At 43.6% G+C, this 205,364-nt stretch overlaps 4 protein-coding genes and 1 long non-coding RNA gene across 12 annotated transcripts; 3 read left to right on the forward strand and 2 right to left on the reverse strand.

Moving 5' to 3' along the window:
* The first annotated feature begins 749 nt into the window (after nucleotides 1-749).
* On the forward strand, nucleotides 750-99,548 carry LOC146204593 (NACHT and WD repeat domain-containing protein 2). Of its 2 annotated transcripts, none has more exons than XM_084589276.1 (15): nucleotides 750-1,077; nucleotides 28,622-28,734; nucleotides 30,189-30,402; nucleotides 33,415-33,783; nucleotides 38,057-38,381; nucleotides 48,309-48,483; nucleotides 48,630-48,841; nucleotides 49,508-49,848; nucleotides 51,171-51,374; nucleotides 70,189-71,649; nucleotides 81,791-81,975; nucleotides 82,869-83,067; nucleotides 91,473-91,657; nucleotides 95,049-95,173; nucleotides 96,278-99,548. In XM_084589276.1, the coding sequence occupies exons 2-15, from the start codon at nucleotides 28,670-28,672 to the stop codon at nucleotides 96,505-96,507; spliced, it is 4,290 nt and encodes a 1,429-aa protein (XP_084445402.1). In that variant the 5' UTR covers nucleotides 750-1,077; nucleotides 28,622-28,669; the 3' UTR covers nucleotides 96,508-99,548. The 2 variants fall into 2 exon arrangements, with proteins under 2 accessions (XP_084445402.1, XP_084445403.1); XM_084589277.1 differs by having other exon boundaries at nucleotides 30,192-30,402.
* Nucleotides 99,549-108,636: 9,088 nt separating this feature from the next.
* LOC146204594 (deubiquitinase OTUD6B-like) lies at nucleotides 108,637-159,129 on the reverse strand. Of its 6 annotated transcripts, none has more exons than XM_084589281.1 (10): nucleotides 158,422-159,083; nucleotides 138,690-138,874; nucleotides 138,490-138,585; nucleotides 135,726-135,863; nucleotides 134,759-134,778; nucleotides 130,044-130,089; nucleotides 127,905-128,013; nucleotides 118,588-118,649; nucleotides 115,612-115,718; nucleotides 108,637-108,787 (listed from the first exon to the last, which is right to left on the reverse strand). In XM_084589281.1, exons 1-10 carry the CDS (start codon nucleotides 158,498-158,500, stop codon nucleotides 108,691-108,693), a joined length of 939 nt encoding a protein of 312 aa, XP_084445407.1. In that variant the 5' UTR covers nucleotides 158,501-159,083; the 3' UTR covers nucleotides 108,637-108,690. The 6 variants fall into 6 exon arrangements, with proteins under 6 accessions (XP_084445407.1, XP_084445405.1, XP_084445406.1 ...); XM_084589279.1 differs by having other exon boundaries at nucleotides 118,567-118,649; XM_084589280.1 differs by lacking the exon at nucleotides 118,588-118,649 and adding an exon at nucleotides 118,835-118,896 and having other exon boundaries at nucleotides 158,422-159,081.
* Nucleotides 159,130-172,839: 13,710 nt separating this feature from the next.
* LOC146204595 (uncharacterized) lies at nucleotides 172,840-183,741 on the reverse strand. 2 transcript variants are annotated; one of them, XM_084589286.1, is made up of 3 exons: nucleotides 183,465-183,741; nucleotides 182,544-182,691; nucleotides 172,840-173,102 (listed from the first exon to the last, which is right to left on the reverse strand). In XM_084589286.1, the coding sequence occupies exons 1-3, from the start codon at nucleotides 183,505-183,507 to the stop codon at nucleotides 173,066-173,068; spliced, it is 228 nt and encodes a 75-aa protein (XP_084445412.1). In that variant the 5' UTR covers nucleotides 183,508-183,741; the 3' UTR covers nucleotides 172,840-173,065. The 2 variants fall into 2 exon arrangements, with proteins under 2 accessions (XP_084445412.1, XP_084445410.1); XM_084589284.1 differs by lacking the exon at nucleotides 172,840-173,102 and adding an exon at nucleotides 181,403-181,568 and having other exon boundaries at nucleotides 183,465-183,672.
* An 804-nt stretch (nucleotides 183,742-184,545) lies between these two features.
* LOC146204596 (uncharacterized) lies at nucleotides 184,546-189,600 on the forward strand. Its single transcript, XM_084589287.1, has 2 exons — nucleotides 184,546-184,936; nucleotides 185,499-189,600. Exons 1-2 carry the CDS (start codon nucleotides 184,816-184,818, stop codon nucleotides 185,705-185,707), a joined length of 330 nt encoding a protein of 109 aa, XP_084445413.1. The 5' UTR covers nucleotides 184,546-184,815; the 3' UTR covers nucleotides 185,708-189,600.
* Nucleotides 189,601-197,040: 7,440 nt separating this feature from the next.
* Nucleotides 197,041-203,366, forward strand: LOC146204597 (uncharacterized). The gene is made up of 3 exons (XR_014703970.1): nucleotides 197,041-197,194; nucleotides 198,585-198,710; nucleotides 203,192-203,366. It is a non-coding gene; the product is annotated as an uncharacterized LOC146204597 (long non-coding RNA).
* The last annotated feature ends 1,998 nt before the right edge of the window (nucleotides 203,367-205,364 follow it).

Genomic DNA, 205,364 nt, shown 5'->3' on the forward strand with positions numbered 1-205,364 from the left:
CAGGCTTGTTGGACAGTGTGCAGGTGGTGCAGGGTCGCAGCGTGCAGGCTGCCTAGACACTGATCTACGTTGTCTTCCTTTTTTTTCACGAATACGTAGCGTCAGTAGGCTGAGATTCCGGACTTCGCCGTATTTTGTTTTATAGTACGTGGCAAGATACAGGAAATCAAACTGTGAAGCTCCAATTGTGAGAGCAAAACAAATTTTTTTAAGGCGCGTATGCAATTTTTGAAGTGCTCTAAACTAGCCGCAGCCCTCCTATCTTGTATATACGTAATAATATAAAACAGCCTCACCGCGTACTTTTTTTTTTTTTTTCCTTCCGTAGCCAAGTAAAATGAAACGAGCCTCGCCGCCTAACTTCTACGCAAGCGGCAAGATAGTTGCGTCTTTTGGATTTAACAGAAGGGAAAGTTCTTGGGTTTCTCATTTTAAAATAACTCCGCGACAATTTTTGATTTTACTGTGGTAACGTAGCACCCTAATGTTCTTTTTTTTATTATTATTTCAGCAGCTTATGTGGCGGCGTCTTCATTTGGACAACGCCAATTAACAGTTGCTTTCTTACCGGCTGCATTTCTGACAATGGCTCTGAATCATATGCATGCAGCTTGAATTTGTGAACTCGGCCCCCCTTATTGGGATCTATATCACAAACGCCTTTTATTTCATTTGCCCATAGACGTGGAAAGTACGTCTTTCGTCATTCGTCCAGGACACATTACGCTTGAAACAAATATATGCTCATTTTAGCAGAAGCCGCATCATATGATTCCTTCCCGTTGCTCTGCCATGCAGCATCCGCGGATGATCAATACTGCGCATGACCGTATCCATCCAGTCGCCCTGGCCAAAATGGCGAGCGTTTGGCGTTCGCAAGACCTTCTCGCCCCGAAACTTTCCTTGTTTCCCTTCATTTCACTGTCGACCTTCGCGTTTCGTTTGACATGCAATCGGTGATCTCGACTCTCCACTTCAGCATAGACCGGGGCTTCTGCAAGCGGTGGCTGGTGGAACTATTTTGGAAGTGTCGACAAACCACAGCGATTTGGTCTTGCCGGGGACCACTGGAAATGTGTGAGTGCTTAGGCCGATATCATTTTTCGCTGCGGAGATATTTGTATTTTGGCATAGGAACTTACAAATATTTTGCGGAACTCGACAGTGTGATGTCACGAAAGACGTAGCATTGAATTTTCGGCGTTTCGAGCTGCACCTTGACGAGTGCGTGACCTCTGGAAAGGGCCACTTAAGGCGCGCATGAAACCGGATGCCTTGGGCATACGGTGGTAAATGTGTGTTATGTGCCCTACTCATACTTCAGATACTATCGCGGTGTCATTTGTATGAAATATTTTACCAATGCGCATTTCTCGCAGAGCGGAAACACAAACACAGGCATATACACACGACACACTGGCGAAGGCCCGCGTCGCGGGCCTTTATTGACCGCATCCTATGAGCAAACATGCAGTTGTTGCTTGTGGCGTACATCATTGCTTCGCTAGTTCAACTAACGTTGGTATCTTATGCTTCTGCTGTAAACCCAGTGGCGCTTGTATTGTTTGTTCGCATCAATGAACAATTTACATTTTCATAAATGCGGTGTACTGCACGCACGTATTCGAGCTGAATTTAACGCTTTAAAAAATACATACGCCGACCCGTGCGGTTGGTTTTAAGTGGATGCATGCCGGCTTCCGCACAATCACGTGGTGTTTAACCGCCAATCAAAGGCATTGTTGACAATAATGAAGGAAACGCCTATCTCCTCCGCGTTATCCCTGTGCGCGCGTGCGGCCAAGCTGTTTACAGGTCTACGTGCGCTCTGGTTTTTTTTTTTTTGTTTGTTTGTTTGTTTGTTTGTTTGTTTGTTTGTTTGTTTTCCCGTAATTAGTTGGAGAGCTTTAATCACTCTATACACTTCGAAATGACAGCACCTTAGAAAAGAATAGCGGCAGTAAATTTGGAGTCGCATCCACAGAAAATTTTCGAATCGCAGCATCTAATCGCTGATGGTGTGCTGTCGGCTGGTACGAAACTCAGAAGCCCGGGAGCACAAACTGAATGCTCGATGGGCAATCGGCTGGTGCTCGCGAGCTTTTACCCTCCCACGTTCCGAATTGCATTTTGCATATACTCGCCTTACAAGAGAGTTTGTATGTATATGAATAAATGGTCGTCGCTAGCATGAAGCGATTAAACGCGCACGTATTACATGCGGTTTTATATCGTACCAGCGACGCCCGTTGCGGCAGCTTTCGGGGATGCTTGTATGCAGCCGTTTTAGTATTGCTTCCTTATGGCATGATAATGGATGTCTCTGATGTTGCGCATATAAACATAGGACATAAGAGGATGAGCTGCAGCTGCTGTAATGCATTATCGCTTTCATGCTCATACCCCTGTCCCGTGTATACGCGCTCTTTAGATTTATTCTGAAGATAACCACACAGTCCGACTGCGCAAGCACTTCATAGAAAAGTTTATTGCATTGACGCGCGAGCATTAATTGGTAGTTTCTGTCGTTTTTCAGTGGCTCGCTTTTACCTAAGGTAATCATATTAGTGGCGAAATCCGTAGGTGTGTCCAAAAAACTGGTTTTTCTTACTCGTGTATATTAGCTCTGCCGCGAACATTTTCCAAATCCGGAACCACTGCTGATTTTGGTTCCAAACAATTAACGCCACGGGTGCCGTATTGAAATAGTCCGTGATACAATATAATGGTTGACTCCAGCGTGATACATATATATATTGCACACGGGTAGTAGCGCTACGGTGAGAAATGCGAACAGCGGAGCATTAATTTTTCCCATCTCCAACAGTACATGCTTGCCATATTAATGTCATTTTGGTAGGATATAACGACAAATACATAAAGATTATTTTTATTTCCTTTCCCTTAGTGGGAAATGAAAATAATCGGTATGTTTTTTGTTTTTGTTTTTCCTAGCTGTTTGAGCCTTAATTCCGCAGAAACCTTGGATGCTCTCAGCTAGTGTTACAGCTAGGATGTGGGCTGCATGTCTTGTGATCAAATAAATACATGTGTTCTTGTCGGCGTTATTGTTTTTTTTCTTATGCGGTTATGGAGTAACCACACTAGATATGAATGTTCTACCTCATCAGGCTCTCACTTCAGCCAGTTTCTTTTTTTAAGCTGTGACTTATTTAACTTGCAGAACTCGAAAACCTTCGTGTGCAGACAGATATGTGATCATAATTAAATTTGCATTCTTTATATCAGCATTATTAAGGTTGACTACCTAACATTCTTAATAGGCATGGCTTTCCTTTTGCTGGACTTCACAGCAGGTTTATTTTTTTTACAGCATTGATCATTATGTTTTGAGAATAGTCAGTGGATCTATATGAATTTAATATAATAGTGTTAAAGGCCCCGTTAACTGCAGAAAATCCAGCATTGTTGGCATTGGCATTGTAGGCAAAAAATTGTGACCATGGCTCTGGCAGGTGGTAGCTGGCAGGTGACATGGCCATGCAAGTACTGTTTGGACGGCAGGCTGTGTGACATCACAAGACCACATGGCATTGCAAGGGCCTCCATCTCGGGCTGTTCCTTTGAGATGGGTATAAAATACAGGACCAATGGACCCAGATCCAAACACACTATTCCTAGCCAGGGCAGGCACATTTTCATGGCTTGGTTAAAGTGGAGCTTTGTATATTACATCGGATGGTCTTTTGCAAACTATGGTAGGTTACGACTGTATGCTAATAAGCATGTGCGAGATAACAGAGGCACAAATTAAAGGATTAGTGATTGATCAGTATACACCTAACCTCCCAGAATTTAAAAAAAAAATTAAAATTTTTATATGAAATGTTTATTTGATTTCAGAATCATCTTTTCATTACGCGCTATATTTTTTTTATGCCTTTCGAGCCACTCTACAGTGTAGGGTGCTAGGCTAGTGCATTACTTATGTTTGGTAAATCTTCAAACAGTTGACATCAGCTCTAATATCACATTTCTTACCGTACTTGGTGATTCCAGCAAGAAAAATTTCACATCTTGTTTGCTTTTCTTCTGAAATCACAATCGAGTTGATGGGGTTGCATCTGCTGACTGCTTCCAGAAAAGACTATAGACTCTTTCCAAGAGCACACGATGCAATGTTTTCTCAGGAAATTTACAAACCTTAAACTTTTTGAGTTGGTGTACAAAAGCGCTACGTCTGACATGTGTGACACTAGGCATAAACGGTTAAATGAGGGGACCCACTAACAGAAGCCACTGATGTCACATCATACCCTTAAAGGCGGAGGGCCCCTCAAATTTTTGTCACCGTTGGTTGTTTCTTTCTCCGGAACTGGTGCAACACTAAACATGACACATTCATAGTTCCCAGGAAATCTATATATTACCACCAGCTTAGTAGTACACTGCTTATTACATGTGGGTAGCTATTTCAAATGCAGCCGGTGGTGAGACTTATGAGACCCAGGTTGCTCTTTGGTAGCAGGGTGGAGAAGAAATAGCCCTTTCAACTCCTGCAAATGTAATTTTCGTACTTTTAGTACTTGCTGAGGGTGTTTTTTCTTTCTTTTTTCTTTTGGGCACAAGCTTCATGTTGTTTGATCTTGTTCCCTCTGCTTTCTCATCATTGCCAGCTGCTTTCTTACTTTGGAACTGGTACTATTCCAAAACAAGACAGTGATAGTTCCCAAGGAATATGCAGCCACTGGTGTCGTGGGTATATGCCATGCGACCTCGCACCTGCAGGTAGCTGTTTCATATGTAGCCACTGGTGTAGCTTGCAAGACCCAGTTTACTTTTCCGGAGCAGGGTGGAGAAGGTATAGGTCCCACACATCTTATTTTAATGTGCAAGCATTATATGTCTCATTAGCACAAAAGCCATTGCTTGAAAATCATGAGCATGTCTCTGACAGGTGGTAGTTGGATGGCGACATGGTCAAGCACCGTTTGGTCGGCCACAGCATGGCTCAAGCGCTTTGCAAAGTAACAATGCGAGGTGTGGAAAGTTTATATACAAACAGTATGCATAGTCATGAGTCACAGTCATAGTCATTATGTAACATAGTATGACACAGTACTTTTCAAAGTAACATAATGCACGTTTTGCAAAGTAACAATGCGAGGTGTGGAAAGTTTATATACAAACAGTATGCATAGTCATGAGTCACGGTCATAGTCATTATGTAACATAGTATGACACAGTACTTTTCAAAGTAACATAATGCAAAGTAATGTTGTGCTTTTGCATTCTCGCACATATTAAGTAGGACTTTTAGAAACAGTTTTTTTTGTGTGTGTGTGCAATCCACATTTATGTTCAAGTTTTGAAGTGTCTTGCCCATCGTTCAAAAGAAAGAACGCACAACAAAAATTTTGGTGTTTACTCCTTTACTTGTGTTTACTGGATTCCAAGGGAAGGAAAGCGTAGCAGGGGGGGACAGAAAGTTAGGTGGGCGGAGAGGTTAAGAAGTTCGCAGGGGTCAAGTGGATGCAGCTAGCACAGAACAGGGTTAAGTGGAGAAATATGGGAGAGGCCTTCGCCCTGCAGTGGGTATAGTCAGGCTGATGATGATGATGACTCCTTTAACTCTTTTGGGACCACACTATGAGAAATCGGTCATATATGACCAATGATTTTCAATGCGCTGCCAAATGCAAATTTTCATGCAATGAAATATGTAGTCTAATTTTAGGCAACTATTATACTGTACTAGTTTCCGCAAAGTTCTTTTTTTTTTTTCAGCAGGTGGCAACGAAGAAATAATTATTTGGAGCGGAGTGATCTTAAATGTCAACAAAAATGGTGTTAAGCTCGTGCCAGGACACCCTACAAATTTTTTACCTTTCACACAATTCCGCCGCTTCTACCATGGAGCTTTTCACGAATAGTGGCAAAGAGTCTGAATAAGACTGTGAGCTCCGAATTTAGCTCGGATGATAAATAGGCAAATATCAGCCTAGAGTTTTAACTAGGGTCTCAATGAAAGTGTACTTTCAGCTTTAACTTGCTTTTGAGCAATTATGCATCCTCACTCTGCGTACCCACTGCTTTATTCCTATTTGCTAGGGTGTCAAGCAAGCTATGCAGCAGTTTCAGCAACAAGGAAAGTTAGGCACGTAAGGTGGCTCCTTCAGAACTTCAACAAGTGAGAAGCTCTTTTAGCAGTATCGAGTTGGGTTTGAGCACCTAGCCTTCAGAGAACAGCTCCTAGAGCAGATTTGCAATTTTGACTGCGAGCCGTAAAGCACAAAAAGTTTGAAAACCCAAAAGCTGGAAGCTGTGCTGTGAGAAGAGTAAGAAACTGAATGTTATTACCTATTTAGCAATGTTGTTATGAGAATGGCATACCTTCAAAGTTGACTTCATCACATAACATATTTGTTACCTGGTGGTTCGGCTTCCTGGTGTTTCGGCTTCACTTCACTTTCGTAGTGCAGTCGGGAGAATGGATGAGACTCCCAATAACTGCCACGGGGTAGCTACTGCTTCCAAACAGTACTAAAATGAAATCTGCAGATAGGCATGCCAAAATTTTTCAACTAATAAATAAGACTAGCATTTTTTTGAATATCCTAAAACATAATTACGGTATTGCCTTAAATTTTTATAGTTAAGCCTTTTTTGTGTTTCTCGAGGCTTTTCAGCAAGTTTTCAGGGTGAATTTTTATTTTTCACGTCATTTATAAAAGGAGATAAAAATTTTGCGCTTGTTTGAAAGACCATCTAAATACCTACATTTCAGTACATTTTACAGCAGAATCATGCAAATATGTCATTCAATAAAATTTTGTTTCCAAAACTTTTCAGATTTGCCTGTTTTACTGCATGATCGTTATAGAATTATTATAGGATTATAATTACACGTGTATGTAACCCATATTTTCAGAAGTATGAAAAGAGACATTATACCACTTTTTCTGTATTCTGAAATGGAGAAAGTGGGCAAGAAAATTGGCAAACAAATATTTGGACAGCAATAGGGGGTAAAAAAAAAATGTGGAAGGTGGCGATGCAGACCAAATTATCTGGAAATGTGCATAACATTGAAGCAGGCAATAGCCGAAGAAAACATATAACTGTAGGGGCATCTCATTCTTGTTTGAGGCTAGGACAGGGGTACTGCGGACTAAGGCATACTGAATCAATTACCAAGAGATAGACTCGTAATGTGGTACAGGTGGCGAGGAGGAAGAAATGACTTGATAACTTCCTGTAAAAAAAACTTAAATTCAAGGCAGCGAATTTCGCCAAAGCATTGGGTTTAAGGATAGTAGAGGAAAATTAGACTTTTGAACAGGCAGAAATAACCAAAAGGAGGTTAGGTGATTCGTGGCCAAAATCAAGAGTAACATTTTTTTTTTTTTTTTTTTTCAAGAAGAAAATTACTATTCGTGGCTAGGTGGCGTACGTCGCCGCCACCCAATTCTAAAGGTTCAGCCTTAACCATCCATCTGGTGGTATATTGTGCTAACATTAAGATGCACTATACTAATGCTGTACTGATTAGTATTGTAGTTTGGGAAAAATTTCATACTGATATATGCTTATATCATACCTTTAAGTTTATTCGTTATTCTTGTGAAAGCATGCTTCAAACAGCTTTTGATATGACCATCACCCTTGCGAATGAAATAAAGCATCACAAAAATGTTTGTGTGCGGCTGTCCTTTTTGTGAACAAATTAAAGCATTGCGAGGATTTTCATGTGCAACTTTAATGAGTATATTGGAAAAACTCAGATTAGTCAAGTATTGTTGCCAAAATTACTCCATTGTTTATTGTTCAGGGGAGACAAGAAAGATTTAAAGACTCCATCACAAGGCCGAGTATGGTGAAACTGATGCACAAGCACTAAACACAGTGCATCTTGCTGAATTAGCAGCATTTTGGTGAAATTGCTCTGACAGTGCCCAATCACCACTGGTTCTCATTCATGGGCTCTCTTGTTGCATTTCATCAGTGATGTGCCAGTTTGTTGTTTTTCATAATAATTAATGGCAAGAAATACTACTTGGAAGTTTTGTGTCAATGATACAATGCTTGCAGTTTTTGCATTTTTTATTATTTTCCACCCTGAAGGTTTTAGGAGTACTGTAAAGGTGAAACTTGTTAAGGATGGCGATATTTGTTTTACTGCAGTCACAGTCAAATCTGAACTTGCTAGCTACAATATATTGAAATTCTTCAACTCTCTTTTATGAGCGACAAAAGCAATATCTACCATAAAATGAGATTGTTCTTGCCACAAAACCGCTGATATTTCTGGTACAAATTCCATTTTCTTCTGCTACAAAAGCTGTTACAAGAGCCCTGGGCCGTATTCCGAATGTGCTTCGTTATCGAAGTGTCGCTATCTCCCCGGCCTCGAGTCATCTGATTGGTGAAAATGCCGGAACATGATGTTTCCACCTCTTCCGGTTCCGTAGTGGCAACGGCCGGTTCCGCCGTTTCTACCAATCAGAGGGCTCGAGCTCACGTGAGATAGCGACACTTCGATAGCGACACTTCGATAGCGACACTTCGATAGCGACGCTAACCCGGAATACAGGCCTTCACCCGGCCCCGCCGGGGTGGCGCAGTGGTTACAGCGCTCGACTTTTGTTCCCTAGGATGCGGGATCGGGTCCCGGCCTTGGCGGCCGCTTTTCGATGGAAGCGAAATGGAAGGCGCTGGTGTGCTGTGCAATGTAAAGTCACTGGAACTCTGAAAGTACCGCAGCTGTTTTCTCTTTGCCGCAGCGCCGCCCATTGGCCAGCTGCGATCACGTGCTCAAGCCCCGCCATAGATGGTCCGCTCGAGCAGACGTATTTTATGACTAAGTTCATATCCGATATTGCTCTGTGTGCATAAAACACGCATAACATGGTCGCTGTGGGTCGCCGAGGATGCCGGGTGTAGCGCCTTCGGATGTAGCAACGAAAATGAGGCAAACGCTGTTTACTGTACCGAGCGGAAAGTTTGATAAAGAACAGTATGCTGATGGTGGTGGTGAAAAACGTTTAATGATTCAAAACGGGTGGAGGTGTGCATGAGCCGGATCTTTGAAGATCAATCCGGCCCTCACAAATACAACATAATCGTATGACTGCATCGCATTTGCACGATAAATTTGGCCCAACGAAGGGTGCCCGGCTTTGCGAGTTAAATATTTTGTGAACTCATCAGCTATTACCGGAGTCACTAAACGTTCATCCTGAGATTTACTAGTTAGTTTGACGTCTCTGGCGAGTCTTCATTTCATGTTTCGCTGCAGGTTTTTGTCCGTGACAGCTAGGTTTTCGAAGACGTTTCGCGCGCTTTTTTTTTTTTCTGGAGGTCATTCATATTGGCCAATGAGTAATTAGTCCCGCCACTATATCTGTGCTTTTCTAATATATGCTGCTCATTTCAATTGTTTTCCCTTAAGTACAAAACAATTACCAAAACTATACGGACCATGAAGGGTGCCGAACCGTGAGGGTTCCGTGTTAAATTAAATAACCATGAGTTTATTAACGTGCGCTAACATTAGGAGCCGACAGTAAGGAAAGGTCAGGAGAGGAGAGACATCACACTACTTTTCGAGTACGATGGCTTGAGCGGTAGGAATGAGCGCTGGGTTTCGCGGATAGCTCGCTGTGCGACTAATGCCTTGCACACATGCTGGCGAGCATGGGTTGCGCACTGGTCTCTTCAGTCACTTTGAGAGCACATCATATCCGCGCGGTTAGTGGAGTCTTCCGTTAGCTTTCCATTTTCATTCGCACAGCTTGTCTGCACGGCAAGGCTAACCCAAATAATCTCCTTGGTTTGGCGCTTTAATCTTTGCTACTTAAAGGCGCCTTTCCTCATTTCCTCCACCCCTTGTAAGCAGTCGCGAAAAGGTTTCATTGGGCGGCCATCTAGCCGCAAATTCAGAGCGTTGACCTCGCGCGCCAGCGTGGTTGGAGCCGTATAACATGCCACTCTGACTAGCGCGCGACAAGACGAAGGGAAGTACGACGGGAATGAGACAGCAAGCGCTAAGAGTATAACTTTCTATGCATATCACATTTCAGGCGAGCTCACACGTGAGCGCGGCATATATGACTGTTATAAACAGTTTGGCTGGTCTCGGAAACATGCGTCTGCGAGCTTTTTAGAATTACTCGTTTCGGCTATATACCGTTTTACCACGGCCGCTCAATTGAGCGGCCGTGGTTTTACTATCAGTTCAGTTCAGTTCAGTCGTTCAGTCGTGTCCGACTCTTCGTGACCCTATTGACCATGTCACGCCACGCTTTCCGGTCTCTCACTATCTTCCTAACATCACATAACTTCATCTGCAGTGCCTCGAGGATGCCATCTAACCATCGCGTTCGCTGCCTACCCCTTCTCCGGCAACCCTCAACCTTTCCCAACATCAAATCTTTCTCCAGCGACTCCTCTCTTCTCATCAGATGACCAAAGTAGCTGAGCTTTAACTTTAGAATTTGACCCTCCAATGAGCAGTCAGGGTTTATGGTCGACAATATTGACTGATTTGATCTTCTGGCAGTCCAAGGAACTCTCAAGAGTCTTCGCCAGCACCACAATTCAAACGCGTCAATTCTTCGGCGGTCAGCCTTTTTCACAGTCCAACTCTCGCATCCATACATCACAACTGGAAAGACCATAGCACGAGTTATACGGATCTTGGTTGACAGACTAATGTCTCTGCTCTTTACTAGGCGGTCAAGGCTAACCATTGCTCTCTTTCCCAGAAGCAGGCGTCTCCTAATTTCATGGCTGCAGTCTCCTTCCGAGGTAATCTTGGAGCCCAAGAAGAGAAAATCTGTCACAGCTTCCACTTCTTGTCCCTTGATGCTCCAGGACTTGATAGGGCAAGACGCCATGATCTTTGTCTTTTTAATGTTCAGTTTAAGCCCAAACTTCTCACTCTCTTCTTGTACGCGCATCAGAAGTCTCTTGAGTTCCGCTTCACTTTCTGCAATTAAAGTGGTATCATCCGCATATCTAAGGTTGTTGATACGTTTTCCAGCGATCTTCACTCCAGCTGAAGACTTGTCCAGACCGGCCTTCCTCATGATGCACTCTGCATATAGGTTAAATAGGGAGGGCGACAGTATGCAGCCTTACCTCACTCCTTTCTCAATCGGAAACCAATCAGTAAGACCATGCCCAGTTCTGACTGTGGCCTCTTGCCCTTCATACATGTTCCTGAGGAGACAGATGAGGTGAATTGGAACTCCCATCTCTTGGAGAGCTTGCCACAATCTGCTGTGATCTACGCAGTCAAACGCTTTCGCATAATCAATAAAGCAGAAGTAGATGGGTTTCTGGAACTCTCTTGCTTTTTCCATGATCCAGCGAAGGTTGGCAACTTGGTCTCTAGTTCCTCTGCCCTTGCGAAACCCAGCTTGCACGTCCGGAAGCTCCCGATCCACATACTGCTGCAGCCTACCTTGGAGGATTTTCAACATCACCTTGCTAGCATGCGAAATAAGCGCGATCGTGCGGTAGTTGGAACAATCCTTGGCACTGCCTTTCTTTGGAATGGGGATGTAAACTGACCTCCTCCAATCCTGTGGCCACTGCAGGGTTGTCCAAATCTTCTGACATATTGTATGCAGAATGTTAGCGTCATGGTTGAGGTTTTGAAGCAACTCAGCTGGAATGCTATCAATTCCGCTAGCTTTGTTCTTAGCAAGGCTGGCTAAGGCCCATTCAACTTCACTCTTCAGGATGCCCGGCTCGAGATCAGTTATCACAACCGTCTTATGTTGGGTTTGCACATTCGGGTCCTTCTTGTACAGTTCTTCTGTGTATTCCTGCCACCTCTTCTTTATCTCTGCGGCTTCAGTGAGGTCCTTGCCTCGTTTGTCCTTTATCACGCCCATCTTAGCACAGAAGCTTCCTTTGATATCTTTGATTGTCTTATACAGAGTTCTTGTGTTCCTTAATTGGCTGTTGTCCTCAACTGCTTGGCACTGTATGTTCAGGAAGGCATTCTTATCTCTCCTTGCTATTTTCTGAAAATCCGCATTGAGAACCTTGTATCTTTCTCTTTCCCCCATAACTTTTGCCATCCTCCTTTCCTCAGCTATTTGCAAAGCCTCTTCAGATAACCAGTTTGCTTTCTTGCATTTCTTTTGCTTTGGAACTACCTAGCCTAGAATATACTGGCTAGTGTGCCGTGCGGAGGGCTCTCTCAATGGGAGGAGGTGTCCGCGCCGGCGATGCCTTCCAACTTTGGCCGCCAGGGGCGCTGCTCATCGTAAAGGTGTAGGGTGCCTCGATACCAGCGCCGCCGTACAGGGTGGTGACACCCTTTGGCATGCCTCGTGCCGCCGCGCTCGCCATCTTGGGGCAAGTCGCTTCGGGCCGTTGCTGCGGAGTGTCGACCGAAGCGGTTGCGCTGTGCGCTGGGCGATTGAACTGTGTTCAGTCGCGAAAACTAGCATGCCAGGCTGTTGTGTTCCATTGTGTGCTGGCTCAGAAAAAAAGAAAAAAAAAAGGAGCCAGATGTTTTCGTTCTTCATGGGATAAGAGACGGAGAAATGTATGGAACGCGAAAGTGAAGCGTGAAGACTGCGAAGTAAGCCACAATACCTGTGCTTCTTTTATGCATTCATAATATTTTTTTTTTGAGCGAATAGGTGCATTTCAATCGTGTAAAAAGGTCTAGCGCAGACACAGACCACTACAAAGATCACAAACACACACTAGCGCTTGCGTATGTGCGCGTGTCGTCTTTCTTGCGGTCTGTATCTGTTTATACGAAATCGTTTTAAAAGATATTTTTGTACTCGTCCAACGCAGTTACGCACTTCTGTTTGGAATGACATTATCTCACGCCGCTTCACCCATCTGCTTGTAATCACGAGCTTTGTGCGGTTTTTGGCTTCCCCATCTAGCATTGTGCGCAACAGATTTTGGTCTGCCTTCTTCAACGTTGAAGCAGGTCGAAGCATCGCATTGCCTGGCATCGGGAGTAGCGCACAGTGTTTTTTTTTTTTTTTTTTTAAGTGTAAATTTTAAATTTTCAGCCTACGTGAGGGCTTATAAACTAAATATATGGACAATTGCGTCTGCTTATGTTGTAGTCACTCGGGGAAATTTAGTGTAACTTTCAGTGAGTGACACTCGACTTTAGTATCATATGCGTAGTGTCACACAATAATATCTGTTGTTGAGGATCTGCCTTTCTGTGTTCATAGCCGCGCCAAGAACATGTGGAGAAGGTCGAGCCTGGTATTTGTCAAAGGAATGCACCATTGTGCCCTTTCGATCGCTCCCCTTTACACTCGATCTTGAAAGCTGGTGGCAACTGCCGAGGCTTCAGATTCAGACAGATTACATTTCCTCTGTCCTTCTCGGGAAATAATACATTGGAGAGCGATGGATGGCATGTCATCTCGCGACAGAGTAGGAAGTGAGACGCAGTTTGTAACAATTATTTTGGCCGCAAAAAAAAAAAAAAAAAACACACCCCGTGAGTTGGCCGCGCTGGAATTTGGCAAGTGGGCTTATCGTTAGTACAACATTTCGCGAAACCGAGATAACAGGTCCCCTGAAGCCGTTCTTTTTTAATTATACACAGGAGCAGTTTTACGCGAGGTTTTTGAGATTCTCAATAATATAAAAAGTTGGGTTCTCACGAAAATTAGGTCGTTGTAAGCATATGATTGGCAGCTCGACAAGTCTCAAAGAAACTGCTCTCGTGAGCTGGAAGGTGTAGCGGCATCATCTTGTGAAAGCGGTCGTGAGGAAGCAAGGTTCTTGCGCAGTACAACAGTTCATCCCGAATGCAGCTTTTCCTTCCCTGTATTATAATTACTCATCGCGAGGCGATATTCACACCCTGTTGTCACCGCAAGTACTCGTCTGAGGTTAAGCCAAATTTAGGTGAAGCTAAATTTGACCGCCTGACACCCGAATTAGTGCTGTCGCTGGTTTGGCATCCATGGAAAAATTTTGCGATCGTACATGTAAATATCGCATTGCTTCCGATAAGTTTTTATTAATTCATTCATTTGCGTGCACACTACAAAATACGCAAAATGACTGTTTCGTCGCCTATCTCATTTCAGCGCCAGTTCGAGGGCAAACACAGTGTATGAACGGTGGCTCCTCAAGTCAACAGCTGTCCTGACATTGTTTGATTGCGTGTAAAAATTTTTGCGCGGAATACCCAAAGCTTATGAACAGACTGTTAGAGCGGTTTGGGACGATGCGCTTGCGCATTTACTTCAGTTGGCTAAGTCAGCCAGAAAAATCGAATCATGGGTACGGCAGCAAAACTGTAGCTGGCGCCAACTTTTATTAAAAGATGTCTCCTAGGCGTGCATCTAAAATCAGCTTCAAAGTCTTAATGAGGATTGTTTTGGAATAAAATGCCGTGTGCATCAGCATGCGACACGTGTCAAAGGTTGATTTACGCATCGTTTTTTGCTGTGTCTTTTCTACGGTTTACGACGGGCCATTGCGATACAAATTATTTTCGATATACGGCACCCTGAAACGTACACACGGTTGTTGATCTATAGCAATAGACGCAATTGAATGTTATGCACCTCATAAACTCATTCATGTCCGGCAGTGCAAAATGCATTGCTTTATAAAACAGCCAGTCGTCAAAATAACCGCATTTGAACATCCGTGACAGCGAAAGAGTAAATGCTTACCATCTGCAATTTGATCATTTCCTCTTAGAACTACGCATGCTAGCAAGCAGTAGTTGCTTTCACTTTTTTTTTTTCGAGCAAAAAAGCGCCCAGGATTGCGAGTATGTGTGTAAAAACGGTACACAGTTGAGCCTGCTAGCGCAAGCGCGTGCTGAACAAGAAATCGGGCCGACGCTCCATAGCCCGCCGTATCTGAGCTTGCCCCAACATGGCGCCGTCGAAGGCGGTGTCTCCACCCTGTACGGCGGCGCGCTACATCGAGGCACCCTATAAAGGTGCCGTCGACGCCGTCGGCCGCCGGCGCGCCCTTGATTTGCCGCAGCTGCGCTGGCCGAGCCATCAGTGGGTTCGAGCGCTTTGGACGCGTCTACGCTGTTCTTTTGTTTTAGTCGTTCTGTTTCTTGCATTCATATGAGATAATTAAATTTGCAACGACTAATGATGCTAAAAATAAAGCATCAGGGCAGGGAAAAGACATGTTTCGTGTCGCTCTGTCCGAGTGGCTACCGCTCAGGACTAGGTTTCTATGTTCGGTGTGCCATCGGACCTTGCGCAGCTTGCGTAGTGGAAGCGGCTGATTAAAAGACAGGACCGCAAGTTGACTTCAACGTGTGTTGTCTGCGAAAAATATTTTGAGGAGAGCTACATCGAGAGAACGTTCAAATTGACAGTAAACGGCATCGTCAACGAGCTCGCTAGAGATAGACCACGAATTAAGCCTGAAACCGTGCCAACGCTATTCGACCATTATCCGAACCATCTTCTGCCTAAGAAGACATCGAAAAGAAAGTTGAGGAACCTCTGTGACCAACCGGCCGCTAAACGACAAAAACGCAGTGCCGTAATGCCAGTGGTGCAGACGACAGCCATGCACGCACCGTCAAGGATGTTTGACAATGCTTCCAAGGAGCTGGCAGCAGAAGAGCCGAGCGAGAACTCATGCCCGCAGCAGCAGACGTGCAGCTTTGAGCCTCGGGATCCGTTTGACTCAATTTACATACCTGCAACTTGGACCAAATTAACCGAAGCACCTGCTGGATCTGTAGCCTACGCGCGTTGTCGAGCCTTAAAAAAAAAAAAAAAAAAAAAAAAAAAAAAAAAAAAAAAAACTTTGTCACTTCGTACATAGAAAAAGTGATAACTTTTCGAAGCCTGAACGCAGTTCTGTGGACACAATAGTGTATATTCTCGGAAAAGAAAAAAACAAGCGCGTACAATACAATAATATCTAAAGCTGAAGATAGAGCTATATAGGTAGAGTGCATTGGAGGGTCTTTGTTCTGAATGTGGCCTGCAACCAGCTGATTCAGGAAGCACATATCATTCATGGGAATATATTTTGCAGAAAAAGTGTCGCTTGACCGTCAACTCTGAAGGGGTTAGCTGCGCTTAATGCAAATACCAGCGGAGGCTTACACAAGATGCGCAGAAAGAAGGAAAAAGCATGCAACTAGCCAAATAAATGCTGCAACATTTCTCGCGCTCTGAGAAGAGCTAAGAGAAAACTGGCATGGAGCGCAGAACAAGTGGCTCTATTGAAAGCGCAAAATGAGGAGCTAATAAGTGAGTCATGTGGTTGAAGCTTTTTTTTTTTTTTAATCCCGCGCGTGACCTATACAATTGTGACCGTACAACAATCGCTCGGCTGCTGAAACCGCGAAGCCGAAACTGGTGAAGAAAGTAAAATTAATTATGAATTACTTAGCGGTGGTAAGCGAGAAACCACATGGAGAATTATACAGGAATATCTAGCGCATCATTAGCAAGTGAAAAAAAAAAAATACCACCAAAAATTGGTATCAGACTACTTTAAAATTATTGCGGTGTCATATGTGCGGCCTTTCTCCAAAACCTTTAGCGGTGCATTTCTATATTTTTACTTGTTTATTGTTGCTGCGCCTTTTTGCTCAAATTTTACTATATTGTAGACTTTGTAAAAAAAAAAAAAAAAATCAGTGATACAATCACCACTTTTGTTTCTTGCCTTTCCTTCTGTTACAAAAGAAAGCACACCGCATAATAATCATTTATGTATGAAGCAACAATTAAGTGACTTCCTAATAAAACAAATGAATAAAGAGTAAGAACAAAAACTGAAGTCAGATTCAGACTGCTTGTGTTTATTGTCGCATATACGACCTTTGAAAACATGCGCGCGTGCAATATATGTTACGAAAAAGCAAGATCGCCCTTCTTTTCTGTAGCATAAATGTGACGCTATAAAACGTCACTAACCTGATATATATCACCTTAGCAATAAGCATGACTGAATTGCAGAAACGTCGACGTAACCTATCCGAAGGCATGAGGCCCGTATACGTATTGACGTTCGTAGCACTTGACTGCTGCATCGCGATATACCATGGACCATAAGAAAAGACCGAAGAGTAAATAAAATTCAAAGTTGGATTAATGAACAGTGTAAAATATTAAGGGTATTTTCTGATACCTGTGTCACACGGACAATAACAGTCGTCGTCGATCCGTTCCGGGTTAGATCGCGATAGAGAATATAGTTCCCATAATTCGGGACAACCACCTGGGCTGACTGAGCGCTCACTCAGAAGGAAGATGCATACGATACCTTAAATCCGCAATCACGATGCGTGGATCGCAATCGAGTGGCTCTAGATCAAATAAAATCGTCATCAGAATATTTCATATATTGATCCGGCCCGGACTCGATCGTTTAATCAAAGATTAACAAACTATTGCAACCAACGTGTCAACTTTAGGTGTTTTTCTCAAATTTCTTCTCTCGCTGGATATCAGGAAGTCAATATGTGTTCTGCTTAAGACCTTATCCGGTTCAGCTGAATAAATAAAACAGATATATAGCAGACATGGACCAGACAGTATTTGTTAAACGCTTCCGCGAGCGCTATTTGAGCGTATGATTTTCTCCGCACAGTACTAGGACGGTATGAATGTCTTCCACCGAGACTGTTTTTAGACACAAAGTGCGCTTAAACCGTCAAGAGACAGGTTTCGCAGTGAAAAGCGCAGCACGCTATCCGGACCTATATGCCGCCTATGCTGCCGAGGCCGCGAACGCGGAGCGATAGCACCTTAGCTATTGGTAGCGCCGCCCCGCGGTGGCGGCGGGAAGGCATCACCGCGGCGGACACGCCAGCGCGCGCCCTCGGCACACTAGCCAGTATATTCTAGGCACTATAGTTTTACCGAGAGCAAGCAGGAGAGGAGGAAAATACTCTCTAACCAGATTCCTTGCGCCGGCCCATTGTTGCCAGGACCGAGTGGGCTGTGCATTCGCACGCTTCATGCATAGCAGAGCGGCTTTGCACCTCGGTATATCGTCGTTTGAGAGACTGAAATACCTTTATTAGCGCCCATTTTAGTGAATGTCATCTGTACAGCAATGCGTGGTCCTAGAATGCACAAACAATTAAAAAAATCGCAAGATGATTGCCGAGAGCGTATGCGGGAAGCATGCATCGACAGTCCGAGTTCGGCTGTGATATGTTTTTGCTTCACCGCTTTCCAGTCTATCCTGAATTATTTCGCCTATGAACGTTTTACGTAAGCCAGATAGACAATTAGTACCAATGACGGACTCACGAATATGATGCCCATTTCACTTCCTACGCCGTAGTAACCACGCGCGCCGGGCAGGCCGTGCCTCCCCCAAGCCCTCCGCGCCAACGATACGGTGGATCTCTTCCGCCAGCGCAAGAAGAGCGTGCTAAAAGCTATTCTTCACTTAAACAGTAAGCTAACAGAAAAAAAACTTTCTTGCGGATTTCTGACCCATACCGTGTTATAATTGCAATACAAATAAATTACGCAACACATTGCCGCTGGTGCAGCGCGCGGGTCATCGTCTGCACACTGGCTCCGCTGCTAAGGCGTCACCGAAATTTACATCTTTCTTTTACTGATACTATGGGATCGGCAGTAAGGCAGTTCTATGAGAGACCATTTACTATAGCGCTGAGCAATTACAAAGCGCCGTTGGATGTGCCTTCGATGTGAAACAATTTAGGCCTAACGACAACTAAGGAGTAACGCTTGACGAGAGTGCCGTAGTCCGCCACGCCAGCGGGCGGCGCCGCTTTCGTAAGCGCTGCTGTATGTGGTGCGAATTCGTCGTCTTCGTTCATGGTGCAGCTGAGAGTGCAAGTTTTTCAACGTTTTGCTCAACAATACGTCGTGCAAACGATGCTGCTACGACGTACAGGACGGGGGTAAACGATGTTGCGCTGCAGGGCGAACACTAAGGCTGCATAAAAACGTCGACGGATGGTACTTTAGACGCTACTTCTTTATGTGCTGGTCTTGAACCATGGTTCAACTTGGAAGTATAGATTGTTGAAGCACGACAGCTCGATCGTATATCGAATTGGGTCGCACTTCACGTTAAACCAATGCGGCGATAACTGTAAAGCGTCTTTCGTAATATCTGCATTCCGCGTTCGGCAGCTGCCCGTACGGTTCATTCGCTGTGTGTTTGTATGTACAGTTACCATTGTGATTATAAAATATAATTGAAAATACATGTATCGTGAAAGATACAACGGATACACCCTCACTGCGGAAGTGATGCGCAGTCCTTCGCAGTCACTCCGGCCGTTAGTGCTGTTTCCAACAGCGGCCGCCATGCCAAACGGATGGTATACGGTTTGCTCGCGCGCTCAAACAAAGCACAAATATCACCAAGGTGTCGGATAGCTTTTACGAGCACGGCGAAACAGCACTTTTACACTACCGCACCGCAGCATCGACACGAACAGCACAGCCCAAGATGGCGTCAGGACGAGCCGGAGCGGACTTTCCCAGTTTGGCTCATACGGGGCGCCACCATCAAACTAAGATGGCTGCACCCAGGCATCGAAAAACCTGCGCTGCAACAAACGAAACGCTATAGAACAAGCTTAAAGGGCAACTCCGGTGGTGTTTTTTTTTTTTTCATCATTTTGTTTTTTTAGTTGAATTACATTCCTCGGCATGTCCTGACTCCAACACAAAAAGCACTTTTTCGAAATTCCAATTAGAAGTATTTTTAAAAAAGAAAAACAGCAAATCGAAACCGAAACTGCTTTCGCGGCCAGAAACGACGTCCCAGGTGACGAAATGGTGACGTCGCATTCGATATTAGAAAAACACTCGTACGTGCGTTGAATGGTGAAAATAAAGTATGGAAATTATGACGCGCTGCATAAAATATCTGAAGTAGTTCAATATAAGGCTCACAATTTCATAATCAGTCGGGAAGTGGACAGTAACGCCGGTATACTGTTTGTGACGTCAGAGACTCACTGTTGCCCGCAGAAATACTCTCAACTTAAGCCATGAAAACGGCATATCGGCGGCTGCGTTTCGATGGAGGCGAAACGAAGTGGCGTCCGTGTTAGCGCACGTTAAAGATCCCCAGGTGGCCGAAATTACTCCGTAGCCCTCCACTACGGCTCCCCTTTCTCTCTTTCCACTTTCACTCCCACCTTCCTCCCTTCCCTTACGGCGCGGTTCAGGTGTCCACGGAGCAAGTGTGACAGATACTGCGCCTTTCCCTTTCTGCGAACCAACCTTTAACCTGTATAGTATTTTAAAGCCGTGTTGCGCGTGACCAGATTATCGTACGGCGCCCAAATTTTGTAGAATGCGTCAGGACGGAGAGGAGAACCTATAGTAAAATTTTTACTAGAATATTAGAATGTCAAAAAACCTCCCGAGTTGCTCCGGAGCCGGTGTATGCGATACGCGTGCCTGGAAGAAGGCGGGCGGACAACACCCATCGCGGTCTCCTCCTCTCCGCCCTGGGCCCCGATAGCGATCGGACACGTCCTCTCTCTACGCGAGTTGGTCCCCGCAGTCGATTCCTCTGCACCTCTGCGAGAGAAGCAGCCTATCGTCTGTACGAGCGAGTAATCGCGGCAGCATTTCGATGACTTTGCGAGTGGCGACGGCGGTCTTAATTCTATCGCGCCGCGAGCGATCGCCGTGCACGGGGACAGACGCGTGGGCCAGCCAGTGCGAGCGCCCCTTCCTGTAAGGTGCTACCCCTTTCTTCTTCCTCTTGCCGTGGCACCCTTCGCGCTGGTGACCGTGCACGGGGTTAAACTTGCATCTTGCTGTGCGCGCACGCCCGAGGAGTGAAGTACACAATCGTGGCTGCGCAGCAGTCGTGCGACGCTTTAAATACTTTCGTAGACCCTCGTCCCATGTAAGATTTCATTCTTTAATATTACCGTTCGTTATTTTCCGCGCAAAATCAATCAACGACGCCTTTGCAGGGGAGACACCACGAGCTATTATAGCGGAGTTTTGCTCGTTTAGCAGACGACACGTTCGTCGGGCTGGACTACTCCTGGCAACAACCCAATGTTGCCCACGCGCCGCCCGCTGATTGCGGTACTTTCAGAGTTCCAGTGACTTTAGTGCGATGTCAGTGCACGCTAAAGAACCCCAGGTGGTCGAAATTTCTGGAGTCCTCCACTACGGCGTCTCTCATAGCATTAGTCTATTTGGGACGTCAAACCCCACAAAACAAACAACCCACCTCCTCGCCACGCTATGATGCTATTGTGACGTACCGCGCTCAGGCAACACTGACCAGCCCCATCCGGTGCAAAAATCCAGCAAAATTTCAGCTCAAAACACTATAAACAAAATAACACCCTAGCGGGCTAGCGGCGCCTACTTGCCTGGATGCGCGCATGCCTCTAGCCTGGCGGAGGGTGTCGGTTGACCACCGCGAGACATCCGATGCGCACACGCTAAAGAGCAGGTGGGCGCTGTCTAGGCCTGAGCTTGCGCAGAAATAAAATAGACGATCGCTAACATATTTAAATAGCGCACCGAGAGAAAACTGCGGTGGCTGCGGGCCGATCAGTTTGCATTGGCGATGCGAGAACGGCGAGAATACTCGACGACGGCGGGCCGATGTTTCAGCGGTAAACCATATCAGCACGATCAGAGATAAAGATTTAAATCCGTGTGTACTGTGATCTATTTCTTTCTTTAATCGAAAGATTTTACTGCTTTGCACGTACTGTAAGTTTGGCAGCTATGACGTCACTCATCCGCCGCCGAAACCCCGAGGTAACCGCACGCTCGCTTCTGCCTAGTCACGTGACAACCGCAGCTAGGGTTAAATAAGTACGGTTAAACTGTAGAGGCTAGAAGGTTTAGTTAAACTAGTTTGCCTAATTTTTTTTTTCTGGCGGGAAAATTTCGCCGTTGCCGTTTTGATTTTATTTCGGTATATGGAACGTTTAGGAATAGCCCAAAACACACACACACACACACACACACACACACACACACACACACACACACGCACACGCACACGCACACACACACACACTTGCTCATTCTCTCTCTCTGCCGGTAATTTGGGCTCGCGCGATGGAATGTGGGGAGGGTAGTTTGCTTGAAATCTTATTGTAACCTACGAGTTATGTGACTACCACAACTGCCGAGTGAAATTTAAGGTGGTCTGATGAGGTAAATGGGTCATCTTGGTTCCTGCCTTTACATCTCAGCTGCTTCAATAATAATGTGAAATTTTGTGTATGTTTATATGAAATGCTCTTGATCTTAATTTGATGCAATGTTTGCACAACAGCCTTTTTTTTTACATTTTTAATGGTATAAACACCAACTTTAAGCTGGGATGGTGGTGAAAAATTCACTGTACCTTTTTAAAAAGAAAGGTTCAGCATGGTAGCATTGCCATTGAAGTTTGCACACTAATTCTAAATTTTAATGGTTTCAATCTGAACCTAACAAATTGGACTTCATTAGCTTAAAAAAAAAAAATTAGTTCTTCATTGTAGTGAACTAAGTCAAATATTTTAGGTTCAGACTATTTGCAAGAGATTTGAGCAAAACCTGAGAAATATCAGTGCTATTAGCCACACTGTTTTTCAGAAAATGTACATCAAAGTTCACAAAATTTCTTCAAAAGTGGTTTTCAGAAAAAGATGATTATAAGTTTGCACTTATACTATAATAGTTCAGAATGCACAAGTGTGCTGGCTTTCTTGGCATCTTCTCTAAAACCTTTGTTTGTATTTATTTCCTTTCTATAACATTCTTTGCTCTCTGAGAAGCTTCAGAACTGAGTCTTTTAAGCAGGCTTCTTGTCAAGCCGTTAGGCCAACTTCATAAATTGCACTTGGTTCAATGCCAAGTGTTCTTGAAGCAGCACCATTCATGCTTTGTTGCCATCATTATATTATGTCGAAGCATCACAGTGGTAGTTTGCATTGTGCAAGTCCCAACAACTCAACAAATATTGATTTAGGACAGCAGCACCAGATTAGCTGATTCAATTACTTATTGCTTTTGTCTCCAGCCGAGGCACTTTCTTAGTAGGCTTTGCAGTAATAAAACCTGAAACAGTGACCTAACTTTTTCAGAAAAGCAGTTGATCTGCTTGTTTTACGGCAGTGTCCTCAGTATTACCTTCACTGAGGGCACAATCGCAACCATACCATTCTGAAAGGCCAGAGTTTCGATGCTACAAAACTTCCTCATTCTTGTCCACTTTGTAGGTGTTCTTGCCATGGTGAAGCATAATACTCAGTACAGTGAAGTTCAAAAGTTAAAACACTTGTAGAAAATGATCGTAGCAAAAACAAACAGCGACTAAGCTTCAGTGCGTTTCGAAAGCTAGTGAGAAAATTTTTAATTAGAACTTGTAGTATATTGCAAAAATTGGATATCTTTTTGTTACCCATATGTATACTGTAAAATTTTACATACACGCACAAAAAGAAAGATGCAAAAAAAAACATGTAAACAAACCTCCACATGTTAAATACTGTGAAAAATGATATTTGGGGCCATAAGGCAAAAGCTTTACTAGCCTCGTTGCACAAAAATCTGTCTGTCGTTTTCCTTGCTCGATGGTACTCACAAAGATGACTTCACAACAGCCAGAATGGCATGATGGCATGCACAATGGATACCTTTGTGGCGGAGCTCCTCCCCCCTTTGTCATGTTTGGAGTGTCATTTGCTCATATGGCATCACTAATGGACCTCCATGTAGCACCACATTTTGCCTCTTTCATGTCAAAATTGGGATGCAACCATTCCTCTGGCAGCGTTCCAAGTGATTTCATATCATTACACTTTCCATTCAGCATGCATCTGCTAGTCAAGTTTGAGGCTAGTCTGCGACAGGAATTCTGACCAACGACATATATACCTTTATTTATATGCCTTCATAATGATGTTGTGGCGATTACGGCTCCCAGATGCTGCGTGAAGCATGTCAGTCTGCGTTCGACATGCAAACACACATACAGAAAGTTAAACCCCGATGTAACGAACCTCAGTATAATGAAGTTCATGATGCAACAAATTTTTTTGTTTCAGCTTCTTAGTTCCATTAAACTTTTCCCTCGATTTAGCGAAGTAGTTTCGCTCTGGAGTTTCGACACAACAAAGTTTTGCGAGCACAGAAAGCGAAATTCAGCAAACTTTATCAACTGCAAACAGAAAAAGAATTTTACTTATTGCAAAAGTGTGTAGCATGTTTGTGAAACAACACAGTTAAGGAAACAAAATTTTCTCCCTCCACGAAGCCGTGTCTGCTTGGACATTCAAATAGCGCATGATGTTTCGACATCCGGAATAAGTGTGATCGGATGTTGAAATAGTGCGTGTGATATTCAGACGTCCGGAATGACGTTCTTAGTGTTGCCCAGAGCATCTATTTTATTTGCTGGCACACAAAGACACGTTGTGATAGTCATTTCATTCTCTTGTAATTGTGACGTGCATACTTATCTGCTTGAGATAAGCCTATCCCGCCCCGCCACACGGTAGCCGGTGGTAGAATGCTCGATTGCTGATTCCGAAGGTGTGTATTCAGTGCAGGCCATGGAGAATGCTTTTTATAGGGAGCAAAACACAAGGCACCCATGTGCTGTATGACGTCGGTGCACGTTAAGAATCCCATGAATCGAAATTTTCGGAGCCCTCCACTATGGCATCCCACGTAGCTGATGTTAGTTTGGGGCATTAAACATCACAAACAAAACTACCGTGAAATTCCAAGCAAGCGCTTCGCCCCCTCTCACATGCCGAAATTACCGGAAAAGTGGAGGGGGGGCACTTTGCCGGAACGCAACCGAAATTTAGTATCACGACCAAATTTCCCGCCAAGAAAAATGTACTCAATGCATATAAATTTAAAATTTTATTTATCTCTGATCGGGACATTTGCCCTGAGAAGTGTGTTGTGTGTAAGTGTGTTGTGTGTCAAGACGTCAGCGAGCTGTTACGTAGTGTGCTCTTGCTGTGCCACCACCGCCAATGCAAACTGATAGGTGCCCGCCGCTGACGTTCTCTCTCGGCGTGCTGTTTAAACATGTTGGCAATTATCTTTCTTCATTTCGTTACCAGCTCCCACTTATACAGCGGTCATTTGCTCTTGGACAGCTGCGAGCTGTTGTCTGGGTGAGGTGCATGCCAAGGGTTGGGAGCGGGGAGATGCGGCATGGGAGAGAGAGGGCAGGTGCTTTCTCGGTAAGGCATGAAAATGTGAAATTAGTCATGAAATTATGGGAGGTGCTTGCACGTGTGGCGGTGCATGCTCGGACTTCTACGGTAAGCCATCACACCGTCTCATCGCGATGCTATTGGCCCTGTGAAGTGCGGACACAGTCGACAACTGTTAAGTCACATCCGATAAATGCGCTTACAGTGCCCACAATCAACGTTTCTAAAAACGTAACCCGCTGTCCACAAACTAACTATATCAGCTGCTCTATTTTGCAGCGACCTGCTGCTTGCATGTCTGGTTCACATCAGCCCACGAGAGCATGTGACAGGTCGCAGTGTTACTTGACGCCATTAATGGACTCCCTAAGCACCACGTGGTTTTGTATTCGGTGCAAGTGCCCGTTTCGTGGTAGTTGCTGTATCAGTCTGCGAAGCTTGTCATAATTTTTGGTGATGGCATTTATACTCCCAGCCATCAATCAAGATTTTGAGATATCCATAATTTGTTCAGAAAGCACCTCGAAGGTTATATATAAATGTACGGCGCCAGTGGGGAGCTGCTCGGCTCCGTAGAAAATGTAGACTGACGCGATATTTTGAGATATGCGATTTTGAGTTAACGAAGCTTTATTTTACTACTGTTACCGCTTGTTCTGCTTGGTATTTCTTATAAAATCATCTATATTAGGCCCACGAAGGCATATAGACAAAATAAAGTGGAACATGAAGATTTCAGGGATGCACAATAGGATTTGAAAGCTAAACATTTCGATAGAGTTGCCTGTCTGGTTGAGTTGATAACTAAGTAAAACTTGAAATTTCTCCAACCAACACTTTTTTATTTTACAAAACCCGACGTTTCGGAGCCGGCTGGGCTCTTTCTTCAAGGGTGCATGACGCAGGGCTGCGTGCAGCTTATAAGTAAAGCTCCTTCTTCAAGGGTGCATGACGCGGGGCTGCGTGCAGCTATAAGTAAAGCTTTACTTATAGCGAAACGTCAGGTTTTGTAAAACAAAAAAGTGTTGGTTGGAGAAATTTCAAGTTTTACTACGATATGATTCGCAGAGAAGTTCGTGATATAATTAAATTTTTTCTCGAAAACTGTAACTTCGTTATATTGAGGCTCAACTTACAATTCCACCAGGAAGAACTTCAATATATGTGGAAAACCTCACTCAAAAATATTTCACTCAAACAACTATAAAGCTTTTGCATTCCTACATGTAAGTGATGAATTTTCGATGGAGACGAAAAGCTAGATGCCCGTGTGCTGTGCGATGTCGGTGCGCATTAAAGAACCCTAAGGGGTTGAAATTTGCGGAGCCCTCCACTACGACGTGCGTCTCTCATAGCTGAGTTGCTTTGGAACCCCATTAACCAAACTATGTAAGCAGTGAACGTTTAAATAGCTTGAGGTGTTCCAGCGCTGTCACTGCTGCACAGTTTTATTCCTCACAGCGCGTGCCATTTTTTAGTAAGAGAATATTTTGGCCGATTTACTTTATCATACCACCCTCCCTAAGAAAAAACCTTTCTCATGGGATATATTTGGGGAAACTAGGTTTAATGTTTTCTTTCATGCTCATCTGTCTTTGCTGACTTGTATTTTGTTGCTGATTCCAAGTTGTAAACAGCCTAACTTTATTGCTTAGAAGAGCGGTTTGTTCATTTTTGGTATTGTTTTGTATAGGCAAGTGATGGAAGCCATACAAACCACAATTTTCTTGGAAGGAATGATTTCAATTACATAATTTTTAGTTTGGAGGAATTCCTTTCACACCATCGACGTAGTGCTTATGCCATGCGACCTTGCACTGGCAGTAGGCTGTTTCAAATGCAGCCACCAAGAGGCCTGTGAGACCCAGGCTCCTCTTCCACTGGGGTAGGGTTGAAGGGAAAGAGCTCCTGCATGCCACATTTTTGCACTTGTAGCGCTTGTGGCAGCAGTAGCTGTCTTCTAAGCACACACACACACACACACCTCCTAATGTCTGGAGATTTCATCCATCTGATACTTTATCCTCCTCCACCCATTTTTTGATCAGTGGTTGCTTTCAATGTGATAGCATTAAAGCCCCCGATCTCCGGAAAATTTGGCATCAGTGGAATTTCCTCCTTTCATCTGGCACTTCTTGCTACACTTGTTTTGCGATTGGCATATTACTTTATTACAGCACTGCTGTAACGTTAAGCATGACACAATAACAGTTCCTTGCAATTCTTTATATTACCGCCAGCACAGTGGTGCAGTGGTTATACCATGTGAAATTGTGCCAGGAAGTCGCTGCTTGAAATGCTGCAACCAGTAGGGCTTGTGAGACCCAGGTTGCTCTTCCAGAGCAGAGCGGAGAAGTAAAATCCACAAGTCTCATTTTATGACCTGTGATTGCTCACGCTGTGTCCTTTTTGTATGTAAAAAAAGCACATAAACTTCCTACTGTATGGAAATTTTGAATTTTTATATAGTACTTCTGCCCTTGGCAGTTGCTTCCTTACTTCGGCACTGATGCAATGCTAAAAATCACCATTGATATTCCCCAGCGATTCTTTATGGTACAACCACCTCTGTAGTAGTGCAGTTATGCCTTGCGACCTCACACCTGCAGGTAGCTGCTTCATTGCAACTCAATCAAGAATGAAAAGGAAAATGTGCCAGTCCTGCCAATAGACCAACTCTTGCTGACTATCATCAAACGCAGCCATTCTATAGCTTGTGAGACCCAGGTTGGTCTTTCTGGCTTGCAGAGGCTGTCTTCTCTTTTTTTTTTAATGCTGTCTGGACATTTCTTCCCTTCATCTAGTACTCCTTGCTCCATCCATTCTATTATTGGCAGTCGCTTTCTAACTCCAGCATTTCTGCAAGGCTAAAGATGGTTTGGTTTGGTTTGTAGGGTTTAACGTCCCAAAGCTACTCAGGCTATGAGAGACGCCGTAGTGGCGGACTCCGGAATTTCGACCACCTGGGGTTCTTTAATGTGCACTGACATCGCACAGCACATGGGCGCCCTTCTTTTCGCCTCCACCGAAAAGCAGCCGGCAAGGCCGCAATTCGATCCCGCACCCTTGGGAACAGTAGTCGAGCTTCGTAACCACTGTGCCACCCTGGCGGGGCTGCAAGGCAAAAAATAACACATTGATAGTCCCTAAGTGATTCTTTAGACTATCATTGGCACAGTGGTGGAGTGGTTATGCCATGTAACCATACACCAACTGGTAACTGTTTAAATGCAACCACTGGTGGAGCTCATGAGAGTGAGGTTGCTGTTCTAGAGCTGGGTGGTTAGTCCACGTATGTGAGTGAAGCTTCACAAGACGTGGTGCAGATAGGAGCTGTTAATGCCATTATGTCATGCCCTTAAAGGCGAAGCTTAAATGTCCTCCGAATACCTCGTACTATTTTCTACTACTTTTGCTTGGTGCATGTCTCAGCACTGCTGTACTGTGACATATGCTGTGACTGTTCATTATGAAGAAACAAATTTTTATTTTTTTCAGAACTGGCAACCTTTAAGTTTTGAAGAAAGTGAAGCCAGAGCAAGAGCTATGGGTAGCAGCTGTTCTTCAGCACAAAAAAAGGACAAGGAACGTTCCAAGAAGAAGAAAAAGGGGTGCGTTGTTGCTTGAAAATGTGTGTTGTTCAATTTGCAGTTTACTTTATAAGTCACGCTTATTCTGTTTTCAACCTAATTATAAAATCCATTTGAGTCCTAAGATGTCACTGCCCAAATCATGGCCATTTCCTCACAATGAACATATGTGCCATTTCCAGAACACGTGAGAATAAGAGGAACAACATGATATCTGGTGACTTCTTTTGCCAACGTGCGTGATAATGCATATATTGCATACACGTTAGTGATTTTTTTTGCTTTTATTTCTTTATTTCTGCTTTTTTGAATTTACGTCTTTCATACTTTTCCTCTTATATGTATACTAGGTGTCCCAGTTAACTTGTGCCAAGGGTTAAAAAGTATTTGAGGTTGCATACAGCTAGCCAGCCTCCTTGCACACCACTGGCAATTTTTTGTTTTGCAATGAAGTTATTTTCCTAAATTAGTAAATATTGACTTTAGACAATGGGTGAGATTTTCAAAGTTGAAGAGCACCTTCAGAAACCACTATTCCATTATTTGCAGTTAAGAAAACCTCACCTGTGCCTTTTTTTTTTTTTCCGAATTCGAAAGAAAGCGCTGGAAAAAAAATCATGTCACTAATGCATTCGTATGCCACGATTGCAGTGCTCTCAATCATGATTTCAGAGAACAAAATCAACTGTGGCTATAGTTCCATGGCCCTGTTGCAGTGGCAAGCCAATATGTCTGCAATTGTTTCTTTGCCTGCATTAGCCATGCATTTGATGCACGTGACGGTGCAATTTGCAGCAAGCGTAGCAAGCTTGCTGCAACCATCGCCAGCATATCAGCCTACCGCGGCAACGGGCCCATTGAGTCACAGCTGCAGATGATTTTGTTTGCTCAAGCCACAATTGAGAGTAGCATAATGTGGTTTGTGAATGCGCTAAGCACACAATTTTCTTTACATTTCGCAGGCCTATTTCGAGCTTGGGAAACAAAGATACATGTGAGGCTTTCTTTATTGCAAATAATGGAATGATAGTTTCTGAAGGTGCGCTCTAGCTTTCCAAATTGCATACTTTATTGTAAAAAGTCAATATTTAGTAAGTTGAGAAAATTATCTTAATTACTATTTATTTGATTACAGAAAAATTGCCTGTGATGCGAAATACAGCTGGTAGGTATATGCAACTGGTTTCTGTGGCCTACCTCAAATACTGCATTTTTTAACCTTTAGCTGGGACACCAGGTATAATTTTATACATCTGTCTGCTTGTGATGTAAATTTTACATACAAACTCTTCACAGTTACTACTCTCCTCAGTCGCTATTTGGCACGTGAATGTGTTCCATCAAGAAACAGACATATACTATATCTCCGTGCATCCCTTTTTTTTTTTATTTGTGGTTTCATTTTTCAGAACTAAGCATGTGCAGACCCACATAACTCGGTTTAATGGCACTTTTTTTGGATTGGCAATTTTCAGCAGTTGTTCTCCTGAAGGCAGGCGACGTAGTTCGGTACGCTCCACGGACAGTCTACCCTATGGCAAGGAGTCTACACCGCCACCATCACGATCTGACCCGTCCGTTACTGGCATTACTGGGAGTGCAGCACCACCTTTAGCACCAGTTGACACTTCGCTATCTGAAGTGCAGCAAAACAGTGGCTCCCTTGCATCACCAGCACCCCAGGTCACAGTGAGTAGACTAGAGCATATTCCTGCTTGTCATATAAATATATATATATATATATGTTGTTCATAGATGTGAACATGTCGCTCATACATGTCTATTTCAAGACACTGAGATGTGTATGCTTCAGCTAGTTGCTGTTGTAACTTTGAGTCCTTTACCTGCTTGTCTAGAAATGCTAACAGAACAGAAGCATAATATTTTTCTCAAGTGGGGAATATACCATGAAGGAAATGGGTAGCACAGAAATAGCAGAAGTAAATCTGAAAAAGTGTACTTTTATTTTTAATCCGAAATTGTCTTATGGTGTGTCATGAGCCCTTGCTAGGTTAAGTAAAGTTTAGGGTCAGGTTAGGTTAGGTTAGGTTGTATCAAGTTGTTTGATCATGCATGCTTCAGTGTTAGAAATCAAAAAGTAAACATGCCTACACCATTTCCACCTATGAAGCATATCTAAATGAAATAGATCTTTCCGAAACAAACTAAGCCATAGTAGATGTAATTTATTATAACAAATTTAGCACACGCCTAAACAACGTCCAGCCTGGTTTGCACTAGCATACCACACATGAAGGCATGCACACACACACACACATGCACCCATGTTTCCATAACACCATAGCTTGGTTACACACCGATTGACACCACATAATCGATCGAAGATGATAAAGGTGGCTGCACTCAAAGCACAACGCAAGAGACGGGCAGTTTTGCACATGAGAATGCAGGAAGTTGATGCAGCCATCAGCATCTAGAGGCTGGAGCAAGAGAGGCTGGCTATTTAACTTGTAGAATATTTGGATGCTCAATGGCATAGTGCTCTGGAGCGTTGGCCAGCTAAATGGATGGTGTGATGGTGATGGTGTGGGTTTGAACCTCTCTCTCAGTTGGGAAGTTTCTTATTCGATTTCTTTTGCGTAACAGCATTGTGTCAGTGCCAAATGTTCAGGCAGGCTCTTTGTGCCATCACATAACCACAAATAGGCAGGTACTAATTAATTAGCTTCACTAATCAACCTCTTAATTAGCACAGTATGGAGGTTAGTGCTAATTGGAAATTTGGAGCCATGGACAAAGGCAGTATACCCTATGAGGTTGCTGCACTTGCACCAGGCTTCCTACCTGTCTTGTACTCAATTTTGGTTGTTGTTGTTTTTCTTAGAAAAAAAAAAAAAGAAACACCAATTTCCTTGCATAGCAGAGCTTTAGAGAATATTTCTTTCTTCGTTTCGAAAACAGAAGTATATTGAAAATGTTCTCTTCCATGGATTTCCACTTGCTTGAGGCAAGCAGGTTGCAACCACTGTGGGTCACACACTGTGGCTGACAAAACGCAGCTTCAAAGCCATACCAAAGATACCTGTCACTACATGCAACGCCATAAATTGCAACAGAAAGAAGAGTGATGATCCTAGCTTGAATGAATGTAAATTGTCAGCTGTCCTGGTACAATGGTTTTTGCAGCTAGTCTGCAGCATTGAAAGCTTAAGTATTGAATTGAATATTAAATCGGAGCTCCACCACTGGAGCAAACGGTGCTGGCTTCAACCTAGAGCAGCAAGTGAGACTACGTGACTCTTACTGCTGCTGAAGCAGGCGCTTGATTAAATTTGTGGACTTTAAAATCTAAAATTTGTATTTTTCTATGTAGTTTTGCTTGTTACCCAGTGCCAGCATTGCACATTTTGATCTTACGTCTGGATGTATGTGGCAGAATCTAGTAAAAGCTTCCGTCTCTACCTAAAAAATATGCTGAGAGAAGCTTGGTTAATCAAGCTGCGAATGGTCAGCAGTGGTCATTCTCATGTGTGCACCAAACATTTCAGTGAGCAAGATTTCATCTATGGAGTTAGCGCTAAACAGTTTGGTGAGTAAAGGCAGGCATGCATATTTACATTCTAACAATCACTCTTGGCTAGCAGGATAGAAAGTATGCTGGCTTCTTCATGGAGAAGTATGTTCCCAAAGTAAGGAAGGTTCATCCAAAGGCTAGGAGAGGTCTCATATTTCTTCTCTTTTCATGCTCGACAACAAAAGTTTTGCTGGAATGATTCTGCTGCCACTTGTCGCGGTTATGCGTGATGAGTCATCTTAGGCAGCTTCAGCAGTACCGAAGTAGTAATTTCAAACCATTGAGAAAGCAAACAAACATGAGCAAGAACATTACAGGTTGTGATCTACAGAGGACATAGGGAATCATTTGCTTGAAGAAAACAAACATCTACTGAAAGCACGAGTGGCAGTGATCACAGTCAGTGCACAAGTATTAGCATGTATAGAACACACATCTGCACATTTGCATTAAAAAATTTATTTCCATTGTGCTCACTATCCAAATTGCCTACTCTACTACATTTAAGGGAGAATGGTGTCGCTACCGCTGACACTGTCCGAAGGCACTTTGCATCTTTCAGGCATCTGACAGCTCCATTCCTCACCCAGAGAAATCTTATCACTATTATTCAGTGACTGCTTACTTCTGTCTGGTTTTGTAGCAGCGTCAGCTGTGTCACTGGCTGGTGCACATCGTCTTCGCAGTGCTTAAAACTTGCCGGGCTATGCTTTGGCAACTCGTTGACTTGGCCGAGTGCTATCTTGCCGATCTCAAATTAAGCTTAAACAAGCTGAAACCAAAGTGTGTACTATTGAATAAATAAAAAATTTGATATTAACATGCAACTAAGCTTAAGCGTAGGAAAATATCACACAGCAGCAATTAAATGCGCATTATCCCACATAGTGTATCATGTGGGTGCTGCCAGGAGGTGGCACTACGACTTGTCTTCGCGCCCAATAATTGGGGTGGGGTGTTTGACCTGAGAAACTGCATTAATAAAATGGTAACATTTAATCTTGATTCAGGGCAGACCCTTTTCTGAAAGTGCTGAAGTCACACCTGTCTGTGACCATTCATTCTATTGCCACAGAGATTGAACACACATATTTTGGGCTCGATTTCATGTCTTCCATGGTCCTGAGAGTTAAGCTGCATGAAATGTGCTGTTTCCTTGTGTGCAGAGCCCAGCACCAGGCAGTGAAACCTTTTCAGACGATGGGTTGCCAAGCCTTCAGGCATTCCCAGAGGATGTTCAGGCTCTACTGTTGGGAAGGCTGGGAGCTGTGCCTGCATCCCTGCTGGCAGCAGGCAGTCGCCTCATCAGCCTCTATGTGTGCTGTGGTCTGGCTGACATGGAGGCTGAGCGTACACACCTGGAGCAGCTCGTCTATCCCAGTCTGCATGCTTATGCTGCCGACAAGGGCTATGATCTCAACATTGTGGACCTCCACTGGGGTATCCAGGTGGAGGCGATGGACCGAGTCACCTTTGCACATCTCTGCCTGCAGACCATTGCCCGGCTACGCACACAAGGACATTTCCTTGCACTGGTATGAAGCTACACATCACAATTTCATTGTTGCACTGTGCTATAGAAAGCATTACCATTGCGAAAGATATAACGTATGTTGACTTATCTTATTTTTGGTTGGCCTAGGTAGGTAGAGCAAGGACTAGAGTGTATAGTGAAACTGTCTCCAAATGTGGTAGTAAATTGTAGGTATGAGACCAGAGAGAGAAAGACTGTTTATTCAAACAACACAACTCTCATCAGCTCTCAGCCGTGGTCTTAGCCTGAGTTGATAGACTTTAAGGTCACTGATGCCATTGGAAAGCCACTCTGTGTGTTAGTATAGTATGTTCCCAAATTTTTACTGGCGTATGCATTACAATACAGCTGTATTGCAGTAGCATGCACCATACTTCCTATTTGACGTGTGCAGACTGGCGTCTTATTTTTGATGTCCTTAAGGTACGTGAGCATCAAAAATGATATTTTTTAATGGTATAATAATGGTATTTAAAAAAAAATCGAAGATGATTAATCAAATTTGTTCGTTTTTTGACATTTTTGAACCTCAGCAGATTTTGAAGCACCATGGAAAAAAATTTTACAGCCTTACAACTGCACTTTTTGCTTGAAATAGAGAATATAACCTCCATATTGCAGGCAAAAAGTTTCAGCGAAAAAATTTAGGAGCATCATGCCAGAATAAAGGGCTGAAAATTGACTTTTGTGCAGTGCGCTGCTCCTGAGTCAATGTTCACGATTTTTTAATGAAACACATGTTGCATCAAAACACTTTCTGATTAGGGTTTTTTTTATTAGTAAAAGTTGCGTAAACTTATTCGCTAAGAAAATAATGCATGAGAAATGTTTAGTGTGTATGCAACCGGTCTCCAATCTTGCAACTTTTTGAAATGGCAAAAAGGACGTTTTCCACTTCTAGTAAGTGAAAGCTCGTTAATTCGAACCTCGATAATTCGAACTACACTACTTGGACCGGCCAAGCTTCATAGAGATCTGTGTATAAAAAAGCCCGTTAATTCGAACGCGAGTCGGTTCCGCTACGGATAATTCGAACTACGCGCCGCGGCGTCTAGGCGGCTTGGCGCACATCACACGGAAAAAAAAAAAATAAAGGAACATCTCCGCGATCAGTAGGCATAACTAGAGGCTGCGCACGTCCAAAACGGGGACAGAAGGTGGAACCAGGTAAAACTATGGAAGAGTAGGTAAAACTTAAATGGCACCATGACTGGCGTGGCGGCCGGCCGGCAGCGTTGGAGTACAGTGAACTAGAATATTCTAGTTCACTGTAGTTGGAGGGAGGGGACGGCGGCCGCGGCAAGGTCAGTGCATGGCCGCGCGGCGACGGCTGCCTGCTCTCTTCTGCCCAACCTCCGTAGCTTGCAACTAAATACTCGTTAATTCCAACCCCGTTAATTTGGAAATAGGGATGAGTACTGTCGGCGCGGTTCCAGCCAACGCCCATAAAAGGCCCTGATCTCGGAAGAGCAGTATGGGTTAAACTTTTTTCTTTTTTTTTTTGCGATAGCCATCTATCCTTCCACCCATCAGTCGTCAACCGAAGCACGCGAATCAGCCCTGATCATGACGCCGACTTTTAGCACCGTTGGCTTTTAGCACCGTTCGTTCCGATGACTGGAGTGGCAGTAGACGGCGCCGCCCGCCCCAGCATGAGGGGGGAACGTACTGAAAGGGAGGCTTGCACAGGACAAGCGCTGGCACTTTGCCAAGCTCGCTTTCCTCCCCCCTGCTGGAGCTAAGTCAAAAGATAAACACGCCGTTATCGCTGCGCAGCATCTTGGCGCACTGTCAAGAAATGTGTTGTGGACCGTGACGGCACGAAACAGAGGGACGCTAACGACTGACGCACTTTTTTTTTTTTTTCAGATTCATAGGCACGAACAGGGCTGGGTGGGTTCATTATGCGAGCGAGTTCGTTACGCGACTAAATACGGTACATTTACCGTAATACAAATGGTTTTGGTCAGTTTTTTCGAGGCCATTCGATAATTCGAACATCGGATAATTCGAACTTTTTTCCCGGTCCCGTGAAGTTCGAATTAACGAGCTTTTACTATACGATTTTTTTCCAAGAAATCTACTGCATATCTTGCAAAACTAAGGTTCATTCCTTTGTGTCGAGACATTTGCCCACCACATATAAAAATTTAATTGAAAACAAAAAATGGTCATGGGACCTCAATTATCGTTCTTATCTGAACACACCCACCCACACACACACACACACACACACACATATATATATATATATATATATATATATATATTTTTTTTAAGGAGCTAAACGTTTTTTTTTTTTTTTAATGTTTACATTGTTGACATTTACAGGAATTTGTGTAATGGTGATTGTTGGAATAAAGAGCATTGAATGCAAAGTGGGAGGAAAAACAACGCGCCGATGATGGATATATATATATATATATATATATATATATATATATATATATATATATATATATATACTGTTAAACTTCTATGTAACGAGCCTCCATGTAGCAAATTCCTCGATGTTATGAAGTTTTTCAATTCCCCAACGCTGCCCCCACTGAAGTGCGTGCATTTCAAAACTCCGTGTAACGAACATGTTGCAGCAGTTTACCTTAATATAACAAACTCGCAGTGCGGACTAACTCTTAGCTTGTGCTAAATTACTGGAAATGTGGCAGAACCCTGCAAGTTTTATGATGATAGAATGCAAACTGATGTGAAAAGAATGTCTACGATAGCAACGAGCGACCACAGTTGATACATGGCGTGCTTCAGCGCCGATGACATATATACATGGCAAACGAAAGTATCTCGCTGCTTTCACTTTTGGAACATGGCACCACTGCAATACTTCATGCTTTAAAGCAGCAAAAAATAACAGAACAAAGAAAAAAGACACAGGGCGAGCTCTATGCATCCCTCACCACCACGTGGTTCCTCGTGAACTCCCACACCACGGCGGTAGAGGGAACACCAGAGATCGCCATTGATGCGAGGGTGCAAGGCAGAGAATCACTTTTCTGGAGCAACAGTGGTGGACGGGCGGGACTATGCACAAAGACGCAGACTTCTCGTTCGGTGGCGGCACGAATGCATGCGCTTTTCCCCAGGCTGATTCCTGCACCTCCTCCCTTTCCCCGCTCCCTTGTAGACCCGTCGTGGAGATGGAGGCTCCTGACGCAGTCGTGCCATGCCCTCAGTGCATTTGTGAAATGTTTCACCAATTCTATAACTGAATAATTCTGATTTACTGTAAATACTTCCAAAGTGGTTTCCCTTACTATGAATTCTGAATCTGGTTTTCGTTATGCATTGTTCGTATGACAAAAGTCTTTTCGCAAAAACTGCATATAACAAAAACCTGAATGTAACGAAAAATCGCAGACATTCTACAGTTTCGTTATAACCAGGTTGAACTGTTTAACTTGTGAGGCTTCGTAAAAATGATGAGTATGTGTGTGATAATAGAGGCACAACTTAAGGGCAAATTGCTTGTAAGCAAACAAGGACTCCACAAACGGGAGCCGGTAATGCTGTCGCGTCGTACCATCAATGAGTGGAGCTTAAGTGTTCCCCAATTTTTCCTGCTGTTCTAAATTTATTTCTGCTTCCCTTTTTTCTTTTTGTCAGTGTGATCATCAATCTAAGTATAAAATTTTTTGCACATACAAAAAAAAAAAAGTTTCAGTAGTGAGCTATGTTTATCCTTTGCTCTTGCTTGCTGCATTTTTTTTTTTTTTGTGGGTTCTACCCTAAGTAAATGTTACAGCAACATAACTGTTTTGTTGATAGAGCTTTTTTTTTTGGTTAGTTTGGTGTGTTAAAACTTTTTTGGGTAGTAATTTTCAGATGCTGCTCAGTGACTACTTGTTTGAGGATATTGCATATGTTTAGAGCTTATCTTTTATGGCAAATCATTAATAGAGGTTGAAAATACTACCGAAATTTGATTCATACAAGCATTGTATTATTGTCACAAGCTGCCTGAATTTCAGTTCACTGTGCTTATTTTTTTTTTCAAAATTGCTCTTTATATTCTGCTGTTTAAAGCATTCAAAGCATGCCAGCATATTTTTTTAAGAAACTTCATACTGCACAGGAATTCTCATTATCACAGCCAGTGCTAACATAGTGACACCATATCATATTTGCGAAGTAGAGTTAACAATGGGGGGGGGGGGGGGGGGGGGGAGTAAAAACAATTACGACTGAATCTCTGGCCCTGTGTTGCCCCAGGAAACTTTAACTTTGCTGCCTACACTGTTGTTTCTGAAATTCTGCAGGTACTTTTGAACGAGAAGTTGGAAAATCAGCTACCACATATTTTGCCTGCAAGCTTACCCAGTGACGTGCTAACGTCTGTTACCGATGCCGTGGAGTCACCAGAGCAAAGGCAACTGCTTCTAGACTGGTACACAGAAGACTTAAACAGTGTCCCAAAGTGCTACAAGCTCCGATCTATACGTGAACGTATACCAGACATTATTTCTGCGAATCCATCGGCAAATGCTGCTGCTCTTGAATTGTGGCGGAAGCAGTCTTCACAGATGGTGGAAGCACTGAGGTCTGCTTTGACTACAGAACAGCGTGCAAAGTATCTTGTATCAGGTGGGTTTTTTCTCACTATAATTTTTTTTAACCACACAGCAGCAACTTGTGCAAATACAAAGTCTTCTGAACTATAGGAGTTGAACTTCTTAGATATTACTCATTCTTTCTCTCTGGTTATTTTTATCTAACTGTTGCTGTGAATAGAAAGACAGAACAGTTAGCTCTTCTCTTTCTCTCATTATTATTTATCAGTTCTTTTTAGATTCGGTTTGCGGGTGGACCTTTAGGCCAGGATCTTGTAGGCAGGTGTCACTGCTTCAGCCATTCAGCCAACCAACACTGGCCAGTGACCATGGTGTTAATCAACTGCACTTGCCACTGGATAGATTGGGGAGTGGGCAGGTTAGGAGTAGCTGGCTAGACAAGGAACCAATAACCTTCCCTATTGGTGTTTTTTGCTTAAGTTGCGTTCTGTCGAGATTGCGGTCGGGAGGCAGGCAACGACGTCTCATCTCTTTATGAAAATTGGTGATTTCAACAAAAGTCTGGAGGATTTGAGCTGAGGCATCTGAATCCATAGGGCCGGCTGCCTGGGTTTTAAACCTTGAGTAAGTCTGTCGGCCCCTAGCTTCATTTCCAAAGTTGCCCTCGTGGGTGAGTGGGTACCCACACTAGGTTAATTTTGTGGTCAGGAGTGCAGCCACGCAGGATGCTTGCAGTGGGAAGGCAGTGTAGTCTGCAGATTGCTCTTTTTCAGTCACCGAGGACTGTACATTTGTGCAGGTCAGTGGTGGCCAGCGCTATTGCCATCTCTTCTGCTGCAGTGGTGGAGGGTAGGTGCACTGTGGTGGCAAAGATAAGGGTAGATTTTTTTGTGCCAGTGAGTAGCACCTTGCTGCTGGAAGGTCGTCCCTAATGTTACATATTTTTCACACTACTGGGTTACAGAAGAGCTTATCTATTGGCTTGTACATTTTATATATCAAATTATCGATATATCATACAAATTTGCAATACCCTTCAAATTTGATATTTCCAGCACCAACCTAATATAAGTGCATCAATATTTTATTAAATTTAAAGACTCAGATGATTTTAGTACGCCTCCAAGCACAATGCGGATGATGCAAGCCTAGGTATAGCTAGCAAAAATATTTGGTCAGCTAGGTTAGCCTCACCGCAAGGCAAGCGTTGTACCGAATACTGACTTCCCCACATGGCAACTGTGTCATATGAAAAATTGCACCACTAGACTGAAAGCTGCCGTCAGTCACGTGCCACGTTCCTTGCGCCATGCAGTTTTAAAACACCTTTATGTTTTTATGTGGCTAGAGTGGCCGGTGGGCACCCAACGCCGCTCCCATACCAATGTGCGTGCGAAAAATAATTACAGGACCGCAATTAGGAGGAAGACCACTTGCAAGGGTGCAGCGCTGCGTTCAATGTGTGCAATGTTTCGCTTACAGTAGTAGTTGGATAAACACGTTCAGCAGTGGTATACTGGTGGTAGAGCAGTGATATGGAAAATAATTTGATATGTCTTGGATTGACTGTAATGGTTGCGGGTCTTTCCATGTGAAATGTATGTGTCCTGCTGGGAAGTCACAGTTTGGCAGTGCCCACTGTTGTGGCTGGTTACAGACTTCAATGAACAAAATCTTCTAAATTTCTAGATTAAAAGCTAAGATGTTGATGTGTATAATGAGCCATCTCAAGGCCTAAATACCAAGAAAAATTCACTTTTTGCAGAGTTTGGAAAATATTGTTTAAAAGCTCAACAAGTTGCAATTGTTTTTAACATTAAGTACAGCAACTTGAAAAAGTGTGAAATAATTGTTTTGGCTGAAACATCATTAAGGCTTTAGGAAAAAAATTTCCTATAATGCCAGAATTTTTACAATTTTAGTGACCCCCCAAAGATATGAAACATTCTTGTATCGTTCCATTTGCAGGGCATGACAGGCATGAAATAACTATGCAAGTGAAATATTCTAAAATAATATTTGTCATTGCATCTTGTTTCACACAGAAATAAAATTTTTTTTCCTAGACCAACTTTTGCTTCTTGCAGAAACTTCAAATAACGATTACATCAGCGAAACCTTTTTCTCATGAAAAATACTTTGATGAAAAACCTTTCATATAATTGCCAACATGCCCAATTTTATTTAAAAGAATCGGCAGTAGTCACTTTGGGGATCTAAGACATTTTGCATGGAATGACTCACATAACAAAGGAACACCTTGGAAGGAATATTTTGAAATCCTTTGGAAGCGTCTGTAGAGGCCCATGGATTTGAAATCTTGTTCTACTTGAATTTCCTTAGAAAGGTTGTTGTTCTGTGTCTAAACTGGAAAAAAAGAATGATAAAAGTGTGCACAGTTAACTTTTAAAAGTCCAGTTCTAACTAAAAATGTCTGTATCACTGACGCCATATTGCTGGCTATTGATTGGCAATTTTACATAGCGGAAGGAGAAAATTAACTAATCTGAAATTCAGGCATTGCCTCACACTGGCACCATCGGATTAGAGTAGTTATTACTCATTGCTTTGTTCACCTACATGCCTGTGCAGTCTGGAAAGCTCCACTTTCTTGTTGTCCGCTAGGGACTTTGAAGGCTAGGGACGTCCTGTTTTTTTTACTGTATTTTTCTGCAAAGGCAATTACTTGGTTAAGTAGGCCCCTTGAACAGGGGTTCTCAAGATGTTTTACTTCAAGGAACTCCAACAGCCTTTAATATGTGCTGAAGACTCCCCCACTTCAGCCATCAGCATAATTCAGTGCATTTGTGCAAAGGTTACAAGAAGTCAAGAAGAAGTACAATGATACAAATTTGCCAGGCACTCAAGACTGCTTATGTGTATGAACGCAAAAGCATTTGCAGTCCTGCGGGTGAAGTGTTTCCGAGTGACACGTTTTTACATGTACTAGTGTTGTTTATCGTGGTACTGCCGCTCCAACTGCCTGCGTATCGCACTGCTGCCGCTCCAAGCGCCGGCCGCGCCACTTCCCATGCTGTACTTTGGCCTGAGCATCGTATTTCGCTCAACACCTCATTCCCGCGTCCCCGCAGCTCTTCGGTCCTAGCATGTACGAAGCTACGCGAGGACACTGAACTCTCTTTGCTCCCTCTCTCTCTCGCTCTGTCTGGACTGTCTACCTTGCTTGTACGCTTTTGCTGGAATAAACAGTTTTGCCTCAGACTCCGACGAGAGAACACTTCACTGGCAATGAGGATGGGATCCACATGATCCCGAGTGCGCAAGTTCAGTAAATACTGACCACCTCAGCAAAGCTCCTGGATCCACTCCAGCCCTGCACAGCCGTCGACATGGCAGCGATTCTGCCTTCGGCCACAATCGGAGAATTCTCGCCCGCCGAGCTTTCCTGGCCAGTTTACTTAGAACGCCTCGAGTTCTACTTTCAAGCCCACGACATCCAGTCCGATGAGAAGAAACGGGCTTTCCTCTGCAGTGTATGCGGTGTCGACGCGTATACCCTGCTTCGCTCGCTCTGCGCACCCAAGGCACTTTCGGAGGTTCCCTTCTCAGAAATTGTTTCCAAGCTCGACAACCACTTCATCGGGAAACCTTCTGTCACTATGGAATGCTTCCACTTCAACAAGCAAGACCAGCATCCTGGCGAATCGGTACCGGATTATCTCGCCGCTCTTCGACTCTTGGCCCGCCACTGTGAGTTCGGGGATTGGCTGGATTGACTTCTTTGTGACCGCCTAGTCTGTGGCCTACGTGAAGAGCCTATTCAAAGACGTTTCCTGGCTGAACCAGATCTTAAGCTCTCTAAGGTCATCCTACTGGCACGTGCTGCAGAGGAAGCGGCCGCCAAGACAGAAGAGGTTCGCCGCTCGAGGGTCCCCTCAGAAACGCATCAATTGCAAAGGAACCCAAAGCGCCCGGACGTCAAGCCAGCCAACCATCCTCTGAGTCAGCAATGTTGGCGTTGCACCGGCGAGCATGACGCTCGTACTTGCTCCTACCATTCCGCCATCTGTCACTACTGCGGAAACAAAGGACACCTTGAGAAAGCCTGCAGGAAAAAGGCAGCAAAGGAAAAAACTTTCAAGCCTGTTCAGCATCGAAAGGAGTTTTCCCGCAAAAACAAGCACTCTCGTGGACGCAACCACCAAATCTTGCAATCAGCTGATCCGGCTCAAGACGTAAATTCTACGACTTCGGTCAGTTTTCATCGCGAAATTCAAGACCACAAGTCTACAGGTAGTGCCAACAACGTCATTTCTCCGGCAGTCTGCGTGGACGTCTTGATAAACAGTAGGCCTCTGACTATGGAAGTTGATTCCGGGGCTGCCTGCAGCATCATCAGCGAGAACACCATGCAGAAACTTTGACTGTCAAGGCAAGACCTAAAGTCATCTTCTCTACAGCTGCGCTCTTATACAATGGAACGCTTAGAGATTGCGGGATCATTGGAAGTCACTGTCTCATACAGAACAAAGAGCGCTCGCCTATACCTTCTCGTTGTCCGAGGAAATGGCACCAGCTTGTTAGGGAGAGACTGGTTTTCGGCGTTGGGCATTTCACTCTGCGGGATAAACCACGCATCTCAAATCGAAGTTCCGCTAACCTTGTTGAACGCTGTCTCTGAATACCCAGAAGTCTTCACTGAAGGACCAGGGAAGAGCAAGGGACCATCCGTTCGCATCGAGCTCAAGGCTGAAATCGGTCCCATCTTCATGAAAGTACGTCAAGTTCCGGTGGCTCTACTGCCCAGAGTGGATGAAGCCATCGACGTTCTCGTACAGGAAGGAGTCTACCAGCCCGTGCGATCCTCCAGATGGGCGACACCGGTAGTCTGCGTCTTTAAGAAGAACAGCAAGATCAGGTTTTGTGGTGATTACAAAAGCACCGTTAACCAAGCAATCAAGATGGAAACGTATCCTCTTGCAACCATCGATCAGCTTTTTTCAAACCTTGCTGGATGCACTGTATTTTCACAACTAGACCTCAATCAAGCCTATCAGCAGCTTGCCGTGAACAGTGAAACAGCCGATCTCCTAACAGTCAATACGCACCGGGGACTGTTCAAAGTTACTCGCCTGCCATTCGGAGTGTCGTCTGCCGTAGCCATATTTCAGCGCTACATGGAAGAGCTCCTCTTGGGACTACCTGAAGTCCACTTGGACGATATTATAGTGGGAGGTCAAGATGCCTACGAGCACAACAATCACCTGCGAGCTGTGCTGAAACGCATAAGGGACGACAACATTCTTCTGAGCCGAGAGAAATGCACCTTCGGCACGCCGGAAGTCACCTTCCTTGGATACTGCATTGACGCCGCTGATATTCATCCGACCGAAGAAAAGGTCGAAGCACTTAAAGAAGCTCCCAGTTCAAAGAACAAGCAGCAACTTCAGTCTTTTCTCGGACTGCTAAACTTCTACAACAGATTCTTGCACGGTGCAGCTCACACCCTCGAGCCTCTATACCGCCTGCTTGCAAAGGATCAGACGTGGAGATGGCGCCAAGAAGAAGCCGACGCTTTCAAGCGCGCCAAGGAGCTCATACAGACATCCGATGTCTTAGTCCATTACGACGTGCACAAGCCGCTCACGTTTGCCTGCGACGCATCTGCCTACGGCATAGGATTTGTCCTTAGTCACGAGGACACTACTGGACACGAATCTCCTATTGCCTTCGGTTCCCGTAATCTCAGCTCGACCGAAAGGAACTATTCTCAGACAGACTGAGAAGCTCTGGCTGTCATTTCCGGCGTCAAGAAGTTCCATCAATACCTTTATGGAAGGCATTTCAAGGCCTACACGGACCACAAGCCTCTGCTGGGTCTGCTGCATCACAGTCGTCCAATACCTAGCGTGCTTTCACCGAGGATGCTTCGATGGAATTTCCTCCTTCCACAGTACGACTATGAGCTGATCTATCGACCAGGGCGTCAAATGGGCAGCGCTGATTCACTCAGCTGTCTTCCGCTGCCCTCGACAAATGCTGAAAGTCCCACTATGGCAGACGTCCTGCTGCTCGAAAACCCACCAAAAGCCTTCGCGGATGCATCCAAGATTGCTCAGCTGACAAAAAAGGATCGTGTGTTGTCACGAGTACTCAAGTGGATTCGTACTGAATGGCCAACAAAAGTAGAGGACCAGTTCCAACCTTACTTCGTGCGCCGCGACGAACTCTCCGCTTATCGTGATTGCATCCTGTGAGGCTCCCGGGTCGTGATTCCACCGCAACTCCGCATGTAAGTGCTTCAGCTACTTCACTCATCACACCCAGGAATCATTCGCATGAAGGGACTTGCGCGAGGTTACGTGTGGTGGCCGAAACTCGACAGCAATGTGGAGAGCACCGTACGTGCATGTGAGACCTGCCAAGAATCGAGGAACGCTCCACCATGCGCTGCAGTTCATCCCTGGGAGCAGACTACGAGACCATGGTCTAGACTGCACGTGGATTTCGCTGGACCAGTCTAGGGCAAGATATTTCTTATTGTCGTGGACTCGTTCTCGAAATGGCTAGAGGTCGTTGTGGTGAACACTACTTCGGCTGCAGTCGTTGTCCGACAACTCAGAGGGCTGTTCGCCACACACGGACTTCCTGATGTCGTCGTGTCCGACAACAGTTCTGCATTCACCTCAGCTGAATACCGACAGTTCCTCGCCAGGAACAATGTTCATCAAGCTTTAGTCTCGCCATACCATCCATCTTCTAACGGACAGGCCGAGCGCTTCATTCAGGAAACAAAGAAAGCCCTTAAACGACTGAAAGGAGGCGACATCGAACATCAGCTGAGTCGTTTCTTGTTCCAGCAGCACTTGCTGCTCTGCACGACTACAGGAAGAAGCCCGGCGGAGCTACTGTTCTCACGTCAGCTAAAGTCTGCCCTAGACTACTTGCACCCTGATAACCAGGAGGGTGACCCGCGACGTGACCAGCTGTCACAGAAGTTCCGCGCTACACCGACCCGCAAGTTTGTGCCCGGTGACTCAGTTTTCGCTAGGAATTTTTCGCCATATGGGTCTCGGTGGCTTCCCGCTATCGTCTGCTCCTGCAAAGGGCCTGTGTCCTATGAAGTCAGACTCCTCTGCGGTACGTTATGGCGCAGGCACGTCGACCACCTTAGGAAGAGGGACTACAGCCTACCCGATCTTCCTCGCCGTGCACCTGAACTCGAAATGCCTGAGCCGCACTCCGAGTCGGAAGAGCAGAACGAACAACCTTCTCGCACTTCCCTGCCCGAACCAGACGCCGACTCACCAGAACCCGAGCACAGCCGCTCCGACTCAGAGAACGCAGATGCCTCCAACGGAATTCCTCCGGCAACCGGCACCGTTCTTCGACGTTCCGCCCGTGAAAGAAGGTTTCCTTCTCACCTGCGAGACTGCTACGTCTAGCAAGGGGGAAGGAGTGTTGTGTATCGTCGCTCCAAGCGTCCCTTCCCATGCTGTACTTTGTCTGGCCTGAGCATCGTATTTCGCTCAACACCTCATCCCTGCGTCCCCGCGGCTCTTCGGTCCTAGCATGTACGAAGCTACGCGAGGACACTGAACTCTCTTTGCTCCCTCTCTCTCTCTGTCTGGACTGTCTACCCTGCTTGTACGCTTTCGCTGGAATAAACAGTTTTGCCTCAGACTCCGACGAGAGAACACTTCAACTAGTTAAAGTTCTTTCTGCTGGTATTGTATTTGCCGTGTGTGTTTGCATATTTGACATTGTCTAGTAGGCTTCACATGGCATCTGGGAGCTGTAATTGACAGAACCTCAGTTCGAAAGCATACAATTGGAGGTACATGTGTCATTGGTTTGGATCTCTGTTGTTAGCTAGCCTCCAACTTGATTAGCAGATGTATGCTAAATGCAACGAAAAATAGCATGGCACCACCTAGCTTTGGGACCAACTGTTGCTTCACAATTTTGGTACGAATGTCGGGAAAACTGCCGCCAAATGGAAATCCACCAGTGCCAAGTTGTCAAACCTCGATATAGCAAAGTCCTGCTTGCAGCTGAAAATTTTGTTAAATCATGAATTTCTTTACTTCGAGGTTCTCATGCCCTAGCTGCCCAAATAAATAACAATTTAGTGAAACACTGCTAGTAGATGGGAACTTGTGAAATATGAATTCAGGAATAAAGAAGAAATTTTAGCAATAGCGCTAACAAAGTTGCTGGATGCTGTTTTGTACATCAGGAGGATAATGGGATAATAGCAAACAGACGTGAACACATCATTTTTTCTCATGTGAGCAAACAGCGAGTGCATCACTCACACCGGCTCAGCTACCTTTGCGCGGGCAATTTTGCCACCGACAGATAAAAAAAAAAAAAACGCTAGCCATTACCGCGTCCCTCTGTTTCACGCCGTCGCACGACGTCGCAGCTAGTGAGTTCTTGGCAGGGTGCCAAGATTCCACGCAGCGAGAACCTCACGGTGTGCATTAGCTCCAGTGGTGGGGTGCCAGCAGCATTGTCAAGAGTGCCGACGGTGGCCTGCTTGGCTGCTCAGCAACTCTGTGCCACCCCTTTATCACGCAGCGATTGGGATGGGCGCCGTCCGCTGCCACAAAATCATTGGAATGTACATGTGCAGCAGCAAACACTTTTTGAAGTGAATGATGCTAAAAGCCCACGTCATGACCTTGGCTGCTTTCTATGACGACTGAAGGGTGGAAGGATGGACAACTGTTGCAAAGAAAAAAGTCTACTTCTTGCCTATTGAACCCTCCACTCAAACTGACGTCGATCTCGGGCAAATGCAAAATGCGCTGTGTCTCGGCTAAAGTTTTAGTTCTTATCCCATTGTGAAGGTGGCTGCTGATACATGCATGCGATGCGCGAGGACTTCGTTAAATCAAAAGTGCGGCATAAAATTACTTCATTAAGTCACGAAAAAAAAATACATGGTTTCCAATAGGGCTGAGATTGGGAAATTTTTAAAAACTGTGTTACATCGCTAATTTCATTACATTGAGGTTCATTATATCAATGTTCGACTGTACAAACAGCATGTATAGGATTGCTTGCAGTGGCGGGTGTCTCTCAGCAACGAATGGGTTTGGTCATGCATCATGGATGCTTGGCTTATTGTATGTAGTACATCATACAGTTGCTTGATGACGTCATCCTAGTTTCCTTGCCACCACTGGGATTCCTATGACTATCTCATGAGCACGAAAATGATGAATGATGCCACTGGCTTTTTTCGTAATGGGACTAGTAATGCTTTCACATTAACGCTAAAACTGTGACTAGTAAAGCTGCTTTATCTTTAATGGCAACCAAACGCTTAGCTCTGTAGCACTTAGTTTATACCAGATTATAGGCCAAGGCGCCTGAGTTTATTATTGAAGTAGGCTAAAGCTGAAAATGCCTGTTCACATACACATACGTTGATGCAATGAACTAGCCTGTCTACTGCCCTTACTGCCCTTTGTCCACTGCCCGTGAATGGACCCTTTGTGCTTTTTTTACCATTTCATTCACTTTTGTGAACTCTTACTTGTGTTTTCTTTCCTGTTTTTTCTTTCAAAATTCCTATCTTTCAGTAATGTTCACACCTCTAACTCCATGACAAGAACACATAAAACTAGTGACAAAACAAACATGAGATCAGGGCCTGTTATGGCCTGTTATGAATGTTTAGTCTCTCTCTTTTTTTTTTATTGAAGGGCTAAAGCTGATGCAGGCCATGGTAAAAGAGGGCAAGTGGGGGCGATTTCATTGCCATGGATTACTTTTCTACATGCATGACACATGAACCTACTGACAGCAGACTAAGCACCAGCTATGTTGTTTTAGGTCTAAATGGTGGTGGGTAACAAAGCAGTGGCTACAGCAAAGACATTGCTAGACCCCTTTGACTTGAGTATAACCAGGTTCAGTTGTAAAGGGGTGGCATGAAAAAAATGTCTTGAACTTCATGAAAATTAACCTGCACTGTGGGAATGCCTAGTGATTTAAGAAGATCTACAACTGTTGCATATCTTTGCAGTTGTGGAAGAAGAACTAGAAGCTGCTGTACTGAATGACAGCCAAAAGCCTCTTTGTTGTCTCTGGATGGAGCGGCGCTTTACTCATAGGGGACCTCAGCGAAGCAATAGTGTTGTCGGAACACTTATTGAACCAGCAGAGGGCAGTGGTCCTGTTGACCTCTCTGACTCAAAAAGGCAAGGTTACTCTTCTTTACGAGGTTTGTGCTGTTAGCCTTCATCATTTTTTCTTCTCTTGTGCCCCCACCCTACCCTCAAACGTCTGCCATGTCACTGTGCTTGCATAGTGTTTTAAGCCATTGTATTACTTGTGTCTTGTGCAGGTACAACCTAGTCAGGGCACAGCTGGAAGACAGACTGCCCGAATCACAGAAGTTGGTGCTGCGCGTTAAATGGTCAAAGGAAGGACCCACTCCTACTGAGAATGCTGAATATTTCGATGAACTAAGCACCACACTGAGCCGGGATTTGAAAGCAATGGTGGACACGGTTGTTGAAGAAGACACAACTGAGGAAACAACTCGGCCATGTCGAGGTATGTTCCAAGGGCCTATGTATGCCTTTTATTTTTGTTGGTTTATGTAACAGTTTTGATGTGCATGATTTTAGATGTTGTTATAATGTTATGTTAATTGTGGTCTCATTTGAAACTTTCAGCTGTTCAGCTTTCAATTGAACCGTTTAGTTCAGTAGACAAGAAATGGCAAATAATTTGTTCTACCAGGTTATTTAAAGTAGCATGAATTAAAAAATCCTTCTGTTTGCTGCCCCGCCGTGGTGGTGTAGGGGTTAGGGTGCTCGACTGCTGTGCCCAAGGATGCAGGAACAAATCCCAGCCACGGCGGCCGCTTGATGGAGGTTAAAAGCAAGGTGCCCGTGTGCTGTGCGATGTCAGTGCACGTTAAAGAACCCCAGGGGATGGTAAAAATTTCCAGAGCCCTCCACTATGACGTCTCTCAGCCTGAGTTGCTTTGGGACATTAACACGGTATACCTAACCATCCTTCTACTTGCTCTAGGCGACCGACAGCGACACTGCATCAGATGAAATGGGTTTTAGCATAGTGCCTGCCTTATCCTTCTCTTTCTTGGTGCATTTTTTTAATATGCAATAGTGTGAACTGTGTGCACTCAATTACTTCAAAAGCAGCTTAGCGTGCAGACATTGTACATCAGTGACCATTTCTCTGTGTGCTGTGCAGGCATTGAGCAGCAGCTGTACGTGGAGCTGGTACAGCAGGCACAGACTTGCTTATCACTTTCGGAAACCTTTATTGGAAGAGCAGAGATGCTGGCCCAGATGGAGAAGTATCTCCGAAGCAAGCTACGCAACCCCATAGTGTTGCATGGCACCAAAGGCAGCGGCAAGAGCAGCCTGCTGGCTAGAGTGGCACAGCTGTGCGAGACCTGGGTGCCTGAGGCACCGGTCATTGTCCGCTTTGTGGGCACATCGCCTGATTCAGACACTCAGGAGCAGCTGCTGCGAAGCATTTGCGAACAGTGCTGTGCGCTTTATGGAATGCATGCAATCCTGGCATCTAAGGTAGGTGCCGCTTTCTGATGGCTTTCTTGGGGCATACATCTGCCTGACGTATGTTCTCACTTTTTGAAAGGAAGATGATACCAGGATGTTGTGTGCGTGCTAGTGTCTGGACATTGGAGTTTCACAGAAAACATTACAAAAAGCACTACATCATACATATGACAAGGCAAAGCTGTAATATCATGTGTAACTGGATACAGTTATGGTGCTTGACGGTACTGTTTCTTAAAGATATTATTTCAGGTGCAGTTATAAAACCGGAAATATATGTGTTAGCTTCATCTAACTTTTTCATGGGGCAGAGATGCTAAATTTCAAAGCCCAACAAAGGGTATACTAGTTTGTTTTCTCTACATATGGGGATGCCACCTAGCCATTTCCAGTATTCGGCATCATGAGGAATATCAAGAGTTTCAGTATTGGGCAGCATGCGGGTTCAGTATTTCTGTCTGCACTGAAGTTGTCATCAAGAGATGGTGGAATGTGTTAGAAAGATAAGCAGATGAAATTTTTTGCACCAAAGATTTCGTAGCACATGGAGTTATTCACTGAGTGTAGACAGCGCAAAAAAGACAAGGACATATGAAGTACACAAACGAGCACTGTTTTGTGTATTTCCAGCCAGCGCTCGTTTGTGTACTTCATACGTCCTCGTCTTTTTTGCGCTGTCTACACTCGATGGATTACCAACTTGCCCAAGCGTATGTCTTAGCCAGGATTATTCACATTGCGGCCAGTTTAAGCTGTCACACAAGGGCCTTGTGCTTGTGCTGGCAGAAACTTATGGCAAAAAATAGCTTGTGATTAATTAATTAATTGCATTGCATTTAGTCTGTTCTTATGATTACGATAGCTGTAGAGATATTTGAAGGCACTAGTATAGACAGGTGAAAGCTTTGTGTACATACATCTTCAGGCTATGGCATTTATTTAATCACTCGCATAGGCTTTCTGTAATTCAGATTTGTTGTTTTGGATAGTAAAAGTGAAATTGCATGGCACAACATTCACGCAGTGGATTGTGGCAAAAGCATAAAAAGGCATGAAATGAAAAATTGGATTGTAAATTTACAGTTCACTTTTTCATTTAATGCTTTTCTGTTTTCGCGCATCCTATTGCCAGCACCATCCTGTGAGGGGCGTTGCTGCTTGCACAGGTTATTTCATTCGATCATCTGATCTTCTGGATCTTCTGTTAACTTTTTTTTACTAAAGGGCCTATATACCTCTATTGGTAGATTTTGTTTTTTATGCCAAATTTTATTTTTGTTGTTGATTTTACATACAATATTTTTCTTACTTCTTTTTTTTTTTTTTTCCAGAGCATTGCTGAGCAACGTGAGGCATTAGGTGTCCTCTTGGACAAGGTTTCACACCAGCGACCTCTCATTATCCTTCTTGATGGATTGGACCAGGTGACCAAGCACAGTGCTTGCAGCTTTGACTGGCTGCCATCCGAATTGCCTCCTCATGTCAAGGTGGTGCTTACGGTTCGGGATGGAAGTAAAGAACTTGAGGACCTCAAGGTGAAACGCTCTGCCATACAGTGCTCAGTCACTGTAAAGCACCAGTATTATTACGTGGCATGATTTTTTTTTTCTTGGTGAAGTGCAATGCAGTACACTGTGCCTAAATTATGCTGTAGAACATTGATCCATGCCCCTATTTAAGCAACAGTCCTTTTGGTAACATCTAGTCTTTTCCTCTGGTATTTTAAAATTGTTACTAAGCATACAGGGTGATTTTTTTTAACCACTTCCAAGCTTGTATTTTCAATACTAGACCCTGCGGTCTGCGCAGGTGAGTAAGTGGACATCATATGTGTTATAGAGCTTGATGATTACACAATTAACTAACTAAAACAAACTATTTAAATTTTTGATTTTTATTTTAAGTGGTTATTTTATATTGCGGAATTAAAGGCCGTCAACATTGAAGCCATCAACATCGAAGGCTAGCCGCATTTTTAAATTTTTCTTGTCAAGGGCACCGTTTGTCAAATGGGGGACATCCGAGCACCAAATGGATGAGCGGTTTCAATTTTATTCACCTAGTTTAGTTAGAGACCGGCTTGGTAGAATTTTTTTTTTTTAAAGCTCAGCCAGGCTTTCTTGGCGGAGGTTAGGTAGCGAGGTCCGGCTTCAGTCAGACTAATTTTTACTGAACAAGTTATTCTTTTTCCTCCGTTTGCGCTATAGTGTACTAGAATACTCTCTAGTGGCGCGAGCGGCGAGGCGCAAGCAAGCCCTTTTCTAACTGACGCCATAGTCACAGGAATTCGCGGAATTTTGAAACGTTAATCTGTTATCTTAGGTTTTTATCTCATTTACTAACTAGAATTGCATATTTATTCCTTCTGGCTGCTCTCCGCGTGACAGTTACAATGACTAGCCTTCTTAAGGATCAAAATGCGTGTCCAAAAACCATGCCTATAGTAACTAAGCAAAGATACAACATTCCTATTGTCGCGTCGTCGGCCAAACTTTGACTTGCAGAGTGATTTTTTGGAGCGAAACGCCATCGCAGAACGACAACCCGTCAGCATGACATGCAGAGCAAATTATCTGTGGGACTATTACTGTGCTTTGAAGGTCAAGACCCGCAAGTGATGTCATGTGTGTACCCACAACCATTTAATATTCACACACTTTCAGAAGTAAAGTGTTTACTCTAAATTTTATGCCGTATATTGAGCTCATAAATTGTTTAGTGAAGTTGATGTGCTTGTAGTTATGACCTATTTACCACTATACAGCAGTGACAACGCACTGCATAGTGTTACACGCAGTCCAGTTACTGTGGACAGACTTAGAAAGCCCCGTTGCCCATTTGCATGGCGTTGCCACTCTGACAGAAATGACAGAAAAGAATTCTTGTCAACTAATTCAGAGTTGGGACGCAGTGCTATAGCTGGGAATCGTGATTTTATTACTTGTATAACACCATGAATATGGTCCTGCAAGAGAAATATTACAATGAGATGGACGTACTGTAAGAAACATTCAAAGTGTTACGCCAATACAACATCTAGCTAAAATACAAAGTGGAAGTGGTTTAATTATGGTTCAACCAAGGTAGATGAGCGATAGCTCCGTATAGCGTTTGTTTTTAGATTCTCGCTGAGACCTTTTAAATGATGAGTTGCTCGTAGTATTATTTTTTTAATTTTTTAGTTACAATTAACTAACGGCACTTAATTTGGACCTGCAGTTAGCGTAGTTCAATCGTAATTGATATACGCTATCCCTCGATATATGACGTGAAACTGCAGCATAAAGTTCAGTATCAAATCACAAGTAACTTTTTTATTGGCAACTAATGAAGACTTATAGTTTGCCCGCAGCAGTGATACTCAACAGAAGCCATCAAACATATATGACGATGTTGGGGCATAAAGTTAGTTATTTATACCTAACTAACGAATTAAAGGTATTTGAATTAAACGTGCACTAATAGAATGATATGACTTGATTACATAAGAGAAAGTTCAGTTTTATTCACAATCACTAATTAACAGTGAATAATTATAGCCTAAAATTTGTCCAGTGCAGTTGTACTTGACACGAGCTATTAAAAACTGCATGACGATGCTGTAGCAAGTTGGATTTTTATTCACAGTTATGTAAATAATGCTAATTTTTATTGCCTGCAATTAGTCCAGTGCAGTTACACAAGTCCGGCAACATTTCCCTATATTTGTCATCCGTCATTGACCCCTTGCAAATACAAGCTGCTTCGGCATCCTGCAGTACAGCTGCAGCATCACTAACAAAGACAACTGTTTTTTTCTGTGCATATCATTCAGCTTTTCCTCCGACAGGCTTGAATACCACAGCTCGCTCATGCGTAAACACAAGCCTTGCTTGTATTTTCAAAGAAGACGTAGCAATAATAGCCGAAATGTTTGTCCTCGATGTAGCACCAGCTCGGCGAATGCGACGGAGCGCCTGAAGCAAGAAAGGCAATTATTCTGTAGCAGCCAGCTATCTCAGCTCTTGATGTTCGTTGTCAGTGCTGTTCACGTCCTGACATGGCTTCTTGCTTTGCGGTGGAATTGTTTCACAAGCAGATCTTTTCCTTTCGTTCCTCCGTTTAAGTGTTTTAACAGAGAGCTGGGCTGAACACCCTGGAAGCAGCGTCGGTATGGAACCGGAAGCTAACGACTTCAACGCCGTCGATTGCATGAACGTAGTCGCACAATATGAGGTGTGCTTCAAAACGGTGCTCACGCACTGCTGATAGTTCTACGAGCCTCTTATCGTCCCTTAGCATGTTTTGCGTAGTTCCGCTCAAACTTTCCTCCCAACTCGTCGTCTCCTGGTGCGGAAAAAACTATGCTTTTGGCGCGCCCGGACCCGGGTAGCCAGTGCGGCAGCCTGAAGCAAAACAGTGGGAATCAGTCCTTTTTGCCACAGCTTTGTTATATTCCCTGTCACTGGTGCTACATAGTTCTGCTCACTGCTATCACTACTTAACAGCAATATACGAACGCTAAAGTGCAATTAATTTCGAAACAGCGCGCACGCGGGAATCACGTGGGAATCTGGCGTTTCCCACTCCAGCATTGACTATTGCATTGACTCTTGCATAATGATCGGAGGTTTATATGAAAGAATAGATGGGATGAAATGCAAGGCAAAGGGGAGGTACTCATACTGGGAGATATGAATACTCACATAGAAGAATTGAATAGATTTGTAAGACTGCCCCGGAAAAATGATGTTGATAATGTGTGAGCAGTACGACCTTATTATTGTAAACAGAGAAGCAAAATGTGATAGCGTAATCACATGGAAATCTGGTGTTTCCCACTCCAGCATTGACTATTGCATTGACTCTTGCATAATGATCGGAGGTTTATATGAAAGAATAGACGGAATGAAAATAGATGAGGAAAGTATAAATAGTATTGGGAACGCCCATAAACGGTTAATGGTAAGGTTTGGGTATAGCAGGAAGGATAACGCTGGACCGTAGAAACATAAGGCACAGTGCAGATTTTGCCATATGTACAACCAACATTTGATGGCCATATCAAAAGCGGTACAGAAGCACATAAAAAAAGGCACAGGTTGGTCATGAACGTATAATGAAGTGGTAGAAGTAATTCGGATGTAAATAGATTGATGCTAAAGAAGAACCAATGGAGAGGTAACAAGAAACCAAAGTGTCGGTGGGACGTAGATGTTAAAGAGGCAATAGCAAGCCGTCATGCAGCTTCCAGGGCCCACCGGAAAGCTGAAAAATAAAATAGATCCTTGCCTGAACTTCAGTAGAAAAGGGACGAATACAAAAAACAAAAGAACCAAGTCTATTTTTTGATACAAGAGAAAATTAATGCTACAACCGACAGGTAGAGGGCAGATATTTGAAAAAAACAATAAGCAGGCACCTAGAAAGTTCTGGAACCATCTGAAGGCACTTGGAGAGATCAGAAGAGATGCGTCACCATAGTAAGGACGAGGACGATAATGTACTGGAAAATGATGAGGCCATGGAATTTATTTGTGAACAGCTAGAAGAGGCTTTTAAAGAGTGTGGCAACGGCAGTGTTATTAACCTTGATGCGGGTCACTACAAAGAGGAAGTCTAGCATCGACATTGACAAATTGGATTGGGAAAGAGCGGAGAAGAAGATGCCATTGCATACAGCAACAGGTTTGGATGAAATGCCAATGAAACCAATTGCAGGGCTAGGTAACGAAACAAAAATGACCTTGTATGCTGCTCTGAGTAATGCACTGAAGAATAAAGATATCCCAGCAAGCTGACAAGAAAGTAGAACGAGCCTTCGATATAAAGGCAAAGGTGAAAAAGATGCATCAAGTCTTATAGGCCGTTAACAGTGACATTGGTATTGCATAGAGTAACAATGCAGGCAATCAGAGATCAATTACAAGGCTGGACTGAGAAGGGGGAGGTACTAGGAGAACTGCAGAACGGCTTCAGGCATGGTCGTAGACTAGACGATAATTTGTTCGCAGTCACGCAATGCATTGACAACGTGGCAATTGAAGAATGACCACTATGGATGGCGTTTTTAGTTATCCAAGGGGCTTACGATAATGTAAACCACGCTCTATGTGGCAAATTCTGGAAAAGGAGGGTATGGGCAAGGAAACAAGTTTATTTAAAGAGATGTCAAGGAAAATAATGTAGCAGTGAAGTCGCCAGCCTTAGGTGCTGCAAGAAGGGTTGCAGTTAAAAGGGGACTTAGGCCGGGATGTCCTTTATCACCACTTCTATTCATGGTCTACGTCAAAGGGATTGAACGAAAATTAGAATCGAATATACTGGATTTTACAATTTCATGGCAGAAGTGGGGTGAATTGGAAACTAGCTGTTTACCAGGATTGATATATGCAGATGATATGTTCTTCTAGCAGATGGCCAGAAAGGCCTTCAAGACTTGGCAGACAGTTTTGGAAGAGAGGCAGATGTTCTGAGATTAAAATTTAGTGCAGAAAAATCAAGAGTCATGGCTTTTAATTATGAGCCTGGCGCAATCACATTATAAAACTTATTACTTAGAGTTAAAGCGTACGAGTACCTTGGTATTTGGATAAACGATGGCACAGACTACTTGCAGGATCACAGAGAGGAAATTGAAAAGAAAGCAAAAAGAAATGCTGCTGTCATCAAAATTGCGGGCTCTGGGGGATAACAAATATGAAGTTATTCGAGGAGTCTGGAAAGGCGCAGTGGTAGCAGGCTTGACGTTTGCAAATGCTGTGCTGTGCGTGGGATCTGCCGCAACTTCGGTGCTTGAAATAAAGCAAGAGACAGTTGGCAGACTTGCTTTGGGGGCACATGGAACCACTACTAATGAGGCAGTTCAAAGTGATATGGGATGCGAATAGTAAGATGCGCTATGAAGAAAGGTTGAGGCAAATAAATGAAAAGAGCTAGACAGCAAAGATTTTCAAGTACCTGTACCGGTGCAGTATTGATACGACATGGAAGAGAAGAACTAGATGGCTTGCAAATAAATACAAATGTCTTGGGAAGAAAATGATAAAAATATGCCTTCAAACAAAAAGTAAAATACTCAGAAAATTCCTATTGGCAAAAGAGAATGCTGAACAAACCAATGATGGAGCTTTATAGGGCATCTAAGACCAAAATTCAAAAGGAAACTTCTTTTGACAATTCCAAAGGTAGTGGTTTACTTTTCAAGGGTAGGGCTGGGTACTTGAGGACAAAATGCTATTGGGAAAAATTTGACAGCACGGATGATATTTGCTGCTGTATGTAAAGCAGGGAAACAGTTGAATATATTATTACAGAATGTAAGGAACTTAAACCACCAGTGCACGATGCCGATGCAGGGATTTGAGAATCACTAGGGTTTCGGGACATCCATGGCAGGCTAAATAATGAAACAGTGGAAGCAAGTAAGAGGTGACTTGAGAATTGGTGGAAAAGGTCAAGGGAGTATAGTGTTGGATTGTGCAGAGGCAATAATCAATTAACCTAAAATTATATTGAGCACTTAACATATTACGAGCTAGGTGACACTTCTCATCACCCTTTTAAAAAGGGGATGCTAATGATTATCTGTATCTGTCTAGACATTAGTTGCATGTATTGTCAAAAGCTGGCAACACTTCACAGTGCTGTAGAAATTTATGGTGCTTTCTTTTTGTTGTTGTTGTTTTTCTTCTTTTTTGTGTGAAATGGAATGAAGTAGAAGGCCGGATCATGCATGTTGAGCGTGGCAGCGAAGAGGTGAATTAATCGTCCTATCGTCAAGCTCTATCAAACATGTGATGTTTACCTTGCTGGCAAGCAAAACATATCTGCACAGGTTTATCCCTCAATGGTTTCAAAATACAAGCATGTAAACAGTTCAAAAAAAATAAAAAATCACCCTGTATAGCTATGCATTGCAAGTTATGATACTACTTGCTGTGTATAAAATTACATTGGTTGGTTGGAGTACATTATAACTAGCCTCCCTAGCAACTTTATAGAGCAAAAACAGTTTTGTTTACTAAAAACATTAACAATTTGAAGCGAAACTACTGCAAGCTTGCTAAGCTTTCGAGCTTAGCTCGAGTGTTTGGCTCTCTACTCATGCATCTTGCATGTGCAGTAAATTTGTGTGAAGTTTTTGTTTTCAGATTGCACAGATTTGCTCACTTTATATGAAGTAACCTTTCTCGGTACACCATTGTTGCTAGCTAGTCCAGCTCATAAAGCAGTGACTCTTATAGACTATGTGGAGGTAGTGCCCTAAGCAGAAAGAAAGTTACATATATTGTTTCAGGAGTGCATGTTATCGAGCTAGTTCGTTCTGCATATTTAAGAAGAAATTAGCGCAAATACATGGACGGGGACAAAAGGAAAGAAAATGCGTACGACGATTGACAAGCGCTACTACAGTCAAACCCGAATATAACGAACTCGGATAGAGCGAATTATGTTTTATATCGAACACTCGAATTTCCGATAGCATTATGCATATAAAATGTATTTTTTATAACGAACTACACATCGGATATAGCGAACTCAGCGCGCGCGATCGGTCGCCAAACGCCCGCCAACGGGCGGGCCTTTGTGCCGGTTCCGAGTTCTCTCCGGGCAGCCCACGCTGCCGGGCCGCAATACTTCTAGCGCATGCCGTTGTCAGATGGGAGGGGGATTGGCGACGGCTCCGTTCCCCAAGGTCTCACACAGCGCATACGTCATCACGCGCCCGCTAGGGTGCTTCTGCGCCGATGCCACGCTTCCGTAAAACGCAGGAGGGGCTCTCTACAGCAGCTTCCACGAGGGACCCTCCTGTGCGCATGCGCGGCCGTCGCCCGGAGTAGCGCGAGTCGCCATTAAAATCCGCGCCATCGGCCAGCCTCTCTTTGCAGCGCTCCTATTCGGCAGCTGCCTACCATGTGATCATAGACGTTCGAGCAGCTCCGGACCTATTGCGCTTCGAGAAAGAAGCAACATCGGCCAGAACTGGTTTCAAGTTTGGGCGAAGGGAAGGCAGCCTCCGAACAACGAACGCGTCAGTGGCGAACTTTCCCGCATCCTCGGAGCTTTCTTTGTTTGCGTTTGCAAGTCGTGCTGCTGCTATCCTCACGATTCCGGACGTGCCTACGTTGCTGCTGGCTTGCATTCCGGCGCTACATCCTGCAAGATGACGACGAAGCAGCGGCGGGCCCTACCGCTTTCCGACAAGCTGGAGATAATTCGCCACGTTGGCCGCGGCGAAAAAAAGTCTGACGTTGCCGCGCATTTCAAGATTCCGCGGAGCACGTTAAGCACCATTTTGAAAAACCAGTCGGCCATCAGAGGCAATGCACAGGAACGACCAAATGGTGACGGCTTTCGCCACCGCAAGCCGGCTTAAGGTGGATTCACACGACGGACCGAATAGCGAAGCGATCGGTCACGTGACCTCTGATCCGGGGTCCGTTCGTCCGCGGCGTGCATTCACACGGTGGGAGAGAACAGCAGACGACAGAGCAGACTTAACTCTTTCTCCCAGAGCACTGCGCGAGAGGTGAGCCTTGTTCTGGCACACTGTTATCGAGGGTAGCCTACTATGGACGATGCGTGGATGGCATGGGTGGACGGTGGGTGAATGCGCGGGGTGCGACAGCCGGCAGCTACTGCTGCTGCGCCGTTTTGCATAGTTTTGCCAAAGTATTGTTGTGGTGACTGTTCTGCTCGAAGGTAGTTCTCTACACTATGCAGGCAGTTCTCAGCAGTGCAAGCGATAGCGCTTACTCTATGAGAGCTGCATGAACATGCTGCTTTCAACCCTTGGAAGACTATCATTCGGACTGCTGCCCCTATGCTCCTGGTACATACGTGCCAAATGCCAAAGCTTATGCAGCGTAACTGTAAGCGCGCGAAAGCGCTTGAGGAAAGCGATTAATACATTCAAGCGACTGCTCTGTGCAGCCACAAAACTCACGCATTCGGTATCGCGCAGTGCAAGAGCCTGCCACTGTAATTTCTGTGAAAACCATGTACAGCGAATGAAGGCAAAAACAGGCTAGTTCGACTCCAAAATAGGAATAACTGCCGTCAGTCGTTTGAAGCCGCCTCTCGCTTTCCTCCAGTGTTTTAGTGCAATGTATGTTACGTTGTTTATGCTTGGGCACCAGGAGCATAGCTGGAAAGCATTCCGCGAGAGAAATAAATAAATAAAAAATGTCTTCTTCGTGAAGGATCCGAATTGTGAAAAGGACACGCGGCCTTATCGCGAATTGCTGCTTGCGGACTGAAGCGAAGCAGCGGAAATCACTGACGTAGGGCCACGTCACAGCGAATCGTGAGTGTGATTCGCGATTTGGTCCGCCGTGTGAATCCACCTTTACGACCAAGTAGAGAAAGCGCTGTACCAATGGTTCTTGGACGTTCGCGCGCGAAATCTACTGGTCTCTGGCCCCATGCTACAACAGAAGGCAAAAGATTTTGCCTTCGTCCTGGACGTCGAGGGGTTTACAGTGGGCAGTGGTTGGCTCCAACGATTTAAAGACCGCTACTCCATCACCGGGAAGGTGGTTGCAGGTGAAAGCCAAGCAGTGGACGCTGAGAGTGCTGAAAAGTGGGTGCAAGACGTGTGGCGTGCTGTCACGGAGAGATACGAACCGTGCAATATTTTTAACACCGACGAGACTGCCTTGTTTTGGCAACTGCTGCCGAGCAGAACCTTGGCGCTAAAGAATGAGAAGTGCCATGGCGGCAAATTGAATAAGGCCCGAGTCACCGTTCTTCTCACGACAAACATGGACGGTTCATCAAAGCTGCGGCCGCTTGTCATAGGCAAGTTCAAGTCTCCTATGTGCCTGCGAGGATGCACTTCACTCCCAGTCACATACAACTCAAATTCTAAGGCCTGGATGACCAGAACGTTGTTCGAAGCGTGGCTGCGTGGCTGGGACGAGGAACTTGCAACGAGCGGGCGAAAGATTTGCCTCCTCCTCGATAACTGTTCTGCGCACCACTGCGGCGTCACGCTCAAGAACATCGAGCTTTGTTTCCTGCCACCGAACGCAACAGCGGTTTTGCAGCCCCTCGATCAGGGGATCATCCGCGCTTTCAAGCTGGGCTACAGGAAACGCGTCGTTGAGCGGCTGTTGGTGAAATTGCGGGTTAACGACGAGCTCAAGATTAATTTGCTGGCCGCAATAGAAATGGTTAACCATGCCTGGCAAGATGTGACGCAATCCACAATCCGCAACTGCTTCCACCATGCTGGACTATGTCGAGAGGATGCAGAAGCTGCTAGTGAAGCGCGCACTGTGCAAGATGACAGCGATGTTGCCACGCTGTGGGAAGAACTCGCTGATTTTCCGGACGCTGTGCCCGAAGAAGTTGCCCTGGAGGATTTTCTCACTGTTGACGACAACGTAGCCGTGACAGCGAGCCCGTTGGACTCGGAAATTGTTGCCGACATGCTGGCATCTGGTGCGAACGAGGAGACCGAGGAGCCACCGCCGGAGGACGCTCGCCCTCGCCCGACGTTGCACGAAGCCCTCGCTGCTACCGATCTGCTGCGCCGATACTGCTCCGGAATACAGGGAAGCGGACTGGAGTTTGTGGAAATGATGTCGCGTGTGGAAAGTGCGATTCTCGCTGATGGAGTTAAATGCAGTGTTCAGGCGAAGATCACTGCCTACTGCAAATAAGTGAGCATTTATCTGCAATAAATTTCTTTTGTAGATTCATGGTGAGTGTCACGGTTTTTCTTTAGTTAGTGCGTTTTCGCTGTGCTGTCTGGACATCGTGTATAACGAATTTGGTACTGAAGTTCATTATAAACGGGTTTGGTTATAGCGAAATACTTTATATAACGAAAAAATTGCGTTGAATTACGCAGTTCGTTATAACCGGGTTTGACTGTATCAACTGTTTATTGGGGTGTGTACACGAAGAATATAAAGGAAAATAGGAGCATGCTCAGATGGTACAGGCACGCACGTCATGCAACTGCAAATTGATTATGGCAAAAAGAATCAAGAAAAACACATTCAGCATCATAAATCTGCAGACGCATCACTCGCACAGTGATCAGATAATTTTTTGACATGGAAGGCCTCTAGCACAAGCCGAGCTTTTAGATTGGTACTCCTGCCTAGAATCTTAGTATTCTCAAATTGTGCCTTACATGAGCTTACGCAGGATGAAACATGCCGCACAAGGTTGGAAGTTCTATCTTTATTCTCAATATTTTTAGCATGTTCCCATAGGTTGTCACTATTGCAGCGGCCAGTTTGGCCTACATAAGAAAACCCACATGAAAGGAGTATGCTGTTGTCACATAGTGGTGACAAGGCCATGCATTGACACCAAAGGAAGACACAGGCTTGATGGTACTGAAATTAACTCTTTATTGGGCTGACTTGCGCCCGCAAAAGAACTAAGCAACTCTGCGGCGGCGATAGCAACAAACTTGCTCGTCGATCGTTGAGAAAAGAATGCCCGTCACACTCGTCAACGCTCAATTTAAAGGCTGCTCAAAACAATCTAGATAACGTCGCAAACAGCTACTAGTACACCCTGGAACATTGTGGAAACATACTCAAGTGATCGGAATCTTCAAGATAGATCTCGGCGCATCTTTTGCGACAAAGAAACGGCATGAACGACGGGCATGAACAAACACGGGATACAGAATTGATATGCGTGCCAGAATCACAGTGATAAGGCCGCATGCCGGCGGCTGTTAAAAAACAACAAATACAGTTTTGAAAGTTTCGCGGCATTACTCCCCCCTTAAAAAAACATCGCCTCGATGTTCCGAAACAAAGCAACTTAAACATAAACAATGTAAAGTTTAAACACCACAGATTCTTTAACGCGCGTAATATGGCTTCAGTCGTACAACATGTGCATTTTCTGGGCCTGCGCATCGCCGTTGTGATGCTGGCGTTCCGTCGGGAATGACTTCATAGTCCAGTGGTCCGACGCGGCGAATGATTTTGTACAGCCCAAAGTATCGACGGAACAACTTTTCACTTAGTCCGCGACGGTGAATTGGTGACCAAATCCACACTTGGTCTCCTGGGTTGTACTCTGCGTGGCGTCGTCGTAAGTTGTATCGTTGGCTGTCGGTGCGCTGTTGGTCTTTAATACGCAGACGTGCGAGTCGTCGGGCTTCATCTGCCCGCTGCAGGTAGACGGCGACGTCAAGGTTGTCCTCATTGGTTACGTGCGGCAGCATTGCGTCGAGCGTCGTCGTGGGCTCCCTGCCGTACACAAGCTTGAACAGGGTCACTCTGGTCGTCTCCTGGACTGCCGTGTTATACGCGAAGATCACGTACGGCAAGATGGCGTCCCAGGTCCTGTGTTCATCATCGACGTACATGGTGATCATGTCCGCGATCGTTTTGTTCAGGTGCTCCGTAAGGCCATTGGTCTGGAGATGGTACGTAGTTGTTCGTCGATGGCTTGTATGACTGTATTCCAGGATGGCTTGCGTCAACTCTACCGTAAACGCCGTTCCCCTGTCCGTGATGAGCACTTCTGGGGCGCCATGTCGCAAAAGAATTTGTTCGACAAAAAATTTGCCGACTTCTGCCGCGGTGCTATTTGGTAGTGCTTTTGCTTCGGCGTAACGGGTAAGGTAGTGAGTGGCTACGATAATCTACTTGTTACCCATAGACGAAGCTTGAAAGGGGCCGAGGAGATCCATCCCAGTTTGTTAAAAGGGCAGGTCTGGGGGCGGAATTGGGTTTAGTAGTCCTGCTGGTCTGACAGGCGGCGTCTTGCGTCGTTGGCACTCACGACATGTCTTCATGTAGTGGGCAACTTCGGCAGGCAGTCACGGCCAGTAGTACTTCTCCTGGATTCGACGCAACGTGCGTGCAAATCCGAGATGGCCTGCTGTTGGCTCATCATGCAGTGCCTGCAGAATTTCCTGCCGGAGGTTTTTAGGCACTACAAAAAGTTCTTCACGAGGAGGCCATTGCTTAACGCAAACGAAGATAAATGTCGCCTGAACACACCAGGAGGGGAAGTGATCTTTCCTTCTAAGTAACAGGCTAGTGCTTTCAGCTCAGGGTCTGATCGCTGTTGTTCTGCGAAACTGCTGGCGCTTACCGGTCCCAAAAAGACGTCGTCGTCATCGTCCTTCTGACGAGCATCGACGGGAGCGCGTGATAAGCAGTCTGCGTCGGAATGCTTCCAGCCCGACTTATAGACTACACTCAGGTCAAATTCTTGAAGTCGTAGGCTCCATCTGGCAAGGCGGCCGGAGGGATCTTTCAAATTAGCCAGCCAGCAGAGCGCGTGATGGTCGCTTACCACCTTGAATGGTCGGCCGTATAGGTATGGACGAAACTTAGAAGTGGCTCATATGATCGCGAGGCACTCCTCGGCCGTCGAGTAATTGACTTTGGCTTTTGTGAGGGACCTGCTAGCGTAGGCGATTACTTTCTCCTGTCCGGCACTCTTCTGGACAAGAATGGCTCCTAGACCCACACTGCTCTCGTCGGTGTGAATTTCGGTCTTGGCGTTTTCATCAAAGTGGCCAAATACAGGAGGGTACTGCAGGCGGCGCTTGAGTTCGTCAAAGGCTTCTTGCGGCGCTTCCCATTTAAAAGGTACGTCAGCCTTTGTAAGCTGCGTCAACGGTTCTGCGATGCGCGAAAAGTTTCTGACAAATCGCCTATAATAAGCGCACAGCTCAAGGAATCGGAGCACAGCTTTCTTGTCGGCAGGCGGTGGGAATTGTGCGATTGCAGCTGTTTTCTCGGGGTCTGGGCGAATACCATCCTTGCTAACGATGTGACCTAGGAAACGCAGTTCTTCGTAGGCGAAGTGAGACTTCTCTGCTTTTAGCGTTAGTCCCAATGACTTGATGGCTTCCACCACTGTCTGCAGTTGTTTGAGGTGGTCTTCAAAGTTTGACGAGAAGACAACAACGTCGTTCAAATATGCCAAACAAATTTGCCACTTCAAGCCTGCCAGGTCTGTGTCCATTACTCGTTGAAATGTGGCTGGTGCGGAGCAGAGGCCAAATGGCGTCACCTTGAACTCAAAAAGACCGTCCGGTGTGATGAATGCGGTCTTCTCGCGATCTCTTTCGTCGACCTCAATTTGCCAATATCCGCTCTTCACGTCCATCGATGAGAAGTACCTTGCATTGCAGAGCCAGTCGAGAGTGTCGTCGATGCGGGGAAGCGGGTGGACATCCTTCTTAGTAATGCTATTCAAGCAGCGGTAATCAGCGCAGAAGCGAAGTGTGCTGTCTTTCTTCTTCACCAAAACGACTGGTGCCGCCCAGGGGCTCTTCGATGGCTGGATTACGTCATCACGCAGCATTTCCTCAACTTGATCGCGTATGGCCTGGTGTTCTCGCAGCGATACATGATAGGGGCTTTGGCGTTAAGGTCGGGCGTGTTCGTCTGTTATAATGCGGTGCTTGGCCAGTGGTGTTTGTCATACCTACGATGATGACGAGAAGCACTCCCCGTAGCTTCGAAGAAGACTGAGAATCTGGTCTTTCCTGCTGTGGGTCAATGCCGGGTTGATGTCAAATGTGGGCTGACGGAATTGGTCCGGTGCATCTTCCAGCGTTTGGTCATGGAGGGTGAATACATCTTTGAGGTCCGCTAATTCGTCGAAAAAAGCAATCGTCGTGCCCTTGTTGAGATGCCGGTATTCTTCGCTGAAGTTTTTTACCAGCACCTGAGCTTGACCTCTCTTCAATTTCGCGATGCCTCTTGCGATGCCGACACCTCATTCTAAGAGCAACTGGATATTTCCTTCGATGATGCCTTCAGCGGTTTCAATGTTTGCGCTACCTACGCAGACTGCGACGCTTGATCGGGCCAGCCCGGTCAATTCTCCATCGAGGACGTTTAGAGCGATGTGTTGCGTCGAAGTCGTTGTAGCAGGAATGGCTTTGTCTGCAGAGAGCTTGATGAGCTTGGATCGCAGGTCAATGATAGCCCTATGTTCATTTAGGAAGTCCATGCCTAAAATCACGTCTCGGGAGCACTGCTGCAAGACCACAAAGCTGGTGGGGTAAGTACGCCGATTTACGGTTGTTCTTGCAGTACATCGTCCTGATGGAGTAATCAGGTTGCCACCTGCGGTGCGAATCAGCGGGCCATCTCAAGCAGTTGTAACTTTCCTGAGATGGGAGGCTAATGGTTCATTGTTGACTGAATAGTCAACTCCGGTGTCTACTAGGGCAGTGACTCTGCGACCGTTGACATCAATTTCAAGGTCACTGGTTCGCGTCCTCGCATTGCACGTGGGCCTTGGTGTTCGATCTCGGCTCCGTTGCTTCTTCAGGTCATGGTCGGGGCATACCATTGTTACTTCGCTGGGCGGCAGTGTCAACTTGTACTCTGGTCGTGTTGTCGTCGATGTCGTCGTGTGGAGCGGCAGTGAAATGGCTGTGTCATCGTTAGTGGTCGTCGTCGGCGGATGATGTTTGTCTTTTCGCCATTGAGCACCCTCACCTCCAAAGGTTGCTCTATTTAGTTTCCCCTGCGCGGGCTTGGAGACCTTCCGCGCACACTTTCATCGTAGTTATGGCCTGGCGACGCAAAGCAGGCCCTGTACGGCGATGGAGACCTGAACCGACGGCTTGGTGGCGCAATCTCACCGCTACGCAGATAGTTGTCGATTTATTTTGGTCGTTCACCTGGGTGTGGTTGTGGAGCGTCGACTGCAAATCTGCGGAGACCGATTCGTCGGTACGGGCAGTGGCACAGAATGTGGCCGGTCTCACCGCAGTGGAAGCATAATGGTCGGTTGTTTGCTGTCCGCCAGGCGTCGCACTTCCTGGGGCTTGGGGGTTGTTGGTAGGCTTGGCGGATGGGGGCCAAGGGGCGGTTTTCAGGAACAGGACGGTAGCGGCGAGAGCTCGGAAAGTCATCATGTCGGGGCGCAGGGCAACGTAATGCAGCAGCATAGTTCATCGCTGTTGCCTGTTGTGCTGGAACAGTCACAGCCGTCGCTTGAGGAACGCCCAGCGCCTGCTGGACTTCTTCACGGACGACGTCCGCGAGCGTCGCCACCTGGGGTTGTTGCGATGATGGGTCAATTGGCGGAGCTCCTCTCGCACGATCTCCCGGATGAGGTCCCGAAGGTTCTCTCCGCTTGCAGATTGGGGTAGTGGCTTGAGTTGTCCGGCTGAAGTGGTCGCTCGTAGTGGCACATCCAGGTGTCCAACATCTTCTCGATGGTAGACGCTTCCGTTTCCAATTCCGCCATGGTATTTGGCGAATATCGGACAAGACTTGCAAAGAACGATTCTTTAACACCTCACATTAGAAATTTGACTCTCTCACTTTCGGTCATGTTAGGGTCGATGCGGCAAAAGAGGTGCTTCATCTCCTCAACGTACGCCAGGACAGGCTCGTTAGGAAGTTGAAGTCTTGATTGAAGGAGGGCCTGGGCTCTTTCCTTTCAGACGACGCTTGAAAAGGCAGTCAAAAACACTTCCTTGAAAATCTCCCAATCCTTCATAGCTGCCTCATGATTTTCGAACCAAACTCGGGCATGTCCTTGAAGAACAAAGTAGACTTACCTGAGTTTCGCGGCGTCGTTCCAGCCGTTGAATTCTGCCACACGGTCAAAAAGGTCCATCCAGTCTTCTGCATCTTCGTCCGGTCGTCCATGGAAGCAGGGAGGCTCACGGGGTTGAACGAAAACAACCGGTGCTGTAGGCTGGGCCATTGTCAGCGTCGATGCCTTCCGAGATCGAATGAGGTCCGGCAGCAGACCGTGTTCAGGTTGGAGCCCTTGAAGCCGGCGACTGGTTCGGTGGCCTGTTGGCTGTTCCTCCAAGGTAACAGGAACAAGGCTGGGGTCTTCGCTTGAAGGATCAAAGGCAGCACCTCCACCAGATGTCACGTAGTGGTGACAAGGCTGTTGACACCAAAAGAAGACACAGGCTTGATGGTACTGAAAAAAACTCTTTATTGGGCTGACTTGTGCCCGCAAAAGAACTAAGCAACTCGGCGGCAGCGATAGCAACAAATGTGCTGGTCGATCGTCGAACAAAGAATGCCCGTCACACTCGTCAACGCTCAGTTTAAAGGCTGCTCAAAATAATCTAGATAATGTCGCAAACTGCTACTAGTACACCCTGGAACACTGTGGAAACATACGCAAGTGATCGAAATCTTCGAGACAGATCTCGGCGCATCTTTCGCGACAAAGAAATTGATAATGCGTCGTATCGCGACAACGGACATGAACAAACACGGGATACAGAATTGATACGCGTGCCAGAATCACAGTGATAAGGCCGCATGCCGGCGGCTGTTAAAAAACAACAAATACAGTTTTGAAGGTTTCGTGGCACTATATACCACTCCTGTAGCACAGTTGACGTTGGAGATGCCATGCCTCTTTTTACAGCCCCCCTCGCAAACACCAGAGAAGCGGCTGCAAAGCTTTGACAGCTTGTTGAGGGCTGAAAACACTAACGGTACATGATGCCTACTAGCCACTTTTTTGAGATTGTGCGACACCTGGTGCACATATGGAACCACCACAGGCTTTGAAGGCATGAGATCAGGTCCTCTCTTTTGGGTGCCTTGTTGTTTTTGCAGGAGGGTTTCCGCAACTGCTGTAATAACCAGTTCAGGGAAGCCTACCACCAATAGACGGGAAACCTGATTGCTGAGGGTATCCTGCATTCTATGAGGGCACGATTCTTTAAGGGCAGAATCCAGACAGTGGGAAGCAATAGCCCTTTTCACAACCTTGGAGTGGATGAATCATATCTCAACAACTCTTTGTTGGCACGGGGGGAGTACATACAGCAAACGTGTCTGTACTCTCCCCGTGCTAACAAAGAGTTGTTGAGATATGACTCATCCACTCTTATGTAGGCCAAACTGGCCGCTGAAATAATGGTCGGCTATGGGAACATGCTAAAAATATTGAGAATAAAGATAGAACTTCCAACCTTGTGCGGCATGTTTCATCCTGCGTTAGCTCGTGTAGGGCACAATTTGAGAATACTAAGATTCTAGGCAGGAGCACCAATGTAAAAGCTCGGTTTGTGCTAGAGGCTTTTCAGGTCAAAAAATTATCTGATCACTGTGCGAGTGATGTGTCTTTGCAGATTTATGATGCTGAATGTGCTTTTCTTGATTCTTTTTGCCATAATCAATTTGCAGTTGCATGACATATGTGCCTGTACCATCTGCGCATGCTCCTATTTTCCTTTATATTCCTCGTGTACACACCCTAATAAACAGTTGGTAGTAGCGCTTGTCGTGCACGTTTTCTTTCCTTTTGTCCCCGTCCATGTATTTGCGCTAATTTCTTCCTAAAAATATATTGTTTCAGTGGCTAAAATTATTTCTTACACTATACTTACAGGCTTATCTATAGCCCCTCAACATCCCTTCCATGCTGTATCGTTACAAAGTGTGTCAGCAGTAAATTTGCGAAAGTTAAAATTTTATCCACCCACCTTTGTACAGAATCGGAGTGGTAATGTCACTTAAGATATTCAGTGTGTTCGCCAACAGAGATCTTGTTGCTTTAAAATTGCTGCATTTTTGCACATAATAACCTGCAGTCATAATTTAAACCCCCCTGCAGTAAAAAAAAAAAAAATCCATCCCCCTTAACAAATGCTCCTGAAGGAAGCACGGCTAAGCATTTTTAAAAGAGTACAGATGGTGATAATTTTGTATCTAGAGAAGCTCAATTTAGCACATTGATTTACCGCTGTCACAGCTGGTTTCCTGTAGCTTTTTCACCTTTGTCAAACATTCTCCCAATGTGCTGCTAATTGCATGTGTGCTGAAGCTTTTGTGCATCTTATCTGCTGAGATAGCCTTCCATGCATTCGGCATCCAGTGGCAGAACAGTGCTGTGTCCAGCCTTCAGGCGCATTCCATTGATATGAGTGTGTAAAATTTGTCGTTTCATTTAACGAACACTTTTTGTTCACCACTTGCTGGCTTGATATATGCTGGTGTCAATAGGAATAGTAGAGATATCATATGCGATACCATGCATTGCTATGAAGGCAACATCCCCCCTTTTCTAGGGAGAAAAAAAAAAAAACCATAACCACATAAAACTCGCATAAAATCCGTTTCCCTTTTCTTTTTTTTTTGTTATGGTGTCGGCTCTATGAAAGGAAATATATGGTACTAGCCAGTTACATTCTGAGGCATTTCTTTTTTTTCAAGCAGCAGATCTGTTTTTTTTTTTATCTGCATGCCGCACTTCTAAACAGACATTCATGCAGTATAGGAAGTTTGGTCCAGAAACCTTTTTCTTACTTGGGTCTTTTGTGCACACTGCAGTTTGCATCGTTGTGTAAACATTGAGATATTGTTGAAGGTGGTGCTGCTGGTGTGTGACATGAATAATCTGCTGCTCCTTTATATCCCATTTCAGACCAAGCTGAAGAACCAAGAACAATGTTTCATTGACTTAGGGCCATGTGGGGTAGATGAATGCAAGAACATTTTTCGCAAATCTCTGGAGAGACGTAGCAGGACTGTTAATGCTAAGCAGATGGAAAGCATCAGTGCATCACTGCAGCAGTCTCCCAGCCCTCTGCTTGCCACACTTCTTGCCAGCACTGTGTTGCATTGGCATGGCACAGATGATCCCACTACATTTCACTCTGAAGCTGAAGTGGCATCCTTTCTTTTCGACCAGCTAAAGAAGGAGGTGGATCCAAAAGTCACATCCTTAGTGTTAGGACTGCTGAGTGCCTCACGCCATGGACTCTCTGATAAAGAAATTACCAACGTGGTGTCCTCATATGAATCGGTGCTCAGCGAAATGCCTCACGTGTATCAGAAAAGGCCTATAAAAAGTTGTCCATTTGCTGTGTGGGCCTTAGTGCGTGCAGGCTTGGACAATTTTATAAGGGTAAGGGTTGTGGAGGGCTACGTGCTCAACACATGGTGCGGCGACTTGTATCGGACGTTGTGCACAGAACATGGCCCAGGGGTGGAGGCTACTCATGTGTGCATCCTGGCACTCTTTGATTATTTTCAGTCTGCCTTGACCGCCGATACCTCATCTGCCATCCTTGCGTCTGAAGTGGATAGTGAGAGCCAATGCGTTCTTCCCAGTGTCCCCAAGCATGCTGTATTTTCAAATCGACGAAAACACAATGAGCTACCTTTCTACTGCCTGCACCTTAACCAACTGGCACGTGAAAAGCTAGCAAATGTCGATGGGCTTCTGACGAGACTTCAGGTAGCGAATGGCCCTGCGGGTGATGGGGCTCCTGTCAAGTACACTGACAGTGGCGATAGCAGTGAAGCTCTCAGCCAGATTGTGCGAATCCAATTTTTGCTGAATCCCGAGTGGCTGCAGGTAAAAGTCTGTTGCTGTGACCCATACTTTCTTCTTGAAGAGCTCGACATGTTTCTGAGCCTGAATCCAGGCGACACAGAGTGTGCCATGCTTCGAGAATTGGTCCAGTTGTCCAGCTATGCATTGCGCTATGACGGAAGGCAGTTCGCAGCACACGTGACAGCACGACTGCGAAATATAATTGTCACCGAAACATCCAGTCTAAAATTTCCACGTCTGAGAAACCTCTACGAAATGGCCCAGCGATTTCCCTCATTGGTGCCCGTCAGTGACTATCTACGTGAACCATCCAAGGAACCAGCACCGGCAGTTTTATCTGAAGAGGATAGGGGCCGAACACTGGGGCAACTGTACACGATCAGAGGCGATGCAAGCCACATGGTGTCCCTCAACCGTAGTGACCTTTTAGTTTGGGATGTGTTTGGTGAGAGCATTGTGCGACGCCTTACTGGTTTGTCTGAACCCCGGGACCTCAAAATGGTGGACCGCTTCCGTGCCTTAGTGCTCTGCAACCGGGAACTTAAGGTATGTGGACACAGTACAGCAATTTCTTGCCGCTATTGCTCCTACCTGCCTAACAGCATTGTAACCTTATTCCAGAAACCAGTTTGTGTGCATAAAAATTCAAGAACACTGGAGTCAACTTGCAATGTTCTGCTTATGCTCACTTTGTGACAAAAGTTGTAGCTTTATATCTTTGATAGCTGGTTGCGTTTTGCTTCACTAGTGTTCATTTCAGTTCAGCATGTATTTGTTAGTTGGTATGGCTTTTAATAAGAAATGAGATTAGCTCTGATAGATGTGGTTTGCTGGAGTTGCAAAGCAGTTGAGGAATGGTACTGTAGAGCTTGAACATTATAACTGTATATTTATAGGTACACTAATAGTGAATCCAAACACAGATGCGGGACATGGGTCAAGTCTTCCAAACGCAGATGGGGAGCAATTGCCGAGTCAAGGTCGCTCTGTGGAGCAGTCAAAACTGCTTCGCCAAAATCACCGGAGCCGGCCGGCAATTTGCGTGACCTATTCCTTCAGTGGCTTTCTCCACTTTTGGCAGCTTGCCGTCGTCCCTGCGCCAGCTCCGCCCTCTGCTCTCTGTATCAAAAGATCAGTACTTGCCGCCACTATGGATGCAAATTCCCGTCACTAACTGCAGCTCTCACTTAGGGATAGTGAATCGGAGAGCAGCCTCAGCTCAGAGAGCAACTGCAAAACTATGCATAAAAACTCTATTCGCTTGTGTTTTGTTAAATTGAGGTCATTTAATTACTGCTCTGCTTTGCTCTACTATGCACCGCAACACTGCTTTATTCGAAAAGGACTCTTACCATGCACGCCTGTATTTGGCTTTGTGAACGTGCACAAAATAAGCACGTATAGACTGTTTATGTCAACATTTCAACAAGCAGCGGGAGCAATGTTGATCTGTTACAGTTTTGAAAACAGATGACATGCATACATGAAGTGCAGCGAGGAAAGCACAAGGGATGACTGGTTTTTCATCTACCAGTTCGCAAGTGCCACCTGCTCACTCTGGCTGGAAAACGAGTATTCCAAACGCAGAATCAGACGCATGCTCTTCGCCAGATTCAGGCGCTCTGTCATGGAACATGCGAACCGCTCTGGTTCTGCTCTGGTTATAGTGAATTGGAATTCACCGTAAATATGACTTCCAATGCAATGGTAGCAGCTGGAATGTGTGTTCCACTTTCTGGCAGCGTAATGAAATGAAACGCGATGGGCAGCCTCAAACAGGCATTTTATTTGATTTTATCTAATTTTATTTGTCTTGGTGCGATACATATAAAGCATATAAATGAAATTCTACAGAAGGAGATTCCAAGGTAAGAACCATCAGTGGGACCTCTTATGAGTGAGTGTATGAATTGGAATCCAAAGATAAGGCAGCAAAAGAAAGAAAATAAGTGCACAGAAAGGACTTAATTGTATTAAAAAAGAATGCAAGGAATGTGGCAAATACGTTAACACATACTTGGGGGATTATACAAATGTAAACACCATTAAAAAAAGTCATCAATACAATTAGTGAGGAATAATGAAAGAGGAAAAAGATGTTATCAATATTACAGAAAAAGCAGTCTAGTATAACTTTTATGCGGGATTCCATATACTAGCTTTTGTTCATGAAGGACCTGCATGATACTGGGTGGAGCTGTCGTATCACTGCTGAGTACAATAAACTGTTGGTAATTCGGCTTCCAAGGGACGAGAAAATGTCCGAATAAGCTGAAAGCTTGAATTATCGAATGAGCCTGAAAACAAAAAACTTCCAAGAACCATTTGCATCACAGTAAAATTATCTGATGAACACCTGTACTATGGATGTCTCCATTTGAGATGAAACTTAAGTAAGAACAATGTTTTTTTTACCGGGTTCGTTAAGTTCTTTGCTGCATGCACACTGTCAGGAAGGCCCTCTTCACAAAAGGCCTTCACAAAACGGTCTCATCGTGTTATGAGGATGCTTCATTGCATAGCTCTTGCGGTCAGGCATTGCAGTGAAGCGTGCAGTGCAGGGGAAACTGGTGAATTCTAAACGTTTTGGTGTGTTTGGAAATTTTCAAATATTTGGAAATTCCCTATTTATCTCATGCTATTGCTACTTGTATGCTATTTGTATTGCTTCTTGTATGGTGCTTGTCTTCTTATAAAAAGCCCAGACAAGTAATATATGAGAAATGGACCCCTTGCAAAAATCGTTAAGTAGGCTTTCCCACGCTGCTTCTTTCCCCAAACGTGGCGTCACTGGCTGCCAGAAAAACGGCGATATAGACCTGAAATCGCATATTGCTTCTACACAGATGCATTTAGTGGTAATAGGGCAGTTATGCGAATATGTTCTGATGCATAAATCATATGAATTATGGCCATAATACAATGTTTCAATACATTGCAGTTCTGCCATTAGTGGGGAATGCAGCATAGAGGTGAAGCCGACTTAACATTTATGAAAGGGGTCTATTACTAACATCTTAACCCTTAATGTTAACAATATTGGGCTATATTACTGTGGGCTTTCATTGAAAATAGGCAGTCAATATTTGATTTGGCATGCCATTTTTTAGTATGTTCCAGTAGCCATCGCTTGTAAAATTTTACTTGCTTACCATTTGCACCTTTTTGTAGCTTCTGCTGAGTGTAGTCATCTGCTTTCTTTTGCCACTTTTTTAAGTGTATTCTATTGAAATTGTTTTTTTTTTTTTCGTTTTATACAGCGTAAAATTATTGTCATCAGTGGATCAGTATATGCCAGCTGGCTTTTACTGAAAAATGCACCTGGGTGTATTTTTGTGCCTTTATTTTTTGACACTAGGAGGGTATATCTGCTTGTATTATTAAAATATAGTGGTTACCTCTATTCCCAACAGCTTATGGAACAATTATTAATTGTCCTTGTCCAGATATTTTATTTATGTTATATTAAAACTGAGTAATAAATGAAATAATTTAGGTGCTTGAAGTTGTATGAATCAAGTTTGTGAATAATTTGATGTTTGATGATATGCCACACGGTTAACTTTGTAAGCATGGCTACAACAAACCATTTATCCTGGAGGCACTAATTTTATGCACCATTCATGTTAGCCCCACCACTATGGCTCACTGGTTGGGACACTCAAGTGCTGAACTCAAGGACGCAGGATCAAATTCTAGTCACTGTGGCCACTTTCCGGTGGAAGTGGAAGCAAGGTGCCCGTGTACTGTGCGATGTCAGTGCACTTAAAGGGACAGAACACTGCAATTTAAGTCTCAAATTTTTTTCTCCGCATTGGAAAGATTGATGTCTAAAATGTTCAATTTCATAGCGGTTTTGGTAGAAACGCTTAGAAAATTTTTACCGAGAATTTTTCACTCAGTGCATGCACCCGTTTTTATGTAGTGCTATGCTGGAAACTACGAGCAGCGACCGCAATGATGACTGGTGGTCGACAAAAAATGCGTACTGAAAGCAAGTATGAGTTTGAGTAGCCAGACAATAATTAGATATTCTTTGCGTAGAGTAGCGTCCTTTTCATTTTCCACACTCAAGGCTGTTATGACAGAATAACATGCACCTCATCGACGAAAGTTTTAGTAGACAATATCATAGCTTTATTCACGGAATTTCAAACATTGTGGCACCATCTAGTGGCAAAAGCTGAAAGTATGCCTCTTGCTGTGCGAAAGGAGGGTTGGTTTTTATTTAGGGATGCAGTGGAGAGAGCGCAAAATATGATGAATTATGAAAAGCACTCCTAGAATAAAAAAAGAACAGTGTGCAGTTACGAAAAAGCGATATTTTGCTGAGATGTTGTCACCTGGGCTGCTACACTGAAAGTAATAGGATTTCTCCACTAGAGAGTGCCTAAGTTGTTTTTATGCGATTTTCAATGGCGAATTAAAATTATCAAGCCTCTTTGCTTTCATATTGTAGTGCTCGATCTGCAAGACCTTCTCATTTCCACCATAATCTCATGACATATTTTGGCCGGTGTTCTGTCCCTTTAAAGAACCCTAGATGGTCAAAATTTCCGGAACCTTTTGATAGCAACCCTATAGCCATGTCACTTTGGAACGTTAGACCCTGTGAACGAAACCATAATTTGTGCTAGTTTCATTTTGTGGTGATTTTAGTTGTAATCACATAATTCATATACTAATTCATATACTAATAAGTGGACCGGAATGGGAGAATTTAACTCCGGCGACCATTATGTCTTTTATTGTGGGCACGAATCCAAGAGAAGGAATGGGGTCGCTCTCATAGTAAACAGAAGAATGGGCAAAGCAGTGCTAGGGTACAACCCCAAAAACGACCGAATGATTTCACTTCGGATCCAAGGTCACCCTTTCAACATAACAGTTATCCAAGCCTATGCACCGACCACTACTGCTGAAGAAGCTGACGTTGAGAAATTTTATGCGGACCTACAGTGCCTTTTAGACCACACCCCATCATCAGACGTCATTTTTCTCATAGGAGATTGGAATGCCAAGGTAGGGAGTGGAGAAATATCCGGAATTACAGGCAAGTTCGGTCTTGGTGAGCCAAATGAAGCTGGGCAGAGGCTAGTAGAGTTTTGTCAAGAAAACAACCTGACCATAGCGAATACTCATTTTCAACAGCACAAGAGGCGCCTGTACACATGGACTTCACCGGACGGTCTGTACAGGAATCAGATCGATTATATTATTTGCCGGCAGAGATGGAGAAGCGCTATACAAGCAGTAAAAACAAGGCCTGGGGCCGATTGTGGCACCGATCATCAGCTTCTTGTTGCCAAGATTAAGCTTCGATTGAGGAAAACGCAGAAAACTAGAAGGCCTTTCAGGTATAATCTGGATCAAGTTCCATTAGAATATGCTGTGGAAGTGAGGAATCGATTTCAAGAATTATATCTAGAAGACAAAGAGCCCGAAGAGATGTGGTCTGATGTTCGTGATATAATACAAGAAGTTGCTACTAAGGTAGTTCCAAAGCAAAAGAAATGCAAGAAAGCAAACTGGTTATCTGAAGAGGCTTTGCAAATAGCTGAGGAAAGGAGGATGGCAAAAGTTATGGGGGAAAGGGAAAGATACAAGGTTCTCAATGCGGATTTTCAGAAAATAGCAAGGAGAGATAAGAATGCCTTCCTGAACATACAGTGCCAATCAGTTGAGGACAACAGCCAATTAAGGAACACAAGAGCTCTGTATAACACAATCAAAGATATCAAAGGAAGCTTCTGTGCTAAGATGGGCGTGATAAAGGACAAACGAGGCAAGGACCTCACTGAAGCCGCAGAGATAAAGAAGAGGTGGCAGGAGTACACAGAAGAACTGTACAAGAAGGACCGGAATGTGCAAACCCAACATAAGACGGTTGTGCTAACTGATCTTGAGCCAGGCATCCTGAAGAGTGAAGTTAAATGGGCCTTAGCCAGCCTTGCTAAGAACAAAGCTAGCGGAATTGATAGCATTCCAGCTGAGTTGCTTCAAAACCTCAACCATGACGCTGTTAACATTCTGCATACATTATGTCAGAAGATTTGGACAACCCTGCAGTGGCCACAGGATTGGAGGAGGTCAGTTTACATCCCCATTCCAAAGAAAGGCAGTGCCAAGGATTGTTCCAACTACCGCATGATCGCGCTTATTTCGCATGCTAGCAAGGTGATGTTGAAAATCCTCCAAAGTAGGCTGCAGCAGTATGTGGATCGGGAGCTTCCGGACGTGCAAGCTGGGTTTCGCAAGGGCAGAGGAACTAGAGACCAAGTTGCCAACCTTCGCTGGATCATGGAAAAAGCAAGAGAGTTCCAGAAACCCATCTACCTCTGCTTTATTGATTATGCGAAAGCGTTTGACTGCGTAGATCACAGCAGATTGTGGCAAGCTCTCCAAGAGATGGGAGTTCCAATTCACCTCATCTGTCTCCTCAGGAACCTGTATGAAGGGCAAGAGGCCACAGTCAGAACTGGGCATGGTCTTACTGATTGGTTTCCGATTGAGAAAGGAGTGAGGCAAGGCTGCATACTGTCGCCCTGCCTATTTAACCTATATGCAGAGTGCATCATGAGGAAGGCCGGTCTGGACGAGTCTTCAGCTGGAGTGAAGATTGCTGGAAAACGTATCAACAACCTTAGATATGCGGATGATACCACTTTAATTGCAGAAAGTGAAGCGGAACTCAAGAGACTGCTGATGCGCGTGCAAGAAGAGAGTGAGAAGTTTGGGCTTAAACTGAACATTAAAAAGACAAAGATCATGGCGTCTTGCCCTATCAAGTCCTGGAGCATCAAGGGACAAGAAGTGGAAGCTGTGACAGATTTTCTCTTCTTGGGCTCCAAGATTACCTCGGAAGGAGACTGCAGCCATGAAATTAGGAGACGCCTGCTTCTGGGAAAGAGAGCAATAGTTAGCCTTGACCGCCTAGTAAAGAGCAGAGACATTAGTCTGCCAACCAAGATCCGTATAACTCGTGCTATGGTCTTTCCAGTTGTAATGTATGGATGCGAGAGTTGGACTGTGAAAAAGGCTGACCGCCGAAGAATTGACGCGTTTGAATTGTGGTGCTGGCGAAGACTCTTGAGAGTTCCTTGGACTGCCAGAAGATCAAATCAGTCAATATTGTCGACCATAAACCCTGACTGCTCATTGGAGGGTCAAATTCTAAAGTTAAAGCTCAGCTACTTTGGTCATCTGATGAGAAGAGAGGAGTCGCTGGAGAAAGATTTGATGTTGGGAAAGGTTGAGGGTTGCCGGAGAAGGGGTAGGCAGCGAACGCGATGGTTAGATGGCATCCTCGAGGCACTGCAGATGAAGTTATGTGATGTTAGGAAGATAGTGAGAGACCGGAAAGCGTGGCGTGACATGGTCAATAGGGTCACGAAGAGTCGGACACGACTGAACGACTGAACTGAACTGAACTGAACTGAATAAGTTCATCTTAGCGCCTGCATGTGTGTGCACAGCATTAAAATAAATCCCAACTTTGGTCTGTTTGCACAATGAACAGTGAAACATGCCATTTTTAGTTTCCGGTCTTGTTTTCTAGCCAAGCCACCTTTTACTCCCCTACCATTTTTTGACAGCACATCACAAATTGCACTTGGCTGATTAGTAACACCTCGTTGCAATATGAAGAGACAGAACAAATATTGTAAATTGGAAAACAAACACGAGTTGTGAATATCCTAGCCAACAAGAAAATGAGGGAATGACTTTTGGCTGGCTATGTAGCATACAGAGCAGGTGACATGTAGTCTTATAGGGGAAGAAGGGTAGTAGGTGGCCTTTATTTAGAGGTAAAATATGATTGTTCTCGATTCACGCACCCTGAATAGATGTCTTAGAAATTGGGTTCAACCCAATATCTATCCAAACATTTCTTTCCTAAACAACATATGAGGGTAGGAAAATGAGGGGCTTGTGATTTATGTATCAAAGAACCTAGAGTATGTAACCTAGCACAAACCTCAAAACATCCCACAAAAACTGCTTTTAACTAGGCGTGGGCGAATATTTGAAATTCCAAATATGAATTGATTATGTTTGTTATTCGATTCAAATTCACTTCTAAAAGACTGATAATTGAAATTTTTCGAATAGCGAAAAAATAAAAAAAAGAATGCAGTGCTGCAGTGCTTGACCACGTGTACTATGCAGTGAAGCATCCTCCAAACGCGACGGGGCCATTTCCTGACACTGCTACTGCATCGCACTGTGAAAAGATTAGCGAAGCCCTTCTCAAAACTGTGCACAAAGCAAAACACATGACAAAACCAAAAAACAAAAAAGAAAACAAAAAAAAAACGTTCTCACTTTTCATGCACGTGGAAACGTTTTCAAATGTTTCACCGCAAATACAGACAAACATTGTGCAGGTGATCATTAGGTAAAATAACACTGTGATGCAAGTGGCTTTCGGCAGTTTTTATGCTCATGTGATAATTCAAGCTGATTCGAACAATTGTTTCTCGTCCCTTGAAGGCCGAATTAATAGTTCATTGTACAATATTCAACATCGATATGACGGCTTCATCGTGTTTCACGCAGCTCCTTCCTGTATAATAGACCAATATATGGAATCCTTTATAAAATTTATACAGGATTTTTCAATTTGTTATACATTTGTGTGCAGTTCTATATTAATTTTGTTTGCAAATACCATGTGTAATCTGAAATAAAAAAGACAAATAGTGTTGGCTATTTATTAATTTTTCTATTTTTTTTTACTAGGTATTCGATATTGAAAGGCTTCTCTTTTTTCTTATTTGAAAATTTTAATATTTCCATCCTGCATATAATTGCATTTCTTAATTAAAGGATGAGTTCAAAAAGCACAAGGATAAAACACAGATATTGTCTTGGTGTTTGGTTGGCATCGTATTGTATTTAGCACTGGCTATCCTAACAAATTTATTAAAGAATGAGTTCAAAAAGCACAAGGATAAAGCACTGATATTGACTGGGTGTTTGGTTGGCATCGTATTGTATTTAGCACTGGCTATCCTAACAACTTTATTAAAGAATGAGTTCAAAAAGCACAAGGATAAAACATTGATATTGACTGGGTGTTTGGTGGGCATCGTATTGTATTTAGCACTGGCTATCCTAACAGCTTTATTAAAGAATGAGTTCAAAAAGCACAAGGATAAAACATTGATATTGACTGGGTGTTTGGTGGGCATCATATTGTATTTAGCACTGGCTGTCCTAACAACGGGCTACTCTAGGGTTCTTGGATGTTTAAAGTGGCCACTGTAATGCTGCATGAGTGTTATCACAGTGTAAAAGAAAGCGAGTCTTGCACACACGTGGAAATGCTATGTAGGAGATTGTTAACGAATGCAACAACAAATTTGATTTGGTAAAGTTTTTTCTGTGTTTTTTGTAACATATTAAGAAGAAACTAATTTTTATGCTCCACACAAAAACGAGCATTTAAGGTAAATTGTCTTTTGTGGCAGAAAACAACACGAAAAAGCCTGAGTTATGTTTATGGAAATTTTTGCTGAAAAACCCCATCTTAACCTAAATTTGAACTAAGATATATCATCTGGTTTTCTCTGTCCACCCTCCCTAAATTCTGGTGATAGGAAAACCCAAAAGTGAAGGACCTTTTATTTAAGGTAATAAATATGCTGTGATACAGTGGTTATGGGTCAGAAGAGCGTGTTGTCGGGCTAGTTGGTTCTGCATAGTATATAAGAGAAATGCGCAACAACTTCAACAGGACACAGGAAGAACTGTTGTGTGTGTTTCTTCCTGTGTCCTGTTGAAGTTGTTGCGCATTTCTCTTATATACTATGGTTATGGGTGGCTTATAATTTATTTAGTTGATGGTAATCATAAGAGGCCTCCTTTCAGGAGTCGGCATTACTCCGTTTAAGGTTCTGATCAGCACTTGTTGCAGTGGCCACTCAACATGTTTGCTAGAACACATTTTCGGGCATCTAAGCTGCGTTTTGCTTGTTACTTTCAGCTTTTAGTGAAAATGTCATTATAAGAAATGGCATACTTACTAGCTTACTATTGGCAAATATTTGTTGCTTCACTGTTTAAATTCAACTCAAGCAGGGATTTCACTGTTTGCACACCTGTGGTAGTTTGACATAACAGTTTAGTTATAAATGGCACTTAATGATTCTGCCTATACAGTGAAGGCTGACTTTTGAATGCCATATGGTTTGCTCTCGCACTAGTAGACTAATCAAAATTTTAGTGCCCAGATAGCCTTTTTTACTACTAATATAGTTTACATTATTATTCAGCAATGTCTATGCTAGAGATTAGTTTTCCTTTATGTCTCTGCTTTTCAATAGTTCTGCATGAGCATGAACCAAATCTGCTAGTGCAAGGGTACATATTGATTTTATTGTTTATTCTTGTGTCTTATGCAAATAATTTGGTAATTTGTTGAGGCTTCTTCATGGTGATATTTTACATGTTAATTATTCTGTACGGAAATATTATAACAGACCTTAGCCTCCCCATATGGCTTGTCTGACATGCATACTATTCAAATTTGGGGTGCTAGGCTGTTACATCATTAATACATGCCACTTCCGACATTGGCTGTCAGCTTCTGATGGGTGCAGCAAAACACATTGTAGACAGTATGACAATGTTATGGTAAACCATCCCGATCTATTAGAGGTGCATTGACAGCTATATTATGCAGGTATATTCGCTGGATGAAGGACGTCTCCTGGTCAAGCTAAAAGGAGTGATGAACCAGAAGATGGCATACTTTGGTTTGCATAGCCAAGACTATGTGGTGGCGCTGTCCCGGAACCGTATGTATGTGAACATGCTCAACCTCACCAGTGGGGACTTGGAGACTACCTTTAAGGTGGGCGAGGACAGGTGAGTTTGATATTTTGCAACTGTACATAAGTGCTGTTCACGTGCCATAAGACCCAACCAACCCCAACCATTAGATTGTTGTCTGTAGTGCAAAAGCCATCATGTCATGACTCGAGCAAGGCTTGGCTTTTGATCAGAGAACATTTTGTAGAGTGCAAGTAAAGCTGTCATTTCAGCCATGCACAGTTTGTTCGTGGGATGAAGTGGGGTAAGGTATGGGTCTGGGCTAGTTGGTAAACCGTACTTGATAGAAGGTGCGCAGAAAGGCACAGATGAGTCTGTTTTATTGTCTTCTCTCATCCATATACTTCTGCACACTTTGTCAAGCATAGCCTGTCAATGAAGTTGTTACTATAATTTGAAAAGCCTGCTTAAAATTACAATTGTTTAACTTTGCAGATGAAGTACGGCCTATAGTAACAGTCTTGAGTGCATGCATTTTGATAAGGCTGCAGAGTGTAAACATCTTGTTCCAGCTTTCATGCAAACTAGGCCTTTATTGCCTTTATTTTAGTCCTCTTAAGAAATGCTTCAATATTATTGGGAGAATAGACCATGGAACCATTTCTTTAATTTAACAGCTTTGTTGACAGAATTTGCTGAAAGTAAATGATTGTGATGTGATAGTGCTGCAAGCTTAATTTGTTGTGTATTGTGCTTGCAAAATAGCTTTTTGTTCTGTTGAGGGTTTGCATGCAGTTTTATCTACTTGAAATAGCACTGCAAAATGAATTCCTGATCTTTTATAGTTAGCTTACAAGCTATGTTAGTTCTTAAGAGAATGCCAGGACTGATGTGAATAGATGTGGCTTGTCTTCTCTACACAGTAGAGTTTGTCATCTACTTTTCTAATTTAAATGTTTTCCTTGCTTTCTTGATTTGCCTATTTGCAGGTTTCTTAATAGTCTTCTGGTCAGTGGCAATGGCAAGATATGCGTATGTGGAGATGAAACGCAAAAGCCATTCCCATTACTTGTTTGGGACCTGGCCAATCGGAAACTGTTGTATGACCTACGTATTCCACACCACGAGTTTATTACCCGTCTGTCAGCAATCAGTGGGGATGGACACTATGTTGTGTGTGTTTGTAGGGTTAGTAGAGTGCCCTTTTCAACCTTCATAAAATTTATTTGTCGTTTTGCTGCATGCTTGTTGTGTATCCTTTGCCAAGAGCATCAAGTTGGCTTCTCTGCTTAACAAAAACTTCTGTTTTTGGCCTGTAGTTCATCCTTGAAGCAGTGATAAGATGCACTGCTGGATGCTACTAGAGCTAGGGTGATTTGTGTGCCTGCTGCCTGCACATATGGCTCAAAGAGCAGCTTGGCAGAGCTGTCCGTAATAAACAACTTGCAGAACTCTATAAGGCAGCTTCTCTGCAAGGCTTGTTTTCCAATGCAAAGGGTTCGTTCTTAGATGCCACTCTCACATTATTCGAAGAAATAATTGAGGACAGTTCTCCTTTTTAAGTAAACTCTGGAATGTCTCCACTTGATTTCAAGATGACTCGGAGAAAAGTGTTCAAAGGGTGCAGTGTTTGAATACCATCTATTTATGTGTGAAATAGAAGATGAATGGTGTGGGGATTGTCCAGCGCCTTGCTCCTTGAGCGTGGCTGCGTTTGGCCCATTTGTCGTGCCCCCCACCCCCCTCTCTGCAATATGCTCGCAACTTGCAATTGTGAATCTGCCGTAAAGAGGCACCTGCTTCTTTTCATTTCAACAACGGCTGTGAGTGTCATCTGGTAACGAGACTTTGCAATTGGAAAACAAGCCTTGCAGAGAAGCTAACTTAGAGTTTCACAAGTTATCCATTCCCACCTCGAGGAGTCTCATAAGCAGTCCCATTCATCTACTTAGCATCAGGTATCTGCGCTTCAAGGACATGCTTCGATGATTGTGTGCTTTAAGGATGGCCCATATTCTATGTTGTAAAATCGTTAGCTTTGCAAGAGTCTTAGTTTGGCACCATTTAAAGAGTTTCTAGCTATAACTGATTAGTTTTCGTGACTCTTTAGTTGAAGTGTTATAAATGGTCACAACTATCGAATACTTTACACATACTATTATCCAGACTTCTTGTGTTTTGAAAATGTTGCATGCATGTAAACATTTAGTTTAGTTTTTGTGTGTTGCTAACATGACGTTAGCGTTCCTTTTTTTCTTTTTTTTTTTTGTGGCATTGCTAAAACTTTAATTATGATGTCCGAAGCCTCAGTCTTCAGCTATAAACAATATTGTGTGAGGCATGCAGTACAACATGAATCAAAATAGCACTACAGTCTGCAAATTGCATTGTGAGCATTATTGTCCCGGAATTGTCATGGTCTATGGCATAATGTTCAATGTCTTAAGGTACTTAGCCAGGGTTCAAAACCCAGCTCTAGCAACTAGGTTTTGGTGGAGGCAGAATGCAAAAGGCACCTGTGTGCTAGTACATTGTTGCACAGAGAAAAACACCAGGTGGTGAAAACTTGTCAAAAGCCCTGACCTATGGCATCCCCCATAGTCTCATTCACTGTAGGACAACAAACCATAACATATATTGTGATGCTAGACTGCATACTGTTATATACTGCAGGTTCCTAAAGCTTTTATTAAGGGTAAGTGTAATACTGAGAAGATTTCTAATTAAATGGTACAGGCTGCCTGTGTGGCTGTTGCCAGAATAATGCTTTTTTTGTACAAGCCATTACAAGAATATTCAGTACTGAAATCTCTCAATCCATTAATTCTCATGGGAATGATAGTAAATGCATAGATTATCACTGAGTCTGCTTCAAAAATGACTTTATCAGTATCAGCAGCCTGACTGCACTTACTACAGGGCAGAGGCCTCTCTTATATATTAACCTGATCTTGTGCCAGCTGCAACCACCTAGTCACCATAAGCTTCCTGTTCTCATCCACCTGCATAACTTTCTGCCTCCCTTTGCTGTGTTTGCCTTCCTTTGGAATCCATTTTGTTTCATTTAGCAACCATCAATTATCTGTCCGTGCCTTTGCAGTGCATGCCCTGCACGTGCCCATTTCTTCTCCTTGATTTCGACTAGAATGTCAGTAAAATTCAAGACGCGTAGCTTGTTTGGCCAGTTGGTGCATAGGTGGAAACCAGCGAAAAGAGAACGCGACGGCACTCCTTCCTTGTTAGCGCGTCCTCTTTTCACTGGTTTTCACCTTCGAATGTCAGTAACTTCTATTTGTTTCCTGGCCTTCTCTGCACACTTCCTGTCTCTTAACATTACTTCTATAGTTTTCCTTTCCATAGTTCACTGTATTTTCCTCAATTTAAGTTGAGCCCTTTTTGTTAGCCTTCACATTTTTGCCCATAGGCGAGTACCGATAACATATGGTGGTTATAAACTTACCTCTTGAGAGATCTTCAATCATGATCTGAGAATATCTGCCAAATGTACTCCATCCCAGTATTACAATTCTAGTTTTTCACACTCTGGGTCTGGAACTTGGGTCGCTATCTGCCCTAAGTATACATATTTCCTTACCAAATACAGCACAGTGCTACCTATTGTAAACTGTTGTTCATTCCTGAGGCTGTTGAACATTACCTTAATTTCCTGCACATTAATATTTAGTCTTACCTTTCTGCTTTGCCTGTCTAGGACATTGATCATCCATTTTAATTCGACCTCCAAGTTACTTAGCAAGGCAGTGTCATTAGCACATTGCAGATTACTGAGGTATTCCCCATTCTTATCACAAACTGTTCCCACTCCAGTTCTCTGAATACTTCCTGTAAGCAAATGGTGAATAAGCACTGGAGAGGTCGTGTCCCTTGCCTTACAACTTTTCTTATTGGTGTTTTATTACTCTATGGAAGACTAAGACTGCAGTGCAGCCACCATACCGGGTGTCCGCCAAGGGTTAAAAAATAAAATATTGAGATAGGCCAGAGAAACCACTTGTACAGCTGCCAGCCATCTGGCGTACCACAGGCAATTTTTTATTTTCCAATTAACTAATTAGTACTTAAAGGGACAGAACACTGGCCAGCATATGTCATGAAATTGTGGTGGGAGTGAAAAGATTGAAAATTGCCTCATATAGTACAGGTTAAGTACTACAGTATCAAAGAAAAGAGGCCTTACAATTTTAATTTGTCATTGAAAAATCACATGGATGGATGGATGGATGGAATATAGGAGCGTCACCTTTGAAATGGGGTTGTAGCAGTTGCTATCATGCTCGTTTTTTTTCCCTATATCCTAATTATTGTTTTAGATCGGTTAACTATACCACCACTCCATATATTGAATGTCACGTAAGAACAACTGAGATGTCATCTAGCAGAGAAACCCTATTACTATCACTGTAGTAACCCACGTGACTATGTGTCTGCAAAATATCTCTGATTTCTGAAGTGCACGCAGTTTTTCTTTCTTCTAGGTGTATCTGTCTCATTTTTTTGTATTTTGAGCTCTCTACAGAGCGAACTTGAACAAAAAACACCCTTCCTTTCACATCGCTAGTGGCATGCTTTCAGAGTTTATCACTAGATGGCACCACAGTGTTTTGAATTCTGTGAATGAAGTGGTGATAGCAGCCACTAAAACTTTAGTCGACGAGGCGCGCCGTAATCTCCTTGAGTGTGGAGTGGAACTGAAAAGGATGCAACTGTACGCAGAAAATGCCTAATTACTGTCTGGCAAGTGAAATATTTATTTGTTTAAGGCAGTCTTTTTTTGTTGCCCACCAGCCGTCATCGCGGTCACTGCTCAGGGTCTCCAGTATCGAGCTACATAAAAGCAGGTGCACGCTCTGATTGAAATATTTTCTGTAAAAATTTTCTACAGCGTTTCAGCCAAACCCGATATGGAGTCGAGTACTTTAGTCAACAATCTCTTCATTGCGCCAAAAAAATATTGATGCCGAAATTCCAGTGTTCTGTCCTTTTCAGATAATTTTTATAATTTGCTGATTATTGCCTTTAGACAATAAATGGGATTTGCAAAGTTGGAGAGCACCTTGGGGAGCACCTTCTGAAACCCCCTTCCATGTAATTCCGATGAAGAAAGCCTCACGTATATCGTTTTTCCAAAAAAGCCCACGAAATACAAAAAATATCGCATGACTAACGAATGCGTGCGCCACGATTATGGTGCTCTCAATCGTTGTCTGAGCTAATGAAATTAGCTGTGGCTGTGACTCTAACAGCCCAGTCCCAGCGGTAGGCTGATATGTTGGTGATGGTTGCAGCCAACGTGGTGAGCTCGCTGCGACTCATGCATCAAGTGCCTGAAGCAGACGAAAAAAAACACAACGCAGACATGTCGTCCTGTCGCTGCAATGGGATCATGGAGCCAAGGCCACTGCTGAATTCGTTCACTGAAACACAGGTTGAGAGCAGCACAATCAGTGCACGTGATAATTTTGTATTTCGTTGGCTGTCTTTGGAGCTTTGAAAAACGATACACGTGAGGATTTTTTTATCGCAAGTAAATGGAATGGGGGTTTTAAAAGATACTCTCCAACTTTGCAAATTTATTCATTGTCTAAAGGCAATAGCTAGTAAAATAAAAAAATTACGCTATTTACTAATTAGTTAATTGCAAAATAAAAAATTCCCTGTGATATGCCAGGTAGCTGGTAGCTGTACACAAGTGGTTTCTCTGGCCTACCTCATGTTTCGTACCCCGCCGGGGTGGCGTAGTGGTTATGGCGCACGACTACTGTTCCTAAGGATGCGGGAATCGAATCCCGGCATTGGCGGCCGCTTTTCGATGTGGGCGAGAAGCAAGGCACCCTTGTGCTGTGCGATGTCGGTGCATGTTAAAGAACCCCAGGTGGTCTAAATTTCTGGAGTCCTCCACTACGGCATCTCTCATAGTCTAAGTCGCTTTGGAACGTTAAACTCCACAAACCAAACCATCAATGTTTCATATTTTAACCCTTAAAACTAAAGTCAGCTTGGACACCCTGTAGATACATACCTTCCAATGCTTACGCATATGGCTCACCTATACTCCTTTTACAGCACCTACATGACTGCTGAAGTTTCGACTCAATCAAATGCTTTCTCGTAATCTGTAAAACTATATAAGGGTTGGTTATATCCTGCACATTTCTGAATCATATGATTTTTAGTATGTCTTGTCAAATAGCCTTTATGGACATCTGCCTGGTACTTTGGTTGATAACTTGTAGGTAATGGACAGTAAGCTCATCAGTCTAATTTTTCAAGTTCTTGATGTCCTCTTTCTTATGGAAAATATCTGTACCTACTTATGTTATGCTCCACAGGTTTAATTTTGGTCATATGACTTCACTCATCCATGTAAAAATTTTACTTGCCGTGCTTCTTTCCTTTGCTGTCTCTCTGAAAATTGCACTGGTGAGCTAAAGGTCATTGCAAGCATGATAAAAGCTTCGGTTGTATACCCTATAAGTGTTTGCCATTACTTGAAGCACTTTATGAATGGAACATATAATGGTTTGGTTTGGTTTGGTTTGATTTATAAGGCTTAACGTCCCAAAGTGACTCGGGCTATGAGGGAAGCCGTAGTGGAGGGCTCCAGAAATTTTTATCACCTGGGTTCTTTAACATGCACTGAGATCGCACAGTACATGGGCACGTTGCTTTTCGCCTCGATTAAAAAGTGGCCTCCGCGGCTAGAATTCAATCTTGTGTCCTGTGGTTCAGTAGTCGAGTGCCGTAACCACTGAACCACTGGGGCGGGGTCAACACATAATGGCTCTTGTCCAATCACCCAAGCAATGCTTGACCATCTCATGGCTGATAATTTTTTCACTGACCGTAGAGTAAGCGTCACGTGAGGATGTTTACCACTTGCATACATATATTTTGTGTTCAAATGGTAGGTATTCTAGTTGTGCTGTCATTTCTTCTTGTTATTGCTCTCGCTGTCAAGATTTTTCATTAGGGAGGCCCACAGAACTTTAACAACAGCACAGTTGTCAGAAAAGAGCTGCACCAACAATATCGCTTACAGTATAAACAATTTGTGTTATTGTTGGGTACCAGTGAGAAGGTAGTCGTGTTATTTTTTTAGCTTAAGAAGGAAGGATAATGTTCTAATCTCCCATTCAGCATACATTCACATGGCCCAACAATTCTTTTGTGCTTCAGTCTCCAAAAAGAAAAAGAAGCTTTGTTCTTAAAAAAAAAAAAAAGAAAAACAGGCCACTGCGTCAATGTGTCAGCAACATCATTGCAGAACTAGACAGCTGTGGATCATCCCTGAATACTGAACATTTGGTTTAGTTGAGTGAGCAGTTTTGTGATTAATCTCAAAGAGAACTTGGACATACCAAATACTTGACCACAATACACTGACCTTGTTTTCAAACATTTCCATCAGGTGTGAGTTTTGTAATAAAAGAGTAATTACTTATTAGCATCCATCCATGCATAGCCATATGGCTACAAAAGAAAAACTATACCTTCCACAGAAAACCTGCATTTGAAAAATTCATCCTGGTCTGGTCCTGCCGCGGTGGTGCAGTGGTTAAGATGCCCGACTACTGTGCCGGAGTACCCGGGTTCGATCTCGACCGCCGGCAGCTGTGTTTCAATAGAGGCGAAACGAAGAGGCATCCACGTGCTGTGCGATGTCAGTGCACTTTAAAGATACCCAGATGATCGAAATTACTCCGGAGCCTTCCACTATGGCACCTCTTTCTCTCTTTCCGCTTTCACTCCTATCTTCCTCTCTTCCCTTACGACGCAGTTCAGGTGTCCACAGATCAGATGTGACAGGTACTGCGCCTTTCCAATCCTGTGAACCAATTATTATTATTATTATTATTATTCGTCCTAGTCTAGGGTTGGAACCCTGGGCCACTGCCTCTCCAGGGCAGTTGCTCTACCAACTGAGCCAACCGGGACCGCTAGCAAATCTAATGGTAGGGTGAGAGTGAATTGATCAACTCGAAGTGGGAACATTGTTAGCCTGATATCGTTAAAGAAATCCCCCCAAGGTTGAGAAGATTTTTAATGAGGTAGTAATCACTCATTAGCATCTACCAGTCATTAGCATTCACTCTCGCCTTACCATTGGATCTGCTAACTGACCTTATTAGCTCAGTCGATAGAGCCACACCCCTGGACCAGGAGGATTTTTTCGTTAACCATGAAGTTTCTGTGGAAACTGCAGCTTTCATGTGTAGACATTTGGCTGTGCTTGCATCGATGCTAAATGGGTAATTATGCCCTTGTTGTAAATTTACTCTATCTTGGGGGATTCCCCTATATATCATACCAGATCCTACGGATGCCATCTGCGCTAACCACTTTTGGCTTCAGTCATCCTGGCTTAGCCTAAGTGCATAAATCATTGCCTATGGAAGCTGGCAGAAAAAGTATGCACACCACACATATTCTATCTTTTTGTTTTGATAAGACTGGGGTTGGGCTAATTCCTTGATATTGAGACCCAGCACTATCCACTACTGCAGGGTTGCCATTGGTCAGTGCAAAAATATGTAGTGCCATGTTGTTGTTGCAACAAATCTGTTTTTGGCCGTTATGAAGCCTGAAAGAGTCCGTAGGAGTTTGAAACTGTTGTTACATTTAAATCACAATGTGTAGAAAATGGCATTTCACTAAATGTCTTAGCTACAGCAGCAAATGATAGTTATATTATTGCTGATGACTATTTTATTTATTATTACGGGAAGTATGGCTCTGTGCTTCTGGCAATATCCTTTCAGTTGAGTAACTGGTGCAATAATGTGCAATGTTTTTCTACATTAAGTTGCTTGAAATTGAGGTTTGTTCACCACTGCACAGAAACTGTGTCATGGATAACGTGCTCCCTTGCTGTTGCAATTTAGCTTTAAACTGCAAATTTAACTATTGTTGAATTATGTATACATATGATAACCAGAAAGTATATGGTAATTTTTGGAAATCACACAGCTGCATGTAACTTTAACTGTATGAATCCAGTCGCACCATGTCAACAGCCAGTTTGAAGTATTGCCAAACAAAGTATGTTGTTACATTCCTTATGCCAGAAAATATCTGAATTTCGTGCATTTCCTTTGCTTATCAAATTTCTTTCAATCAGTATGGTATCTTCTTGGTAACATTGTCATTGGCTTATTTTCGCATAAAGTATGTTTCTAACTGAACTTTTTGCTAACTCTGTTCTATTTACTAGAGAACGTCAATTAGTTGTGTTATTTTGAAATATGGTGCACAATTATTTGATATGATGTTAGATATTACTGCACAAGGTTCATCCACACTAATCGTGCAGCTTTTATTTTTATTCAAAGCTTTTTTCTATGTAATGGACGCCCTGCATGGAGTGCTGATGGGGGAAGCGCTGTAGCATTGTTTATGAGTTCAGTCTCTCCAATAATATATGCAAGCTTACTCTGCCATTTAGTGTCCACCCTGTGCAGTGCCCACTGGACCAGCGGGAATGTTTTCACATTTAAGATTTATGTGCAGAGATCAGATACGTGGTTTGAACGCTTTCTGCCAACATATTTGGCCTGGTATGTTGTCTATTCCAGGAACTAAGTGACAGCGCACCAAATTTCATCATTGTATATGACCTGCAAAGTGGGACACTGTTCAAAAAGTGGAAGCCTGAACGAAACAGTTGCAGCATCGCCATTTCTTCTCAGGGTGGCTGTGTCGTCAATGGTCTTGACAACTGTTTTGTTCTTGTCTGGGATCTTGCCACAGGAGCAAGAAGGTAATGCTGTTTGCTGTTCAGCGGTGTGAACTTACTCAGCATATTTGAGACAGCACAGACTTTGTGACCATAATTGACTGTTGAGAAAATTCATAATTAAGCATGCAAGATGTATAGGACCTATTTTTGTATGTAAAGTTATTTCAGTGTCCTAAAATATTGTCTAAACCACATCATTGAAAATGTCAGCATCAAGAAGTCCACGCTTTTTTTGATGCGGTAGTGGCAATATACTGAATTTTTTTTTTCTTTAACTGCAGGTCGTTATTTTAAGCCCTGTGAGAGATACCTTAGTGTGATCTGTACAGGTTGATTGTACAGCATGGCAGACATCATGTACACAATAGAGCTAAGTAATCAAGCAATTAATTTACTGAAATTAATTAACCAACTTTTTTTTTTATTTTAGGGGTCAGTATTTTATTAACCCTTTGACTGTTGAATTTTTCGAAACGCTGTAGGTTTAGTGCAGTACCCGTATGGCAAAAACGCCATAGGATGGAATGCGGCCGCAGTACCCATGCGGCAAAAACAGTTATAGGGTTAAGAAAATGAAAGCCGTCAGCATAAAAACTGAGTGTAGTTTTTAAATTTCGACAGTGAAGTTTGAATTATTCAGTGTCAAAATTATGCATTTTTAAAACTGCGTCACTGGGCATGGTATTACCGTGGAAATCATGTTCACTGTTTCTGCGGCATAAAATAAGCAAAGCAGTGCCATTCTAAAAATGTGCATGGCGGGAAGCCATCTTTACAAGCTAAAAAATGGATGTTTTTCACTTTAAATATTTCTAACTGTATAGTCAATAAAGGAAATTTGAATTCTGGACTCTGCTTTTATGTTGACGGCCTTCATTTGGTTGGTTTGTGGGGTTTAACATCCCAAAGCAACTCAAGCTACGAGAGATGCCGTAGTGGAGGACTCCGGAAATTTCGACCACCTGGGGTTCTTTAACGTGCACTGACATCGCACAGCACACGGGCGCCTTGGTTTTCGCCTCCACCGAAAAGCTGCCGCCGAGGCCGGGATTCGATCCCACGTCCTTGGGAACAGTAGTCGAGCGCAGTAACGACTGCGCCACCCCGGCGGGGCATACGGCCTTTATTTCTTTAACCCTTTGACTGTAGAATATTCTGAAAAAAAAGTTTACTCCCAGTGTCAAATTTTTTTTTTCTTTACACACTCTGCACTCAGCGCAGTACCCGAATGGCAAAAACGCCGCGGCACGGAATACAGCCACAGTACCTGTACGGCAAAAATAGTCAAAGGGTTATTATAATGTTGGCCCCTAGAATAAAAATTGAGAAAGTTCAATTATTTATTTGCTTAATTACTGAGCTCTATCATATATATAATGTCCGGCTTGCTGTACAATCTACCAGCACAGACTGCACTGACATATCTCTCGCAGGTTAAAGAAATACCTGGTAAATAACACAAGTAAGGGAATCATCAACAATGCAGAAACAATTGACTGACATCAGTGAGTTGCCTTCAAGCAAAACTTAATTGCTCATTGAAGAAAGTCTCTTGCTAGCATTGTTTAAAAAAAAAAGAAGTTCTAGATTCAAATTTAGTTTCCTTTACTTGTAGTGAAACAATAAAAAAAGCCTTAGAAACTTAAATACGTCGCTCATGCTGAAAACTGCCTGTTTCTTCAGCATCCCTGTGTGAGCACTAAGGTCATAATGTGCCAGTTCCAATAGTTGTGACTTAAGTACATATTTTCTCGATACTGCGTGCGTCTGCAGTTGTAACCAGAGGACTACTAAATTTCTGTGGCTCCTGTGAATGTGGTTGTTTTTACATGTAGTTTTCAGCCATGTAACGAACCACTGTGGACTAGTATAGCAGAAATCCAGGCATACATGCTGTTAAAATTTATGGGGAGTCCTTTCGCTAGCAAGAGTTTTGGCACTTTTAAGAAGACAAGGGAAATGGAGACCTCTGTAGCTGAGAGCTCTTGATGTGGTAGTAGAATTGGGGACAGAAGTTGGTTAATGACAGATGGGACAAAAAGAAAACTGATTGTCCCATATAATGTTGAAGTCGAGTCCGATTATAAGTTGAGCTCCCAACTCTCGAAACCTTGTTAGCAAAAAAAGAAAAAAAGTTCAACCCTCGAATATGGGTCGACACTAATCACGCTGTGGCCGTAGCTCGCCAATAAGTTCTTCATAAGACCAAGCCATTTAGAGACGTTTATTCATACATGAAACTCCTCTTATGATTCGCTGTCGCTCGCAAGAAGGACGTAGTTGCGGTCATCTGAGCCACTACTGCTGCTGGCCATCAGAAGTGATGAGATGCCTCATGTGGAAAGTGACCCAGAGATCATGTTGGTTGGCAGTCCATACCAAACTTCGTTTGCCCACTCTGCTGCTTGGCTCAGGGAAGCACACTTTAGCCGCCCAGTTGGTGTTTCCAGGCTTTTTTGCTGGGTTTTCCTTTGGTGGTAGACCCAGTCTCAAACTGCATCTTCGACATCGGGGTATCATCCGGACTTCGATCCACAAAAGGAACGGCGTGTAGTAGTGCATGCAGATATCTTACTTCTTTGCTGCATCCTCCAGTCCCTCATGCACTTTTCCGACACGTCAAACTTCCGCCCTGCTGCAACATTGTTTTCCGATTTTGTGTAGAGGATCGCCGCTAGAATTTATGACTCTGCACATAGGTCGACTTTGACTATAAGTCTGCCTTGAACTTCCTAAAGCCATGTTTAGACAAAAAAAAATCTACTTATAATAGGCAATATATGGAAGACAACTTCAACTTGGGTGTGCGACCATCATGCTGCAGGAGTCTAGCTGTGCACCCACACCATGATCAGCAACTTTGTGGAAGCACATATGAACGAGAAATCTCATTTACTGGGCATACAATATGAACTAGCATGCGGGCATGTTATTGTACCATAGCCAGCATGCCAAGCATATTTATTTTGTCTTTCTAGTTTTGAAAGAATGCTCCAGATATTGCACTACTTTTAGTACCTTAGACAGGTTAAAACTAAAACTTATGGAAAGGGCTTGGCAATTATGTATATATACTTAGTTGCACAATTACAGAAAAAGTTATACAATGGCAATAATTACCCTACCTTCTGATCATGAGAAATTGTGATTTATGTTGTTAATTGCTATGAATAAATTAATATCCAGGCATTGAGGCTGCAACTTATAATCAGGTACTATTGATATAACATGCATTTCTGTTGCTCATGGCAAATTTTTAGTTATCTTCTTGTCTGGGGCAGCTCGGTGTAGTTATTCATTATGCAATTTTCATGGTCTTATTACTTGTCAGTGCAGTAACTATAGTAACATACTATGGACAGTTTTGGTTAGTTTAGAAATTTTACCTTGATGCTTCTTGATTTTTATACAGATTCACTCTTAAAGGTCACAATGCTCCTGTAGATCAAATTCGGCTTGATGAATCAGGCTTCAAGTCTCTCACTTACAACTCAGATGGCATTGATCGAAGTGTCCGTGTCTGGGATGTCATGAAAGGCAAGTCTTGTTTGCTCTACTGATTTTGTTGCTTCTTGCCATTTGTGTAGCTCTAGTATTCAGTTTTTCATATGTTATAAATATACTACAATGACCTTCAAACATAATCCTGCTGCACTTGCGCAGGCTAACTGAAGCATGGTTTCATTTGCATTTAGCATGTTACTGATGAATGACGGAGACATTGTCTGCCCCAGTGGCTTGCAGACATGGAGTCTTGCTGTCTTTGTATGGGCCGACTCAAACCGCAGCCTTAATTACGTAGGCTGTGCCTGCCCAGTAGTTTGAATTCTTGGATAAAGTTTAGGGTGCCACTTCCTCACAGGCAAGCTCAGGGCTTCACTTTGAAAAGGTCATGACAAATTGTCGTGGACAGTGAACTAGCATCAACAAGCTTATACATCCTTCTTGTATCATTTGCCACAGGTGGTACAGCTTGACATAAGTTGTTGCAGCTTCTCACTGGATCGTTTGCAGTAGTGCTAGTGGACGATAATTTTGTATTAGCATTACCATCTACCATAGCATTTTTGTAGATACCTCAGCAGGCGTTGATCTTGGACAGCCCACTTTCTGGTGTTGCAGAAGGCACATATGTGTTGGCGTAAGCATAGACAAGGTGTCTTGCAAGGACAGCTGCTGTGCAGGATATCAGTAAAAAGTAGCTGCAGTGCTAAAAACGAGGAAAAAGCATGTCTCCTATACTGTGAGTGGAACCTCAGTAGTGACATTTAATGTGAGGACTAGGTTCTCAGCACTGAGTTACAGTTTTTAAAGATATGTTATTTCCCGCAAGCGAGTGCAAACAAACTGAAAAAAAAAAAAAAAAGAAGAAAATTTGAAACAGTTTAAATTTGTTGTAACAGCATGTAAACAAAACAAAGAAACTACTTACTTACCTAAGCCAAAACGGTTAACCTCAGTGTAGCAAAGCTGATTTGTCAGTACTGCATCTTCTAGACTAAGTGAAGTAGTATATATATAGCAGTAATTGGTTACCAATTTCATATTTTTGCTTCTTTAGAAGGCAGTAAAACAAGCAAAACTCTCTTGGGTATAATTATCTATTCTGCAAACCTAATGCACAGTGGCCTTGACTTGCAGGGGAGTGCTTAGCAGTGTTCACTCCTGACCTGGCTGTGACATGCTGCGAGCTGACTTTGGATGGAAAAGCAGTGGTAATGGGGCTGGAAGGACATGACCGCGTCTTTTGTCACCTACTGCATGGTGGTGAAGGTGACCAGAGCCCACCTGAGTTTCGTGTTGGCAATGTCAGCACCTATGGCAATGTCAGCAATTGTGGCAAAGTCTTTGATGTCAGTCAACAAGGCTGAGTTGCTTGATTTTGTTGCCAACTCATGAAAATTATGGAGTGGCCGAATTGCTGCTAGCCAACAAGGACAAAGGATACTTGCAGCTCCTTGTTCTGTCTGGCACTACTGGCATGCTTCTCACACTATACAAACCACAAACCGAGCAAAATTTCTCAAGTCTGCTTTTGGACACAGAGGGAAAAGGGAGCAAGGAAGGCTAAAGCTATCAATGCACACGAAGAAATTTTTGTTATGTAGTGCTGTGCTTGGAGATGCATTTGCCTTCTTGACATCTGTACATAAAATTTCAGCCAGTCCCAAAGAAATCTTAATTCAGCACATTTTATCAACACCATTGCTTAATGTGAAGTGGTTAATAGTAGTATTCAATATGAGAAGTTGGCTCAGCAGTTACTAAGCAGGGATGAACTTTTTTTACTGTATCTGTCGAGCAGTATTAGCGTGGTAGGTATGCTTCAGCACATTAAAGAGGTACAGACAGAATCGTGTAATTCTAAAATGATTGTGTACAAGTAGCACGTGTCCTAAGATGATATACTTGTATGTCACACACTTGAAATGTTTTGGTCTGTTGTAATGCATATCTGAGCAGAGATATGGAAGATAGTAGCAAAACTGAAATGTGCTTTTCCATTTGTGGTAAGTCAACAAGCTTAGCAGTGGGGACGTATGCATAGTTCACTCTGAGGAAAAGGCATCCTCTGGGTTGAAGTTGTGCCACAACCATTTACGTCTCTTTCAATGCTTTTTTCTTGGCCTTAGTTTGAATTTTCTTCTTTGCACAGCATTTCTCCACATGGTTGGCATGTAGTATCAGGTACTGATCCCGTCAGCAGTCATAGGCCTAGAATGTAAATTTCAAGGCCACATTTGGGAGATTTGTACTCTTGCGTCATGGCTATCAGAAGCTGTTGTCAGTTCTAGAAAGAAGTGAATTTTTGTGTAAGCACATGCTTTAATAAACAAGCAAAAGTAGCAAGCAATTCATCAAACATATGCACCAGCAGAAAAATTTATTTGATAGTCGCTGTGCATAAACTACTGGGTGTGAAAAATGACTATCTGAAAAATCTAAACTGGTCTAATGCTCTCTATCAATAAGATATTGATAATGCCTATCATAAACCATCTTGTACTTTCCCATAGTTTTTTTTTTTTTTTCAGCTGCTGCCTCACTGAAGTACATAGTTTAAAAAGAGCATGGATCCATTAGCCATCATGTCCGAAATCTGCTTTTTTCACAAGGCCTCTCTGCTCATGCACGCCTCTCCCCTGGTTGAAAACAAACTACCAACCCTAGCTGTGCATGCGCAGTTCTTGGCCTTCGCAATCGGTGCAGCTGTAGCTTATCTCGGAGGCCATGTGTAGTTAATATTCGCGACAGGCGTATGCGATAGATGACGTTAGCTGTCGAGAACACACACCTTCATTTCGCTGATGCCAAGGACGTTTTCAACCAGTAGCAGACGAATTTTCAACCACTCCCAGAGGGCGCTACATTTTGTGAAAAAGGCGGATTAAAAGAATCCTGCCCTTAACATATAATTCAAAGGTCTGTTAGAGAGCAGAGTTGTTAGCATTGCATAAGCAACATGAGATATGGTGGCTGCATTTCTTTTCTTCTATATAGCCTTGTGTTCATGTCACAGAAATAACCCTTTTGATTAGCAGTTGTAAATGTCACAATATAGAAATAATATATGAGCACTACTCCCGCTGGGCTCACGTTTACAGATATTTAATATCAACATTTGCAAGTCTGTACCTCTTTAAACAGTCTGAAAGGCAAACATTGAAAAATAAGAATAAATGGTGCAAAAGTTTGCATGATGCCAAAACAAATGTCAAAACATCACAAAAAAATTGCACAAATCAGTGTAATTTTGCTGCCAGCACAACAGCCCAACAAGGCACTCGTGGAGGCTTGGTTTGTTTCCCCACAAGCAAATATGCACCCTCAGCTTTTGGATTTTGTAGCACCACAATGTGTTATGACGTGCAAAGTTGGATTGACTGGCGTAGGTGAAAAGGCATTCTTCAATATGAAGTGCGATATTTGGAGAGTGTCTTGTGTACAGTGAATGCACTTTTTAACAAGCAGGGCACGTAAGCAGGTTTGCAGCTCAGAAAAATATGCACCGCTTGACTCATTTCAGCATAAAAGCAACTAGAATCTCACTTCTGTTATCCTCTTAGGAGGAGCACATTATTGTGTTCCATGCAGAAGGCTTTAGTCTTTCAAGCCTTTGCTGACTTTGTATGCCAAACATGCTGCAGCTTTGGTCATCTAAAACTGCCTTTGGCATCCACTCTGCATACAAATGTACCATGATGCAAACATTTTGATGCATAGATATCTGTCTCTTGTCTTTGTGAAGACTGCCAATTTTGCCCACAGCTTAACTGGTGGAAAAGCTCATCGAGAGGTGCTTTTACAGGAGCCCTAGTGTGTGTGTCTGCTACTCAAGGTACTCTTCCCAGCAGCAGTCAAGAAGCACACTAATGTTACTGACAAAAGTTAGCCACTAGAACATTGTTTTTATAGTGCACTTCAATGTGGTGGTGGGAGCCTTTTCAGAAAGGCCCTGTTGCAGCTTTTTTTTTGTTGTCATCTGCAACTTCAATAGGCCAAGTGCAAGCCGAAATGCAAGGCCTAGAAAGGAGTGCAATATTTTTTGGTGTGTGTCTGAACAAGTGTGTACAAAAAGCCAACTCATACACAACACCCCAGTATACTGCATTAACATTTAATCTGTGCCCAGCATTTGAGTACAGCTTAGTGGGACTAACGACGATATTGTTTTGATTCTTTACTGCTAGAAGAATTATATCAGGTGGGGCAGCCTTGTTTTGATTTTCAAATGGAAATGAGCAGTTGTTGTAATTTAGTTTAGGTGTTCAGGATTTCTGTTCAATTTATTACTTAACAAAGAATGATCAGTGTGATCATTACGTCTAATCCAAACTGCGATGACCAATGACTTGTAATGTGACCATCTCCTGGCTCCTAGTCAAGTTTTCAAACTTTTTTTTTTTTTTTAGCGTGACTGCCACTGTCACATTTCATGGCTTAAAATGCAACATTGTTGCTCTAGGTGAAGGCAATCATCTTCTTCCCACGTCGTTCCAATGCTCTTTTCAACTGTGAAACCTTTGCATGCACAACCAAGTGAGCCGTGAGGAACACAACCAAGCAGAGCCACATTTGGTTACTACACTAGACACAGTTTCTAATTAGCCAAAACAAAAAAAAAATTGTCTGTGGATGTGTGCTTGCAAGCAGAGTTCTATTATGCACATTTTGATTGCCTTCTCCCACCCCAACTGCTTTTTGTAATACATGATGTGCCAGATATAGGATAGCCTTGGGAGAGACTATTGCAAAGAGTTCAAGGTTTAATGCCAACACTGTATACTGTCCTCGTATTGTGAATGCAGGCAAAGTCTCCGGCACGTAGATGCACAATGTACCATGACTCAAAAGCTTTGTCCTCCTCTACATCTAAGCAAAAAAAAAACACTAATTTCATTTTATGCTTGAGATTCTTTTATGTTGGGCAAGAAGCGCTTCTGTGTTCCATTTTCTCATGACAGAAGGAAGTAGATATTGGCAACTGAATTAAACTGCTGCCTGGATTTGAAATAGAAAATGCTTTTATGCCAAAATATATATATATATATTTTTTTTCACGTAGCTCCTTTTTCCAGTTACTTATAGCTTGGTGTCGTTACTGAACACCCTGACAATCACCTTAACGAAAAAATGGTTGGCGAATTGACTACTATGGAAGAGAGAAGTTTTGCGCTCATAAAAATCAATAATGTAGCTCCTTAATATTTAGAAAGTCAAACAGTATGGAATAGAGTATGAATTGTGTTTATTTCCAAAAACTGTCCAAAGAAAGGAAAGTTTAAAGGTATTTATTTTTTTTTTTCAATGAGCTAAAAAACATATTCATAATTCTCAAATGATGTGGCAGCTTGCTTGCATCCAAGTATGTTATCAGAGCTATTGTCCCCCCTGTTACCCACTGTTTCATTATTTTTGCAGTCAGGCTTAAAGGTTTTTACCCATTAAAATGGTATTTTATTTCATGCTTGGATTTCACACAGAAGATGCGCTTGGTAAAAAAATGTTTAATGCCAAACTTGGTTGCGATCTTCACTTGCTTTTAATTGAGGTATGCTATCATCATCCAGTAATGCTAAGAAAACACAGTACGTATTTCAGTACAAGGAGTGGCCGTGCCACCTGCCAGCAGGATGGCAAAACACAAGGTAATGAAAAATTTAATTGCAGGTGCTTGTTTTCCTTGCCTTCTTCTTATTATTATTATTTTTTTTTTTGGACAAAGACAAATACAGCCACAGAAAGAAGCGAATGGCACATCTGCACATTTGCACCTTTCCAGCCCTACTTGTATTTTATCCATACAAATTAAGCAGGGATACAGTGCCTATGTGCAACATATTAGCACACCATAACTTTTCTTTCATGGGAAAGGTCACACTTTGAACAAGAATTTGTGCTGTGTTTATTATTGTTTTGGCTCACCCTGGGGGGGCAGCCAAGTGTGGCATTAAACAGAAGCAGCTGCTGAATGCCACCTTTGCGCAAAACACAGTTGCAGACTATCTGGCAGGAAAAGCAATTGAGCATACTTCCAAAAGCAATGCCTGTGCTGTTGCTTTAATTTCACTGGTAACTTAATCTCAATTTCACATATCTGCAAGCAAATTATGAGGAATATCTAGTCTCCATTTGCGTTTTGCTTTTGTTTCAATCCTTTGTACCTTTCTTTCATGCATTTGCCCATTTGTTGTTCCTTTGCATTTAGTGTTGTGTAATACAAGGAATGAGGTGAACTCTTTCAGGGCGGAATTTCTTTCGCAGTTTCATAAGTAGATGATAACATCACTTAAATGATAACTTGAATGTCATGCTTAAGCAATATGCATTAAACATGTAACTACAGTATAATTTTTCTGACCCAAATCTCAAGGAATTACAAAGAATATTTGTATTACCTTATGCTTATGTCAAAAAATGAACAAAATCTGCATGCTGAAACATGGGAAATGTATTCATTAAAATCTGTTGACGGCTGAAATGATTTGTGCACAGCCTGCGCCATCACTCACGCTTACCGTACGTGTATCGCACGACTGGTGTTTGTGGCATTAAAGATGTGATGGCAGTACTCCTTATGGGTGCATTTGCGACTCCAGCATTCGTAACATCCACAGGGGCGTAGGAGAGAGCTCAAAACACTCAACATTTTGTGCATTGTAAGCATCGTGCCAAGACCAGGCAATTTTCAAATTGTGGGCAACCTGAAATCAGTATCAGCCATGTTGTATTGCTGAGATTCTGCTTTATGTACAGTTGTGGGCAAAGTACTACAGACCACGCTTCCATGTTCAAACACTCCTGTCACATCTGCTTCTGGGCTGCTTCGTGCGGCTTGTAATGAATTTCCAATGTTTCGAATCTCTTGATGGTAAGACTATTTTTTGTCCTACCCGCTCTAATGGGAAGGACCTCCACTAATGCTAAATCAGCACCAATTCATGGCTCAGAAGCGAACCCTCTGGGCTCTACACTTTTGGCAAAGGCTGTACATAAGTAATTCTATGAAGTTTTCCCCGCTGTGGTGGCTCAGTGGTCAGGGTGCTCGACAGCTGAACCGAAGAAGGAGACAGGTTCAGTCCTAGCTATAATGGCCGTGGAGGCAAAAATGCTTTGGGGGCAAAAATGGAGAAGAATGCTTTGACTGCCAAAGTGTGGCCCATATTCTTCTGTCCATGACTATGCTGTGTATATTAACTGGCTAGTGATCAAAAAGTGAATGCACCATCAACATAACCACATACCATTAGTTATTATTGTACCCCTGCCAACTTAAACATAGTCAGTGGCGTTGCGAAAGGGGTGCGGAGGGTGCGGTCCACACCGGATGCAGCGCTGAGGGGGGTGCAGCCGGGCAGTGAGAGGTAGGAAGGGGCAGGGGGCGAAATGAATTATTGTGTAAAGACGCGAAAAGGCGCGCATCGGTGCCACTGACTGACAAGTGTGATTTTCTCGTGTAACTAATTATTCTGTTGTGAGGAGTGCTTGAAAACACATGCCTTAGTTTATGCCAAAGATTATGCGCCATTTTAACGTTGGACCAGGCCTGTGTACGTGCGTGCACACTGGGAGCACCGATACCGATCGGAAACCCCTGCGTTGGAGCTAGACGACACCCGTCGGTGGCCGCGCCTTCGCATCGCCTCTTTTTGTGTATGGCATGCAGTTTACTCTCTTTTTCCAAGCGCAGACCACTGGCAGTATCTCACCGGCAGTCTTTTGTTTTTTGTTTTGTTCGTTTATCTCCTGTGCCTTTCTCCCTCCTCGGACCAGTCACACATCCCCCTCACACTTTCAAAATGCAAGAGGCACGCAATGCCTGTTGCTCTGTGGAATGGCGAATCTGATCACTACACGCTGACTAGAAAAAATATGAGAAAGAGGGCAACTTTAGCAAGGCCAGTTGCTTTAAAAGGGGAATTGAGAGTAAATGTACCCGATCGATTCTCATGCGCTTGTTACCTTTTTTTCACTGAAAAAGGCAGAGGCATTGTTAAAATGAGAAAGGCAACTGAAAGCGTTAGAAAAAAAAATGCTTGGAGATGCCCACCATCTGCCAGTTCCAAAAGGCCGTTTCGCGCTTAATATTTTCTGTTGGTACGGCATTAATGCACGTTGGTAACTTTGCAGTCTGGATGCGGAAGTCAGCTTGCATCTTTTGGAAGAAATTTAAGGAGAGGAAAAAATTTAGTTAAATGTAGGGAATGCTTAGTAAAATGCTTCCACCTATGCATGTGGACGTGAAAGGTTCTGCTTGTGATCTAACTACAACGCGTGACATTGAGAGTTTTGAGGAACGGGTTCGGTTACAGAGTGAGCTGGAAAAGTGCTTCTCTGCATGTAAACTCCCATTATGCGACCTCACTGACAACCATTGCCCTCTTGATACTACCCAATGCAGCCGAACACCCCAAGACAGTATAGCTGCAGCATGACGAAGACTTCCGGTTGCAATATTTCAGAGGCGCCTACATTTTGGAACGCGCCTGGAATGGCCGCACCACCGATCAAAGGATTGTTGCAGTGGCACCTGGCGGTAAAGTCCGTGTTTGCAAGAGTTGATCTTACGATCGCTTAGGGACCCCGAACGACGCTGTGAGCAGGAGCAGACAGTTTCATTTTCAAGCTGCAACTGAGCACAAACGTGAGGGTGTATTACAGGCTTTGTAGAAAATGATAGCGAGCCCCTGCGGACGACAACAAGTATGCGCGGTGCTAGCGAGTTGTGATATTCAGCCACGAGACGTGGGAAAACAACGCCGGCCGCCTGCATTCAGTCCGCGATGCATCCAATCTGGCTTTTGGAACGAGCGTCGCATCGTCGCCAGTTAGTCGGTAGGTTGGTTGCGACTGCAGCAAGAATGAAAAGAAAATGCACGGGCCTGCTACTGGGCTCTGTAGCTGAGCCACCTCCGCTGCCTTGTGCGGACAGAAGAAAAAATAAGGAAGAAAGATAAAGAAGAGGGAGAAAAACTCGCGTCGCAACAGCCGCCGTCCACCAGCGAAGCGGTAGGGGTGCTACCATGAGCCGCGCTGCCTTTTCTTTCTTCATGTTCCTTCCCCATCCTCTTCTCAACGTGCACAACTAGGAAGGGAACCAGGGAGGAGGGGGGGAGTGCCTCGCCACGCCTCCGCACCGGGTGCGAGTGACCCCAGCGACGTCACTGAACGTAGTTTTGCCCTTGTGAGATTATAAAGCTCATAAATGATTTTCATGCCATAAAGATGTAAGTTGAGTGACTCACATTACAAGAATCGTCAAACCAGTAATTTATTTTCACTGAGCTATGCTAAAAGCTGAGCACTTCGATGTGGGGGATGTCTTTTGTGCAGAATGAAAATTTGAACTGAGCTATCGGACTGTATATTTCCTCTTGCACTGCTCTGCTGCTGAAAGTACCAGTGTGCAAGCTGGTGTGTGGTGATGAGCTGTGTACATGTGATCAACATATTCACCCTTTAATTTTTTTGTCTCGTACTGATCCTTGGGTGAAGCCAAGGACACTGTTTGATTTTACTTTGCCAATAGCATTGCATTTAAAGTTTTCCAATGCAAGGATAGTACTAAATATTGGCTGAAGCTTACACAATCTGGTTCATTAAAAATGGCACACACCTGCAATTCACTTCAGACATCTAGGTGTAAAGGTAAACAGCATGGGTTGTTTATTTGTACCCACTTTCTGGGCTGTCTCGTGAAACCACTGCTGTGTAGAAAATATCGAAATTATCAAATTATTTACAACATTAACACGTGTGTGACAGTTGTGTGCAGTTGTGTCTTTTAAACTCAAGTTGTATGTGATTTATGCATATATGTACAGTACAGCAGGTTATAGCAACATAATGCATTCTACTCTAACCATGTCAGGCATTGTGTATTCGTGCATAAGTCAACAAAACTTCAGCTCCATGCTTTTTGGAGGAGTGCAAACTGCTAGAGATTGCCAAGCTGGGAAGTGGCCAACAAAATGTCGGGGTTGGTGTGTGTTGTATCATCCTAGTCTAGAACCAGCGTTTTGTCTACATCGTGACAACAGCCCCTGAAGCAATGGCAGCTGCCCATAGCCCTACAAGCTTGGGCCCAACTACATGCTCAAGCTATGTCTAGAAGCCTGTTCCTAGAGGCCAACCGATTCACACAGCAGTTAAAAAAGAGGGAATTGAGCAGGCAACCAGAGTAGTGAGGTGGTGCTGCAGTACAGCCAATATACCACCTGGTAGGCATGGTTGCTGCAGGAAGGTGCTTGTGAATGGAACGTGCAAAAAAAAAAAAAAGCTTCTGTTTGTGGTGGGGCTGGCACTGACAAACAGCAGCGGTGTTGGATATGGGAGGGACAAATACTGACAAAAGAAGTTTCCTTGTACCAAAGTATGATGCTGTCTGTATGTGCTGCTTAATTCTTGTGTGCCATTGAACTTGTACATAACAGCATGTCTGACCCATAAGCCTGTTTTACAATTAGCTTATGGAGTCATATAGTTTAAGTGTCTATTGTTTTCTGGTCTCCTGGCAGATTACCTAACCTATGAAGCTCTTCAGTTTATCATGTATATGCATATACATATATATGTATATATGTGTGTGTTCATATATATGCACATGTGTATACATACACCTTGAGAAACCTGTTGCATTTGCACTTTCTTGAGCTTTTCTGGTTGTATACCTTGTGCTGACAAGTATGCTCCCTTTCACTGCTGCTGCAATGTTAAAGGAAGCATATTACTATCATACTGGTCGAGCCAGACTTAGTACCTAAAGTGTTTGTATCGAAGGCAAGCTTCTGTTTTCCTTTTAACTACATGTGTTTCAAATAAACATTAAAAAGAAGTGTTCTTCCAAGATGAAAGGGCATGTTGGCTTCTTCCGTGGGTGGTTTCCTGTGTATTACACATTGTGAATGTCATTACTAAGCTTCAGTAGTCGGGTACAAGTGCACCAGAAAAACAGCATACAAGTAGTGGCTAAACTGGGCAAGCTACATGCTACCGCATGTGGTCACTAGAGAAGAGAGCGAGAATGTGTGTGCAGTTGTGATGCATGCCTTATTGACGGCCTTGGTGAAGCTATGTGGAAGTACTGCTCAGTAACGTGGCACCTTCTGCTTCGTCACAAACACTACCAATTCTGATCTGCATGACTGCCGTGGTGCATGCTCCATTTGGGTCGATGATAAAGCGAGCAGAAAACACATCGAAGTCAGGCGGACATGCTAACATATCCTAGCTCTCTGCTGCACATCTATTGATAAAGCGCACTGGCATACAGATTTGCTTATTTCAGCCACTGCTCATATGTTCTGTGCAGCAGTTTTCATTTTCAAGACTTCCTTGAAGCGTTCTAGGAGCACTCAACTAAGCAATGCGTCGCACTGAATGCTGGCCATGGGGAATAGTGACCTTGGCACATGGTGCTTATAACGATGTGCTGCACGTAGTAAGATTGCTCATGATTTATGTGCCACTACCCAACAGTCAAGCACAGTGCAGGAATGCATAATGTAAAGCTATATAGTGTGTGCAAGTTCACAAGAAATCAATTCAGAGAAACTCTCGATACTGAAAAACCAGAAGAAAGGAGGAGGAAATTAAGCAATAAAATGAGCCTTACATAGATCGAAAATTCTCTAATAGCATATAACATTTGCATCCTACTGATACTCTTGTATGAGTAGTAGGACACAACATTATGTCACCCTCTATTGATTGACAGCACTCATTAACCTCTACCACTTCTCAATTACAACTGCTGCGGATGTTTACATTTTTTGCCTGTAATTAACTTATTAGCCTAATTATTTTTTCAGCAGCAACATTACGTCAGCCTCTATCGATTGACACCACTCTTTAACCTCTATCACTTCTCAATTACTCGCAACTGCTGCGGACACGAATTTGCGGAAGCGATCTATAGACAAATCTGCGAACATAGCTAAGTAACGCTTTCGCGTTAATAAAGCAATGGTTACAACAGAGCAGATGTTACAAGGGTGCAGAGTATTCACCAATGTCAAATTGCCGCCATTTTGTTGTCTGTGGGGCATAGTGAAAGGTCACTATCTCAGTCCTGCATTGCTGAAGCTATCCTCTGGATAGCAAAATGCGCCCATGACATCAAGTGAATACTCCCATAGAATCTTATTTAAAGCACACATAAGGGAGTAATTATTAATTTAGCATCAACTTGAGTGCAGCCATATGGCAACAAAGGAAAGCTGTACAGCGTCAACATAAACTTTGTAGTTGAAAAAAAAAAACAAAAAAAAAAATGTTTCAGCTTGGGACCCAAACATGGGACCACTGCTTCACTGGGGCAGTACGCTACCTATTGAACTAACTGGGACAACTAGCATATTAGGGCAAGCGTGAACCTATCAACAACTGCTATGGGAAAGGTGTTGGTCCAATGTTTAGAGGAATCCTCTTACCATCGTACATACAAAGTACAGAAAGGCTGCACAGGTGCAGAAGGATCCAGAAGAAAAAAACAAAACAGATAGGAAACAAATGTGGCTTCAAGGAAAAAATGTCACAGTTGCATAGACAGGTTGAATTGCCGATGCCATCTGTTACTTTCTTAATAAGATTCAAGAAGTTCTCATGTGCTTTTATCCTTGCCTCTATGCAGTGTCTTGAGGCTTTACATGGTGGAGTTGTATCAATTCATGCCTTTATGAACATAAGCTCTCAACTGAAAACGGTGAAGACCAATTGTTGCATTGCTGGGCACGCAACTGCGACTTTTTGACATCAATAGTATTCCATTCCCGTCTGATGTGTTGTGTTCTTGGATCCCTTTACATCTGTGCAGCACTTGTACAAATTTCTGTGGTTTGAATAGAATGACAGTTTGTGCAAGCCCCGTCCTGCCTCTAAATTATCTTTGATCTGCATCTCATCTTGCTAATTCAGGTGCACAAATAAGATGAAAATTGCAAAGATTTACCACAAAAATATTGTTTCCTACGAAAGGTATCAAAGCATGCTAATCGCAGAGTTTCGTGGTGTGTGACCATTTCAAGGGCAATTTTATTGATGGCATAAACGTTTTTAAAAGCGCTGCTGACTCAGCTACAAGCATGTTGTATAAATTTTACTGTTGAATAGACAAATTTATATATATATATATATATATATATATATATATATATATATATATATATATATATATATATATATATATATATATATATGTGAAATTAAAAACTTCGTAACTATTCTTGGCAAAGCCTTTATTTTATGTGAAATTTTACTATTGTTGCACTTCACCATGCACAGGTAAATGATGTTGGAACTGCAAGGCAGGCTCAGTAGATTTAAAAAAAAAAATGCATTGCAGCTTGGCTCTGAAATTTGGACTAATACTTTATTTTGATAAGTACCACAGCTCCATCTAGTGTTCTGAGCATGGTGCATGAGGTGGAAGTGTGCTACTACTGTATAAACCATCATTGACACCAACACAGTTTTCACAGAAAAATGGAAAAACAAAAAGGTAATGACAATTTTAATCTTTAATTCAGCTTATATTGGCAAAAAATGGTTTCCATTTATGCCTCGAAACTTCCATGGTTTTCATCCTCGTTGCTTTCTTTAGGGATCAGCGAGTTGTAATGCTCTCCCATTTCATACAAGCACCTGTGGTAGCTGCAGAAAAATTATATTAATTACTAGCATGCATGTGAGCAATGTATCTCAAGCAACAACTAAAGCTGGGATTAAAAAAAAAAAATTGAGGCATCCACCAATGAACAACGCTTGCAATTAACTAGCTGCTTTGTCCCACCCACAAACAGCAGCTACAGAACAGAATTCGTCAATAAACTGAATGTGTGTACCTATCGCCATACAGTAGAAATTAAATGCATTAGAAAATTTTGCAATAGGCATACTTAGCACAATTACTGTCAGCTAGCTGCCTATTTAGTGGCAATGTGCAGAAATATTTCATAGCAATGTTTCAATGCTTTTGTGCACAGTTGACTAGTATTTGCCCAGTCTTCTTGTTGCATTAATCTGCATTTATTATCCATGAATCAAAAACAGACATTGCGCTTGAAGGGCACCTGTGTTCAATGCTACGATCCTGCACATCGGTGTGCTATTTCCAATTTCAAATACTTTTGTACAACAGTGAAAGAACTACCCCTTTTAAGACTTGTGCCCAGTAGAACAGTAAAATCTCATTAAATTGGCCTCCAGAGGATCAGGAAAAATTTTAGAATTATCAAATGGCCCTAAAAAACTGCTAAAAATCGTTTGCATCATGATAATTGAATGCGTGAAATATGGCTGCCTATATGTTCGAGATGAAAACTAAGCAACAATAAGATTTCATGATCGTGGCAAGTGCTTTATTTTGTGCACACTGTTGGGAATGCTAAAAAGCTACACCAGAACCATAAGTGCCTCCACAGCCCTTTTTGCAGTGAGACGGAAACAGCCCCATCATGTTTTGAGGATGCTCCTATCGCACAGTTAGTGGTGAGGCATCCTCAAAATGGGACGGTTCAGCAAAACAGCGGTGGGAGCATGTGGATGCAAGAGAGAGAAATATGCGTAGGCATTAGAATGGCGTGATGCCACCCCAAATTAAATCTAATTGACCAGTGATGTGCAAAACAGTGTCCGAAACGGCACAACTGGCTGATGCATGCATCTGATGGCAGAAACAGGATGGCGTAAATTGGAGAAGCGAAACTAAAGCAATGCTGCTAAAGAAGTCAATGGCACACTTCATACCATCATCAAGTTTATCACAGTGTGCATGCCCGGCGTGCACGGGAGGCATTGTTTCACATAATTGAGGTTTAGAGAGACCTGTGTGAACGATCGATGGCTTCATAAGTAGCATCGACGTGACCGAATAAACCAGTGCAAGCCCTTCTACGTCTGAATACACAAGCGTCTGATGCCTTAGACCTATGCGGGCATCAGCTGAGACCGTGCTCCTAGTTTGAATTATTTGAATTAACGGGGATCAAATTACCGAGATTTTACTGTACTATGTCATTCTGCGGCCCACTGTACTAGTAAATAGGATGCTGTCTGCACAAGTCACTTAAGTATTTAATTAACAGTCATGAATTTGTAACATATGATACATTCATCCCGTAGAGTCATCCCCTTGTTAATATGTATGTACTCTTTGGTTCATAATCAATGCAGTCCATAAAGCAAATCATCTGTAATAACGAATTGTAAAAAAAAAAGTATTTCAAAACACGTAATGATTAAGGTCTGCTTTTTTGCATAGTGGTGGCCTGTGATTTTGAAATTAGACATAATATGATGAACTACAAGCTATATGCCTGGTAAAATGTCATGCAACTTGACGTGTCCTGCGTCTCATAGATAAATGACGCAACTTCTATTACAACTGTTTACATATTGCAAACTGTCGCTACATGATATCAGCACTCAGTTGAAGCTGTTCAATTCAGCTTTGTACTTCGCACAAGCTGCGGAGAGCGTTTCCTTCACTGCCATTCATGCAATACAGAAAGTGATAAGGTGCATCACCTCGGCAACTTCGCACTGTAAAGCATGAAAGCACAGAATAAAAAAGAGCCAATACTTAGTCATTGGCACTTTTTTATTTCCATTCCTCTAATGGCTTGCTGAACTCTAAGCACAGAAAACGGAAGATCTGTTTGGGGTAGAGATATTTGTCCTCATTTTCGTCAGCGACAAAAATCATCATCATCATCAGCCTGATTATACCCACTGCAGGGCGAAGGCCTCTCCCATATTTCTCCACTTAACCCGGTTCTGTGCTAGCTGCATCCACTTGACCCCTGCGAACTTCTTAATCTCATCTGCCCACCTAACTTTCTGCCGCCCCTTGCTACGCTTTCCTTCCCTTGGAATCCAGTTTGTTAACCTCAGCGACCATCGGTTCTCCTCTCTTCGCACTACATGTCCTGCCCATGTCCATTTCTTCTTCTTAATTTCCACTAGAATGTCGGTAACTTGAGTTATTTCTCTTACCCACTCTGCACGCTTTCTATCTCTTAATGTTACTCCTACCATTTTTCGTTCCATAGCCCTCTGGGTTGTCCTCAACTTAAGTAGAACTCTCTTGGTTAGCCTCCACGTTTCAGCCCCATAGGTGAGTACATGGGCCCTAAATACATGGGCCCTAATGAGATCTGAGCACTTCCCTCTTGTCCATTGCCCAGACCACGAGTTTTCATCTAACGAGACATAAAAAGAAGTTCGGTCCCCAGAAAAACTGTCCATAATTTGAGTCATCCATTTTAATGGTGGTCAGCTTAACCAGGCACGGCTGTACATACTCAATTCCACATGGAGAGCGGATACGAATATGAGTAGGTTCCCCATAGCGAGCACTTTCTGAAAAACTGTATGTACTACAGTGAGTAAAGCTTTGTGAAGAGAGAGAGGCACACTGTACAAATACTGGCCAATATTCAACAACTCCTTGAACTCATTTTATGCGAACTGTTACCAAGACAGCAGGACCAAAACAGCTGCATAAAAAAATTTACGCTTCCTGAAGGATCAAAATTTGCCTGTTCTAAATGAAATTTTTTCTTGATTTCTGACTTCTCATGCATTTCGGACAGTGGCCACTTGCATTACATTATACCTGTTCAAGAAAATATACCAAAATTCGTTCAACTAAGAATGCCTATTTCTCCCATGAATAACACAAGCTGTTAAAAGTCCAGTTGGCTAAATGACTAGTGTTTTAACGAAAAGTATGGTCACAACCTTGCACAAAGAACAAACCTGAACAAGAGGATGCAGGAGGCAAGCCTCAATTTGCTGAACAAGGGATGCCCTCTTGCCAGGAAAAGGTTTTTCAAGCCAATGTATGCCAACACCCCATCTTGCCCCACCATGTCCTTCCTTCCCTTTACCGTTTGAATGTAGAGACCTATGTAATCCTCGTTGAGAATTACCATAATGGCCCAGACAAAAACAAGTCCTCTGGTTAAAACCTTGTTCAGTGGACCACGGCCTACCCCTTTTCCTTTCCTATGTAAAGCCCCCTTCGAAGACCATCTTCCTCACTCTTTTCTACAGCGAGTTGCAGCATGAGTGACAGTGATAATGATCCAAGACTATGCGACCCATTAGTAAGAATTAATCACTGAACATGCATAGCTAGCAGCACCAATGATGAGAATGCCAGCAGTATCGAAAGCTAGCAAGTCTGTGTTTATTCTTCCTAATAGCAAAAAAGGCTGTGACAGGTAGACACTGTGCCAAATAAGAAGGAAAGGGTAACTGCACTAAAATGACTAGACAGATTTTGCTTACAAATGTAACCTCTCTGTCAAAGCAAAAGCTGTTTGTACAATTATTGCAAATACATATCCTCAAGATGGCCTGCCACACATCCAGCATCAGTTGTGAGAAATACAGTCGAACCCGGATACATCGAACTCGAAGAGGATCGTGAAATAGTTCCATATATCAATAATTCGATATACAGAAATCGGCTTGTGACGGCACTTCGATGAGAAAAAAACGATACCGTATTTGTCGCGTAATCAACCCACTCCCATAATGAACCCACCATCCACTTTTGCACCCGAGAATTTGGAAAAGAAAAAAAAAAAAAGCGTTAAGGCCAGCTCGTTCACATGCAAGCGATTGAGTGATCTCTGGCGAGCAGCAGCGACAGAACGAAAAATTTCCAACTTGTTGGAACTGCGTCCCTCTCGCAACTTGAGCCATAGCAGCACCTCAAAACAAGGTTTCTGTGTCGCCGCGGCAGAAATAGCGAGCGTTTTCGCTTGCATGTCGCACTCCGTTTCGGTCGTCTCATCCACAGCTCATTTCTTGGCAGCGTGCCAAGATGCTGTGCAGCGATAACGTCATAATGTCACGGCGTGTTGATCTTTTGATAGCTCTGCGGTGGCGCGGAGCGAACTTGGCAGAGTGCCCGTGATGGCATGATTGCACAAGCCTGGTTCGATTTACCACGCCGCGCTTGGGGCGGGCGGAGTCTACCGCCACAAAATCATTGGAAAGCGAGATAAAGTAGCTGCAAACGCTGTTTGAAGCGAAGAATGGTTGGTTTGGTTTGTGGGGTTTAACGTCCCAAAGCAACTCAGGCTATGAGAGACGCCGTAGTGGAGGACTCCGGTAATTTCGACCACCTGGGGTTGAAGCGAAGAATGCTAAAAGCCGGTGTCATGATCGCAGCTGACCGCGTGCTTTCCTTAATTCATATATGCAAGGATAAACGACTCCCGAAAAAAAAAAAAATCTGCCGTTCTTAACGTCCGCAGCCGCCATACCTTACGTACGCCGCGCGTACAGCACAACGTTAAGAATAAACGACTCCCGCAAAAAAAAAAAAAAAAAAAAAAAAAAAAAAAAAGAAAAAATAAAAAAAAAAAAAATAATCTGCCGCTTTTTAACGCCCGCAGACGCCATAGCCACAACAGCCGCCACGCGCAGAGGGTCGCAACACACGCTGGAGGAAGCGTCTGACGTTCTGTGAAAACTGGTTGAGCTGGCTTGGCGCATGGGTAGCGCATGCTACTGCGAACGAAGGCCGGGAGAGAGGGAGAGAGATAGCTCGGCATAAGAATGGGCACACCTTTGCATATCGCGTTTTCCCCCTCTCGTTCCCAGCGGTTCTCTGGTTCATTCAGGCACATGGCTTGCAAACGTCACGTGCTGGCGCGCGGGAAGCGATAACCGCAGATGCGCGCACCTTTGGGGAATGGGCGCGGCACTGCCCTAGACCAGCCGTCGCCGAACTGTCCCTTCTCATTCCTTCCGCGCGTGGCTTGAAAATGTCACGCGGCAAACGGCCGAGGGTGATGCGATCGTCTTTGGGGAAGGCACACTTGTGCATGGCGCGGAGTTCCGAACGACCGGTGGAATTGAGTTCGATATATGACAAGGCTTTCGTATACTTTACATGGGATTTTCAAGGGGATATTCCGTGAGTTTGATATAACCAAAATTCGATATATCCGGGTTCAACTGTATACCAAATGCCCAGTGTCGCATATTTATGATATACAGTCGAACCCGGATATATCGAACTCGAAGGGGATCGCGAAACAGTTCGATATATCGATAATTCGATATAAAAAATCGGCTTGTGACGGCCCTTACGATTCGAAAAAACGATACCGTATTTGTGGCGTAATCAACCCACTTGCATAATGAACCCTCCCTCCACTTTTGCACCAGAGAATTTAAAAATAAAAAAAAAAAGCGTTAAGGCCAGCTCGCTCACATGCAAGCGATTGGGCGATCTCAGCGACGAGCGGCAGCGACAGAGCGAAAAAATTCAAACTTGTTGAAACTGCGTCCCTCTCGCCGCTCGAGCCACCGCGGCAGCTCAAAACAAGGTTTCTGTGCCTCCGCAGCAGAAATCGCGAGCGTTTTCGCTTGCATGTCGATTGCGCGCGTCACTCCGTTTCGGTGTCTCTTCCACAGCTCATTGGCAGCGTGCCAAGATGCTGCGCAGCGATAACGTCGGGGCGCGTTTATCTTTTGATAGCTCCTGCGGTGGCGGGGAGCGAACTTGGCAGAGTGCCCGTGAAGGCTTGATTGCACAAGCCTGGTTCGATTTATCACGCCTCATGATCTGACGCGTGCTTTTTTTGATTCATACATGCAAGGATAAACGACTCCCGAAAAAAAAAAAAGAAAAACACCTGCCGCTTTTAACGTCGGAACAGCACAACGATAAGAAAGGTGACTCGCAAAAAAAAAAAAAAAAAAGAGCGAGAGTTGTCGCTTTTTAACGTCCGTCCGCAGGCGCCATAGCCACGTCAGCCGCCGCGCGCAGAGGGTTCGCAACAAACGCTGCAGAAAACATCCGACGCCTGTCTGAAAACGGGCTGAGCTGGCTTGGCGCATGCGTAGCGCGTGCTGAAGGAGCGAGATAGCTCGGCAAAAGGATGGGCACACCCACGCACATGGCTTGCAAACGTCATGTGTTGGCGCGCGGGAAACGATAATTGCAGATGCGCGCCCGCCTTTGGGGAATGGGCGCGGCGCTGCCCAGACCAGCCGTCGCCGAACTGTCCCCTCTCATTCCTTCCGCGCGTGGCTTGAAAACGTCACGCGGCAAACGGCCAAGGGTGATGCGATCGTCTGTGGGGAAGGCACATTTTACAGTGCGTGGTGCAGAGTTCGATATATCGAACGACCGGTGAAATTAAGTTCGATATATGACGCGGCTTTCCTATACTTTTACATGAGATTTTCAAGGGGATATTCCGCGAGTTCGATATAACCAAAATTCGATATATCCGGGTTCGATATAACTGGGTTCGACTGTACTGGTTTCTGAAAGTTAAGACGTACTAACGAATTCCTAAACCTAGTTCTTCAATATTGCACATTAGTTTGCATGTATTTCTTTCCTCGATACCTTCATAACTTGGCCATTAAAGCATGAAATGATGGCCAGAAAGTTTTTCTGCAACTACATATTGCATGTCATGCTGTGTCAGCAGGTGACCTACCTCAACAGCATAGGATTACAATCATACTCGGTTCCAATTTCAATGGAAGGTCCATATGCTTGCACAACTGTGATGGGCACCTTGCAAGCATGTGACAGCGCCTTGAGCTGTGTGAAAAAGAAAAGAAACATTATGCAACACATAACATAAAAAAATTACAATCACAGCTCATGTTCCACCTGTGACAGAGCACAAGTTTCATATGAGGCTTGCTGAGAAGGCAGGTGCCCCCATATTTACATGAGACCCATACTCGGAAAATGTATTTTTGTGAGGAACACCTTATTGCAGTTCACTTGATGGACAAAACTCCAGCATACTTGGTATGGTTATGGGGTGGCAAGCCAGGGGGAAAAAAAAAAGAGCATGACCTATGGTGATGAGACTGTTTTTAAAAATGCCGGCGAGCGCTCCTACACACGCCCGCTTCTTCTTTCTCGTCCGTAATGGTACCCAGGCCACCGAGTGATCATCCAGATCGTAGATAAGGAAGAATGGCAAAGTTTAACAGATGCATGGCATGACGATGTGTGTGACTGGATGAATTAGGACAGAAGAGAAGGAACATAATGGCTTGCCGCCGCAATGATGACTGGATGAAGTCTGGTCCAGAAAGCCTTCAGGCCACAGGTTACCAAGGTCCGATGGCCAAGGCACAAGCATAAAATCGAACGTCATGAGGTGATGTCCACGTGTGTGTGTGTGCTGGTCGTGTCTTACGGCCGAAGCAGGAGGCAGGGCAAGGGAATGACGAGGTTGGCAGGCTGGGGAATAGCTGGGCGACATGCACCAGGAACCCAGTGCCGTCAATCAGAGCAGACGCAGGATGCCGAAGCTCCAAATCAAGGATGTACAGATGAATGTACCATGCCGGCTTCACCAGGGTGGCAAGCAAGTGAAGAAAGAGCATGAGCTATAGTGATGGTTTTTAAAAATTTCGGCGGCCCTAGCGCGAGTGCTCCTGCCCATACCACTGCCCGCTTCTTCTACCTCATCCGTAACAACATCATTCTATAAAACATTCCTTTGTTTAGTGATGCTGCCTGAACAGTAAATGTCATTTTATGAATACAACACCCCTTATGAGCTGAATATTTTAGCCTCTGAAAACTGCAGCGTATAAAAGCTTCTACTACTGCTAAAAAAAAATGCTTGCCATTGCCATTGGTAGTGTAACAGTTTTATTTTCTGCCTACAGAGGAAGGCTGACAAAATGAAGTAATGTCTAATATTTTTTTTTTAGGAGAGTGGGGGATGGAACAAATTTCTAAGGTTTTTTATAGATGTGTCATTTGCAAATACAGCAGCCAGGTATGTTTTTGACATAGCTCTGCTCACAGCATCATGCAATGAGCACGGGTAGTGTCTATGTCACAGTCTTTGAAAAATGTGCACAGTTGTCAAGGTTGCAGCACATAAAAATTGCAATAGAAGATGTGTAAAATTGGTGCATTGGTCTACTCTTACATAACTTTGGTGCCATGTTATATTTGTCACCTAAGTTTGGGCTGTTTGGCATGACATGACATGAAAATAGGTAATCTACCACAAGACCGGGGCAGTGAAGAAGGCAGAGAGCGGTTTGCTAAAACTGGTACCAAACTACATAGCCTATATGACCAGGAAAGCTATTTCATGTCCCTTTCATGTGTGGACAGCACACCTAGCAAAAAATAAAAGTGGCAGAGGTTATTGCTGTTAAATAGATTACAGTGCAAAAGCATGAGAAGCTCTTGTTGTAGCTGTACATGGGGCACCATCCGTGAGCTACCGTGTGAAATTGTGGACGTTTAACCATGGCTCCGAGATCAGCTTCGGTGCAACGGCATGCTTGCTTGCAGAGGCCACGGAATTTTGGCGGGAGCCACTGTATTTTGCTCTTTTTTTTATAACATCGTTTACTGCCTCAGAACAAAAAATAATTTATGAAAAGCTGGTTATAATGAGTGAAAGCACCTAGGAGGTGGCTCAGTGATTAAGACACTTGGATAGTGAACCTAAGGGCCCGGATTTGAACTCGACCGGCGCAAATCCGCTCTTATGACTTTTTTTTTTTTTTTTTGTAATGTGAAAGCACTACAAGAGGTCATGGTCACAAGAGCCATAGGCTTCATCACTCTCTCTGTTGGCTGGCAAACTTGGAAAGACCCATCGGGGAGACTTGTGTGTTGTAGCCGCTATACTGGACTTAGTTTGAACTATCCGCATGAAGCCATTTGGTTGTGACCTCAAAAAACAGCTTTGCCAATCAGATCGAAGATACAAACAAGATCGGACGGAGCTACTTAGTCGGTGGTGGTAAGGGTATGAGTGCTTTCACACTAAAAGGCACAAGAGGCATAAGAAATGCAGGCATAAACTGTGATGCACAATGCAGAAATAAGCAAGCATACTGTGATGTGGTGCCTCAAATTATACGCCAGTCCGTGTGCGAAAACATGTGTATTTCATACAGAAGCTTCCAAGAGTTTTTCTACTCTTTAATAATAAAAAAGATGCATGCCTAACCACGGCTGACTGGCTCTTCTTGTTTTCTTCAATCAGATGTAGAACCTAAACCCTAATGTCTATAACTGAGAAGAAGACCCTGGCTTCACACTTCAGAGGACTTAGCCCTTCTTAGATTCAGTGATAGCATATTGCAACACTGGAGCATATTTGTTTAATAACACTATGCACCATGTTTCTGGGTCTATAAGCCACATCACTGTATGAATTGCACCAATGACCACTATCTTGATGGAAACTTTTAGGTATATGTCACACCTAAAACTGCTTTCACGAACCTGCATGTGTATATTCTCACTAGTGCATAGCACCAATAACATATGCACCATAAGCACACAAAAACACATACATGGTCCAGAAACAGAACATTTGGGATGCTGATTCACAGAATGCTGCTGAACATGCTACACAAAAAGTACTGTTTTAAGAGAGTTTGTTGGGACTAACGCTTGGTATTCCATAAGTCACCTGTCTTGATGTCCCCTGCCATCTTCCGTCGGCAGCTGAAACAACCTGATGCGGTAGGCTTACTGCGAGACGTGAAAAAAGCCCTTCATAGAGCGCACGAAATGCACAGCATAAATTGCATGTCAGCTCACTCAACAATACATCACATAGCTGCATAATGAGTACCAATGAAAATGAAAAGAAGCCGTGAGTTATGCACCAAAAAACACTGTATAACTCACGAGGACACGAAGGTCAATGTTCATACCTCAAGCTGTCCTCCCCAAGCTGTAGTATTTGAAACCTCAGTGCAATATTCTTCGTACTCTTCTGCATGGATAGGGGAAGAGACAGAAAAGATTGTAGGTGCCAGGGCACTCTACAGCTCAAACATCCAACCCCCCCATTTCTGCATGCAATGGTTCTGAAATAAAAGCATTCAAAATTGCCTCTAGCCGCGTAGCAACTACATAATTAGCCACTAAATAGTAACAATGCAACAGGAGTTTAACACGCAGGTTATAGATGACTACAGTGTTCAAATGCATAACACAGACATGCGTCACTTTGTTAAGCAAGTGACAGCAGCCACTAAGATTCGAGAATGACCACTCTAATACTCAGGTGCACTTAGATAACATTTTGACTGCCCAGAAGACGAACACGACAGAATGCTAACAATGTCACTGGCCCCGCAGAAAGCCCCTCATACAACTATAACCATAAAAGCTGGGCGCAATAAACTTTCACCCTTTTGATATAGAAATGTGGTACTGATATAAGAACAGAACATCTCTTCCATTTTACAAGGTCAGTGCACTCTGATCTAAAGACTATATTCCATTCACTTCTAATGCGACTTAGCGATGGGAATGGCCAACAGCAAGGGGAATTTGGAGTAGGTTTTGTAGCACGTGCAAATTCAATTTGGAGCAGCTTTCTCATGTTTTGTAGCAGAACACTGAGAATGTAAAAATGCAAACATATGAGGTATTTCAGCTAACTTGGGCATAAGCTTATAAAGTGCAATCCACTAGACAGAGATTTGAATGGTGCACAATTGTAAGCTGTCATAATCAAATCCACAATTTTTAGTGCGAAAGCACTACTTCATGGGTTAAATCAGAAAAATCAAGAGGTCAGTGAAAAGACTCGACCTTTGACTTTAATGTCGCTTGCCTTTGTATTAAACATAACAGAGACAAACAACACCAAACCACTGTTTTCACATGTTACAGGAGGTTTAGGCATGTTAAACCTCTGCAACCTTATCTAAATATGTCAAATTTGCTAACTGCTTCACAAAGAAATTAAAAACATTTGTATCATTAACTTTGCTGGTCAATTTCAATGCGACAGTATTAGAAGTCTCATTCTCCAGAAAATCTGGAATCAGCAATGTGAAAGAAAAAAAAAGATAATAATAACTAGCATGTCTCTGGCAGGTAGTGGTTGGCAGGCAACATGTCCAGACACACACTGGTTGGAGGGTTGCATGACATGACATCATAAGGCCACGACATGGCAGAGTTGGCAAGTGCTGCCAACTTGAGCTCCTATGTTGTTGTTTTGTTTTTAATTAAAACACACTACTCCTAGGCAAGGCAGGGTTAAAGGTGGAGTGTTCTCTAATTTTATGCTCAAAAGCTGTACAACATAATGAAAAATAACCATTGCCATTGTTTTTTTTTTCGAGAATCTAACGTAAGTGTTTTTTTTCTGTACATTTTCCAGTAACAAACTATTTATTTTCCAATACTGTGAGCCAGTAAGGGTTCCTACAAGTGGACTGACAGAAAACAATCCTGCATGTTGTCACAACAAGAAAGGATTATTGAAAAAGAAAAAAAGACAATAAAAGTACAATACCAACAAAATATTAACATAAGTACAAAGTTAGAATGTATAAAAAAATTTCCATTTCCAGGTTCTCTTTAATTTTTTTTTTTTTTAACAATGACAATGCATCTGATTTTGGAACAACAGCCAGTAAGGTATTCTATTATGCTATGGGCCTGGGAAGAAATGAGCAAGCATATGCATTAAGGGGCAACTGTAGAGTACAGTAATTTTAATCATGCTTTATTCATAAATTCTTTGATTCTCATACAGATAAGTAATGTGTTGTGTCAGAATGTGCCAGTCTGAGCCCTATGCTGCTGAGAGGAGACATGGCTCGACCCAGTGCTCCGACTTAAGACCTTGGCCCAGCCTAGCCCAACCTTTTACACTATAATTGCTACTGAAGCAACAATGCAGAAAGAAATAATTCAGTATGATCAGTTTCAGACTTTTCAATGTTGAGCTCTCATGTTTAAGATGAAAAATTTGTGGAATATAGAGAGGCACATGCACATATGTAGTATTATAAGTTATTATGCAAGTTATCCATTGATCAAGGGTTGAGGCAGGTGCAATGCTCATGCATCATGAATCCAGCAGGACTAAGTTTCTCTCGCTGTTTTAACTGGTACTGGAGTGACCAATACTTCCTTAGCAAGAAAAATAAGTTTTGGGTATGCAGCATGTTTTCTCCTCAAAAACTGTGATAAACTCTGAGTAAGGAATTGAGTCTGTGGCCGAAAGTTCGGTGAAATTTTCTGGCTCACTATGTGGCTTTCACGGCATCGGGAAGGTGCCTGTTTGAGCCGAGAAGCAAGACGCAACTCAAACACTATGAATGCTTTGAATAGGCGTTATGTCCTGCTTCCACCGAGGCTATGTCAAGGCTATAGCCTCGAAGTTGCAAGATGCAAGAGACTCAAAAGTTGAACCTTAATAGCACAAAAGTGGCCCTTCTGTTTCGTCGAATCCCCATTCGTGAATATCCATTCATGGAGAGGACACACGCAGGAAGAGGGCTCACGTCAAAAGAGAACTCTGACACTAGAGCATGGAGGATTCAGGAAAACACCTCCCGCTGTGTATTCAACACACCTAGCAGGCCATAGCCATATGCACACTTTCCCAAAATTTCCGTGCACTTGGAATTGGAGAGCTCAGCCTGGTCCACAAAATAGTGACCCATGAGCCAAGCCAGGTACAGGCTTTCGGGCAAGCCCGAGCCTGTGCACAACTCTACCCTGAATAAAACAAAAAGAAATTTCAGCCTTGTTGATTTCCATGATCTGCTAAAGAAAGTAACTGAAACAATTTCAGTATTTGTATCATCAAATTCTTTGGTGAAAATCTTAATAAGATGAATCTGGCTGCTCTGTGTTATGCTGTCTCAAGTCTTTGGATTAGCCCAATTCGAAAGAGGCTCCGGTAACAACAGCATCCTCTGATGACAGTCTCACATACGTTGAATAAGATGCAAGTTTAGCAGAGTGTGACACAAGTTTTACTTTTCATCATAAGACAGCTTCTTTTCTGCAATTGAGCATACCTGATGAATGTGGGTGCTCCAACTTGCCATTAGCAATTGTCACTACTAAACATTTGGCTATGTTATTTGTTAGTGCAGTAAAGACCAATGTATAGCTATTATCCAGTGCGTGCTTAGTCTTGTTAGCGACTCTTAGGATGACTACATTTTTCTCGTCAATTTTCATTTCATTTCAATCAATTCATCAATCAATATCTTACTTTTATTTATTTATTTTTCTTAAATAGATAACGAGATAGAACTAAAAGCTCACAAGATTGACAGATCCTGTTCCCCTTTTCAACTTGGCAGTGTATCAGACCTACGGCAATATTATCCCCCCCCCCCCCCCCACACACACACACAAAACAAACATTTGTTGAGGGGCAAAAAAAAAAAAAAAAACAGGAGAAACAGTGCTATTTACTACAGCACAAAAGGAGATAACACTACACTATAGAAAAAAAATAATAATAAAATAAACAATACAATTAAAATTATATGCAGAGTCATCAAGTAAACTTGGTCAGAAAAGATTTCTTGGCAAAAATATTTGAATGCTGAAAAAAGGTCAAAATTTAATAGCACTGGCAGAGTGTAAGAGATTGTTCAAAGTAATACGCTCTAGGTGTCGGAACGAACCGCATTTCTTTATTTCTGGTTTGTGGAATATTCCAAATTAGTTCTTCCAAATTACCAATACAATTTTGATCATTCCACAAAGAACATTTGAAGCTCATTAGAGGTCTGTAATGATATAAAGCAAACACTAGTATAGAACTTCACACCAGTTCTTAACCGTAATCAAGGTTAACAAGTTTTCACCTTCCTCAGTTCTTATTTCTTGATGAGGTAAACAACCATCAGCAAAAGGCCATATGGTAAACATTTATCAATATTAGCAGTGCTGTCCTTAATACAGATTAAAAATAAAGCTGGTCCCAAAGCCGATCACTGAGGGATGCCGAAGGCTATGTTTAAGAATGCTCATCTACAAGCATTAATCTCTACACACTGGGCTATATTTGAGAAGTAAGCGCTTATGCAGTGTTTCAGGGCAAGACACTCTATCGAAGGCTTTAGAGAAGGCAAGATAAACTTTGTCAGCCTATCCCTTGTTATATAACGCCCTTGCAAAGTCATTGGCTGTTTGTAAAACTTGTAATATCATGGATAGTTTTAGCCTGAATGCGTGCTTATTCATGCATGATATATCTCCCTTTAAAAGATAGCTTTGAAAAGAAGGATGTGAGCGGCCAGGACCCTATTTTGCAGGCATTTTTCAATTCCACCTACCAATTCGAAACAATTCACTGGCAGGAACTGAAATTTTCTTCCCTCAGTTTGAGCAGAAAACATACTTGGCAATCATTTTGGAACTTTTATCCTCCACATCAGCCCCTTAGTCTATCAGTAGCTCAGTCCACGAGGAAGCTTTAAAAAAAAAGAAAATCTCTAGTACACGAGGCACTAAGAGTATCAACATTAGGTGCTATCATAACATTCAATGATGGCAACATAGGAAGAGGCAAGGTTTTAGAGCATTTAGATGCTGTAACAGTCATTGCCGGCTAAGAGATGTTGGCAGGAATAGAATTTAGTTCAGTGACAAAGCAGAACAGCAAGTCACAATAATGCCAGAAGGGTAAACGACTGGTAAAGACATGCAAATATGATTGAATGTAGACTATAGAGATGGCGCACATTTGAACTGGCCAGAAAATTTTGGCACAGAAAAAAACTGCAATTAAGTTACTTTTTAAACCCATTTGCCCAAAACAAGATTTACTGTTACAATAGTATGATAATTACTTTCAAAATGAAGGGAGAGAGACCTATTTCTTCCCCGTATTTTAAGTAATCAAGTGGAAACATGTAGCACCTTGAATCTAGTCCACAAGAGACAAAACATCGCAAGAAGGTTATGAATGTGCTCGCGAATGTTTGAGCATTCACTGTGTTGTAACAACAAACAATTATTTATGGACATGATCTTCTTTTTCACAAAATCAGACAGGCACAAGCAAATCCTGACTTGCTGAAAACTGCAGTGATATGTTGAAGACAATTTTTTTCAAAAGGCAGCTTACTGCAATGACAGCTAACTTGTACATGTCTAAACATGCTGGTAAGCACATCTTCCACATTCCTCTGCTTTTGCCATAACCACCTCCTCCTCCCCCATCTTAAATGTTCTTCCTGAGACAGCAGTAGCCACCCAAGTTATGCGTTTCTCTATCCTCATCATGACCACCCCCTTTCATGGTAGCCACCCAGGCTCTTGCCATAGCAACCACTCTCATGTGATGCATTTCTTGCAACCTTTTGGTCCATGAGCCCTTTCCCAAGCATTTCACCCCAAAGAGCAGAGCACCAGGCCGGGGGAAGCTTGTACCCATTGAAAACTGGTGCATGCCCGGCGGCACCGGATATCGAAACTAGTACCTCCAAGTGCAAGACGCATTTCTCCACACCAGTCATGACCTTACCCTTACATAGTAGCCACACACTGGGTTCTTCCCATAGCAACCAATCTCAAGTTGCGTATCTCTCCATCCTCACTATGACCTCCTCTTTCCATGGTAGCCACCCACTGGCTTCTACCCATGGCAACCACCCAAGCCACACACTTCTCTACACTCATCATAACCATCCCTTCCCACGGTAGCCACCAACTGGGTTCTTCCCATGGAAACCACCCTCAAGCTACGCATTTATTCCAGCCTCATCATGACCTCCCACTTCAATTGTGGCCACACAACACTGGGTTCTTCCCATGAAAAAAACCTAGTTTCGCATTCTTCCTCCGTTATCACCATAACCTCCCGAGACGCTAGGCCACCCACTGCCTTTCATCCTGTCTCCTCTCTCTCAATATGGAGAAGAGAATATCACACTCCACTTTTCCACCTGCCAATTGTGGCAGGCATGCTGCAGACAATGACCCCACTGAGGGTGGGAAACTGAAAAATGAGATAATAAGAGGTAATTCTCTAAAACAACCATATTTTCACGAATGTAAGCAACAACCCCCCCTTATTTTTGCAAAGTTTTCTGAAAACCACTTGCATAGTTGAGCCAAAGCTGTCAGAGTCCCAAGTTGGCACGGCGTCCGTGGCGTGATCACCGGCTTCATGTGTTGCTGTTTTCAGACAACACACAACAGATGGCAGCACAGAACCGGCTGAAAGTGGCCCCGATAACTATGGCAGCACCTGGCAGGATTCATGGGTATCGTACGCACGCGTTGCTTGGTTTGATGTCAGCTGTTTTAGAGCCGTAACGGAAGTCGGAACAAGTTTGCAGAGTGCTGCTGTAGTCTGAAGTTTAAGTGAACTGCAATCGTGTTTGCCAATGATGTTTACCAAATAAATTTTTATTTTTTACACCCACCTATCAAGACATCACCATTAAAAAAAAAAGGGTTCACTTTTCATTTTTCGAATGTAAGCACCCCCTTCGCTTTAGGCATCACGATCAAATCATGAAAAAAGGAGGTGCTTAGATGCTTACAATCGAGGTCTAAAAATGAGTGTTTTAATTATGGTAAATAACTTTAACCTGTCAAAAGGAGCACAAATAATTGACCAATGTAATATAATCAGATAGCCACTACATTTACTGCGAGAAAAGTGTGCCGAACCTGCCCTAAAATGCACTAGGATTTACCTGGCCCCTTAGGCTAATTTAGAGCCAGTATAATTTCAAAACTGTCACATAATTATGCAGTCCTGGCCTCCCATATCACGTATTAGCATGGTTAGCACTGTCAAACACTCTCTGATAGAAGCAGCTCAAGGAACTCGGTTATGGAAAACCATACTGGATAAACGGGTCACCAGTCACCACAACTGTTCCAGGATGAGCATGGGCACTTGACTTCATAGAATCATGAGATTGCAGCCGTTTCATGGCATAGCATACATCTTTTTTTTTTATTTTCTTTGTTTCTTGTCTTTTTTTTATTATTAGTGAAACACAGCCACACATCATCTGACATGTATGCCCATCTTACTCTGACTGAGTACCACTTTGCTTTCGGCAAGTTGGTTCATCGCTGAAATTTATTCAAGGGGCACAAAAGAAATGCAGACAAAGAAGGCACTGGTAACGTTGTTTTCCCACGCCTTTATGTCTTTTTTTACACCATCATTGGAATCAATGTCGGCTCTCAAAGAGCACCGCCATTCACCATCAGTATTGGTAAAAGAGTTGCCGTGTGCATGGAAATCATTTGAAAAGATTTCCTTGCATTGCAACTTTAATTCAGGCTTGTGTGACAGAAGGCACCCAGCATTAACACACTCAAGATCATGCACGAGCCATGCGGTCACTGCATGCCAACCCATTGAGAATAGCAGTCCATCATTGGAGTGCTTCAGTTTTCATTTCACCTCATTTATTTGCTCTATGGGGCTGACTGGTGTTTCAGAGAGGAGCCGGTGAAAAACAAAGTATACATGTACATAGGGCATTAATGAAGCTCACATATAGCAGAATGAAAACTCGGATTTACTATTTTTAGAATAAAACCTCCAATTAATATAGTTCTACCTACAAACAAAGCAGAAGCTTGGATATTAAAGGTGCTATAAAAATGAGCATGAGGTCTGTGAAATTGAATTATCAGCTGTAACGCACACCCAAACCTTATTCGCAGTAGATATTGACTCAATGGGACATATGATGGTGCTGCCCAAACGTGAAATAAATCTAGAAGGATAGATATTTGGCTCCATTTAGGCATCTTTGAAGCAATGTTTTCTTGCATGTGCACTTCCTGTGTTCAATTGACAATGCTAGCAGTGCTGTAGAGGCAGCAATTTTAACTGCGAGCACACTGAGTACTAAAACTAGTTAGGCGATGAAGGGCTAGAAAGCGAAATAGGGTGGGGCTGAATTCTAGTGGTCATCTTTGTCGGGCATCGGCAGCACAAGCCACAATCATGCTTACGCATATTACACAGCAGCCTCCGTCACTTGACATCCCTGTCTCTTAGTAGCTAGAATAGCAGCGGAGGCTGCTGTTTAATATGCACAAGCCACAATCATGCTTGTGCACATTAAACAGCAGTCTCCACCACTTGACATCCCCGTCTCTTAGTAGCCAGAATAGCACTTAGGTGCAGGTTCATTAAAAACCACCTATTTGTATCAGCATGTAGCAGGTTCAATGCAATGGCGCAGGTTGGCACAATTGGCACAGCATTCCTACCACTGCAGCTTAGTACCACCATGGACAAAAGTCTCCAAGAAGTGCAAGCAGCAACTTATCTCTAAGTGGCCAGTCATTCAAGACCATACTTGTGGCAGTGGAAATGGAGACTGTCTGCTCTGTGTGTTCAAGTGGCCATTGGCTAACATAGTGGCTCTGTGCCTAGACCAATGTGCACATATCCTGGAGACTTTTCTCCTATACAGTACATGAGCAATTCATGTACACTTGAGGATTTGTGGAAGAGCATCCAGTGGAAGACTGAGGAAACAACCCTATTCTGGCTTCTACCTTCAGAAACAGACAAAACGTGTTAACTGCATTGGATGCTTCTTTTAGTATTTGTCACCTATTCCTCACATATGGGTTGGCCATCGCCATGTTTTATTCGAATTCCTCTTCTTTTCGCATTTCAAACTGACAACTTTTCCAAAACCTTTGAGGGTGGGGCGCTCAGTAAGAACTCAAACTCTGTAACTCATTCAAGGTCGACTTCACGAACATGGCAATACTGAAAGCAATGTAATGTTAAATGTCCTTATAACTGCACTCAGCAGTATTTGATGGACTCATGCAAACAAACGAAGTCTGTAAGCCATTTTTACTACTAGCAAATTCCTAAAACTACACACTATGCAGCATAGTGACAAACGTTTGTCACAGGAAATGGTTGCACGCAATGAATAAAACTGAATGTTTCCTATTTGAAGCAGACATACACAAATATATATACAAAAATAAAGGATGATTGGTTACCCGAAGTCATCATGTCACCACTCCTCCTGCTTGTCAGAAATGGAAGGAACTCTTCAGCATGGGACAACATGTAGTCTGCAGTTTCCTGCCGCAGTTCAGTCATGGATTTCTGACAAAAATTGCAAGAATGCGGAAAAAAAAAATTCCAATGAAGATGTCTTATAGCATTCGACAAGAATGGTTTTAGCTAATTATCGCGTGATCTTAGTACTGTAGCACTGAACTCTGATTAGTTATCACCTGATTGTCACAGCATTCTTCGTGAAGTCGGTATTAGATTTGTCACACCTGCTAAGTGCACCCTTAGCAAAGCATCCAAAACCCATACTGCCTTGGTCTGGATAATAGGGTTTATTGTCCCACAGCGACAGTAGCTGTGAGAGACGCCGTAGTGGAGGACTCCAGAAATTTCGACCACCTGGGATTCTTTAATGTGCACTGACATTGCACAGCACACGGGCACCTTGCTTTTCATCTCCAGCGAAATGTGGCTGCTGTGGCCAGGATCGAACCCATGTCCTCATTACCAGCAGTCAAGTACCTTAATCACCCAGCCATCAGACCCATAATCAAATTTCATTTCTTCAAGAAAGTGATCCCTGCAAGCACACAGTGTAGCTGGCTGAAGCAGTGCAAGTGGCTTTAACACTCAGCTGCGAGTCAAAATTTCACTGGACCAGCAGCTCACAGCATGATGTCACTACAGAAACACCATCAATTCAGTGACTTTTTCTTGCTGTAAGGACTGCATGCAAGCTGTAATAATCAAGGCTTGGAGGTGAGTCAGTTCTGTAACAACTAGTTGTGACATCAAACAAAATCGAATGTTACATACAAAAGCAGTGGGCATAAAAATTGCCCTACTTGCTGATAAGCAAAAATCTATTTCCAGGCATATTTTACCAAGGTGATGATGATTTAAAGAGGCCTTATAATATTCTTTTTAAATATGTTTTTCTCTTAGCAGTTTTTGCAACTGTGACACGATTCAGGCTTTCTAAGGTCACTGGCAAAAGTGGTGTGGTGGTGCAGATGATATGACGGAATTAGTGCATTTATTGTTTTCAGTAATCATCACAACTACTTCCACCGCTTCAACAATCCTCACAGGGTCTGTCCCTGATGGAATAAGATCTAGCATGTGCTCAATTCACAATTATTTTTAAGAGAATCTCTGCACAACACAGAGCCACTGTAGCCATAAACACTGGGCAATAATTTTACTGAAGTTGAGACCACTAGACATGACATCATGCATAACAAAAAAACAGTCTATCAGTATTGGTGAGGATGGCAGGGCTAATAAACCGCTGCCATAAAATTACTAACAGCGCTGGTGAGGGTAAAAGAAAGCAAAGGCATAACAGACACGGGAAGGAAACATTGCAACATCAATCGCCATCCAAAGCTTTTGCTATTCATTAGGTCACCACTGCATTACCAGCAGTGTGATACACAGCAGTATGATACATTGGTAATGGAAGAACAAAAAGCCACAGGCCAACTATTTAGCATAAGCAAAGCTCACAAGCTAACCCTCCACTTATCTACAGATCACTTATTAGTGGTATTTTTATATCAATGCCACTATCATGGAATAAAACAAGGCATAATGCTAAAAATAATTTATTTCGCTTTTTCAAAAAATGGGCTTCCAATTTTATAAACCTTTAAACAGAATAAAAACTGTCAGTAAAAATTAGGATAAGGTCAAAAGTTTATAAATAGTTGTGCTTCACAATGAATTACTTCTCGTCTCCAAAGGTGTGCATTACAAGCAGCATTACACCTTACATGTTTGACCAAGAAAACACAACAAAAAGACCAAAGCAAAATATTGTATTTCTGCTGTGCATACCCTATTCAGTGACCTGAGAAATGCTCTTTAGCAAAACGCAAGGTTCGCTTCCTCATACGCAAGAGGCATCTGCCGTTTATTTTTGTGTGCATAGAAACTGCATCTACCCTAGAAGGAACACCGCGTGATGTATCTGAAAACAATTAAGTAAAGGCTCCACACTACAACCACACACCATACGCTATGAAATGAAAAGTGCTTTCAATTATTGGCAGCAAATATTAATTTTTCATAAACACAAGGTGGCAATAAGCCATTGAAAAAAATATATATAAGCTTACCATGACACCAAAAAGGCCAAGCTGATGCTCCATAGCTTTGTACATGCTAAGAAATAAAAATGACAAAATATTTTCTCAAGGCCACACTTGGAAACGAGTAAGCAAAGAAATCAAAGAACAATTTAAAACCAACAAAAAGTTAATATAAATAGAAACAGTACAGGCCTCCCGTAGTGGACTAGTGGTTAGGGCACTTAACTGCTGAACCCATGGACATAGAATCAAATATTTTTGATGTGGACAAAAAGAAAGACACCTGTATGTATACCTTGTTATATCAGTGCGAGCTAAACAACCCCAGGTGGTCCCAATTTTCACAACCCCCGACTATGCCATTTATCTCTCACAACCCGAGCCATTTTGGAACACAACTAGAAACAGCACAGTAACAATTTTCACACTAAAACACTCCAGAGAACAAGCAACACTGCCAACACCTAACAAAAAATACCTTTTATTGGAGCCAATCATTACAGTCAATCAAGGATACATCGAATTATTGCTTATATCAAACTCACACAACACTTCCTTGAAAATCCCATGCAAAAAATAGCAGTGCCATTCGCGTTTATCAGACATTCAACATATCGAATTATGCGCCATGGCATTGCAATGAGCATTTCTATCAATGGCGCTTCTACAATGATTTTTCGTGCATGGAGACCAGTCAACTGCATGGCCCTGGGCATTTGTTGGCAGTGTTAATACTGTAAAACCGCGCGATGAGGTCGACCCCAAGTCTGATTTAAAGTGACCATCAATCTAGTATGCTTGCTAACTTGCTTGCTAGTATACTTGTTAACGCAACACTGCTATCAACTGGTGAGAAGTTGGCATTCGGTGGGTCAATTGCCATGTTATGAAGCCAGTCTAGCTAACCACCAAAGCACAGTTCGCTACAGTTTTGATGCAAGTCCAACGCCAACGGCACTTAATTTGCTGCGCGGCGCAAAACATGAGCAGCGCGAGCTCTTGTCACGGAGACTTAGGATTACAGGGTTTTATCATCGAAAAGCGACATCATGGTTTGGTTTGGTTTGGTTTGTGGGGTTTAACGTCCCAAAGCAACTCAGGCTATGAAAGACGCTGTATTGGAGGACTCCAGAAATTTTTACCACCTGGGGTTCTTTAACGTGCACTGACATGGCCCAGCACACGAATGCTCTGGTTTTCGTCTCTATCGAAAAGCGGCCGCCGAGGCCGGGATTCGATCCCGCATCCTTGGGCATAGTAGTCGAGTGTCGTAACCACTGCACCACCTCCGCGAGGCCGCACGACATCAACTATGAAGAACACCATAGCACAGGCCTCCACAAATTTCAACCACCTACACAGGCGTCCTTGTGGAGTTTGTCCCAAGCAGCATCGGCTTGAGGGCCACTGTAGTGGATGGCTCCAGAAATTTTGACCACCAGAACAGGTACCTTGTGTTTAGCCTCTATCTAAATGAGGCCACAGTGTGAAATCGCTGATGTAGCTGGGATCAAACCCATGCCCTCTGGGTCATCAGTCAAGCACCCTTGGGCCACAATCTAGTGTGGCCTCAGCTGCAGGGCCACAACAAACATGGCAATGCCTATTAGGTACTGATGCATATATTCACTACCCGCTGCGGTGGCTCAGTGAATAGGACTTTCAAACCAAGTCGAGAGACTGAATGCATACGAAACTATTAGTTTAGTTTAGTTTATGAGGTTTAACATCCCAAAGCGACACAGGCTATGAGAGATGCCATAATGGAGGGCTCTGGAAGTTTCGACCACCTGGGGTTCTTTAATGTGCATTGACATTGCAAAGCGCACAGGTGCCTAGCCACCCTCGAAAAGCGGCCGCCGCGGCTGGGATTCAATCCCGCATCCTTGGGCACAGTAGTCGAGTGCCCTAACCACTGCACCATTTTGTATATGTGACTATCACATGACAACCAGTTGCACATGTACTACTGTGGAGCAGCAAAAGCATACTAAGCTCCTTGTCTTCAAATTACTACACATAAAGCCACATAAGAACATTCTCCTAAGTCCCAACCGCCCTTAAAAAGCTGCTTGTTCCTAAGCAAAGATAAAAATATGCTGAATCAGCAGGCAGAAATTTTCGTCTGGTTTCCAATTTTCACAATAAAATTTCCCTAGTCGTTTTGCTGGCATAATGTCAGCCCGCTGTGGCTAGGAGGTGTCATGTTGCACGTTTACAACCTCGTGGTAGAATAGTGACCTACTAATTGTCACACTATTTCCTATGTTTCAAATACTAATTAACTTAAAACTTCCCCTGTCTGTGAAGTGATCACAAAAAACTCCAACTCTAGTATGGTCACCTAAACTTCATCAAATCAAAAAAAAAAAAAAAAACCTCATAACAGAAATGAACCGCAAGCAGTTACTACAGTTCTTGTTTTTTCTTAGTGCCAACAAAGTCTGTACAAGATGCACAGCAATCAGCTGTTAGTAGTGGCAGCACTTCTGCATAACATATGTAACTGTGGCGAGGCCCTCCAGCTCTGCAACAGGATATAAGGCTCGATTACACTCAGAAATAACAGACACTTGCCGTTACAGAATATGTAAGCTAACACAGCAATAGTTGGGGGAATGCAATACTATGATATTTCGAAAGCAATTTCATGCAAACAAAATTTGAGATAGGCCTAGATCCAACATGGTCACGTTTAACTGCACCAAAATCATCACAGCAAGGGATTTTAAAGACTACTTGAAGCATAAAGAAACATCTGCACCTTTCATACACTTACACAACCTTGGACAGACACCCAGAACAAGTGTGCAGCCAAACATGAACTTTGGTTTGGTTTGGTTTATATTTTGGTTTGTGAGATTTAACGTCCCAAAGCGACTCAGGCTATAAGAGACGCCGTAGTGGAGGGCTCCGGAAATTTAGACCGCCTGGGGTTCTTTAATGTGCACTGAAATCACACAGCACATACGCGCCTTGTGAAAATGCAACACAAAGTTCATGAGGTCACACAAACCTGAACTTTGTGTTCTGATCTCACAAGAGTATACCGTTCGTATGGAAACTTAAAATCTCGCCAATTTGAAGTCATCAGGATCGCAAAAAATGTTAAAATCAACTGAGTTTTCTGGTTAACCAAATACAGCAAAAAAATCAGGTCCAGGCAAAAACTTTAACTACAAGAATGCACTGCTCATACTCTCGCTCTCGCACTGTCACCACTGCACTGTTTTGTAGTTTTCCGTGAGATCGCATTACGGTGTGCACGCAACTCAAACCCGTCAATTATAAACATATTATGATGCAAAAAGACATCAAAACAAAATGGTGCTCCACCCTGCCTTCTACATTTGATTGTGGCCCAAATGGCTAGTGGCAAATCAGCACGGCCTTTTTGTTTCAGATATCACAGTGCATGCATGCCCCTGAAAATGTGATTGAAAGTTGCTCGCACGCTGCCCACCACTCATCTGAGGGAGCTGGGTAAACAACATGCAATTTGAATTTCCTATAGCAGAGTTGATTCGCAAAGGAATTGGTTTGGTTTGGTTTATGGAGTTTGATGTCCCAAAGCGACTCAGGCTGTGAGAGACGCTGTAGTGAAGGGCTCTGGAAATTTCGACCACTTGGGGTTCTTTAATGTGCACTGATATCGCATAGAACAAGAGTGCCTTGAATTTCACCTCCATTGAAAAGCAGCCGCCACGGCCGGGATTCGATCCCTCATCCTTGGGCACTGTAGTCGAGTGCCCTATCCCCTACACTACCGCGCTGGTGTATTAACATAAGAATTAACTACTATTTTTGAAGCACAGAACCCCATGCATCCTGCCAGGAATGGTACCACCATGCAGGGCGTACTACTCGCTGCTCTTCCAGTGCTGCTTTGCAACCCATGCATAGTTTCAGCCGACTTGCAGATAATCATTTTTTTTTTTTTTTTGAAGGTCGACTTTATGTGACAGTACTCTGATGTTGTAGTGCAGCACCTACTTTCACCTCCGCAAGTGAGTGCTTTGGCAATCTGCAAGCTGTACTGCAAAGTGCTTTTTTGTGCTGGGAGTTCTGGGGCCACGGTGCTATGGCATATCAAACATCAGCATTGCTCTTCATTTGTTTCCTGTGAAATTCTGATCAAACATTCCCGCATAGCACTCCAATCATGGAATAAAGCTGGCTGGTGCAGGCCCCTACTTTGCATTATCTGGTCCAGTTTATGTTATTAATTACAGGACTGCCGAGACCCTTCAAATGATCCAGAATTTTGAATTAACCGAGTTCGAATGATTAAGCTTTTCATCTGAACCGTTATAAACATTCAATCTTTGTCAAATTTAAATGACACTGTGCACTTAGCATTTTTGACACTATAATTTCAATGTACAAAAACATGTATACTAAATTAAAGTAGCAGTCTACGGGCAATGCAGGTATATAACAGAGAAAACATTTAGAACAAACACACTGCATAAGACATTTATTTTAATCTAGAAAAGCTGTAAAAAAAAGCTCCCAAATTTTTCACCTTTCTCCAGGGCACAGTGGCAGCAATGGCTGGGCTAAGATGCCTGCACTACAACACTAAACTCGCATGAATACCCAAAGCTACAATTTCATTGGCAGAATGTCTTTTTTTATCTTTTCAGAGCAAACAAGAAAAATGGAAACTATGTTTGCAGAGTTTTCAAATATATTTTCTCACAACATAAAAGTTTGTAGTAGCAAAATGTGAGAAGACTTACCAATTTCCATCAGAAGGCACCTGAAAAAAAGGAAGCAAAATTACTGACCTCAACAGCAATAAAACTGCACAGATTCAATTTCAGGTTTGCAGTGACTTAGTAGCAATGATTTATGTCACTTTTGTCTGCCCAGATACTAGCAATAAAACACGAATGTGCTCTAATTCCGAAAGCTAATTAAGAGAAATTAAAATGCACATTAAAATTTTCTAAAAGAGAAACATCAGGCAAAATAAAAACAGCCTGAATATATATGTTTGTAGAATTCACAAAACTTCAAATACATTTATTCCTTACTGTCATGTTGAATGCACATCTGTAATAAATGCACATGATGTGTCAGAAAACAGAGCACTAATTAATTTATACCTCCTGGGGGTACAATGCAGACATTGTACAGCCCACAAGCATATCCGCATCTCACCTCTGCCAAAATGTGACAGCACCGGTCAAGATATTGATCCCATGGCCTGGGCAGTGAGACACTGGGGCAGATTCAAGCAAGAAGTTTACAGTGACTTAATTTCAATGGTGCAAAAGCAGCCTGGCCAAAGAACACTATGACTAATGTTTGTGCGGTCTGCACGAAGTAGGCTCAAAACCAATTTCTCAAAGCGTTTCGCTTCATAGAGGGAAAGAACCAGGCTAGGGGAAACATTATTGCCAAGCAAGAAGCTAGAATCATCAGAATGGAGAAATCACATTATGCCTTCATTTTATTTCAGAAGCTTCTCACTGCTTTTAAATAACACAGTGAAGCTGGTGCAATGACTGCTTCTGCAAACTAAGGAATATTAATACGATTTTTAAACCTTATAACTAAAAAACAGTATAGTGATTAGCCACTTTTCTAAACACAAGTTTAGCAGTTGCTAATATGCCTACTAAATGTAGAAACTTGCTAAAAATACAGCAGTCACTTTAATGAAATCGCTTACTGGGTGACTTTGCACTCTTGGTACCATACCTCATACACAGCTAGGCCACGTTTTGCAAGAATCCCACGTAGTTTCCTCTCCTCGACAGCACGTGGGAGATATTGGTTTTCCACTTCCTGTGCAGAGATCTCCTTTTCACGTTGCACTTCCTTCTGTCGCTTTTTTTCCTTGGTGCAGAACAGCATGAAAACAAAGAAAAGGACATTTAACATGAATACCTACACAACCACACTTCTTAAATTTGCTATAAAACACTTGTTGAACAAGGTAAGTGAAAGCTTTAGTTTCAGTTTGTGGTGATGAACATGAGAGCCAAATATCTTTCCAAAGAAGAGAATCTACAATCCCACTTCAGATACTGCTACTACACTAGAGCCCATTTTAAATCTGTCACCTTCATGGCTTGCAGAGAGTCATTTTGGAGGAAAACAGATCACAAAAAGTAGGGGGCTTCTACTGCCACCACAAGCTGCAGCATTATTAAAGCAAATTAATGTAGAAAAAGGGCTAAGTAAATGAACAGAGTCATGTACCCACTTTAAGCATATCAGAGAAAAATAAAATTTTAAAAATGTTGAACAGATTATTGTGGTAAGGCCAAATATGAGTTACATGCGCCAGCACTTTGGTTTTGGGTTCCACATATTCATCAGAAACAGCACTGAACACAGACATGACACACACGCACACACACACACACACACACACACACATACACACACACATACATGCACGCACACACACACACATGACACAGACTGAGCACAGACACTGAGCCAGACAGGCTACGCTTGCCTTCCCTCGGAATCCAATTTGTTACCATTAGCATCATCGATTACTCTCTTTTCGAGCTATATGTCCTGCCCACGCCACTTCTTGATTTCCACTAGAATGTCATTAACTTGAGATATTCCTCTCACTCTGCACGCTTCCTATCTCTTAACGTTAAACCTGCCATCTTCTATTCAATAGCTCTATGGGCGTTTCCACGTAAGATCAAACAAAGGATGGTCGGTCGACCTTCCTTTTAATTTATTTCAAATTTTGATATATTGTTGCCCGATGACTGGAAAGAAGAGAGCTGCAATTGGTTTTGCTGCAAAAACTTTTTTCAAGGCACAGAAAATTAATAACGACAAAGAGGTGGAGTGCCGCACTTATCTTCTCTGCTGTTTTGGCCTACTTTGGTTATGAATTACACAAAATATGTTAACGTTAGGCAGCTGAAAATTGTCTGATTATATATGCAAGTTTTTATTCGTATTCAGTTAATTTTCGGTTTTCTGGGTAGCGTAGATGCTTATATAAAATTTCTCAAAATCGGCCCAGGAAATTAAATTTTAACTACTTTGCAGGGCTTTAGTTCAAAAAAGGTTTATGGCAGAGCAGCAATAATTCGATACTGTGTTCTAAGCAAAATTATCTGTCACACAGCTGAAGCTTATATTTACATAACGTTTCAATAGAGAGAGATGATCGCACTAATTTCAAGAAAACAGTGAACAATGAAAACCTCTGAGGACAAATAAAGAAAAAACCCATTTTTGATATTTTTTAAACTTTGTCCATCTATTCCCCTCTACCTCAGATCTCAAAATCATTAAAAACATGTTGCATAATTTTGTTGCGCTAGTAATTACGGCCACTTCAATGAGGCCCTTGTACAAGGTGCAGCGCACCACACAGATCTGAAGACTCTACGGCATCTGTAAATCGCCCACGATTTTTAAATTTTGGCTTAATATTGTAACAGGGAGAAATATATTTACAAAAGAGGAATAAGCATATATACAACGAGAGACAGCCAAGGAGCCAGGTAATGAGGGCCCAGCGCTCGATGCACTGCTATTCACGTTCCACAAATGAGTGTGCCACTTCGTCCTCATCGTTCTCCACCCGTAACAATATTGCATCTGGTCACTTTTTGTCTCGACGTTGCAAATTAGCTGTGATAGACAAAGCAGTGAATGATTCGGAATCAGTTTTGTACGCGTAGAGTTCCTGATGTGCTGAAGGTGAAGGTCATATGAGGTGACGCCAATGTGATGTGGAAGTAGAGGGCGCTAGAGGGGCGATACATGTATAAATAGGAGCCCTCCGGTGCCTGCCTAGGTTACAACATTGCGCGAGATGGAGGAGGACGAACATCCTGCTACAGTAGCGCGTTGGAACGTGAAGGCACGTCGAAATGAGGCCCTGAAAAGGCAGCATACCGAAGAGACAAACGAAGAATGGCTTTACGTTTGGAGAAACGCACAATGTGTTTAATCTAAGCTTGGTAATGAGGGTAGCCAAGTGCATAAAGCTTTTGCTTCCCTCCAGGGTTAACTAAAGTTGAACCACCGGCTAATTTTTTATTGATGATGTTTTTTATTTCTTAGAGACTACAGGCTTCTGCTTTGTATAAAAAGGAGCAGCAAGTGTTGCCCAAACTGGCCACTACATCCATAAAGGCATGCAGTGAAACTCAAAACACGACACACAGGATCAGGTTTCTCTAGGATTTATCACCAAGAGAACATGAAATGGAGAAAGAGAAAGAGAGGTATGCTCTTGCAGAGTTTATCCGTGCAGCTAGTGGATAATGATGGCTATGACAGCTGTGTAGCGGCAACAGAAATCAGTTGCTCCTGTGCTTGCACAGTGGTCTTGAGACTTTGAACCAAACATGTGCTTCAAATTTCGGAACTCATCGTGCTCAATGGTCAGTATTTGTAAACGAAAGGCACTTTGCATACTAAGTAGGTGGCCGATACGCTCCTTGCCAAGAATTAAGGCAAAAACAAGTATTACCCTTCGTTTTTCAGCCTTGCTGACCCTGCTTTGCTTCAGTAATGCATGTTCACCATGCAGGTTTACAGCACCGAGTCCTTCAATCACTTCATCAACCTGAAATTATGAAATCAGAGTTCAGTTGTCTGGAGCTGTGACGTACAAACACAAAATGATAAAAATTTACTGTCAAGTAACAGACAAACTGAAGTATACATTACCCCTGGCTGACCATTTGCCTTGCCATCGCTGCTGTTCACAGTGATCTGCATGGTTGCAAGGTCTTGTATTTCTTTCTTCTGCTTCTCTTCCAGTTGAGCTTCAAGCATGGCAACTTCTGCAGCAACATCCCTCTTCTTCTTTTTGTCCCCTTTTGGTACTGAATGCTTTAGGTTCTGAATTTTGGCTGCAATCAAATATTAAAATTACATTAAGCAGGCATGGCCTAAAAGCCACACCAAATTTTAGACAAATAAAGAAAGCCTACGCAACTAAACTCTCGAAATTTATTTCAACATAAAATTTAAACACAAAGTGCTTAAATAGTAAAATTATTCTACTTGTCCTAATCTGCTTTCATCCAAATGCAAAAAACCATGCTAGTAGTGACACATTTTGCGTCTTTTGAGCAAGGCATCTGGGTGACATTTTAGAAAATTTCACTTCTCACACTAACTGTTGACACCTTCAAATAAGTTCTGTTTTATAACAACAAATTAGTTAACCCTCCTCTATGGTTACACTGACCCCACAGTTAATATCTAAAGCATGAAATGAAATCTGAAATACAAGGTAGATCAATTTACTAAAACGCTACTACCAGAGTTCTTCAAATACCGTGAAGAACTATGCCACTACCAACCTCAATAAAATGCTACTCAGCAACTGGCCCAGTTTTGTATGAGTCTTGGATATGGTAGTGCATTGTAATGTACACCAGCTGCCAAACCAAAACTAACCATAATCAGCTTCCCTCTAGGTAATATAAAAGAAATGCCAACTTTCTATTCCTTTGAAAGGCAACAACTGCTTCCTATTATAAAATTTAATTTATCATGCATTAGCAATCACTAATTTAACTCTTTGGCATGATAGCCAGACCTGCTTATGCACTCAAGTAATTACAAATTTAAGTGACAATTCCAAGCACCTAAAAGTTTGACAAATTTTGGTATTTCAAGTCCAGATCACCAAATAAGCTAAATAAAATAGAAGTTCATCAAACAATTAATGATCAAGGCGTTAGTAAAGAACTAAAGCAAGCTGCAAGTTAAAAAGAAAGAACAAGCTGACAGTAGGCAGTCGCCAATAACTGAGACTCCAACATGAGGCTTTCTCCCACAAGTAAATCAACTAATGCCATTCCACTGCTCGCACATCATGACAGTAGACAATGAAAATTTTAGCCACTCTGAAAAAAATAGTACCAGACAATAAAAAGCCAACAAGCTCTTTTTGTTGACCTATCTGAGTAAGCATTGACCTTTCTACCCATAAACCCCGTAAGAGACTAGAGGGCTTGACCTGCAGTCATGACAAAAGAAAATCAACTAATAAACTACAATTAAGAAAGATTCATCTATAGTCACCGTTAAAACCATACTGCAGATTACTACTGGCCTACTGCTAGCTACCATTTGTCATGGTCTGGAAGCAAAAGGTGTATGCTGACCTTGGCATCAGAATTAAGCATGTGCCTCCAAATTAGGAAAACTGCCCTGCTATGCATAGCCACCATAAGTGTCTTGCTTTCCTTGTAATACAAAGTATATATCCAATTTATTTTTGGGAGGACATTGTGCAACTGCATACGCTGCACTGCAAAGTAGGAAATCGAGTGCCTTCCTTCCCCTGTTTACCGTTTTCCCTTTATTTGCAACCTTCTCGCTCCACTCAGAGGATGCTAAAAAAGTGCTGCATGTCAACGTGCTTGGATGGCACGTCTGACAACACAATTTGGGCAGACAAACACAAAGGTTCCCCCTGCAACTCTATGCTACCACATAGTGAATAATGGATGCAAATACAGCAGTCAACTAACATTCACTGCTACGCTATATTCTGACAAAGTAAATATGAAATGTTGATGCTGACCAAGACAGCATAATACTTGACTTCAAGCATCCTTCATTCTAAACACCATCAAGCTGAAATGCTTGAGATTTTAAAAATAAAGTAATGGTAGGCAAGACTATTATATACGGCAAAAAAAATTAGGCCGTGCAACTGTAAACATTCCTTTTTATGTGCCTTCAAAGATGAGCAGAATCGCTAGCAATATATCCCCTTCATGGATCACTGCCTTGTCGTGGCGGAGGGGCTTGCGAAACTCGAAGTCGTAAGCTCTGCTCGGTGGGGCCACCCAAGATAGACGGGTCACGGCAGAGAGTTCTGACAAAATGTGATTCACTGGAGGAGGTAATGGCAACCCACTCCAGTATTTCCTGCTAAGAAAACCCTATGACCAGTCACAATAGCATTAATGATATGGCGCCGGAAGATGAGTCCCCCAGGTTGGAAGGCGTCCCACATGTTACTGGGATGAACAAAGGGCGATTCCTAGTAGCTCCAGGACGAATGAAGAGGCTGGGCTAAAGCCAAAAGGACGCTCAGTTGTGGATGCGTCGGGAAGCGACCGGAAAGTCCGATGTTGCAAGGAGATATCACATAGCAACATGGAATGTAAGATCTATGACACAAGGTAAACTGGATGTCGTCAAGCGAGAAATGGACAGATTGAACATTGATATCTAGGGTATCAGTGAGCTCAAGTGAACCGGAATGGGAGAATTTAATTCTGGCGACCATTATGTCTTTTAATGTGGGCACGAATCCAGGAGAAGGAATGGGGTCGCTCTCATAGTAAACAAAAGAATGGGCAAAGCAGTGCTAGGGTACAACCCCAAAAACGACCAAATGATTTCACTTCGGATCCAAGGTCACCCTTTCAACATAACAGTTATACAAGTCTATGCACCAACCATTACTGCTGAAGAAGCTGACGTTGAGAGATTTTATGCTGACCTGCAATGCCTTTTAGACCACACTCCATCATCAGACGTCCTGTTTCTCATTGGAGACTGGAATGCTAAGGTGGGGAGTGAAGAAATATCCGGAATTACAGGCAAGTTCGATCTTGGTGAGCCAAATGAAGCTGAGCAGAGGTTAGTAGATTTTTGTCAACAAAACAACCTGACCATAGCAAATACTCATTTTCAACAGCACAAGAGGCACCTGTACACATGGACTTCACGGGACGGTCTGTACAGGAATCAGACTGATTATATTCTTTGCCGGCAGAGATGGAGAAGCGCTATACAAGCAGTAAAAACAAGGCCTGAGGCCGATTTTGGCACCGATAATCAGCTTCTTGTTGCCAAATTCAAGCTTCGATTGAGAAAAACGCAGAAAACTAGAAGGCCTTTCAGGTATGATCTGGATCAAATTCCATCAGAATATGCTGTGGAAGTGAGGAATCGATTTCAAGAATTAGATCTAGAAGACAGAGAGCCTGAAGAGATGTGGACTGATTTTCGTGATATAATACAAGAAGTTGTTACTAAGGTAGCTCCAAAGCAAAATAAATGCAAGAAAGCAAACTGGTTATCTGAAGAGGCTTTGCAAATAGCTGAGGAAAGGAGGATGGCAAAAGTTATGGAGGAAAAAGAAAGATACAAGGTTCTCAATATGGATTTTCAGAAAATAGCAAGAAGAGATAAAAATGCCTTCCTGAACAGATCCCCAGGTGGTCGAAATTACTCCGTAGCCCTCCACTACGGCTCCTCTTTCTCTCTTTCCACTTTAACTCCCACCTTCCTCCCTTCCCTTACGGTGCGGTTCAGGTGTCCACAGAAACAAGTGACAGATACTGAGCCCTTCCCTTCCTGTGAACCAATTATTATTATTATTATTATTATTATTATTATTATTATTATTATTATTATTATTATTATTATTATTATTATTATTATTATTATTATAGCATACAGTGCCAAGCAGTTGAGGACAACAGCCAATTAAGGAACACAAGAGCTCTGTATAAGACAATCAAAGATATCAAAGGAAGCTACTGTGCTAAGCTGGGCGTGATAAAGGACAAAAGAGGCAGGGACCACACTGAAGCCTTAGAGATAAAGAAGAGGTGGCAGGAATACACAGAAGAACTGTACAAGAAGGACCCGGATGTGCAAACCCAACATTAGACGGTTGTGATTACTGATCTCGAGCCGGGCATCCTGAAGAGGGAAGTTGAATGGGCCTTAGCCAGCCTTGCTAAGGTCAAAGCTAGCGGAATTGATGGCATTCCAGCTGAGTTGCTTCAAAACCTCAACTATGACAACGCTGTTAACGTTCTGTATACATTATGCCAGAAAATTTGGACAACCCTGCAGTGACCACAGGATTGGAGGAGGTCAGTTTACATCCCCATTCCAAAGAAAGGCAGTGCCAAAGATTGTTCCACTACCGCACGATTGCGCTTATTTCGCATGCTAGCAAGGTGATGTTGAAAATTCTCCAAGGTAGGCTGCAGCAGTATGTGGATCGGGAGTTTCCGAACGTGTAAGCTGGGTTTCGCAAGGGCAGAGGAACTAGAGACCAGATTGCCAACCTTCACTGGACCATGGAAAAAGCAACAGAGTTCCAGAAACCCATCTACTCCTGCTTTATTGATTTTGCGAAAGCATTTGACTGCGTAGATCACAGCAGATTGTGGCAAGCTCTCCAAGAGTTGGGAGTTCCAGTTCACCTCATCTGTCTCCTCAGGAACCTGTATGAAGGGCAAGAGGCCACAGTCACAACTGGGCATGGTCTTACTGATGGGTTTCCGATTGAGAAAGGAATGAGACAAGGCTGCATACTGTCGCCCTGCCTATTTAACCTATATGCTGAGTGCATCATAAGGAAGGCCGGTCTGGACGAGTCTTCAGCTGGAGTGAAGATTGCTGGGAAATGTATCAGCAACCTTAGATATGCGGATGATACTACTTTAATGGCAGACAGTGAAGTGGAACTCAAGAAACTTCTGATGCGCGTACAAGAAGAGAGTGAGAAGTTTGGGCTTATACTGAACATTAAAAAGACAAAGATCATGGCGTCCTGCCCTATCAAGTCCTGGAGCATCAAGGGACAAGAAGTGGAAGCTGTGACAGATTTTCCCTACTTGGGCTCCAAGATTACCCCGGAAGGAGACTGCAGCCATGAAATTAGGAGACGCCTGCTTCTGAGAAAGAGAGCCATGGCTAGCCTTGACCGCCTAGTAAAGAGCAGAGACATTACACTGCCAACCAAGATCCGTATAACTTGTGCTATGGTCTTTCCAGTTGTGATGTATGGATGCGAGAGTTGGACTGTGAAGAAGGCTGACCACCGAAGAAATTGACGCATTTGAATTGTGGTGCTGGCGGAGACTCTTGAGAGTTCCTTGGAGGGCCAGAGGATCAAATCAGTCGATATTGCCGACCATAAACCCTGACTGCTCATTGGAGGGTCAAATTCTAAAGTTAAAGCTCAGCTACTTTGGTCATCTGATGAGAAGAGAGGAGTCGCTGGAGAAAGATTTGTTGTTGGGAAAGGTTGAGGGTCACCGGAGAAGGGGTAGGCAGCGAACGCGATGGTTAGATGGCATCCTCGAGGTGCTGCAGATGAAGTTATGTGATGTTAGGAAAATAGTGAGAGACCGGAAAGGGTGGCGTGATATGGTCCATAGGGTCACGAAGAGTCGGACACGACTGAACGACTGAACTGAACTGAATAATATTTAATACATAACGTCTTTTCATTCCCAATAACTGCGATTTCCTGTGGACAGAGCTCATTAAGTACCTGAAAAATGCTACTTAATAGCACCATACTGAATTACAGCATGATTGAATGTCACTGCTACTTTCATTTTGTATGACTAATGATCTGCTGCCGCATTTTCATTCACAATGGTCTGTATAATTACAACATTACTTTATAAGGTCTAAGCACTAGTGTGGGGCCACCATTTATTTTTTCTTTTCACTCTAATGTTTTGCCCATTGGAAAGCTCATACATTTTGCTTGTACACTCTGGCTCCCCAGATGGTTCTCGGCATACCAACTCATTTCAAACTTGCTAGCACTAACTTCATTCACTACATCAGCATCACCACTCAGGCCAACCACCCGTCCAACACTGCCCACCTCTCGGACTTCGAGGGGACAACTTGCTGTGACTGATGTAGCTAGTCACGCTGTTTCAGACACTGCAGCGTGTGTCACTGGCCTTCGTTGTATTTCCGGATGGTGCCATGCCATTCTGGCGCCTACTCATAGTTTTCGCTCTTTTATCCACCTACTTTATCCGCTGGTTCGTTGAAGTTTGAAAAAGCTTCACCGCATGGGTCTTTTATCGCGCAGTGAAGCATCCTCAAAATGAAAAGGGGCTCTTCCTTTGTAACAAGCCACACCACTGGCCACAGTGGCATTTTCGGTTTTGAAGCAATTCTTCAACATTCCTAAACAATGTGCATAAAATAGAGCACTTGACAAACTCATGAACAATCATAATTGTCGCTTATATTTCATATAAAATTCATTGACAACAACCATATTTTAGGTCTCCATTAAATGAAATTGCTGCGATGTAAACAGTATTCGGCAGTTTATTGGGTCATTCGGTAATCCGAACTTTCGAATAATTCTAACATTTTTCCTGAAAGAAACATGAATGAGGTTCTACTGTACTCGCAATGTAGTTGCTGCCTTTTTATTTGATTTCGTTATTATATTTCTGAAAACTGCATTTTCCTTTTAGTGCAATATTACCATTAGTACAGAGTCTACTTGTCTGGCGCATTTACGCTTTCAAAACGTTCCGTTTTTCGCCATGATGTGGTGCTATTGAACATCCTGCATTCGGGCAAGGGCGATGTTGACCTTGTGCACTCTAGCTTGAGCGGGAAGTCAATGCGTAGACAAAGCAAACAGACGATTTGGAATCGTGCCATGCACTGGAGATGGGTCCAAAATGAAAAGCTGCACAGCCATCCATGCTGCCGTTTTTTTTTTCTCTACTCAAGACGTAACCTATGCTGCCCACCTCTCAAGAGTTTGAGTCTGAAGACTAAACAAGCTACTCGATCACTACCCATCACCAATAAAAAAAAAAGTTAAGTAAAAACATCAAGCTGAAAGAGCCAAAAGTTTCAATATTTGTTGCAGTATAAATCCACACTTGACATTTCAACAGATCAACACATACTGTCTACTGCATCGTCATGATTACGATGCAAATGAAAAAGTGATACCTAATCATGACGATGCAGATGAAAAAGTGATACCTAAGCAGTTTTCATGGGCGATCTGTCACGCACGTTAGTGGTGCAGCGATCGAAACGGCAACGGGCCTCACGGGCGGTATGCGGAATCGTCATGATTACGATGCTCGTACGCGGCAGAAATCGCTTCGAGTAAATCGTTTGCTCTCCTATCTGTCGTGCGGAGCGTCGGCCCTTTGTCACTGATTGCGGATAACACAATGCGCGCCTCTTATCTCAACCTTTCTTCGCTGTTTAGGCTAGTATGGTGATCGAGCCTAAATTTTCTGTATTTTACGCTGTGGTCACGCCGACAGAGCGTCGCTAAACGAGCTAGGCCTATTCAAAATGGCGCCAGGCTGCAAGAAGTCGATGCCGGCAGCCAACCAAAAGTGGTCGTTTGGGTCACATGCCTTCAGAGCCCAATAGCAGTGAGTGCTTCTCGCAATTTTGTCCCTTTGTTTTTCGCTTTGGGTGTTCACACACGGATGCCAATCGTGACATGGGAATAGCCTGAATCACGATCTTTCGGACCAGACTAAAATGACGCCGGTGGAGCGTGTATTTCTCAATTTGCAGCCGATCAAAACTCGGTGCGATTTGACCTCAATTTAAAGGGCCAAGCGTTCACATTCACAACTTTGGAACACTGTAACATGCGAAATAGGTGGTATTTTTCAACCAAATTTTGCACATAGCTGCCGAAACATCTCAGGACTGCGAAAATGAAGAAATCGAAAATCCGATTTTAAGACCGATTTTCGGCCCTGCAAAGAGCCATGTCCCCCCTTAATCAGCATCAGTGGTAGCTTTCTAATATCACAGACACTCCGAACACCTACGCTTCATGCAAAACATTGAGCATCAATGTTCAAAGCCAGTACCTAGTTTGTTAAAAGAACAATCAAACTTGAAATAATGGAATGAAAGCTTAAATACTACTGGTAAACAGCTATGAGAATGTAAATTGTTGAGACAAACACTGGCATAAAAGCACAGAGAAGCGTTAAGTGCGAAAGGTGTAGGATCAGCTCAATTGATCGTTCATATGATCCAGTACTGATACACCTCGCACTGCTAATGAGTGAATGAGCTCTAGTTTCCATTTGAAAGGGGATGGACTGCACACTTAATCTTACAGGCAAGTAACTTAAAAGTCTCTGGGACCCACTACAGAAGCAATACAAGAAAAGCAGCACGCCGGGCAGCACGCAACATAAGGATGCTAACTGCTTGCATAACAAAGATTATTACAGAAATGATCAATGTGGAAATATTGTCAGCATATACCAGAGCTTCAAGCTACTCGGTTCCATACATAAAATGTAGTTTCAAAGTCCGAACAGGCAGCGCAAACACATTGTTTTTCTTTTGTGGTTTAACTGTTTCACAAGTAAGCAACTGAGAATTGTAGCTCTCGTTTGCCATCATTTGTATACATGGCAGTATCCACTTATCAGTGCATCAGGTGAAAATGTATTCCTCCTTGAATTTCAATTTAGTGAGGGACATGACAAATTCAGCTGCTGCAGGAGAGAACCTGAGGTAATGTAGTAGCAGCCAGTATTCAAAGAGGAAATTGATGCAAATAAGCTTGTACTGAAGCAAAAAAATTGTGTGGATGAGCTGTGTAGCCAGTCCCTGCAATTAATCTAATACCTCTATTTCAAAGTATTAACAAATTATTAATTTTTGTGCTTGAGATGTTGTAGCCCAGACCAAACAACAGTAGCCGAGATATGACTGGAATATCACATGATTAGCTTCAAATTCAGAGGAAATTCTGAACATCAGGAAAAGATGCCAACAGATGTGATAATTTTTAAAATATTTTATATCTGTCCCTTTCAAGCGTGCATTACAGATGATGCCTAATGATTTAAAGCTGTCAACAATTTATATTGTATTGTTACCAAGTAAATGCAGTGCTGACAAAGCAACTTTGAAACTGAATGGTCACAAGAAATCTGCTTTAGGTTTCCTAGTATATTAACAACCAGTCCATTTTATCTGGATCAACAGATTAGATACTGAAGAACAATGTTTCTCCTCTGCTTCATAATTCATCAGTTGAGCAGATTAAAGAAATTAGTATCATCAATATAAAAAATACACTTAATATTGGAAGCAATATGAACTATGTCATCATCACAAACACTGAGAAGAAATGGACCTAGAAGGTGCTATCTTGGGAACACAACATTGGATAAGCTTTAATTCAGATAGACTTCCATTGAGCCGCGGGTACCATGCCTTTCCAGTTTACAAAGCAAGGGGGTGGAGGTCAAACACCTTAATAAAGTAAACTAATATACCTAGAGTTAAATCTTTGTATTTAACACCTTCTAAAATAATCTTTTTGCAATAACAGAGCATATACTGTGGACCATCCTTTATGAAATCCTAACTGACAGTTAACAGTGTTAAAGATGTTCTTATTTTTAATCATAACTTTTTCTAAGGCATTTGCAAGGAACGTTGATTACATGACCCAATAGGTGGAGACAGCTGCGCTCGTTTCTGGTAAAGCAATTAAAGTGCCAAACTTTTTGCTGCACCACATCGTCCTTAACCACAGCGCACCCAGCGTGATCATCGGTAACTGCGGTCGACAGTTCACTGCAGATATTACGGAAGAACTCCGGCTTTGTGGCTCCAGATACTGTCATTCTATTCCTTACCATCCACAGAAAAATGGCCTTACAGGGCACCTCACTGTACTTTTCATCAATATGATGGTGATGTATACACCGTCAGATCACAAGAACTGGGGTGCTGTCCTGCTATTTGCGATGTACGCCTACAACACAGCTAAGCATAAAGTGACTAGCTATTCTCTTTTTTTTTTCCTTCCCCTATGTACGCTTATCACCTGGGCACAATTCTTCCTTTCTTTGTGCACAGTGACCCATCCATGTCACAACATATCTGTCTCGTTGAAGAAGCATGCCGTCTTGATCATTTGTGAACCACTGCCTCCTAAGGCCCTATAAAGGTCCGATATGATGCAGCTCATGCTGCAGTCACTTATGAACCGGGAGATTTCATTCAGCTTCGGCATTACGATGCCATGGACTGTATCAAAAGTTCTTGTAATACTCAGAACTCTCTATTGTTCTAAGTTGGCTGAGTGGCGTAACCTATGTTATCGCTAAAGTGACCTTGACGAATCACTGCTCACGGAAGATGCAGCTCGCTCATGCAGCATGACTCGCTTGAGGACAAGCCGTGTCTAACCTGGGGACAAGTGTTACGCCAATTACAGTACACCGCGCAATGCTACACATGCGGTAGAGAAGGATGAGGCGAAAGCGTGAGAACTAGGACTGTGACTAGCCTGACTCGGACCGTTCCTTGTTTCCATGCATTCTCCATCTATTCTATAAATAATAAACCCACCCCTATAACAACTTGGTGGAGATGTTGGGAATTCTAAAGCTTTTGCAAGGAATGGTAAAATGAAAATTGGTTGGTAGTTAAATAATTCTTATCACCCGCCTTAAAACCCGCCTTAAAAGCAATGGTCACCTTAGCAACTTTCATTCTTTTGGAGAAGTGGCAGAAAAAAATGCACCTGACAGCACAATAACCTTGACCACAGATTTGATTGGGCTTATATGAAGGCCCTCACAAGTGAGAGTGAATGCATCTAAGATTTATTACAACTGAAAACACTTCAGAATCTGTTGAATAAAGGCAACAGATTCAGTTTCAGTGTTAGCCATTTTGCTAAGGGCTGCATCACGACCGCTTGTTGGGGTGAAATGTGAGAAAATTTGCTGACGTCGCAAGTAAAAGAACCAGGCATGGGCTGGTCAGATAAGGACCCCTAAATATGTAGCTCTACATTTATCAAAAAACCCATTGTCAATAATCCCCGAAACTGCCAGGGATCACCTTTACTGTTTTCAAGTAAGCGCTTTTGGCATCCCGTTTCATCCTTCTTAATTCACACTAGCATTACTGTGATATACTTTTAGTGCAGCTAGGTCAGCGGCTTCGCAGGTTCATGAATTTTTTAAAAGCTTATTGCTAAGGGCGATCATTTTAACATGGACATAATAACCAAAATTTTAATTTTTTCAAAGGAAAACATTCGTCACAGATAGGCATTAACATGTTTAAGAAAAGTCACGGCACTCCCGCCGTATTCACAAACACGCCTTCACTCAAACTTCTACTCCAAGCGGCCCTCGAGGCCTGTTTTTCGTTTCAGAAAGCAAACTCCACGCGAATCGCTCCTCCAGCGGCGGATAAACCTGGAGTTTTCTCAAGAATCTCGAGTTGGCGACAACGAATCAAAAATCAGCCCCCAGTTAGTTCCACCTACAAAATTAGAAGAGGATAAACTTTAGATAACACATTGGTACGAAAGCACTACACCAACAAGCAGCTGAAGAATGAGGCACAGAAGCAAATATTGCACAGCAAACACTAAGAATCGGATATGCGAGAAATATGCCCACAATGAAGAGACCAAGAATACTAGAATTACTACACACAAGTTTAATGGGTGCCATGATTAGGTTTAAAACCTATATGCAGGTATTGTTTGTTGCAAATCATAGTGCATTGAGACTCCATGAGATTTTGATTTTTTGGGGGGCCAATTTCGACATTAATGAAGGGACACTTTTCAACACTGCAAAGGTCAAGGTAACTATCAGATTTTTAGAAAATGATCAATATTCCACCATGATGGCTTACACATCACAAAAACTGACAGCAAATTATACTCGACAGTCATAACAGAAAAGGCAGCTGTCAAATTATATTCGTGATTACTTTTCGTATAAATAGCAATGTCACCTTAAGCCGTAAGAAAAAGCACATAACCAGATAGGGTTGCATTTCTCATTAAGTCAAGGTCTTGGCCTGTGTTACAGATTTTTAAAAGTCCAGTCATCAAACTTACTTTGAATAGATTCAATATTCAGCTATAATATCGAGAAGCTATTCTTAAATGATATACAATGCCAAAAAGCTATGGCAATGTGCTTTACTGGAGGCTGGAAGACCTGGCACATTTATTATTATGTGCAACACTGTGGTGAGGAAATAAACAACCCCAGTGGTGGCAATGCAGTTTCTGCAAAAAAAAAGTTTCTGTAAAATTGAATCCTTTCTGGAGAATCCTTTCTGTGACCAATGATGAAATTCACACGTGGAGAAGCTGGGTGGTCTGGGCCATACTGAGAAAAACAGTTTTCGCCACTGGAGTTACTGCACGTGACAGCAGCCTGCAAGTGGCAGAATGCAGAGCCAACAAAACCTCAAATTCAGAAAGAGGAGCACAAGGCATACTTTCATGACAACTCGAGACAACTGCCTGCTAGCCTAAATGCACTGACTCGAGGCATGTGCTCTACATGCCTCAAGTTCAGGAGCGCAAAACAGCAAGCACATCAAGTGACGAAGGAATCGGCTCTGGACTGCAGCTTCATCTCAGCAAATGACTTGCATTATGTGCTTTTCTGAATGGTAAAAGGAGACATTTCAATATTTGGAACTGACATCCTAGTGAAAGTGGCCAATTCACCATGTCAAGCAAAAATGAAGCAGCTCAAATCACAAAATCAGAAAAGCTCAATAAAGTGCAATGCGTTTCTAAAGTTGCTACGTACAGTTTTATGCACAAACCAGCAAAAAGCATCTTGATAGCACTTGTGCATGTAGCACAATACATGAGAGCAGTGGACGGCCAGCTAAGATTGCAAATAACTTAACTGTTACTGTAATTCATCTACGGCACCACAACATGCCTCTGACATTCACATTCTTTACTTACGAAAGCGCTGCTCTTGGTAAAAATGACATACTTGCTATCTATAAAACTTATCAATCATGTTTATGTGGTCTTATACTATAAGACTTATACCATACAATGCAATCCTTCCTTGCATCATGACTACAGTCTTGCCACATAACTACAGCTTTATTTTCAATGCTGTCAACAGATACACTGCATAAAAACACCTTATGTTCTCTACATGACCACCTTTTGGCTGCTAAAACAAATAAGCAATCCAGCTGAATGAGTAAAAAAACAGCACATCCATAATGAAGCTTCATCTCAGCAAATGACTTGCATTATGTGCTTTTCTGAATGGTAAAAGGAGACATTTCAATATTTGAACTGACATCCTAGTGAAAGTGGCCAATTCACCATGTCAAGCAAAAATGAAGCAGCTCAAACCACAAAATCAGAAAAGCCCAATAAAGTGCAATGTGTTTCTAAAGTTGCTACATACAGTTTTATGCACAAACCAGCAAAAAGCATCTTGATAGCACTTGTGCATGTAGCACAATACATGAGAGCAGTGGACGGCCAGCTAAGATTGCAAATAACTTAACTGTTACTGTAATTCATCTACGGCACTACAACATGCCTCTGACATTCACATTCTTTACTTACGAAAGCGCTGCTCTTGGTAAAAATGACATAATTGCTATCTATAAAACTTATCAATCATGTTTATGTGGTCTTATACTATAAGACTTATACCATACAATGCAATCCTTCCTTGCATCATGACTACAGTCTTGCCACATAACTACAGCTTTATTTTCAATGCTGTCAACAGATACACTGCATAAAAACACCTTATGTTCTCTACATGACCACCTTTTGGCTGCTAAAACAAATAAGCAATCCAGCTGAATGAGTAAAAAAACAGCACATCCATAATGAATGAGTGAAAAATCAGCAACACTCTTGAGGTGTCTCTGAGGTGACAGAAACATGGCAAATCAAGAATAGAGAATCATAGTTACACATGTACTGAACAAAACAAATATATGTCATAGCATCAAACCTTTGAAAGCTACACAAGTAAAAATAAAACACTATCAATAAGTTATATGCTCTTAAGCTCAAGACACTGCTGCAAGGGAGAGCAAAACAAAGACAGCACACAGGCAAAAAACACAAGACTCTTAAAACAAAAAAAAATCTGTTCAGGCCGCAAGGTGAGAAACCCATGGGAAAAAAATCAATTTCAGTTCTTCAATGTACCATGCACGTTATGGGTCTTGGTGTTTAAAGCTGCCACTTATTTCACCAGTGCTGATCAGAAAATACTTATTACTGTTTTCCCAAGTACAAGAATATGTGGCACTCTGGTGATTATTTTTCATTACTTACTTCAAGTGCCTAAAGGGGCAATTGAAATGAGGCAATGAACACAACGTTATGCATCACTGCGACATACATGCTGGATCCAATAGTAACAAAAATGGGTTGCTGCATGCTAACACACAGCCTCGGACAAAATGAAATCAGCACTCTGGGAACTGTCAATATCCTAAAGGGGCACATGCTTAAGATATTGCACGCCGAGAAGTGCACCAGACGGTAAAGGCATCAAATGTGAATTCCCCACACTCACTGCTACATCAATATATTATCCACTCATAATAAAACACAAATGAAGAGAATTCACTGTAACCAATTTTTACAAGCTATAAGTTGTGTGAGAAAGTGACGCTTTACCAGCTGCATAATGTGTGTTAGAGTCAACCCTTTATGTTGAAACATAAACCACACCAATTATTCCCAACTAAGAATGAAGGAATATAAATATGGGGTTTGTATCATATTAATTGCCAGTGACCAAACTAAAACTAAAGACCCAATTCTTGTATAATTGCATCTTACAGTTGGACAGACACATGGTTACTAGCAATCTCAACACTTCCTAAAGACGCTTGCCTATAAAAAGTTCTAGCAGATAAGGACATATCTGCCTGGCCTGCTTAAGATCCCTCTCTCTCTTTATGCTTTGGTTAGAGGTACTGGGTCCCATGCCATCTTTGATGAGAGTTTGTACAGGTGCAGGCACATGTAAATGGAGCACACACCACTAATCAATTGTATTAATTAGGCAGCAATCAAGACTACTGAAGGGAATAACAGTGCTGAGACGAGGGTCAAAGAAAGACAAGAGAGGATGAAATGTCCCACATCAAAGACAATATCCAGCATTTGACAACTGCACCTCTGAATTCTTGCTTTACAATGCACAAGTAGCATTGCAATAACACAGCGTGCTCGGTTTACTGCTGCCTGCATCTGTACCTATACATCTGTAGATCAGCAAGCACAATATCACCATTTAATCTGTATAAACATTGCAAGCCCAATACACCGACGACAAAGCAACTAAATACTAGAACTGTTTATTCTATTCTAGGAGGTAGTTTCAGCTGTCAGTATGTTTACAATACAGACATAACACAGCTAACACTGCTAATGCCTCTACTGTTAAAGGCCAAGCAATAAGCCTTAGCTCACTCTCAATTTTATTTTTATATGGCACACCTTAAAGAAGGTGCTTTAGCCCTAAACAAATGTAAATGAAATAATTATTCAAGACGTTGTGAAAGTGGCAGTGACTGAAGGTGTAAATGTTGAGATGCAGTCAAAATGATTACATCTCTGGACTCAAAATCAAAACCAATAATACAATAATGGACATCCCTGATTAAACACAATGCCTCAGACTTAATGCAGCCCTTTTATCACCCTCTGGTATCCTGGCAACAGCACAACAAACTGATTTCATGTCAATAAAGCAAAAACTGCTTACTCTGAGATATATTATTCACCTGCGAATTGTAAATTGCACAGCTGAATGTCCCAAAGCAATACAGATACTATGAAGGACACTGTGGTGGAGAGATTAGAATGAAACGAGCTGGGATTCTTTAATGTGTACATTGCACAACACGTGCATTTTTGTACTTCATCTCCATCAAAGTACCCCACCATGGCCATGATTGAACCCATGACCTTTATTCCTATTCACTGGCAGCATGCAAATTTTCAGTGATACTATGTAATACAATGCAACTCGGTTACACACTAAAATTTTGGTAACATTAAAGCCATATCAAGATGGAGCTTATAGTGCAGTGACATGGGCCCCCCACATTAAGAATTCACAACGCTAGCCCCTACAAGATGGAATTAAACCTATGTCAGCCATGCAGATCTCTAACATGAATAGTAGTACCCTGCTATCCTTGAAACAGAGAAGTCCTGAAAAGCAACAGCAGTACAAATGGGTTTCATTGTCATCCCCCCAGCCACTGAGCTCTCAAATGGTAACTTCACCACTCTTACAGAAGGGATCTTTCTCATTTGATACTCTTCAACCGGTCATCCTGAATACATAATTTCATTTTAGTCCTACCACTGGTGTGTAAATTCAGCTCTCCTAGCCATATGGACAATTTTGCTTAATTGCTACATTTTTGGACACACTATACTCCTGAACACCTTTATGTGCCTCCGCACTTGTGCCACAGCCTACCTTGGCACTAGCTATTGCACACAGTCTCTCGAACTTGCCCTCCTTCACCCCTGTGCACCTCAGCAACAAATAACACACTCCACATAACATTGCCCATCTCCTTCCCTTTCCTGCATAGCCTTTACTGCACAGTAAAGTTGTGCGGGAGTATACCAGAGGAGTCATTTAAACTGCAATCAGGATTTTGTTAACGGCTTCTTACAATAAAATGGTGGAACACTTAAAGGGCAACTGAAGGCACAACACTTATACAACACCCTAGCAAAAAAACACCTTAAATGTGATACAGCAATAAAGCCTTAAGTACTGAAAACAAACACAATACAAAGCAAGCCTTCTCAAGAATGTGCAGAAGACTTGAACCTGAGAGGTTGGTGATGTTCAAAAGTTAAGCATTTCACTGCATAGCTCTCAAAAACTTTATGCTACACCTTTCGCTTCGCAAAAGAAGTCACTCTGCTATTGTACCCCGTGTTTCAAGTAAACCCACTGGTAATTTTTTAAATATGGGCTTTTTGAGAAGTAAAGACAGATGCTCCACTGTTGGCAAAGATCTCAAAACATGGAACTAATGTTAACTAATAAGCTGGTGACATAGCACTTCGGTCATTGATTAATGGCGCTGCGGACGGTGCTTACAGTGTGGGTTTTTTTAAAGCACGTGCCTTCTAGCATGAGAAAGCTAAAACTTTTTAAGCCAGAGCACTGAGGGTAATCGCAACTTCAAAGTTCTAAGAACTTTTGTGACATTACTAACGGCCGGCAACCAATCTCCAATTGCAACTAAATGTCTGTCACAGCTAAAAAGTTAATTAAAAAATAAGTCAACTAATTTAGTATGTTAACCAGATTACCAGTTAACATTTCCATTTTCTGATGTCCAAGAAGTTGTCTTCATATTTCAAAAAGCCTATTTCTTTAAGAATTAGTAGCAAGCTTCCTTGAAAATATGGTATAGACAGAATATTAACACATCACATTAAGAAATGGCATATAAAGACTATGCCTTTTTCTAATAGTTTATGTCAATGACCTCTTGCTTGACAGGAAGACTTTGTGAAGGACCAGGTGGCAAATGTGGCACGCGGATGGGCACATTTGAACCAGTTTCCCAATATACAGCTGCACGTGGTCGCTGAGAGCCCTGAGAATACTGTTCTCTGGTTATACGGAGATCTTGCAGAAGTTTCAATTGTGCTGGACCAAGCTGGTGATAGTCTGTTTTGCGAAAAAGTAGCTTTTTAGAGTGGCTATCATGTCGTGTCAGCATTGTGCCAAAGCCAAGGGCTGCAACTCGCTCAAGAAAAAGTGCAGCGACTTGAGTAGGGTAGCGTGGCTTTCCTGGTACATTCGGATCAGTCACTGACACATACTTCATCTGTGCTACCAATGTCGGTGTGAGCAAAGATTTCCCACTTATTAGCAGTCGTCGAATTTTGTAGTGAAACTTGTTCACAAACTCCTCTTTTGAATCTGGTATAACAGAGCTGAATGAAATGTAGGACTCTTGTGGTTCTGGTAGTAATGACAGCTGCAAACAACTGGGCTCATTCTCTCGCACTGGTGGCTGAACAATAGACACAGAAAGTTCACGCGGAATTGCAACAGGCACTGGAAGTTGTTCATGGTTGGATTGCACTTGCACTTCAGGAGCAGCACAAAAAACTTTGGAAACACTGACGTTGGTCACAGTTCCATTGGCACAATGTTGGAAGCTGCCACTCTGAAGACTTGTCCGATTTTCTACTGTACGGAACAACTCATCCTGAAGTGGACAATCTAGAAGCTCCGCTTTAATCCGCAAAGAGTGCATCACAATATCATGTGCTTCCCAAATGTGTGCAACAGGAATCTCATACTCCCTTTTTTCAGGTTGAATTTCTTTGCTAAGACAACCATCCAAAACATAAAGCGCTGCAGCAAGCCGAAAAATCTGACTGATGGCTGTCTTGAACAGTGCCACCTCGCAATTCCAACTCAAAGACAACTGCTTAAACTTGGACATGAGCTGTGGAACTACGCATGCTGCCTCCTCTGCAAACCTGTACTGCACAGATAAGCGATGTGCTTCTGCAATAGACGAAAAGAGTACTTTCAACACGTCCACTTCTGTATCTGGAATCTGTTCATGATGATTGACAAGATCCAGAGACCTTTCATAAGCACAAGCAAAAAGGACATTTGGCCACATGCATTCCTGGAAATCATAGCTGTCAAGAAACCTTGAAGACAGCACAGAATGGAAATTGGATGGCTCCGTGATGCAGCAAAGATTAAGATGTACTTCGCTCATGAAAGGGCCCTCTGATGTAATAGGACACCATAACACTGGCACACCCAAGGCAAGTCTTTCAAACTTTCCTTTTCCGACAGCAGTGAAAACAGATTTCACTTGCTCAAAGGAGGCGTGTGCACCTAGAACAGCTCCAGCCCGGGTCAGCAACCCGTTCAGGCTACTTGATGATGCTTCATCCACTACTACAGGCTTCGCTGTGATGTCCTTGGACGGCTGCTGAGAGTGCAAGTCACAAAGAAGTTTTTGCAAAGTCCAGATAAAGTTATGGCAACTGTGTGCCCTTGGGACCAAGGCACAGGACCACAGCACTGGGCTTTCTTGCCTCGTGGAAGACAGGTGAATTTTTGTTGATGAGATGCTCATGAGATGAGATGTGGTGGTAACAAGGCAGAGAAGTAAAATGTCCTCTGATATGCCATGCTTATGAGCACAGCTAGCAAGAAACTCATGAAGGTGCAGTGAGACAATGTTGTTCGCAGGGAATGGAATAGATTGGAGTCTCTTGAAGCAGACCTCGAACTGCTGCAAGCTGAGGTGGTACTGCCGGCATCTGACCGCGCCTAATGGGAAAGGGAGAAATTGAAAAAAAAGAGAGAGAGGTAATCAGGGTAGGAAGAGAGCTACTAACCACAGCGTCGAACCGAAACTTGCACAGCAACAAAGCACATGCTTACGCAAAACACAAGTGCAGTCTTACATACAAAGCATTAACTCTAGGGGTTCCAAGGAAATCCAATTTTATATTTTCCTCTCTCTCTCAAGTTTTCAAGCTCTCCCTCGCATGAAACCTGTCGTTTTGCATTGCGAGGTGTGAACAAGTCGCGCTGCTTGCGAGACCCGTTTCCAGGTTACTAAAATTGTGTGCCTGCGATTCGGACCCGCATAACGGCAATGACAATGTGTTAACGGAGTGAAAAGACTGCAAGCTGAGATACACGCGGAGGTTAATAAAATAATAATAATAAAAAAAATACCGCGAATCAAAGCTCGGCAGCTTCAGTGCAAATATCTCCGCTGCTCGAAAGTTGCGAGAAAACAAGTCAATGGCAATTTCACTCACCCTGCAGCTCTTTCCGCTCTTTCTTGTGCGCTTGCAGAAGCTCATCCTGTGAGAGTCGTACTTGACCACTATCCGCCATCGTTCCGTGCGGTGAAGCCGGGCGCACTCCGGTGATGCGAACCACTTGACCAAGGCGAGGGCGGTTGCTGTGTCACGATCTAGACACCTCGCAAAGGCAATGCCCGCAGCCCCTCCTTTTGCGTTATCCTGCTCCCTAACTGCATTTGGCTACACGGCAACTTCAACGGCGCATGAACGGTGCGGGTTGGTACCGCCAGCAGCAACTCTGTTGTTACGCCAATCGGCGATTACAGAGTACCTACATCTGCTCAGCGTGGCGACTGCTGCCCCCCGAAACTCTTCGGCCTTTGCGGCACGGCGTAGTTGAGCCGTTGAGCGCCGTTGGCGCCGTCTATGCCATATGCGGATCGACTACAGCGGTTCGACCGTCATCGCAAAGCTTGGCCGCGGCACCCATTAGCTCAGCACCTTTAGCTTGCTACTGTGGGGTATTTTGGTCAGCGAGCCATGGCTTAAGTCATCATGAGCAGCGTTGCAAGCACCGACAGGCGCTGCTAGTTATTACTAATTAGCCAACCGGCTTCGCTGAGATAATCGTCGAGGCCTCTTAACATTCCGCCATTTTTCTGACAAACTGACGTAAAAATGACGTACTAATCACGACGCGAAGCGACCAATCGTTGTGCGCCTAAACGGCCGAAATCTAGCCGAAGCTACCGAAGCTACCGAAGCCAACGGCTTGCCAAGGCGGCTGCCAAGTACTACCAAGGCTAGCTGGATCCCTACAATGAGGAGGGCGCATGATGCAGCCAACTCATGGTAAGCTACGTCACTTCGTGACGTTAATTTCACCTAACTTTTTGATTGTACTCATGGAGGAAAGAAACAACATAGAAGAAGCTGACGTCGCTTTTTTCTCACAGTTTGAGCCGTCAGCGTGGCCCGGCCAAGGTCAATGGCCCGGCGGTGACCACCATTGACCTTTAGACGACCCCCGTAGGCGACCCCAAGCTGGCAGTACTACTGGTACTACTGGTCTCTCGATTCACATGGGACGGTTATGTCAGAATCAGTCTGCCAGGACCCTGGCATTCACGTTACTCCTAGAGCCCAATAATTAAGGCACGTTCATACGCGTCTTGGTTGCAAGAGGGGCTTTATACCTTTATATGTGGGCTGGCAGGAGCCGCCAACTTGGGTCTCTCGTAATTCATATGGGACGCTTGTTAGAATCAGCCTGCCAGGACCTCGGCCTTTCATTACCCCTCTAGGCCACTAAGGCACATTCATACGGCTTGGTTAAAGGGGGGTATGTGTGCGCTGGGGAAGAAGAAGAAGAAGAACGCTCGGTCACCCGCAGCTAGCTCTCGCTCAATATTTGGTTCAGCAGCGTTGAACTCTTGTAACTTTTTGAATCCGGCGCAGCCGCGCCGCGACCGGACGCCATCGTGGTCTCTCCTCCTCTTTTACCCTCCGCATTTTCTTTCTCCGAGAAGCTCACGTAGAGGCGTCCGTGTGCCCCGCCGGGGTGGTGCAGTGGTAAGACGCCTGACCACTGTGCCGGAGTTCCCGGGTTCGATCCCGACGTCCCGACCTCGGCGGCTGCGTTTCGATGGAGGCGAAACGAAGAGGCGTCCGTGTGCTGTGCGATATCAGCGCACGTTAAAGATCCCCAGGTGGTCGAAATTACTCCGTAGCCCTCCACTACGGCTCATCTTTCCACTTTCACTCCCACCTGCCTCCCTTAATTCCCTTACGGCGCGGTTGCGGTGTCCACAGAAAAAAAAAGTGAGACAGTTACCGCGCCTTTCCCTTCCTATAAATAAATCAGTTACCTCGGGCCCTTAACGCTGTAGGGGAGAAAACCTGGGCCAGGCGCCGCTCTGTGCGTCAGCGCCCTCCATGGAGATCCCGTCAAAACCTACGCGCAGTGCGGCCGCGTCGTCTGCTCCCCGCCGCATAGAAAAGCATGCTGTCGTCTGCTCTGCGCTGCTCTCCACCACGTGTTTGCGCGCGCGCGCTCGGTTGTTTCTCTCCTCCTCCGGCCGCATTCTGGCCGCCGTCGCGCTCCAACAACGGGGGCAAAAAAAAAAAAAAAAAAAAAAAAAAAAAAAAAAAAAAAACTGGAATGAAAAAGTGACGGCGCGCTTTTTCGCAAAACTCGTGAAAGTGTTTTTCTCTCTTCTCTCTTTCGTGTTGAAACGATGGTTGTCGGTTTTTTTTAGGTATCTCGTACCGCTCGTATCTCGCACCTCTGTTTGTAACTGGCGGTGCCGCAGCAGCCATCGCAGAACCAAGTCGGCCTCAAGAAACAGATATATGTCATTAATGCCATCACTCGGCGCTTATAGGGAACCAAAGCTGGAGTTTGCTCCGCGACGCCAGCGCTCGGTTTCCAGCGGAGCGGAGAGGAACTACAAAACCTACGCGCATCCGCGCCCGCGCTGCGCGTGGCTGTCTGCGGAGTCTGCGCAGCCCGCTCGCTCGGGAGCGCGTGCTACGTTTAGCCGCGCGTGCACGCGGAGCGGGAGAAGGAGAGTGAGGACGAGGGGGGTTGGTGGCGCGTTCTCGCGCGCAAAGCCGGCGCTTTTTGCCAGTGGGATTTCTTAATTTTGCTTTTTTCTGTGCCCCGGCTGACATAGAGGCTGGCTGGAGGCATGTTTTTTATCGGTGCTTTTGAAAGCAAGAAATTATGATTAATTGATCGCTGGACATTGTTTTCAAAGATCGCTTCTTGGCAGGCTCAGACATACAAAAAAAAAAAAATGAACGCGAATTCGCTGCTTGAAGGCGGGAGGCAAACGACAGGTATCTTGAAGGACTTGAGGCGGCACCTCTTGATGCCTCTGTCCATGTTCACAGAATGAAGGGTCCAGCCTTCGACTGCTCCTTCCTTTCCCTTTGTGACTGGTCACTTGAAAGGGGCCTATTCAGCTCTTTGGGGACAAACGTTTTAGGCAGTGCTGCCGGCGCCGTGGGGCCTGTTTTCGGCGCGTTTAGGATGCGTTCCCTACAAAGGCACAAAGCATGCCGTCTTACCCTTTGGTTCCTGCCGACACCGGCCAGGGGAAGTTCACTGCTGCGGCGCTGCCATCCGAAATCAATGACCTAGCTACCGTTAACGATGAGGGGTTTCTTAACGACCTGGGTCATTCCCCAGAAGCCCAGGCATGCCATTTTTGCGGCAGTTTCCTGTCCACGAGACGAACAGCGAGGAAATGTCTGACGACTTTCCATGCAGACGGGGACATCTCTCCACGGAAATCTTTGTCTTCTTAATTCCACTGTTACGCTGCGCAATTCCTAGTTCTGTTATCTCCTATAGCGAACGCGCAGTTTTGAGCTCCCGAAGCAGGATCGCGTATGAGGATAGGATGATTGACGTAAAGTGATCGCATTAATGACGAATATCTGTTTCTTGAGGCCGACCCGGTTCCACGATGGCTGCTTCAGCACCGCCAGTTAGAGAAGTACGACACACGAACGGTACGAGATATCCACCCCCCCCCCAAAAAAAAAAAAAAGAAAGAAAGGCCCACAACCATCCCGTTACCGTTTCCACACAAGCTTCGCGAAAAAAGTGCGCCGTCATTATTTTCCTTCTAGTTCTTTTCTTTCTTTCTTCTTCCCCCTTCATTGTTAGAGCGCGACGGTGGCCACAATGCGGCCGGAGGAGGAGAGAAACAACCGAGCGCGCGCGCGCAAACACGTGCTAGAAAGCAGCGCGGAGCAGACGACAACATGCTTTTCTATGCGGCGGCTAGCAGACGACGCGGCCGGGCTGCGCGTAGATTTTGACGGGGTCTCCATGGAGGGCGCTGACGCACAGAGCGGCGCAGCGCCCCCTGGCCCAGGTTTTCTCCCCTATAGAGGGAAAACACATACGTTAATCGTTATATCCTCATACGCGATCCTGCTTTGGGAGCTCAAAACTGCGCATTCGCTAGAGGAGATAACTGAACTAGGGATTGCACAGCGTAGCTGTGGAATTAAGAAGACAAAGGTTTACTTGGAGAGATGTCCCCGCCTGCATGAAAAGTTGTCAGGCATTTCCTCGCTCTTCGTCTCACGGAGAGAGGAAACTGCCGAAAGAATGGCATGCCTCGGCTTCTCGTCAGTGATCCAGGTCGTTAAGAAACCTCTCATCGTTAAAGGTAGACAAGTCATTGATTTTGGATGGCAGCGCCACAGCAGCGAACTCCCCCTGACCGCTGTCAGCAGGAACCAAAGGGTAAGGCGGCATGCTTTGTGCCTTTGTAGGGAACGCGTCCTAAACGCGCCGAAAGCAGGCACCACGGCGCCGGCAGCATCGGCTAAAACGTCTGTCCCCAAAGAGTTGAATAGGCCCCTTTCAAGTGAGCAGTCACAAATGGAAAGGAAGCTCCCCAACCAGCGCCCAGAGCACTCGTCGCTGTGTACACGCGTATCAGTTCTCAACGAGAAGGCTGGACCCTTCATTCTCTGAACAACATGGAAGAGACATCAAGAGGTGCCGCCTCAAGTCCTTCAAAATACCTGTCGCTTGCCTCTGCCTTCGAGTACCGAATTCGCGTTCATGTTTTTTTTTTTGTCTGAGCCTGCCAACAAGCGCTCTTTGAAAACAATGTCCGCGGCGATCAATTAATTACAATTTCTACCTTTCGAAAGCACCGATAAAAAGCATGCCTCCAGCCAGCCTCTATGTCAGCCGGGGCACAGAAAAAAAGCAAAAATAAGAAACACCACTGGCAAAGAGCGCCGGCTTTGCGCGCACAGACGCACGACCATCCCCCCTCATCCTCACTCACCTTCTCCCGCTCCGCTTGCACGTGCGGCTGCCTGTAGCACGCACTCCCGAGCGAGCGGGCTGCGCAGACTCCGCAGACAGCCGCGCGCAGCGCGGGCGCGGATGCGAGTAGGTTTTGTAGTTCCTCTCCGCTCCGCTGGAAACCGAGCGCTGGCGTCGCGGAGCAAACTCCAGGGGCCCGATTACCCGATCCTCGATATTCGGGCGAGACTAAAACCCGCCATGAATAGGGTTTTTTCGGCTAAAACTTTGTCCCTAGATTTCCCCAAACGCATTGAACGCCATGTTTTTACAAAGTACCTAAATGCTGACTATTATGTGCCTAGTTGAGTCTGAATTTGTCCCCAGATTCGTGGCGGGCTGGCGGGCTTTTCGGCTCTTTCCTCGTTGTCGCCGACGGCGTCCAGAGCTTTTGGATTGACGAGCTCTGGACGACGCCGTCGTCGGCGCATTCGGGCAGTGTTTGTAAAGTCTCCCAGTTTATTGGCGTGGTTTTGCTGCAGCAGAGGTAGTGCAACGCACCCTTACCATTAAACCATTCAACAGCAAAAGTCGGACGTTCGATTCATGGGTACCGAGCAAATTTGCGATGTCTGCGTCAACGATCTGACATCGGCCGTCGCTTCTCACGTAAGCCATTGTCATTGCTGTTGTTTTTTGACATAGTGCGCTGAGTGCAGCGGTAGGTGGGTGTCGTGTCCATTTTTGTCCGCGAAATCAATGCGAGAGGTGTCATTCAGTAGTGAATTAAGGTAAACAGCAACCTGGTACTTAATTGTTTTTGAGCTTGCAGATATGACAGATCGAAATTAACGTGCAATTTGTCAATTACTTATATCTCTGTGGCATGGATGCCACCTTCTAGCTTCGGAAAGCAATCTGAAGACGGTGCAAAACTCGTGTGTTTTATCAGAACATGTATCGATATATAAGCAGTATATAGCAAAAATGACTTTGGAAGGAATGAAATTGTTTCCAACAAAGCTTTGCGCAAATACATTTTTTTTTTTTCCATCAGGAGCTTGCGACAGCGCAACACGACAACGTAGGCACTATACTGTGTCAGCTTGCTGCTTATCTGATTCTAATTTAAGATGATTAGCATTAGCAGCATTTGAATTGTTTTAGTGGTTATTTTATTACATATACAAAAGGAAAGAAAAGATGTTTGCCAGCCCCGGTATCTGATATCTGGAGCACCTGAACAAGGGCGGTGGAATTAAAGGGATAGCGAGGAAGGGGTAGATGAAATCAAAGAGGTGAACGATAGGGAGAAAGGACAGGGTAGGTAAAAATAAAAAATATATTGTATATAAAATATAAAAATATATCACAATATATATACACTATGACACAATATACAGTAGTTCGCTTGAGGCCCAGAGTAACGAATGCAGCGAGCTGCCAAAATGCGGCCAGGAAGGTAGCTTGCTTAACTTCCTTCAGGTCACTTGCAGCAGCCTTGTTACTGTATACGTGTTAGTAGACTATAAACTTGGGCTGATATCTCATATGCAATGCTGCTTGGTAGAGCACTCACTTCATTTCAGTGTTTACATGTGTCTGTGCCATTTTTTGTTTTTACTTTCAGCAGTCTTGGAGACGCAGCCGCTCGTTTATTTTGGACAACTTTTGCATCCTTGGCTCCCTACATGTACAGTACATGTAGCAAGGTATATATATGTGCATTATATTCAGTATTTTCATTTTATTTTTCAGTGCATGAGTATTGTTTCTGCTATGGATAGGAATTTGTTAAGTGACTGAAAAACATTTATAGCAACAATTTAAACATATGAGTGTCAATCTGTGAGGCCACATTGTTGCCATTGTCGTTGGTATCGTCTGGACATGCCACACCCTATACCCAATGAATATAGTCATTCCACCAAACTGAAATTGAATCTGGGTTGCAATACACACTTATACGCTATAATACCCCAGCACTCAACCCAACACTACGTCTCGTAACTGCCACACTTGTTGGCTGCTTACTGCACCGAGCTACTCCAGCACTTACTGTTAGCATTACACACCCATATATTTTTATTTATTTATTTATTTATTTATTTATTTATTTATTTATTTATTTATTTATTTATTTATTTATTTATTTATTTATTTCAAATACCCTAAGGGCCTTTGCAGGCTTTACATAGGGGGGATTCATCACATAAACACAAATAATTTACATTACAAGCAAAGAAAAAGCTGTAAGCAGAAATAGATGCACAAAAAACCATGAACAATTTATGCAGTGACATCTAGATGCTAGAATCTAAGAAAGAAGACATTTAGAATGGGAGCAGTTAGGGATAAGAGTAGATGGAGAATACCTCAGTAATCTGCGATTTGCTGATGACATTGCCTTGCTAAGTAACTCAGGGGATGAATTGCAAAGAATGATGACCTAGACAGAAAAAGTAAAAAAGTAGGCTTGAAAATCAATATGCAGAAGACTAAGGTAATGTTTAGTAGCCTAGGGAAGGAAAAACAGTTTACATTAGGTAGCGAAGCACTGGAAGTAGTAGACGAATATATCTATCTAGGACAGGTAGTAACAGCAGATCCGGACCATGGAAGGGAAATAACAAGGAGAATAAGACTGGGATGGAGCACATTTGGCAAGTACCCCCAGATTATGACTAGCAGTTTATCGGTATCGCTCAAGAGGAAAGCATACAATAGTTGCATCTTACCTGTACTTACCTATGGGACTGAAACGTGGAAGCTAACAAAGAGGGTTCTACTAAAGTTGACAACGCAGAGGGCTATGGAAAGAAAAATGGTAGGGATAACGTTAAGAGATAGGAAGCGTGCAGAGTGGGTCAGAGAAATAACTCAAGTCACTGACATTCTAATGGAAATCAAGAAGAAGAAATGGGCATGGGCAGGACATGTAGCGCGAGGAAAGGATAAGTGATGGTCACTTAGGGCAACAAACTGGATTCCAAGGGGAGGAAAGCGTAGCAGGGGGCGGCAGAAAATTAGGTGGGTGGATGAGATTAAGAAGTTTACAGGGGTCAAGTGGATGCAGCTCCCACAGGACCTGGTTAATTGGAGGAATATGGGAGAGGTTTTCGCCCTACAGTGGGTATAGTCAGGCTGAGGATGATGATGACGATCTAGATGCTTAAATTAGCATTACCTCATGGTATAGACATCCGCTCACTTGTCCTTGTTGTCATCCATGGCTTGGGCTTACAACCTCCGACTGCTTACTCCTTCACACCCTCGTAGGATAGTCGTGCATGGCGTGTGAGTACCGTAGATATAAACCAGTATCCTTCAATGCTCTAACCTCACCCAGTATTATTGAGCACTAGACTGGCTTCAGCATTTTGCGCTGCCCTAGCTTAAGCATCTGTTGCGAGATTAAATATTAGCAGCCACATTCTCCTGATGTTATTCTTGCTTTAAATGGACATCAGTATACAGAACAACAGAATGATGATGGGAAATCGTATTTCCACAGATACAACACAAATGGAGTTTTAGGCCTCGGGAATGCTTTAGATAAATATTTAACTTGATCTCAAACAGTTCAGGCCTGCCATAGTCAAGCCCCCACTTCGCTAAAAAAAAAGAAAAGAAAACAAACAGCAACAGCACGCTAAAATGCAAATGCATATGGATACATTGACGTCATTTGAGAGGCTACACATTTCACATTCATGCGACGCAATCGTGCGCAGCCACTGTCACTTCCTTGATACTGTCCAGACCTGTACCTGCTCATTGTGCCTTACATTCCCTATTCCTGTGAACTGTTTCAAGGAGACCTTGTCAGCAGCTTGTGTTACCTTCCCACGCTTACAGCCACTTTTGCCCTTGCATGCAACATGCTTGATTCCATGATCTTGAAAAGGCTATAACAAGTTCCTGCATTCACATGGAAGCAAATTTGTAAATATGTTGTAAGGCACAATGCTTTGGTGTTATACTGCTACACTTGTCTGTTTATTTGTTTATCTGTTATGTCTGGGCAAGTTCTGTTATGTCTTTTTTTTTGTCCTACTGTTATATGTGCTTGGTTTTTCCATAACCACTTCTCTTGATGTCATACGACTCGAGATGCTTGGGGCATTAAACCCCATAAACCAGTTACCAACCAACCGTCTCTTGGCACTAGCCTGATTTCTATTATTCCACAGTTTTTCAGTGGCAAGAAAGCATGCTGTCATCAGTCTCTCCTTCCTCCATCCTTTTGATCGCTATGTGTTTATTTCTTTCCCTGTATCATATAAGGGGGACACTCTCCTATGTATAGATAAATCAGCAACCGTGCGGTACCCGCTTATTGCAACATTCTTAACAAAACATATTCACTGCAGCTTAAATGTGGTGCTGTCATTATATCATAAGCAGAACAGTCCTCTCGTCACCCCTGCTCCTGACCTGAAGCTCCGGATTCTACACGGCCTACCCCGACGTGAAGCAACTTTGCTGTGCTGCCTGTGGGTTGGTGTAGCATTCACAAATTCTCATTCGTTTGTGATAGATATGGCTAATAGCCCTGCATGTGCAACCTGTGGGTCTGACGAGACTATAGGCCACATTCTTTGCGAGTGGACCACATACAATGCGGAAAAACAGTTTCTCTGCCCTGCACTAGAGTGTCTATATGGACACCCGCTGACAGAAATCAAGATTATATGCCATTGGCTGCGGCGATCGTCTGCGGTAAAGACCTCCCAGGCACTGCTCTGCTTCATGAAAACCACGGGCCTGATCGGTAGACTGTGATTTTGCTGCGATGCGACGTGATATGGCTGTGAGGTGACAGTACTGACTTCATATTTCTGTAACTTTCTTTTACACATCACTTTTATATCCACTTACCCCCTTCCCCCAGTGCAGAGTAGCAAATCGGTTTCTTCTTCGGTTAACCTCCCTGCCTTTCCTCCTCTTTCAACACCCCTGCCTATAGTTACACTCACAACTTGCCTGTGCAATGAACCTAAACCTGAAGTTGCAAACCAAGATGAGGTGAAAAGCAACATAAAGTACTGTAGTTCATGGTCAGGACTTTTATAGAGACTCCAATTATAGTTTGATTCAACGGCAAGTATCCGAAGGCTGTTTGCTATGCAGCACGCACGGTGTGGATGTTCTTGATTGCATACAGCTTCCAAATTTATTAAACTGTCACCACAGAGAAACGAAAGAATGCGTCATTCCAAGCATTTAGTCGAGTATCGAGCACACTGTGATATGTTCATGTTCTCCTTCTTTCCCCTGGCGGTCCGCGAATGGAATGGTTTAGCCGATGAAGTGGTTAATTGCTCATCACTAGATGGGTTCAGTTCATGGCTGGCAATTGTTCCTTGAGTACCCTATATATGTGTAGCCTGACCTTTGTACAAATATAGTGAAACATGTGTCTTCAGTGTGATTGTATTGTACCATATCCTTCTTTTCCATTTCTTGTTCCACACTGCCATATAGAATTATATAAAAATTAGACAAGTGTGGATTGCCAGTATTCCTGTCATTTGCTGTTTCTATATTATGCCCCAAACCTGCAACAGCCTCCAAAAGGAGGCTAGCAGTATGTATGAAATAAAATAAACCAGTTTAGAAAGCTTGTGCCTTTCCTTGCTTTTTGGACGGAACACAAGTTCTCGGGCCATACAGGATCTGCAACTGCTATGGAGGGTCGCACAGACAAGCTAGGCGCTGCCCGATCAGTTCATGTTTCATTGTCAGTATATTTTATGTATATACTAAGGGATACCCCCCCCCCCTTTTTTTCTCTCTCACTGTGGCCAAGGCCAGACAGGAAAGGAAAGAGGACAGGCCATGGTACTCTTGCCTTGTGGAAGGCGAGGGGACGGGTGAAAGGGATAAATTGAAGAGAAAGTGTAAGGTCACTAGGGGTGAGTTGGCTCCTTTTCCAAGGCTAGGGAACATTGGCCTATCTTGCCTTTTCTGCCTAGCCTTGGCCACACTGCCATAAGTTGTCTCCGAGTGTAATTGAAATCGAAAATGACTTAGTTGGATTTGTTTTTATGCTATGTAAGGCGTAAATTTTTTTTCGTAGCCAAACTGAATCTCCCTTTCATGCCTGGCGTCTGCGTATAAACTCGTCGAATTTGCGCCTAATTTAAGCGAAAAACGCCATCCTTCTGCGCAAATTAAATTTTCAAAATTCGCGGCCATTATCATCATTATCGTTTTTGTAGCGTCTCGCGCCATCTGTTGTGTATGTACACCAAAAAGAGAAAAAGACCAAAACATTCAAGATGGCTGCCTCCATGTTTTGCGCTGAGACGCATAAGTGACCGTCTTCTTTAAAGATTTCTCGTCCTGAATGTTTACCCATAACAAAGTTTCACGGTCCTCGCTAATAAATAACACGTCCCGCATCCAAGGTGCTGCTTTTTCTTGCAGGTAAGGACATAAGACGTCAAAGGGCCGCCGCACGTCCTCGCGACGGCGCGATTGTTCCCGCTATACGAGATGTTGCGTTTTGTTGCGCCGGTTGTTTTGTGCTTTATGAAAGTTATATCTTTGTGCTTAGGTTCAGAAGTGTGCACCTAAGTGCCAAGAAATGGGTGACGCCGGGACTAAGGAGGTTGAATCAGGACAAAAAATGTAGGCTTTTCTCTGGCTGTCCAAACTCTATTCTGATCTGCTTACCGCTGTTTTTGCCCGAATTCCATCGCTTTTAATATAATTTATTAACCTTTTTTCCTCGCCCAGCACATTGATGAGCACTGCGGCTACGTAGGGCCCATCGCGCGGTATTAGAGGGAACTGCTCTTGATGGCATAGAATGCCACCACGGTAGGGAGTGAGTGAGTGAGTGAAAAAACTTTATTGAGGTCTTTTGGTTAGTCTCGGAGAGTCTTCCTGCAGCCGCTTCTTCGCCACCGTTGGAGACTCCTTATTTCTCCTTTGGCTACTACTCTTGTCTGCACCCCTCGCTCTGTTGATGACATTCGAAACGGCACCGCATGTTCATTTACCTTATGGAATGAAAAACGCAAGCGGTTTAACTACTACCGAGGCACTTTTTTGTGCGACTTTTATGCTTCTGAGTGTTCTTTGCTAGAAGCTCTCCGGCACCGATGCTTGCTGCTTGTGCTAGTGGAACGGTAGAAGTAGTGGCGTTCACGGTTTACATTGCTTGAAAGCAGTTTGTCTAGTGAACACTTCACAGACTTGCAGCTTGTGTCAGCAATACGGCTATTTAATGCAGCAAAATAGAAAAATATTAATGCCATTGTCATGAGGCGAGCCCAAGCTTTTAAGAATGGAATTATGTAGTGGTTGCATAGCATTTGACCCAACAGTCAGACAGATGACTCCACAGGCTGAGAATATTTAGTCAGCCATTTCCTTTCCTGTCCTGTGTACGTACCCTCTCTCTATTTTGTAATGTTGGTAATTTCCTACACCTAGAATAAAGCAGCTTGTGCTCTGCCCTGTGAACCATTTAACATCTCCTATTCTAGACCTGCTCAGCACGAGTGCCAATGTTTTTTTGTGGATAGTGCACCAATCAGGCCAGTAGAAGACTTTACTGCCAAATAGTGTCATAAGCTTGAGCTTATTGAAGGCACTGTGCAGCTGAAGAAAGCCATTTAGCAATCGCCATTCCTTGCAACTTTCAGGCTCCAGGGTGTTTCCGAAATGCAAATTTATTGAAGAACCCTGGCTAGTTTTGTTCAAGCTTGGTTGCGGGCTATGCACATTAGCCAGCTGGCAAACTTGCACTGCAATAATTTGCACAATGCTAACAAATTAGGAACAGCCCAACAACTTGAGTAAGTTTGAAGCATGCAATAAAAATGGATTCCTCACAGTTAAGCAAGGTGCGAAACTTTTGATTATCGGTTTTCAGATGGGCATCTTATGCACAACAGCTGTACAGGAAACATGGATTTCATGTTTGGCGAAAGAAATTTTGGCTTTGTACACATCTTTGAATGAAGCTGAGCATTGGGCTTTTCAAAATGCATCATTTCATTTTTTGCATGTGCAGCTTTGTGGCCAAGCTTAACCTTAGCTTTGGAAACAGGTGCCGGCTTTGTCACTGCAGCCTCCTTGCACACAGCGCAGGTTGTGCACAAATGTTGCTTGTTTGCAAGGCAAAATCTTGCAGAAAATGTTTCTGCACCTGAACTTATGCCTACAGGTACACCAGCTGGGAAAACTTTTCATGCCATGGATCTGTTTTCAGCCATGTTCACTTGTACCCTGCTGCGGTGGCTCAGTGATAAGAGAGCTTGATTGCTGATCCCAAGGATACAGGTTTACTCTCAGCTGCGGTGGCAGCTGATGGAGGCGAAATGCAAGGCGGCTTTGTACTTTGCGATGTCAGTGCACATAAAAAACCCAGGTGGTCAGAATTTTCTAGAGCTGTCCACTACAGCATCCCTCATAGCCAATAGACATTAAACCGCATAAACCGAACAGAACACTTGTCAACTGTAAACTTCCATGAGGAGAAAACAATCTATGCAGCTCAAAAGCAGGCCCTGTGGCTGCAGACAGTTCACCAAAATGTACATGCGAAATTAATTGCAAAATAAAGTACAATCCCTTTGTGCACGTTACATAAGGCATTGCAATCCAAGGCAAGCACAGATGGTGGAGGTAGGTGCAGCATATGTCTAGTTATCAACAGGCAGTATTTCTGTGCATATCAGCAAAGTATATGGGGTTTTATTTCCAGGCTGTTGGAGGGCCACAATTTTAGCCTCTTGGGAACCTTTATTGTGCACTACTAATACTGCTGCATATCATACGGGCATCTTCGCATATTGCCTCTATTGAAGCAGCATCACTTTTCTATGTAAAAGTGAATATTCTAGTGTCTCGTTGCAGGTCTGCAATAATCATTGTAAAAATGTTGAGAATCTTTCAGACGACTGTGTACAAACTTGACTAACTACACATAACTTTCCGCATCCACAAAACCATATGCTGGCTTAGTCCTTTATCTCAGAGCTTCATTTGTCATTGGCAATTGTGCCAGTATTGCCAGTGACAAGTGGCACTTGTCCAACCTGCTCTTACATTGCTTGCACTGCCAATGAAAAAGGAATAGATCTGGTAAATACATTGATTGCATTTTCAACTCTACTGAGCCATAGTTATCCATGGAAAAAAAAAATGCACATTTCAGTCTAGCACACATTTTTGGCATGACAAAAGTCATTTTATGATATTGCCACACACAAAGAGTGCCGGTGGCGGTGATGCCTAAAAAAAAAAAAAAAAAAGCTCTTTCGTAAAGTAGTTCAGACAGCAGCTTCGCTGACAATCTAGAATTTGTACCTGACAGTTACTCTGACCCCGTTTGCGATGTGCATACACTGGTAAAAAAAAAAAAAAAAAAAAAAAAAAAACAAAGATGGCGAAATGACAGCATGCTTTACTAATAAAGGAAACTTTTTAGAATTAGAATGGTATGAAAAACATTACAACTAAACCTGGCGATGTTAGTATGTTTTTCGGGAGTTAATTTGGCAGTTACAGGGTTAACGTGCAGCTAACTCCATATAATTAGCATCAATTAAATGCTGTGTATCTTGGGGACCATCATTAACAATGTCATGCATGTGAGCCATCACATGCTTGAGTTCATTAAACATACAAAATATGTAGGCACCTTTTATTCAGATAGCATTTGTATACAAAATCAAAAGCACCATGGCAATGTCAGAAGCAGCTTAGGCATATAAGCACAGCCTATTTTGAACATGACGTGGAACAGGTTCCTTAGCTCTCATATTTTTCAGAGTCGGCTAACAAACAGATGTGCATTTGCAAAAACCTGCATGGTATGCAGATGAGCCATTTCTGCCACTAACAAAATGAGCCACTTCACAGATTTCCATATGGTCCTTCCAGGTTTTGAACTCTGCAAAAAGAAAGATTTTCCAAGTTGTCAAAAGTGAGTCTCAAAAAAAGACAGCTAGAAACAGAACTCTTGTAGACTGGAAAATACAAAATACAAAAAAAAAAAAAAAGTACAGGTATTGCCAACACCAGCGGATTGCACAAGTAAACTGCGTATGTTGACATCAATTTTTGGAAGCAGATTTCGGAGGCTAGGCTACACAGCCATGCAGTCAGCCATAACTACTGCTGGATGAATGTCAACATATCCAAAATGAGCTAGATAACTTCTTATCAAGTTGTCCTTTGTGTGCCTTCATAGAGGCTCTGACTAGGCTCAAACATGGCAAATAGACTTGTCCTCCGCACTCATTGGTTCTTTACAAAGCCTGTCACTGGAAAGGCCTAAAGCTTTTCCTATTGGTTCATTGACTTGAACATCTTCGGTGTAACTCCGCCTGGTTGGGTACTTGAAACAAAAGTTAAAGAAACACCATCACCAACCAAATTTTTATTAGAACCCGACATTTCGGGACCAACTTGGTCCCTTCCTCAGGGGCGACTGAAGTTTGAGGCCCGCAGTAGCAGGCACACGTGGCGAAGTCCAATTGTGTAGCAGAGCCAGGGTAGCGTCCCCGGATTCCTGTTCACTGCTGCAGCTGTCAGCCGGATGAACCGAAAAAAGACGTAACGTCTTTTGAAAGAATTGGTCTCCACATCAAGTATGTTCACCTCGTCAAAGGTGATTTTATGGTCGGCACATTCGCAGTGCTCGGCGAGGGGGGTTGCTTTTCGAGTTCAATTGCCGAGCGTCATTTTTGTGCTGCAATATGCGCCGACAGATTTTTTGTTTCGCCGATATACGAGGCAGAGCACTCGGAGCACGAGATTTTATAAATAACGCCTGGTTATTTTTCTTTGGGAATACGGTCTTTTGGTAGCGGCAGAAAACGGCAGACTGTTGAGGTAGGTTTGTGCGACAAACAGACGTGTTTCCGCAGGATGCGTGCAAGCGCATCACTGGTGCCCGCCACGTATGGGAGCACAATGCGAGGGCGCTTCGTCGTTTCCGTGCTGACCGACCCTCTTGTCTTGCTAGCTCGACGGCGGGAAGCACATTGGAATGAAGGCGCGTGTATAGCCATTCTTCTTCAGATCGGCCAAGCATAGGCCGCTGCCTGCTACTGCGGGCCTCGAACTTTAGTCGCCCCTGAGGAAGGGACCGAGTTGGTCGCGAAATGTTGGGTTCTAATAAATAATTTGGTTGGTGATAGTGTTTCTTAAACTAGTGGTTCATCACACCGATTAACAAGCTACAAGAGCCTACATATGCTCTTTGCAACCTTGTGTTCTTATTCCATCATTTCAGTTCAGTTCAGTCGTTCAGTCGTGTCCGACTCTTCGTGACCCTATTGACCATGTCACGCCACGCTTTCCGGTCTCTCACTATCTTCCTAACATCACATAACTTCATTTGCAGTGCCTCGAGGATGCCATCTAACCATCGCGTTCGCTGCCTACCCCTTCTCCGGCAACCCTCAACCTTTCCCAACATCAAATCTTTCTCGAGCGACTCCTCTCTTCTCATCAGATGACCAAAGTAGCTGAGCTTTAACTTTAGAATTTGACCCTCCAATGAGCAGTCAGGGTTTATGGTCGACAATATTGACTGATTTGATCTTCTGGCAGTCCAAGGAGCTCTCAAGAGTCTTCGCCAGCACCACAATTCAAACGCGTCAATTCTTCGGCGGTCAGCCTTTTTCACAGTCCAACTCTCGCATCCATACATCACAACTGGAAAGACCATAGCACGAGTTATACGGATCTTGGTTGGCAGACTAATGTCTCTGCTCTTTACTAGGCGGTCAAGGCTAACCATTGCTCTCTTTCCCAGAAGCAGGCGTCTCCTAATTTCATGGCTGCAGTCTCCTTCCGAGGTAATCTTGGAGCCCAAGAAGAGAAAATCTGTCACAGCTTCCACTTCTTGTCCCTTGATGCTCCAGGACTTGATAGGGCAAGACGCCATGATCTTTGTCTTTTTAATGTTCAATTTAAGCCCAAACTTCTCACTCTCTTCTTGTACGCGCATCAGAAGTCTCTTGAGTTCCGCTTCACTTTCTGCCATTAAAGTGGTATCATCCGCATATCTAAGGTTGTTGATACATTTTCCAGCAATCTTCACTCCAGCTGAAGACTCGTCCAGACCGGCTTTCCATCATTTACTATCAGCCAAAAAGAACTCAGTACTCTGTTTGACAGCATTATCTGCACACTGGATTCACTTTTATTTCGTTGCAACAAGGTGCCAATCACGACAAAGGCACTGGTCATCGAACAACAGAATGCCCAGTGCTCAGTTTAAAGGCAACAAGGAAACAGGTAAACCTGCCAAGTACAATGATCAAGAACAATGCAGAAGCAGTGTTGTGTTGTGGCAATTATTCGAGGTAAATCTCTGTGCATCATCATTGTACAACAAAGAGTAAAAGCTGCGTCCAGGTAGCGTAAAGCGTGAAAAAAAAAAAAAAAAAAAAGCTTTGCGGTATGACTTCCCTCTCAAAGAAGCAATGGCCCAATGCTCTACATTGAATAGAAAGTTAGGCAAAAATAAACATCAAGCAAAATATAAACAGTGTCTATCAGTTATAATAGGGCTATAGGCACACAACATACAATTTCTGGACATGTATCGTCCCTGGGGTGCTGTCAGCAGCATCTGGGGACAATTCCATAGCCCATTTCATCTAGATGAGTGAACTTGATTTGCGGAAACAGCAGCATAAAATTTATGGTTTTCATTAAATCCACGATGGTGATTCAGCATCCAAACCTAGAGTCTGTCTGCTGGCTTGTAATCTTCATTGTCATTGTAGGTTACGTTAGGCATTGGTGCCTTGCTGGCTTTTTATGCCAGCTGGGCGAGTCGTCGGGCTACTTCTGCACGCTGAAGGTAGGCAGTGACACTGAGGCTGTCCTTTTCCGTTACATGTGGCATCAGCATGACATTGAGCGCTGTATTAAGGCGAAAGCCTTTAAAGGGAAACTGCACTGGTTGTAGATTTTGATGAGTTTCAAGGAATCAAATGATTACAGCTTCCAGGTTAAACATGCAAGATATCTTCGCGCTAGCGTTTCAAACAATGGCGCAAATAGCGTTTCAGCTATCGAGCTTCTCCTCACCACACAGCGACGTGTGGGGGGAACATAATGACATCATTGACGGCACCGGTATGTTTCCCGTGTAGAATGGCTTGGTTGAAAGAAGTAAAAACAAGGCTACCAAAATTGAAGGCCCAGAAACATTGTTTGATGGCATCAAAAAAAGGACCGCATGATGTGGGCGAAGGTAACGAAAAGAAAAAAATATTACCGTCCTTGATGTCATCATCGAACTTCTACGCAGTCCTTCAGTGCTGTGAGGAGAAGCTCGAATTGTAATCGTTGATTACTTCATCAGTTTTAAAGATAGCACACAAACACAAACACAAAGCATTACCGACAGCTTATGGAGAGTCAAATTCCTGAATGTCGCAGAATTCTTGAAAAGTGAGGCAGCTGCGCTTTAATGGCTCATACTGTCGGCGTTCGTTCGGTCACAATATAGCTTTCAATCAAATTACATCACCTGAAACCGAAACTAATGTCATCGGAAAAATAAAAATCCTGCATCCCTCGCATCGCCAGCCTAAGCTTTAACCAACTGCGCCACGCCCGGGATCGTGAACTGCACATAAATCTTGTCTACAGTCGTTTGGTTTGGTTTGCGGGATTTAACATCCCAAACCGACTCAGGCTATGATAGATGCCGTAGTGGAGGACTCCGGAAATTTTGACCACCTGGGGTTCTTTCGCATCGCATAGAACACAGGCGGCCTTGCTTTCGTCTCCATCGAAAAGCGGCCGCCGAAGCCCGGTTACGATCCCGCATTCTTGGGAACAGTAGTCGAGCGCCGTAACCACTGCCTTGTCTATCGTGAGGATGAGTTAAAACACACATCAAAATTCTCCTTGTCTGCATGATGCTGATGCGGCCACTCCCCTTTGTAGCGAGGGATCACAGAGTTCTTCATTAGGCCAATAAATAAAGGAGTAGAAAAAGAACAAAAACTATACCAACTGCTGTGCATTGGTCAAAAGTCCAGAAAAAAGAAAAGAGGAAGGAAAAGAAGGTGGGAGTCCTTCAACAATCTTCTCGTTTACGCCACCAGTCAAGGCGGAGAGTTTTTTGTATTATGTGGTCTTTTGTCTTCTCTCTCAATGATGCTGAGTGGATTCAAATCTGGACAACTAGGAGGCCACAAGTTGGGAGTGATGTGGTTATTGGAAGTTGTTGGCCAGCCACTCGTGGGTGACGCGGGCGGTGTGGGCGAGAGCCGAATGTTGCTGAAAGACACAAGGTTTTCCTTTCGAAACAGTATCGGTCCAGAGCTTCACAACGGTGGCAAGCACCTCTGCGTACTCGGCAGCATTAACGCGGAGTCCTTCTGCAAAACAGTGTGGCAGCTTGACATCACCCTTGTTGCTGACGGCTGCTGACACCATCACACACAAATTTTGTGTGCAATGCTGTCAGCACCTCATTAGCGCTTCCGTAAAGCCATCTTTCATTATGGCAATTAGCTTTTTGGTCTTGATCGAAGTTCTTTTCATCCGAAAGAAAAAAAAAAAGAGCATTCCAGGCTCTTCAGCTTGCCTAGCAAGCGCTTGGACCAGAGCAGACAATTCTCCCGAGCTTTACCAGAAAAGAATTGCGCCCTCCTCATGACACAGAAATGGTACCGCACGTCCTCGTGCACAGCAAGCCTGACAGCTGACTCTGCGACATCGAGCTCCTTTGCAATGGCCCGCATTGACTTCTCTGGGTTGTCACTCACGATGACTTGCAGCCTCTGAAGAAAATCAGGTGTTCTGACGACGTCTGACCGCTGATTGTGTTTTTTCCTTTTCGCCACAGATGCCACGTCACCGTCACAGCACATCAGTTCTGTTCGCACCTAGTTAACAAAAGACCTCGCTACATTCAGAAAGTTGGCAATTTCCAAGTCGCTATGGCGCGCGGCCAGTGCGATGAGGACTGCATGGCGTTTCATTTCCTGCGTCAACTTGTACGCTTCCATTATTCAACAACCTGCGCAGTATAAATGATAAGGGGTCAACCAACAAGAAGCCGCATGCCTAGATACATATGCTGAGCCTGCTGGTGTCTATGGCGATAAGGAGTAGTAACCTCAAATACCTCATGCACCCAGTGACCTACGAGACTGCTATAACTGTGCCTAGTGACGGGCAATCAAAGTAGCTTCAACATCCTCGAGCCTTCCCTCGTGAAGCAAGTGGTCAAATTCATCATTCGCAAAGAACACGCAGTGAGCAAAAAAAAAAAAGAAATTACAGGCTCTCAATTCGTGTTTGAAGTTTTCAGGTGCAATCAAATCTATTCGCTACAACCCATCATGCTTCGAAAATCTTAATGAAAAGCATGGGTAAAAAATTGTTCAGAGTGCAGTATGAAAGACCTGCAGTAGACATGCAGTAGACCTGCAAGTAGTGCTAAAGGAACACTGAAAGAAAAAGTAGGCTTGCAGCGATGGTATACTGGCTCCTAATCACAAAAACACCACTTTCACTGAAAACAAAACTCTTATAAGGTAGAAAAAAGAGAACAGAAATGCAGGCAGTGCAGAAATTGCAAATGCATGCACAATGACATGCAAGGGATCCCGGAGGCTGCCTAACATGTATTATGGTTGCATATTTGAATTGTTAACTTTTGTTTCAAAAATGGCAAAAAGACAGGCTAAATATTGGAAGCCAAAAATAAATTTGCGCTTGGCAGTGCCACAGGCAGTCAGTTTCGTTTTGGTATGTTTTGGTTCTTTGAAGTCACAGCTATGCATTTGGCATCACCACATGGTTTCATTTTTGATATACATGCTTTGGTTTACAAGTGCGGAGCAGCAGAGTTTTCCTCTGATGAAGTTCATGCCTCAGTAAGCGCTTCTCTATTGAAAAATCTGGTATGAAATGCACACAGGATTAAGTTATAACTTACTGGGCAGAATAAACCTCCACAGACCCGAGTGGAGCTGGGAAAGAAAAGAAAGGCTGGAAAAAGTAAGATTTAAAATGGCATGGGTGCTTAAAAAAAAAAAAAAAGAAAAGAAAACAGCCTCGAAAGGGATTTAATCCTAAGTCCTTTGGAGTTTTAACTGAATGTCTTAGCCATTGCGCCACACGAACAGCTGAGACCTCTCGCATTACATTACTTGTGTAGTGCACTTGCATTTTTTACATATTTTTCACTAACCCCTAAACAATTGCATCCCAAGTGTGCTGAATGCTTTTGCTGGCTGTTAATAGTGTCACCGATGTCTCATATCTATGATAAGCATAGGATTTTGCCAAAATATCTCGTAATATCTCTATTTCTCTATTGTCTGCTGTCCCAGCGTGCATGCACAGACCTTACTGGCACATCAGCTTGCCATCTGCAGGGCAGCGACGCTAGAGTACACCACATAAGGTGTAGACACCCAAGGAAGCATTGAACGAAAGGGAGCTCAGTTGGTTCATATTAAGAAATACAATAGTGAAGGAAACGAAATAAATTGAACAAAACAGGCCCTGTGTACCCCTTTTTTCTTTTAACTTTCTGCCACAATGCATTGTTCACCCTTTGCTGCTATTCAAAAAAGACCATCTGTAGCAGTCTTTACTCGTCACTCGTGATGGTAGCTCGGCAATGTCAGTGGCCGCATCCATAGCTTCGCTAGCTACAAACTTTGCCGCCACGTCAGCGCTCGTACATTCTATCCTGTTAGTCAAGTGACCTCAACTCTAAAAAGCACCGCATGCTCTGTGGGTGCCAAGGTCAAGATTCACTGCGAGAACTTTGCAGTCAAGCTCAGGATCTATGCCTGGTGCAAACAAATAGACGGCTTTGGCGAACTGTAGCTTTAATTTCAGCTGCTGCTAGATTGCACTGCTCGCTATGCATCAAGAATCACGGAGTCTATGTTTACACCACCGTTTGCGTCATTTTCGCAAGTCTAAATCCCTTGGAAGGAAAGCAGACCTCTTCAACTTCAAATCGAAATATCTCAGCAATAAATGTGTCTTGCTGCCGGACAAGCGACAAAAAAGTCACGAAACACTGCACTATTAGATTCTGGCAACAAAAAATATTGTCATGGGTCCCATACTGCAGAAAATCTGGCATCCATGAAAAATTAGGGCATGTATCTGGCAAGTGGCAGGAAGGTGACGCAGCACTGCAATGACTGTCCGTCAGGTTGCGTGACATCACAAGGCCACATGACATGACCAAGTCAGCAGGTGCTGCCACACAGGGTGCTTTTTATGGTATCAAGTTAAAAAGGAAAACAAAGAGAACATTGCTTGGAGCAATTACGCGCCACTATTTGTTTCTTGCAGGTGTATCCGTGACAAAGGTTTGTGCATGCAGGGCTACCTGGAATCACTTGAGGCAAATCCTTGAAGCCTTTGTTATGAAATATTAAAAATTGTAGAGGTTCAGCTCTCTTTGAACCAAGTCAAGAGCATTAGCCATCGGCCGGTGCCGCATTTGTAGCTGCCGCTTCAGTCTTGGCTTGATTCCGCATTTGGTAAGCTTCTTGGCAATAGGCTAGTCTGGCTTCTCGTTCGATGTCTTGGCAACCTGTCTGGCATGGTTGCAGTCTCTGTCTTTGGCACAAGTGGATTCCTCTACACCACACTGCCTCCTTTTGTCATGCCGCCTGGTGAATTCGCCCAACACTATGCTCGCGGTCTCGACTGCACTTACCCAGAAATGTTTTAAAGCAACGAACAGAATATGGGTGCACAAAACACAGACAACAGAACATGTTGGTGCCGCTGCAAATGAATGAACGAAATAGCTATTAGAAATGACAGCAGTGCCTACTCTGCTGGCAGAAATCTTGAGCAAAAATTTCTCATCAATTGGCCCTAATTGGCTATACAAGGCCATGCGACATTTTCCCATGAAAATAGCAGTGACTGAAATTTTTCATACTTTCACAATCATCTTTTAGCAAATAATGACCTGCTTTTGTTTCGCACTACATGCGCCATAGTGTCAGCAAATAAATTGCAATGCTGTTTGTACAGCAAGCGACTGCAGGCAAGGGACACATCTGGGTGATATTTTTGAGGTAGTCGTGTAAGCCAGATATCGCCCAAGTTTCTAGGGCAAAAAAATTATGGCATGTAATTTCTCCCTAACAAAGATTACCAAAGTACTGCCTGCTGAGAACTTATTCTCGGCAAATAATTTCAACAGTGTATGGAGCAGAGCATGAATTCGGGCAGCCCGAAAACCTGGGCCGGGCTGGAAAATTGCCATTTTTATTGGTCTGGACCTGGCTCGGGCTTGACATGCAGGCCTGGGCTTGAAGCTTGCAGTGGCGGAACCAGGCCAGGCTGGGTAAAGCTGTGTATGGCTTCTTTTGGAGATGGAATTCGAGCACTGAAATCATTCCAGTGGTTTATGAATGAACCACTACTAGTACATATGTTGACAGAGAATGAGAGAAAGCTCATTTGTAAACAGAGTTTAATCAGTGCCACTCGGTACTTTGTCCAAGTAATTTAGTACGAACATGCCGGGCTACATTCAATAACACAAGTGAAAAAAGTTAAAAAGGAATGGCTCAAAACTCGATAGCGAACTGTACTACAATGGAGGTGTTATGAAGTGCTGTAACCTGTCATGCATGACACAGCCCGTTTGCATAAGCACGTGCCTACTGAAGTACTCAACGCCACCAGCTTAGGATTTCTCAGCAATCAGTGAGCAAGAGGGTAGCTTCTAACCTTTGTGTTACTGCCAACGGCTGGACATTTGAAGCCTCATAACAGCCCATGGACAAGGACCTTCAATTGACTGCTCGGCAGGCAGCCATCTGTTTATAAAAATTCTGTCTGCTTTGCCCCCCCCCCCCCCCCCCCCCCTCCAAAAAATGTCTCTACGCTACAATAAATGCTGTAGGAATCTTTACATATCCAATAACATATACATGCACAATGAACAGACACTACCGCTTTTCGTCTCCACAGAGATGTGGCAATGTGGCTGTGATTTCTTCAATGAATATGTAAATTTTGGTTTTTTCTGCCCTAGCCCACTCATGTTCCTGGGGCAAAGTTGCCAGGGGGCAGTCTTTTTGTAGGTGATTAAGCAAAGAACTTGCACCAAGAGCCAATTGCTTATAAGGGGTCATAGTTAAAATGCCCGTAATCCATACCTTTTAAATGTACATTGTGCTAGATAGCTTTACATAAAATGTCTTCTCAAAATATTCTTCACCGAGCCTTTGCTTCTGTAGGTGCTTTAACTGTGCCCTTCTCTACCAAGAATATTTTGCAAGGTTTGTCTCTCATCTTGATTTATTGTTATGTGCTAGTTAAGCAATACATTTTTAAGGCGTCTGCCCAGACTTACTTTGCAGGTTTGGCACGGGCCCTGTCGTGGAAGCGCAGGCCGGGTCCGGGCCATGTAATCATTGCCGATGGGCTTGGTACCATGGGCCCGGGATGGTCTTCAAACGTGGGCCAGGGAAGGGGCTGGAAAATCCAACCCGTGCAGGGCTCTAGTAAGGAGTGTAAGAAACTAAAGGTACAGGAAAAAAAACACACACACATAAGGGGAGTTCAGTAGCGAGTTCATTACTTCGAAGCACCGCTACGTGGTCTCCGTGCTACAATGGAGTTGTCTAAACGGTATTTACGTTATCATTTCTGTTGTCTCAACAGAGCTTATCCTTTTGTCGTACCCGACGCAAACTAAGTAAAATTTCATCAAGGGTACGCAGAATATCATCCATATAGCTGCCGCTTTTGGCTGTAAAAGGTTCAGTGCTAGTTTCGAGCTTTTGGTGCTCAATATGTATCACTAGTTTCAAGCTACAAGCAGATCAATTAAGGGGAAATGAGGGTGCTCGTAGTGATGCTCGAGCGATATCATAGGCAAGTACTTCACCCGGATGTGATCAAAACGAACAGCGTATGGAGAATCGGGGCCAAGAACGAAAAAAGCATAAAATGAGCTTCGTCGCCCTAAGCAGCTAATCACTGACGAGTACCGTGAGTATCTGGTTGATAAAAGACAAAGCATCAAGCGCCAGTCAGCAGCATCATAAGACAGTGCAGTGCTCGCCTTCAATCGTGCTAAATTGGCGCGTGCTGTAAGTGCATACCTTGGCACAAATCCCTGCAGTATGTGACAAATAAGAACGGTAAGCGGACAGCATATAACCACGAACATTGCACGCAAAAGGGGCAGCTAAAATTTGAACATGGCGGCACCTTCATTGGCATGCTTTGTCCACAACTAAACAAATCTTTTCACAGAACGGGCACTAACCTTTCTGTACCGAAGCCGCAGCAGATGTGCCAGGGTTGTTCATGGCGCGCACACCAGTCAGTTCGGTCGCACCCGTCCGTGCCTCGTTTACTACAACAAAAGCCACGGCACCAAACCGCCGCCGCGGCACCGGCGGCACCCCCAAGCAGGGTGGGTGGCGGGCGATGAGCGGTAGCCCGTCGGCACGCCGTGCCCCCAACTAGGGACAATCCGACCTAGGGATTGCTAGGGATTCAGGGCGACTGTCCAGCAAAAATCCAGGCAACACTGGCATTATTCATGGCGAGTTTTAGCCGCTCCCCGATATTCGCCTTCCCCTGGCGGCGCCATATTGTCTTTCTGATTGGATCAGAAAAGAGTCACGTGCTTCAAACTTGTGGCGCGAAACCATCAGTTGAGGCAAGCACTTTTAGCGGTTACGTCAAAATGACGTAGCCGTGAAAATTGATTTCAACCGGAGCTATCCTTGTTGCCTGGATGACAAATACGAATGATTTTGGAGTGGAAGCAAAGTTACTGATGGTGGTTTGGAGAAAACTTACGCTCGATTAACCAATGTGATGAAAATAATGGCATACTGGGAAGGAGCGGATGCTCAAATTTGATTGGCTGGAGCTATGTCACGTGAAACACGTGATACGCAAGCATATTTAGATTACGTCAAATTGACGCGTCATGACGTAACTGACGTGCCGCCATTACCGAAAATGCTGACGTTTGGCCGCCATAATTTCGCCGAGTGGCGAGGTCATAGAGTTAATTCTATGGGCGAGGTGCCCGAATTATGCTAATGAGGCTATGGCGACAGGCAAGCTGATTTATGCAGCCGTTAGCCTACCGTAGTTTCTTAGCTTGTTATTAAAAGTAAAAGGATAACTTTATATACACCTTGTATGGCTTTTTAAACGGAATAGGAAGGCAAATTATGAGCGCGTATGAAATAAAGGACGTTTAAGACAATCTCTAATGGGGGCAGAAGCGTGCGGCCGTGTGACGGCGCTAACTGCTTTCTTATTTCAAACCCTTTCTTCCATGGTAAGAAATTATTGGTCTGCGCGGTTATAATAACCCAGCAATGGCGGCGGCCATGGAGGGAGGTACGCTTACGAGTGGTCTTTGTGCCGTTCGTCGTCTGCAAGTAGTGATCGAGGATTTGCTGCAGCACAGCAATGCTGTCAAATTGTCTTGAAAGATAGCTCGTCAGTACAGTCAGATCTGAGGAGTGTAGTGTGGCGGCTTTGCAAGCTCCGAGGCGAGAATTGCCCTGCGCTCGGAGTGTTGAACTGTTGAGCTACTGGTGTTTCGGGTGGAATCGGCAGTGGTGAACGCCTCTGATGTAGGATGGCACGAAATGTATTCGTTCGGCCGAGCAACGAGCTCCTGGAATGTGTCGGGCTTCTCGATGGGTGTCGACCAGCAAGGCAACGCAGTCAATCTGCTGGAAATGCTGCAGCACGTCGAGCATCACAGAGGTAAGCGCAATAGGAAAACCTGCAAAGGTGACTGTTCATACAGCGTCATTCGCATTCAAGTTGTACACAGGCGGGAAATGACTGAAGATTAAAGGAATACTTACAGGACGCATGCGGCGAATCCGATATTTTTAATCAGCACTTTGCGTTGCTTTTAGCTGCCTATTTCTACGACGCATTATAATTTTCTTCAACTTCTCTACACTGCACGAACTAAAAAAAAAAAAAAAAAACAAAAAAAAAAACAAAACAAAAAAAAAAAAAAACCTGAGTGTGCTCGTAGTTGTCAAGATTTCTTGGCTAATGGTTTCGACGACCGAGAAAGGAAAGACATGTGAAATCGCCTGATATAAGTCGTTCCTTTAGTTGCAAAATAGAAAAAGTTAGCCTTCGCACTAAGTGAACGGAAATGGTTCACTCAGGTATTGCACTGACCATTTCTTGCATTCATAGATTACACTTTACCGCAGCTTAGCTTGCAGCATTGATGATTTTGAATGTTCCTGTGCCATGCGTGTTTGATATTTTATTTGCATATAATTTAGGCACTAAACATTTGCAGGTGATCGTGTGGACCTTGTGCAGCCGTTGCAGCACTTCCGATCCGAGTCATCATGTGGGCGAGAAGTCCTGGGGCCATATTCAACATCGTTAACCTCTTTGCTAGGCTTGTATAATCTGGGAGGCCACGCCTTGTCCCTGGACGGCCACATCAGATGTGAAGTGCTATGCAGATGGACAGCTCTTTTTGAAGATCGTTACAGCTTGTAGGGTGTGCAGATCACATGACATTGACGCCACCTGCAAATGGTAATCGCAGCAGGAACATCAACAAGTACAAAGAAGAGGACATGCAACATTTATATTAACTCGGACAGGAACAACTTGATCACCTGCATTTGAGATTTTCACTCGCTGTCATGATTTTGACATATGCCACAAGTGATCAATGTGCACATTCTTACTGCTTCATGTTCGATAGCATACTGCTGAAAAGCCGTCCAAGTCTTAATTTTTGCTGTGGTTTTGGGAGATAACCATCTCTTTGGTGTACATTTTGTTGATAGGATGTGCAAGAACCAAGTTCAGCTTTGGGTTGGCGCAGTGGTTACCGCCTCGACTACTGTTCCCAAAAACGCGGGATCGAATCCCGGCCTCGGCGGCTGCTTTTTGATGGAGGCGAGAAGCAAAGCGCCCGTGTGCTGTGCGATGTTAATGCACGTTAAAGAACCCCAGGTGGTCGAAATTTCCGGAGCCCTCCACTACGGCGTCTCTCATAGCCTGAGTCGCTTTGGGACGTTAAACCCCACAAACCAAACCAAACCTTTCTTTGGTGCTATAATTTTTTGTCTACCATCTGTAGACATACTGAGTGTATTCTACAAGTGCTGTGGCCCTCGCTGAGAGCTGTCATTCTTTGTTGTATACTTTGCTTTTTTTGTGTTCTGCTTAAACTCAGTGTGCATTTTATTAAGTGCTTCATGTCAATGAAACGCAGGAAGGTACAAAAACGTTCTCCTTCTACCTCCAGAAGTGCCATTCTGAGTAGGACGTGCGTGCACATATAGTTCACAATTCACTTTGGTGTTTGTGGCAAGCAAGCAGTCTGCGACATACTACTTCAGTGAGAATATTTGACATACGTGTACCCTGGTGGATGTGTCTGCAGTCGTTTTCCATAGCAGAGTCCATTTCGTTACACCTATCTTGTGTGCTACTAGGGTGAAACGTGAGGTGCCCACTGTGTTTTTCCACAAACTGCAGAGTGAAGCGAGCTGTGCTTCTTTGTATTTGGTTGCCTTTATGCTTGTTTTCTATTGCTTCCTTCATATGCTGAATGTAGATGAACAGCAATCAACTAGTTTTCCCAAGGATAATTTGTGCATCTATTTGGTGGTCATTGTCTTTCATTGTTGTATGCACGAAAAATGAGGGCCCCGCCAACTTGTCAACCCATTTTGGCAATTTTAGATTCCACTTTTGCAAAATTTGCCATTTTCACTTTGCACTGCAATTACAGATGCTTTTTAGTCATGTTAATCAAGATCCCAGATAACCTGTTTAACCTCTGCATCATTTGTGTGGCTCGGCTATCAATGAACATTTTTGTATTCATTTTTTTTACAAAGGCAACTATTGACTTCTCTGTTGTGTAACTAGGTGATATTGATGTGCATGTGCACCCACTGGCAAAAGTTCTTGAAGGTGGCTTCGCAGGGGAAAGAATGCATTCATTTGTGTACGAGATAAATTGCTTGACATTTCATGTTACACTATATAACCCATGGTCACAATAATGATGCACAAGCGCAGGAATGAAATAAAAACTTTTTGATAAGATTGTCCTTCATAAATTTTTTACTGCAGCTCTACAAAATGCTTTGCTCCTTTTGTACATTGCTACATATCTTGTTCCATAAAATATCTCCCTCCATGATAGCGTTGTGTGTAGACCTTCCATACCCCTATTATGAGGCTGCTATCTGGGCCAGTTGCTTCTTGACACATTCTTGCTGCTGCCACATGCCCTCCGGCACTCACATATGTTAAAAGAGGGTTGGTAAAGCTCACATATTCATGCTCTAAGCCACTGGAGCATGGCTTCATCACTCGAGATGTTTATCGAATGATTGCAGCTGTGTATAACTGCTTCATTATTTTTTTTCTGTTAGTTGCTTTTGTAGCCTTATCTTCATTGTTCTTTGTGAGCTTTAAATTGAGAATTTTAAGGAAGGGGCATACATTTTATGCCAATCACTTTCATCTCATTTGTGTGGAAGCACTTTCAAGGACACTTTTGTTTCATCATCACTTTTCAACATTTTGTACCATTGTGCTAGTACTGAGTTGTATAACTTTTTGCTCTCATAAGTGACAGCTGCACTAGTTTCACTTACACCTATCCTATTGTCACATTTGTTTTCTGCGTTATCTAGTATCCCTATGCTTTCCTATTATATCAGCTTCAGCAATCCTCTCTGCATTTAACCCTCAGAATGGTTTCCATATTTTGCACGTCTGCTATGTGTACAGCCTAAATTGAACACCACAATATATTCTTAAGATTGCATTCAAAAGATAACTTCCTGAAGGTACAATCCTATTGAACACAGTAGACGTCATACTATCCATAAGTGAGCCATTCTTTTTCATGATGTATTGAAGAATTTGTGAACAAAGCGATTTCATTTTATCTTGACCACATTCGTCTGTTGTTTCTGTGGTACAGCCTCTGCCACAGCTTCATCTATAACTTGGCTGTTGGCACCGTGGTCAAATGTCTTGCGAGCCAGCAGAGCCTAATGTAGTGTAGATGTTCAGCTATTGGCTTCTTGCTTTTTTTTTTGATGCAGCAACGTTAAAGCCTCTTTTCTGCACAAAATGTGACTTGTGAGGGGAAAATCTTGGGCACATTTCAGACAGGTGACATGGCCGAGTACTCAATGTGATGTCTCTGGCTTCACCTTTGAGATGAATGTGTGAGGTGATAAACCTTGCAGGATCTTTGGGTAATAAGACAGGCAACCCTTAGGCCATGGAAACGCATCCGTACAGCTTGGTTACAGTGGGCTTTATAGGTATCTAGACAAGTGGTCTTCCACATAATTGGATAACTTACAGGTATACGCTACTGATATGTATCATAGAATAAATACTAGGTGTTAGCAGTAGCAAAGTCGATTCACACGAATGAGAGTCTGCAGACAGGAGCCATAAAAGCAGTTGTGTCATAGCGGTAAATGCCGGGCTTGCGTGTCCCCACAATTGTTTTTAGAGCATGAAGTTTTCAAGTGCTGTGCTGGTTTGCCTGATAGCCGTCACATTGAGTGACTTGCTGAAATAATGCTTAAGGCTTGTCTTCCTGAGACAAACATTTCTGCTTTTTGGTAGAATGCATAAAGGGAGCATTCTAGGTGTGGCAGGTATTTATGCACAGGTAAAATCATTCTTACACACACTATAACTACCTTTGCCCTGTCCATATCAGAATCAGGGAATACTTTCTCTGTCGCAGCTGCCGACTACCATTTAAATGACAAGTTCCATAATCTTTGATACTGGTAATACTGCGGAACGCATAGCATCCCTTGACTGTAGTTGCAGCTTAGTGGTTTGAGCATTTGGGGATCAATCCTCAGTGGTGTTGGGTACTCTTTGGTAATACAGTGGGCGCTTGCTTTGCTGGTGCTGGGGTTATCTTGGGCCAAACACTTGGAGAATGGGTTTTTGACCCTATCTTGTGTTCCCTTGCTTTGTATAACTAATTTCTCTTCTTTGGTCTCCAAGGTCGTGCCACCTTTCAGATATGGCGATGAGCTGTACAAGTACAATATTGTAATTACTTGAATGTGTGACAGCCTTTCATTTTTTAGGCTGTGTATTGTAGAGTGTGGAGTGCTGTAAATAAATTTTGTATTGTTTTGTATATTGCAATTTTCAGTTTTCTTATAAGCAAGGCTTCATGTCAGGTGCATGTAAAAAAAATGCCAAAAAGTACCGAAAGCAAATGATACACCAATTGTTAGTCAACGACGAGCTGTTTAAAGCTACAGGGAATGTGTTGCGTGAGTAGCAGGTCTCTTAAAGTGTGCATGTTTTGCCAAAATAAAGGACAGAAGCTATACTGCAACCTGTTGGAAAAACCATGCATACAAGACACATTAGCTGCAAATCATACGCTCATTTAAACAAGCCATCACGTTTAATTTTCCAATGATATGCAATGAGAATATCGAAAAAGTAAATTCCATGCTTTATTCCCATATTTATGCCCGTATTCAGGTGAGGTTCATTTGAGCATGTTTTTGAGTCAGAGTGTAGAGAGTGGATGTTAGACAGTTGCACGTTGGACATTATGCATTGCTGGAAGAGCACACGGGGGATGGCAAAGCCAATACAAATAATACAGTATTATCTCCTGGCATTAATGACCCTTTGCCAAAAAATCCAGAACACCACCCGATTGCATTGCTGTCTCTCCTAAAAATAATGTACTGCAGGCCACATCAGCCTTGCAATTCATGCCCCTTTTTGTCTAATATTGTCCCTGTGCATACTTCTGTTTTCCTTTTTTGTTGCTGTTACTTTTTACTTACGGTGTCCTTAAAGTCACGCTTGTTTTCCCCTTTGGCTCCCTTGCTTCACTCAGAGACAGGTCGGGCTTTGTGTAGCATGTGTATTGGTTAATGTGTGCATGAATGCTACATTCAATGACAATTGCTTCAAGAAAATGGTTTCCATACTGCATCTAGCTCATTGTAATTAGGCATCATATATATCATATTCACTCTTCATGTCTGTTCCTTCACTTCCTGAGCGTCAAATAGTATATGTGAAGGCATTTCTCTAGCCGACCTCATTACCCTTCTCTCCTCTGAGGAATCTTGCTGCACTGAAAGAAAGTGCCGGATGATATTGGAAGTGCAAAACTGGTTAACAGTAGCAAAGGAACTAGGCTGTACCTGACAAATTTTGTTTCTCTTGTGACATTGTGGTGTGATGTGCACCTGCATCAGACGAGCAGTGTTGCTACTTTTATAAAATGTTTTTATGCAACATGCTCAGAAACCAAGCAGAATAATACCGACAGTTTTTTTTTTTTTTTTTTTTTTAAATTTTAACGAGGTAAATACATCTGCCACAACACAGTGACACTCTGAAATGTGCATACAGCGTGCTATGTCTAATTCAGGGCACATTAAATGCCATTAGCGTTAAAGCTAACCTGCTGCTGCCAGTGGGCATCTGGATACACTTTTTATTGCATTTTAATTGCTGCCAGAAAATCTTATCTGCTTATTTTTGCGGCTGCGTGAAAACGTCCCCACCGCGATGGCTCAGTAATGATTATAGACGCTCGGCTCTCTGACCCTCAATATGTGCGGAGCCCAGCTACGATGATCGCATTTCGATGGAATTAACACGCTAAAGGTGGTCTGATGTCAGCGCATGCTAAGATCGCCAGATATATGGCCTAATCGAGCTGTCCACTATGCGTGTTTTCACTACGCCGCTCCACCGGGCCGATATCCGCACGCTACGCCACAGAAGCCGACACGTATACCCGGCCGTAGCAGACTTGCTAACATCATGGAAACGGTTGGCTGCCGCAGGCAGTTTCCAACGGCAGTGATACCCTGAGAAGGCCAGCGTTGTTGTCGGACAGGTGTGTCTCTTCTCTAGTGGCAACTGCAGCCCGAAAATCTGTTGGGCGCTTCCAATTCTCAGTAGATCGCGAACAAATTCTTTAATCCTGATACTCGCCGATTTCTCTGCGCGACTAAGTCCATAAATGAAACTTACGCACAGCTAACCACATGCACTACGCATCTCAAGTAAGGCATCGCTCACACTTGACGACCGGCTGTTTGTGGGGTTTGCGTCGAGTACCGCCGTTCGCTCAGCCTAGCTGCTGCTGGACGTCCGACAGCGTGTGTACTATGATTCACTGCGGTCGCAACGACCGTAACTAAGAGTACAGTACAGCCGCAATGTATACGTAAGTATCTCACTATCTCCTCAGCCTTACCCTGCAGCGTAAACACGGTTCGCACCGACCCTTCAGCTTCTCGGCATCGCAGCGTTGGCATTTTTGTAATCGGCGCCAAGTAGCAGACGACGGCGTTAATTTTTTGTAACTTTTTTCCCGGTTTTCTAAATTTCGTCATCAATTTCTGTGTACACGCGTTTTAGCACCGCCCCAATTTTCACGTCACGGGTACGTCACAACATGGCCGAAAAGGCGAATGTCGAGGATCGGGCCCCAGCTTTGGTTCCCGGTTGCTAGTGGGTGATGCTACATTCACACCAAATCGGTCCAGGGGCGGGGCCTCCGCTTTTCACGTGATCAGTGACGTCATGGCGTCGGCAAAAAATACATACCATAATAAAGCGCGCTCCGCGCGTTCCTTTCGGCCGTCGATCCGCGCGCGCGCTTCTCGATCTTCTCTATCCATTCCACTGTTTCCTCGCGACCACGAGTGACGCTCCTGAATGTCAGGAGCTCATTTTGCGACGCTACCTCAGCGACATACATGAGGAAGGGAAAATGTTTGGGCGTGTTGGTTCATCGTCAATACAGCGAAGCGCTCAAAATCACAAGGACGAGGAGGGAACAGGACAATAGCGCACTTTCAACAAATGTTTATTGCGGTTAAGGAGCATATATATATACACTTCAGAATCACAAAGAAAAACACTTCAGAATCAAAAACTGAGCTGGATTTCTTAGCTTAGGCGGCACGTGCAGATGTTTTTCCTTCTTTCTTTGTGATTCTGAAGTGTATATATATATGCTCCGCAACCGCAATAAACATTTGTTGAAAGTGCGCCATTGTCCTGTTCCCTCCTCGTCCTTGTGATTTTGAGCGCTTCGCTGTATTGATACATGAGGAAGGAGGCTACTGACATTGATACCTGAAATGCGAAGAAGATTGTAAAAAATTGGAGAGATCTCGGCTGACAACGTAAAGTAGTTGTGCGGACTTCACGAGGTTCGATGCGTCATCCAAATGTAAGTTCCTTTCACAGTGGCGGCGCTTCTAGCCAGTAATATATGTATGTGTATACGCATGCAAGCATCACTCGATTTTTATTGTGCCATAATTAGCTCCAGCACGACAGCATTAAGGCGAACTGTGCAATGCTGTAATGTGAACTTTATACTGTACATAAGAGCAATAATTTCGATTGTAGCAAGGATTGCGCAAAATTTATATGCGTGCGCGTGAAAAAGAGAGAGAGAGTGTGTGCGTGTGCGTGCGTGCGTGCGCGCGCGCGCGTATGCATATACACTCGGCATTTCGCGGTATTTCGGAAGTACTCAGTATTTCTTTGTTGAAGCGCGCGGGGAGAAAATATTAAAAATGGTGTTGACGGCAGCTTAATGATGTTAATTGAATTTACTGTTACAATATATATGTTGGAAAAGCGGTATTGTGCATATATTCATCGGCGGCGAAAATTTGCAGGACTTGAGAAAATATTTTTTTTTCTGTAAAGTGCCGCATATATGTCACGACATATATGCGGGTCCAACTTTTATCTGTTTGAAACCAGTTATATACATTGGTCTTCGAGGCCATGACGCGTCCTGAAAAGTTTCGTCCCCGATAGTACAACGAACAGAGCTTGATGCGAGGGCATCGACCGCGTCAACATTCCATGACCATAAATAGTTAAGAAAGACTCAACAGAAACCTCTGGGGCTGCAGTGTCTGAGCCAGCAGTTCCTCCAGGGCCTTCAGAAATGCATGGAAAAATTTTGGAAGGTTGGGAAAAGTGCACTTCAATTTTTATCATTGTCATAACGACAAAGTTCTCTCCAAAACGAATTATTTTTTTTTTTTTTACTATGCTTTCAGAAGGCTAGCCAGTTCTGTGCCAGAGAGTTCTGGCTTGCATGTGCAAAGTTCACCAGTAAAGGAATGTTCATCTCTGAAGCCTCTCCCTAAACGAAGGCACCTGCACGACAAATGACCCCATTACAATCATTGACTTAGAAAGGCACAGTTTTGCCCTATCTCTCATTTCACCAAATAATTCAGCAGTGTTTTTTTTTTTACAGAAGGATATAGGACGACGCCTCAGTAACCTGTGATTCATTGATAATGGTGCAAAGTAACTCAGGGGACGAATTTAGACAGGCAAGGTAGAGCAATAGGGCTAAAATTTTATATGGAGAAAATGAAAGTAACACTTAACAGGCTAGGATAGCAAATAGGAGTTTACAATAGGTAGCAAGGACCTAGAAGTGGTTAGGAAATATGTCTTATAAGTACAGGTATAGCAACCGCCTGTCTCTTCGATGGCAGTCAAATAATTAAAAAAATAAAATTGACTTGGAGTACATTTGTCAGGTACTAGCTATCAGATCATGAATGGCAGCTGCCCAGTAGTATACCTCAAGAAGAAAAAGGTATATTTGACAGCTGTACCTTTTTGGTACTGCCTATTGGGCAGCAATAAGAAGGCTAAAAAAAATGTTTCAACATAACTTTTAGTCAATGCAGACAGTTTTGATATAGAAAACGATATTTTTAACACTAAGAGACAGTAAGTGAGCACAGAGAGTGGTCAGGAATAAACGGGAGTTATTAACATTCTAGTTGAAATCAAGAAGAAATGGACATGGCAGGGCATTTCATATTCAGGCAAGCTAGCTCATAGTGGCTATAACGTAACTGCACTGCATTTCAAGAGAAGGCAAACGTCACAGAGGGAGGCAGAAAGGTGGGCGGATGAGATCAGGAAGTTTGTGAGGACTAGGCGGGTGCAGCTGGCACAAGAAACAGTTAATTAGCTGATGTATACAGCAGAGGTCTTTGCCCTACACACCTGATGTCAATGGTGTGCATTGAAAAGTACTCATAAAACTTCCCAAAAAATATGAGTTTACCATGTTATGCCATTATTGTTATGCATACACCTGAGTCACACACACTGTATGCCATGTGCGAATTATCCTTTCTTTAGCTGGTCTCTACAGAAAGTGCAGATTATATATCTGGAAATTAGAGTATGTTTCTGATGCATTTTTTATTGCATGCATAGTTCATCTCTGTCTTTTAATTCCTGCATATGGCTTCATTTTTTTTTTGTTCTTTGTAATGAAATTGTGGTCATTTCAATGTAAATAATGTACATAATAAATAAACTTGAATTTTCAATGACTTCGAAGTCTTCCCTGCATATCATGCCTTCTTCGAGAAAATGAATGCATCGATTGCTTTTACTTGCATAGAAAAGTTGATGCATGGTGTGAAAGCTGCAGGTACTGTATGTTCTGCTAAATTTATGATGGGCATGGGGTTATGCTTTCAGTTCTGAGATTTTTTTTTAATTATATTAAGCAGAAATCTTCAACATTTAGGGTATAATTTATGAGAAAATCCACAGTTGGTTCTAGCTAGAGCCAGTAGCATCACCCATCTTGGATATGGTGGCTAGCCACCATATCTTGGAAGCCAATTCTGCAGCAGGGTGATGCTACATTCACACCAAATCGGTCTAGGGGCGGAGCCTCCGCTTTTCACGTGACCAATGACGTCATGACATCGGCAAAAAAAAAAACAAAAAAAGCTTTGCTCCGGCGCGGCGGCTGCGTGGAAAGCGTCGCCGAGCTAAGTCACCTGCTTCAACTTTAGAGCCATAACGGCCGCTTGTGTACCTTGCACTCACTGTAGATAGCCAGCAGCGGGAACTTAAAATTCCTTATGCTAGTACAAGCAGTCTTTCCAGCTGTTTATACACTTTTTCTTTTTGCAAATCTTCGCCGAAAGAGCGCGCGAATCTCGTTCAGTTTCACACTATAATATAGCTGTGGCAACAGAAATGTGAGTGATGATTATACAAACTTACTATGTGCACTCGATGTGAGCTTAGATATATTGTTCTTGAACGATACCTTTAATTGTGATCATTCGAACCGCGCATTTGCGCAGCTACGCCGATCATCAAAATTATAGGCTTACCGATCTATAGCTGCATATTGCGCAGCTTAATTCTATGCAGCTAATAAAATGGCACATTTTTAGCTGGCATGGCATTTCGTCAGCACTTACCTCGATCATGCACAGAACTTTCATGATGGGGTCGTCATTGAATTCACCAGCTAGCACGCGCACACACACACACACACACACACACACACACACACACACACACACACACACACACACACACACACACACACACACACACACACACACACACACACACACACACACACACACACACACACACACACACACACACACACACACACACACACACACACACACATATATATATATATATATATATATTGTAAGGTGTTTATAGGAGCACCAAGACCGCAAGCAACGTCCGCAAACCAAAGCGACGGGGGTAGCGTTCTAATCAACAGGGCAGTGCCAACAAGGCTCCGGCTCCACTTTGTCTACCTCTTCGGGTTGGCGCGCGAGCTGATGGCGATCGGGATTACTACAATACCCCCCGGCGGAAAAGGAGCCAAAAAGGAGCCATCCTGGCGACTCATGGTGAGGAAAGGGTAGGGGGATCATAATACGGCTTGAGGCGGTCGACATGCACAGTTTCTCGGCCGCGGCGGCGATGATCTGGAGATGGGTTCAAGGGCTCTACTACGTAATTGACGGGAGAAGATTGTTCGAGAATGCGGTAAGGTCCATGATAGCGCGATAGGAGTTTGGATGAGAGGCCGGGTGCAGAGGAAGGCACCCAGAGCCAAACGAGGGCACCTGAGGGATATGAAGGCGCTGGATTTGTAGGGTCCCGGTTATGCTTTTGTTGAGCCTGGTTCTCCGTTGTGAAGGAGCGCGCCAATTGTCTGCATTCTTCGGCAAATGTGTGCGCTTCAGACAGTAGAGTGGTCTCTGAAGCGTCGGGTTGGTAGGGCAGGATAGTATCCATGGTGGACGTGGGTTCACGACCATATAAAAGAAAGAAGGGGGAGAACCCAGTCGTAGTCTGCGTAGCCGTATTGTAGGCGTACGTTACGAAAGGCAGCACTTGGTCCCAATTAGAGTGAGCGCTATCAACGTACATGGCTAGCATGTCACTAAGAGTGCGATTAAATCGCTCAGTCATGCCGTTCGTTTGGGGGTGATACGCTCCCAGACGGCCACTGACGTCCGACGGACAACCGAACTCGGCCGCAACTCGGCGGCCGATTTCGGACGTCCGCCGGAATTCCGGCGTACGTACGAAAGCGGATGGTCGAATCCGTTCGCCCAGCGGACAGCCGCCGTACGTCCGCCACTGGATTTGCTTTTACACAGCTATGATATAGTTTGTAGTCGTCGTGCTCGTCTGAACTGCGTATAAATCAGTAATGCCGTCAAGTCTGCATTATATGATGCCAGAGCGAATCGATGCGATAGAAAGCGTTTCCATTAAACAGTTTTTTTTTATTTTCCGCATGTTTCATCGTTGAATTCTTCCATCCAAAATTTTTGATTAAAAGTTAAATGACCATTAAACATGTTTCTATCATGATGCTTCGGTGAAATTTTAATCAGTGGCTGAATAGACGCAGCAAGCTCAAAAAGAACGAAACCGAACCTATCCTCAAAAAAATCTGAAATGAGCCAATCCAATCCACCTGACAAATTGAAGTTTAGTCATGGAAGATGGCTTCACGTTTCCGTGTTCTGCATTTTCTGCGCAGTTACAAATACCTACGGCTGTAATGCACTGCTAACATTGTTTTTGCTGTGGCTTGGTGCGGCTGGCACACTTTGTTCACCCGCTGATTCCAAAGTAAGTATTTCACCGAACTTTTGTTTCTTTAGTTGAACTTTTCGATGCACCGATAGTGGTGAGCTTTTGCGTAAGGAAACGGCTCTGTACAGCAGCCGAACGGTCGAGTGTTTTAGGCAAGACTGACAGGATGGCTCCGCGCCGACTAACTAAAGTGCAGCCTCAAGTCTGAGGGCCATCTTTTCGGCATTACTGGACGCTGCGCCAGTAAGCAGCGCAACTCCTCTGTCTCTGATAAAGGAGTGCCTGCCCGAGCTTTAAAGGAGTTAATTTGTTAACCATGCGCAACGTGCTGAGTTGTAAAAACTGTACGAGAAAACTTTTGCACTCCTCGAGCCTATCGTGCGACATGCCTACACTTGTGAAAACGGCGCGTTTTTTTTTTTTTTTTTTTTTTTTTTTTTTTTTTTTGTCTTAATGGACAGCCGCTGATCTTTCTCTCTCGAGCTTTACGGCAACTACAGTTTCTAGAAGGAACGGCTGTAGCTACTAAATAACTAAAGGTTTAGTACTCTCCTTCAGCTTTGACAAACCAGGACAGCACCTTGCGCATGTTGGTTATGCATGTGGGACCGAACCGCGCAGAACAACCGGACAAGGAGATGAGAGAAAAAAAGTCAGCACTTGTCTTTTTCTTGACCCGTTGTTCTGCGCTGTTCAGGCACGAATTTGACATACCGCCGCCGCGATACAGTTGGGCTGTGAGCTCTGGTGTCTGCAACGCCTTCTTTTATGCAAAACAGGCGTACTGGGAGGCCATGCAAGCCGCGGGCTCAAAAAAAAAAAATAAAAAAAAAAAAACGAGTTGAGCAAAAGTGAGATGAAAACAAAATTGTTGTTGCTTTGTCCTTACAGATATTCAAAGGCTCCTCAGAACTTCACTGCATTATTGACAGCGAGATAATGCCAAAGCTGCACTAGAGCCATGCAGCACCTTATAGTGCATGATACTGAGCTTATGTGTCGCACTGAAAGCTCTTACCAAGTTCTTAGATTATCATATTAAAGTAGCTTTAAACCCATGCTTGTTAATACAGTGATAGCCATAAATTGAATCTAGGGCATCATGCTCACATACAAGGCTTCTGATAACCGCTGGTCACATGATGTGGGCTATAGCAGAAACCTGTACCTGGTCATCTTACAAGCATTTGTGCAATTGATGCTTTTAATGTGTTGTAAAAGATTTTGTAATCTGTTTCTGTATGGGAATGCTTTCCTTATTGAAGGCTAACATTTGGCTTGCTACAGCAAAACCTCTACCTAGTCATCCTAAAAACAGCACCGCAGTTGGTGCTTTTAATGTATTGTAAAAGTATTTGTGTTCTGCTTCTGTATGGCAATGCTTTTCTCGTTGAAGACTAGCATGAGGCTTCCAAAAATTTTTCAGATGCCATTTGCTGTAGCCGATTTCGTAGGCCAACAGGAAGCAGCACTTTGAACATGGAAAACTGTCATCCACGGGGGAAAAACAGCAACATCCCTTTGCATTCTCATTTCTTTGGTATGGCTAAAAGTGAGTATTGTATCATTATCTATATTATTAATATTGAATCATGATTGTCAGGGTTGAAGTTGTTTGAGCGTGATGATATTAAACACACAGGACATCCCTTCGACATTAAGGTTTTAGCTTGTTTACATGTAGGATGTAGAACTGGTTTCAACAAACTTTATGCAGCAAATTCTTTTTACATTGTCCACCATGTTACTTTTTGTCATTGGACACAGTCGTCCACTCTTAGCTTGAATGGGAATGTGTGGCATGCAGTTTGCAAAATAGCAATGCATCCGTCACAGCCATGCATCAAGGCTAAGTGGCTTGTGCGTAGAGGGACCAGCCGCTCCAGCTTCACGTCATCTGCCTCTTTACTCCGGTGTGCAGACGTGCATTGAGGCAAAGTGGTTTATGTGTAGAGAAACCAGGAGCTTCTTTGTCACATCTGGCTGTTTGTTACGGTGTGCAGATGCGCATCGAGGCAAAATGGCTGATGTGTAGAGGGACCAGGATCTGCTGCTTAACATCCTTCGCCTCTTTACTACAGTGCACAGCCGTGCATTGATGCTAAGTGGCTTGTGCATGGAGGGCCCAGGAGCTGCAGCTTCACTTCTGCCTCTCCGCTCAGGTACGCAGGTGCGTATTGAGGCAAAATGGCTTATGCATAGAGGGACCAGGAGCAGCTGTGTGGCGTAGTGTGTATATTTGCTATGGTGCGTATCGAAGTACAAGGGGGGGCTCATGTGTAAAGGTACCATGAGCTGCTGCTTCATGTCGTCTGCCTCTTTACTATGGTGCGCAGGCATGCATCAAGGCAAAGTGGCTTATGCATAGAAGGACCAGGAGCTGTTGCTTCACATCTGCTATGATGCGCAGCTGCGTATTGTGGGTGGTGGTGGAAAACATTGCCATCAGATACAAATACAGGAGGTTACTAGCTGACCCTGAGGGGGCCTGTCCTGACAAAAACAAGGGGTCCCTAGTTTGGGACCCCAGTGGTGGTAGAGGGACTAGAGGCTGGTACTTCACGCTGTCTGCCTCTCCGCTACGGTGTGCAGCTGCGATGGATGCAGTGGCATCTCAAAAAGTGGATGCCACGCACTCGCATGTTCAGCCTGAGTGGACGACTGTGTACCTGCTATAGCTTTGTTATTCATAGAATAAACCTAGGCCAAGTTGGATAAATTATAGCTCACCTCATATGTGGTCAGCAAAGAAAAGCCACTCCAGAAAATCTGATGCATTTACTGTCATAGGGTTCTTATTCGTATACATGCTGCTGACAAGTCAGATTCTTCACCCTCAGAAATGCCAGAAAAATAACCAAGGGTGCGTCTGCAATTGTCTAGCTTGCTCTTTCTCTGCAGACTTGAGTCAGATGTGTGTTCCATTGCTGTGGGTGGGACAGGCGTGAATCTTTGATTTAAGCTTGCAACAAGTACGTTATTGTAGTTTAAAGGCAAAACGGTACTAATAATCGTAGCCCCCCGTGGCCTTTATCCCCTTTTAATAGTGTTGCTAGACACTGAATTACTAGTTTACTCTGCACTGTTTCTGTCTAGTTAATGTGCGGAGATGTACATATATTTATGGAGTTGTCGACTTTGTACTTAGAAACATTGTAGTGTTATCTGATGTGTTGCTTTCATTTCTTTAATGATTTCTGTAAGGGATCGGTGGGTATGCTAGGCACCATTATTAGTCTGCTCTTTTTGGGTCACCTGTTCAATGCCCAGCTGCGGCCGTCTCCCACTTGCCCTCGGACAGGAGGCGGAGAGACGCGCACAGATAGGCAGCTACAGCAGCTACAGTGCTTAACGGAAACGTAGGCAGAGAGGGAAAGAAGTCCCCTCTTCCGAGGACTTTGCTGTCGCACTCGAAGACGCGGGGACAGGCAGTTTGTTCTCGTTGCTGTGTCATGTAGGGGGCTCATTTTTATTTAAGGAGCTTTACGAACAGTATACAACTAAGGGGTCCTTAGTACTAAGCGTACTAAGGGATCCTTAGTACGCTGACTGGACCCATCACCCAGAGGCAGCACAGCTTTGAAACGAGCACCTCTTTTGGAAGAACTGCTTATCGTTCAAAGAAAAAACACTGTCAGGTTGAAGGGTGTAAAGCCCTCTTCCTTGTTGGGGAGCCCATAAAAGTGACAATTATTCAGTGCAGGCGCGCTGAGTGGGGTCTCGTGGAGGATTCCAACCCTGGATGTTAACAATGGTGGGAGATAGCGGCGTTGAAAAAGGGCAAGTGTGTAACAGTGACGGTATGATGTGGGTTGGCTCTTCTGATGTGGTCCGCAATGGTGCTGACGCGGATGCCAATAATTGCAATAATTGCCCTGTAAAAGGAGCCGCCAAGGATGCAAGCTTTGGGCAATGGTTGCGCACGTGGGACACCGTTTTGATGGGTTCTAATTATTTATTTTCTTTTTTTTTTCCTAGGGGAGAGAGTTTGGCATGTGACCTAGTGAGCCAATCATTTCGAGGTCCATTCTCTAAATTCCGTTTGTTGTGAAACGAATTTGTTGTCTCTTTTGCATTGCTTGTATTAGGGAGAGGGTGAAGAACTTATGAAAGTGGAAAGACATGCGAAAATGTTTGTTAGCCAGTCATGTGTGAGTTCGTTGTCATCGGGGAGAAGAAATGTGGGCGGAGTCCCGAAGTTAATGAAACGGCCCCGCGGCCTGGAGAACTCGTTCTGAGCTAGATTTTGATCTCTTTACTCTTCGGCATAGATCATGGTCATTGTTTCACCTGTTGTAAATACGTACATTCATGTATAAAATTTTCAGTTCATCTTCCTCTCCGTGTGCAAGTTGTTGTGGCCAGATGCAGTAAATTCACTATTTTCATTTCTATATAATGTGCCTTTCTGAAGATGGTGAGCTCTTTTGTCCAATCCTGTAAGAAAGCTGCAAAGCGCTCCCAAATCTTCCACAAAACTGTGTGATATCTTTAATACTAACTGCGGCTTGGTGTCACTCAAAACATGTAATTGAGGTAGATTTCTTCCCCCCCCCCCCTCTTTTTGTTCGTTCAAATGAGGATCAGCGGACACTAACTCTTGCTTTTGTAATGCCCTAGGCCCCGCCTTAAGGTAGTACTCCAATGTCGATACCATTTTTATAGCTATGGCTGTCCAACAGCACTAATGTCTTTTATACACTTATTTTACTAATCTCTTACCCAAGTGGTGGCTTATACTGCGGGGGCGAAAGTCTGGACAGTATGTCTGTAGATTTTGGACTAGAATCGCGATGTAAACGAATTGTGACCTTATTTCTCTTGCACACATGAAAGAACTAACGTTCAACTTTCACATCGACAAGTATGGTCCGAGTTTCCTGGTCGATGTGAAAGTTATGCTTTGATTGCAGTTTGTGTAGTCCACACACTTGTCCCCGATATTACATAGGGGCAAATTAGGCGCCTTTACAGGGGCAGTTTCTTTGGCGCCCACTACCTTCCCCATAAAAAAGCTACAGTGTTTCTTGTGAACAGCTGGCTGCATTTATAAATACCATTATTTTTTTGTAATTTGTTGCGCGTAGTTGAGAAATCCGTGACATACATCCATGCTGCATGCTGCCGGTAATACATCAGGAGCTTGTGGTTATCAGCTTTTTGTGTTTTGTGTAACTATAAGCCTTGCTATTGTAATGTCACATATAGCGCTGTGGGTAAACAAATAACTTTACTTTTAACTCTTGTAGAAGCATGAACACTGCGCAATCACTGCGGCGGGCTATGCTTCCACATTGGGCTTTAGCCACATGTCAAATGTCTATCTTTATTCTGCTGCAGCAGCTTGCATGTTATCAGATAAGTTAATTCGTCGCAACTGCTCTAAGGAGACGCTTTCTAGACGCTTGTAGCCTAGATGTTGATGTCGATATACCCCCGACACGCCCAGGGAATGTCTTCAGTAGAGGGTACATGGAAACCAGCGAAATGTGCAGTTTACAGAACAAAAAGGTAACAATTTTAAATGATATTATTTATCACTTCTTTTCAGAGCAGGAACAATGACTTTAGAAATCTGCCTGTTAAACCGCTCAAAATGCAGGTTTCTGCCGCCAGTGCATACCTGTGTAATACTGCAATGCTCTGGCTGTGCTTTATGTTCATATACAGCATCCTTTATGCTTAATTTCTCTGCATGTGCACTCCATGTCTTGGGCATTGCTGAGGGCGCATAGCAGCAAGCATAACATGCCATGTTTGTTCAGAGTGGCATGTTCAAAGAGACGACATAAAAACATTAAAATACTGAATGCCAGGTTCTGGTCAAACTACGTTTGTATCTTTTGTTAGTCTGCATGGGTTTTGCTGCAGTTATATGACCTTTCTATATAGTATGTGACAGTTCTGAATGGAGATGCATGCATACAGTGCCATCTGGAAAAAGCAATTGAGAGAAACTGGCAGTTGCCCTTGGAGATGTGTAATCAAAGTTCAGCACAGATAACTTGAATTTCATTTTCCCTTCTATTGCAGGAGGAGCCCAGCCTGCTCTTTCCATCTTAGGCCTGAAAGACTAGCAACAGCTGATCGAGCAAATGCGCAGGATAGTAACTGCTCCTGGAATCCCGGCCTGCGGAGGCCGCCCACACAGAACTCGATCATCTCGCTAATTCCGAAATATTAGGTTTCAATAAATACCTTTTCCTCCACCACCTCCCCAAGGGAAGAGCTGTCACGGCCAAGGATAATTCAAAAAATTATTCAAGTAGATTCTTAATACTCCAGTTGGCCTGCATTTTACCATGCCATTCCTTAACATCGATATTTTTTTAGTGTAGACTATTTATGCATGCAGTTTTTGCAATAAAGGCAAAAAAAAATGCTTTTTTTACAACCTCGCATGCTGGTATGCCTATGCACTTAGCATGTTTTCAGGAATGGTGCATTTGTGTAAAGCTCAGCTAGCATATGTGCCTCTTTGATGGAAGTTTTAATTGCACCCTACTGTTCAGTGCTTTGTGTGTGAAAGTAAAGCAGACAACAGGAAACTTGAACCTGTTGCATATTCTATTGTCTGCTTTACTCTCACGACAAAGGCATTGAGCACTAGTATGTGACTGAAATTTCCATGGCACATGCTTGCTGAGCTTTACACGAATGTTATTGGCAAGTTTTTACACGAATAGCGGGCCCTGCAAGCATGTTCCGGGAAACGTCCGAATGTCCGCCTCCGGCTGCCCGTCGGACGTCCGTGGGACGCGATCCGGATCCACGAACGATAGTCCGACGGACGTCCGCTGTACGTATATCGAACATAACCGGACTTCCGTCGGATGTCCGAAGGTCCGAGAACGGACGTCCGTCGGTCGACCGTCGGACGTCTATGGCCGTCTGGGCTGTGGTGCTCCGGTGAATGATCTGGCACTGTTTGAGGAGGGCTTCGACAGTGTCGGAAAGAAACGCACGTCCGCGGTCACTGATCAATTCTTTCGGTGCGCCGTGACGAAGAACGAGGCGATACAGAATGAACGAAGCAACATCCCGTGCGGTGGCAGACTGCAAGGCTGATGTTTCCACGTAACGGGTTAGGTGGTCAACGGCTACGATGACCCAGCGGTTGTTAGCCGACGTGGTCGGAAGCGGGCCATACAGATCGATACCGACACGGTCAAAAGGGCGGCTGGGGCAAGGCAATGGCTGCAACGGAGCGGCTGGCTGAGGGGATGGATTCTTGCGACGTTGGCAGGCGGTACAGGATCGGATATACTGACGAATGAAGCGGTACATGCCGCGCCAGTAATATCTCATACGCAGTCGAGAATAGGTTTTCATGACACCTGCATGGCCGCATTGGGGATCGGCGGGAAAGAGGCGCAGATTTCGGCACGGAGATGTCGCGGAATCACGAGAAGCCACTTTCGCCCTGTAGGATGGTAATTGCGGCGGTATAAAAGTCCATCACGAGTGGCGAAGTGGTGGGCCTGAACGACGAAGTGCACGTGACGGAGACAGCTCTGCGGGCGTAGACAGGAATGTTAAGAGGGAGGATATCCATGGATCCTTCTGCTGCTCAGATTTCATGTTGGTAATGTTGAGCGGCGACATATCGTAGGCACAAACGAAGCCAGCCGTCGAGTCGTTAGGAAGCGGTGAACGGGAAAGGGCATCAGCGTCGGTGTGCTTGCGTCCAGATCGATAGATGACATGGATATCGTACTCCTGAAGACGTAACGCCCAGCGGGCGAGGCGGCCGGAGGGGTCTTTGAGGGAGGATAGCCAACAGAGTGCGTGGTGGTCGGTAACAACGTAGAATGGGCGACCGTAAATATAAGGACGAAACTTGGTAATGGCCCATATGATGGCGAGACACTCCTTTTCGGTCACAGAATAGTTCGATTCCGCTTTCGTGAGGGTACGACTAGCGTACGCGACGACATACTCGGAATATCCAGGTTTCCGTTGAGAAAGAACAGCGCCCAGACCTACGCCGCTTGCATCAGTGTGTATTTCGGTCGAGCAGGCAGGGTCAAAATGGCGGAGTATAGGGGGAGAGACCAGTAGACGGCGTAGTGTACTGAACGCAGCATCACAGGCTTGTGACCAAGAGGAGAGGTTCGGGCCTCCGGCGAGAAGTTGCGTTAAAGGGGCGATGATACTGGCGAAGTTTCGGATAAAACGGCGGAAATACGAACATAGACCGATAAAA

Source organism: Amblyomma maculatum, chromosome 1 (genome assembly GCF_055883805.1).
Source record: "Amblyomma maculatum isolate TAMU_Amacu chromosome 1, ASM5588380v1, whole genome shotgun sequence".
Taxonomy (NCBI): domain Eukaryota; kingdom Metazoa; phylum Arthropoda; class Arachnida; order Ixodida; family Ixodidae; genus Amblyomma; species Amblyomma maculatum.

What these genes read in the sequence shown, in the direction of transcription:
- LOC146204593 (XM_084589276.1), top strand. Translation starts at nt 28,670, where the DNA reads ATGGGTAGCAGCTGTTCTTCAGCACAAAAAAAGGACAAGGAACGTTCC. An exon ending in TGCAAAGTATCTTGTATCAG is followed by an intron (nt 38,382 to 48,308) that starts GTGGGTTTTTTC and finishes ATATCTTTGCAG; the next exon opens with TTGTGGAAGAAGAACTAGAA. An exon ending in CTTGCCACAGGAGCAAGAAG is followed by an intron (nt 91,658 to 95,048) that starts GTAATGCTGTTT and finishes ATTTTTATACAG; the next exon opens with ATTCACTCTTAAAGGTCACA.
- LOC146204594 (XM_084589278.1), bottom strand. Translation starts at nt 158,500, where the DNA reads ATGGCGGATAGTGGTCAAGTACGACTCTCACAGGATGAGCTTCTGCAA. An exon ending in AGAGCGGAAAGAGCTGCAGG is followed by an intron (nt 157,922 to 158,421) that starts GTGAGTGAAATT and finishes CTTTCCCATTAG; the next exon opens with GCGCGGTCAGATGCCGGCAG.
- LOC146204595 (XM_084589284.1), bottom strand. Translation starts at nt 183,507, where the DNA reads ATGAACAACCCTGGCACATCTGCTGCGGCTTCGGTACAGAAAG. An exon ending in TGCGGCTTCGGTACAGAAAG is followed by an intron (nt 182,692 to 183,464) that starts GTTAGTGCCCGT and finishes ACTCCTTACTAG; the next exon opens with AGCCCTGCACGGGTTGGATT. An exon ending in GCCCGTGCCAAACCTGCAAA is followed by an intron (nt 181,569 to 182,543) that starts GTAAGTCTGGGC and finishes GAATGATTTCAG; the next exon opens with TGCTCGAATTCCATCTCCAA.
- LOC146204596 (XM_084589287.1), top strand. Translation starts at nt 184,816, where the DNA reads ATGTATTCGTTCGGCCGAGCAACGAGCTCCTGGAATGTGTCGGGCTTC. An exon ending in GCACGTCGAGCATCACAGAG is followed by an intron (nt 184,937 to 185,498) that starts GTAAGCGCAATA and finishes AAACATTTGCAG; the next exon opens with GTGATCGTGTGGACCTTGTG.